Raw genomic sequence first — 248,823 nt, forward strand, 5'->3', positions numbered from 1 at the left:
AAGTGAAAAGTACTTCAGAGTTTGCTTGATGGTGATAAGATTTGAGTTTGCGATCTCACTCGAGTTTTACGAGTGAGAAGAGAGAACTCTTTCCCAAACTCACCAGAGTTTGCCTTTATTAAATTTGCATGATGAAAAACATGCCTAAACTCATTAGAGATTGTCATCTCGATCAGACTCGATTTTTAGTAAATTTACCCCCTACTGACAATTGTAACAGGTGCCCCACACCTGATTCTTCCATCAAGTATCAATCAGTGTGCCCGCAATGCTCACTAATCCCTTGAAATAAAATTACAATATTGACACCTCTAGTGTGTCATGACTAAACGCGTTGGTGACATCTTATTCTGCGGCGAATCCTATGGTTAAATCATTTTGGAGCCCAGCTGTCAGAAGGTTCTCTGTAATGTGGATTTTCATATGAGCTATTACTCTTTTTTTACATTATACCTGTTTTTTGTAAATTTGTTGTTTCATTAAATCATTTAAGATAGAGATGTGCGCAGACCCCGGTGTTTTGATTTTGGTTCAAAATCATCATAGTGTTTTGGGTTTGCCAAAACCACCCTCAAGTGTTTTGATTTGGATTAGTTTATTTTCGGATTTGGTGAAATTTCTTTAAAAATTAATAAAAACAGATAAAATCAAGTATTTGGGCTGCTCTGGTTGCAAAGTCAGGTATAAACCGGCGGTAATAACCTGAGACTTTCATTCTGATTTAGGCCAGGATGCAACTGCCTCTACTTTATTGGGTTGGGGTTTAATTTGAGATCTGGTGAAGCTTCCTAAAATCATTGCAAAACTTTATGGCCCCTGAAGGCTTGCATACCAGAACAATCATATCGTTCCCCTCAGTGGTGTCACTTACCTGACTTGCGTGCGGTGGTCGGTCAGGGATCCATTTTCTTGCGCGCCTCTGGCGTGCAGCTTCATCCCGCGAAGCCACAGCATGTCACGCCCCCAAGATTGTCAAACATGAGTGGGCATGGCTTCGTGGGACGCTCCCTGTCCTGAGCAATCAATGGGCAGGGGACATGCTAGGGGCTGCCCAGTAGCTGTTGTGTAATCCCGGATTAGCGTAGCAGCAACTGCTGGACAGCCAACAGCCTCTCCCCTGCCTCTCACTGCAGTGTGGCTGCTCGGTGACACCATCCGAGGGGGTGACTCCAAAATAGCAGAGCAGTTCTGCTATTTTGGTGTCAACCCCTCAGATGGTGTCACCCCCTCAGATGGTGTCACCCCCCTTGTGACGCCAGTGGTTCCACTCACTGTTTGACTCTATAACCCCTAGGCACAGCATCTCTTCCACTTGTCGATTTTACCTGCAGCCCGTTTAGCCTCAGGTATACGGTAAAGTCTTTGTTTTATCACCACCCCAGGTGTTGTAATAATATCATGTTGTATGATCTGGGTTTTCCCAGGAATGGCAGAAAAGTTATCCTGGTTTTGTGTTACCAGGCCTATAGCTTTGTGCTTTTGCCTGGGAGTTAATGAGGCTTCAATAGGTACCTGACAATCTGGAGTTTTACAGCCAATAGAGAGGGTTTTCTGGTGCTTCCTTTCCAAGGTTTTAACAAATTAACATTTGTACCTCTTTCCTTCTACCCTCTTGGCACACTTTGTAGTTGATAGGTCCCACTGCCTCTATGACCTCATAAGGACCCTGCCAATGTTTATACAGCTTACTTTCAGGGGTGGGAACCAGAATCAATACCTTGTCCCCTGGCTTAAAGGAATGGTTCACTGCGGTAATATCATAATTACGCTTTTGACGTTGCTGAGCCAAGTTCATATGTTCCTTTACAAGTGGCTCAATTTGTCTTAAGCGGCCATACAGTTGTGACACAAATTGAACAATGTTAGGCTCATGGGACAGTTGTTATTCCCACCCTTCTTTTAAGAGGTCTAAGATTCCTCTGGGTTGTCTACCATAAAGAAGTTCAAAGGGGCTAATCCTATAGATGATTGGGGTACCTCCCGCACCGCAAACATTAGATAGGGCAAAAGCAGGTACCAATCCTATCTCTTATCCTGGGATACTGTCCACCTTATCATCTGCTTAAGGGTGTGGTTAAAGTGTTCTACCAATCCATCTATTTGCGGATAATACACTGAGACGGCACAAATCTTTAATTAATTTAGACATAAAAGGCATCCCCTGGTCAGTCAAGACCTTTTTTTGGGATCCCCAAGTGTGTATAAAGCGTTACCAATTCCAGGGCAATAGTGTTAGCTTTAATATTACGTAGCGGTATCCCCTCAGGGTACCGGATGGCGCAGTCGACCACCACTAAAATATATTGATGCCCACGAACAGATTTTTTCACCGGACCTAGCAGGTCCATTCCAATTCACTCAAAAGGTATGGAAATGATAGGTAAAGGGACCAAGGGTGCTCTAAACTCTGGTCGGGGTGCTGTCTTTTGGCACACTGGGCATTCCTGGCAATACTTTTTCACTGCAGCATGGATGCCTGGCCAAAAGAATTTTAACTGAATTTGTTGGAGAGTTTTCTCTTCTCCTAAATGACCACCCCACAAATGCGTATGAGCCGCCCTCAGTACCAACTTCTCGTGTCTTGTTGGAACCAGCAACTGGTCTTTTTACCTTGCACATAAGTTAAGCATTACAACAAATAATTATTTAACACAAAATAAGGTGTGCCTTCAGGTGCTAAGGCATTTACTATTTTACCATTTACCATCACAACACTTTCAAAAGCATTTACGAGATGCCCATCGTACTGCTGATCTCGAGCAAAGTCCTGCAAGCAGAGACTTTTCTACTTCAGGGTCCCAAGGGTATCCACAGGATACCTTGGGGTATAGGTGTGACGTCAGTCGCAGGGCACCAAAGAGTTAAGCTTTCAGCCTCCCAGGATGCACTAGGTCCCCCTCCTATACCCCGCCCCCGAGCCAAGGCACCTCAGTTTAGTTTGGTGCCCGGCCGGAGTCGGGTGCACCTGTTGGAGTGGGGGCTAGAAGAGCCCCTGAAGCTTTTTCTTCATGCAGCTGTGGCTGCACTTCTGGATGAACAGCATGGACAGTCAGTCCTGACGTCCATGCTGTCTTCCCTACACCCCGCCGGTACCAGAACGCCGGTACTGATCCGGGGATGCTGGTGGGCATCTGGGGTCAGAGCTAGCGGTGACCCCAGATGTTCCGGACCATGGCCGGATTCAAGGGGGACAGAGGTAAGCAGCGGGGTCCCGCGGTGGGTCCCCGCTGATCACATGGTCCTAAGTCCCCAGGCAGGGGGCTCCCTGGGGACTGGCTGCAGCGTGGAGCCAGGCGACCAACCTGCGCTTCCACTACCCCCTGGGACAGCGGAACGCAGCAGAGCGGTAGCGCTGCGGCGTCCCAGGGGTTAAATGCATGCCAGGGGAGCGCGCCTTCCCTGTCTCACAGCCGGCGCCTCCCCCGCTGCACACAGCCCTCTCTGCACTGTGCTGACTGGCCCTGTGTCAGCGCTCCTCCCCCAGGCCAGCCTTCTCTCTGCTCCTCGGCGGCCATCTTTTCAGAAGCATGGTGAACGCTGCTGGAAGCCTGCATTGGAAGCATCGTGGTCTGGGTCCCCCCGCATACCTCTTCTCCGCTGTGGTCAGGTCTGTGTATGCAGCGCTGTGTCCTACCAGGCTCTGTGTCTGTGTAGTTGAGTGATCAGCGCTGTTAGTGCAGGAATTGATTTTCTTTGCATTGTATGTGACTGTGCTAGCGCTGCTGCCTGTAACTTTTCTTCTCAAGACTGTCAGCTTTATTACTGTCCCTGTTCTTTCTGCTAAGCCCTTGCAGTGCGGTGCTGCAGGGTGGTCTCTCGCCTATTTAATATATAATTGGTGAGAGGGGTCACATACGTGGTGCCATCATGTCTGAAAGTGATTTTCCCCTCCGGCTACAGTGTACCACGTGTAAAGTACCGTTAGCGGAGGGGGAGGGTAGCGCGGAGGGCCTTTGCCGGCAGTGTTTGTCCATGGCGCGGCCTCTTACGGTTACAGCACCGGTACAGGAGCCGCCCTGGGCTTGTTTCGCTCAGGCGCTAACAGCTTTAGTGGGCCAGTTAGCTCCGCAGCCCGCGTTTACTCCGATGGGTTTGTCCCAGCAGTCTGTGGTGTCGTCACCCATGCAGGGTTTCCCACGACAATTGTGGGACCCCACAGTCTCCCTATTTCCCCGCTCCCGGTTTCTCAGGAGCCAGCGTGGGTTAACTCCCTGACGAGTTCTGTACAGCACTTGTCGGATGTGTTGCAAGGGGAGTCTGTGATGCGGCCTCATAAACGGCCGGTGGCGTCTCTGTCCACTCCTTATGAGGATGACGAAGGGACGTCTGATGATGGGGAGATTCTGGATCCTTACGATCAGGAACCTCTCCATACTAAGGACGCTGACGCTAAGTCCAAGGTGTATATTCCTGGACTTATTCGGGCGGTCCGCACAGCCTTGGTGATTGAGGACGAGGTTCCCCCAGCGGCTAAGTCTAAGTATGCCTTTTTCAAAGACGTGAAGGGCGATGCCACAGTCTTTCCTCTTTCGGGTCAGTTGGTGGACCATTTAGAGGAGGCGTGGAAACAGCCTGGCAAAAGATACCAGCCGCAGAGACGCCTGGCGGTGGCTTATCCGTTCGCGGATAATTATTTTGCTAAGTGGGAATCCCCTCCACAGGTGGATTCTCACGTGACCCGTCTTGTCCGTAGTGCCACATTGCCGATGCCATCCATGTCCTCCCTTAAGGATGCTACGGACCGCAAGGTGGAAATCTGCCTGAAGTCCGCTTATTCCCTTGCGGGGGGGGCAGCACGGCTGGCTATGGCCATTTGCTGGGTTGCCAGAGCGATGGAGCGCTGGGCGGATTCATTAGAGGCTTCTTTTGATTCCGACTGTCCGGCCGAACAGGCGGAGTTGATTGGCAATCTCCGTGATTCGGCCACCTACATCAACGAGGCGGCTCTAGACATTAGTACTCTGGTGTCTAGAATTTCTTCAGCAGTGGTAGCTGCTCGTCGCACCTTGTGGCTGCGATCCTGGAAGGCCGACGCAGATTCCAAGAAGGGTCTGGAAGCGTTGCCGTTTACCGGAGAAGTTCTCTTCGGTCCGGATCTGGATAAGATTGTGGCCACGCTGGCGGCAGCCAAATCGGCTTGTCTCCCGTCGGCCGCTGCTCCTTCTGGTTCTGGACCATCGTCCTTTCGGTCATCTAGGGCCCAGGGCAGGCCCAAACCACAGTCGTTTCCTCGTCAGGCTGGCCCTAGGAAATCGGTCAAGCCCCGGAAGCAGGCATGGAGTACCAGACGTCTGGCCCCCAAGCCAGATGACAAGCCTGCGGCCTGACGGTCCGGGCCTCCCTTTGGGGGATCTCAGGGTGGGAGGCCGTCTGCTGCAGTTCGCCCAGTGTTGGTCGGTCACTACGACAGACACTTGGGTTCTGGAGGTGGTCTCCCACGGGTACGCCCTCTCCTTCTGGCACAGACCCCCGGCTCGATTCTTCACCACGGGTCTACCATCAGACCGGAACAAGGCTAGGGAGCTGCGGAAGGTATTGCACACTATACTCCAGGCTGGAGTTATAGTGCCTGTTCCATTCTCCCAGAGGGGCCAGGGTTTCTATTCAAATCTTTTTTTGGTACAGAAACCCAATAGGTTGTATCATCCGATTCTCAACCTCAAAGCACTCAACAAGTCTTTGCGGGTACCGAAGTTTCAGATGGAGACCCTACGGTCCATCATTCTGGCGCTGGAACCTGGGGACTACATGGTGTCATTGGACATACAGGACGCTTACCTGCATGTCCCTATTCTTTTGCGCCATCAACAGTTCCTCAGGTTTGCAATCCGCAGCGACCACTTCCAGTTTCGGGCGTTACCTTTTGGCCTGGCGACAGCACCACGTGTTTTCACCAAGGTGATGGCGGTCATGGCGGCTTCTCTGCGGCTGCAGGGAGTCCGCATGTTGCCGTACTTGGACGACCTGTTATTGGTGGCGGGATCTCCAGAGCTCCTGTTGCGCCACTTGGACCTGACCATTGCCCTGCTGCAACGGCACGGCTGGCTAATCAACTGGCAGAAGTCCACTCTAATCCCGTCTCGGAGGATTCTGTATCTTGGAGCCTTATTGGTTCGGGACAGCAAAAGATCTTCGTGACGGAGGAAAAGATCTCTGCTTTACAGTCAAGAGTGCGCAGTTGTCTGCACAGCCGCCGGGTGTCTCTACACTCGGCGATGAGGTTACTGGGCTCCATGGTGTCGGTGTTCGACATGGTGGAATATGCCCAGTTTCACTCCAGACCTCTGCAGCACCTGATCCTGTCAAAGTGGAACGGGCTGCCTCAGTCTCTGAAGTCCCAGATGATTGTGTTCACCCCGGAGGTTCACCTGTCCCTTGCGTGGTGGTTACAGACGACCCACCTCAGCGAGGGACGTACGTTCTGGGTTCCAAATTGGGTCCTGTTGACAACGGACGCCAGTCTTCGGGGCTGGGGAGCAGTTTCGGGTCCACATCTGTTCCAGGGCAGGTGGACGCCGACAGAAGCGGAGCTTCCAATCAATATCTTGGAACTCCGTGCGGTCTTCAATGCTCTCCAGCAGGCACATCGGTTTTTCCAGGGTCACCCGGTACAGGTCCAGTCGGACAACGCTACCACCGTGGCCTACATAAACATGCAAGGAGGAACCCGAAGCCGGGCGGCTCTCGTAGAGGTGTCTCAGATCCTGGTTTGGGCAGAGCGCAATCTTCCGGCCATATCAGCGGTCTTCATCCCGGGAGTGCTCAATTGGGAGGCGGACTTTCTAAGTCGCCAGGACGTTCATCCGGGGGAATGGTCCCTGCACCCGGACGTTTTTCAACTACTGGTGGACAGATGGGGTCTTCCAGAGATCGACCTCATGGCGTCCCGGCACAACAACAAGTTGCCGGTGTACGGGTCTCGCACAAGAGACGAAGGGGCGTCTCTGGTGGATGCTCTGTCCGTCCGGTGGACATTCCGGTTCGCATACCTGTTCCCTCCGGTCTCCCTTCTTCCACGGGTAATCCGGAAATTCAAACAGGAAGGAGGGACACTCCTGTTGATAGCTCCCGCGTGGCCCAGATGGCACTGGTTCTCAGACCTTCAGGGTCTGTCCGTGGACAGTCCTCTGCGGTTGCCGCTACGACCGGACCTCCTGTCTCAGGGTCCTTGTCGTCACCCGGACCTGACTCGGCTGTCTTTGACGGCGTGGCTGTTGAGACGGCCATGCTGAGGTCCCGGGGGTTTTCCAGCTCTGTGGTGCGTACCATGTTGCGAGCTCGGAAACCGTCTTCCGCGAGGATATACCATCGCGTGTGGCATACGACCAGTGGTGTCGACCGAGAGGTTATGCACCGCGGGAGTTTCGTCTGTCTCGGATTCTCGCCTTCCTGCAAGCGGGACTAGATCATGGGCTTCGCCTTGCTTCTTTGAAGGTACAGGTTTCGTCCCTGTCTGTCTGGTTTCACCGTAGGATTGCTACAATCCCGGATGTGCGCACCTTTATGCAAGGTGTTGTCCGCATTCAGCCGCCCTTTGTTCCACCTGTGGCGCCTTGGGATTTGGCTGTGGTCCTGAGGGCTCTCCAAGGACCGCCGTTTGAACCACTGGGATCAGTGGATCTTAAATGGCTAACAGCTAAGACTGTTTTCCTTCTGGCTATTGCTTCGGCCAGACGTGTTTCTGAGTTAGGGGCTCTTTCTTGTAGACCCCCTTTCTTGGTTTTTCATGGGAACAGGGCAGTACTCCGCACTCAGCCCGAGTTTCTTCCCAAAGTTGTTTCCCAGTTTCATGTTAACGAGGAAATCGTTGTTCCGGCCTTTAACTCACCGGGTCTTTCCGTGGGTGAGGCCTCTTTGGATGTTGTGCGGGCCTTAAGGACTTATGTTGACCGCACTTCCTCGTTTAGGAAGTCGGACGCTTTGTTTATCCTCTATGGCTTCCGTAAAAAGGGTTGGCCTGCTTCAAAGCAAACTTTGGCAGCCTGGATCCGTATGTCTATTTCTGAAGCTTATCTTCATGAAGGCCTACCGGTTCCTCCTTCTCTGAAGGCTCATTCCACTAGGTCTGTGGGTCCTTCGTGGGCAGCTCGACGTGGTGGCTCTGCAGTCCAGATCTGCAAGGCTGCTACGTGGTCCTCTGTCCATACCTTCGTGAGGTATTACAGGTTTGACACCTTCGCCTCTCAGGATGCTTCCTTCGGGCGGCGGATTCTCCTTTCTGCACAGGAGCGTCCCCACCCTTAAAGGATACTGCTTTGGGACATCCCCAAGGTATCCTGTGGATACCCTATGGACCCTGAAGTAGAAAATATGAGATATGATAAGAACTTACCCTTGTTATCTCTATTTCTACGAAGTCCATAGGGTTCCACAGGACTCCCGCCCTGTCGCACCTGTGCTGCAGATGGGCTTTGCTCTGGTCACCGGTTTTCCATCTCCCTCTGGTGAGAATGTGATTCTTGTATGTGTCCAGATCTTTGTTCTCTCTCTTCCTTCTCCTCCTCCGGCCTATGGCTTGGTAACTAACTGAGGTGCCTTGGCTTGGGGGCGGGGTATAGGAGGGGGACCTAGTGCATCCTGGGAGGCTGAAAGCTTAACTCTTTGGTGCCCTGCGACTGACGTCACACCTATACCCCAAGGTATCCTGTGGAACCCTATGGACTTCGTAGAAATAGAGATAACAAGGGTAAGTTCTTACCATATCTCATATTTTGTCAATGGGTAACCAATTCCCCTCTACCCTTCTTCCCTCCTGCTGTTCACCAATTAAGGAATGTTTGATAGCCTCAGGATTCAGACCTCTCACAGTCCTCGTTCCTTTGGGCATCTGTCTCCCTTTCACTGTCACGCCAGCGAAAAATCACGGCCCAAGATCAAAGGATAAAGGGTCTTAGGGGCCACAGCAGTCACTGTATAAAATTGTCATCCTTTTAACACCACCTGCAGCTGTAATCGTGGGTATTCTTCCTGATCTCCATGGATACACAATACCTTTACAGAGGGTTAGACTTGGTCAACTCCGTTAGGTACCAGTGTAGCCGAAATAATGGTAAGTGCACTACCCATATCATCCAAAACCCGGACCTCCCGGCCTTCAACCAGTATTTTTAAATGGAACAAGGTGGTTTCTGCTGGGAGGTGATTCTCACAAACAAGCTGACAACAGGTCAGGCTGCTTATCCCGCGCTACAGTTCATTGGCTCACTACGGTTTGTACAGTCCCAGCATTCATGACCGGGCTCACCGCAATCAAAACATAGAACCAGTAGCGGTTTAGCAGTTTTGAGAGGAGGGTCCTTGGGCCTAGGTTTGGGAACCTCTTGCTTAGATTTATTCAGCTTTCCAAGGGTCACATATCATTCCACCACCACGGCTAACTGCTCAAATGTTTGAGGGTCAGCCTGAAGAGCCCACTGTTGCACACCACAATCTATCACCTTTATGGCATGGTCTATAGCAACAAACAGTGGTATGCGATAAGGTAAATGGTTGGGGAGGCACTGGCTAGTATCAGAGCCAGATTTACAGATGCATATATGAACCTGAGGGTTCATGTGGACATGGGGCCTGATTCAGACCCACTCGCGAGCGGCTGTCCGCTCGCAAGTGGGTCGATGGTCTGCACTGAGCATGCGCACGACGGAGGGAGCTCCGTCGTGCGCATGCGCCAGACGCGACAAGCGAAGGACTTTCCTTCGCTCGTTGTGTCTGATCAAAGGGGGCGTGCTGTCGATGTTGACTGACAGCACGCCCCCTTTGGTGGGCGTGCCTCCCTGACGGGGGCGTTCCCAAGGGAATGCCTACCGTCAGAAGCCGCCCCACTGACATCACTAGTGATGTCAGTGGGAGTGATTTTGGCTCTGATAGAGCCAAAATCACTCCGGGCCTTGCGGTTGAAAACCTCAACCGCAGGCTCCGGCTCACAGTTTCGATGGTCGCGATGGTCACGACCATCGCGGCCATCAAACTGCACGCTCGTATAGGCTGTGGGTGGTGACCCACAGCTATACGAGCGTCCAGGAGGACGCTCCATTTTTATGGAGGGCGGCCCTCATTCAGAGCGTGCGCTCTGCTCAGAGCGTACGGCTCTGAATGAGGGCCTTTATTCAAAGGTGCAGCAGTATACAGTGCTGGAAATCTGGTGTGTTTTGATCAGGGATGTGCATTTAAGGTAGACAGGGGAGGCACTGCCTCACCTGCCATACACTTTTTCTCCAGAGTTTTCACTATAAAAATTATTAGAATAATAAAAAGAAGATATTTTTATTTTCTTTAAATCTTTCTTATAATTTTTATAGTAAAAACTGTGGAGTACACCTAAGTATGGCAGGAAAGGTTCTGCCTCACCTGAACGCACATCACTGGCAACAACCTCCATTATGCGCTCAGGCGTGTTCTTATCTGGCTGTAGCCAGGCTCAACCTAGTCTGGCCAGTTCCGCTAGTTGAACCCTTGGGGGCTCAGAGGAGTCAGACACCAATCATGGAATTTCTGGGCTTTGCTGGGGCCTGTCACACCAATCCTAGTGAGGATATAATTTTTCAGGTGAAGGTAGGAGTCTGCTCCTGACACTGGTAAATCCACATAGGCCCTCTGGGCTTCCCCTGTAAAATAGGGAGCTACTGTAATCTAGCAGCCCATTGCTCCTCTGGCCACTTTAGCCTAGGAGCTGTGTGCTCAAATGTGTACAAATAGGCCTCTATGGACCTGATTCACTACGGAACGCATCTGCGAATGCAATAGTGGGGGGGTAAGTATGAAAACATACGGGTGCTGGGTGAGCTGTGTGGGCCCCCTGGACCCAGGGACCCGTGTGCACTGCACACCCTGAACCCATTATAGATACACCCTGCATCTGCAGATGGAGACACTGCACCAGCCAATTGGTATTTCAGTGTCTACGGTGCTAATAGAGGGATTCTCAGTCCTTGCACATCCGGATGGACAGGTGTACACCAGGGAAAGACTTTGTAGCAGCATTGGCATGAAATCACAGATGGACGACCACCAAAAGGCACAGACACGGATGTGTTTGCATCAGTTTCAGTATTAGGCCCATTGCCTCATTCAGTACACTGTCATTGGTATTACTTATAATCTATATGGGCAGTATCTTCCAAGCTTAATTATGGATTATAAAGCCCTTTTTGCTTTATTCAACATACATTTTCTACTCCATTACTCATTAGATGGTTAACCACCGATGATAATTGGTGCTTCACCAGTCAATGGTTTCACCCATCGATGTACATCCCTGCTTGTGCACATAGCGGGCTTATCAGGAATTGGTGGGTGGAGCTCAGTGGATTATTTGGAGGGGGCGGATGTAACCCTTGTCTCTGCCATCAATGGTGGATAACCATTGGATCTCCGCCATCGATGGCAAAAGCATTAACTATCAGTAACAAACCATACTTTTCAACACTGTTTAAGTTTTCATTACCAAGTGAATATTATGGATGTATAAACGTGCATTTTCTTATTATATTTTATTATTTTTAGAATTAATATATCTCTGTATCTGAATTTCTTTTATTATATCCAAATAATTTTATTGGAATTTAATCCTAATATAATTTCGTAATTATTTTTATATCTTTATGTATTTTTATAAATTATTTTTCTGTAATACTTTGAACTGAAAGACATTTTCTTATAAATTGTAGTACAATCTGATGACGTGGGTTGCGACCCGTACATGTACAAGAGAACATGGAAAAGCCGTTTATGAAGTGTTATGCATTCTTTTGGAAATATAAATGAATATATAATCATCCTTCACGCAGTTGGAATATATTTTTTATTACCATAAAGATAGACATATTCTATCCTTAAAAAGGATATCTATTCTCTTCCCGGTTTGCCTGTGCCTGATAGTATCCATACTTCTGCTACTCAGGTAACTGGAAGACTTTACTTTAGGCTTGGGGAGAGACTCCACAAGCCTCTGGATGGCATCAGCAGACAAATTGCTTCCAGATATACCAGATAGCATCTTTCCCAATAGCCAGTACACACCGCCAGAGACACTGGAGCTACTGGCACATAAAGAACCACTAACCCACGAGTAAGTGCAAACTGATCTTGGTCCACACGATGCCAGTACCCAAATGGTCTAAAATTAGGGGTCTCAAAATTGTCAATCATATTTCTAGTGCTTAATCAATTATGTTAAGTGAAAGTTGCTGGTGTGATAATAAAACAATATGCTAAATCCAAGAAAATTGTTCTTTATCATATACTCAGTAATAACCATTTATTGCACACAGTCCTATGTTTGATGCTCCTCCTGCTTCTGTAGGAACCTACACAGAAGATGTCATCCTGAGAGGTGTTATTGTACATTTGTCCATAATAAACAAGATAAGAACCAATACCGAAACTGACTTTCAGCATACAATACATTTTCTTATTCCAATCCATACATATGAACGACTATATAATACCAATCCTCTTGTTCTGCTTTCAACTTGTAGTTTATATGTGTGGGCAGCACGCAGAGCAAGAGTGAGTAGTATTGGCATAATGTGTGTAGGGGGGAGCTCTTGGTGTAATGTATAGGAGTTAGGGTGTGGGAGCTATTGGTGTGTTGTGTGGGGAGAGGAGTGTGCTATTGGTGTAATGCAGTGGTTCCCAAACATTTTTTGAATCTCGGCAGCCTAGTATCAGCATTTTTTTTCACAGCACCCCTAGGCCAAGAGTTAATTAAGTAAATTGTGCTTGCCTGTCATGCTTGGGTTCAGTTATGTGGGGGTGGCCAGGGTTGTGCTTTTGTTTGTTCACATATTTTATGACTGTCATCCACCAGCACTGGTTTTGCCTATAACATTGACCATAAATAATTTGATTTGGTCCTGGGCCACCAACCCACGGCACACAAACGTGCCAAGGCAACCAGTTTGGGAACCACTGGTGTAATGTTTTGGGACAAAGGAAGGGAGTCAATCAAATCATCACAATTTTTTTTTCTTAAACTCCCTCTTGAAATCTTGCATCTTCCCTTATGCCGGGTACACACTAGACGAAATGTCGACAGATCCGGCCAATCGGACAATATACCGGGCACATCATCTAGTGTGTATCCGCTATGTCACTGGTGATGCACATTCCCGCGATATCATTAGCAAGGGCCATGCTGCCGAATGCAACATGGACCACGCTGTCACTCCTCGTCAAAGGCACCCCACCAAGTCCTGTCAAGTCTTGGAGGAAAGTGCGAGTCCCTCAAAAAATATGAAAATCTATGATGTTAAATCAAATAACCTTACATGTAAAATAAAATCAGAGTTTTTCCTCATTAGGAATAAAGTCACAAATATAGTGTTTTCTTAAAACAACACTAGATGGCTTCAAAAAATTATGTTTTGGGAAGAAAACATCTAACTTGATCTTGTCTAAATGGGAAAATAATGCTTTAAAAGAGCTAACTTTGGATCAAACCATTGTAATAAAAAAAGCAGACAAGGATAATGGTATAGTTCCTCTCAATCGAGAAGACTACACTGCAGAAGTCCTACGTCAAATAAAAGATGACTCCTTTAATACTATTTTCAAATCAGACCCCTTCAAACCTTACCAATTTGAATAGCAAGCCTTTCTTGATTAAGCCTTATGTAATGGGGTACATTCTAAGGATGTTTACAGGTTCCTACTATACCTTTTACCTGTCACACTCAATTTTTTATTATTTACCCAAAATTCACAAATCCCTCACCTTCCAGTTGTCCTATTAATTCTGTTATTAATTTTCTTACCTCCAGTCTTTCCTTCTATGTGGACTTCTTACTCCAAACCCATATAACTCAGCTCTGTTCCCACCTGAGAGATACCACCCACTGTCTGAATCTTATTCAGAAAGTGGAGTGAAAAGAAACATATGCCTTTCTCACTCTTGATGTTAAAGCACTATATACCCATGAGTTTAGGATCTATGCCATTTATGAATATCTCTATACAGAGGGGGAGAAACCGACCAACATGGACACTTTCTTCTACTAGTTCTCAAGTTCATCCTCACTCAATTATTTTCTTTTTATTAACACTTTTTACTTACAGGTGCTGGGGACGGCCATGGGAGACTTGCCCCTAGTTACACCAACCTGTACATAGGGGCCTTTAAGTCACACCATTTATGTGGCTGTGGATTCAGGGAGTCCGGTCTTCTATGGGCATTACATAGATGACCTTTTTATTATTTGGGAAGGGGACTTGAGCACAGCACAGAATTTTGTTTCTTCTCAGAACACTAACACATAATTTACAATGCACCTACACCTATAGTAGGGATCTTGTTCACTTCCTGACCCTTGCATTTTCAAATAAATAAATTGTGACTCAATCAACACAGAGGCTTACTAGCTTTTTTATGTGAGGGGTTATCCTCAAAAACTTCTAGAAAATGTATACAAAGAAGTCGTAAATATGGATAGGGAAGATCTGATTAATTTATAAAAATTTAGAGGGTAAGAAAATACTACAATCATCACAAACAAATATAGATTAAAGAGCTCAGAACCAAATAGGAAAATAACTTTTGTATCAAAATACAACAATTCATCATATGAGATAAAGCGTTTCATAGATAATAATCACCACAAATTGAAAAATTACACAGTCCTAAAAATAATCTTACAAGATAAACTGACTATTATATATAAGAAAAAATAGATCACTAAAAAACATACTAGCTCCCAGTTGCTTTAAACTATTAATAAATATTATTCTTCAATCCTCACTTTAAATCTCACACTATTGTGATGTTGTGGGGTGGTTCTGCTGGGTTGGCCTTGGGGGTCCCATGCTCTGTATTTGTTCCATAGAAGTGTTAGGGACCTGCCTGATAGAGGTCCCCTGGACACGGTGGGCAGGCCCATAATTATGGTGATTATTATGCCAAGAACCTCTTATGCAATTTAGCAGTATTATTATTAGGTTCAGCATGGTAGAGTGTGCACTTGTATTTGTCTGTTTCTGCTTGCAGCACTACAAGTCTCAACAGGTAGCACCTCACATTGTGCTTAGGGTGTGCAATCTAGGGCCCCTCCCCCTGTGTAATAAATATAATTGATGAGAAACAGAGCGAATGATTACCTTCAAAACTAATGGGATTTTTTACATGTGGTAAAAAATAAATGTATAACCTGTACACATACAGTAAACAAAACAAAAACAATAAAATCACAGCAGTGAAAAAATATTTGAGTTTAAGAATTTCATAAATTGTGACACAAAATATGTAATATAAAGACATTCCTCACTTAACGACCAAGTTCCGTTCCTATGACTGAATAACTATAGTACAGTTTTGTTTACATGTACAGTACTGTACAGTACAATAATGTATACTGTACTGTACCTGTATACAGTATGCATGGCAATCATTTCCTGTACTGTATTGTATTATGAATAAAGAAAAGGAAACTGCTTTACTTTGCATAACTTGTTTTATTTAGCTTTTCTTTTTTTTTACTTTACAAAACTTTTATTTTGAATAACTGTTTACTTTGCCTACAGTACAGTAATTTTGCATAACTCTTTACAGCACTGTACAGTATTTTGCAGAACTTGTTTGTTTTATTTTGTATAACTTTACTACGTACTACTAGTGAGACTTAGCATAACTGTTGCATACTGTACCTTTGCAGAGCATAAACAGGACAATCGGCATAAAAAAAAATATAGATATGAAAAACAGGCATTCTAGCCAACAAATCCTTCATCATGTAATGCGTCATCATTGGTGTTATCAGGATCTGTAAAGGGCTCGGGTAAGGGAGATGATGGCAAGGAAATGAAAGGACTTGTAGGGGTAATGGGTGTAGCTTTTGATAAGAATCCTGTTAGTGTGGTCTGCTTTGTAATTTTCTTTTTTTCGTCATAAATTTCACGATAGCATCGTAAAAGTTAATTAATTTGCCATTCCACTATCGTGAACCTTTCAACATTTGGATTCATACCCTCTAGTTGTAACATAGCCGCATTCACTTTCGAGAACACACCAGCTAACCCCTTTACTGAGAACTTATTTTGTACTTCTTCTGTTCTTTCCTCTTCTCCTTCAACCAACTCTTCCAGGTGCTGCTGCGCTTCCAACTCTTTTAGATCTTGGTTAGATAGCTTTCCCACGACATATTCCACTAATTCTTCAATATCTTCCACTTCAAGATCTAAATTAAGCACATTAGCAAGTTGCACAGTTTGATTTATGTCATCGACATCACATATTCATCTATGTCAACCACTTCAACATTATTCACAAGACTTTTTAGGCATTTTTTCCATATGCCTTGCATACAATTTTCTGTCACTTCCTCCCAAGCGGATTCTATGTTCTTTATGCACTGTAAAATGTTGTATGATTTCCAAAAATCACGAAGGGTTACTTAAGAATTTTCTGTTGCTGAGACAATTTTGTAAAAAGTTGTGCGCAAATAGTATGCTTTGAATGTAGCTATAGCCCCCTGGTCCACTGGCTGTAAGATAGCAGTGGTGTTTTTAGGCAGATACACCACCTTTACATCTGGGTTTACATCATCAAGATGCTGCTGGTGTCCTGGGCAATTATCAAGCAGGAGGGTAATTTTAAAGGGAACACCCTTGTCCAGACAATAACGCTTGACCGGAGGTATGAGGCAGTTGGTAAACTAATCCTCAAATAAAGCTTGTGTCATCCATGCCTTGTTATTTGCACGATAGTATACGGGCAGCATGTGCTTACTGACCTGCTTGACCTGCTGGGAATAATAGATGAGCAAAGGCTTTAACGTATAAACCCAGCAACATTTCCACCCAACACCAACGTGACCCTGTCCTTAAAAGCCTTGAAACCGGGCATTGTTTTAGGTTCTTTGTGTATGTACGACCTTTCGGGCATGTTCTTCCAAAAAAGTCCTGTCATCTACATTGAAGATTTGTTCCGGGCGGTAGCCCCCTTTCTTGATGATTTCATCAAATTGGTCAACAAATTTGCTGCCTCACCACTGATACTGTGATTATGCAGGTTGAATCTCTGACTAAAGCGTAGAAACCATCCATGGCTTGCCGTAAATGTTTCCGCTGATTCATCTTCCTCACGTGTCTTCAAAGTTTTAAAGATATTGCGTGCCTTGGATTGAATAATTGAAAGGCTCATTGGCATATTTTTTTTCATATGGTCAATAAACCAGATCGCCAGTAACTTTTCCATTTCATGAATGAGGGGTTTCCACTGCTTAGTTATTATGGCTTTAAATCCTGTTGATGCTTTCACTGCATCTTTCACTTTATCTTTATCCTTCAAAATTGTTGAAATGGTTGAATGTGCCAGCTCCAAGTCACAAGCTATCTCTTTAACTTTTTTTCCAGCTTCATAATCACTTATGATCTTCATTTTTATGTCAAGATCTATAGCCTTCGTTTTCTTTGAGCTCCTTTTCTCTGACATATCTCATCTCTCTGACGCTGAGACGCCAAGCACACTGCCTGTCGCTAAAGAGTCAGGGCGGGTCGTAACTCCGAACGGTCCCTAAAAAGTCCGTGCGGGTCGTAAGTTCGAGGCCGACGGTAACGTGCGGATGTGGTCCTAAGTACGAACGGTCGGTAAACAGGTAGGTCATTAAGTGAGGAATATATGGGAAAGATTTCTGGACTACACACCCTGAATATAAATATATATATATATATATATATATATAATGGTGGGAGGTGCTACCTGATGAGACTAATTGCAGGCGCAAAACAAACAAATCTCAGGTGTACAACTCCAAATTATTAATAATATATAAATGCAATAAAATTTTGCAATCAATAGAGGTTTTTAGCATAATCTTGGCCAAGGTTATGGGCCTACCCACCATATCCAGGTAACCTCTGTAGGGTAGGTCCCTAACATACTACGAGTCAAATCCAGAGCGCAGGACACACCCAAATTAGCCTAGCTAAGCCGCCCCAGGGCACCGCCATAGTAAGAAAAGTGCAGTGTGAAAGAGATAGTTAGGAGCAGCTACTGCTGCATATAAAGAATGAAAATAAAAAGTGAGGTACATGTATAATAAAAAAACAGTGAAGGGTTAAAATGTGTTATAAAAGAAAAATGTGTTATAATGCGGTGCCATGAAACAGATCAACAAAGGCAATTCAGGGGGACCCACGCCCCAAAAATGAACCAAAGTTGCACTACAGTATATAAAACTTGTAGGACTTACCTAGAATTGTGCCTAATACTAGTGTGCATATTAATTACAAGACTCCATGCTTTTAAACCAATAAGGAAGAGGTGCTAATCCAGACTGAGGGTGTCTCCTTTCCCTCAGGTGTGCAATAAAGCACATTAAATGGAGTATATGGGAAAGATTTCTGGACTGCACACCCGGAATATATATATATATATATATATATATATATATATATAAAATGGGAGGCGCTACCTGATGAGACTAATTGCAGGCACAAAAACAAACAAATCTCAGGTGCACAACTCCAAATTATTAATAATATATAAGTGCAATAAAATTTTGCAATCAATAGAGGTTTTTATCATAATCTTCAAATCCAGAGCACAGGACACCCCCAAACTAGCCCAGCTAAGCCGCCCAAGGGCACCGCCATAGTAAAAAAAGTGCAGTGTGAAATTTGGAGTTGTGCACCTGAGAATTGTTTGTTTTTCTGCCATTAAGTGAGGAATGTCTGCATTTACCTCAATTCACTGAGAAAATGGCATATATGTTGGCAGAACAACCAGTAGCCTAAAGCTGGCCACACATCTAAAGATTATCTGTCCAACCAGCCAACTAGTTGATTGGTTGGAATAAAAATCTGGTAAGGTATACAATCAGCAATTTGCTCCCAAATGCTGGAAAATGGACCAAACTATTTGTTTGAACAAATAGTTTAGATCAAACATTTAACAAACTTGTCTGACCGACCATTTTCATCTGTTTTCTGGCATTTAGGATCAAATTGCTGATCATTTACTCCCATACGTTACCAGATTTTCATTCCAACCAATCAACTAGTTGGCTGGTTGGATGTAAGTTGGTCTAGTGTGTGGCCAGCTTTAGAGAGTGCTTTCTTGAACATAGAAGGAATACTCTGAACAAAGATCTTCTACATAGTGTATCCAGACATGGGGTGATATAGGTACTTTGTCTGTGCTTGGATTAGAGTATATTCCCCCCACTAGTACTGTAGAGCAGGGGATAAATTTAAAGCATTATGTAGGCAAGAGATTTACTGGATTTTTAACATGAATAGTCAATATCCAGATGGGCTACATGAACAAATCAAACTGCATAGTAGTACCTAAACTATGTCTCATTTAGTTCCTGTATTCTGATTTCTGCATTATATCGTTTTTGTTAATTTGTTGTCAAATTTTATTAATGTTTAATGTTCTGATGTCTGTGTGCTACATGTTTTATATAAAGGATAAGATCTGTAAACTATAACCAGAAAAGTTAAACTATATTTTTCAACAATGGATTATGCTTGTCTTCTTTTAATAATGGAAACTTTATATATTCAAATAGTTTTTAAATGTCCGATTACACAAAATATGTATTTTTAATTTAAGGGCTGTATTCAATCAGAGGTGAAAAGCCGTAATCAGCAAAAAAATTTCGCCTATTGCCGCTTTTCGCCTGGTCAGAACTTATCTCCAAATTCAATTTCAGCCGGATTTTGCCTATGCGGGAACTAAATGCAATGTAATAGTGAAAAAGATTCACCTATGAACAGCAGGTGAAAAGAAGTGCAAAATCTTTATTTTTGGGTACAAACATGGGGAAACAACCCAGAACCCTTGGCACAGTCCCCTAAAGGACAAATCTTGAAAAAAACAACCAAGAAAATAAAAACATAAGAACACCCCAAAAAAGTACTTTCATTATTGGGGCGAAAAAGTAAAAGTGGGGGGACAAGTATAAAGACTAGCGAAATAGACTTCTGGGGGGTCTGCAAGCATGGGTCAGGTGTTTTTGGGATTGCAGGTGAATGCTGCAGGCGCGTTTTTTAAATGTTTTAAAAGTTCACTTTAGAAACATTTACATATGCTAGTACCCATTTTCAAGTACCCCAAATTTGACAGGACTACTTATTTTCTCCTAAAAATACTCCTTTATGCCATTCTTCACCACTTTTGCATAGATGCTAATAAGAAGCTATTAAACTACTTAAGTACATTGATTACCTATGTTAGTGCATCTTATTTGGGGGTACAGACTGACTTCCCCACTTCTGACAGTACTTTCAGCCTGGTCTGCATTCACCACTTTCCGTTTTCGCGTGATTTGGAATGGAATAGGGCGAAAAGCGGAGACGCACACGAAAAGTTTTCGCCTCTGATTGTCGGACAGGCGAAACCTTTCTGACTTTTCGCCTCTAATTGAATACTGGCCTAAGGGTTAATCCACCTTTAAATACAAACTCTTTATTGTGAGTAACAGTCACCATGGAGTGATGGTAAAATAAACAAATTCATGCACAAGTGATTACTATGATTACTAATTAACTAATTAGCTAGTATATAAATGAGCTACCCTGGGAATCATTACTCATCTTGACAAAGACGCCAAGTGGGCAATGAAACGCGTAGGTGACACGATCTCTGCCTAAAGGTTTGGATCCTGACCCCCATTATCAGGCTGGAGTCCACAAGCAGTTATCGCAATGAAATGACAACCGCCACCAACTGAAAGGAGATAGAAGCCAACAGGTTGAACAGTCCTCAATCTGCAGCACCTCTCCTTTGACTGGCAAGCTTCCTATACAGCGGTGAGATCACTCTGCTTTTCTGTCCCGGCATCGGGTATACCTTTGTGGAGTGGCGGGTTGCTGGAGGTTACGCCATCTGTTCCAGCAAGCCTGCCAGCACCTTTCCCAGACACCGGTACTCTTACAGCCTTGGCTGTGCTCCCAGTCTACAACTGGTAGAGCAAGAGACCAGGGGGTAAATTTACTAAAGCGAGAGTTTTTAGAAGTGGAGATGTTGCCTCTAGCAACCAATCAGATTCTACTTAACATCTAACTAGCACCTTCTAGAAGATAATAGCTGGAAGCTGATAGGTTGCTAAGGGCAACATCTCCACTTCAAAAAACTCACTTTAGTAAATATACCCCCAGGTCTGTGTCCCATCTAACAATACTACTTTGGGAGTTCTCACATCTATCCTGCCCACCTCAAAGATCTGACTATTTATCCAATCTGTAATATACTGCATTATCAGCTATCACCCAGAAGGAGGTAAATTATTATCTACTATTACAGTTTATTTATTGTGGGATATTTTACCTCATAGGTATGGGCAATGAGTAATTACTCGAATAATGACATTTTGCCTATACCAGCTCTCTATTCTATTTATTATATTCCTATTTTAGAGAATGACAATCTCCTACAGCCGCAGAGATAGTGGTTAAATATCTGTTACTGTGCCCAGGTTCCATTCTCTTTATTGGTGCTGCAGGACTGACTGACGGAATACAGGCCAGAGTGAAAGCCTGAGAGAACTTCAAACCATCTTCTCTCATCCTGAAATCCCAGCAAATCTTGTGGATCTGTGTGCCTGCCAAAAGTAGGGTGAGAGTGAAGCAGAACTACTGTCTCATCGGCAGTAATGGAAAAGGTACCTTACTACCCCAGATCAATCTTGAAGCAGATACCTCAGGGTTGACTTCTAGAATATCATTAAAGTACAGTACATGTATGCCTGATGTCAGGGGCACAGCTAGAACTTTGTGGGCCTCATAGCAACATATTGAAGAGGCCCCATCCTAATGGTTCTAGAGACACCTCACTCCACAGTAGTTAATTGTACGTGCGAAACTAGCGCCCTAGTTCATTTAATTCCCCACAGTAGTGCCCAAGTTAATTGTGCGCCCCATTATAGTGTCGCATTTCAGGTTATACCACACAGTGGCCCCATTTCATCTTATGCCACATTGCAGTGCTACCAGTTCACATAATGCCATCAGTACATATCATGTCACATTATAGTGCCTCCAATTCAGATTACACCACATTATAGTGGATGTAGTCAGCATCCCGGCTTGCGGGATGCCGACAGGCGAAATAACCGCCAAAAATCTGGACACTGTCGGGATCCCGGGATCAGAATCCCAACTGGTGGCATCCCAAAGGTAAGTACGGGCATTAGGGGGAGGGTTAGGATGCGGGGTTAGGCATTAGGGGGAGGGTTAGGCACTAGGGGGTGGATAGGTTTAGGCAACGGGGAGGGAGTGTTAGGTTTAGGGTGCGGGGAGGGGGACATTAGGTTCAGGCACTAGGTGAAGGTTAGGGTTAAGGGTTAGTCTTACCTATTTTAGTTATGGGATGCCGATGTCGGTATTCTGACCAGCGGCATCTCATACCCAACGTCATTATAGTTCCCCCATACATTATGACATCTATTGCATGCACACGGCATAACTTCATGCACTATACACACCACTCACTGAAAATGGAATGTCACTATAGTAGATGAAGTCTTATCTAGTGTTCCATCCCTTTTGGCAGCTTTGGAATCTTACACGTCTGCAGGGCCCCAGCATCTGAGAAGATTGCAGTTTACAGTGAGTGTAAAGACAGGGGAGAAGGGGTGGGGACCAACCAGCTCCTACCTGAGGTAGATACTTCCTAATTTTGAGTTGAGACTTTCTTAATTTCTGCACACTGTCCTTTTCTGGGATAGTTTTAATATTGAGGATCAACCCCACCCCAGCTCACTTCACGAAGGCAGTAATCAAGGATAAGCCTACTCTTTGACAGTGCAGGTCACTGATTAGCTCAGCTATACCTGTGAGGGTGAAAGGGAATGCGGGAGATTGATTTTAGCAGTGTGGAGCTGTACTGAGAGTGTGAGACAGAGACTGCTATATGTATAAGCACTGATGAGTCTCCCATTTCAGGACAGGCAACGGGCCAGACCTAATTGCTTAGTGGGCATTTTCAGGAACCTGATAGATATGACCTAGGTCTAGTGCCCCTGAGCTTCTGGGCCCCATTGCAATGGCACCCTCTGCACCCACTATAGCTACGTCCATGCCTTATATGTTATCATTGCAACCACTGTATTAAGACTAAGTTAATCCTTGCTTAAAAGTGCTTTATCACGAGAGCCGTAACTAGACTTTTTGGTGCCCTGTAACAGAGAGAGCATTGACGCCCCCCTCTCCATTTTTTAAATAGGGACATAAGATAGTGCACCTGAAAAGGGCCATGGCCTCATGGGGAAGGGCCAGGGATGAGATAGGGGATGCCAGGAGATGCTAGGGATAAAAAAAGAGGAAGCTACAAGTAAGAATGATGATAAACAGGAAAATTGACAGGCCCAACTGCGCCCCCTGCTCTGCAGTGCCAGGTGCCATGGCACTGGTCGCACTCCCCTAGTTACGCCCTGTTTCTCACTGTTGGTGTTTTTGTAGAAATAAGCTTAAGCATTCAGACTTTTGCCTTGGGGGGAGATGTACTAAGCCTTGAAAAGTGATAAAGTACCAACCTATCAGCTCCTAAATGCCATTTTTCAAACACAGGCCCCCATTTACTAACGAGTTTTATCACCAAAACGAGTGATACATTTCACTGTGTATGATATATGGTGCTCCAGCCAATCAGCTCCCGACTGTCATTTTTCTAACAGTTGACAGTTGGGAGCGGATTGGCTGGAGCACCATTTATCATACACAGTGACATTTATCACTTGTTTTGGTGATAAAACTCGTTAGTAAATTAGGCTCACAGTCTGTAAAGTGACAATTTGGAGCTGATTGGTTTGTGCTTTATCACTCTTCACTTTATCAATTTTTAAGGCTTAGTACATCTCCACTCATGTGTGAAAATATGTTCACTCATCTCCACAACTTAGCCCATGCAGCACCTGGATCTCACAAGTCCGATGGCGACTGTCCTCTGGTCTCTTTCTGCTCTCTACAAGCTGATACTGATTCTGACGCTGTCCTCTCTACCTATAGAGAATAGCGCACGGCTCTCTTGCAAACTTGTACTTGCAGTCATGTGCCCACTGACATCAGGAAGGTAGCACGTTCTAATTAGGATATCCCTTATATAAAACTAACTCTAGATGCTCTACGTTGCCAGAGTGTTAAGCTCACTACCTTGCTCCTGCCTCCTATTGATCTGTTCTTGTGCAAACCTCCAGTGTGTCACCCTTGGCTAAATCTTGACTCCTCTCTGCAAAATGCCTGTGGCAAATCCGATCCTCCAGAGTATGATCCTTGGCTTGTTCTAGACTGTCCTCTGCACAATCCTGTGGCATGCCCTTGAACTCTAATGTACCAGATATTGGCTTGCTGACTTCTCTCAGCGTTTAAACACCACCAACATATTACGCTAGGAGCTAGTACAGGGGGCTGCGACTTGTGTAGTGGGTGCCACAAAGCTCAAAAATGAAACTGGTAGCGCTAATACTCTGACAGCTAGCATTTGATGACAGGTATAAGAATCCAGAAATCCTACAGAAACGTGACAACTTCCATGATAGGCAGAAGACACCCAGGGATGTGCTGTCTTTGTGCAGGTATCTTTGATGGTTATTCCAAGGCACACTTTACCACCACCCACAGGCTATACGAGCGTGCATTTTGATGGCCGCGATGGTCGTGACCATCGCGACCATCGAAATTGCAAGCCGGAGCCTGCGGTTGAGGTTTTCAACCGCAAGCTCCGGAGTGATTTTGGCTCTATCAGAGCCAAAATCACTCCCACTGACATCACTAGTGATGTCAGTGGGCCGGCTTCTGACGGGAGGCGTTCCCGTTGGAACGCCCCCGTCAGGGAGGCACGCCCCCGGCACGCCCACCAAAGGGGGCGTGCTGTCAATCAACATTGACAGCACGCCCCCTTTGATCGGACACAACGAGCGAAGGAAAGTCCTTCGCTCGTCGTGTCTGGCGCATGCGCACGACGGAGCTCCCTCCGTCGTGCGCATGCTCAGTGCAGACCATCGACCCACTTGCGAGTGGACAGCCACTCGCGAGTGGGTCTGAATCAGGCCCAATGATTGTTATCTGCCTCGTCTGCAGCAAGCATCTGCATTTCATTTTCAGCATTGGTATGGGAGGGGCCATCCTGCTAGTCAATCCATCACTGGCTTTACCTAGGGGTTTCTGGGCAAATTAAATTCCCCCTAAGTGCGCACCTGACCTTTGCAATACTATAGAAATCTTTCATCATTATTTTGAGTACACTTATAAACATCTGCTCAGTAAAATGAATACATTTAAGCTAAAAATTAGCATATACTGCATCGTTTGACTGCATATATCAATCTAAACAGCTTTTAAAAGTTCTTTTATACAGAGAAATGCAATAAAATGTACAGTCGAAAGTAGAACCGTATTGATATATTATAGCACAAGGAAAATTCTGCAGTCTTAGAATAGCTCTGCTTACTCAATACATGATTAATACATGTACTGTCCTATATGAAACGTCTGTACAGAAACCACTCAATAAGCAGCCTCAGTATGACCTATTTCTGCTGCTAATCAAAATCAGAAGTTTCTGAAAATACTCATTAAAAATAATAGTGGCAGACGAAACCACACTTTATGTACAAAATGTATTCGCCTATCTTTGTCATCCAACATAGTCATCAAACCTCTGTTATGCAGCACCTGTTATAAAAGGTACAAGAAACAAACCATAACTAAGTAATGTATGAAGGGGACACATTGGTTTGTCATAGCTCTGAGTAATAAGAGACTAATGGTCTTATCTCTCACTGGTGCATGCATACACTTCAGAAATGGAGAAGTACTGTAGTTTGTGGTTTCCAGAGGGGCAGGATTAGATGTGCAGCTGCGACAACTAAACATAAAGACCATCAGTACGAATTATGATCAGGCTCCAGTTCGGCTCTTGTGGGAGTACCAATCTATGAAAGAGCCGGCACCATGCCAGAATTCAGGGCTTCCTGTACATCCAGGCCTGGCCCCTGGCTCCAAGGTAACACAAGCTCTTCTGATATTGCTTAAATAATGATGTATCAGTAAAGCTACTATTAAAGTATCTGGGTTTTTTAATACTGCGATGCTATAAGGCAGTGCTGTCCAAACTTTTCTGACACACATAAGCGATTATATTAATATGTGTCAGTAAGTTGCACCCCATGAAGTCTTTTTTTTAGCTATGTGGGGGCCACAAGAAAACTTTTTGGGGTCCTCATCTGGCCATGAGACTGAACTTTGGACAGCCCTGCTTCATAATTCATTGAATGTATAGTTATTTGTAGTGCTCTGATGATGAGGTGTACGAATGATACTCTCAGTCTATGGAGTGAGAGGTATCTCCTTCACCTCCTCACCCAGCTGTGTGCACCATGTATTGGTAAATACTCTTATAGGTGACCAACGCAGGTACTCTCATGACGTTTCTCTCTTCTGGGGATCTTTATATCTTATACTTTTAGGGGTATATTTACAAAACTGCGGGATTTTAGAAGTGGAGATGTTGCCCTTAGCAAGCAATCAGATTCTACTTAACATTTATCTAGTACCTTCTAGAAGATAATAGTTAGAATCTGATTGGTTGCTATGGGCAACATCTCCGCTTTTAAAAACCCACATTTTGGTAAATACTGTATAAGCCTTAGAGTATTTGTAAAGCAAGTTAATGGAATACATTAAACATGATAGCAGGTTTAAATGGAAGACTTGTATGCAAAATATGGCCAAATCTGTATAAAAATGTTAGAAAGTGTGAATATGTTCTACAGACGGAGCGGTGACATGTGTAAAAGTGTATGTATATGTTTATTTGTATGCATATATGGGTCATGTTTATTTGTATGCATGTATGGGTATACAGCTCTTTACAACATTTGCCAGAGATGAGTACAGGAAACAATACACAATACTGAGAGATAGACACCACTGCAGTGCCAAGCATTGAACAAACACAAGGAAGAGGTCCCATTGGCTACTACCCAATTGTGCTTAAAACTTGTGAAGGGAGATTGGGAGGTGGATTTTGGAGATTTGGAAGATCCAGAGATAGGGGAGCAGCAAAGGCAGGGGGTTTGAGTTACTATTACTGTGTATAAATTCTTTCAGCACAGGGTGAGAGCCTTGCAAAGCAGGCGGTTAAAACTAAGACATGTATGAGGGTGTAAGTAGTCCTGGCAGCTAGAACTTTTATGAAAAGTATGTTTAGTCGTAACTTTATTGTTTGGGCACAGGTCATATATTGTTATATGCAGACAAGAAACATGCTTGTTTTTGCTGTATTTGACCTGTGTATAATAACTAATCTTTTGTTTCTTAATTTTGAAGTCGAGTCCCTTTAAAATCTGGAAAATATATCCTAGGCAGACACATTCTCACCTTACTTCTGCAGTTCTTGTAAAGTGACACTACAGTGATAGTGTTTGTTTCATTCATTCATGGGCAGCACAGACGGGGTAATGGTTAGCACTGAGGTCAAGGGTTCGATTCCCACTACGGTCTAACTGTGTGGAGTTTGTATATTCTCCCTGTGCTTGCGTGGGTTTCCTCCGGGTATTCCGGTTTCCTCCCTCACTCCAAAAATATACTTGTAAGTTAATTGGTTCCCCACAATATTGACCATTGTGTGTATGTTTGTGGGCATGTGGTAGGGAATATAGATTGTAAGCTCCACTGGGACAGGGACAAATGTGAATGGTAAGATATTCTCTGTAAAGTACTGCGGAATATGTGTTTGCTATATAAATAACGGGTAATAAATAATAATTCAAGCCTATAATGTGTGGAACATCATTAAGACATACGCACATTTCAAACTATTTTTAAAATTTGGCATAAGCAATAATTTTTCGCCTTACAAAAAAGAAATGATGTTAGCTAACAACTTCCCTTACTAATAATTGTTTTGGTGCTCCGGTTCCTTCTATTCACTGTATTGAAGTTGAGTGCAATCTGTCCATGGAGTTATTAAGGTGATTTACAGAGGTCCTGGCTATATGTAAGTGCCCAGACAGTGCTAAGTAAAATCAATAGTGGGGATCCCTTTGGATGGGCTCCCCTACCAAACCATAAGAGCCAGCTCTGTAGGAGCTTGAGCACCCCTAATATTTGTACTGCCACTATCCTTATCTATACTTGCCTACTTTTGAAAATGCATTTCAGGGAGATTGTGAAAGTAACACCTATGTGCGCGGCGGTAAAGTGGACGTGTACAGCTACATCTGAGAGGCGCGTCATAATATGTTATTAAGATCTACTTGTTGATGAAAACACACTGATACTTTTCAGAAAATGCATATACAGTAGCCATAAGGATCATTGTACCTAATAACTAATGCAGGGAAATTATACTAATGATCCCAGTTGAATGTATATATCTCTGTTTTTATTTAAATATAACAGCTACATAATGACAGTATGGTGTAATCAGGGAGATTGCTAGACTCTTCAGGGAGTCAGGGAGATTGCTGCTATTTCAGGAGTCTCCCTGGCAATCATGGAGAGTTGGCAGGTATTTCCTTATTCTGCACATTACATTTTTCAGCCATATGGGTATTTGAGCAGCCCCAGTCATTTAAATAAGTTGTCTTCCATGTCCCAAAGTACTATTACTGGTAATGGAAATTACTTGGTATATTTCATTAGGGAAAACTCCATTTAGGTTGTGGTATTATCTTTACAAGATTTTAAAAAAGTTAATTTTTTTTTGGGGGGGGGGTTTATATATTGCTTATAAATCAAATGAAGAATGTTCTCTTTTTTTCGTAAGTTCCAGAAATCAATAAAAAATGCAAAATATGACTTGTCTGACCTGTGTTCTGACATCCACCTTTCTGGTGGGTCCTTCACCATCTTAAGGGAATTATCCTTCTGATAAGTCCATGTACAACATGCTGCCTCTATTAAAAATACCTGAGGGAGGAGAGTCCTGAGATACTGTCCTTGGCTGTTACCGTATAGACAGCGTGTTCTTGATTGTGGCAGCAAGGGTAGTCTCCCGTGGCTGCAGCAGACCTCGGGGCATCCTCTGTTCTCTGGGACATAAGTCATATTAATCATTTATGCTTTTCTTTTACTCAAAACTTTACTTTCACTTTTGTCTGGAATTAGTCTATACCAGGGGTTCCCAACCACGGTCCTCAAGGCACACTAACAGTCCAGGTTTTGAGGATAGCCATACTGGAGCACAGGTGACTTAATTAGTACCTCAGTTATTTTGATTTAACCATTTGTGTTCAAGCCTGGATATCACCAAAACCAGGACTGTTAGTGTGCCTTGAGGACCAAGGTTGGGAATCACTGGTCTAACTCTATACTCGTTCATGAATGCAGGGCGTCATGTTAATCTTACCTTTTCATCATTTCAGAAGCAGTGTAAGGTTTCATTAATCTATAAATGAGATTTGGTATGTGTTTCCTTGGAGCTGCATTGTGTGGTACAGTAGTCTCATTTGAAGTAGAACAGCATATTGCAGCAAAGATGGGGGTGTTATTGGCAGTTCATTAGAAGTTTTCCGGTCATAGCGAAAATGTACTGTAGATATGTATCCTGCTAGGACCCAGCAGGATGAGACTTTCCATGGGGCTATGCATGCTGGGAGGGAGTTCCTGTTTGTGCTCTGTACAGTTACTGATGTTATTCTAAGTAAATGTGTTATGCTGCACTCCTGAGTCTATGAGTCTTATCTGGTATACAACACATCTACATGGTGACAGAAGCAGGATACCATGGCTCAAGTACTCCGCCGCATCGACCCCCTCATGTTTGATGAACCTATCGCTGACAGATGGGTGCACTTCAGGAGAGAGTGGGCTGTGAACCGCATGGCTGGACTGTCCGAAAATCAAAGCAAGTACAAGCATACACATTGCTCAATCTGGCTGGTGCAGAGGAAGTCACTAAAGCAGACAAATTCACATATGCAGAAGGGGAAAACAAAGAAGACCCAGATGTATTACTTGCAAAGTTTGATGAGATTTGTATGCCTGTAAAAAATGTCATAATGGACAGACACACATTCAACTCCACAAACCAGAACACTGGGGAAAATATACAGTCATACGTGTCCACCCTGAAACTATTGGCAAACGAATGTAACTTTGGAGCAATAACTGACGAGCTGATCAGAGACCGTATCGTATGTGGTACCCATAGTGACGCAGTACGTGCACACCTACTACGAGAAAAGGATCTAAATTTAAACTCCACCAATCACATCTGTATGCTGCATGAAAAATCAGAACAGGGAACAAAAGAGTTACGGAGGGAGGCTTAAATATGCAGTGTACAGCACACACAAACGCAATAGAGGCCATGCTACAACTGTGGGGGACGCCATGCATTTGCGCGGGAGAGGTATCCTGCCTTTAACAAACGCTGCAACCACTGCAATAAGCTTAACCACTTGCAAAGTGTTGCAGATCCAGACAAACCGTGACACACAGTGCACCACAAGTAACGTGGTTACGGAGTCAACAGTGCATACCGATGAGACAGTATATTGTGAAAGTGTCGATCTAATTGCAAACCAAGGAAAGATTTTCACTAACTTATGTGATAAAAAGAGTGGCAATACATTGAAGATTAAAATTGACACTGGTGCTGTCCAAAACTCTGCTACACAAAACCAGCCTGCAAGCAACAGTAGATCACACAGACACTGTTAACTTAGTTGCATATGGGGGTCATATTATCAAGACTGTGGACACCACCACTATCAAATATACGTGTGCACCGTTGCTATTCCACATAGTAGATAGTGACATTAGGCCATTGCTTGGACTGTCTGACAGCGTGCGCCTTGGGTTGATACATTTGGGGCCTGAAGTACACATGATACAACAAGACACCCCAGAGTTCCATGACTTCAAGGATTTATTCACATGCGACACCATCAGCAAACTACCTGTCATATACAACATGCGTCATCCCTACAGTGTGTGCACCCCAGGGGGGTTCCGATCGCCATGAAGGATAAGGTCCCAGTGTCAGGACTGCAACTATTTCAGTACATAAAGATAGACTACTTTTTGCCAAAGTTCCATTGTGGTCGATGGAGGAGCTATCCTGCTTGCTGGCATGCTTCTCATTCAGGGGATACAGTGTTAAAGTGATCATCTGTTTCCCAGGTGTCGTCAGGTTGTGGGATTCCTAGATTGCTCATTATTTCAAACCTGATTCCATTTGGGTCACATGTTCTGAAACTTCCTATGGATCACAGACCTCTAGTATAAAGCCAGTTACTAACTGTGTCTCAGTGTCTGTGCAATGTTGCTTTCAGGTCTTTTCTTGGACTCCTGCCAGATCCCCGCTGTGCCTGTGGATTGCTGTGGACTTTGTTGCATTCCAGATGAACTTCTGATGTCAGTCATCCGCTGCACTACAGGGTCCAGCATTCCTATTGCCTAAGTATTGCTGATTGCTCCTTCACTGCAGTTTCACCATTTTGCTGCACTATTTACTTTGCCTGTTGTCTTTCCTATCCTGTGGATATTGAACTCATCCTTGTTACAGTTGTCAACTGCACTGTTACAGTGTCACCTCTGCATCACAGGGCTCAACCCTGCTCCAAACTCTAGACACTACAGGGCCCAAGCATGCTACAATCTTCTCCGCATCACGGGGCTCAATCCCGCTACAATCTACTCTGCATCCCGGGGCTCAACCCCGCTACAATCTTCTCTGCATCACGGGGCTCAACCCTGTTACAATCTTTTCCGCATCCCGGGGCTCAACCCTGCTACAATCTTTTCCGCATCACGGGGCTCAACCCCGCTACAATCCTCTCTGCATCACAGAGCTCAACCCCGCTCCAAACTCTAGCCACGCCGCAGGGCTCAACCCTGTCCTGGAATCTCATCGTTTTACATGGCTTAACCCTGCTCCGACATCACTACTCCACATGGCTCAAGTTTGCTTCATCTCTCTCTGCACCGCAGGGCTCGGTCCTCTCCCGGAACTATATTACTCTGCAGGGCCCGCTCTGCTCCGGATTTCCATTACTACAGGGTTTTACCCTGGCAAAGGTCCTTAGTGTCATCCTGAGGTGTTAGCCTCATTCTGGACTTGGGGTTCCCTACCACGTTAGTTCTTATATGCTAAAGACATCTTATATATATTTGGGGATTTTCTCCTATACATATTATTGCATATGTGAACCTCTGTGCTGTTTGAGACTTTATTTGAGACATTGCTGTTTATAATCCTTATGTGAATAAATTCTATTTTACTTTTATCCTGTGCTACTGAGTTTCATGGAAAGGTCATTCCTAAGACCACCCCAGTTTATTGTGCCTAGTAGGCCTGCCTCCCTCCAGGAGTCTCAAGTGTCAGCAGCTGTGACACCTAGCTGAGTTATAGAGCATGACTGCGCTTGGTGTTATTACCCCTATTGAAGAAGCGACCCAGTTTGTATCTGCAATGGTTGCTGCTATAAAAAAAAGATTGAACTGTCAGGATTTGCATAGACCCTGTACACCTCAATAAAGCGCTACTAAGACCCTGCCACCTGTTGAGAACAGTAGAACAAGTCATGCTGACATGCCAGAAACCAAGATCTTCAGTACATTAGATGCCAAATGTGGGTTTTGGCAAGTCCCATTAGACAAAGAATTGTCACTCCTCACTGCTTTTATGACACCAGCTGGGAGATATGCCTTTCTACGCATGCCATATGGATTGACTACTGGCAGTGAAGTGTTTCAACGGTGTATGGAACAACTGTTTGCTGGATACACCTGTGAGATTATAGTCGACGACATCCTCGTCTGGGGCCATACTATGCAAGAGCATGACGAGCATCTACGCCAGGTATTTTACAGAATAAGTACTATCAACTTAAAGCTCAACCCAGATAAGTGCAGATTCAGAGTGGCTGAAGTCCCATACGTGGGTCACCTCCTCACTAACCATGATGTTAAACCAGATCCTGACAAAATGGCAGCCATCCAGCACATGCCTTTGCCTGTGGACAAAGTTAGCCTCCAACGCTTCTTAGGGATGACTAACTACCTGTCAAAATTCATCCCCACTTACAGTGAGATCACTGCACCCCTGCGGAATCTTCTGCACCAAGATACGGAGTGGTGTTGGTTGGAGCAGCAACAGGCCGCGGTGTCAAAATTTAAATGTATACTCACCGGCCCTCCTATTCTGCAATACTTCAATGTACACTTACCGGTGGTGATCTCAGCTGACGCCTCAAAGCACGGGCTGGGTGCAATTTACCTCCAGAACAATGGACCAGTTACTTTTCATTCCAGGGCTCTGACAGACACAGAATCTCATTACGCGCAGATCGAAAAAGAGCTGTTGGCATTGGTGTTTGCTTGCCACTAATTCCATGATTTCATCTACGGGCAGCCGGTCACCGTCAAAAGTGACTACCAACCGCTCTTTACCATCCTGCGAAAGCCCCTGCACAATGTATCTGCCCGTATTAAAAGGATGATGCTCAAATTACAGAGGTACTACCTAGACGTTGGCTACAAGCGTGGCAAAGAAATGTTCATGACTGATGCCCTCTCAAGAGCGTTCCTACCCCATTCTGCTCCACTGCAGGTTGATGATGACTATGATGTAATGACAGTGCAATACCTGTCCTTTGCCCGAATGGAGGAGTTGCATACAGAATAATTAGCGGATGAGTTATGTCAACACCTCTCTCAGGTTATCCTGCGAGGCTGGCCACAGTCTTCCAGGGAGCTACCCCAAGTCTTACACCCATTCTTTGCCATGCAAGATGAGTTATCACTATCAGATGGGATTGTTTTGCAAGGTCAGAGATTTGTTATACCCTACACATTCCAAAAGTACTACACCAAGCAACTGCACCAAGGCCACCCTGGTCTGGAGGCCACGAAGCGCAGGGCCAGGGAACTGCTCTATTTTTCTACCATGGTTTATGATCTAGAGAAGGAGGTCTCTGTTTGCGGTCCTTGTGTGGCCCTTCATGTACACCAACCTTAAGAGCCACTGAATCCGCATGACATACCAGATCTTCCCTGGTCTGTCACTGCTGCTGATGGTTTTGTATGGAGGGGTAAGGAGTACTTGGTTCTTGTAGACTCTTACTCAGGATGGTTTGAAATTGATCACTTAACCACTATTACCAGCACCACCATAATTACTAAGCTCAAACAGCACTTTGCCACACATGGAATATCTCAGAAACTCATTACAAACAATGCCAGACAGTTCACGAGCAATGAGTTCAAGCTGTTTGTTTGTACTTGGGATTTCACACACATCACCAGCAGTCCACTATATCCCCAATCCAATGGACTCGCAGAAAGAGCTGTTCATTCCACCAAGCATCTGTCAGAGAAATGCGCACGAGACCTGACCGACGTTTGTCTGGTAACATACCGCGAGATGGATTACCATCCCCTGCCCAACGGTTTCTTAGTGTTTATTTTTTATTAAATTTGCAAAAATCTCAGAAAAACTTTACATGTTGTCATTATGGTGTATTGTGTGTAGAATTTTGAGGACAAAAATGAATGTATTCCATTTTGGAATAAGGCTGTAACATAACAAAATGTGGAAAAAAAAAATGAAGCGTTGTGAATAATTTCCGGATGCACTGTAAATGTAATGTAATAGACGAAAAAGACTTGCCTCTGAATAGCAGGAGAAAAGAAGTGCAACATTTTTATTTTGGGGTGCAAAGGTGGGGAAACCACTCAGAACCTTTGGAACAGCCCCTAATGGACAACTGCGTCAAAAAAATCCTGAAAAAAACTTAAGAACACTCAAAAAAAGTACTTTGAATTTGGGGGCGAAAAAGCACAAAGTGGGGTTACAACTTCTCAAACTAGCAAAATAAGATTCTGGGGGTGCTCTAAGAAGGCGTCAAGTGTTTTTGGGGTTGCAGGTGCTTTTATGAGGGAGAAATTTCATTTTTATTAAAACTGCACTTTAGAAACTATAAAAGATGCTTGCACCCATTTTCATGTACCCCAAATTCGACAGGAATACTTATTTGTCCCAAAAAAATGCTTTATGCCATTCTTCACCACTTGTGCAAAGACGCTAATTAGAGGCAATTGTGTGAACTTAAGTACCCCAGTTTTATTATGGATTATCGGGCACTACTACATTAATCCCCAATGTTTCTGCATCTTTTTGGGGGGTTCAGGCTGATTTCCCCGATTCTGACACCATTTTCCGCCTGTTCTGACTTTGGGTTTGGCCGTTTTGCGTCTTTTGGAATTGAATAGGGCGATTAGCGGGTATGCGCATGATAAGTTTCCGTGGCCAAAATATGCAATGTAGGTGAAAAGTCCGGCATGCAAAACTTTATCGCGGGTGCGAAAATAATTGAAGACCGCCCATAAACGGAATAGTGATCACAGGGCCTGATTCAGACCGGGTCGCAAGTGCTAAGCACTCGCAACCAGGTCAATGGTGGCCCAGAGCACATGCGCACCACGGAGCTGGCTCTGTCGTGTGCTTGCGCAAGACCCGGATAGCGACGGGCAATCCGTCGCACCGGGCCTCGCACCAAAGGGGGCGTGCTGTCGATGTTGAGTGACAGCATGCCCCTTTTGGTGGCCGGGCCCGGGGGGTGGCTGCCCAGACGGAGGCGTTCCCATGAGAATGCCTACCATCTGGGGACGGCCCCACTGACATCACAAGTGATGTCAGTGATGTCAGTGGGAGAGCTTTTGGATCTGTTTGAGCCGAAAGCTCTCTGGGGCTTGCGGCCACGAGACCCTACCACAAGGGTCTTGTCGCAAGCCCGATGATCATCCTGGCCGCTCGCATTAGCTGTGGGTGGCAATGCGAGCGGCCAGGAGGCCGTTCCATTAAAAATAAAAAAGACGCCCTAATTCAGAGCGAGCGCTCTGTCACAGTGTCCGGCTCTGAATCAGGGCCTCAATGCGCTAATATTTCACTTTAGTTTCAATAGAACAAACTGTAAGTAAGATACCCAAAAAAATTAAACCTTTTAGAACAGGAAAGTTTAGACAGCTCAGAAAAGGATTACACCTAATAGACCAGAAAAGTTTCCTCTAAAACTATGGAAATATAAGAATTGTAGCAAAATTAAAATAAAAATCAATTAGGTTCTCAAAGATTGAAGCTGAACATCAGATAGCAGGAGAGACAGTAAATTCAAAAAAATAAACAAAATAAAATACTGGGCCACTAAACAAAGTAGTGAAACAAATTCTAGAGAATAAGGAGAAAGCTGGTGTTTTAAATATGTTTCTTTTTTCGTTTGAGGAAGAAACACCAGGAAACAGGTTGTGCAGCAATTGTCTATTGTATGCGCATCCTTAAATGTAACTTGTCTAAAATAGTAGTTATGCAGTTATGCCCTAGACAAGAAATAAGTCAGATAAAGCATTTGGCCCAGGTGGCATCTGCCCTTCTGTGCTAATGGAGCTAAGGACCTGATTCAGACCCGTTCGCTAGGCTGCGTTCGCACGTAGCCTGTCGATGTTTGCATTCTGCGCATGCATACAAGACGCCGTGCGTGTACGCGAACCAGTCCATACACAGACGCTCTGCAAGCATGAGTGACAGGTCGTGCCTTTTGTGGGTGGTGACAGGGGGTGGTCGATGGTAACGGGGGTGTGGTGGTGCGAACGCAGGCGTGTCTGTGCATCTGAATGCCGTTTCAGGGGCGTGCATAATTAAGACGCATCGTCAGCGTAAACATCACATGGCTGAATTATACAAAGCAGCACTCGCAGTGCTTGTCAGGGCCGTAACTAGGGTAGTGCGACCTGTGCCATGGCACAGGGCATCGCAAAACAGGGGGCGCTGTTCGTGCCTGTCAATTTTCTGTTTATTATCATTCTCACTTGTAGCTTCCTTTTATTTTATCCCCAGCATCTCCTGGCCTCCCCTATCTCTTCCCTGGCCCTTCCCCATGAGGCCATTGCCCTTTTTCAGGTGCACTATATTATGTCCCTAGATAAAAATTGGGAGGGGGGGCGCCAATGCTATCTCTGGCACAGGGCACCAAAAAGTCTAGTTACGGCTCTGGTGCTTGTGGTGAACCACAAGTGCTGCGTATGGGTCAATGTTACCGATTGCTTAAGACACTTCCTGGAGATGATGTATGTTATTAAGGGAAAGTGGGCGTCTTGTGTCATGCTGGTGGGTGTCTAAAAACATACCGTGCTCGCACGGCAAGACATAGTGGGCGTGCTAATGTCTTGCTAGCGATCGCAGGATTTGCATACTTTGGCTGCTGACGGTTGCGTGCGAACGCATCCTAGCGAACGGGCCCTAAGTTTAGTAATTGATGGACCATATCTGATATTTATGGACAATCTATTACCATGTTAGTACAGTACCTCTAGATTGGTGGAAAGCAGATGTGGTACCAATGTTTAGAAAGGAATCAAAATTGGAAGGAAAAAATGACAGACATGATCCTGACATGGACAAATTAGAGATTATGGGGGGTATTCAATTTGTGAAGCGAAAAGTCAGTGCTGGACTTTTTGCTCCACATCGGAGGTTTGACGGGGATAAAGTATCGGGCGCGTGCCCACTTTATCCCCATCTTCAATTAGGAATCAGCGAAAACAGGACCCGGCGGAAAGATAAGTATCGAAAAAATTTGGGAATTTCGGGAAATGTTCCTGGGACCCCCCTAAAGATGTCCAGACATGGGGAATCACTACGGGTTCCCCCCTTTTTGCCTGCTAAAGGGAGTTGGGGTTTTTAAATAGCCGCGGCAGGAGCATAAATGCGGCATTGAAGAAGGGGTGAAGAATAGCGCTTAGCTTTTTTTGGCGGGGGGAAATAACTATGCCCATCAAATTTGGGTTACATGAAAATGGGTGCAAGCATATTTTTAAATCCCACCTGCCACTATCACCCGCATTGAAGAAAACACCTGCCGCATACTTTGGAACCCCTCTGGATTTAATTTAGCTATGTTAGAAATGTGTTCCCTATTTTTTTTTTTTTAACCCCAAAATGTAACATAGTGTTTTTTGGGGGGTGTCCCGATTTTTTTTTAAAACTTTTTTTTAACACATTAATTTTAGGGGACATTCCCAGGGGTGCAGGCTATTTTTTTTAAAGCCTGCACCCCTAAACCCCAATTCTGCATTTTTTTCGCCAACTATTCTGTGGTGAAAAGTTATCCCCGTTTTTTAACAAAGATTTCTCGCACCGGCAAAAAGTCTTTGTAATTGAATACGGGGATAATTAAAATAGTCGAAAAATGACATCATCGGCAATAAATTATCGCCGATAACGGGTTTTCGTCTGTAATGGAATACGGCCCTATAAATCTATATTAGGAAATAATTTGCTAACAGTATGATCATGGTTTCATGTTTATTGAAGTAAATTTTAAAGTTGATCTCTGTATTGTAATTGGTGTTGTATAGTGTAAAAGCGCTTGTTACTGTTCCACAATGCGGTGCCATGGGGTGGGGGAGAGGGTACTGATTACAATTGTCACCCTTTGCAAGACGCAGAGCTGCACATAGGCCCTGATTCAGAGCCGCTCGTAAGCGGCCACTCGTTTGCTCCGAGCGATGTTTGCCCAACTGCGCATGCGTACGGATCGTAATACGCATGCGCGAACCAGTCAGTGCGGCTGAAAATCGTTTGTTCGCTAAATAGCGAATGCCTGCTATTTTGAGTGACAGAATGAGGCGTATGTGGGTGGTAACAGGGGAAGGTGCTTGAAAACGGGGAGTGGAGACCCGAACGCAGGCGTGCTTAAAGGTCAAAACGGGCGTTTTATGGGTGTGCATAATTAATACAGCAGCGTCATTGACCACGTCACTGGGTTATTTTATAGCCAGAACTGCTCACAAGATTGTGGTAGCAAAAACCAACCCCAAGAATAGCGAGCAGTTCATACGCTGGTCGATGTACTCGATTAATCTAATAAATAGCGGACATGACGTAGGATGCGAGCGGCCAGGGGGCGTATTTTTTAAAAAAACGACCGCAAGTTTTGTTCGCTCGTTCAGACATAGAGGCGTGAACAGACCGCAAAGAGCGAACGGTTCATTTGAATAGCCACCCCTATTTTCTGGACGAGCGAGCGCAAATAGCGTCCGGCTCTGAATCAGGCCCATAGTTTTTCTGGGTTTTTATAGGGGGCGTGGCTATGCCTTCCGAAGTTGGCCACATCCCCAGTACATGGATTTGGCCATATCCCCAGTACATGGGTACCTGTTGATCTCTCAGCTGCTCTGGTTCTACATAACAATCTGATAAAAAAAAATTGTACATTGATTAAGAATAGTATTGGACCCCATTTTTTCTTTTGGTAATAACCTTGTAGGCAGTCTAGAAATTAGGATGTCCATATTTGCGGGATTACATAGCATAGTAGCTTACTACAGAAAATATTTATATATCTGACAATTTGGGCCAAAAATGGCATATGAAAGGTAATGTGGTCAAGTCTAGCCCGTGGTAATAACTGTAACACTTAACCATAAAAGGGCTGTTATAGAATTCGGCATACATCAATTTTTGTGCTGTGAGCATACTTATTTTCTCACCAAGCATAGGAAGCACAATGCATCCGTAATCCCACATTTGTGAGTATCTAAGACAAAGGCCTGTATTCAATTTGGAGCGAAAAGCCGTTTTCGCGTGTTTTTGGCAAAACTTTTTTGCGGGTGACGTCATTTTTGCCTGTTTTGGTTTTACCCCGTATTCAATTTGAAGGACTTTCCGTCTAGGCGGAAAGTCAATGCAAAATACCAGGCGAAAAAGTTTTGCCTATGAATAGCAAGAGGAAAAAAGTGCAGAATTGGGGTTTTGGGGTGTAACATTGCAGGAACCCCCCTGTAGCTTTCAGATAGTCCCCCAAAGGTAATCTGTCTCAATTTTAAAAAAAAAAACACTTAAGGACCACCCAAAAAATGACTTTGAAAAAGGGGGCAAAAAAAAAAAAGTTGGGGTACAAAGTTAAAAACTAGCGAACTTGACTCTGGGGGGGTTCCCAAGTATGCCCCAGGTGTTTTTTTGATTGCAGGTGCTTGCGGCAGGTGGATTTTTCACGATTTTTACAACTACACTTTAGCAACTTTTAAATATGTAGACCCCCATTTTCAAGTACCCCAAATTTGCTGGGAATAGTTATTTTCAGAAACTCCTGAATACTATTCTGCACCACGTATTGAAAAATGCTATTTAGCAGCTATTGAGCCCCAAATACCTTCAGCAAGCCAAATTGGGTGGTGTCATAGTGAACCCCCATGTTAGAGCATCTTTTGGGGGGTGTCAAACTGATTTCCCCAAATCTGACAGTACTTTCCGCCTGTTTCAGTTTCGCCGGGTGCCATTTTCATGTACTTTCATATTGAATACGGGGATAATTAAAATAGTCGAAAAATTACATCATCGGCAATAAATTATCGCGATAACGGGTTTTCGTCTGTAATGGAATACGGGCCTATAAATCTATATTAGGAAATAATTTGCTAACAGTATGATCATGGTTTCATGTTTATTGAAGTAAATTTTAAAGTTGATCTCTGTATTGTAATTGGTGTTGTATAGTGTAAAAGCGCTTGTTACTGTTCCACAATGCGGTGCCATGGGGTGGGGGAGAGGGTACTGATTACAATTGTCACCCTTTGCAAGGCGCAGAGCTGCACATAGGGCCTGATTCAGAGCCGCTCGTAAGCGGACGCTCGTTCGCTCCGAGCGATGTTTGCCAAACTGCGCATGCATACGGATCGTAATACGCATGCGCGAACCAGTCAGTGCGGCCGAAAATCGTTTGTTCGCTAAATAGCGAATGCCTGCTATTTTGAGTGACAGAATGAGGCGTATGTGGGTGGTAACAGGGGAAGGTGCTTGAAAACGGGGAGTGGAGATCCGAACGCAGGCGTGCTTAAAGGTCAAAACGGGCGTTTTATGGGTGTGCATAATTAATACAGCAGCGTCATTGACCACGTCACTGGGTTATTTTATAGCCAGAACTGCTCGCAAGATTGTGGTAGCAAAAACCAACCCCAAGAATAGCGAGCAGTTCATACGCTGGTCGATGTACTCGATTAATCTAATAAATAGCGGACATGACGTAGGATGCGAGCGGCCAGGGGGCGTATTTTTTCAAAAAACGACCGCAAGTTTTGTTCGCTCGTTCAGACATAGAGGCGTGAACAGACCGCAAAGAGCGAACGGTTCATTTGAATAGCCACCCCTATTTTCTGGACGAGCGAGCGCAAATAGCGTCCGGCTCTGAATCAGGCCCATAGTTTTTCTGGGTTTTTATAGGGGGCGTGGCTATGCCTTCCGAAGTTGGCTACGTCCCCAGTACATGGATTTGGCCACATCCCCAGTACATGGGTACCTGTTGATCTCTCAGCTGCTCTGGTTCTACATAACAATCTGATAAAAAAAAATTGTACATTGATTAAGAATAGTATTGGACCCCATTTTTTCTTTTGGTAATAACCTTGTAGGCAGTCTAGAAATTAGGATGTCCATATTTGCGGGATTACATAGCATAGTAGCTTACTACAGAAAATATTTATATATCTGACAATTTGGGCCAAAAATGGCATATGAAAGGTAATGTGGTCAAGTCTAGCCCGTGGTAATAACTGTAACACTTAACCATAAAAGGGCTGTTATAGAATTCGGCATACATCAATTTTTGTGCTGTGAGCATACTTATTTTCTCACCAAGCATAGGAAGCACAATGCATCCGTAATCCCACATTTGTGAGTATCTAAGACAAAGGCCTGTATTCAATTTGGAGCGAAAAGCCGTTTTCGCGTGTTTTTGGCAAAACTTTTTTGCGGGTGACGTCATTTTTGCCTGTTTTGGTTTTACCCCGTATTCAATTTGAAGGACTTTCCGCCTAGGCGGAAAGTCAATGCAAAATACCAGGCGAAAAAGTTTTGCCTATGAATAGCAAGAGGAAAAAAGTGCAGAATTGGGGTTTTGGGGTGTAACATTGCAGGAACCCCCCTGTAGCTTTCAGATAGTCCCCCAAAGGTAATCTGTCTCAATTTTTTTTAAAAAAACACTTAAGGACCACCCAAAAAATGACTTTGAAAAAGGGGGCAAAAAAAAAAAAGTTGGGGTACAAAGTTAAAAACTAGCGAACTTGACTCTGGGGGGGTTCCCAAGTATGCCCCAGGTGTTTTTTTGATTGCAGGTGCTTGCGGCAGGTGGATTTTTCACGATTTTTACAACTACACTTTAGCAACTTTTAAATATGTAGACCCCCATTTTCAAGTACCCCAAATTTGCTGGGAATAGTTATTTTCAGAAACTCCTGAATACTATTCTGCACCACGTATTGAAAAATGCTATTTAGCAGCTATTGAGCCCCAAATACCTTCAGCAAGCCAAATTGGGTGGTGTCATAGTGAACCCCCATGTTAGAGCATCTTTTGGGGGGTGTCAAACTGATTTCCCCAAATCTGACAGTACTTTCCGCCTGTTTCAGTTTCGCCGGGTGCCATTTTCATGTACTTTCATATTGAATACGGGGATAATTAAAATAGTCGAAAAATTACATCATCGGCAATAAATTATCGCGATAACGGGTTTTCGTCTGTAATGGAATACGGGCCTATAAATCTATATTAGGAAATAATTTGCTAACAGTATGATCATGGTTTCATGTTTATTGAAGTAAATTTTAAAGTTGATCTCTGTATTGTAATTGGTGTTGTATAGTGTAAAAGCGCTTGTTACTGTTCCACAATGCGGTGCCATGGGGTGGGGGAGAGGGTACTGATTACAATTGTCACCCTTTGCAAGACGCAGAGCTGCACATAGGCCCTGATTCAGAGCCGCTCGTAAGCGGCCACTCGTTTGCTCCGAGCGATGTTTGCCCAACTGCGCATGCGTACGGATCGTAATACGCATGCGCGAACCAGTCAGTGCGGCTGAAAATCGTTTGTTCGCTAAATAGCGAATGCCTGCTATTTTGAGTGACAGAATGAGGCGTATGTGGGTGGTAACAGGGGAAGGTGCTTGAAAACGGGGAGTGGAGATCCGAACGCAGGCGTGCTTAAAGGTCAAAACGGGCGTTTTATGGGTGTGCATAATTAATACAGCAGCGTCATTGACCACGTCACTGGGTTATTTTATAGCCAGAACTGCTCGCAAGATTGTGGTAGCAAAAACCAACCCCAAGAATAGCGAGCAGTTCATACGCTGGTCGATGTACTCGATTAATCTAATAAATAGCGGACATGACGTAGGATGCGAGCGGCCAGGGGGCGTATTTTTTCAAAAAACGACCGCAAGTTTTGTTCGCTCGTTCAGACATAGAGGCGTGAACAGACCGCAAAGAGCGAACGGTTCATTTGAATAGCCACCCCTATTTTCTGGACGAGCGAGCGCAAATAGCGTCCGGCTCTGAATCAGGCCCATCCCCAGTACATGGGTACCTGTTGATCTCTCAGCTGCTCTGGTTCTACATAACAATCTGATAAAAAAAATAGGTGGATTTTTCACGATTTTTACAACTACACTTTAGCAACTTTTAAATATGCAGACCCCCATTTTCAAGTACCCCAAATGTGCTGGGAATAGTTATTTTCAGAAACTCCTGAATACTATTCTGCACCACGTATTGAAAAATGCTATTTAGCAGCTATTGAGCCCCAAATACCTTCAGCAAGCCAAATTGGGTGGTGTCATAGTGAACCCCCATGTTAGAGCATCTTTTGGGGGGTGTCAGACTGATTTCCCCAAATCTGACAGTACTTTCCGCCTGTTTCAGTTTCGTCGGGAGCCGTTTTCATGTACTTTCATATTGAATATGGGGATACGCGTGCACGCGCGCAATACTTTTCCGCCTGTCAAACAGGTGAAGTAGGCGAAAAATACGGGCCGCAAAAGAGTATCGCGGCTCGGCTCATATTGGATACGGCTATTAGAAGGCTATTTTGAAATAATCTCATCAGTGCCATGATTATTAACAATCTATATCACAGCAAATATTTTCATTCAAAATGCAAATATCCGTGCTATGTACTATACTGAACCCACAGGGACAGTGCCTGCAATTTTGGAGGACTTTCACAATTGTGAAAGCCTCCTGGGGAATCTGACACTGTGCATGCACACAGTGTCAGTTTCCATAACCGGCCAGAGGCTGCAGGAGATGGATCTTGATAAAGAGAAATCGAAACGCGTTGAGCGGACCAGTGGGATTCTAGGACTCCAATGCTGGACTGGAACCTACTGACTAGTGGGAGGAAACTGCTACTGGACTTGAAAGTTTGGAACTTTACCCCTTGTCATTGATGTGTCATCTTTGTGTTTATATCTAGTAGGCGCAAACCTTTGCATAAAGATCCCATTCTTAATACAACTGTTTTATTGTATGTGTGATTATTTGAATAGTGCACTAAATATTGTGTTTTTACCAAATGATATTGCACTATCTATAAATAAATCTATATATATATATATGCGAATCCACGATTCGGCACTCAGCGGAGAATACTGGTACTGAGCCAGGTGCCCTCCACAGCCAAATTCGTAATGAGGTCCAGTGTAATATAAAGTCCCCCAGGTGGCAATCCGAATGAAGAAAAAGATAACACTCATGCCGCACATATATATATATATATATATATATGTGTGTGTGTGTGTGTATATATATATATATATATATATATATATTTATTTCCATGTTTAAATATATACATCAATAAGTCTTCTCTGGAGGACAACGTCACATGTTTATGAGAATAATGATCCTATAAATTTGTTCCATCCAGTGCTGACAGTGTGCGTTGCACCTGGGCCTTTGGGGAGTCTGGACTGTCAGCAATCCGGATGGGTTGAGTTGTTGCGCATGGACTGTCTACTAGGGACTTGTGGGTGCGATCTTGTGAGTGCTGCAGGCAAGAGGAGAAAGCCTCAATGAATCCTCTAACCATACTATCTGAAGGCATTTGGACTGCAGACCAACCTCTGCCTCTCCCTGTCACCCTCTGTCTCTGCCTGTCACCCTCTGCCTCTCCTTGTCACCCCCTGCCTCTCCCTGTCACTCCTTGCCTCCCTCTGTCATTCTCTGCCTTTCCCTGTCACCATTTGCCTGTCACCCCTTGCTTCCACCTGTCACCATCTACCTGTCACCCCTGCCTCTCCCTTACACCATGTGCATGTCACCCTCTGCCTCTCCCTGTCACCCCATAGCTGTCACCTCTGCCTCTCTTTGTCACTTCCTGACTCTCCCTGTCACCATCTGCCAGTCACACCGCCTCTCTCTGACACCCTGTGACTGTCATCCTTTGCCTCTACCTGTCACCCTTTGCCTCTCCCTGTCACCATCTCCCTGTCACCCTTTGCTTCTCCCTGCCTCTACCTGTCACCCTATGCCTCTCCCTGTCACCATTTGCTTCTCCCTGCCTCTCCCTGTCACCCTTTGCCTCTCCCTGTCACCCCTGCCTCTCCCTGACACCAGGGCCATCTGAACGTATATGCACACTGGGCAGTTGCCCAGGGCCCCATGAATTTAGGGGCCTTCGAGCAGGGGCTGGCTGGGCTGGGGGGAATCTACATGGAGTGTGTGGCCGCTCACTGCGCGCATAAGGTAGCCAGTTGTGGGGCAGGTAAAGTCAGATGCTCTCCGGCTGCTCCGATTGTGTAATACACACAATCAGAGAGGCCAGACAGGATTCTCTACCTGCCTCCCAGCCTTCAGCTACAGAGCCAGATTAAGGGGTTGAAGGCTTAATCTCCTGGACCCCTCTCTCCCAGGGTGCCCCTATACTTTAATCACAGCTGCAATGAAGAGCAGGAACTGCACTGCGAGCTGGAGAAGAGAATGATGTGGAATCCATAGTCCACATTTTACATCATGATTTTTTATGTTTAAACATTGATTTTAATGAAAGTACCAATAAATCAAAAGGTTTATTTAATTTATCGTTTACATTTCTATTCTCGTGAATGGCTGGGTAGCAGCCCCAGTGCATTGCTTTGCCCAGGACCTACAATGCTCTTAAAACAGCCCTGCCTGACACCTGTTGTCTCTGCCTCTAACTCTCTGTCTTTCACTGTCACCGCTGCCTCTCACTGTCACCTGCTGTCCCTGCCTGGAACTCTCTGCCTCTCCTTGTTACCCTCTGCACATCACCCCCTGCCCTCCCTATCTCTCCCTGTCACTCCTTGTTACTCACTGCACCTCCCTGTAATGATCTGATGATCCCAGTCACTCCCTATCTCTCCCCGTCACTCCATAAATCACTGCCTCCTCCTGTTGCACACTGCCTCTCCCTGTCACTCCCTGCCTTTCCCTGTCACCCTCTGCCTCTCCCCTAACTATCTGCCTTTCACCCCCTGCCTCTCTCTATAACCCTCTCCCTGTCACTCCCTGCCTTTCCCTGTCACCCTCTGTCTCTCCCCTAACTATCTGCCTGTCACCCCCTGCCTCTCTCTATAACTCTCTGCCTGTCACGCCCTGCCTTTCCCTGTCACCCTCTGTCTCTGCCTGTCACCATCCTCCTCTTCCTGTTACCCTCTGCCACTTCCTGTCACCCTCTTTCTGTCACCCTCTACCTCTCCCATCACTCTCTGCCCATCACCCTCTGCCTCTCCCCATCACTTCTGCTGTGCATACTTGGACCATACTTGCCTACACTCCCAGAAGTCGCAGCAGGCTCACGATTTTTCGGGTAGCCCCCCGCACCTCCGGAAGCGTAGGCAAATCTCCCGCATACTGCCCACTTCCTAGTGAAGTGGGCAGGATTTGGAGATTTAATGGGGAATTTGCGGGTCCGTGAGGAGAGGTGGTGCTGAATGACGCAATTTGCATCATTTAATGATTTTTTTAACGATTTTTTGATAATGATGTCGTTATTGTTAAATCGTTCAAAAAAATCGTTCAGTTTATGAGTTGAACGATAATCACAAATGTGCACTCGCGTTTGTAGTTTGTAGTTATCGTTCATCGTCCATTTCAGACTGTCCAACATGACGATTTTCATTAAGGAAAGGAACATTGGGCCTGATTCAGACCCACTCGCGAGCGGCTGTCCGCTTGCAAGTGGGTCGATGGTGTGCACTGAGCATGCGCACGATGGAGGGAGCTCCGTCGTGCGCATGCGCGAGACGCGACGAGCGAAGGACTTTCCTTCGCTCGTTGTGTCTGATCAAAGGGGGCGTGCTGTCGATGTTGATTGACAGCACGCGCCCTTTGGTGGGCGTGCCGGGGGCGTGCCTACCAGACGGGGGCGTTCCCAAGGAAACGCCTACCGTCAGAAGCCGGCCCACTGACATCACTAGTGATGTCAGTGGGAGTGATTTTGGCTCTGATAGAGCCAAAATCACTCCAGGGCTTGTGGTCGAAAACCCCGACCACAGGCTTCTGGTCGCACTGGGGATGGTCGCGATGGTCAAGACCATCGCGACCATCATCCTGCACGCTCGTGACCCACAGCTATACGAGCGTCCAGGAGGACGCTCCATTTTTATGGAGGACGGCCCTCATTCAGAGCGAGCGCTCTGCTCAAAGCGTCCGGCTCTGAATGAGGGCCATTATTCGTTCATCGTTCATCACACTTCAAAAAATCGTTCTCTTTTTCAAGGGAAAATCTGACAGAGAATCTGACAGAAAATCGTTGGTTACAAAATCGTTACGTGTGTATGCACCTTTAATAATTATTTTCACTCATTTTCTTCTATCACCATCTGGAATCCTTCTCAACAGTATGGGGAAGCTGTTGCTGGAGATATCCATTGAATATTACCACCGGTGGGAGCTACAGCCCCTGACAGCATCCTTGTAATGGGTCAAACATGTTATGTAGGTTAACATTTTTTAATTTTTACCAGTAAATATTGAGCAAAAATAGTTATTTAGGCGATCTGCCTAATAACATCAACATATCAACCCCTTTAGTTTTTATTTTTACTATTCTTCCTCATTTACCCCAACAAATGTACCTAAAGAATGCATTGGCACCCTTTATATGCAGTTTCCTTAGAATTTATAGTAAATTCCTCAGCAAGCCATGTTGACTTTCCCTCACACATTTTATTTAATTATGCCTTGGATAGAGTATTCCTCTACTCCTGCACTCTACCCATAAATTGCCTCAGAAAAATGACAATACTTATAAGGTTCTCATTGTGTACCGACTAGCAAGTTACTGCCATCTTGTGGACGAATTAAGCATAGCCTTTAATTTATTGCGATGCACAAATCACTTGAGATTGCAATTGGTCTTAAAAATTAAAGAAAAAATTAGTTTATCATGTAAGTGTTTCAGAAAAATGAAAGGCAATTACAGTTATATAAACACTTAAACAATCTCAAGTGTAGAAATACACAGGCAGAATTTAAATATGAAATATTAATTTCCAATATCGGGTTAACTTGCACAGTGACTCTAAAAAAACAAAGAAATTCAATTAACCTGCCAGGAATATAAGGATGGTATAAGATGCCACTTTACTAATGTTCCATAACATGAAATTGCACTAGCTCACTGCATTGACCAATAGCCCTGACACTGCTTTGATTGTGAGGTCAGAAGCGATTACAAACATGAGTCCCAAGTTGGTAAGGAAAGACTTTGGCTGCTGCTGAGATGCTAACTCTAGTCACCAGCTTGGTATTGATTTCTGTATGAGTCTTGTGCAGACAGTGAATGTGAGGAGCTGGGTGGGTATAGTCACATAGAGGTGACTAGGGAATGGCTTGCAGATGCTGAATTTCCATATGCCCACAGGTTGACGACTGCTGTATTAAGATGACTGTGAATTTGACCATCCTGTTTAGACTTATAGTACTTGAACCAAGTCCTATACAATTTGCTCAAGACCTCATATTTTGGGGTTGACATGTCAGTAAGGTCTGCATATGTATATGTGAGCCTCTATGGAAGGGATGTATAAATGTAAATATTTTGCCATTGGCAAGTGCTTGTTGTGAAGCCTCAGTCAGCTCAATATACTTAATAGTAGGTTTATTCTGATCATCTGTCTCTAGACCAATACATCCACAGCTACTTATCATTGTTTATGATGCTTTTGTATGTGACAGCAGGTGATGCAAGATGCTGTCATTCCCATGAGAAAACTTCTTGTGGATTTGTCAGCTATACCCTGGAAATGTGGTCTGACAAATTCTGCATTCCCCAGTCTCATACAATGAGCCAATGTGATTGATAAATACTAAACCTGCCCTGATTCAGAGGTGCACGCTATGTCCCATCACTGCTTCCATCGTGTAGGCAGCAGACTTGCAAAAATATACTTATGAATCTTGTGCACAAAACCCCCACATCCGGCTTCTCACATCCGCTGCTTACGTACAAAATAGGAAACATCAGTTCCACATCAAGCAAACTCTGAGCATCCCTATCTCAGAATGTCCGTCACACCTAAGGCACCGGGGCCTCTCCAGCTGCCTACGAATTTGCTCAGGCTCACCAGGGCATGCCCAGAAAACAGTCCCAAAACGCCTGTGTCTTTGTAGCCACCCCCCCCCCCCAGTATCCTCCCCAAAACACTGACTTTGCTAATAAATCCACAATGCGTCCTCCAACTCAAACCCATCTCTGTGTGCGCAGTGCGGCTTTGGTGACATCGACACTGCATGCACCTCTGTATCAGGCCATGAGGTGACCTGGATATTCTTCCCACTGAAAGCCTTCCGATCTATATAACTGTATTGTTGATTAGATTCACTGGCGGTTCTAGGGGCAGTTGAGCAGGGCTATTGCCTTGGGCGCTGTGGCCTGATGGCACAGCCACAGTCACTCCAAAGGCGCTGTCTAATTTGATGGCACCTGCCCGCTCTTGCCTGCTGCAGTGCCCGCTTTTGTCCACCGCTGTTTGATGTGCAGGGAACAACTACACATCATGGTGCCACCGCAGTTATTACTAAGACAGTAATAAACTGAGGCGGCGCCATGATGTGCAGTTGTTCCCTTCCATTGTCTCTCAGAATGCCGGGCTTGGTGACGTGGTGCATGACATTCTGGGAGTGGCCACGTTGAGAAGAGGACAGACTCAGACTAGCAGATGGAGGAAGGACCCGCAATTAGTATTTTATTTTGATTATAATTTCTTTCCTGCCTGTGGCCACGCCTCCAATCAGGCCACACCCCTGAGCTCAGGGCGCCAAACTAAACTATCACCCTGAGCTCCGGAATGTATAGAATTGGCCCTGATTAGATTAGCTGGATTAGATCCCTGTACAGCATCTATTTAAGGTTGAACTCCATCTGTCTTGAACTCTCTGTTATCCTAAATTTCAATCAGAACTCCAATACTTTTGTCTGATTTGATTTGACTCATAGGGAAAAATTTACTAAGTGGCAGGTTCTAAACCCCGGCGGTTTGGTGTCGGTTTGACGGCGGGTTCAATTCTGATCTAAACCCTGGGGGTTTGGTGGTGGTTTTGCAGCGGTTTCTAAAGGACAGCCCTGTTCTATTCTATTCCAAAATGTGTTTTGACGGCAGTATTGCAGCGGTTTTCTCCATAGTAAATCTGCAGATAGCAAAACCGCCGCCAAACCCCCAGGGTTTAGAACAGAATAGAACTCGCCGTCAATCCGCCGCTTAGTAAATTTTGCCCGTACTGTTGATCTGACCTGACAGTATCCGGTCCTCTGTAATCATCCTATTAATCCTGTCTTTATATAATTGAATGTTTTTTGAAGATGAATATTTGAAAATGACATTTCACCCAATGTTTAGCTGAACTAGCACAGCAGCAGAGTGTTCCTGAAAACGATTTAACAGTTTTGGCTACCATGGTGCGTGCGGCTGCTGGGAATACCGCTATCATATACATTCTGCTAACATGGGATTTACATTTTCTTGTGTTGATATTTATACTGAGACATCAAAGTGGATTCTGCTATGTTGTGCTTTCATGTGAGACATGCAGCATAGCGTGACTGTGCAATGACAGCTGAAAATATTACTTCCACCAGTGACATTAAAGGATGTTACAGTTCTGCTCATTTTAATAGTGAATTTATTTATAGGCATGCTGCAGGCTGATACATAGACCAAACCACTGTACCACCTGTCTTAAGTTTTTCAACTCCTGGCTAATCTGAGATCTACCAGTCCAATGGCCAATCCGTCTAATACCTGTTTCAAGGGCCCTACAGCTGGGTACAAACTATACAATATATCATCCGCGAGACAGATTGGAAAAACCTGCAATGCTAAATTTCATTACATTGGGTCACTTGGTTGTCCATTTTAAGATTACTAACTATTAAGGTATCCACTGATGATCCAAACTGATTGCATTCCAGTTTAGGTGGCCATCCAGCGTTGGGACTGAGTGGCCAGATCAATTCCAATTAATTTTCAGTGCACTTGACAGCAGACACAGATCTATCCTATATCAGTCATCTTCTGATTGCATCTTACAGACGGTCTGACAATGATCCAAGAGAGATCCATCAGATTGTTATGGAGCAGAGCTCTTGTTTCCGGGTCAGGCATGCTGTGATATTGGACCAATTCTGATACTACAGAATGTATTGTCTGTTCAACAACCATCTGCCAGGTACTAAGGAGACTTCATTGCTATAGATGGATTGGGGCACTCTCGAAAAAATCTGCAGTCAGTCACCCTGATTCTGACAGAACCTGCGGATCATATGGCCACGTTCCTGTGTGACACCAAAGACACCCTCCTGCTAATTTCATTTCCCACTACTTCACTTTGTTTATTCCCCATTGTCCCTTGACCCTCATTTTAAAAAGCCCTTAATAAACTATCTTTTTACTATCCCTCTATGAAAGTGATTCTAAATCATTTTCCACCTGGGGACCCTCTGGCACCCCATTTGTGTTATTTGTGCCCGCAACATTTGCAAAACAAAACATTTCTAAGAAATATAATTATTTGTAGATAAAATGTCTAGGCACAGCTACATATAAATGTAATAAATGTGCTATAAACACGATTTAAAACAAAAATGCATAAGAATAAAATGGATTTTATAATATATATATATATATATAATTATATATATATATATATTGTGATAGGATCACTGGTAAAGTGGTTTGTGGCAGGTACATTTGTCCCAGATTCCTGTCTTTTGTGTTTTAAACCCCCAGGAGAAAGTCTGCAGTGTAGCAGGCTTGAGTTTCGGCTTTTTGAAAAGCCGGTTTGGGACCTGGGGGTTGTGGGTGAGAGGAGAGGGAGGGCTCCACCCACGGCCACTCCAGGTTTTGGTTCTCGCAGCCTGGTAACAGGATTGTTAGTTTTCCACCTGAGAGTGGCCAATATATGCCTAGTTTGTTTAGGGCTGATTGTCTCACCTGGGAGAGCAGGCAGGGAGTTTGCTCAGAGACACTTGGAAAACCTATTTGTGAGTGCTGTGCCTTGTTGCTGGTGAGGGCATTAGGCCCTGCCAGGTTCTTGTAGTGAGGGAACTACCTGTGAAGTTAGAAGCCCAGCCAGGGCTAGGATTTACGTTTATGATTTCTTTATGTTATTTCTGTTTTGCACAATAAAGACTGGCGCCGACCAGCTTGTACTTAAATCCAGTCTGGCGTACTGTTTCCCAGCTGCTGTGTGTGTAAGGAAGGAGTCCTCTACCCAGGAGCCACAAAAAGCATATTTCGACTTATGCCTGGCTGATGCCAAGGACTATAAAAAACTAAAACAGGAGATCCTAACTCGCTTGGGAGTCACCACCTTTGTTCGTGCCCAACGGGTCCACCGCTGGGAGTTCCATAAGGACAAGCCCCCACGTTCACAGATGCATGACCTCGTCCATCTGTCCTCAAAATGGCTACAGCCCGAGACGCTGACGGGACCACAGATCGTGGAAAGGGTCGTGATGGACCGGTACCTGCGATCATTACCTGTGTCTCTGCGCAAGTGGGTGAGCCATGCAGACCCTAAGTCCGCGGACCAGTTGGTTGAGCTGGTGGAGAGGTACGTGGCGGCTGAGGAGCTGATGAGTATGCCCCACCGAGCCCCGATGGCGCACCGGCGAACTCCCACAGTAACTCCCAGTAAGACTGTTCCAGGGGAGAAGGGTGCTGGGCGGTGGAATGTACCTAAGACTGAGGGTGTAGAACCTGGAGACAGGCCTGCCAGGCCGGGAAGGTTCTTGCCTCGTAAACGACTAGACATTAATATGACTCAGTGTTTCTGATGTGGTCGCTTCGGCCATATTGCCGCTAATTGTGCACTTACAACTGAACCTATGCAATGTGATACTGCTCATGTCTACCGCAGGGGGTCTTTCTTTGCACAGATAGCCTGTACGGCTGACCGGCAGGCTGTGACTGATAAGCACATGTGTGTACTCACTGTAGATGGCAACCGAGTAGAGGCACTGTTAGACTCTGGTAGCTTGGTGACACTTATAAAAGCTGAGCTGGTGAACCCCTTGCGGCATGAGGGGAAAACTGTCGGTGTGACCTGCATACATGGGGATACTCAATATTATGTTACTGCCGAGGTGAACATCGAGACACCATGTGGTTCTGCTATAGTTTCTGTAGGTTTAGTACATGGTCTGATGTACGATGCAATATTGGGGAGAGACTTTGCTCACTTCTGGAAGTTGTGGGAAAGCCGTTTTGTTCCAGAGGTGAACAACCCCGATCCATTTGAGAAGGTTGTCGATGTAGTGGAGGAGGGAGTTTCTTCTGAGTCAGAGTTATTCTCTTTTTCTACTATGATTGGCGAACTAGAGAATGCGGAGCATGACGGTGGCCCGCCAACTGATGTGCCTCCCATTGAGGTGGGAAGTGTTGTTGGGCCAGGTGATCGTCTGCCTGATTTAGAGGTCAGAAGAGAGGTCTTTGCCGTGGAGCAGTTGAATTACCCTACTTTGGTAAAAGCCAGGGAGAATGTAAAAGTAGTTGATGGTAAACCCGTAGACCCTGATAGTCCTTTGTCCTATCCCCACATGGCAATGTGGCAGGATTTGTTATATCAGGTGACTAAGAAGGGGGAAGATGTTGTGGAACAACTAATAGTTCCCAAAGCCTACAGAAGAACAGTGTTGGATCTGGCCCATGGTCATATAACGGCAGGCCATCTAGGGGTAGAGAAAACCACTGAGCGAATAATACAGAGGTTTTTCTGGCCCGGGCTTCATAAAGAGGTATCTGACTTTTGCGCATCCTGCCCTGAGTGTCAGTATCATGCTCCCAGGCCACATTTTAAGGGTCCACTAGTTCCATTGCCTATAATAGAGGTGCCGTTTGAAAGAATAGCAATGGATTTGGTTGGACCCTTAATGAAGTCTGCCAGGGGACACCAGTATATTCTGGTCATAATGGATTACGCTACCAGGTACCCGGAAGCGATCCCGTTGTGCAATACGTCAACCAAGACCATTGCCAGAGAGCTAGTTCATGTCTTTAGCAGGCTGGGTATACCTAAGGAGATACTAACTGACCAGGGTACACCGTTTATGTCCAAAGTCATGAAAGAGTTATGCCGCCTGTTCAAAATTGAACAGTTAAGAACTTCGGTTTGTCACCCCCAAACCGATGGGCTGGTCGAGAGGTATAACAAGACGTTAAAACACATGCTTAGGAAAGTGGTCGACAAGGATGGTAGGGATTGGGATTACTTATTGCCGTATTTATTGTTGGCCATAAGAGAAGTTCCCCAGTCCTCCACCGGGTTTTCACCCTTCGACTTGTTGTATGGGAGACACCCAAGGGGGTTACTAGACATTGCCAAAGAGACATGGGAGGGGCAGTCTAGTCCTTACAAAACGGTGATTGAGTATGTTTCTCAAATGCAGGAGAGAATTGCTGCGGTAGTGCCGATAGTGAGAGAGCACCTGGAACAGGCTCAACAGGCACAGCAGAGGGTATACAACCGCAATGCTCGGTTACGCAGCTTTGCTCCTGGGGACAGAGTGTTAGTATTGGTTCCCACTGTGGAAAATAAACTTTTGGCTAAATGGCAAGGGCCCTTTGAAATCTTAGAAAGAGTGGGGCAGGTCAATTACAAAGTTTACCAGCCGGGGAAAAGAAAGCCGGAACAGATATACCATATAAATCTGTTAAAGCCCTGGAAAGATAGAACGGTACTGTCGGCCGTCCGAGACCCTCCAGTAAGTCCAGGGCCCTTAGTTCCCGAAGTGACAGTGGCAAAAACCCTGTCGGTAATTCAACAACAAGAAGTCAAGTAGTTTCTGATTAGAAATAGGGTGCTGTTCTCTGACGTACCTGGGAAAACCTCGGTCATTAAACATGACATCATCACTGACCCAGGGGTTAAAGTTAATCTAAAGCCCTATAGGTTACCAGAAGCACAAAGAGATTCGGTGTCGAAAGAAATTAAAAATATGCTAGAGTTAGGGGTTATTGAAGAATCACATAGTGAATGGTCAAGTCCCATTGTGTTGATTCCAAAGCCCGACGGGAGTGTGCGTTTCTGCAATGACTTCCGAAAGTTGAACAGTGTTTCAAAATTCGATGCCTACCCGATGCCAAGATTGGATGAACTGATTGAGAGACTAGGGACGGCAAGGTATTTAACCACTCTTGACCTAACCAAAGGGTATTGGCAAGTACCGTTAACCGAGAGCGCCAAACAAAAGACAGCTTTTTCAGCGCCAGAGGGCTTGTTTCAGTACAAGATGTTGCCCTTTGGGCTACATGGGGCACCTGCTACCTTCCAAAGAATGATGGACAGGATTCTAAGGCCCCATAGACGGTATGCGGCTGCTTATCTGGATGACGTGGTCGTTCATAGTCCTGATTGGCAGTCTCACTTACCCAGGATGCAAGCAGTGTTGGACTCCATCTATAAGGCAGGTTTGACAGCCAACCCAAAAAAGTGTTGTCTAGGCATGGAGGAAGTAAAATATCTGGGATACACCATTGGCAGAGGCCTGATAAAGCCTCAGCTCAATAAAGTTGATGCCATACAAATCTGGCCACGGCCTCTGAATAAGAAGCAGGTGAGAGCCTTCTTGGGAATTACGGGGTACTACAGGAGGTTTATACCCAACTTTGCCACCATGGCAGTCCCACTGACTGACCTGACCAAAGGCAAACAAAAAGTCATGGTAGAATGGAGTCCTGAGGCAGAGAAAGCTTTTCAGGAGTTGAAAGTAGCGTTGTGTTCCCAACCAGTCCTGATGACTCCTAATTTTGAAAGGGAATTCATAGTACAAACCGATGCTTCAGAAGTAGGTATAGGAGCGGTCCTGTCCCAGAACAAGGAGGGTGAGGAACACCCTATTTTCTATCTTAGCAGAAAGTTGAATGTACATGAGAGAAACTATGCCACAGTGGAGAAGGAGGCGTTGGCCATAAAGTGGGCGTTAGAGGCTCTCAGGTACTACTTGGTCGGAAGAAAGTTCAAATTGATCACTGACCATGCCCCTCTGAAGTGTATGTCTGAAAATAAGGACAGTAATGCGAGAATTACAAGGTGGTTCTTGGCGTTACAAACTTTTAAATTTTCAGTGGAACACAGGCCAGGAAGCCAGCTGGCCAATGCTGACACGTTGTCACGCGTTCATTGTTTGGGGGCTTCAGCTGTTCCGCCCCACAGGTCGAAACAAAGGGGGGGGGATATGTGATAGGATCACTGGTAAAGTGGTTTGTGGCAGGTACATTTGTCCCAGATTCCTGTCTTTTGTGTTTTAAACCCCCAGGAGAAAGTCTGCAGTGTAGCAGGCTTGAGTTTCGGCTTTTTGAAAAGCCGGTTTGGGACCTGGGGGTTGTGGGTGAGAGGAGAGGGAGGGCTCCACCTACGGCCACTCCAGGTTTTGTTTCTCGCAGCCTGGTAACAGGATTGTTAGTTTTCCACCTGAGAGTGGCCAATATAAGCCTAGTTTGTTTAGGGCTGATTGTCTCACCTGGGAGAGCAGGCAGGGAGTTTGCTCAGAGACACTTGGAAAACCTATTTGTGAGTACTGTGCTGTGCCTTGTTGCTGGTGAGGGCATTAGGCCCTGCCAGGTTCTTGTAGTGAGGGAACTACCTGTGAAGTTAGAAGCCCAGCCAGGGCTAGGATTTACGTTTATGATTTCTTTATGTTATTTCTGTTTTGCACAATAAAGACTGCCGTCGACCAGCTTGTACTTGAATCCAGTCTGGCGTACTGTTTCCCAGCTGCTGTGTGTGTAAGGAAGGAGTCCTCTACCCAGGAGAGGAACCCCTAATCTGACTGTGTCACAATATATATACACCAAGCAGTGAGCTCCGGCACTCCGGGCCCCAGCGGGGGTAACTCACTCCGGTGCTCACTTCAGGGGTCAAGCCCCAATCATACAAAGCAGAAATAAAGCAGCACTCAGGAGACTGTCAAGTACATGAAACATGTGAAAACTTTATGTTATCCTCGTCAACGTTTTGGGGACGTGCTCCTCTTCTTCAGGACAATAACAAAACTTGTTCATTATGGAAACAACATATTTATACACTTGCCCCAAAACGGATTCCCCCATCAGCATTGTCCACAGCCCTGCCACCTGTGACATCCGTCTGAACACTTCCGGGAGCGTGTATCACTTCCGCCCAAAGTGACACGACGGGCCCCGGCGACGTGACCATGGCAACCTTGTAACAACAACAATTATATAAATCACTTAAACAAAGCATGAAAGAATCACATAAATATATAAAAATACATATAAATATTTTAAAACTTCATAAGATACAGAATGATACTGTAATACAACGTGGAAAACAAAAAAAACTCATACTCTTAAAGTGCTGATGTAATATTCAACCTATGAGCACCGTACCTGTGCAATTTGATGTGAAGTGTGCGTATGTGAAAACCTCAATGAAACAACCCACTAAAAGATACTAATAATATATATATATGACTGTGCAATAAACCCATCCAAAACATGTAAACCCCATAAAATAAGATGGATAAATAATTTATATAAATGCAAAAATAAAAAAAATTAAATGAACTGTGCAACATAACAGGACTCATTCGTATAATGACTCAATGCACATCCCGCAATGAATAAAATAAAGGAATAGTATAGTTAATATCCAAACTAGTGCACATCGTATGCAAAACGTAAAATAACCTAACTACCATATGAAAGGTCCCATCAACCACTTTATATGATGCTACACTTTTGCTACATCAGGGACAAAATTACCAAAAGTAAACAATCTCATGTATAATGATACTTGCATCGTCATACAACGGAGGCAAAATACCAAAAGAGAGAGACAATCTCATATGTTGTGATACTTACATGTTCATATATTCAATATTCTCAGATATTGTATAGAATATAGAATTAAATGAAGTTAATCAACCCTAGGGATTCGTTAAAACCTCTGGGCCGTAATGTGTCGAAACGAAAAATCCACCGGGACACTAATTGAAGCAGCTTCTTAGATCTATTGCCCCCCCCTCTGTGATTCAGGGACATGGTCCACTATCTTATATCTTAATGTGGCCATACTATGTTTGAATTAAAAAAAGTGTCAAGACACAGGCTGATCTCCCGTCCCTGTTTGTAGGGCTGTGCGAATTGCTAATTTGTGTTAGGCCATCCTGACCTTAAATTGACAGTCAGTCTTCCCAACATAGTATAGCCACAATGACATATGATGACATAGATAACAAATTTAGAGCTGCATGTTAATGACCACTTGATCTTATATTTTTCACCAAAAAAAGGATGCGATATTTCATCACCTGTAACAAGATTATTGCAGGTGATACAGCCTAGACATTTAAAACATCCATTTCTGAGACTCAAAAAATGAGCAGGGATCTTCTTGAATCTACCAACATCTGTCTACATAACGATATCTCTGATGTTTCTGCCCCGTTTATAACTGGGCATGATTCTAGAGTTACGTAAAGACCGTAAATCAGGGTCAGAAGAGACCATGGGCCACAGCCTTTTGGCCTCTTTTGTAATTTGAGAACTTCTGGAATTATATTCCTTTACCCAGGGATGACATTGTTCATGTCTTTCTTCTCTTTGGATTTCAGTAAATCCGTTCTATGTATAGACAAAGCTTTGTCTTTGGCTCTTAATAAATCCTTCAAAGGATAACCCCTTACACAAAATTTTTCTATCATCTGATTAAGTTGTTTATCTGTTTCTGTTCTGACATTAGATACTCTGAAGACCCTTAGAAACTGCGAGTATGGCAACCCTTCCACTATAGACTGCGATGAAAACTATCATACCTTAACAAAGTATTGCGGTCTGTGGGTTTGGTGTATAAGCTGGTAACAATGTGGCCTTCCAATATCTTAATCAAAATATCCAGAAAACAGATTTCAGTGTGGCTGATGTTAACAGTAAGTTTAATGGGACTACTAGATAAATTCTGTGTAAGGACCAACTTTTCCAAATGCTGTGCTTGTCTGTAAAAAACAAATTCCGCTCAATCTCCCACATGTAGGAATTGGCAAAGGATGGTGCTACAGCCGAACCCATGGCACAGCCCTTCCTTTGCCTATAGAATGTGCCGTTAAACAAAAATAGTTATGGCTAAGGGTAAACTCCAACAACATCAGAAAATAATCAATATCAGGTTCTTTATATAGCCCATTACTCATAATCAGATGTTTGACTGCCTGTACCCCAGCATCATGCGGGATACAGGTGTACAAACTTGTCACATCCATGGTAGCTAGTAACACCACATTAGGTAATTGACTAATCTCTAAAAACTTCCTCAACAACATATTTGAATCTTTCGAATGGGAAAAAGTGTTTTGCACGCAAGGCTGCAGATATGCATCAAGGTATATAGCCAATGGCTCACACAATGAACCCAGGGGCCGATATAATGGACCTACCTGGAGGTTTCTGTGAGTCCTTGTGCACCTTGGGAATGGTGTTAAAAAGAGGTACAATGGGATGCTCTTCAACAATTTACTGATGTGATTACATCAGAATCAAGAGCCTGTTGTAATATATCATGCAATTTTTTCTTATATGCCAATGTCGGATCCTTAACCAATATACAATAAGTCATATATCATTCAATAGTCGGTGACATACAGAAATATACTCCACCATATCCTATATTACGATGGAGCCCCCCTTGTCCGCACTGCGGACAATATCCTGCCTGTCAACCAATCCCTTCAATGCCCTTTATTCGCCTTAGGTCAAATTGTGATATGGTGAAGTGTCCAGCTTTTGACCCACCATTTCTAATAATCGTTGGTAGGTTTTCAATGAGGCATTTGTGGATACATGATCGAACCTAGATGTGGGACCCAACTTTTTAATAGTATTGGGTATCTCAGTGCAGTGGGGAGGGATAGGATGTTTATCAAAATGTTCCTTTAATTTCAATGTGCGATGTAACATGTCCACCTTCCATTTAAAAGCTTCTGACCTATTTGTAGGCACATAAGATAAGCCCTTACTGAGAACTTTAACTTCATCCTCCATAAGAGGAGTGGAAGACAGATTAAATATTAAATTTTCCTCCTCCTGGGTTGACTGTTTCCCTTGTTTCCTCCACGTCTGCCCGCCCCTTCTGGTACATCCTTTACCCAGACTGCTGTCCCAGCCCGGGTACTTACTCCTAAAGGGGTTGACCGTAGAGGTGTAGTGGATGATTTGGATGGATCTTCAGAATCACTGATGTACTTGTGAACTTGATTCTTGGTTTACGTCTTCTGAACTGAGGTGCATGTTCTCTACCTGGTTTATTATAAGTGTGTGAGAGCCAAGAATACACCCTGTGTTGGGTGTAATCTGATTGTACCTCAGAGAGTTTCTCTCTTTTATATCTCAACAGATCACATTTATATTGTTCCACTTGTTCCTTAAGCTTACCCATCCAGTCCACTGATTGGTCCGCCATCAATTGTGTTTTGTGTTCCTCCTCAAAGCTTAGGATTTTCTCCTTGGTTGTACTGAATTCTTTTGTGGACTCTTCTATAACAAGGAGAATTAAGTCCATGGAACATTTGTTAAGGATAGATATCCAACGTTTGCAGAACGAGATATTATAACGTCCAATCATCGGGGTGTTATGTATTCTGAATCCCCTCGGTATTTGTTGGGTTCTGAAGTAATCAGATAAGGTTCTGCTGTAATAGAGAAAATCTAATTCCCTTTGTCTCAGCTTAAATAGTTCTCTATATATGTCATCATTTGAAACCCCAATGTCTGAATCAAAAGCTGGTTCCTTATGCAGGATATTCTCAGCCTCAATATCTGAGAAACTCAGAGTCTCGTAATTATCACACTGTAACAAAAAAGCAGTGAAATCTCCACCATCTCCTTGTGAAGAAGCCATAATGGAAGCACAATCACACCTGATATATGAGTATATATAGTCAAGTATATATATATGCGATTATATTATATATATATATATATATATATGTATATATATATAAAAATATATATAATCTTGCATATTACATTAGAGTCTTCATCTGCTTTCTTAGTATTTATAAAGCTATGTTATGTTCTAACAATTACAGGGATAGGCTTTTTCATTTTTTCACTTTAATGATTATATTTTTAAATAAATGTATTATTTTGAATCAACTAGAAACTGGTAAAACATATATGAATATACAATATCATATGTTGATGTCAGTCACAAGTTCTAACATTAGGGGAGTTGTGTCAGAAATTATCTGGATTTCACTAAATCCAGATAATCTATATTATGCTGAAAACACCAGTGATTGTGTCCATAATGTATGCATGGGACATGTCTCTAAGTATCAACTAGATGTCCTCCTTCCCTGTATGTTACAGCGAGTGCCCTGGCATACTGCAGGTTGAGAATTGCTCTTCTTTGGCATTAACTTTAGAATTACCCTACCCATAGCGGCATTACACCCCTTTATTCATAATGACCCCTCACCACTCCATGTCCCTCTAATTAATACTCAGTGGGCCTGGTTTAGCACAGAATGGCATTGCAAAGCTGCACGCAAGCAGCTTTGCAATTCCGTCCTTGCAATTATGGTGATGCAGCAGGCGTTACTTATCCGAGGACGCATCATCGGATAATCTGCGATAACATTGGCCGGCTAAGTGATCCATGGGGTCACGGAAGCTGGTCACTGCAGATATACGACAAAGAAGCCAGGAAGTCTCCGTCAGCTGGAGATCCTGGCCTCTTCCCCCCCCCCCCAACTGAGACCGTCACCGCCCACAAATGGCAGCAGACTGTCAATTACTGATAGTCTGCTGACGCTCTATGTGTGATTAGTCAAGACCTGTATTGCATATGCGCAGTACGAGTCTGGCACCTGTGCAAATTCCTGACCATCGGGAATCTGCGTTCAGCAGTATACTAGCCTGCTTTGCTGTATCAGGCCCATTCACTTTTGTTTTTACCTATTTAGTTACCTATTAAATCTTGCAGTAATCTTCTCTACCTCTCAATTGTTCTAGCAGCTGATGAGTTATCACCAAATGTATCTCCCATTTTCTTCTATCTAATTGTGCAGTTAAAGAAATCCAGCAAACCTCAATCACCTTATATCACCTGTCTCCCATCACTTTTAAGATCCTTTAATTAGTCTACATTGGATGCAAACTCAATAAACTAGAATTCATTTGTGACCTCACCTTGTTGAGCAACCTAAACCTTCTTGGCTTGTTCACACAATCATATATATAAAGTATCTAAATTTTCCACCCCTCTTCTATACCTATTGCTGTGATGTATTGTCTCCCTGAATCACCCCCAACAACTCCTAGAATATTTATGTGCCCCCCCGTATTTCTTATCCTCTATCCCCCATCACCATCATGGGGGATTTCAACATCCCATCTGATAATCCACCTTCTCCTGCTTCCAAATTACACACTCTAACATCCTCTCTCGGCCACTTGCAATAGACCATTTCTTCTATCCATCAGGGTGGTCACTGCCTTGATCTAGTTTTCTCCCGTCTCCAGATTCTTTAACACTGGATTCCCTTGCTCAGATCATTATCAGATCTCCTATCATCTCTCCTCCATCAATTTGACCTCTTTGCTCTGTAACTCAGCCAGATCTTTGCATACCCGCAGAACACACAGTTATCTTACATTTTTAACTACTTTCCACCCCCTCAACTTGTCTCCTCTCCTGACATGATGATCCCACTTAGGGGTCTATGTACTAAACCTTGGAAAGAGATAAAGTGGATGGAGATAAAGCACCAACCAATCATCTTCTAACTGTCACTTTACAGACTTTTTGAAAACTGACAGTTAGGAGTTGATTGGTTGGTACCAACTTTATCTCCGTACACGTTATCTCTCTCCAAGGATTAGTACATAGACCCCGTAATCATTCCCTAGCAAGAGTTCTTGATCAAGTGGCTACAGCTACTCATTTTTTTTATACCACAAGCTCAATTGTGGCACGCAAAGGAAGCATGCTCCCTAAAAATTCTATCCCGCAAAGTAGAATCTGAATGACAACATCCTCATACGTCTCATAACTTCCTCAAATAAAGTGCGGTTTGCCACTCTTACCGAAATGATCAGGACACTGCCAAGTAAATACATTTCCTTTTTTTTGTTATTTTGGTTGCGCATTTACGCAGGTGAGGAAACAAAACCAGGAAATAAGGGGAAACAAGAAGTGATATTATGCTGCCGAACCTCAAAATAATGATAGTATAGCCACTAACATAGTTACAAGTACAGAATGAAAAGGCATATTATATACAAATACTGTGCTTCATCTAAACATGCCAACAAAAATAAAATAAAGGTATAACAGGGGTAAATATAATTAATAATTGAGGTAAACATAATTATCTGAGTATCCAGCAAGGCCATATGTACAAAAACAAGTTTGGTTAATTACAACACCATGTAGAATTGTAAGTTTAGGAAGACGAATGATAACTTACCATCAATATACAGAAGTGTCATTCAGGAATAATCAATATTCATATCAGGAGCAATATTGGATGCACATATGTATTGTTAAAGAGAGGCAGGGTCAATGAGTTAACAAAACTACTCAAACTTTGAAAAACTATTATTATTATCTATACTTATAATAAAGTTGTAATGGTTGTGTCTGTACATAGAATTTGAACTACAGTATGGAGTAAAAAAAAAAATGTTTCTAAATTTTTGTTTGTCTGTCTGTCTGTTCTTTCCATAACTATGTGCTGAATTTGGATTGTGTTTTCATTATTGTGTAGCTTAGTTATCTAGAAATAGAGGTATGTACAGTATAATCTCAATGCGACACAGCACTCAGGCACAGGGCAGTCTGGTTTACTATTGTACTTATCCCAACTAAGGGCCTGATTCAGAGCCACTCGTAAGTGGCAGCTCGTTCGCTCCGAGCGATGTTTGCCCAACTGCGCATGCGTACGGATTGTTATACGCATGTGCGAACCAGTCAGTGCAGGCGAAATTCATGTGCTCGCAAAATAGCGAATGCCTGCTAATTTGAGTGACAGGATGAGGCGTATGTGGGTGGTAACAGGGGAAGGTGCTTGAAAACGGGGAGTGGAGATCCGATCGCAGGCGTGCTTAAAGGTCAAAACGGGCGTTTTATGGGTGTGCATATTTAAAACAGCAGCGTCATTGACCACGTCACTGGGTTATTTTATAGCCAGAACTGCTCGCAAAATTGTGGTAGCAAAAACCAACCACAAGAATAGCGAGCAGCTCATACCCTGTTCGATGTACTCGATTAATCTAATAAATAGCGGACATGACGTAGGATGCGAGCGGACAGGGGGCGTAGTTTCCCAAAAAACAACCGCAAGTTTTGTTCGCTCGTTCAGACCTAGAGGCGTGAACAGACCGCAAACAGCGAACGGTTCATTTGAATAGCCACCCCTATTTTCTGGACGAGCGAGCGCAAATAGCGACCGGCTCTGAATCAGGCCCTAACTCTTTTCTAAAAGCTCTAACTTTAGAGAAGATAAATGGGCATTAATGTTGGTGCTATTATTTGATGAGGACATTGTTATTGGAGTTAATAATAGCACCAAAAATAATTTCCACCTGAAATAATAACCTCAATGATTATGCCACAGAACACTTAACTTACCTGAAACGTCTTCAATCCCGCTCTTGGGCTGGTGGACCTGCTGCCTCTCACTGCCTCTGATTGGATCAGGGGGAGATGTACTAAGGGCAGTCTGAGCACTCATAGCGTGCAATGAAGTTTGCAATTTCTGAGTAAGGTCAGAGCTTGTGCCAGTGTGAGTGAGGCTGTGATGGTACTCTATTGTACCGATGGTTTCACAGTCTTGCTAAACATTACGGATGTGTGTAAGGTAAGGTGGGCGTCCTTATGTTGTGCTACGACGGCATAGCGATTGTATTAGCATATGATCGCAGTGGAACTGCGTGCGTAATCGCTATTGCAATCGCAGTCGTGATCTGTAATGAATCAGGCCCTAAGTTTTGGAAAGTGATAAATTGGAATTGATAAACTACTAGCCAATCAGCTTCTAACTGTCATCTTACAGGCTATGTTTGAAAAGTGACAGTTAGGAGCTGATTGGTTGGTAGTTTATCATTCTCCAATTTATCACTTTCCAGAACTTAGTACACCTGCCCCTGAGTCAGTCTAGATTTGTAGTGTGGCTATTCACAGCATCATGACGTCACCCACACGCTGTACTACTGGGAACTAGGCTTCTGAGGCCCCAAAAGCTGTAAGAGGTTTACTTTTGTTAAATTGGTTGCGATCTACCTGTGGATGCCCCACAAGCTATCGGTAGATCGTGATCAATGTTTTGGCCAGGGTCTAAATTAGACAATAACAATGTGTCACAAGGATTATTCCAGTCTAGGGGGCTTATGTAATAGGTGTGCGAGCTGCAGCCGCTGTGGGAACTCCTGTGAGGCTTTCCATAATTTTAAAGCGGCAATCATTGTAAAGGCAAAAACAGCTTGTTAAGTAGTCAAATATGTAGAAATGCAAAGTCGTTTCTGTGGAAGATTACAGATTGCGGCAAGATTACGTTATATGTTATTTTTTTATTTTCACATCAAAATTCAGGATGAATAAAAATAAAAACTTTTTTCATGTCGAAAGGATAGAAACTTGGTAACCCTGGAAATTTAGTTTGCCCATTAAAGGTAAAAAAAATGACCGATGACCATTGAGTAATTTTTCACTTTCTCTGTAAGTCATTATTATTATATCCATGTCGTCATTATTCATGAATATAAGATATTTCATCTGAGAAATTCTAAAACATAAAGTAGTAGATATGTAGTTGGTTTGAAAAAAAAAACAGTTGTGTGAATAATATAATAAAGTAGCTTAATTATATTTTTAACATTTATTTATATAATCGCCAGCATACTTCATAGCTCTTTACAATTAGAAGCATAATTGTACATGGGACAAGGGAAATAAGTAAGAGTCTATAAATATTATATTGCACACGGGTCCAGCCAGATTGCAATTGGTAAAAGTGCCTAGTGGTAGTATAGACGCACCAATAGGTATTACTGCTGATAGTGGGCTTGCCAGCCCTTGCACATTCGGCCACACAATGGAAGGAGCCCTTACATAAAGTCACAGACGGACGGCCGTCAATAGATGCTGCTGTATCCAATTCAGAATCAGGCCCTTATTTTCATGCTGTTAACAGAATTAAGCTAAGTAGATAGCTTCAGGGCAGTAACTAGGGTGGTGCAGCCGGTGCGGCCATGCACCTGCACAGAGCACACGTGCCCTGTGGGCGGAACCGGCCACCTCCACCTGCGATCACGGCCACTACATCTTCTACCGCCTGCTACAATGTATAATAGTATCAGTGGGCCCGGCTCTTTATCTGCCAGGCGCACCGCTACTAATACACATTACAGCGAGCCGGGCAGCATGAAGCTGCCTGCCCCTGTGTTCCGCCCCCTACCTGCATCCTGTAGTGTCACTGTCATTCAGGGAGGGACTGGGAGAGATGTCAAGACGTTTCTCTCAGTCCAGTCCCACAGAGCCTTGCACCAAGGAGCTGCAGCACTGCCATTCCTTCGGTGTTGGGCTGCAAGCCTGCAACTGCTGGATACAGAGACAGCGGCCTCACCCCCCCTTCCTCCCCGGCTCCCACAGTGACCTGCTCAGAAACTTTGTTTTAAAGGTAAGTGCTGCTTTTAGGAGACAGACCGGGGGGGAGAGGGGGGGTATATTTGGATCGTGGGGCGTAATGTGTAAAGGAAGGGGGTATTTGTACTGTGCGGCATAATGTGTATGGAGCATTACTACTGTGGGCATAATGTGTAATGGGCATTACTACTGTGTGGCGTAATCTGTAAGGGGGCATTACTACTGTGTGGTCATAATGTCATAATGTGTAAGGGGCATTACTGCTGTGAGCATAATCTATAATTGGCATCACTACTGAGTGGTAATTCTGTATAATTGGCATTACTACTGTGTGGCTTAATCTGTAAGGGGCACTACTACTGTGTGGTCATAATGCGTAAGGGGCATTACTACTGTGTAGCATAATGTGTATAAGGGACACTACTATGTAGATGTCATGTGAATAAGGGGCACTACTGTGTCTCGTACTGTGAATTGTGGCCACGCCCTTTCCCTACGATACCATGCCCTTTATTCAGCCGTGTGCCTGTGATGTGCACTGTCCCTGTTTACAATATGGGGGAGGGGGGCACCAATGCACTTTCTGGCACATGGCACCAAAATGTCTAGTTACGGCTCTGGTTAGCTTGTTGGCTATTGTCAGAGAATTCCCACAAGTTTTATGACACACCTCACCTACTACCTCACCTACTACCTCACCTACTACCTCACCTACTGCCTCACCTACTACCTCACCTACTACCTCACCTACTATCTCACCTACTACCTCACCTACTGCCTCACCTACTGCCTCACCTACTACCATCCTGATTGTGAATGTGATGACAAGAGACAGTTTAACTGTGACGAGAGGTCCTCATGAGGGCTGTTCTCTTTCCCTGATATTGTTTTATTTAGCACATGATCCATTCTTTTGAATATTGCAGTTGTGGGTTAGGCCAGGTATAAGTCAAGAACAAACAGGATTAAAGCTGACAACCTTTGCTTATGATTCATTACTTTATATCTATCATTTGCTGCACAGTTTAGTGCCCAGCGTGGCACAGGACCAACTGTTATGGAGCATACACACGGTCAGATTTGTCAGATTTGTCAGATGAACGATTGAACGATTTTTGACTGCATTAAAATGAATGGAATCGTCCAAGTCTGACTGCAAACCCATCAGATGTCAGATATCGTTATCTGACAAACGGGAACGCGCATCGTTGATCGTCCATCGTTCAGGCATGTCAGATATGTCAGATTTTCCTTCAGATATGAACGACTGAACGATTTTTAATCTGAAGGAAAAATCTGACCGTGTGTATGCACCATTACTCTAGAAATAGATTGTGTTCAATACATCTTAGAGCTTCAGAGAGGAGATGGCAGTGTCCTTCTCGCTCCACCAGTGGTCACCATAATCATGCATGGTGGTGATTAGAAACATATTGACGAGGGCCAGAATGTAGAGACATGGGGTACCTACATGGTACACATGCAAAACATTCCTATTACCTCTTGATTTATTCAGCAGAAGGAAGAATGGGATGGAGTTTATGATGAAGATAATTTCATGTCACAAATAGTGTCACTATATCTAATTCCAAAATTAATAAGTGTAAGGTTAAGGGGTATATATTACTAAAGGTCGATTTTAATTGATTTTGATCTATATAAAATCGATGAAAATCTTTTTGGGGCTAAATCACACTTTTATTATTTATTATTATTATTTATTAACAGTTTCTTATATAGCGCAGCATATTCCGTTGCGCTTTACAATTACAATTACTAATAATTAAAAAAAAAACAGATGAAAACTGTCTGTTAGTAAATGTGTGATTTAACCCCAGAAACACACCATCGATTTTCATCGATTTTCATCGATTTTCATCGACCTTTACTAGCTATACCCCTAAAGGTTTAATTGCAGGATTTTGTTTATCGTTATAGACCAGCAAAAGTTTTTACGAGCTAATATTAATAAACTCCCTAATGGCTGATCATCCCGGTAGGCCCATATATCACATACTATTGGAATACAGGGTGCTTTACTGCGCTTCCCTCCATCTTGCTTCACACCTGAAATATTTGCCTATACCTAACCAGAATGGTCACTGTAACTTAGTCTGTGCATGTGCGGCACCATCTTGACTTTGTCACTGTGTTTGACCCCAAGAAAGAAAGAACGGGAAGGAAAATAAACACGTTGCACCGATCCCTGCAGATTGAGTTGTCACTCCCAGCATGGTAGTGTCAATGTCAGACCACCCAATAAAACTTTATCAACAGAAAACAAATGCCGTTTTTTACCGCCGTGCCAAACACAACGACACCCAACAAACGGGACGGAGGGAGGAACACACCAGGAGCAAAGAGGCCTCACACTACTAAAGGGGGAGCTTTAATAACTTAACAATTAACCCACCTCATGACATCAAGGACAGCTATAAACCACAAAACCTTTCAATCGCCCTGTGCACATCCATTTAAAGGGGGCAACCTCTACATTGAGGCCACTGAGCTCAGTGACAGCCCTGGAGTGTAATAATCCTCCAGCTGACTGCCAGCCCTCCTTACTGATGAGAGAAGTCTAAAGCCGCGTACCCACTTGCCAATATTTTGAACGATATCGCCGTCGCTGGTCGGCATTGTCAAATGTGTATACTCTTGCCGATGCTGGCACCCCCGCCAGGCCCGCCGATGACAATATTGCCGCATACACACATCGTCTATTGTGTATGCGGCTTAAGCCAGACCCAAGCCTACCAATTTATCTTCCTATTGCAGTTTTTTAATTCAATTAATTATGTATTCATTATTGATTGCTTAATGCATACATTCAGCTCAGGTAACTGCAATAGTAAAATCAGTAAGTAGCTCAGGAAAGTGTTTCTGCACCATGCAGCAGTGATCATGTTGGACGTGTACAGACACATATATCAGGGGGGTTTGCTAAATTATATTTCCTCATATGTAACTAACTTTAATTAATTTGAATGTTAAAATATAAACTCTATGTCAAATGGGGTGTGAGGATCTAGAATGAAGTCTGTTTTGCTTCCTTTGTCAATTATTTAAAACATTTTATTGTTAATGCTAACATATTTTAAAATGTTTTATTTTTTTATTTTATTTAAAAAACAACAACAAAAAACCAAACGTGAGCTTCCGTACGAAGCAGAGCTTCCTGAAACAACAACACGCCGGGCTCTAAAGGTGGCCGCAGTTAAATTTTTGTATTTCTGTTAGAATGACATGTTGGGGTTTTTTTTGTTAATGATTTACGTGTTAAGAAGATGGAACAGAGCTCCATGTTTCCTTCCCATCTCACTGCAGTCTGGCTCTAATTATATACTGGCCTTGAGGAAGTTAATTACTCTTTCAGTTCTTCTTCACTAGTTATCTGGCTAAACACACGGTACGATTTCAATGAACGATATCGTTATCGTTCACTTTTTTGCAGTCACCAACCTGACATCGACCAACGATGTGCGTTCCCGCATGGATGATAACTAGGGATGTGCGCCGGACCATTTTTGCCGGATTTGGATTTGGATTTGGTTCTAATTCGTCGTCCGGCTTTGGATTTGGATTTGCCAAACTGCGGTGACTGGCTTTGGATTTGGATTTGGATTTGGATTTTTTTACAAAAATTGACAAAAAAAGCTAAAATCACATAAATTGGTCTTTTTTTTCTTCCTAGAGTATTATTAACCTCAATAACATTAATTTCCAGTCAATTTAGACCATATCACAGCTTATAATATTGTTTTCAACATTATTGGCCAAAGGTTGCAGTGAGCTGACTGGTTACTAAGCGACAAAGCAGCGGCACAACGACACAGACACCACAGTATAAAGCACATCTATGACACATTGCCACACAGCAGTGGCAGAAATGAAAAGTAGTGCACCCACCCAGTGGGGTACGGCCAGCAGAGTCACAGTACTTGTTTACAAAGTGGGCTACGGCCCTAGGAGTCACAGTGCACAATCTTATTAGCATTACACCGCACATAGGGCCTGATTCACATTACACCATAAAGTAGTGTCTCTTATTTATGTTACGACACACAGTAGTGCCCCTTTTACACAATGCCCACAGTAGTGACCCTTTTACACAATGCCCACAGTAGCGGTGTCCCTTACACAATGTCCCCCAGCAGTGGTGCCCCCTATGCAGTCCCCTTAGTAGTACGGTCCACTATGCAGTGCCCCCAGTTGAATGCTCCCCAGTAGTATGCCCCCCATTAGCAGGCCCCCCCATTAGCAGGCCCCCCCAGTAGTATGCCCCCCATTAGCATGCCACCCAGTAGTATGCCCCCCCAGTAGTATGGCTCCCCCAGTAGTAGGCTGCCCCAGTAGCAGGCCCCCCCAGTAGTAGGCTGCTCCAGTAGTAGCCCCCCCTGTAGTATGGGCCCCCCCTGTAGTATGGCCCCCCCTGTAGTAGGCCCCCCCAGTAGTATGGCCCCCCCCAGTAGCAGGCCCCTCAGTAGTATGGCCCCCCCAGTAGCAGACCCCCCCCAGTAGTATAGCCCCCCCCAGTAGCAGGCCCCTCTGTAGTATGGCCCCCCCAGTAGTATAGCCCTGCCCAGTAGCAGACCCCCCCCAGTAGTGCAGACCCCCCCCAGTAGTATAGCCCCCCCCCAGTAGCAGGCCCCTCTGTAGTATGGCCCCCCAATAGTGCAGATCCCCCCCAGTAGTATGGCCCCCCCAGTAGCAGACCCCCCCCAGTAGTATAGCCCCCCCCAGTAGCAGGCCCCTCTGTAGTATGGCCCCCCAGTAGTATTGCCTCCCCCAGTAGCAGACCCCCCCCCAGTAGTGCAGACCCCCCCCCAGTAGTATAGCCCCCCCAGTAGCAGGCCCCTCTGTAGTATGGCCCCCCCAGTAGTATAGCCCCCCCCAGTAGCAGACCCCCCCAGTAGTGCAGACCCCCCCCCCAGTAGCGCCCCCGGACCTTTGACAAGTAAAAAAATAAAAAAAATAAAACTTACCTGTATCCCCGCTCCCGCGCCGTCCGCTCTGTCACACGCTGAGGAGGGAGCCGGAAGACGGAGCTCATGTGTGAGCTCCAGCCGGCTCCCTCCGTGCAGCAGCCAATGAGAGTCTGTGTGACTCTCATTGGCTGCTGTAACAAACACACAGCTGCCGCTGGCGGCTGTGTGTCTGTGTCTGTGTAGGGCAGAGCGCTATCACTGCGCTCTGCCCTACACGCGAGGAGACCTGATGTCGGATTCTCTAGTGAGAATCCGACATCAGGCGGCCGCCGTTCGGCCCCGAACGGGGATCCGAGTCAGGCGGTGAACACCCGAACAGGGTTCGGGTGGACTCGGATCCCCAATGTTCGGAGCGGTTCGGATTCCACAGAATCCGAACCGCTCATCTCTAATGATAACATAATCTATCTCCATTCTCCAAAGTTTATTAGCTCTCCTTTCTATAAATACTATGCTTATGCAAACAGTATGTAACATATGAAGGTCACAGCTGACATGGGCTTGAGGGGGGAATTAGACCATATAACATGACCCCTTCCACTCAGTAATGAAAGTTGTTCTGACAAACTTCCCACTATACTGCCCAGTGCAGGCACTTGTGCTGAATGTATTCATTGTTCCGAAGAGTCTAATTTAACATCACTTAATTCAGCCCAGGCAACTGCATTTGTAAACAATTTGTGATATTACACAGCAGGGGGCTGGGCATTAATGATGGGCATTAATGATGCAAATCACTGCGAATTGAGTCATCAAACCTCTGGACCACCCACTTCCCCGGGGTAGTGGGTGGGATTCCAGGACTCCGGGAATTTAGGCGTTTCCTTGTCATTCCGAGAGAATAGGCAGGTATAAAGAAAGTGGGATGTTTGTTGACAATTTGTCAAAATAATCTTTAAGGTGTTATATAATGCAGGGGTTTGCAGGTTCAGTCACTTGCAGAGCCAGAATAACAGCAGAGGGGTACCCACAAATGGGAGGCACTCACACATAGCTTCATCACCAGTGTGGGGGGCTCTGTGGCATGTCTAAATCAGGGTTTCTGTGTGGCATAATGTGAACTAGTAACATTTCCTGCATATCTTACAAATAATTTTATTAGTAGGGGTCCTAAGGCCCCCACAAACCTTAGTCTGGCTCTGGTCGCTAATGTCCATACATGCTACAGAAGGTGTTAAATCTGTGTCTGCTTCAACCCAAATGGCCCAGTCATAATCATTGTTATTGACTTCAATTAGTTTAATGCTTAATTAGATCTCAGAAGCCTGACAACTGTAATTTCCCTTGAGGTCTGGACTTAACAATCACTGATCAAGTGTATACCTGGCCTGCAAAACTGACTTTCACGTGTGATAGTAGTGTGATACTAATGTTTCCACTAACTGCAATAACCTCTACTGAATTAATCAAGTGGAGTTAAAGTTATCTATTCTATTACCTTATGTATGTTGCATACACACGGTACAACCTGCACAATCAACATTATCGCTGATAGTTACCCTTCAACTTTCTGTAGTGCAGGGCAAACGATTTTGGTTGTACACACTGATAGATATCTATGATAGATATTTCAGTGAAGTCATCTCTGAACAGGCAAATCATGTTGAAATCATCCAAGTTGGCCTACATGTATTGTTGGCCTACATAGATTATGTTATCATCCATGCGGGAACGCACATCGTTGGTCGATGTCAGGTTGGTGACTGCAAAAAAGTGAACGATAACGATATCGTTCATTGAAATCGTACCGTGTGTACGCACCATTAGATTATTGCTATCAAAACGTTTAAGCAGAAACAGCCTTATCACACTGTGAAAAGTAAAGTTTGCAGGACTGTAAAATTGACACTTGGAAATAAAGCAATGGAGGTACTGCTCCAGAGTCTGATTGGCATGCTCCGTCTGTCCATTAGACTGAGGGTGATACCCTGACATTAATGCTGAGATCTGCACAAAAGCATCTCCAGAACCGGGCAACAAATTTCGTACCATGGTCAGAGACAATGTCTATGGGAAGTCCATGAGGTCTAAATACATGTTGGCTGAAGGCAACTTGCTGAGAGCAACAAAATGTACCATCTTGGAGAAACGGTTCACAATGGTCCAGATGACCATGCAGCGGTAAGATGACGTCAGATCTACCTCAAAATTCATTGCGATATGCATCCAAGGTCTGAGAGGAGTGGATAATGGACACAACAAACCAGAAGGAGTGGTACAAAGTGTCTTGTTTCTATAACAGACATCACAAGCTGCCACAAATTAATGAACATCACGAGACATGGACTGCCACCGGCGAGAAAGGAGTTCAAGAGTTTTGGAAATGCCTGGATGCCCAACATCCTTGGACGAGTGGAACTCCTTAAGAACTGCCTTGCGAGACCTTTCCAGAACAAAAATTAATCCTAGGGGCATCCCAGGAGGAGCTTCAGCCTGGCACCACCTAAGAGAGTCAGCCAAGGTTCTTATCAAGGCAAAATAGATTCAAGAAAATGGAACGATGGTTCAATCACCATCAGTAGGACATTGATCAACAGCAAAACTCTGAGACAAGGCATCCACTTTCACATTCTTAGACCCAGGAAAAAACGAGATGGAAAAATTGAAGCGGGTGAAGAACAAGGCCCATCATGCTTGTCTGCCATTCAATCTTCTGGCAGACTCAATATAAGCCAGATTTTTATGATCTGTCAACACACACACCAAATGGTTAGCCCCCTCTAACCAGTGTCGCCAATCCTCAAATGTCCACTTGATGGCCAGAAGCTCACGGTTGCCCACATTGTAATTTCTGTCTGCTGACTGAAACTTCCAAGAGATAAAGGCGCAAGGATGCAATTTATTGTCTTCCAAACCTCCCTGGAATAATGGCCTCTACTCCAACCTCAGAAGCATCTACCTCTACCACAAAAGGAAGATCGGGATTGGGATGTTGTAGGACAGACGCAGACACAAACGCCATTTTGAGATGATTGACAGCATGCACGGCTCTGGGAGAATTACAGACATCCTTCCTTTCTTGGCCAAATCCACGATAGGCAAGACAATTGTGGAGATGGACTTGATGAATCGGCGGTAATAATTTGAGAATCCAAGAAACTGCTGAATGGCTTTTAAGGATGTGGGTTGCTCCCAATCTAAGACAGCCTTCACCTTACTCAGATCCATGGAGAATCCCCTGGAGGAAATTATGTAATACAAGAAGGAGATCTCTTCCACTTTGAATTCGCACTTCTCCAACTTGGTGTACATTATTATCCAAGAGTCTTCGCAACACCAGTTGATGTTGTTCCATGGACTTGGAGAAGATAAGAATGTCGTCCAAATAAACAACGGCGAAGACCCCAGAAAATCCCTCAAGATCTCATTATTAAAGTCCTGGAAGATGGCTGGGGCATTGGACAGACCGAACGGCATAACTAAATACTCAAAATGCCCGGAGTGGGTGTTGAAAGCAGTCTTCCACTCATCTCCTTTGTGGATGCAGATCAGTTTGTAGGCACCGCGCAAGTCAATTTTAGAAAAGATTGACACTTCCTGTAATTGGTCGAAGAGCACAGAGATCAATGTTAAAGGATAGGCATTCTTCATGGTAATCTTATTTAGACTTCGAAAGTCAACGCAAGATCGAAGAGATCCATCTTTCTTCTGCACGAAAAAGAAACCGGCACCTCCCGGAGACTTAAATGGCCGAATGAATCCTTTCTTGAGAGCATCCTGGATGTATTCCTGCATTGCCTTACTTTCAGGAACTGACAAGGCGTATAGCCTACCTTTGGGAAGTCTGGCATCAGGTAACAGATCGATGGCACAATCGTAGGGTCGATGAGGCGGCACAGCATCAGCTTTTTTTTTTAGAAAAAACTTCCACCAGATCACGGTACGGGGCGGGAATAACAGGAGTTTCTGCAGAAACGACTGCTGCAAGATGAACTGGATGAGACAAACAATGAACAAAACAGGAGGAATCGCACTGTAGAATCTTTCCAGTCTGCCAATGGATAACTGGGTTATGCTTCTTAAGCCACTACAACGGGAGCCAATAGACACTGGAAGAGAAGAAATGAAAGTACTTCTTGATGAAGAGACCAATGGTCAACTGTATAGGTGGTGTCCGGAAGGAAATGGGAACTGCGGAGAGATTCCTACCATCCAGACCAACGACTGCGTCTGGGCTATGCAAAGGTTCAGGAGAAAGACCCAATGTCTCAAAGAATGCTCGGTCCATAAAATTCACTATGGCCCCACCATCAATAAAGGCAGAGACTGAGACCTGGCCATATGAAGACTTGAGTAAGGTGGGGAACAGGAAAGAATTTCTTGGAGAGATGGATGCAAGGCCTAGATGCAACTCCCCAGAATCATCTAGACCTTGCCTTTTCCCGATTTGATGGGACAAAGTTGGGCCAAATGTCCTTTATCTCTGCAATACATGCACAGTCCCAGTGTGCATCTCCTCTGTTTTTCTTTTGCAGGAAGATGGAAGCCCCCCAGTTGCATAGGTTCCTCCTGTTCCGCAGAAGGGACCCAAAAAGGTGCACGAGGAGTTTGAAATGGCAGATTATTTTCCAACCTGCGTTCCCAGAGACGTCGGTCAATACTGATAGTCAGACTCATGAGGTCATCCAGTGAGTTCTTGGAAGGATGTTGGACTAGGATGGCCTTGATATGATCAAATAAGTCCTGAACGGAACTAACTCCGCAGAGCAAGATCGTTCCAACCCGAGTCGACGGCCCACTTACGGAACTCTGTACAATAATCCTCCACTGCCCTGTTCTCCTGCTTTAGAGACCGAAGGCTAGCCTCTGCCTCGTGTCTGCTTTGGTTCGGGTGTCAGGTTTTTTTTTAACCCCTTGGATGCCTACATGGACTGAAGAGGATATGACCTACACTATAAATGGGTGAGTATGGAATTTTTTTTTTGCAGGTTACGTGGATGCTACATGGACAAGAGAACTTGAATGGCTACAAGGATTGTAGGTGAGTATGTGTGAGTGTGAGTGAGTGCATTTGAAATAAAATAATAAAACCTTCAATATCCATGTCCTGTGTTTATCTTAATATTTCTTTTGCACATGAACTAGAGGTACCAGCGGGCCCTTAATGCCCCGCATGCTAGTACTTATGGTTCTCCAAGTACCAGCATGTGGGGGGAGGCTTGCTGGGACCTCTAGTTTTACTGTAAAAGACAATATTATCTTATCTATTTTTTTACACAATCAACCCGGCACCCACCGCCCAGGGATGCTGGGGATAGCCCCGCGCTAGCAGCCCAGGCCTGGGGTGGCTTGAAGAGGGGGAACCCCTTTATTGGGGGGGCCACCTCCCTAGGGACCCCCAGCCTGGGCTGACTAGTGGTCAGGTGCTAAATACTTTGGCCGGGGGACCTAGTGAAAGGGTCCCCCGGCTGTGGCATTACACCCGCCCTAGAAAGACTCCGGTGCTGGTTCTGGAAAATACAGCGGACCACTACTCATTTTGTCCCTCATATTTCCATAACCAGGACTGGGTCGCTGAGCCCGGTGCTGGTTGATGAAAATACAGGGGACCCCTATGCTTTTTTCCCCTGTATTTTCACAACCAGAACAGGCTTAGAAAATCCCGGTGCTGGTTGTGCTTTCACAGGGAGACCCCACATATTTATTTATTTTTTACATTTTACTATTTTTTTTAACACAGAAGCCTTCATGGATTTCACTGATCTGTGAAGGCATTTGTGTAACTCGGACCTTGTAATGAAAGCCGCATTATAAGGTCCGAGTTTTCATAAGAAAAAACTCACATGGACTCACACAATGTTATAGCCTCAAACTCACAAGTTTGCAGGCTATTACATTTGCCAAGTTGTGGGATAAACTCAGACCTTCCAAATGCGCTAGAAGGTCCTGGTTTAAACTCACACAAAAACTCAGACCCTGTTACATTTGGCCCATCCACTCCTCCCTTCTCTGCTCCAAGCTATACATATTGAGGTCCTTTAACCTTTTCTGGAAAGAATTTGGATTTTGACAATATGGCGATTTGGCAGCCCTTCTTTGCACCTAATTTATTTAAGTCCTCCTGGGCACAGTGTTCTAGGTGTGGTCTCATCAATGGCCTAAATAATGCATCATCCCATCTCTCATACTGCTACTAATTAATCTCCCTATGCAACCTAGTATCCCACTGCCTGTCCCCACTGCTTTTCTACATTGTCTGCCTACTTTTAAATCACGTAAAATGATGACTCTGAAGCGAGGATTAAATGCACTCTCTGCGACTTACAGCGTGTGGTAACCCATAGATTCCGGGTGCTTAACCCAGAATGGCAGAATCTTTGGGATATTTGAATCTGTCAGCACGGTAGGGACACTAAAGCTGTGTACACATTAGACGATTTGTACTCAGCCGATCTATCGTGTGCAACGGACTCGGCCTCATTTATCAACAAGTTTTATCATTCACAACAAGTGATAAAACTCGTGTATGATAACGGTGCTCCAGCCAATCAGCTCCCAACTGTCATCTGTTTGAAAAATGACAGTTGGGAGCTGATTGGCCTTAGCACCATTTATCATACACAATTAATTGTATCAGTCGTTGTGAATGATAAAACTCGTTGATAAATGAGGCCCTAAATGAATAGCTCAGGGCACAGCTTTAGCAGATTGAATAACTGCCCCCTGGATATCTTTCCTTCTTAGTAACTGCCATTTTGTGACTTTATACTGTAGACAATCTTGTATTTTTCAAACCCATAATGCATCATTTAGCATTTTCGAGTGGAACTGTAGTTGTTACTCTATTCTATCTACATCATCAACAATTTAGGTCACCTACAATACTTTGATAACAGTATTAATGCTGCCAATAAAGATACTGAAGAGGACTAGTCCAAGCAGTTAAGTCAGTTAAGTGATTAAGCATCACCTCCTGTTGCATAGTTAAGGGTGCCTGGCAGGGACGGCTCCTCTGTGTCCCACCACTAGTGTAGGTAGTCTCATTATGTCACTGCTTTCACATTGTTAATTATATCTATTATAGTACCTTGTGTTGTAAGATTATATATTTATTTTTTAAAAATGATGTTCTCTCATGTTCTGTTTTGTATTGCCATTATCTTATTATCTATTGTCAGCCTAGGTGTGGTTTGAGTTCAGGTACATGGGCAGCATTAGCTCATAATGTGGCCCGGGATCGGTCAATATTGGCGGAGATCTCTGGGATCTGGCTTTACAGCTAGGGAGACTTGCTTCCTTTTTGTTGGCTTCTTTGACTAAACATTGTATTATAGAGGAATTGTTCTGTGAGAGGTTAAGTTTGCCTTTCCCTGCACACCCCCTTCCAATGATTTATAGTCAATAAAGGGACGTATTCAATTAGTTTTGCACACGGGTGCTTTGGGGTACTTGAAAATGGGTGCAAGCATAGTTAAAAATCGCTAAAGTCAAGTTTTAAGTGCTGCAAAAAATGCACCTTCAGCAAACACCTGCAATAAAAAAACCACCTTCCCCATACTATCAGACCCCCCAAAAGTCTATTTTTTGCGTTTCTACCACCACTTTGTACTTTTTTGCCCCCATTTTCAAAGTGCTTTTTTGGGGTGTTACTTTTTTTTTTTGCGGTTTTTTTTTACGCAGGTTACTTTGGGGGTCTGTCCAAAGGGTGCAGAGTGGTTTCTGCACCTTTGCACCCCAAAGCTGCAATTCTGCACTTTTTCCCGCTGGCTATTAAGAGGCGAAACTTTTTCGTCGGGTACACTGTATTACCTTTCCGCACCGGTGAAAAGTTGCAAGAATTGAATATGGCGGAAACTTACCGCATAGCAAAATTATGTCACTCGCGATACTTTACCGCAGATTCTGACTTTTTGCCTGGAATTGAATACGGCCCAAAGTCTGTGACCATTTCTTTCCACGTTCTGTGTGTTTTTTGGGGTGCTGGTCCATATTGGTTTTTGTATTAAAGGGATGATGTACATACAATGGTAATTTGACCATTTGCTATAATAATTTTGTGTCTTATTCCTGAGGGCTGATTAACTGCGAGCCGCATATCTCCCAGATGTCCCGATTTTGGTGGGACAGTCCTGATTTGAGAGGACTGTCTCGCTGTCCTGCGTTTGGCACATTTGTCCCGACATGCAGATCATGGGAAGGACGTCGGTGCTGCGGCTAGTATCTCTGGTACTTGTGGGTAGAGATCACAAAAAAAAAAAAAAAAAAGGAAAAAGTATAGTCATCTGTATATTAGGTGTCAGAGTGTTTCTAGTGAGGCTGAATACTAGGCTGCTTATTACTTACCGTAAAATATCTAACTGACATTTCCACTACTTACCACAGCAATTAAGTTACTCTTTTCGACTAAGTCGCTGTAAGTGATTTACTGACTATTAAATGACAATTGCCCTTTTGCTTGCAGCTGTACAGTGTTAATAGACAGTTAGCCATTAGATCTATGACCAATGGGCCTGATTCAGACCTGGTCGCTATCTGCAAACGCTCGCTAGATGCATATGCAAATTTTTCAAAGTGACGCCACGGGAAGCGATCGCTCGCCAACGCATAAGCACGCCCACCATGTCTTAGCGAGCGGTCACTTTGTGTATGCGTACGCCCAATCGCAAAAGCAGAGCCGCCTACCAGCACACGTCATCTCCAGGAAGTGTATTAAAACATTGGTACATCGAGCACCATCGTATCCTAACGCAGTGCTTGCGGGTGCTTTACCCTACCGCAAGCATTGCGAGGAAATCAGGGTAAAAAAATGGCAAGTGACGTGTATTATGACGCTGCCTGTTAATGATGCACGCCTCTGAAAACGGTGTTGAAACACTCAGGCACGCCTGCGTTCTCCAACCACCCATTATTAGTGTCCTGCCCCTGTTATCACCCACAAACAGCCTCTCCTGTCACTCATTATCCTGGGCTACCTTTGCTGAGCGAGCGAGAGGGCTGCGAACTGTGTAGTTCGCGCACGCACAGAACGAAGCATGCACACGCGCGTACGCAGAACATTGGGCCGCTTGCGAGCGCACAGCGCCTGGCTCTGAATCAGGCCCAAAGCTCCTTATGAACAAGCAATAGTGTTATCAAATATTCATGCAACTACATTCAGGTGCATAAATATTGGGACATTGACAGAATTTTCATATTTTGGCCTCTATTCACCACCACAATGGCTTTGAAATGAAACAAACAAGATGTGCTTTAACTGCAGACTTTCAGATTTAATTTGAGGGTAATTACATCTAAATCAGGTGAACGGTGTAGGAATTACAACGGTTTCTATACATGCCTCCCACTTTTTAAGGGGCCAAAAGTAATGGGACTATCAACTCGAAAGCTATTTCATGGACAGGTGTGGGCTATTCCCTCGTTATTTCATTATCAATTAAGCAGGTAAAAGGTCTGGAGTTGATTCTAGGTGTGACATTTGCATTTGGAATCAGTTGCTGTCGACTCTCAATATGAGATCCAAAGAGCTGTCACTATCAATGAAGCAAGCCATGATTAGGCTGAAAAATCAAAACAAACCCATCAGAGAGATAGCAAAAACATTACGTGTGGCCAAATCAACTGTTTGGAACATTCTTAATAAGAAAGAACGCACCGGAGAGCTCAGCAACACCAAAAGACCCAGAAGACCACGGAAAACAACTGTGGTGGATGACAGAAGAATTATTTCCCTGGTGAAGAAAAACCCCTTCACAACAGTTGGCCAAATCAAGAACACTCTCCAGGAGGTAGGTGTATATGTGTCAAAGTCAACAATCAAGAGAAGACTTCACAAGAGTGAATATAGATGAAAACCATTGGTGAGCCTCAAAAACAGGAAGACCAGATTAGAGTTTGCCAAACAACATCTAGAAAAGCCATTACAGTTCTGGAAGAACATCCTATGGACAGATGAGACAAAGATCAACTTGTACCAGAGTGATGGGAAGAGAAGGGTATGGAGAAGGAAAGGAACTGCTCATGATCCAAAACATACCACCTCATCAGTGAAGCATGGTGGTGGTAGTGTCATGGCATGGGCATGTATGGCTGCCAATGGAACTGGTTCCCTTGTATTTATTGATGATATGACTGCTGACAAAAGCAGCAGAATGAATTTTTAATTGTTTCGGGCAATATTATATGCTCCTATTCAGTCAAATGCTTCAGAACTCATTGGACGGTGCTTCACGGTGCAGATGGACAATGACCCGAAGCATACTGCAAAAGCAACCAAAGAGTTTTTTAAGGCTAAAAAGTGGAATGTTATGCATTGGCCAAGTCAATCCCTTGACATGAATCCGATTGAGCATGCATTTCACTTGATGAAGACAAAACTGAAGGGAAAATGGCCCAAGAACAAGCAGGAACTGAAGACATTTGCAGTAGAGGCCTGGCAGAGCATCACCAGGGATGAAACCCAGCGTCTGGTGATGTCTATGCGTTCCAGACTTCAGGCTGTAATTGCCTGCAAAGGATTTGCAACAAAGTATTAAAAAGTGAAAGATAGATTTATGGAGCATACACACGGTCAGATTTGTCAGATTTGTCAGATGAACGATTGAATGATTGAACGATTTGAATGATTTTACCAAAGTTTTGAACGATTTGAACGATTGAACGATTTTTGACTGCATTAAAATTAATGGAATCGTCCAAGTCTGACTGCAAACACATCAGATGTCAGATATCGTTATCTGACAAACGGAAACGTGCATCGTTCATCGTCCATCGTTCAGGCATGTCAGATATGTCAGATTTTCCTTCAGATATGAACGACTGAACGACTTTTAAATCGTTATCGTTCAGATCTGAAGGAAAAATCTGACCGTGTGTATGCACCATTAGGATTGTTTAGTTTGTCCCATTACTTTTGGCCCCTTAAAAAGTGGGAGGCACATATAGAAACCGTTGTAATTCCTACACCGTTCAAATGATTTTGATGTAATTACCCTCAAATTAAATCTGAAAGTCTGCAGTTAAAGCACATCCTGTTTGTTTCATTTCAAAGCCATTGTGGTGGTGAATAGAGGCCAAAATATGAAAATTCTGTAAATTTCCCAATATTTATGCACCTTACTGTATATTATTAGCTGCTAAAAGTAACACTTGATACATATACAAGAAACTAGTATTACCATCAGTGCATTGTGATCATCTTTGTGCGGCTACATCATAAACCACTAATAAGCAATAGAGGGTAATCTAATTATTACATCCAGGCTGAACAAGCTCCTCGAGGATCAAATAGGGAACAAAAGTGCTTGTTACCTTTACAAAGAGACAAGATTCTTAAAGTCTCACTATTATAATCCTTAAACGTATTTTGGACGCCAATTAATACAATTTATGTAATGGCATCTACTGATATTGAGTATTATACTATATCTTTATATTATTCTTGAATAGGTTCTATATTTAGCGATATTCAGTCTAAATAAACAGACATGTATATTAAAGGTGGATAATATACAACTTGGACCCTGTAAGTTTCTAAGGGGTAGATGTATCAAAGCTTGGAGAGCGATAAAGTGCCAATCAATAAGCTTCTAACTGTCACTTTACAGGTGTTTGAAAAATGGCAGGTAGAAGCTGATTGGTTGGTACTTTATCTCTCTCCACTTTAAGCTTTGATATATCACCCCTTATCTCTCTCTCTCTCTCTCTCACACACACACGCTATCTATCTAGATTCACAGGGCCTAATTCAGACCCGCTCGCGAACGCTGAGCGCTCGCAAGCGGGTCGATGGTGCCCTAATGCGCATGCGCACGACGGAGGGAGCTATGGGTCTCGCACCAAAGGGGGCGTGCTGTCCAGACGGAGGCGTTTCCATGGGAGTGCTTTTGGCTCTGATAGAGCCAAAAGCACTCCTGGGTTTGCGGTAGCTAGACCCTACCGCAGGGTCTCGTCGCAAGCCCGATGGTCGCGATGGTCTTGACCATCGCGACCATCTTTTTGGCCGCTCGCATAAGCTGTGGATGGTCACCCACAGCTATGCGAGCGTCCATGAGGCCGCTCCATTTTTAGGTAGGAGGGCCCTGATTCAGAGCGAGCGCTCTGGTCAGAGCATCCGGCTCTGAATCAGGCCCACTGTTTGTTAAATAATTGCACTATCAAAATGCTACTACTATTCAGTAGTAGCATTTTGATAATATTCTACAGTAACCAACATTGTATAATCTTACAATTATCCAAACTGAGGTATTAGCATTGCTCTGTACACCAGAGCAGAGAACATGTTTCAGGGGAGCAATCAGATTTTGACGGAGATTCTGGGTCTGATTCGGAGATGGGCGCTAATGTGTTTGCAACTGCGATTTCGCATGGAACGCAGCTGTGAATTTATTTTAATAGATACAAACTCACCCGAGCCTAGGGACGCCCACTGCTGCCTTCTCATCTATGTCCGACGTCCAGTGCCAGATTAAGGTCCACATGGGCCTGGAGCTGAAACTTATGAAGGGCCTATTGTGTGCTATCGTAGGTGGTATGACGAGCATGGCGAGGGTGCGACTAGTGATGTGGGGGTGTGGTTTACACAGGGGGTGTGACCTGTACCATAGGATGTGGCTAGCTGAGAATGTTAGTATATAGCTATTTATCCAACTATATTAACCCAAAACATTTTAAAGAGAAAGTAAATGGGGTCAAGTTTTAAAAATTGGCAATTATTTATTCTGACTACAACCCCAATTTACATTCTCTATAAGTTATTTTGAGGTTAATATATTTAGATATCCTTTATACTAACATTACTATTGCAATCATAATAAATAGTACATTTAGAATATTCTTTCCATCCCACACGAGAATCCAACACGATGGACAGTTGTCGCGTGGGGAATAGTCATGGGTCTCACACCCGGAGCTATTCAATTAATCACATTTCCCCACATAGAACATCATGGGTTATCGCACGCTAACCTATACATTCCATGCAAAGTGCAGGAATCTATGGGTTTCCCGCAGCTAAATGAATCGGGCAGTACATTCAATTAGCTGCAAAGTAAGCAATACGTCTTATTGAATCTCCCCCTTAATTTTTTTTATTTTGTCTTATCTTATGTCCTTACATATGTCTGTATGTGCCTCTCTGCGTTTGTATGTTCTGTATTGTTTTTTTCACCCCAATTTCTGTATATCTGCCTGTATATCTGGCACTAAGCCTTCCTTCCGTCTATATGCATTATGCTTTCCCCTCCCCTATATAGTCATTATTGTGCCACCCTCTCCTCCCCTGAACAACCATTATTGTGCCCCCCCATTCCTCCTAGTCTGTATAGCCATCATTGTGCCACCCTCTCCTCCACCCATGTATATTCATTATTGTGCCACTCTCTTAGTCTGTACATCTCTTATTGTCCCCCCCCTCCTAGTCTGTATATACATTATTGTGCCACCCTCCAAGTGTGTTTTTCCATTATTGTGTCCCTCCTCCTAGTATGTATAGCCACCCCCTAGTCTGTATATAGATTATTGTGCCCCCCCTCCTAGTCTGTATATACACTGTGTTCCCCTCCTAGTCTATACTATACTACATTGTGACACCCTCCTAGTCTGTATAGCCACTTTGTCATTTTTGTCTACCCCCTCTTAGTCTGTATATTAATTAATGTGCCCCCCTTATAGTCTGTATATCCTTTATTGTTTCATCCACCCCCCCCTCACCATCCACCCCCCCCAGATGTTTTTTTTTTTTGCTCCAGCCCCCAGTTATTAACTTACCTGCTCTATACTCATGCTCTGCTTGGCAGCTCGGTTATTCCTCTAGTGTCACCCCTTGCAGCCGCTGGTCTGGTCTCCACTCTCCTGAACTCAGCTCCTCGCGTCTCCTCCACTTAGTGTGCAGTGTCGCAATGTCATGACGTCCGCGATGTGTTGCCACAAATCGGTGGGTGCCGCACTGCTGCTCAGCTGCTGCTTCCAAGAATAGCAGGCTTAGCAGGGAGCGCTGAAGGTATCTGGAGGCGCACTATTCAGTCACGAATCACTGCCTCCAGAGCAATGGTGTGTGGCTGTGGTGTCGTCTACACGGGATGTCCCATTGTTATGGCCCCGGCGGGGTGCAGATAGGACAGTGTACCATCTCCATGCATGCGACACTGATGGTGATGACAGGAAAATATTTTTTTTCCCTGTCAACACTCTCCCCGGCAGGCCGGTGCTTTTTGCTGGTGTGGGCCTATTTACATGGGAGGCCTGGAGCTGCAGCTCCATCCGCCCCATTGTTAATCCGGCCCTGCCGACGTCGCATGCCAGCATAAATATTGGAAACATCGACGCACATCAATCAGCCATGCAGTCCTTTAAGCAAGATGCAGTCAGGATACCGTGGGGCGCTATCCCACCCGATGATTTACCGACACTGACATCGCGACATGGGACTAAAGATAGGCGTCCAAATCCCTACGCATATCATTAGCCCCACTACAAAATCACGACACCCGGCATACCACCTGACCTTCGTTCATGCACATGTAATGGCGTTTAAACGGTAAGACGCACCTGTGTTTTTCTGACCACCTCCCCCAAACACTAACTACATGTCACTCTCTTTCCGTATGGATCCTCTGTGTGCGGAATCACAAGCAAATCGCTGCGAGTGCCCAGTGCGACTTTGACGCATTTGCAGTAGCAAATTGCGTACATCTCTGAATCAGGCCCTTAGCTCTTTATAGCACTAGACACACTCCTCCAAACCAAAGGTGTGGGTGCCACGTCCCCTTTACAGCAATGTCCTGATTTAGATATGAGATATAATCTATTATCATCGTTCCTATGCTGCCCTCTCCAGCAGACATTCTCTAGTCCAATTATTAATACAATTGACTCAAACAAAGAACCAGAGAAACAAATGGCATATACAGTACATGATATTTTACTTCTATTCAGCAGAGCAAGTGATAAGGGAGAGGTGACTCATACTACTAACACATACTAACAACACGCAGAAGAAAAGTGATTTGATGTATGTCTGTACGTTAGTACACACCAGTGTGAGAATAATGTCAGGCATCTGTCATTTCTATTTTAAGACTTATGTGTTACTGGAACTTGTGAGCTGCACAACCAGCAGTGTGAATTAGGCTGCCGCTCTCTCTCTGTGTCGCGCTGTGCACTCTCCTGCTCCACAGGAAGCAACAAGCATCTTCTGAACAGGAAAGATGAACTGCTGGAGGATGGCTTGGAGCAGTGACTGTTATAGGGGCCTCTCTAAAATAGCTTGAGAAGGGAAGTATGCCAAAAGTCATGGTCGCACCTGATTTATGAAGCATAAGGACATGCACTGAGACTGGAGGGTGGTAGGCTCAGAGGAAATTTGAACACATATACAACGACACAGGCACTGCGCTGTGATCACATTTGACTAGATAAAATGTTCTTTCATGCAATGGAGTACACACTATGTAAATAAAAATAGATTTTACTTCTGAAAAATAGATACACACAATACATACAATACATGAAACATATAGAAACACTGAGCATAAGAATAAAAATGAATAAATGGATAAGTTGTGACAGCATAGATATTTGTGTCAGAAGATAGATCTTCTATTGAGCATGTATATAACAGTTAGAAACAAATCAGTTCCATTGTATCACATCAATTGAAATGGAATAATACTGAATATGTCCTTGTACATGTTGTTTAAAAGTACTGCATTCTGACACCTGAAATAAACAACTGGAATGGTTGTCTTTATCTTGTAGATATAAAGAGTGGTATTAAGTCCTGCTGGCGTCCCAGCAATGATAGACTCGGGTAAATACCAGGTATAGTGTGAGACTTCTAGTGTATTGTGAAGTCTCCCCATGGGAGAGTGTATCCGTCGGCACAGATGAGGATTGAGCGGTGGACAGATAGTTTCCTTCTCTCCGTGTAATTTGTATAGGAGAGAGTGTGTCTTACCGCTGTCAGGAGCTGAATGGCAGCGCTCTCCCAGACCAAGGAAGTCACTGTGGGGGGCTGGATAATAGCGCTCCGTGAGACCAATGTCTCCGCTGTCTGTGGCTTCATGATCGGCTCCGGAATCTCTCCCAGGTGCAGGTGTATAGAATGCAGTAGAAGGACTTGGCAGGCAATGACATCCACGCGTTTCGTCTCTCTAAATGGAGACTTTTTCAAGACTCAGAGGAAATTTGAGGAAAAATTACTTCACAGAAAGGGTAGTGGATAAGTGGAATAGCCTCCCATCAGAGGTGGTTGGAGCTAAAACGGTGGAACAATTTAAACACGCTTGGGATAGGCATAAGAGTATCCTAAAGAGAGACGTAAGGAGTAAATAGGGTTGAAGTTGCCTAAAGGATACATGAAAAGGGGCAGACTAGATGGGCCAAGTGGTTCTTATCTGCCGTCAAATTCTATGTTTCTATGATGCAAAATGTGTTGGTTTCATTTTCTCATACAAGTAAAAACCTGCTGTCTTGTGGAGCTGGCCCTACATAATAACATTCTCTCAGTACAAAACACATGAAAATTATAAAAAAACAAAATGTAAAACCAATTCTAACACAGAATGTATTATACTAGCAATTACATAGATACGTGTCAGTTTTCTTAAATTACAACTTCCTCTCCTAAAGACTGTATATAATTAGGAAACAAGTTAAGCAGAATATAGATACCGGTAGATTTTTTTTCACTGAAATACAAGTACGTAGAGTGTTATAGAATGTGCTAACAAGTTCATTTCTGTTTATCTCACAAATACCCTATTTTGTTGTCCCACAACCTGGAATTAAAATGGATTGTTTGAAGGTGTGCATCATGTCATTCACAGAACATGCCTACAACTGTGACGTTGTGTTTTTTTTTTATATTGTGAATCAAACAACATTTAGGACAACATAACAGAAAACTTCAGTGTGCATAACTATTCACCCCCCTAAATTCAGTACTTTGCCGAGCCACCTTTTGCGTCAATTACAGCTGCAAGTCGCTTTGGATAAGTCTCTATGAGCTTGCCACATCTTGCCCCTGGGATTTTTGCCCATTCCTCCAGGCAAAACTGCTCCAGCTCCTTCATGTTGGATGGTTTCTGCTTGTGAACAGCAATCTTCAAGTCTGGCCACAGATTCTCAATTGGATTGAGATCTGAGCTTTGACTAGGACATTCCAACACATTTAAATGTTTCCCCTTAAACCACTGGAGTGTTGCTTTAGCAGTATGCTTCGGGTCATTGTCCTGCTGGAAGGTGAACCTCCGTCCCAGTCTCAGATCACAGGCAGACTGAAACAGGTTTTGCTCAAGAATATCCCTGTATTTAGCACCATCCATCTTTCTCTCGACTCAAATAAGTTTCCCAGTTCTGCTGCTGAAAAACATCCCCACAGCATGATGCTGCCACCACCATGTTTCACTGTGGTGATGGTGTTCTTGGGGTGATGGGATGTGTTGGGTTTGCGTTAGACATAGCATTTTCCTTGGTGGCCAAAAAGTTAATTTTAGTCTCATCTGACCAGAGCACCTTCCTCCATACATTTGGGGAGTCGCCCACATGCCTTTTGGCAAACTCAAATCATGTTCTTATTTTTATCACTAAGTAATGGCTTTTTTCTGGCCACTCTTCCATAAAGCCCAGCTCTATGGAGTGTACGGCTTATTGTGGTCACATGCACAGATCCACCAGTCTCTGCTGTGGAACTCTGCAGCACCTTCGGGGTTACCTTTGGTCTCTGTGCTGCCTCTCTGATTAATGCCCTCCTTGCCCGGTCTGTGAGTTTTAGTGAGCGGCCCTCTCTTGGCAGGTTTGTTGTGGTATATTCTTTCCATTTGATGATGATGGATTTGATGGTGCTCCGGGGGATCATCAAAGATTTGGATATTTTTTTTATAACCTAACCCAGAATTGTACTTCTCAACAACTTTGTCCCTGACTTGTTTGGAGAGCTCCTTGGTCTTCATGGTGTGATGCCTCTTGCTTAGTGGTGTTGCAGCCTCTGCGGCCTTTCAGAAAAGGTGTGTTTATACTGACAGATCATGTGACACTTAGATTTCACACAGGTGGACTTCATTTCACTAATTATGTGACTTCTGAAGGTAATTGGTTACACCAGAAGTTTTGAGGGGCTTCATAGCAAAGAGGGTGAGTTACACATGCACATGCCAATTGTTTAGAATTTTATTTATAAAGATTCTTTTTTGTATATATTTTTCTCATTTCACTTCACCAAATTAGACTATTTTGTGCAGATCCATCACATAAAATTCAGATAAAAAAATAAAAATAAATGACCTATTGTAATGTAACAAAAAAGGTAAAAATCCAAGGGGGTGAAGATCACCAACCAATCAGCTCCAAACTATAATTTCTCAAACACAGCCTGCAAAATGTAAGTTACAAGTTGATTGGTTGGTGATATATATTTCACAATTTTATCTCACATCAAGCTTTGATACATATGCCCCTAAATGTGGTACAGTATATTTATGGGAAGGACATATACACTTTGAAATACACACTTTTTATAATGAGGTTTTTTCTTGTATATTTAGGTGAGTCGTGAGCATAGATTGTTTTGCAAAGGGAACCCAATTATTCTCAATATTTGCATTTAAAGATTTATAAATAACATAGAAGTGTCAACTACAGTAGACAGGAATCTGAGTATTAGAACTCAATGCTAGGCACGTTCTGCAACAGTTTTATTACTGTAATAGACTGCATGTTGAATATGTTGTACATGAAGAGATATAGTTCCACACAGGGCCGGCCCTGCCCAAATTGGTGCCCTAGGTAAGATGCCCCAACCCGTCCATCCCCCTAAGCCTGCCTGCGGCCCTACCACCCAACTGTGCACCGCGGGTCTAATGCCCAACAACCTGGTGGTCTATGTTGTTAAGTAAAGGGTGTGCCGCTAGTATCTTACCAGCTCTGCTAACCGTGGCGGGCAGAGAGGGGTACCATCTGCGCCGGACCTTTTGTGCAGGGGTCAGCAGCACTGCTCCTCGCTTGACAAGCACCGGAGCCTCTCAGCGCTGGCTTTACTCCGCTGGCCAATTGACTGTTGCCGGACTTCATTTGAACAGCAAGAGGGCCAATATAAATTCGTTTGCAAGAAACCCCTGGGAACTAGGACTTAGGAATCCTGGAGTCTTCTGGCCTGGTCCAACATCTTCTGTCTTCTTTCTGACGCATCTTCTTCAGTCTTCATATTCCGTGCCTCTTCTATGTTTCGCCTATGCCATTGTGCAGGCTTTGTGCCCCTTGTGCCAGCTGAATATGTTGAATACCCCTGATTGGTGTACACTTTTTAGTATTTCTCTTCAAAACAGGATCGGAGAACACAAAATTATTCAAATATTGACCTTGCTGCATCATTAAATCAAGCACACTATTATTATTACTATTATAGTCCTTTATTATATATAGCATCAACATGTTCCAAACAGCTGTGCAATCAGAGACTGTTTATTCATTTACTGTCTAGCCGTGCCTAACAATGAATGAGAGCTGCCTTATTGATTTTCCTGTCATGGTAAATTTAAAGCACATTTACTGGCTGTACAAGAGAGCAGGCAGCCATTCCGAGGTTTAAACCAATATCGACTAACAATTCACTAGGATAAAATGCCATCACTCAGGAATTCATTTCATGCTTATCACAAAAACACTTTGTGCCTTTATGATATTTGCTTTGCGAGTCCTTTTACAAAACTTTGCGTGTCACGTTCTGGCCTGCTCCCAGTCATTAAAATGGTCCTTATAAAACTGTGCAGTCACAGGTGAGGTTAATTCATGTCTGCAGCACTTGTCCACATACTACAGTGTAAGTACAGTGCTCCATAAGGATGTAGGAAAGATCATACTCTCTATGTATTCTCTGCGACCCACCCTGCATCCATGCTTGCTGTGCCATCCACATCGATCCCTTGCACGGGATGCAGTCAGGAAGCTGATGGTTGAAATCCCGACGCCTGTCATTAGATTTACACCAGGAGCCCGACGTCTGGCATATAGAACGAAGGTAAGCCGGGCGCGGACAGCAGTGGTTTAGGTTTTAGGGCTCCCGGGGGGACTTAGGGTTAGGCACCCCCCTTTGGGAGGGTTAGGTTTAGGCTAGGGGAAGGAGGGATTAGAGTTAGGCACCCCCGGGGGAGGTTAGGGTTAGGCACCCCCTGGGAGGGTTAGGTTTAAGCTGTGGGGAAGGGGGGGGGGTTAGGTTTAGGCACTCAGAGGGGGGTTAGGCACTAGGGGGGGAGGTTAGGGTTAGGAACCCCTAAAGGAGGGTTAGGGTAGCGAGTAGGCTTAGGAGTACTTACCTAAATTAGCGATCGGGATCTTCACCCCTGCCGAGCATCCGCTGTCGGAATTAGAACCGCGCGGCCGGCGGTGTTACATACTGATTCCCTTTCTGATAAGCATCTGAGGTGCATGTTTTCTTCAGTCAATGCCAGTGAAATAAATGCAGACTAACATTGAAGCCGTTATGCATGGCCAGTTAATTGGGTATGTACTATTTTCCGGTCTGGGGATCTGTTATGGTTGTGACAGCTTAGATTTACTCAGAAGGCTGATGGCCACCTGATCTGCGGTCTGTGTTTCCGGTTTTGTCTTTGAGAGATCGCAGCTGCGATGGCATTTGCGTGTGAATCTGAATCAGGCCCAGCGACTGCAAACAGGCCCCCTCCTCTCTTAAAATGTCCCCAGTTCTTATAACTATTTTACCATATTTGGACCTAAAATGGACGTATGAGATGGATTTTATGGCCTGATAAGAACTTTAGTTCTGTTTTTTCCATTTAAAAACAATGCCAACCCTAGGCCTATTACCATTGTATCTTGGAAAGGCATGAAGCCCATCCCTAACCCCTTTATAGCCTCGCAATACACTTCCCAGAATAATTATCATTAATTACTGTATATTGCAGACTCCCTGACATTAATGTAGAGACAAGGAATATTTTCATAGTACGGATTTCAGCAGAAATATCTACACATTATGGTTTTTAGTGTTGCCATGCCGTTCCGACCACAACCACACTACACAGTAGAATGAGTTTATTTTTGTATCTCTAGCTTTATTCATAGGCTTTAAGGTCATCAAAACTGTAAATGTATCAATAAATAAGACCCAATGAGTCGCATTACACAGAATGATGTATTGCCATCCACTAAACTGCAGTTTAAATTACAATTTGTTGTACTGACCTATGTACAGTATCCTCTTGGGGAGAAGCACAAGCTGGATTCAGAGGTGTTGGATGTCAAGACATAATACAAAATTTAGGTCAATGTGCTAGTTCTGCGCAGAAAATTGAATTTAATCGTCAAGGCAATGGGAGTGCAGAGAGACGCCACTGATTCAATGTACTTTTGTGTCTTTCAGTGCTGGCCTCTGCTTGTTTTCCCTGGATGTCTGCAACATTTAATTATTATTATTATTATTATTATTACTATTGCTGAGTTGTAAAGTACCACAGCGCTTGACAGTGGGGAAAATTTGAAGGAAAGTGGTGACTATTATCTCTATTTATCAATATTATTTTTACTAAAAACAATTGGAAAAGGGGTGTTTTCACACCCTTTTCACATTTTTAGCATCACATAAATGTATTAAAGGGCTTTTAGAGCAGTATTCATGAAAAACTACTCCAAGCCCTTCAATTCGCATATTTTTAGTAATCAGATCACATTTCCCATACTTGTAATGGGAAATGTGATTTGCTCAGGTTTGCTAAAAATATATTGTGAAAAAATGCCAGGGGAAGCCCTATGATAATAATGCCACCTTCACATGGCATTATTAGGGCTTTTCCCCCTGTCCCCCGACTCCTGCTCTGCTGTATCAGGCAGAGTAGAGCCGAGAGCTGATCAATGTAAAAGAAAAAGGAAAAAAAACCCACACACTTGCTTGCATCCAGGGACGGAGAACGGTGCTACGATGAGGTCCTCTGGTACTCCTGTCAGCTGCTCTATGCCAGGATCTCAGTTTGCAGCAGGGCACAGAACAGGTACTGTAAAGGTACACATCCACATGCCGATAATACTGAGCGATTGCAGATTACGACATCGTAATCCTGCAATCGCTCAGTAATCGTGCACAAATCGTGTACTTTTAAGTCGGAAACGACCAGCAATGCTCGCTCCCGCTGGTCGTTTCCGACATCAATCATCGCACGAAAATGCTGTACAACCTGACGATAACATCAGGTTCAGCATGGTAGTGCATAATTGACGTGCCTACACTGAACGACTGAATGCTCAGTGTAGGCACAGCACAGACTGACAAATGACTGCACGATTACAATGTCGTAATGGTGCAGTCGTTTTAATGTCTGCAAGTGGATGTGTGCCTTTAGTGTAAGCTGAAGGGGGGAGGGGTGCCACGGGGGGAGGAACAGGGGGGCAATTTGGTCACGATGGGGGGGTCGCTCAGCTGGAGGGTGCATGTGTGGACACCACGCACTGTATTTTTTTGCGAAAAAGACCATGAGAAGTGTGCTGAGGGGATTCGCAGTGACAGCGCTTTATCGCAAGCTCTGCCCCTGCATGCAGATGTTAGTACATCCAAGTAATATTTCCTAAATACGCAATGTGAATTTAGTAGAAAAATATCACACTACAGCCGCATTTAAATTGCGTATTGTAGTAAGTAGGGGCCTATGGAGGAAGAAATAAAGATCTTAGCTCTGTGTTTGATACTCTGAGCACTAGGTAGTATTCGGGGATCCATGTGGAGATAGTAGAGAGACAGTTGGTCACACAGATGGGCACAGCAGCAGCAGTCACTTCGGGTGCCATCAGCATAGAGTTGGTAGCTGAAGCATTAGCTGCAAGTTGTGACACGGATTCATTTTATTGACTTCAGTGACACCTGCTGGTAAATTTACTAAAAATAGTTTTATGCCAATTTTGGGCTTTTTCTGCGCTTTTGGAAACCCGTTAAAATAAAATGAGGACCCCCCTCCCGAGGATCAATCAACTCTTCCCCATATTCTTGGTGGAGTTGGATGTGTGGATAACTGTGTAAAATATAGAAAGTAATATTGTCCTTGAAAGTGGGACTACAGGTGCCAGCAGGCCTGTCCTGGGTATGCCGACACTTGTAGAACCATAAGTGCCAGCATGCCCGGACATTAGGTGTCTGCTGGTCCTCTAGTCCCACTGTGAAGAAAATATTAAAATAATGACAGGACACAGGGGTCTATTTACTAAGCAGTGTTAGGAGACAGAGTGAAAAGTGATAAGGTGCCAGCCAATCAGCTCCCAACTGTCATCTCACAGGTTGTGTTTGAAAAATTACAGTTGGGAGCTGATTGGCTGGCACCTTATCACTTTCTTATCACTTTTCAGTCTGTCTCCTAACATTGCTTAGTAAATAGAGCCCACAGACACTAACCCACACTCACACTTCATACTTACCTATATATTGGATGTGCTCGGTCCCCTTCTGCATGCAGCAGTCCATGGGTCTTAGTAAAACAAAACAAAAAATGCTGTTACCTGGACATATTCCTCCCATGTGGGTCACTGTCATAGGAGTCTAGGGGGAAGAGCTGATTGGCTAAGCGCCAGACGCTATCAGCCAGTCAGCAGACGCTGCATTAGAAACCATCCGGTGATTGGCAGAGCGTCCAGCTCTTAGCCAATTAGCGCTTCCCCCATTATCATCTGTATATTTAGAATTACAGTGGGGATTTAAAATAGTAAAATGTCATCCTGGTGCTATATATGCTACTGTATTTCCCACTGACTGAATGAACCCAGGCTAAATTAATTATGGCTAACAGTAGCATTTGAAAGAAGACAAAAAACACATCTTTAATCACAATCTCAGCAACAACATCTTCGCTAAAGACTACTCCAGCTGCTGAAAGAAGTCTTATTTCATGTATTCCATAACCAATAATAATAATACGTTTTCTGACTGTATTTAAATATCATGATGGATTGTTTTGTTTTGCAGTTGCCGTCTTTTTAAGCGTATTTACTGCGGGTACACAAACTACACAAACCTCATCAGACTTTAGTTGCTATTTAATGAGGAACAATACAGACAATGAGGAAACTCCATCTGAGTTGAAGGTTAGTAATAACTTTCTCTTTCTTATTATGTGTACACACCGTCAGATATTCTGGTCGATATAAACGATAACGATATCGTTTATCGTTCGATCATTTATATTGACTGGAATATTACCCCGAATGGTCGATATAGATATCGACCATGGCCCGTGCATGCAGGCCAACATGGTCTATATCGACTACGTTAGCCTGTTTACTATAGAGACCCGCGATCGTTGATCGTGGGTCTTTATAGTAGTTGGGGGGTTGCTGCATGTGCTGGATGTTCGATCCAGCACATCCAGGACGACCAGACAACGATCGTCTGATGGGACAGGAGTGCACATGCGGGACCTACAGGTCACGCATGTGCACAAGAGCCGGAAGGAGCCGGACAGGGGCGGAGGGATCTGAAAGGATCCCTCTTCACGACCCGGGACTCCTTCCCATAGGGAAGGAGCGGGTATCGGGAGCATTCGCCATCCGAAGATGGCGAATGCTACCGCATTCAAGCTTATGAATCCCATGCTCTACCTCCTTGATGAATGGCCCGATAACTTAATTTTTACAATTGCAGGCGAAAATGTTCATTGTCACCTGCTTTTGTAAAAATTAAGTGATGATGAATAGGCCCCTATGCATAAGAAGTGAAATGACCACAAAGACAATCATTTCACTACTCATTTGGGAGCCGGGGCCGCTGTGCACATACGCTGTGTACTGACCACGCATGTGCGGCAGCCATTGCTTCCAGATGAATCCTCTCCTGGTAATTTTTGCAGAATGCATCCCATAGGCTACAGTGGTTATCGCCATCTTTAGATGGCATTAGCTACCAGGGCCAAATCTGACAGCTTCACAGCCCCCAGAGAAACCTATGTGGGCGTTGGCTGCTGTTGGAAATGGAGGGAAAGAAGCAGATATGGAGATATCTGCTACGGTCCCTCCTTCATACATTCGGGGATCTTTAATATTTGCTAATACCCCCCCAAACATTGTGTTTTTGGGGGATATGTCACAAATATAATTGAATAAATATGCCCTATACTCATCTAACACTACCTCATGAGGAAACACATACACTCCTGATAATCACCTAAAGACATCACAACATTATTCACGGCCACAAATGCACAGTAGTAATATAGTATAGGACAAAGGAAAATGGGATACAGAGATGCAGAGGCAACATACAGAAAGAAAAAACACTCTGTACAGGAGAAAAGGTGAGGAAGCCCCAAAAAGTACAAAAGTAAAGATAAAAAGAAAAGGGTAATGTTGGAGCGCTGAAGAGAGAGAGAGGAGGAAAGGGAGAGATAAATAAAACCCAGGCAGTGCCAGGGACAACAGCTAGAGGACAATATTTTTACATGATATGTACCAAGCACACTGCTATTTTACTATGTACATTTACATTTCAGCCATTTAAATAAAAAAACTGTACTTGTAACAGACAAATATATGAATATGTGATATTACCAGAAACACCACTCAGATAAAGATAACTCAGATAATTTATGGATGTTTCTATAGGCTTCCTGTACCTTGGACCGTATTACTGACTTGAACTGTTCGCAGATATCAGGCTACATTTACAAAGCAGCCGTGAAAGTGACAGTCAGTGTATTTGCCTCTGTAAAGCTGAAAGTGCATCAGATGATAACAGAGACAGTATCTTATGTCTGGCTGCAGAGGCAGAACAGCACCTACTCTCATGTTGTGCACTCTGTGGAGAGCGGGTAAGAAAGATTGACCTTCTGTGCATTGCTTGTTTGTTAAATGATCTTATCAACTAGGGGTAGGTGACATGCGGCACTTCAGCTGCTGTGGAGTACTACACATCCTAACATGCTCTACCACAGTTTTGGCTGTTAAGGTATGCTAAAACTGTGGCAGGGCATGCTGGAACTTGTAGTTCCACAGCAGCAGCAGTGTCGCACGTTGCTTACCCCTTTAATAAACGATAATTATTAGCTTATATTTAAAAATGTATTAATAAAGGAGATATGATCACAAGGAGAACAACCCAATCCAGAATACCCACAGCCACCCCCATATTTCCTAACAACAGAAAGAGACTCATGGGGCTTAGCCACTGAAAGAGACCCATGGGGATCAGCCACAGAAAGAGACCCATGGGGATCAGCCACTGAAAGAGACCCATGGGGATCAGCCACAGAAAGAGATCCATGGGGATCAGCCACAGAAAGAGACCCATGGGGATCAGCCACAGAAAGAGACCCATGGGGATTAGCCACAGAAAGAGACCCATGGGGATCAGCCACAGAAAGAGACCACATGGGGATCAGCCACAGAAAGAGACCCATGGGGATCAGCCACAGAAAGAGACCCATGGGGATCAGCCACAGAAAGAGACCCATGGGGATCGGCCACAGAAAGAGACCCATGGGGATCAGCCACAGAAAGAGACCCATGGGGATCAGCCACAGAAAGAGACCCATGGGGATCGGCCACAGAAAGAGACCACATGGGGATCAGCCACAGAAAGAGACCCATGGGGATCAAGCACAGAAAGAGACCCATGGGGATCAGCCACAGAAAGAGACCACATGGGGATCAGCCACAGAAAGATACCACATGGGGATCAGCCACAGAAAGAGACCACATGGGGATCAGCCACAGAAATAAACCACATGGGGATCAGCCACAGAAAGAGACCACATGGGGATCAGCCACAGAAAGAGACCACATGGGGATTAGCCACAGAAAGAGACCACATGGGGATCAGCCACAGAAAGAGACCACATGGGGATCAAACACAGGTTTTACATTCTTGCCACCAGCAGTCCATACAGCTTCAGTTTAAAAACCAGATGACGATAAGGCAGAAAAGAGGAGTTCTTGTACAACAGCAAAAACAAGGCCTATCTCTGCCATGCTGGACAAGAGGATGTCACAGTCCAAGCTAATATAATTTTAAAATACAGCATCTGCTCATATTAACCCTTGAATGTCCCCTTCCAGCTGGTTATGCCCTAACCACTAGAGATGTGTGCGCCTCCCCCCCCCTGTTTTGGTTCTAATTCATCATCGTATTTTGAGTTTAGCAAAACCACCCTCAAGTGTTTTGGTTCGGATTTAGTTTTCAATTCCTTAAAAATCTATGAAAATCAATAACAAAAATCAATAAAAAATCGATAAAACATCTATTTTGGACCTGTTTATTTACATGCAACCAAAAACCCAAATTAGTTTTTTAAATTCTAGTTTGGAACCGACTGCAGAACCAAACTGGAAGTTCGACTAGTTCGGGTGTGTTCGTATTTCAGGAAAACCGAACCGCGCTTCTATACTAACCACTTAACCTCCTCTGGCCTGGTCTTACAATAACTCAATAACCTCTGCAGCTGCAAAGCCCCAAACTAAACACCTTTGTAAACAATGTCAGATTATGCCAAAATTAAATTATGGAGAACAAAACAGGAGAACTGTTTATATCTAATTTAGTTAAGGCAATGAGTACAGGTACCTCTAACACGCACAGTTGATTCAGAGCATCTGAAGTCACCTAAGGCTCCATACTAATGACTATACACGTGGCTTACTAGCCTCTCTAGAGCACTAAAATTGCTGCCTCTTGAGAGGTCAAATTGTCCTCTTGACCATCGTCAAATCCTGCATTTGTTTTGGCTGCTTACCTCATTTGTAAAGAAGCAATTTATTGCACTCTATTTCTATATACATTACTCAACAAATATATGCACCTTGTCTTGGGGCTTATTATAACTAGGGATGTGCACCGACTCCTGTGTTTTTGTTTTTGTTTTGGATCTGTACCTCCTTCAAGGGTTTTGTGTTGGTTTTGGATCTGTATTTTTTAAATAAAAACTAGATAAAAAGTTTGAAAAACAGCTAAAATCATGTAATTCATTCAATCCAAACCCCAAAATTCGGATTTAAAATCCGAATTCCGAACGGCAAAAAGGTCAGAACTGCAACCCGGATTTACATGGATCTCCTCAAGAGATTAGAACCGTGACTTGGATTTACCTGGATTCACGAATTTCGGGTGGTATCGGATTCCTGGAGAACCGAACCGCACATCTCTACTTATTACCACTAAATCCGGGGGACAACAAACTGAGATTAAGTCAGTGGCGTAACTAGGGTATTTGGAGCCCAGGGCAAACTTGAAAAGGGAGGCCCCCCCTTGATATGTGTGGAAAAAAATGGGCGTGGTGACTTAAAAATGCTGCGTGTCAACATGACACACCCCTTTATTTTCATGCTGAACATTCCTATAACTCCAATAGTGCCCCTTATACAGTAACCCCAGTATGCAGTTGTGGTCCCTCTTATGCAGGCCCATAGTGGTGCCCCTTATACAGTATCCCCAGTAGTGGTCCCCTTTATACAGCCCCCAATTAGTTCCCCTTATTCAGTGCCCCCAGTAGTGGTCCCCCCAAATGCAGTGCACCATGTAGTGGTATCCCCTTATGCAGTGCCCTTTATATAGTGCCCCCAGTAGTAGCCCTCCCCCCCATGCAGTGCCCTTTATATAGTGCCCCCAGCAGTAGTCCCCCCCATGCAGTGTTCCCAGTAGTGGTCGCCCTTATGCAGGCACCAAGTAGTGATCCCCCCCCTATCTAGTGCTCCCTGTAGTGGTCCCCCCAGTGCAGTGCCCCTAGCAGTAAGCTTCTTACAATGTGCCCCCAGCAGTAGTCTCCCCTCCCATGCAGTGCCCCCACTAGTGGTCCCCCTGATGCAGGCCCCCAGTAGTGATCCCCCCTATCCAGTGCCCCCTGTAGTGGTCCTTCCCATTATTGCCCCCAGTAGTGGTCCCCACAGTGCAGTGCCCCTAGTAGTAGGCCCCTTTTATAATGCCCCCAGTAGTAGTTCCCCCCCCCCAAGTAGTAGTCCCCAGTAGAGGTTCCTCCTCCCGATTAAGTGCCCCCAATAGTAGCCCCTCCCCAGTAGAGGTCCTCCCAGTAATGGTGCCCCCAGTAGTAGCCACCCCCAGTAGAGGTCCCCCCAGTAGTAGCCACCCCCTCCCCCGTTGTGCCCGCACTAGTGCAGACAGGTTTAAAAAATATATATATACAAATATACTTACCTGAATGCACGTTGCTGCTCTGGACCACGACACCGCTCCCACCGCCGGTGCCTCCCGGGCTGGCGCGCTCAGCATTATGGGAGAGACGTCATGATGTCATGACGTCTGTCCCATTACCCACTGCAGGAGCTGGACGGAAGCCCGGCTCTTGCAGTGGGTGCTGCAGCAGTCAATGAGAGTCTATCTGACTCTCATTGGCTGCTGTTTAACACACGCATCACCGCCAGCGCTGGCGGCGATGCATGTGTTATGCACAGCATGAGCCCGCCTCCTGGCGCTGTTGGGCAAGCACTCAGGGGGAGGGAACGGGCTCAGCTGTGCAGCACATGACCGGCGCTGGAAGCTTAGCACCGGTCCTGTATAAATGTGTAGCGCTGACCGCACTCACTGCGGTCGGCGCTACACTGGCTAACTAGGGCGGGCAGGTACCGCGGCCGGTGGCGCCCCCCCGCGCCACTGGTCCCACGGCGCCCAGGGCACGCACCCTGCTCGCCCTGCCCTAGTTACGCCACTGGATTAAGTGCACTTGATTTACATTAGTAACCTAGAGATATAATTCTGCATTGGGAATTCTCCAAGGAAGATGTACTAAGTCTTGGGGGTATATTTACTAAAGTGTGGGCTTTTAGAAGTGGAGATGTTGGCCATAGCAACCAATCAGATTCTAGCTATTATCTTCTAGAAGGTGCTAGGTAAATGTCAAGTGGAATCTGATTGGTTGCACTTCTAAAAACCTGCAGTTTAGTAAATATAACCCTATGAGAGTGATAAAGTGGAGAGAGATAAATGGCAGCTCCTAACTGTCATTTTTCAAACAGCCTGTAAAATTACAGTTAGGAGCTGATTGATTAGCACTTTATCTCTCTCTCCGTTATATCCCTCTCCAAGGCTTAGTACATCTCCCCCACTAGTATGTGGTAAAATAGTTTTCTGTTTTGTTTAACAATCCACAGTTTTCACTATACGGGAAATGCAGGTTTAGAAGCTTCGAGAACCCACTGACCAAGTTCCTAATCCTCCCTTTTCTGTGTTCCTTAATTTTAGGTATGTGGTCCACACTAGGAAAGTGAAGTGAAATTCACGCATCATTCACACTAATATAGAGGAGAAAAATATCCAAGAAGAATGAAAATATTATTTAAAGATGTAATTACTGATTTTGGAGTCAGGACGCCAGGGCTGTTTTAACAGCATAGTAGGCCCTGGGCAAAGCAATGCACTGGGGCCCCTACCCACCGTTTCACGGGAATACAAATGTAATCGGTCAACAAAATTAGCCTTTTGATTCATTGGTACTTTCAACAAAATCAATGTTTATAAATAAAAACATTATGTAAAGCAAGGATTACGGATTCCGCATCCCTCTTCTCTTCCCCAGCTTGCAGTGCAGCTCCTGCTCTTCACTGCAGCTGTGATTGTGCCCCCTTTGCCTCCACCCCCTAAATGTGGCTCTGTGGTTGCAGACTGGGAGGCAGGCAGAGAATGCTGTCTGGCCACTCTAACCATCGCCGTAGCTGGACGGCAGTGCGCCCTGTGCAGCACTGCCGCCCCTCTCGCTCCCTCTCCGCCCCCCTCCTCCCCCTGAGCACTTACCTTTTCTTCCAGGGGGAGGAGGGCGCACCACATGCCGGAGGTCTCTCTTCCTGCAGACCTCCGGCACCGGGAAGTGTGTGGCCGGTGCCGGTGGAGGATTCCGCTCTGTGCGGAGGCACCGGCCGCACCACCCTCCCTACGGCCCTGACTCTGACTGGTTGTACTTTACAATCAGAGCGGTCAGGAAGCCACTTTCTCTGCCTGCCTATCAGCTGGCTGCCCTATTTGCGGAGCGAACAGCCGCACACTCTATGTAGATGCCCTGTCAAAAGGCCCCTAGAATTGTGGGGCCCTGGGCAGCTGACCAGTGTGTCTATACGTTAAGATGGCCCTGCAAAACACCCATGATATATACACCAATATTATAAGCGTCCTAATATAGTGTTAACACAAAAAAACAGACTTGTCAGTAATGACCACAGGGAACTGTATTTAATCAGAAGAAGAACAGATCTAAACTGGCTACTTCCTTAGTGACCAATTCTAACACCACAGATATAGATAGTTTCTGCCAGCTACCATCATGAGAGCCTTTGCCCATAGCCTTCACCAGGGCATTCTGCTGTCATGGCGCAGGGTGTGTTCACAGAAAGAATGCTGCAAGAGTTTTGGCCGATTTTTTCTTTATTAAGGTTTCTTTCAACAGTTTTTCTTTTTTTTAAACAAGTTTATTTTTTTTTATTTTTTAGAAACTAGATAAGCCGCATGCACACATTGACAACTAACTGTCCAGGCAAGGGGTACTTTAAATGCTGCCAGTGTTGCCAGAAGGCAAAGCATTCTGGTAAATATGAGTTTCTATCATTGTGATGAGCAGTGGTAGAATATCTTCTTTTCTAAGGTATCTAAGTAAATAGACCCTTAAGGTTGTATTTATTGCTTAGAGTGTATAGAGGGCCAATCTGATGCCAGATCAGAACATTAGAATGTCCGCACCGCAATAGTAATCACATGCCAATCCCAACAGAGGGAAGAAAATACTGTATATCTGTGTGAAACATGTCTGTATATGAAGCAATGTTCATTTATTCAGCATGATCACATTGGAAGAATGATCGACATTAGTAAAATTTAACTTTTTTTTTTTTTCAGACGTTCCATTTATTTGCATCTGACAAGAGTCACTGAAAAACAAGCTGGAGAATATACGCTGATGATAAAACATGAAGTATCCAGCTACATCATACATTTTGAAGTGGAAGTAAAAAGTGAGTAAGCCAACAGTCAACTAAAAGCACATGAGAGTTCATTTCCAAACACAAAGAATGTCCTGTCACTGCATATGAGTGTGCATGTGTGCGGCCGAGGTGTCAGTTTTGTGCACATAGATAGGCTGGGAAATAGGCGGGTCTGGGGGCCACTACACATCACTAGTATTCTACGTTCTTAGTGGCAGTTAAGTTAAAGGCACTGCAGCCACAGTAGCCTTAAAGTGGGGTGTAATCATCCAGCCCCAAGGTGCCCAGTTAGAAGTCAACATCTTCTCTATTTCCATGCCAATAAGGTGAGACCCATCTGGCAAGATGGAGTCACTGGCCTTCCGGGTAGAGGGTAACAGCCGACATGCCATTGTGCTGTGCACCACAAATTATTTGATCTGCCAGACCCTTCTGATATTACACTGTAAAGAAAGAAGGGTAGGGGCGAGGGCTGTCAGCAAACCAAGAGGCTGGAGTCCCTGCACATCATATACATAAAGGGACTCATTTATCAATGCGTTTTATCATACGCTCGTACGCTACAAGCTTTAAAACTTGTTGCATATAATAATGGTGCTGCAGCCAATCAGCTCCTAACTGTCATCTGTTTGAAAAATGACAGTTGGGAGAGACTTGTTGCGTATGATAAAACTCGTTGATAAATGGGTCCCAATAACTCCTAAGGCCCAGTTCCACCTCCCCCTAGCTGACTGATTGGCTAGTCACAATAGTCACAGTCAGTGTCTAATAGAACTTCTCTCGTCCGGAAGTTGTTTCCAGTCTCACCACGTTCTCCATTGAATCTCTTTTACCTGCCTGTATCTTTCATTTTGTTTAGTGTGTCATCACATACTGTAACAAACAATATCCTGATAAACAATTAAAAATTTTACTGGTTGGGAAACTCTGATTCGTGAAAAGGATTCAGTTGTATTTGTTGTGTCATGAATATTTTAAAATACTAAATTTTCAGATCAAATATTCTTAATATTTTGTTTCAGGCAAACCAAGGAAACCATATTTTACAATATCAGAGAAGAATGTCATCTGTTTAACTGAAGGTTCCCCTGCACTTGCAGTTTATTGGGTATCGTGCCTCTCACCTATTGGCGGGTATGAGAAGATGTTCTTGTATGTCAAGGGACTGAGTATAATAATCTTATATAATAAAATTAACTGCTGATTAAAATGATGTAGTTACAAAGGAATGTAATGACAGTTATTATGAACTATGACCCATCCCACCTGTGTCAGTGATGCACAAGAGAGGATGAGGTGGCAGTGATAGAGAGAAACAGTGGAGGAGGGAGAAAGAGTTGGGGTGGGAACAAAGAGCAAAAAGGAGGAAGAGGGAAAGGAAAGATATGAGGAGAAAATATTGAGGGGAGAGAAAGAGGGGCCTGGGACCCTTAGAGAAAAATTCGTAATTGTGTAAGGTCTGTCTCCAACATGCGTGTGCATTGGGAGCCAGAGTGTGCACCCCAACAGCTTCCACTGCTAGGGAGATGGGATAGACTTAGCCTAGGAGGAGGACCGGCCGGTAATGGGTTAAGTATGCAGGGGTAGTAGGTAGGGGGCGCGAGATAGAGAGAGGATGGGGCTGGACGCAACTGGGGTAGGACAGAGGCTGAGGTGACCCCGGCATATGCCAGGTTCCTTTACTAGAAAGTAAATAAATAAAAATCAGGCAAGGCAACCCAATTATATTCATTAAACCATAGCTACAGTACTTTAACAATAGTTCTCAGACACGTTAGAGAGTTTTGGCAAAGGCCAGACTGAATAGCTTTGGATGTCCATTAATACATTTTATACAGTGGGATAACTAGGGTATTTGGAGACCAGGGCAAGTAAAAAAATTAAGCCCCCCAAGTATGTGCGCACGCTGAAAATGTTGACGTGGTCACATACAACAAGGGACATGGCCACTGGAAAAATGGGGAGTGTCAACATGACACACCACCGTTTCTCATCACTCTGGGCACTCTGTAGCAGTGCCCCTTATGCAGTGCCCCTATACAGTGCCCCCAATAGTACCCCTTATACAGTGCACCCTAATACAGTGCCTCTTATGCAATGCCCCCAGTAGTGCCACTTATACAGTGCCCCCAGTAGTGCCCCTTATACAGTGACCCCAGTAGTACCACTTATACAATACCCCCAGTAATGCCCCTTATACAGTGCCGCTAGTAGTGGTCCCATTATGCAGTGCTCCCAGTAGTGCCCTTTATACAGTGACCTCAGTAGTAGTCCCCCCTATGTAGTGCCCCCAGTAGTAGTTCCCCCTATGCAGTGCCTTTTATATAGTGCCCCCAGTAGTAGTCCCCCCTATGCAGTGCCCCCAGTAGTACCCCTTATATAGTGCCCCCAGTAGTAGTCCCCCCTATGCAGTGCTACCAGTACTGCCCCTTATATAGTGCCCCCAGTAGTCCCCCCCCTATGCAGTGCCCCCGGTAGTGGTCCCCCCCTATGCAGTGCTCCTAGTAGTAGTCCCCCCTATGCAGTGCCTCTTATGTTGTGCCCCCGGTAGTAGTCCCCCCTATGCAGTGCCCCCAGTAGTGTCCCTTATATAGTGCCCCCAGTACAAGTCCCCCCTATGCAGTGCCCCCAGTAGTGGTCCCCCCTATGCAGTGACGCACAAAGCCACGGGGTCCAGCGGAAGGAACCGGACGGGGCAGATCCCTCTTATCAACCCGGAGCAGGAATGCGGGAGCAAATGTCATTTGAAGATGGTGAATGCTCCCACGGTCAAGCTCCGAAAATATTATATTTTTGGTACTTGATGAATTTAGGACCCCATACTATGGGGACTGCAGGACAGATTGGGGCTGAAAGATAAGCAGGAGATATCACTGATATCTCCTGCTTTACCTTTATAATCAATAGTCCCAATCCTCAAGTGTTGATGAATGGACTTCTTAGACTCTAGAAGCCGTTGGCCGTTGCTTTGGTTAGACAAATCCTAATACCACAATGAAACCTGAATCTTGGGAAACTCCACAGGATGCTTCTTACTCCCAATCAAAATCCAGGATGCCAGGCATCCTTACTGTTCCCTTAGCTCAGCTTCCCTCGCTTTACATGTCTCTTTCTCCTTTCATGTATATTACCATGAATTCAGAGGGACAGAAATCACTGTTGCAGTTGTGTGTAGGTCCAGTGACCTACGGCCAGATCATTTGAGTAGCAGGATGTCAATAGAGTGAAAACAGTGCTGGTCAGTGACAGGAAAGTCCTCAAGATACTCATGTAGTCCACTGGCGGCTAAGTAGTCAAAGAGTGTTAATGTGAGGAGTCACTAGCAGCACAGATTAAGGATGCTGTAGCTCCAATATATAAAGAAAGGGAACCAATTTACCAGTAAGGAACAGTAAGCTACTTGGGCTCATGTGAGTAGACCAAGTACTGTAATTTACCCTTTCTATATATCTTATAGTTGTTGTTTTTTTCTTTTCATGCAAACACATCACCACTAGTAACTGTCCTAACGCTCTTACGCTCATAATTCTCATTACTACATTTTGGGTTTTACTTTCCCCCTCCTATTTTACTGCCTGTCAGCGCTTTTGGTCCTGCTGTGCCATTTAGTAATTTGGTCCTGGTATTCTTATTACAGGTGTGAAAACAAGACAGGTTCTACATACAATGAGACAGATGTTTATGGGATTGTACATGTGCAGCACAAACTACAAGCAAGTTACCTCCTGGGAAATGTTGTCCAGTGTTGTGCTGCCAATGCACTCGGTAGAGAGTGCAGCCAGCTTTATACAATAGGTAACACTTCAGCTCATGTGCTGTGTTGTCAATAATGTCAATTTTATTTCACAGTTTGTGCCCTATTTATCACAACCCATCTCAGATGCGGATGTGATGTGCTAAATTTGCCAGGATTCGTAATGCGATATTTGAATACATCACAAGGATGTATGCAATATCTCATGCAGTGACGGAGCTTACGAGAAAGCTCTGTCCCTGCGAATCTTCATCGCACACTTCTCAGGGTATTTTTTGCCAAAAATACCCTGTGACTGGTTCTGCAAATGCACCGCCATTGCCCCCCCCCCCTCACGCGTGAGACCGCCCCCCGCAATTCCCTTCTCTCCCACTAAGCTGGCACTTACCTGCACGGTGATCAGGGATCCAGTGAGCTCCCCTGTGCTTCCAATCAGCTGATTGTCGGGCTCTTGCACTGCGACCCCGGCATGAGATGCCGGCTTACAGCACGAGTCAGATGCCGGGGTCCTAGAACAAGATCCCGGCGATCAGCTGACCAGAGGCACAGAGGCGCTCACCGTAGCCCATTCGTGTCCCAGAGTGACTCCTCCATCGTGTCACCACCACTTTCCACTATAAACATCCTGCTGTCACAACTGCATAAGTCCTTGAAATATGAGTGCACCTCGGTGCACTACAATACCCACCATACCCTGTATGCTTCTGGCTGCAACTGGATATCATTGCATCATATACCTGCTGCATACTGTTAACCCTGTGTTATCCTGCACCTGTTTCTACTTGTTGATAAACCATTCCCTGGTTAAGTTTATCAGTTTATCTGCGCGTGGACTAACCTCCATTGCACACAGCTGCCACCTAGTACTAATGTAGGGTCTGTCAATATGTATTACATACACTGCCCTTTGCATGAGGCAGATTATAGCTTGTTGCTAATTATGCCCTCTTCATGGGCTGCCACACTCGCTTCAAAATCAAGCATTTGGGAACTCCCCAACTCAGCATCGGGGGTCTCTCTGTCTGCTAGCTGCCAGGGATAGATTTGGTATACATGCCCCAGCTAGCCATCTCCCATGGGGATCGGTATGTATTACCGCCGGCCGCATGGTCGGCGGTTCAAATCCCGACAGCGCATGCCCGGCAGGGGTGAAGATCCCGACTGCTGCTAAAGGTAAGTACCGCTAATCTTCCCCCCCCCCTAACCCTAACCCTCCCCCCTCCAGTGCCTCTCCCTTACGCCCCCCTCTAAGTGCCTAAATCTAACCCCCCCTTCCCCTAGCCTAAACCTAACCCTCCCAGGGGGGGTTCATAACCCTAAGTCCCCCCTGGGAGCCCTAAAACCGCTGATTTCCATGCCCGGCTTACCTTCGATCGGTAAGCCGGGTGTCGGGCTCCCGGCGTAGATAAAATGACAATGTCATTTGCACCTTGCCAGGATTAGACAGTCGGGAAGCCAGCGGTCTGGGATGGCGTCCGTCGGCTTCCTGACTGCTTCCCCTCCCATCTTAAGTTCCTCCGCTCTGATAATTCCCCAACAGGTCAGCTATCCATTAAGACACCTGGCTTTATGTAAGTACATTTTAGAGTTTTATTTACTTATTTATTTACTTATTTCTAATAGATCCCATGTTATCCACACAGTTAAAACCATTAGTGATGGAATTTGGGACAGTGAGGAGTATATTCATACCGTGAGCACCATTACTAAAATATCACTTTCTTTATAATGTACAAAAGCAGCATAAACTACAATTACAGCAGGTGCAATGTTCTGTTATTTCGCACATATTGTTTTTAGAACTTTGGGGCTAATTAAGCATTGTACGCAAGTGCAGTGCTGAACACAGAGGGCCTGATTCAGAGCCGAACGCTCTGACCAGAGCGCTCGCTCTGAATCAGGGCCCTCCTCCCTCAACTTGGAGCGGCCTCATGGACGCTCGCATAGCTGTGGGTTACCACCCACAGCTATAGCGAGCGTCCATGATGATGGTCGCGATGGTCAAGACCATCGCGACCATCGGGCTTGCGACGAGACCCTGCGGTAGGGTCTCGCTGCCGCAAGCCCTGGAGTGATTTTGGCTCTATCAGAGCCAAAATCACTCCCACTGACATCACTACTGATGTCAGTGGGGCCAGACTCAGACGGTAGGCGTTCCCATGGGAACGCCTCCGTCTGGCAGCTACGCCCCCGGCACGCCCACCAAAGGGGGTGTGCTGTCACTCACCATCGACCGCACGCCGCCTTTGGTGCGAGACCCATAACGATGGCTTGGCCCCTCCGTCGTGCGCCCTCCGTCGTGTGCACGCGCAATTTGGCAGCATCGACCCACTTGCGAGCGTCCAGGGCTCGCGAGCGGGTCAGAATCAGGCCCAGATTCCCAATAATCAGGATAAACTTGTGTGCAATCCTGAATAAGTTCCAAAGATCTAAAAAATCTGTGCAAAATAACAGATTGTGCGCAGGACACATTCTACGAGTGTTCAGAATGGGTCCTGCGTCATCGCACGCAGCCCCTTCTAGTCCTCTGCTTGATTAACAGGCAGAGGCATTTAAAGGGCGATGTAGGGGTAGGGTTGGCCGGCGCTCCCAGAAACTGGGGCGAGTCCGCCCCGTTTTCCGGGAGTGGCAAGGCCAGGGACTGCGTCCATGGATGCAGTTTCTTGGCCTCGTAAGCCGGCCAGCCTGAGTAAGCTGAGGCTTACTCAGCTGGCTGGCAGCCCGGCGCAGTCCACCTTCACGACCGATAGCGCAATGGCTATCCCAGCCTGTGACCTGGGTCGCAGTGCTGGGATCACAAACGCAGCAGGGGTGTCATACAGGGGGTGTCATACACCTCCTGCTGCATTTGCATATTAGCAAAGACGGAATTGCAATGCTGCCTACGTGAATCAGGCCCTTTATCCAGTATAGATCTCTCTTTCTAAAAAGGAAAATAACAAAACTAAATTTTTCTTGTTATTTTTTTATCAAGATTTGTCGTCTGACAGACCTCAGCCTGAAATGTTCCTTAAAATTGGAGAACCCTTCGTTGTCCGGTGTTGGGCAAGATACAACTCATATAAGTTTAAAATTGAATGGGATATTGAAAGCAAAAGAAAGGTAAGATGTGTATTAAGCAGAGCTGAAGGTGCGTTGATGTACTGTATTCTCACTTCTAAGGGCCATATTCAATACGTCATTTCGCCTATTTCCAATATCTCCGTATTCAATTACATTGACTTGTCGCCGGTGCGAAAAGTCAATGTTAAAAAACAAAGATAAAAGTTAAAAAAGTGCAGAATTGGGGTTTAGGGGTGCAGGCTTCAAAAAAATAGCCTGCACCCTTGGAAATGCCCCCTAAAAATGATCTGTGTTAAAAAAAAGTAAAAAAAAAAAAAATAGGAACACCCCAAAAAATTAATTTACATTTTGGGGTTTCAAAAAAAAATAAAAAATAGGGAACTCACTTCTAAATTAGCGGAATTGAGTACAGAGGGGTTCCCTTATATGTGGCAGGTGTTTTCTTCATTACGGGAGTAGCGGCAGGTGCATTTTTGCAGAATTTTAAAAAATGATCTCAGGGATTTAAAAATATGCTTGCACCCATTTTCATGTACCCCAAATTTAATGGCCATAGTTATTTTTCCCTAAAAAAAACGTTGAGTACTATTCTTCACCGCTTCTTCATAGTTGCATTTATGCACTTGCCGCGGTTATTTAAAAACCCGACTTCCTTCAGCAGGCAAAAACGAGGGTACCCATAGTGATCCCCCATATCTGGACATCTTTAGGGGGGTCCTAGTATGATTTCCTGAAAATTCCTGTTTTTTTTAGACTTTTCCGCCTGGAAAACAGGCGAAGGAGGCGAAAAGTCCAGCAGGCGAAAAGTCTGGACTTCTCGTCTCAAATTGAATACTGGCCTTAGCCTCTGTTTATTTTATTAATATAATGTTCAAGTAAAACATATGCATGTTTATCAACCCTCTTGTGCTTATGCTGCACTCTTTGCAGGAAATAGAGCATTATCCTCCCTAACTTGTTTTGACTCAAATGTATATACTGTAATAATATTGGCTGCTGATAAAAATGATGTTCTCACGTTGGCATGTAATGACTGTTGGTATGAACTTTGACTCCTCCCCCAGTGTCAGTGATGCACAGGAGAGAGGGCCTGCTTCAGAGATGGACTCAAATCTTGTCGCGACTGCGTTTTTGTATGCAGCGGCTGTCCAAAAATATGCAAATGTCAACGTCACCAGGATTTGTGTTGAGACGCCGACACTGTCAGCTTTGCAAATCCAAACGCTTGTGTACAGAGACGCAGCATTGGATGTATAGTTCTGAGCAACCCTATGATTACTGGCTGTTGGAACTGAGACGCCAGAGTCTTTGCAACTGCGTATAGTATAGCAGTTTCAGGCTGAAACGTGCCCTGAAACCAATCATGACACGCCTTTCATTGAGTTGCTATCCCCCTTTACCAGGAGCGCCAAGAGGCTTGCTAGAGGGGCCCGGCGGGGGCCAGCGCCGCACCCCTCCCTCCCTCACCCCTCCCTCCATCACAGTACCCCAGTCAGGGCCGAAACTAGGATATCTGTCACCCGGTACAAGGCAGCAATTTTGCGCCCCCCTCCCTTCCCGTACCTGGATTTTGTCCTTGCTCCTCCATAAGGTAGTGCATTACTCAGACGTCCCTGGTTCCATGCTCGTTGCCATGGGGTTCCATGCTCGTTTCCAGGGGGGTTTATGCTCGTTGCCAAGGGGGTTTGAAGGGAGAAGATGCAGCTCTCAGCATCCTCTCCCTGCAGCGCCAGCGTTCCCGGCACTTCCGGGAACGCTGTGTGCATTGCGCTCTGCTAACAGACACTAGAGGTCCAGTAGGACCTCTAGCATCTGTCTCTTCCTTGGCGGCAGCCATCTTTTGATGGCCGTTTTCAGCAGAGTCCATGCGGACGGCTAGTCCGCATGGAATCTGCTGAAACGGCCATCCAAAAATGGCCGCCGCCAAGGAAGAGACAGACGCTAGAGGTCCAGTAAGGACCTCTAGCATTAGTCTCCTCTTCGGCGGCGGCCATTTTCGGATGGCAGAGTCTGCATTTTCACCCCCCCGCAATTCCCTCCCGGTGCACATGCACCTCTATCCCCCCCCTAGTTGCGGCCCTGCCCCAGTACACAGTGGGGGTCATTTAGACCTGGTCGCAAGCACCAATGTGCTTGCAACCGGGTCGATGGGTAGCCCTGCGCACGCGCAGCGGCCGCGCTGTGTGTGTGCAAGCCCCAGAGCGAGAAACTCTCTCGCTCCGGAGCTCACTACAAAAGGAGCGGCTGTCGATGTTGATCGACAGCTCCACCCTTTTTGTAGGCGGGCCGGGGGGGTGGTTTCCAAAACGGGGCGTTCCTTAAGGAACGCCTACCGTATTGTGGGTGGCCGCACTGACATCATCAGTGATGTCAGTGGGGAGCTTCCTGCTCCATCAGAGCAGAAAGCTCCCTGGGGCTTGCGATTGTCACCATCGCGGTGATGGTGATCACCATCGCGACCATCACCCTGGTTGCTATCTAAGCTGTGGGTGGTAACCCACAGCTTAGCTAGCGACCAGGAGGCCGCACCAAAAAAAAAGAAGCGCCCACCCTCATTCAGAGAGAGCGATCGCTTCTTGCGACCGCCTCTGAATTAGGTCCTAATTCAGACCCCTTTGGTGGGCGTGCAGGGGGCGTTGCTGCCCAGACAGAGGCGTTCCCATGGGAACGCCTACTGTCTGGGGCCGGCCCCACTGACATCACAAGTGATGTCAGTGGGAGTGCTTTTGGCTCTGATAGAGCCAAAAGCACTCCAGGGCTTGCGGCAACGAGACCCTACAGCAAGGGTCTCGTCGCAAGCCCGATGGTCGCGATGGTCTTGACCATCGCGACCATCTTTTTGGCCGCTCGCTATAGCTGTGGGTGGTAACCCACAGCTATGCGAGCGGCCAGGAGGCCGCTCTAAAAACTAAGAGGGACGGCCCTGATTCAGAGCGAGCGCTCTGTCACAGCGTCCGGCTCTGAATCAGGGCCTGTGTGTGCTGGGCAGCAGTGGGATACTGAGCAACAGCCGCAGCAGTCTCCTATGCCTGTGGGGAGGAGCGATCACAGTGATCGCACCCCCCCTGGCTTTGCGCCAGTTGGAGGGGTTCACGGCGCCCCCTTCCCTAGCGCGCAGAGCCGCTACGCAGCGGCGGCACTGAAAAAGTGTTGGTTTTTTTAGCTCCAGGGGGTGTGGTCACACCTCCCGTGTTTAGACCACACCCCGTTCACCTGGGCCCAGCCGTGCTCTGTATGCCCCTTGCCCGTTATACCCACAAACAATCCCTGACAGTGTATCACGTTGCAGATAAATCCTCTCTGTGACTGCAGTCACAAGATCATCACGGCACGTACGCAGTGCAACGTCGAAGCATACACAGTAGAAAAAACATCAGCCATTGGTGAAAACATTGCCATTGCGTCCATCTCTGAATCAGACCCTGAGTGAGGGGTTTGAATAGAGTAAGACAGTTGAAGGGGAGGTGGAGCAAAAGTGTTGGGGTGAGGAAGAGGAGACAAATAAAGTGGATAGAGAAAAGGAACCAACCGATCAACTCCTAACTGTCACTTTACAGGCTGTGAAAAATTACAGTTAGTAGCTGATTGGTTGGTACTTTATCCACTTTATCTCTATACAAGGCTTAGTACATAGATCCCTTAAGCCTTTAAGTGCCACAAATTTGAGTTGATGTACTTACTCAGGGGGCCAGGCCGGTACAACTTTTTCCGACACTACATTTTGAGGCATTTGTTTCTTGAGGCAACTACCTGATTATACTATAGAATAGATATCTGTGACTCCAGTATGGTAAATTGGGGAATAATGTATATATATAATATATATAATAATATATTACTAATGTAGACTTTATTTTCTACACAGATGCACTGCTTTGAAGAAAGTGCTTACGATCGTGATGCTAGTATGGTGAGAGTGCTGTTTGCATCATATCCAGAGATGGAGAGAGGAGACAGCCCCAATGTCACTTGTTTCTCCTCAGATCATCCAAGCAAGTCAGCAAACATTACGCTTTTAGGTAATGTACCATTTGTACAATAAAATGTACCATTTACTTAAAATAATTATTTTATTTTATTTTATAAGTTTGTCATTAAACCAGCTACACTTGGGCTCTAATTCAGTGTTGCACATGGTATACAGACAGACCTTGCGATTTTTTATTAAACAGCGGTTGCACATATCTCAGTCATATCTTCACTTGCTCCACTAGAGTGTACTCCCACCCCTTCCACACACACACAAACACACACTAGGGGGTACATGGGAGTTCTATTAAGAAGTGATGTGGCCCATTCCCTTCCCTTCCTGTAAGAGACAGTGTGGCATCGTGGAGGTCCACTGTAGCATAATTATTTTATCCTAATGCTTTTAGTCTCAACATGGGTCTGCAGGGCCGGATTAAGGGGGGGGTGACAGGGGCAGTAGTCCCGGGCCCCCCACACACAAAGGGGCCCCCACCACTATTACACACAGCCCTACGTGGCCTATGGCGCTGTTCATATGGCAGGTGCAGTGCAGCTGCTTGCCGGGCAGTCATTAAGGCTGTGGCTGACCCAGACAGGGGATTGGAGCACGGTAGTGTCTAAATTCGCTTCGCGGAGAGGACCCTGACATCATAAACTACTGTCCAACGTCATTCCCTACCATCCACGTGGGCATAGAGGGGGAATATAATGTTGTGGCGAGCCACCGAGTCCGAAGCATGGCGAGCGCACAGCTTTCTTTTTTATGGCCTTAATGAGCATGGAACTGCACTTCCGCCCTCACTCACATCACTTCCAGGTCCCTAGCACGAAGGGGAAATAAGCTCTACCATTGGAGCACAGTGCAGTCAGTCTCAACACTGCAGTGCACTACTGGGTAATAATAACTCCCAGTAGTCTCTGCAGTGGGGTCAGAGGTGCATGTGCTGAGCTCTGATTGGAGGAGCCCATCACATGCGCCTCTGACCCAGCAGCAGCGCAGCCTCATGGGTGTGACAGTGTGACTCATTGTGAGGCTGTGACTGCTGCTCTAACTGTTGCTTGAGGCTGCTGCTGGTGAGTACACTGTGGGCACTACAGGTGGCATAATGTGGGGGCTCTACAGGTGGTATAATGTGTGGGCATTAAAGGTGTCATAATGTGTGGTCACTATAGGTGGCATAATGTGGGGGTTCTTAAGGTAGCATAATGTGTGGGCACTACAGGTGGCATAATGTGTGGGCACTACAGGTGGAATAATGTGGGGGCTCTACAGGTGGCATAATGTGTGGAGACTACAGTGTGGCATAATGTATGGGCACTACAGGTGGCATAATGTGTGGGCACTACAGTGTGACATAATGGGGCACTACAGTGTGGCATTATGTGGGGGGGAATTACAGTGTGACATAATGTGGAGGGCATTATAAATAATGTGGTATAATGTAGATGCACTACACTCAGGCATAATGTGTGGGCACTACAGGTGGCATAATGTGTGGGCATTTCAGGTGGCATAATGTGTAGGCACTACAGTGTGACATAATGGCGGCACTACAGTGTGATATAATGAGAGGGGCATTACAGTGTGACATAATGTAGATGCACTACATTGTGGCATAATATGGGGGGCACTACAGTATGGCATAATGTTAGTACATGTGTAGTGGTCTCATTTACCCACAACTGACCAGTATTGCAAAGGTGACTGGGTGGCTCAACACTACCCCCCTGACCCATCCATACTCACCACTACCTCCCTGACCCCTCCATACTCACCACTACCTATCTGCACTACCTCCCTGACCCCTCCATACTCACCACTACCTATCTGCACTACCTCCCTGACCCCTCCATACTCACCACTACCTATCTGCATTACCTCCCTGACCCCTCCATACTCACCACTACCTATCTGCACTACCTCCCTGACCCCTCCATACTCACCACTACCTATCTCCACTACCTCCCTGACCCCTCCATACTCACCACTACCTATCTGCACTACCTCCCTGACCCCTCCATACTCACCACTACCTATCTGCACTACCTCCCTGACCCCTCCATACTCACCACTACCTATCTGCACTACTTCCCTGACCCCTCCATACTCACCACTACCTATCTGCACTACTTCCCTGAACCCTCCATACTCACCATTACCTATCTGCATTACCCCCTGATCCCTCTATACTCACCACTACCTATCTGCACTACCTCCCTGACCCCTCCATACTCACCACTACCTATCTGCACTACCTCCCTGACCCCTCCATACTCACCACTACCTATCTCCACTACCTCCCTGACCCCTCCATACTCACCACTACCTATCTACACTACCTCCCTGACCCCTCCATACTCACCACTACCTATCTGCACTACCTCCCTGACCCCTCCATACTCACCACTACCTATCTGCACTACCTCCCTGACCCCTCCATACTCACCACTACCTATCTCCACTACCTCCCTGACCCCTCTATACTCACCACTACCTATCTGCGCTACCTCCCTGATCCCTCCATACTCACCACTACCTATCTGCGCTACCTCCCTGATCCCTCCATACTCACCACTACCTATCTGCACTATCTCCCTGATCCCTCCATACTCACCACTACCTATCTGCTCTACCTCCCTGACCCCTCCATACTCACCACTACCTATCTGCACTACCCCCCTGACCCCTCCATACTCACCACTACCTATCTGCACTACCTCCCTGACCCCTCCATACTCACCACTACCTATCTGCACTACCTCCCTGACCCCTCCATACTCACCACTACCTATCTGCACTACTTCCCTGACCCCTCCATACTCACCACTACCTATCTGCACTACCTCCCTGACCCCTCCATACTCACCACTACCTATCTGCACTACCTCCCTGACCCCTCCATACTCACCACTACCTATCTCCACTACCTCCCTGACCCCTCCATACTCACCACTACCTATCTGCACTACCTCCCTGACCCCTCCATACTCACCACTACCTATCTGCACTACCTCCCTGACCCCTCCATACTCACCACTACCTATCTGCACTACCTCCCTGACCCCTCCATACTCACCACTACCTATCTGCACTACTTCCCTGAACCCTCCATACTCACCATTACCTATCTGCATTACCCCCTGATCCCTCTATACTCACCACTACCTATCTGCACTACCTCCCTGACCCCTCCATACTCACCACTACCTATCTGCACTACCTCCCTGACCCCTCCATACTCACCACTACCTATCTCCACTACCTCCCTGACCCCTCCATACTCACCACTACCTATCTACACTACCTCCCTGACCCCTCCATACTCACCACTACCTATCTGCACTACCTCCCTGACCCCTCCATACTCACCACTACCTATCTGCACTACCTCCCTGACTCCTCCATACTCACCACTACCTATCTCCACTACCTCCCTGACCCCTCTATACTCACCACTACCTATCTGCGCTACCTCCCTGATCCCTCCATACTCACCACTACCTATCTGCGCTACCTCCCTGATCCCTCCATACTCACCACTACCTATCTGCACTATCTCCCTGATCCCTCCATACTCACCACTACCTATCTGCACTACCTCCCTGACCCCTCCATACTCACCACTACCTATCTGCACTACCCCCCTGACCCCTCCATACTCACCACTACCTATCTGCACTACCTCCCTGACCCCTCCATACTCACCACTACCTATCTGCACTACCTCCCTGACCCCTCCATACTCACCACTACCTATCTGCACTACTTCCCTGACCCCTCCATACTCACCACTACCTATCTGCACTACCTCCCTGACCCCTCCATACTCACCACTACCTATCTGCACTACCTCCCAACCCCTCCATACTCACCACTACCTATCTGCACTACCTCCCTGATCCCTCCATACTCACCACTACCTCTCTGTACTACCCCCAACCCCTCCATACTCACCACTATCTATCTGCACTACCCCCTGACCCATCCATACTCACCACTACCTATCTGTACTACCTCCCTGACCCCTCAATACTCACCACTACCTATCTGCACTACCTCCCTGAGCCCTCCATACTCACCACTACCTATCTGCACTACCCCCCAGGGGTTAGCCTCCCTGTGACAGCCAGGGAGGGGGGGGGCACAACTTAGTTGCCCCTGGACCCCCACAAGCCTTAATTCAGCCCTATGGGTCTGTATCTTCAGAAGTAAATTCTGTCCACCAACAAATTGTGTAAAATGCTCAATACGTTTGCTTTTTATTAGTTCCTGTTTCTTTGTCTGTTAAAAGACAATCTTGTTTTATTAATGTGTTTGCCCCCCATTGTAAAGCACTCTGGAATATGCTAGCAGTATATAAATAAATGTTAAGACATAAATTAACCTAATAACAATATGGTACTGTCCTTGTTTCATTATAGATAAGGGATTCATTGACATGAACACTTCAAGCAATAAATATGACATTGACAGAATGGAAGATCTTTGTTTTGTTGTAGAGTTTAAGGCGTACCCGGCAGTCAGGTGTGCGTGGATCCACCAGTCTAACGCCTTCCCATGTACTATTCTGACAAATGAAAAGGGAGAGAGGTACCTTTATCATTGCTATTATGGTAACTTTTCATGTGATTGTGTGTGTATGTGTGGTTTATTTTTAACAGGTATTTTACCCACATGGAATGTGGGTTTCTAGTCATCGCAATTACAGATGTGTCCTGCTACATCTTAGCCGATCGTGCTACAAACGTGCGCATGCATTGCGTCATGCGATCATCTGCAGCAGCATTCACTATGGCGCGCACTGCGATCGCACCATGCGTTCCTATGGCGATGCGGGTGCAAATGCAGATCGCGTATCTGCTCGGGGGCACACGCCTCGTGCCATGCATGGCGCGATTTCCTGCGTATTCAGCAAAGATGGAGCAGGACACATCTGGACCACCTTGCTGCTTTGAGATTAGCTAAATAATTTGTCAATATTTGGCAACAAGGAGGTAAAGGAAACAGCTGGCAATGAGCCATTATTCCTTTTTGTTAGCGCCTCAGTTTCCCGGTATTACATATGTCAGTAGGCGTTCATGGCATAATGATATTGCTAAACATTGCAAACATCAAGCTTGGTATATATGTTAAACATTCACAATGTCGACAATTATTATATCGACATTAGAATGTCTACATGGAACATTGACCATGTTGACATTCAGCATGCCGACACAGATGTTATGTTGACATTGTTAGAATTTCGACATACTGTGTATATTGCCATTCTGTCCCTAGCCCTAATGGTAACTCTGACGGCAACCCTAACCTTAGTGGAAACCCCAAACCAACTGTAACCCTAGCTCTTAGCCTCATAAAACCGCCCACATTTCCGATGTTGATATTCTTTCAATGCTGACATCATGAATGTTGACCTTTTGTCAACACTCAACACTGTGATTGTCGACATAGTGAATGAAGACATGGTGACTGCATACTATAAATATCTATGTGACGTTCTCTACTGACCACTGACTTGTAGAAGAGTTTTACTACTGTGCACCCCATACTTGTATTTCTTGGGATGCAACCCCTGAAGGTCTTACTTGTGGGTGCTCTTCCCACACCTGCTCTTCATATTGTCATCTTAAATTCTTTAAAGGGAATGTTTCTTCCTTCTTAAACAGCACATCCAAGTACTGCAACCATAAACATGTACCGGGAGAGTATTTATTCTACATAGCAAATAATGACGTCCAGCTCAACAAAACCTTCATCTTGAATATACTTTGTGAGTTATTTTCTATGGGGGCTATTGGTAAAATATTATTAGAAACTGGAGTAGAGCTTATTTGGTAACAAAATGCAACTAATTCTTAAAGGACTATGGGCCTGATTCAGACCCGTTCGCTAGATGCGGCCGCTTGCTCCCTGCGTATGCAAATTCAGTGTCGTCAAGGCAGGCGAACGCACGGCAAGGCATAAGCACGCCCACTATGTCTTGGCGAGCGATTACTTTGTGTTTACAGACGCCCACCAGCCTGTCTTTAGCCACCCACTAGCGCATTTCATCTCCAGGAAGTATATACAACCATCGGTACATCGGGTTCCATCGTATCTGACCGCAGCACTTGCGGTTGCCTTTACCCTACCGTAAGCACTGCGAGCATTCCAGTGTAAAAACCAACCAGGTGACATGTACAATGATGCTGCCTGTTAATTATGCACGCCTCTGAAACAGCGTTGAGACACTCAGGCACGCCTGCGTTCGCACCTCCACACCCCCGTTACTACTGGCCTGCCCCTGTTACCACCAACAGACGGCCTCTCCTGTCACTCATTCCACTGGGCTGTCTTTGTTGGGTGAACGAGCACTTCCCAATCGCTCGAACTAGTTCACGCACTCGCACTGTGATGCATGCGCAAATGCATAACATCGGCCGCGTACGAGCGAGCGCCCGCTTGTGAGGGGGTCTAAATTAGCTCCTATATCAGTTAATTGGTTCTTTTCTGTTGTAAAATTCTAGTTTTTTTGTTTCTAAAATAAGTTGTGCATAGTTTACGTAATATAGTATACTTAAAGTACAATTAAACACTATTTTTGTATTGCAGCACAAAATAATTTTTATCTTCCATATGTAATTGGATCCGGTGTCCTGTGTTTTGCAATTTTATTTGTATTTGTTCTGGCTCGGTACAAAAAGGTAACGTAACACCTATTCCTCCGTTATGTTATTTAGCACACCTTATTAACGCATTCTGCATTTCAGTTTATCATATGCATTACTTGTCTTGTCTGTTTTACATTTTATAAAGCAATACAAGTATGAAAGTCAGTTACAAATGATACAGTACATCGGGCCCTCGGATAATGAATACATCTATATTGATTTCAGCGTTTTGGAGTATGACTTAAAAAAATGGGAGTTCCCAAGAGAGAATCTGGAGTTTGGTGAGACAATGATGATTATTCTGCGAGATACAGTCAGGTCCATAAATATTGGGACATTGACAGAATTTTCATATTTTGGCCTCTATTCACCACAATGGCTTTGAAATGAAACACACAAGATGTGATTTAACTGCAGACTTTAAGATTTAATTTGAGGGTAATTACATCCAAATCAGGTGAACGGTGTAGGAATTACAACGGTTTCTATATGTGCCTCCCACTTTTTAAGGGGCCAAAAGTAATGGGACAAACTAAACAATCCTAAATCTAACTTTCACTTTTTAATACTAGGTTGCAAATCCTTTGCAGGCAATTACAGCCTGAAGTCTGGAATGCATAGACATCACCAGACGCTGGGTTTCATCCCTGGTGATGCTCTGCCAGACCTCTACTGCAAATGTCTTCAGTTCCTGCTTGTTCTTGGGGCATTTTCCCTTCAGTTTTGCCTTCATCAAGTGAAATGCATGCTCAATAGGTTTCCGGTCAGGGGATTGACTTGGCCATTGCATAACATTCCACTTTTTAGCCTTAAAAAACTCTTTGGTTGATTTTGCAGTATGCTTCGGGTCATTGTCCATCTGCACTGTGAAGTGCCGTCCAATGAGTTTTGAAGCATTTGACTGAATATGAGCATATAATATTGCCCGAAACACTTCAGAATTCATTCTGCTGCTTTTGTCAGCAGTCACATCATCAATAAATACAAGGGAACCAGTTCCATTGGCAGCCATACATGCCCACGCCATGACACTACCACCACCATGCTTCAATGATGAGGTGGTATGTTTTGGATCATGAGCAGTTCCTTTCCTTCTCCTTACTCTTCTCTTCCCATCACTCTGGTACAAGTTGATCTTTGTCTCATCTGTCCATATGATGTTGTTCCAGAACTGTAATGGCTTTTTTAGATGTTGTTTGGCAAACTCTAATCTGGTCTTCCTGTTTTTGTGGCTCACCAATGGTTTGCATCTTGTGGTGAACCCTCTATATTCACTCTTGTGAAGTCTTCTCTTGATTGTTGACTTTGACACATATACATCTACCTCCTGGAGAGTGTTCTTGATTTGGCCAACTGTTGTGAAGGGGTTTTTCTTCACCAGGGAAATAATTATTTTGTCATCCACCACAGTTGTTTTCTGTGGTGTTCCGGGTCTTTTGGTGTTGCTGAGCTCTCCAGTACGTTCTTTCTTTTTAAGAATGTTCCAAACAGTTGATTTGGCCACACCTAATGTTTTTGCTATCTCTCTGATGGGTTTGTTTTGATTTTTCAGCCTAATGATGGCTTGCTTCACTGATAGTGACAGCTCTTTGGATCTCATATTGAGAGTTGACAGCAAGTGATTCCAAATGCAAATGTCACACCTAGAATCAACTCCAGACCTTTTACCTGCTTAATTCATAATGAAATAACGAGGGAATAGCCCACACCTGTCCATGAAATAGCTTTTGAGTTGATAGTCCCATTACTTTTGGCCCCTTAAAAAGTTGGAGGCACATATTGAAACTGTTGTAATTCCTACACCGTTCACCCGATTTGGATGTAATTACCCTCAAATTAAACCTGAAAGTCTGCAGTTAAAGCACATCTTGTTTGTTTCATTTCAAAACCATTGTGGTGGTGAATAGGGGCCAAAATCTGAAAATTCTGTAAATGTCCCAATATTTATGGACCTGACTGTAGGTACATGGAGAACACCCAGGAATTAATCTTATACTCTGTAAACTTTAGGAGATGCTATCGGTTCCGGTGCATTTGGAAACGTGGTCACTGCTACTGCATATGGTATTAGCAAATCAGGGGTGTCTCTACAGGTAGCTGTCAAGATGCTCAAAGGTAGGTGGACAATAGAAGAATGTGTCCAGGTATGACATTGAGTTTCAATGAATTATCAAACCGAAGCGTACAGTAAATTATATTATATAATACACACACACATAGCGAAGGGGCAGGGCTCATTGCTACCACTTGTCTCTCCTGCCTCTAAACCCGTGACATAGTGTGAGGGGGCGGGGCGGATGACAGTAGAGAGTGGAGAGCTGTCTGGACACTCCGGGTGGCTCTCACACTGCGGGGTGCGTACCTGCAGTGAAGCAGCCCTTCTGCCATTGCAGACACCCTGCTAGCCAGGTGCAGGAGCTGTGGGGCAGTGCCAGTGCCGCCCCCAGGACCATGGGAAATAGAATTTACAAACTCATTAATTTATTTGTCTGCAGATTTTTTAATTTTTTTTAATAAATAAAAACTGAAAGATGCTGCTTGCTCTAGCACGCTGTAGCTCCTCTAAAATTATAGTTGGCTTCTCTGGCTTCCCTCACAAGTCTCCTTCTTGCTCTGATGCTGAGTTTTGTGGGACGCCTGAGTAGTATGATGCAGCTTCCAGTTCCTCACCAGTCCATCAGTGCTAACTGGGATATACAATATTATTTTGCAGCCATTTCCTACTGTATCTTGTGCATGTCTACAACTTTATTGTTCATTTTCTTAGAATGCTCTTTGGTCTTCATTGGCAGATTTACAGTATTTAAATAAAATTTTTGTCCATACAAGTTAACATTTTTTAATGCTTCACAGTTAGAGGCTATTTGAAAGTCAATTTGATAGGGCAATATCTTTCCTCCATGCAGTGGCATCATGAGGGGGGTGCGGGCCGCACCCGGGTGTCACTCTCAGACGGGGTGATACCAAAATGCTGGCTCCTCTGCAGTGACAGGAGCTGGGTGCTGCAGTGTGACATTCTCCTTCAGCACGCGGCTCCCGTCATAGAACAGAAGCCGACGGTGCAGACTGCCCAGTCTCCGGGGGCAGCCCAACATCTCCTGGGATGCTGGGCTGCCCCCGGATTGATGTTATCGCGATCTCCCCTGAGGCCACGCCCCTTTATTTTGGCCATACCCCCTTTTCATCCAGACGTGCATCCAGCGCGTGGGAGGTATCCAGAGTGCGCACCGGGTGTCACCAGAGCTGGTGACTCCTCTGCTTCATGTAAACCTGAAGTTTCCACACACAGGGATTGAATACTAATGCAAACAACTATTTACAGAGGGTTTTCTTTTTCAACAATAAATTATGAGTTTTAAAATTGACTTTATAATAGATTGAATAATTATGCAAACAACAATTTTCAGTTTAAAAAGAGAAAACAAAAAATTATGAGTTTTAAAATGGACTTTTTGAGGGGTATTCATATCGGAGTTTGTTCCTGCGTTAAAGTATGGTGCGCGCTCCCGCTTATCCCCGTATTCAATATAAAATTAACAAAAACGGGAAACTCCGAAGTTGGATTTGCGCAAAGTTACGAATTTTTCCTTAAAATAATTGTAAGACCCCCATAAAGTTGTAAAAACATGGGGGAACACTATGGGTACCCCCGTTTTAGCCTTTAATTGAAAGTCGGGGATTTAAATAGCCGCAGCAGGTGTTTTTTGCCCGACATTGAAGAAGTGATGCAGAAGAGCACTTAGGTTATTTTTTTCGTTTTTTTAAGTGGTCCCATCAAATTTGGGGTACATGAAAATGGGTACTAGCATATTTTGATGTCCCTAAAGTAAGTTTTTTAAAATTCTGCATTGGTGCACCTGCTGCTATAATTCTATTCTAGAAAACACCTGCCGCATACATGCAGAATAGCCCTGAACCTATTTCCCTATTGTATAATTTTTTCCCATTTTTTTTTTTCACCCCAATTTTTAAATTCATTTTTTGGGGTGTCCCTATTTTTTATTCAAACTTTTTTTGACACAGTTCTTTTTTAAATGTCAGTCCCAGGGGTGCAGGCTATTTTTTTAAGCCTGCACCCCTAAACCCCAATTCTGCACTTTTTTTCGACACCTATTCAATGGTGAAAAGTATCCCCGTTTTTTATCAAAGACTTTTCAAAACTGCGACAAGTCTTTGATATTGAATACAGTGTTAAACTAAAACCTGCGATAATGACGTCATAGCTCCGATATTAACGCAAAAACGATGTTATCGCACCCATATTCAATACCCCTGTAGGAGTTTTAAAATGGAGCCTACTGCTTCACAATACAAATACTGTCTGGAACAAACTGTGTGTCATTTGTAATACAGTAAATGTGTTGACTTTTTGGGAGTTGAATACTTTTGCAAGAAACTGTATATATCCAGTATAAATATAGAAGGTCAGTGGCAGAACTATGGGAGTCAATGAAGGCGCCTTCTGCCGGGTACCAGCGCTGAAGGGGCACCTCCTCCATTGCCCACAATATATTCATCTCACTTAGGGCTGTAACTATGTACCCGGAGTGTACCGTCACGGCCACCCAATACATCTTCCTGGCACCTGAGAAGCCACTATACACTAGTGGAGAGCTCTGTGTCAGACCGTCAGCTGCCGCCTCCGTCTATATATAGCCTGTCCCTACTCATTGGTGTCGCTGCTCCTCAGATTATGTCAGTGTGACACGTCTGGCATTCCAATGGCTGTGACAGGGGGCACCAAATTTTAATTTGTCTTCGGGCGTCTGGGATGAACTTACGCCACTGGGTCAGGTCTTTAAGTTTCAAATAATGAGAGACCTGACTGTGTGACATCAGATTTCAGATAGAGCTCACAATGCTTATAAATATCCTTGCATTACAGAAAACCCTGACGTTTCAGAAAAAGATGCCTTAATGTCAGAGCTAAAGATGATGACTCAGATTGGACACCATGATAATATAGTCAATCTGCTGGGAGCATGTACTACGTCAGGTGAATAACCCTCTTTGTACCTTATGTGTATATATATTCCTATGTTTTGTTATGACAGTAACCCAGACTGAGCTCAGGCTTGTAGATAGCAGGGATGATCCCTACCTATGGTGACACCCACAAACCCCAATAATATCAGAAGTGCAGAAGGGTCAATACCAACCAAATTAATTTTGCACACTTGCCTATTATATGATACAATAGGGGAAGAAAGTCACTTTGAACATATCACTATACTGTTTGCAGTCTGTTAATAACACAGTCTCCTCATGGGTGAGCTCACTACCAGACTGTGCCAAAGTAAGCAGGAAATGTTGGGGCATTATACGATGGCATGGAAAAATCGGCAAAAGATTGTAGTTTTGGTTCCTTAAACCGAGGACAGTCTGATTAATGTCTCTGTGTTCTGAAATCGAGCACACTACTTTTATATTACCAATTAATAGCAGATTACAGTGGTGATTAAGGGGTCTAGTTACTAAGCCGTGTTAGGAGACAGAGTGAAAAGTGATAACAAAGTGATAAGGTGCCAGCCAATCAGCTCCCAACTGTCATCTCACAGGCTGTGTTTGAAAAATGACAGTTGGGAGCTGATTGGCTGGCACCTTATCACTTTCTTATCACTATTCACTCTGTCTCCCAACACTGCTTAGTAAATAGACCCCTAAATGGTGCACGTCGTCACTGGATCAGTGTACGCTGACAGTTACCAACAAGTAGGATATAACAAGAGACTATTCTAGCTGTAGCCAATTGGTAATTCACAACTTGGTGTGAATCCAGGACCCCTCTGCAGGTAGTATGTTATGGTCCTCTCTAAGGGATGATGTATTCATTCTTCTAAAGAGGACAAGTGGAGAAGTTCTATGCAACGGTAGTAACTGCGCTACACAGGTATTGGTGTGTGTGATGGCGTTGTATGGGGGGGAGGTGCAGCTCTGCACTGTAGGAGTACCACCAGGGGTAGGTTGGCAAATTTTAGCCTGGGGGGCAAATGCATGCAGGTGGCCCTGGCAGAGGAGTAGCGTGTAGCCAGGGTGCCCGAAGAATGTGCGTGCTACGGCGCTCCCCCCCCACCCTCAAGTTTTCCAGGGAGGAGGCGGGTCAATATGGGATTAATGGAAATTAAATATAAAGATAAGGTGCAGCCCCCTGTCGTGGTGCCCATATGCAGTGTCCCCCTGTGCCCCAGGAGAGGACTTATGCAGGCCTCCAGAAGTGCCCCCAGTAGTGATCCCCCTATGCAGTGCCCCTTATACAGTTCCCCCAATAGTGGTTCCCCCTGTGCAGTGCCCCTTGTGCCGCCAGTAGTAAGCCTCTTAGCCTCTTATATAGTGCCCCCAGTAGTGGTCCCCCCTGTGCAGTGCCCCTTGTGCCCCCAGTAGTAAGCCCCTTATGCAGTGCCCCCTATAGTGGTACCCCCTATGCAGTGCCCCTTATATAGTGCCCCCAGTAGCTGTCCACCCCCATGGAGTGCCCCCAATAGTGGTAACCCTCATGCAGTGCCCCTTAAATAGTGGCCCCAGTTGTAGTCTCCCCCCTTTGCAGTACCCCCAGTATTGCCCTTTATATAGAGCCCACAGCAGTGGTCCCTCAATGCAGTGCCCCCAGTGGTAGTCCCCTCCCCCCTATGTAGTGCCCATAGTAGTAGTCCCCTCCCCCCTATGCAGTGCCCCTAGTAGTAGTCCCCTCCCCTTGTAGTGCCCCTAGCAGTAGTGCCCCACTTGTAGTGCCCCCAGTAGTAGTAGTCCCCCCTCGTAGTGCCCCCAGTAGTAGTAGTAGTGCCCCCCTTGTATTGCCCCCAGTAGTAGTAGTCCCCAGTAGTAGTAGTCCCCCCCCTTGTAGTGCCCCCAGTAGTAGTAGTCCCCCCTTGTAGTGCCCCCAGTAGTAGTAGTCCCCCCCTTGTAGTGCCCCCAGTAGTAGTAGTCCCCTCCTTGTAGTGCCCCCAGTAGTAGTAGTCCCCCCCTTGTATTGCCCCCAGTAGTAGTAGTCCCCCCCTTGCAGTGCCCCCCAGTAGTGGTCTCCCCCTTGTAGTGCCAGCACCTTCCCAGAAGACACACATAATAAAAAAAAAACACTTACCTGAATCCCCGCTCCCGCCCCCGCCATCCGCTCCTCCGTCTGACCTCCCGGGCCGGCCCGCTCTGCATTATGGGAGAGACGTCATGGCGCCTCTCCCATTACCCACTGCGGGAGCCGGAAGATGGAGTGGCTCCCGCAGTGGGCGCAGCAGCAGCTAATGAAAGTCTGTCAGTCTCTCAGACTCTCATTGGCTGCTGATCAAAACAAACACACAGCTGCCGGACCCGGGGGCTGTGTGTTAGTCAGTGTAGCGCTGACCGAACTCCGGGCCTGATTCAGAGCCGCTTGCTCTGACAGAGCGCTCGCTCTGAATCAGGGCCGGGCTTTTTTTTTTTTGGAGCGGCCTCTTGGCTCGTATAGCTATAGTCAAGACCATCGTGACCATCGACGAGACCCTTGTGGTAGGGTCTCGTTCCTCGCAAGCCCCAGAGATCTTTCGGCTCTAACAGAGCCGGAAGCTCTCCACTGACATCACTTGTGATGTCAATGGGGCCGCCCCCAAACGGCAGGCGTTCTCATGGGAATGCCTCCGTTTGGGTAGCCACCCCCCGGCCCGCCCACCAAAGGGGGCGAGCTGTCACTCAACAGGCCCATCGCTAGCCGGGTCTCGCGCATGCGCACGACGGAGCCGGCTCCGTCATGCACATGTGCTGTGGGCCACCATCGGCCCGGTTGCGAGCGCTCACCGCTTGCGACCGGGTCTGAATCAGGCCCCCCGTCCGGTCAGCGCTACACACGCGGTGCAGCCTGTGTCACAGAGACACACCCTGCCCCCCGGCCCAGCCCGCCTCTGAGTACCACGCTTCTACTATATAGGATATGTAATAAAAGGTACAGAGCACTAGCCCTATGGTGCTGGTGCAAGGGTGAAGGTGTGGGGTTGTTATGTTGTGAGTCATGGGTGTGTGCTGTGTAGTGTGTGAGTAGTATGATTATATATGTGGTATTCTGTGCTCGTGTGTATGGATTTTTTTCATTTCTATAAATACATCTGTGTTACATTGCACATGTCTTTAGCGGCTGTAACAAGTATTGAGCAATATTTTATTTTATTCCCATTATTATTACAGGTCCAACATACCTTATTTTTGAATACTGTCGCCATGGTGATCTCCTCAATTATTTGAAAAGAAACAGAGAGATGTTCCACAAAACCTGGTCTGATGTTATTAAAGATAATAATTTCACTTTTTACCATAATTTGAACCAGGAGGAAAAATTCAGGTATGATACAGCTGTTTTACCATTCTTTGTACTCATTCCTTCCTATACAAGCCTAAACCAATTCATTGTGATATTTCTATAATGTACTGCTCGGAAAGCTTTTATACTGTGGGTGTAACTGTAGAGGTCATGCCTGTGATAAAGGGAATTTATGTTCTTTTAAGCTATAAGCATTTGTCAGAGGTGGTAGATCTATTATAGTCATAATTTACGACTCCTTTCCCCATACACAGGGTGTCTGGATTGTAGTTCAATATAGGTAAATGAAAGAACTCTCTCTCATGCCTAATTGCCAATGTCCAGGGACACATTGCTGTTAAGTCACTGTATCTAGGCTTGTTATAAGGGGGCCTGATTCAGATGTGAACACTAAGGGGCAGATGTACTAAGCTCTGGAAAGTGATAAATTGGAGAGCGATAAACTACTAACCAATCAGCTCCTATCTCTCATTTTTCAAACAGCCTGTAACATGACAGTTAGGAGCTGAGTGGCTGGTAGTTGATCACTTTGTAATTTATCACTTTCCAGTGCTTAGTATATCTCCCCCTGCAGCTGCAATTTTGTACGTAGCTACAGCCGCCTGGATATGTATTGTGATGCCCACCGGCAGCCTCGCAGATCCAGGCAACAAGCTAAGAGACATGTGCCGTCCACCAATAATCGCTCAACTGAAATAGTTTGAAATGCATTGAAATAGTGTACATAGATGAATCAGGCCCCTCATACATTCTGGGAGTAATGCAAAAAAATGCTAGTGGTACAAGTACATTTATTATTTTTGCATGCAGGGTAAATACTGGCTGCTTTTGCATATAGCCCACAAACGTTGGACAGATTTATGTTTACACTGCAAGTTAGATTTGCGCCCCTCCCAAATCTAAGGGCCTCATTCAGAGGCGGTCGGAGGATGCCAGCGGTCGCTCAGAAACTGGGCGACCGCTTGCATCCTGACCGCCTGCCTCTGTTTCGGTCGTTAGGCTGTGGGTTTACACCCACAGTTCTAACGACCGCTAGGGTGATGGTCGCGATGGTCAGAGACCATCGCGACCATCGGGGCTTACGACGAGACCCTAGGGTAGGGTCTCACTTGTCGTAAGCCCCGGAGAGCTTCTGTGATGTCAGTGATGTGATGTCAGTGATGTCAGTGGGGCCTCCCCCAAACGGTAGGTGTTCCCATGGGAACGCCTCCGTTTGGGCTGCCACCCCCCCGGCCCGCCTTCCAAACGGGGCGAGCTGTCAATCAACATCGACAGCTCGCCTCCTTTGTAAAGAGACCCACTACGACCGGCGCTGTCGGTCGTAGCGGGTCTCACGCATGCACACGAAGGAGCCGGCTCCCTCGTGCGCATGCGCACTTGACAAACATCGAGGCGGACGTGCGGTCGTAGACCGTACGGCCGCCTCTGAATGAAGGCCTAAATCTCTAAAGGCACATTTCCACTAAACAATTAAATATAGCGATTGAATGATAATGTTATTGTTATCGGTTGATCGTTTGAAAATCGTTTGCAAATTGTGTAAAAAAAAAAAAAGTCTAAAATGACCAGCGATGCGCGCTCCAGCTGGTCGTTTAGACATCTATCAAATATGTTGTACAACCTGACGATATTGTCAGGTTCAACATGTTTGCAGATGATTGATGTGCCTTCACTGAACGACTGCTCGTTCAGTTTAGGCACATCACAGGCAGACAAATAACTGCACGGTTACAATGTCGTAATCATGAAGTCTTTTGCCTGTCATCTAGTGGATGTGTGCTTTTAGGCACATTTTATATCTGCCCCACCTGCAGTGCAGCATAGATTTACCAAGGTGCACAGTTATTTGCTCTTTTTTCTATACTCCCATCTCAAAATCAGGCCCTGTATCTGCAGGACCACTGCAATCCCCATCATATTATAATTATATACAGTATACTAGATTGTGTTATTATAAAATACTTTTTTGTACTTTAAATGCTGCCATGACATTTTAAGTCTTGAGAATAAGAACGGTGTAAGAATTACATCTAACATGAACCAAAATAAAAATGTACAACTGGCAGTTGGTATGTGCTGGAGAATTGGAACAGTCCCAGGGGCAAGTCTTAAAAAGTTAAGTTTATCAAATTAGGGACAGCAGGCAGCTGTCATGCTCAGGGCTGCTGGGAGATCTATCAGGGCCGGGTAATAGAGGATACCAACAACCATTTTGGAGTATGACCATGCCCTATTGTCAATAACAGGCCCCAGATTGGCTGGCCCAGATACACACTTTCAGCGTTCTATTCTTCATGAGGGGAGGAGGGGGCTGGCCCTGGACATATCACAAACTCTCCAGATTGTCTTTTAAAGCCCATAGCCAAACAATTGTCTAAGACGTTCTGTAAAAAAACAGTGAAATATTTTTTCATTTTAAATTGTAATAAAAAAGTTGTGTATATTCCATTTCCATATATCACCAGATATCAATATGGAATAGGAGTGAGAAAATGATCCCAGCTAGTAAAAAATACTACATACTGTACAGGATTTTGTCAAGGCACATAAAATATAGGATTATCTTAAAAAAAAAAGAAAAAAGTATTCATATTAGTTGTAATATTTACATACGTTGTTTTTTACAAAAACAGAAAAAAGTATTCATATTAGTTGTAATATTTACATACGTTGTTTTTTACAAATGTGTTTGGCTTCCCCTTGGTTTTGACATCCAAAGTGAACTTGTTTATTTTACCCCTCAATAGACCTAGAACTGTGACATCAATAAGCAACTGCTCCTATACCTGGATAAACACTGACCAGGAACGTGAGAAAAATCAGCATAACCGGGACCTGACTTCTGGATGCACTGAGACCCTGCAAATCAAAGGTATAAAATATGTAAATCAAGAAAACAGATTTTTTTTTTGTTGAAAATAACTTTTTATTCTGTATATTAAACTTAAAATGTGTGTCTTCAATCTCACCTCTTCATAAGAACACCTCATAAACTCAATTCTCTACCATTCTGACCTACTACTTACTGTCTCTCTCTTCTAGTTCACCCTTCAAGTTACTCTCCTCACATTAGCATGGGGCCCCTCGGAATCTAAGGGCCCGGTACAAGGGTTGCCCTTGTACTCTCTTGTCACTGGGCTTGCCCTTTAGACTGTAAGCCGTCACGGGCAGGGTCTTTGGAATGTAGTTATTATCCTGGCTGTCAGAATGCCAGCGCCAGAATCCCAACACCAGTAAGAATCCTGGTGCCGGGGGGTGGCCTGGCAGCCATCAGGAACAGACATGTCTGCTTCGGCTCCTGGCTGGGACTCCATAAGGGAGAGAAATGAGCCCAACAGGACCTTATTAGAGACTACACTCTACCTGCCTCTCATCCACTGTCAACGGGGGACACTGCTGCGGAATTGGGAGACGGCTCCTCTGTCTCCGTGGATTGCGGCCTGTCCGTCCCCTGGGATCCCCGGCCTTGAGTACTGATGCGACCGGGCGAGCCTGCATGGATTAAGCTACCCCCCGGTGGCCCAACTCGACTTGAAGAGTCCCCATCACCGCATATTAAACAACCCGACTGCAGTGAGGCGGCTCCATCCACAGGCGCGGAAGCGGTGTACACGGCTCCCTACAGCTCGTCCTCCGTCTGCCTCCTGGCTTCTCTAGTGGGGAAGGCTGATGCTCCCGCATGCCTAACGGTGCTGTCTACGGCCGCAGCATTTCCTGAACAGTTAGTGCCAGTGCTGCTGAGCAGGAGTAGTGAAGAGACCACATAGCAGCCGCCCTGATATGCAGCCTAGTCTCCCCATACATCCCGGGCCTTGATTTCTCACAGGACCCGGCGGCACCTCACGGCCCATGTGACACAATACACGTGTCACCACAAGCACCTCTCTAGACACGGGTGCCCCATATCAGCCAGCCCTACAGCCTTTTCATCCAGCACCCAGCTACTGACTCTGCTCTGGACTGTAGGCAGATGTTCCCCAGAGACTTCACAGACAACCACCTACATCAACGCACTTTATAGCAACAGGAGGATATATTGAATTTCTGGAAGTTCCCAGATAGAAGTCACTTCCCAGAGTTTACCTGGTTGTTTCACTGTTGCGTAGGTCAGCTGGGAGACTACATAGCTGCTCTCTGATTTGCTACTCGATGTGACTTAATGTCGGTGTGATGCCAGGCAACAGGGAGTCACCGTAAGAGGGATCCTTACCTATGTAACATGTCTGCAACCTGATGTCGCTTACTGTGACCTATGCTACTATTTACTGATCTTCGTTTCATGCTACATTATGGTCAAAAATAAAAAAACATCTCAAAAAGGCAACACACCTCTACCGAAAGGGCCCCATTCTCAGGCAGATCTGAGACCATTTCTTCATACTACTCCGGTCAGGGTCAAGGTAGATCCAGCGACGTCCAGCCCCCTTTCCTCCTCATCAACCCCTACAATGTCCCTATTCCAGGAAGACCAACCCCAGACGTCCTCTGAGAAGGACACAGATCTCCAGGACATTATGTCTTTCATGAAGACCTTACCCACAAAACAAGATCTCCAAGATACCATTTGGCAGGAACTTGCTATTGTTCGGAAAGACATATCGCAGATTTCGGACCAAGTCACATCTCTAGAAAACTTTCAAGAATCCACAGATGCCTACTTGAAATCCTTGAAAGATGTCATTTCTGCCCAAACAAAAGAAATTCATGCTATCAATCTCAGGATGACAGATCTCGATAATAGGGAATGGAGAAACAGCGTTGGTATTAGAGGTCTCCTAGAAGAAGTCCCCCAACATGGTCAGATAGATGCACTCACCAAGATATTCAACAAAATTTTGGGGAATGATCCGAATGAGCTTATTACTTTTGATAGAGCTCATCGAGCCTTAAAACCAAGATCTCTCCAAGCTGACCGCCCTCGTGATGCCATATGTCGTCTACACTACTACTCACAGAAAGATGAACTTATGCGCAAAGCACAACAATTAGACGGAATTGACTTCAATGGTGCAGTGATCCAAATATTCCAAGATCTATCCTGGCATACGCTTCAGCAGCGTAAATTCCTTAAACCTATCACGGATGAACTCCGCAAGCACCAACTGAAATACAGATGGGGCTTCCCCTTTAACCTCCAAGTATCTTTGGCTGGAAAAACACATTCTTTAACCTTGTATGTTGATCTGCCTTGATTTTGTTCTGGACTTGGAATACCAAAGCTTAATGTCCCTAATTGGGAATTCGATCTGCCTGATTTGCAACTACCTCAAAGACCTGAGAATAACCCTCCTTGGCAAGAAGTTCGTGGCTCCAGGAGGAGGCCACACACTTCGTCACCTTCACTGTCTGAAGAAGCCACCTGACTGAACTTATATACTCTCGGTCTCGATTTCTCCTCCGTCAAGAGCGGGTGAGATCCACCTAATTGTAGATTTTATTGCCTGCCAAATGTTTGCCTTATCTACTAGTTTGGTCTTTTGAATATTTAAAGTAATGGATAGTTTAAAATGAATATTCTTTTTTTTCTCTGATGATCCATTACGATACCATTCTGGATATTTTTGACAAACTAGGTGTGTTTTTTCTTATAAATCAATAACTAATGTTAGACATCTATATGTTATGTCTTATTGTGACATTATTGTTTGATTATCTATTATACCCCGCGTGGTGACTCCCTAACCCCACACCCGCCCTCGGCTCAAATGCCTATTGGGTCTGTGGCTCCCCAGAGTGCCAGTTTCTCCACTGCGGGTTTAACCCTGTTTTTGCAATTTCTTTCTCTCTCATGTTTCACTTTACGTTCCTTTTCAGATGTAACTGTTTTTATTTGTTTTTTCTTCTTTTGACCATTTTGAGGACTGATGTATGTTTTGTATCTTCACAAATTACATGACCTCCCCAAGTACAATTAAAATACACTCGAGTAATGCCCGAGGCCTCAACACACCTGAGAAAAGATCTACTCTACTGAGATCCCTCTGGGCTGAGAGTTTAGATGTTACACTGATACAAGAGACTCATTTTAAAGTTTTGGCTCGCAGCCCATCCCTAACCAATTATCGATACCCACTCGCATATTATTGTAACACCCAAGGTAGCAAAACCAAGGGAGTAGCGATCTTCAAATTTCTATAACCTCGGTCCACAAACCAGTCCCGGGTAGGATACTTCTAATAAATTGTAAAATATATAACCAACCCTATATAACCAACCCTATACTTTCATTGTGGTTTTCGCCCCTAATCAGGACCAAACCTCTTTTTTTCAATCTCACCTTCCGAAGCTTGAATCTCTATGTTCCGGGATTACAGTTTTGGGGGTAGACCTTAATTGGATTCTTGACCCAACTCTCGATATCTCGACTAAAGCCCCCAGATATTCCCAACAGAAATATAGCAGGGTCAGGAAACTGTTCCACGACCTTCAGCTGGCTGATACATGGAGGATCTCTCACAATTTAGGCCGTGACTATTCGTTTTATTCCTATCCCCACAAAACATACACACAACTAGATTATTTGTTTCTAAGTCACAAACACCTCCCACTCCTTTAGATGCCTCGATTGGCTCAATTACTTGGTCGGACCATGCCCACATATCAATAACCCTGTCAGCTCAGCATCAATCTCCTAGTCAGTGGACCTGGCGTCTAAATGAATCTTTACTGCAGGATATTACTTGTAGAGATGAAATCAACAAAACCCTTATTGATTTTTTTTCCACTAACGACACTGATGATGTCTCTAAAATTACCTTATGGGAAGCTCATAAGTGTGTATTGCAAGGCAAGATTATCCAGCTTGGCTCCCATATGAAAAAACAAAAATTGCAATGTATAGCGAGTCTATTGCAGCTGATTCATTCTTTAGAATCCTTGCATAAATCTACACTGTCCGGGCCAAAGTATGCCGAGCTGACAGATGCCAGAACTCAGCTGAAGAGACTACTCTCTGACAGCGCCCAACTCTCTCTCCGTAGATGTAACTGCAGATACTATCAGTGGGGAAACAAACTGGGAGGGCTTCCTTGCTCATGCGCTCAGGTCTCAGAGGGCGAATTCATTTATTAGCTCCATGAAAGATGAAACTGGTTCTCTTCATTTTAAGACCTCTGAAATAGCATCTTGTTTTAAAAAAATATTACACAACCTTATATAATCTGAATAAAGCCCCTAATGCAGCAGACCCTGCTTCCTGCTTATTAAGTGCTAAAGATTATCTGGCAAATGTAACATACCCCATTTTTCGCTTCATGATCGCGATGCACTTGAAAAGCCCTTTACTCTTCAAGAACTAGAACATGCCATCTCATCTATGCCATCGGGCAAGAGCCCTGGTCCAGATGGATACACCATAATTTATTATAAAACATTCAAAGATATTGTGGCTCCCAGACTTCTGCAAGCTTTCAATTGTATATCAGCAGAAACTCACTTTTCGGTATACAATCGGGAAGCCGGCTGCCTTAACACCGGCAGCCGGCTTCCCGACTGTCAATACGCGGCGGGGATGAAATGCCGGGCGTCTAGATGTAGAGAGCGGTGCCCGGCATCCCGATCGAAGGGATGCCAGGCGCCGCGAGCGGACAGCAGCTGGGGGGGGAGGGTTAGGTTTAGGGCACCTGGGGGGAACTTAGGGTTAGGCACCCCCGGGAGGGTTAGGGTTAGGCTAGGGGGAGGGAGGGTTAGGGTTAGGCACCCCCTCAGTGGACTTAGGTTTAGGCAGCGGGGAAGGGAGGGGTTAGGGTTAGGCACTTAGAGGGGGGATTAGGGTTAGGCACTTGGGGGGAGGTTAGGGATAGGCACCCCTAAGGAGGGTTAGGGGGTTAGGTTAGGTTAGTTAGTACTTACCTATCCACAATCGGGATTTCCACCGCTGTTGGGCTTCCACTGCCGGGAACTCTGCTGTTGTCGGCCAGGAGCTGCCGGCGGTATTTCATACCGATTCCCACTTTCCCCCCCAGTCCTTGGAAGCTCACATAACTGTGATCCCTAAGCAGGGTAAGGATCCCTCGGTATGCTCCAGCTACAGACCTATTTCCCTCTTAAACGTGGATTTAAAATTATTTGCAAAACTAATGGCAAATAGACTGAATGGCCTTCTCCCCTCACATAGCGACCAGGTGGGATTTGTCCTTGGCCGAGAGGCCAAGGATAACACCACTAAAGTACTAAATCTAATCCACTTAGCTTCCAGTAGTCAGATTCCTACTATTATGCTTTCCACTGACGCCGAGAAGGCATTTGATAGGGTGAGTTGGCATTTTATGAGGTCTGTGTTGGAGCATATCGGGCTTGGTCCTCAAGCATTGCACAGGATCTTGGCTCTATATAGTATGCCCACTGCTAGGGTTCGTATCAACGGCTCTCTTTCTGATCCATTTTCAATAAGTAATGGGACGAGACAGGGTTGCCCAGTGTCCCCACTGATTTTTGTTCTTTGTATAGAAGCGCTAGCTAGAGCAATCAGGACAATAAACAAATTTCCGGCCTATGGATGGGCGACGTAGAGTACAAATTAGCTATGTTCGCAGATGATATCTTGGCATTGGTCTCATATCCTGAGGCATCCCTTCCACACCTGATGTGGGAATTTGACTTATATAGTACACTTTCAGATTTTAAAATTAATATGTCCAAGTCTTGCGCCCTTAATATATCAACTCCTTCCTTACAAATGGTAGGGTTAAAACGCTCTTTCCCCTTTCAGTGGCAGAACTCACATATCACTTATTTGGGTATCAAACTGTCTCAAAATTTATCTTTATTAGTCTCGCTAAATTATGTCCTTAAAGTATTGCGAGCAGACTTTAGCAGATGGCACTTTAAACAACTTTCGTGGCTGGGAAGGATGGGAGTCGTCAAAATGAACACCCTCCGTAAGTTATTATATGTCCTCCAGACATTGCCGATAGCCGTTCCTGGTTCCTGGTTCGGCTCCATACTGCTTTTGATTCAACAATTTATCTGGTCCCGTAAGAGACCCAGGATCAAATGATTATTTCTAACGAGATCCACTCGCAGAGGAGGGTTTCAACTACCTGACATTAAAAATTATCATCATGCAATTCATTTAAATAGGGTGTTGGATTGGACCAGGGGCCGGGAGGTTAAGCAGTGGGTGGAATTGGAGGGGATATACATTCAACCAGGGCCATCTCTTCCATTGGGCTTGATGGGCAGTTGCCCAAGGGCCCGAAGCTTGTAGGGGCCCGCCAACTGCAGCCGCAGCCAGTTTGTAAATTTGTGATATTTTTATAAGCCGGCCGCTGCTGCGCTGTATTCCGATCTTTTGGTTGCTAACTCATTCTCCCATTCCGTTGTAAAAAAATCACTGCTACGCCATCTAGGTAATGCGGCCCGAGCGTCGATACCCATTCTTTGGAGATCATCTGTCCCCCCTACTTGCAAGATATGGTTCTTGGTTCTCTAGATTAGAGTATTATATGTTAATGGAAGACCTTTTTCTATCTTGGTTTGAATATAACTCAACAAGTACATATACCAATTATATCTCTACATGTGTTGATGCAAACTGATTTATTATGTAATAAAATATACAGTTTTTCTTTCTTTATAAGGGTGTCCTCTAAGGTCAAATAACCACCTTTTATTTTTTCTCTCACCCAGTCTTTTTTGTTCTGCAGTTCAGAAATTTGATGTGAATATTATCTTGAATGTCTCCTCATTTACATATTGTTGTGTATAGCAATGTTAATTATTCTTGCTATGTCGAGACTTGATATAATGCTGTGTAAACAGATTGTTTTTTCATCAAGATTGAATGGACACTGTACTGTTTTATTATTCTAATAAAAACGGAATTTAAAAAAAAAAAAGAAAAAGAATCCTGGTGCCAACATCCCGACTGCCGGCATCTCAATGATAAGTATTGGGGTTAGGGGGAAGGTTAGGGATTAGGGTTAGGCACAAGGGGGAGGGTTAGGGTTAGGCTGCAGAGGGTTAGGTTTAGTCTGCGGGGGGAGGGTTAGGCTGCGGGGGGGAGTGTTGGGTTTAGGCTACAGAGAGGTAGGGTTAGGGGTAGGGAAAGAGTAGTAGACTTACCTCCTTCTGTTAGGATTGTGATCGCTGGGATCCTGAGCGCCGGCATCCTGTACCCAACCTGGGCCTTCTTCCCCTGTTTTCTTCTCCTAGCACTAGGGTGGCTACCTCCCACCCTAGTGCAAAGATGGTGAACATCTGCTTCAGCAGTCCGATGGAGGTCGCGGCATGAGCAACTGGCGTCCATCGATGGTTAAACTATCACTGTTTTACATTGATTGTTTAAAACCATTGGCTATCGATGGTTATGCTGCCGATGACCCCCCCCCACCAAGCACTTTCCCTGTCACCAGTGCGCCTCTGTTGCCCTATCTCCCATCTCTCACCAGAAACTTGGATCCTGTTCATCCACCCACTTGTTGGGTACAGGATCACTGAAAGGTGATTTACTTATTATTGTAAGCTCTCACGAGCAGGGCCCTCTTTCCCCTTTTCCTTCTCTCACTTATACTGTCCCATCCTCTCTATTAACATCAACAGCACCGAGCCTCTTGGTTCAGCCGTTACTGCTATTGTGGGTATTATTACTACATTATATGCCGCAGTGGTTATATAGCTTGTATCCTATGTTCTGTCATTTTTTGTACTGTAAGTATTTTGAACTTTTTTCTTATTTTTGTTTGCGCTGCTTAACATATTACACAGCCCTGGCTTTGTTGTGATCACAGTCAACAAATAGATTATGAAAATACAAAGATTGTCAATTAAAAATTCCCTAACCCAATAGGGTGGTTTGATGAAATTAAACTGGTGGTCCTCCACTTTCACCACTGTGAGAGAGAAATTTTAAAAACCAATGATGTTACCTAGAGAGTGACAAAGTTCCAACTTTTTGCATGAGATGTATATTCGCGAGCTGTTCTTTCATGTGACATCTTAAAATAAATTTTTTGAATTATCCTTTGCCAAAGAAATGAAATACCAAAACATCAGGAAGTATGACGAGGAGGACCTGAACATTCTCACCTTTGAAGATTTGCTCTATTTCTCGTACGAAGTTGGGAAAGGAATGGAATTTCTTGAAACAAAGATGGTGAGTTTACCAAGACTCTTGATAGACGGGATTGTTCTTGAACTTGTGACCCAATGAATTGTTATTAGAACAGTCTCTGCCTTTAATAATAGTTGCGGCTTTGCTTTTTATAGTTTTGCTTTAAATAGATAAGCCTGGTACTATGGTGTAATTTATTATGAAGCCAGAGAACTTGGAAATGCTGGAAATGAGATGATCACCCTCCATGTGACACTGACACCAGCTCCCAGTGATGAGAATTACAAATTAAAGCTGCCTCATTACTTGATCAGAGAAAAGAGATGTTTCACAGACTATATTGCAACACCGACATTTGATAAATACTGTTATCCTAAAAATAATAAAACCGGGGAAAGGTACAAGAATCTAGGGTCAAATAATTGCATATGCCACAGAATAAGGGGGAGATTTATCAAACTTTCTAAGGAGCAGTGGTGTCACTAGGGGGGTACGGGGTGCAGTGTGACACCATCTGAGGTGGAGACATCAAATTAGCAGAGCTGCTCTGCTATTTTAGTGTCACCCCCTAGGATGGTGTCACAGAGCAGCAGAGTTGGATGACGTATGCATACCCCCCTGTGTCTGGAGAGGTTGGGGGCTTTCCAGCAGATACGTCCCACAAAAAGGGCATGCGCAAGGGGAACAGAGGTGCCGCACTAGGTGTCACCACACGATGTGACGCCTGTTCTAAAGAGGGCAATTGGAGGTGTTACTCACTGCAACCAATCAGAATGTAGCTGTAATTTTATAGAATATACTAGATAAATGATAGCTAGAAGCTGATTGGTTGCTATTGGCACCACCTGAACTTGTCCTCTTTAGAAGGTTTGATAAATCTCCCCTTAAAACTTTAGCAGCATCCAATGAATGGGGTGCATACAATGTTCTCTTACCAGAAATGGAATAGTGTGGGGATTTTGATTACACAGGACATATCCTGGGAGAGATTACATAGGGTAGAAATCCTGGCATGTCCTGGGAGAGATTGCATAGGGTAGAAGTCCTGGCATGTCATGGGAGAGATTACATAGGGTAGAAGTCCTGACATGTAATGAGAGAGATTGCATAGGGTAGTAGACCTGTCATGTCGTGGGAGAGATTACATAGGGTAGAAGTCCTGTCATGTCCTGGGAGAGATTACATAGGGTAGAAGTCCTGGCATTTCCTCAGAAATATTACATAGGGTAGCAGTCCTGTCATGTCCTGGGAGATATTACATAGGGTAGCAGTCCTGTCATGTCCTGGGAGAGATTACATAGGGTAGCAGTCCTGTCATGTCCTGGGAGAGATTACATAGGGTAGAAATCCTGTCATGTCCTGGAAGAGATTACATAGGGTAGAAATCCTGTCATGTCCTGGAAGAGATTACATAGGGTAGAAATCCTGTCATGTCCTGGAAGAGATTACATAGGGTAGAAGTCCTGGATTGTCCTGGGAGAGATTACATAGGGTAGAAGTCGTGGCATGTCCTGGGAGAGATTGCATAGGGTAGGTCTCATCATGTCCTGGAAGCGACTGCATAGGGAAGAAGTCCTGGCATGCCCTGGGAGAGATTACATAGGGTAGAAGTCCTGTCATGTCCTGGGAGAGATTACATAGGGAAGAAGTCCTAGCATGTCCTGGGAGAGATTACATAGGGTAGAAGTCCTAGCATGTCATGGGAGAGATTACATACGGTAGAAGTCCTATCATGTTACGGAAGAGATTACATAGGGTAGAATTCCTGGCATGTCCTGGAAGGGATTGCATAGGCTAGAAGTCCTGACATGTCGTGGGAGAGATTACATAGGGTAGAAGTCCTAGCATGTCCTGGGAGAGATTACATAGGGTAGCAGTCCTGACATGTCCTGGGAGAGATTACATAGGGTAGGACCTGGCATGTCCTGGGAGAGATTGCATAGGGTAGAAGTCCTGTCATGTCGTGGGAGAGATTACATAGGGTAGAAGTCCTAGCATGTCCTGGGAGAGATTACATAGCGTAGAAGTCATCGCATGTCCTGGGAGAGATTACATAGGGTAGCAGTCCTGACATGTCCTGGGAGAGATTACATAGGGTAGGACCTGGCATGTCCTGGGAGAGATTGCATAGGGTAGAAGTTCTGTCATGTCCTGGTAGAGATTACATAGAGTAGAAGTCCTGGCATGTCCTCGGAGAGATTACATAGGGTAGAAGTCCTGGGAAAGATTACATAGGGTAGAAGTCCTGTCATGTCGTGGGAGAGATTACATAGGGTAGAAATCCTAGCATATCCTGGGAGAGATTGCATAGTGTGGAAGTCCTAGCATGTCCTGGGAGAGATTACATAGGGTAGAAGTCCTGTCATGTCATGGGAGAAGTTACATAACGTAGAAGTCCTGGCATGTCGTCGGAAAGATTACATAGGGTAGAAGTCCTCGCATGTCCTGTGAGAGATTACATAGGGTAGAAGTCCTAGCATGTCCTGGTAGAGATTGCATAGGGTACAAGTCCTAGCATGTCCTGGTAGAGATTGCATAGGGTACAAGTCCTAGCATGTCCTCAGAGAGATTGCATAGGGTAGAAGTCCTGGCATGTCCTCAGAGAGATTACATAGGGTGGAAGTACTGGCATGTCGTGGGAGAGATTACATAGGGTAGAAGTCCTGGCATGTCCTGGGAGAAATTACATAGGGTAGAAATCCTGTCATGTCCTGGGAGAGATTGCATAGGGTAGAAGTTCTGGCATGCCCTGGAGAGATTACATAGGGTAGAAGTCCTGGCATGTCCTGGGAGAGATTACATAGGGCAGAAATCCTGTTATGTCCTTAGAGAGATTACATAGGGTAGAAGTCCTGGCATGTCCTCGGTGAGATTACATAGGGTTGAAATCCTGTCATGTCGTGGGAGAGATGGCATAGGCTAGAAATCTTGTCATGTCGTGGGAGAGATTGCATAGGGTAGAGTCCTGTTATGTTCTTAGAGAAATTGCATAGGGTAGAAGTCCTGTTATGTCCTGAAAGAGATTACATAGGGTAGAAGTCCTAGCATGTCACGGGAGAGATTACATAGGGTAGAAGTCCTAGCATGTCCTGGGAGAGATTACATAGGTTAGAAGTCCTGGCATGTCCTGAAAGTTTGCATAGGTTAGAAGTCCTGACATGGCGTGGGAGAGATTGCATAGGGTAGAAGTCCTTTCATGTCCTCGGAGAGATTACATAGCATAGAAGTCCTAGCATGTCCTGGGAGAGATTACATAGGGTAGAAGTCCTGTCATGTCCTGGGAGAGATTGCATAGGGTATAAATTCTGACATGTCGTGGGAGAGATTACATAGGGTAGAAGTCTTGACATGTCCTGGAAGAGATTACATAGGGAAGATGTCCTGTCATGTCGTGGGAGAGATTACATAGGGTAGAAGTCCTGGCATGTCCTCAGAGAGATTACATAGGGTAGAAGTACTGGCATGTCGTGGGAGAGATTACATAGGGTAGAAGTCCTAGCATGTCCTGGGAGAGATTACATAGGGTAGAAGTCATCGCATGTCCTGGGAGAGATTACATAGGGTAGAAGTCTTGATATGTTCTGGGAGAGATTGCATAGGGTAGAAGTCCTGGCATGTCCTCGGAGAGATTACATAGGGTAGAAGTACTGGGAAAGATTACATAGGGTAGAAGTCCTGTCATGTCCTGGGAGAGATTACATAGGGTAGAAATCCTAGCATATCCTGGGAGAGATTGCATAGTGTGGAAGTCCTAGCATGTCCTGGGAGAGATTACATAGGGTAGAAGTCCTGTCATGTCATGGGAGAAGTTACATAACGTAGAAGTCCTGGCATGTCGTGGGAAAGATTACATAGGGTAGAAGTCCTCGCATGTCCAGGGAGAGATTACATAGAGTAGAAGTCTTAGCATGTCCTGGTAGAGATTGCATAGGGTACAAGTCCTAGCATGTCCTCGGAGAGATTGCATAGGGTAGGTCCTGGCATGTCCTGGGAGAGATTGCATAGGGTAGAAGTCCTGGCATGTCCTCAGAGAGATTACATAGGGTAGAAGTACTGGCATGTCGTGGGAGAGATTACATAGGGTAGAAGTCCTGGCATGTCCTGGTAGATATTACATAGGGTAGAAATCCTGTCATGTCCTGGGAGAGATTGCATAGGGTAGAAGTTCTGGCATGCCCTGGAGAGATTACATAGGGTAGAAGTCCTGGCATGTCCTGGGAGAGATTACATAGGGCAGAAATCCTGTTATGTCCTTAGAGAGATTACATAGGGTAGAATTCCAGGCATGTCCTCGGTGAGATTACATAGGGTTGAAATCCTGTCATGTCCTGGGAGAGATGGCATAGGGTAGAAATCTTGTCATGTCGTGGGAGAGATTGCATAGGGTAGAGTCCTGTTATGTCCTTAGAGAGATTGCATAGGGTAGAAGTCCTGTTATGTCCTGAAAGAGATTACATAGGGTAGAAGTCCTAGCATGTCACGGGAGAGATTACATAGGGTAGAAGTCCTAGCATGTCCTGGGAGAGATTACATAGGTTAGAAGTCCTGGCATGTCCTGAAAGATTGCATATGGTAGAAGTCCTGACATGTCGTGGGAGAGATTGCATAGGGTAGAAGTCCTGGCATGTCCTGGGAGAGATTACATAGGGTAGAAGTCCTAGCATGTCCTCGGAGAGATTACAAAGGGTAGAAGTCCTAGCATGTCCTGGGAGAGATTACATAGGGTAGAAGTCCTGTCATATCCTGGGAGAGATTGCATAGGGTATGAATTCTGACATGTCGTGGGAGAGATTACATAGGGTAGAAGTCTTGACATGTCCTGGAAGAGATTCCATAGGGTAGAAGTCCTGTCATGTCGTGGGAGAGATTACATAGGGTAGAAGTCCTGGCATGTCCTGTGAGAGATTGCATTGGGTAGAAATTCTGGCATGTCCTGGGAGAGATTGCAAAGGGTGGAAGTCCTAGCATGTCCTGTGAGAGATTACATAGGGTAGAATTCCTGTCATGTAGTGGGAGAGATTACATAGGGTAGAAGTCCTGGCATGTCCTGGGAGAGAATGCATAGGTAGAAGTCATGGCATGTCCTGGGAGAGATTACATGGGGTAGAAGTCCTAGTATGTCCTGGGAGAGATTACATAGGGTTGAAGTCGTAGCATGTCCTGGGAGAGATTACATAGGGTAGAAGTCCTGACATGTCCTGGGATAGATTGCATAGGGTAGAAGTCCTGTCATGTCGTGGGAGAGATTGCATAGGGTAGAAGCCCTAGCATGTCCTGGGAGAGATTACATAGGGTAGAATTCCTGTCATGTCCAGAGAGAGATTGCATAGGGTATAAATTCTGACATGTCTTGGGAGAGATTACATAGGGTAGAAGTCCTGGCATGTCCTGGGAGAGATTGCACTGGGTAGAAGTCCTGGCATGTCCTGGGAGTGATTGCATAAGGTAGAAGTTCTGGCATGCCCTGGAGAGATTACATAGGGTAGAAGTCCTGGCATGTCCTGGGAGAGATTACATAGGGTAGAAGTCCTGTTATGTCCTTAGAGAGATTACATAGGGTAGAAGTCCTGGCATGTCCTCGGTGAGATTACATAGGGGAGAAATCCTGTCATGTCGTGGGAGAGATTGCATAGGGTAGAAATCCTGTCATGTCCTGGGAGAGATTGCATAGGGTAGAGTCCTGTTATGTCCTTAGAGACATTGCATAGGGTAGAAGTCCTGTTATGTCCTGGGAGAGATTACATAGGGTAGAAGTCCAGTCATGTCGTGGGAGAGAATGCATAGGTAGAAATCCTGGCATGTCCTGGGAGAGATTGCATAAGGTAGAAGTCCTGGCATGTCCTAGGAGAGAATGCATAGAGTAGAAATCCTGGCATGTCCTGGGAGAGATTGAATAGGGTAGAAGTCCTGGCATGTCCTGGGAGAGATTACCTAGGGCGGAAATCCTGTCATGTCGTGGGAGAGATTGCATAGGGTAGAAGTCCTGGCATGTCCTGGGAGACATTAAATAGGGTAGAAATCCTGTCATGTCCTGGGAGAGATTGCATATGATAGAAGTTCTGGCATGCCCTGGAGAGATTACATAGGGTAGAAGTCCTGGCATGTCCTGGGAGAGATTACATAGGCTAGAAGTCCTGGTATGTCCTTAGAGAGATTACATAGGGTAGAAGTCCTGTCATGTTGTGGGAGAGCTTACATAGGGTAGAAGTCCTGGCATGTCCTGGTAGTGATTGCATAAGGTAGAAGTCCTGGCATGTCCTGGGAGAGAATTCATAGGGTAGAAGTACTGGCATGTCGTGGGAGAGATTGCATAGGGTAGGTCCTGGCATGTCCTGGGAGAGATTACATAGAGTAGAAATCCTGTCATGTCCTGGGAGAGATTGCATAGGGTAGAAGTTCTGGCATGCCCTGGAGAGATTACATAGGGTAGAAGTCCTGGCATGTCCTGGGAGAGATTACATAGGGTAGAAGTCCTGTTATGTCCTAAGAGAGATTACATAGTGTAGAAGTCCTGGCATGTCCTCGGTGAGATTACATAGGGTAGAAATACTGTCATGTCGTGGGAGAGATTGCATAGGGTAGAAATCCTGTCATGTCGTGGGAGAGATTGCATAGGGTAGAAGTCCTCTCATGTCGTGGGAGAGATTGCATAGGGTAGAAGTCCTAGCATGTCCTGGGAAAGATTACATAGGGTAGAATTCCTGTCATGTCCGGAGAGAGATTGCATAGGGTATAAATTCTGACATGTCTTGGGAGAGATTACATAGGGTAGAAGTCCTGGCATGTCCTGGGAGAGATTGCATTGGGTAGAAGACCTGTTATGTCTTGGGAGAGATTACATAGGGTAGAAGTCCTGGCATGTCCTGGGAGAGATGACATAGGGTAGAAGTCCTGTTATTTCCTTAGAGAGTTTACATAGGGTTGAAATCCTGTCATGTCGTGGGAGAGATTGCATAGGGTAGAAGTCCTGGCATATCCTGGGAGAGATTACATAGGGTAGAAATCATGTCATGTCCTGGGAGAGATTGCATAGGGTAGAAGTTCTGGCATGCCCTGGAGAGATTACACAGGGTAGAAGTCCTGGCATGTCCTGGGAGAGATTACATAGGGTAGAAGTCCTGTTTTGTCCTTAGAGAGATTACAAAGGGTAGAAGTCCTGTCATGTCGTTGGAGAGATTACATAGGGTAGAAGTCCTGTTATGTCCTTAGAGAGATTACAAAGGGTAGAAGTCCTGTCATGTCGTTGTAGAGATTACATAGGGTAGAAGTCCTGTTATGTCCTTTGAGAGATTACAAAGGGTAGAAGTCCTGTCATGTCGTTGGAAAGGTTACAAATGGTAGAAGTCCTGGCATGTCCTGGGAGAGATTGCATTGGGTAGAAGTCCTGGGAAAGATTACTAAGGTAGAAGTCCTGTCATGTGCTGGGAGAGATTACATAGGGTAGAAATCCTAGCATATCCTGGGAGAGATTGCATAGTGTGGAAGTCCTAGCATGTCCTGGGAGAGATTACATAGGGTAGAAGTCCTGTCATGTCATGGGAGAAGTTACATAAAGTAGAAGTCCTGGCATGTCGTGGTAAAGAATACATAGGGTGGAAGTCCTCGCATGTCCTGGGAGAGATTACATAGGGTAGAAGTCCTAGCATATCCTGGTAGAGATTGCATAGGGTACAAATCCTAGCATGTCCTCGGAGAGATTGCATAGGGTACAAATCCTAACATGTCCTCGGAGAGATTGCATAGGGTAGAAGTCCTGGCATGTCCTCAGAGAGATTACATAGGGTAGAAGTACTGGCATGTCGTGGGAGAGATTACATAGGGTAGAAGTCCTGGCTTGTCCTGGGAGAAATTACATAGGGTAGAAATCCTGTCATGTCCTGGGAGAGATTGCATAGGGTCGAAGTTCTGGCATGCCCTGGAGAGATTACATAGGGTAGAAGTCCTGGCATGTCCTCGGTGAGATTACATAGGGTAGAAGTCCTGTCATGTCCTGGGAGAGATTGCATAGGGTATAAATTCTGACATGTCGTGGGAGAGATTACATAGGGTAGAAGTCTTGACATGTCCTGGAAGAGATTGCAAAGGGAAGAAGTCCTGTCATGTCGTGGGAGAGATTACATAGGGTAGAAGTCCTGGCATGTCCTCAGAGAGATTACATAGGGTAGAAGTACTGGCATGTCGTGGGAGAGATTACATAGGGTAGAAGTCCTAGCATGTCCTGGGAGAGATTACATAGGGTTGAAGTCCTAGCATGTCCTGGGAGAGTTTACATAGGGTAGAAGTCCTGACATGTCCTGGGAGAGATTGCATAGGGTAGAAGTCCTGTCATGTCGTGGGAGAGATTGCATAGGGTAGAAATCCTGGCATGTCCTGGGAGAGATTGCATAAGGTAGAAGTCCTGGCATGTCCTGGGAGAGAATGCATAGGGTAGAAATCCTGGCATGTCCTTGGAGAGATTGAATAGGGTAGAAGTCCTGGCATGTCCTGGGAGAGATTACATGGGGTAGAAATCCTAGCATATCCTGGGAGAGATTGCATAGTGTGGAAGTCCTAGCATGTCCTGGGAGAGATTACATAGGTTAGAAGTCCTGTCATGTCATGGGAGAAGTTACATAACGTAGAAGTCCTGTCATGTCGTGGGAAAGATTACATAGGGTGGAAGTCCTTGCATGTCCTGGGAGAGATTACATAGGGTAGAAGTCCAAGCATGTCCTGGTAGAGATTGCATAGGGTACAAATCCTAGCCTGTCCTCGGATAGATTGCATAGGGTACAAGTCCGAGCATGTCCTCGGAGAGATTGCATAGGGTAGAAGTCCTGGCATGTCCTCAGAGAGATTACATAGGGTAGAAGTACTGGCATGTCGTGGGAGAGATTACATAGGGTAGAAGTCCTGGCATGTCCTGGGAGAAATTACATAGGGTAGAAATCCTGTCATGTCCTGGGAGAGATTGCATAGGGTAGAAATCTTGTCATGTCGTGGGAGAGATTGCATAGGGTAGAGTCCTGTTATGTCCTTAGAGAGATTGCATAGGGTAGAAGTCCTGTTATGTCCTGAAAGAGATTACATAGGGTAGAAGTCCTAGCATGTCACGGGAGAGATTACATAGGGTAGAAGTCCTAGCATGTCCTGGGAGAGATTACATAGGTTAGAAGTCCTGGCATGTCCTGAAAGATTGCATAGGGTAGAAGTCCTGACATGTCGTGGGAGAGATTGCATAGGGTAGAAGTCCTGGCATGTCCTGGGAGAGATTACATAGGGTAGAAGTCCTAGCATGTCCTGGGAGAGATTACATAGGGTTGAAGTCCTAGCATGTCCTGGGAGAGATTACATAGGGTAGAAGTCCTGTCATGTCCTGGGAGAGATTGCATAGGGTATAAATTCTGACATGTCGTGGGAGAGATTACATAGGGTAGAAGTCTTGACATGTCCTGGAAGAGATTACATAGGGAAGAAGTCCTGTCATGTCGTGGGAGAGATTACATAGGGTAGAAGTCCTGGCATGTCCTCAGAGAGATTACATAGGGTAGAAGTACTGGCATGTCGTGGGAGAAATTACATAGGGTAGAAGTCCTAGCATGTCCAGGGAGAGATTACATAGGGTAGAAGTCATCGCATGTCCTGGGAGAGATTACATAGGGTAGAAGTCTTGATATGTTCTGGGAGAGATTGCATAGGGTAGAAGTTCTGTCATGTCCTGGTAGAGATTACATAGAGTAGAAGTCCTGGCATGTCCTCGGAGAGATTACATAGGGTAGAAGTCCTGGGAAAGATTACATAGGGTAGAAGTCCTGTCATGTCCTGGGAGAGATTACATAGGGTAGAAATCCTAGCATATCCTGGGAGAGATTGCATAGTGTGGAAGTCCTAGCATGTCCTGGGAGAGATTACATAGGGTAGAAGTCCTGTCATGTCATGAGAGAAGTTACATAACGTAGATGTCCTGGCATGTCGTGGGAAAGATTACATAGGGTAGAAGTCCTCGCATGTCCTGGGAGAGATTACATAGGGTAGAAGTCCTAGCATGTCCTGGTAGAGATTGCGTAGGGTACAAGTCCTAGCATGTCCTCGGAGAGATTGCATAGGGTAGAAGTCCTGGCATGTCCTGGGAGAGACTGCAAAGGGTAGAAGTCCTGGCATGTCCTCAGAGAGATTACATAGGGTAGAAGTACTGGCATGTCGTGGGAGAGATTACATAGGGTAGAAGTCCTGGCATGTCCTTGGAGAGATTACATAGGATAGAAATCCTGTCATGTCCTGGGAGAGATTGCATAGGGTAGAAGTTCTGGCATGCCCTGGAGAGATTACATAGGGTAGAATTCCTGGCATGTCCTCGGTGAGATAACATAGCGTTGAAATCCTGTCATGTCGTGGGAGAGATGGCATAGGGTAGAAATCTTGTCATGTCGTGGGAGAGATTGCATAGGGTAGAGTCCTGTTATGTCCTTAGAGAGATTGCATAGGGTAGAAGTCCTGTTATGTCCTGGAAGAGATTACATAGGGTAGAAGTCCTAGCATGTCACGGGAGAGATTACATTGGGTAGAAGTCCTAGCATGTCCTGGGAGAGTTTACATAGGTTAGAAGTCCTGGCATGTCCTGAAAGATTGCATAGGGTAGAAGTCCTGACATGTCATGGGAGAGATTGCATAGGGTAGAAGTCCTGGCATGTCCTGGGAGAGATTACATAGGGTAGAAGTCCTAGCATGTCCTCGGAGAGATTACATAGGGTAGAAGTCCTAGCATGTCCTGGGAGAGATTACATGAGGGTAGAAGTCCTGTCATGTCCTGGGAGAGATTGCATAGGGTATAAATTCTGACATGTCGTGGGAGAGATTACATAGGGTAGAAGTCTTGACATGTCCTGGAAGAGATTACATAGGGTAGAAGTCCTGTCATGTCGTGGGAGAGATTACATAGGGTAGAAGTCCCGGCATGTCCTGTGAGAGATTGCATTGGTTAGAAATCCTGGCATGTCCTGGGAGAGATTGCAAAGGGTGGAAGTCCTAGCATGTCCTGAGAGAGATTACATAGGGTAGAATTCCTGTCATGTAGTGGGAGAGATTACATAGGGTAGAAGTCCTGGCATGTCCTGGGAGAGAATGCATAGGTAGAAGTCATGGCATGTCCTGGGAGAGATTACATAGGGTAGAAGTCCTAGCATGTCCTGGGAGATATTACATAGGGTTGAAGTCGTAGCATGTCCTGGGAGAGATTACATAGGGTAGAAGTCCTGACATGTCCTGGGATAGATTGCATAGGGTTGAAGTCCTGTCATGTTGTGGGAGAGATTGCATAGGGTAGACGTCCTAGCATGTCCTGGGAGAGATTACATAGGGTAGAATTCCTGTCATGTCCTGAGCGAGATTGCATAGGGTATAAATTCTGACATGTCTTGGGAGAGATTACATAGGGTAGAAGCCCTGGCATGTCCTGGGAGAGATTAAATAGGGTAGAAATCCTGTCATGTCCTGGGAGAGATTACATAGGGTAGAAGTCCTGGCATGTCCTGGGAGAGATTACATAGGGTAGAAGTCCTGTTATGTCCTAAGAGAGATTACATAGTGTAGAAGTCCTGGCATGTCCTCGGTGAGATTACATGGGGTAGAAATCCTGTCATGTCGTGGGAGAGATTGCATAGGGTAGAAATCCGGTCATGTCGTGGGAGAGATTGCATAGGGTAGAGTCCTGTTATGTCCTTAGAGAGATTGCATAGGGTAGAAGTCCTGTTATGTCTTGGGAGAGATTACATAGGGTAGAAGTCCTGGCATGTCCAGGGAGAGATTACATAGGGTAGAAGTCCTGTTATTTCCTTAGAGAGATTACATAGGGTAGAAATCCTGTCATGTCGTGGGAGAGATTGCATAGGGTAGAAGTCCTGGCATGTCCTGGGAGAGATTACATAGGGTAGAAATCCTGTCATGTCCTAGGAGAGATTGCATAGGGTAGAAGTCCTGTTATGTCCTGAAAGAGATTACATAGGGTAGAAGTCCTAGCATGTCACGGGAGAGATTACATAGAGTAGAAGTCCTAGCATGTCCTGGGAGAGATTACATAGGTTAGAAGTCCTGGCATGTCATGAAAGATTGCATAAGGTACAAGTCCTGACATGTTGTGGGAGAGATTGTATAGGGTAGAAGTCCTGGCATGTCCTGGGAGAGATTACATAGGGTAGAAGTCCTAGCATGTCCTCGGAGAGATTACATAGGGTAGAAGTCCTAGCATGTCCTGGGAGAGATTACATAGGGTAGAAGTCCTGTCATGTCCTGGGAGAGATTGCATAGGGTATAAATTCTGACATGTCGTGGGGGAGATTACATAGGGTAGAAGTCCTGTCATGTCGTGGGAGAGATTACATAGGGTAGAAGTCCTGGCATGTCCTGTGAGAGATTGCATTGGGTAGAAATCCTGGCATGTCCTGGGAGAGATTGCAAAGGGTGGAAGTCCTAGCATGTCCTGTGAGAGATTACATAGGGTAGAATTCCTGTCATGTAGTGGGAGAGATTACATAGGGTAGAAGTCCTGGCATGTCCTGGGAGAGAATGCATAGGTAGAAGTCATGGCATGTCCTGGGAGAGATTACATGGGGTAGAAGTCCTAGTATGTCCTGGGAGAGATTACATAGGGTTGAAGTCGTAGCATGTCCTGGGAGAGATTACATAGGGTAGAAGTCCTGACATGTCCTGGGATAGATTGCATAGGGTAGAAGTCCTGTCATGTCGTGGGAGAGATTGCATAGGGTAGAAGCCCTAGCATGTCCTGGGAGAGATTACATAGGGTAGAATTCCTGTCATGTCCAGAGAGAGATTGCATAGGGTATAAATTCTGACATGTCTTGGGAGAGATTACATAGGGTAGAAGTCCTGGCATGTCCTGGGAGAGATTGCACTTGGTAGAAGTCCTGGCATGTCCTGGGAGTGATTGCATAAGGTAGAAGTTCTGGCATGCCCTGGAGAGATTACATAGGGTAGAAGTCCTGGCATGTCCTGGGAGAGATTACATAGGGTAGAAGTCCTGTTATGTCCTTAGAGAGATTACATAGGGTAGAAGTCCTGGCATGTCCTCGGTGAGATTACATAGGGGAGAAATCCTGTCATGTCGTGGGAGAGATTGCATAGGGTAGAAATCCTGTCATGTCCTGGGAGAGATTGCATAGGGTAGAGTCCTGTTATGTCCTTAGAGACATTGCATAGGGTAGAAGTCCTGTTATGTCCTGGGAGAGATTACATAGGGTAGAAGTCCAGTCATGTCGTGGGAGAGAATGCATAGGTAGAAATCCTGGCATGTCCTGGGAGAGATTGCATAAGGTAGAAGTCCTGGCATGTCCTAGGAGAGAATGCATAGAGTAGAAATCCTGGCATGTCCTGGGAGAGATTGAATAGGGTAGAAGTCCTGGCATGTCCTGGGAGAGATTACATAGGGCGGAAATCCTGTCATGTCGTGGGAGAGATTGCATAGGGTAGAAGTCCTGGCATGTCCTGGGAGACATTAAATAGGGTAGAAATCCTGTCATGTCCTGGGAGAGATTGCATATGATAGAAGTTCTGGCATGCCCTGGAGAGATTACATAGGGTAGAAGTCCTGGCATGTCCTGGGAGAGATTACATAGGCTAGAAGTCCTGGTATGTCCTTAGAGAGATTACATAGGGTAGAAGTCCTGTCATGTTGTGGGAGAGCTTACATAGGGTAGAAGTCCTGGCATGTCCTGGGAGTGATTGCATAAGGTAGAAGTCCTGGCATGTCCTGGGAGAGAATTCATAGGGTAGAAGTACTGGCATGTCGTGGGAGAGATTGCATAGGGTAGGTCCTGGCATGTCCTGGGAGAGATTACATAGAGTAGAAATCCTGTCATGTCCTGGGAGAGATTGCATAGGGTAGAAGTTCTGGCATGCCCTGGAGAGATTACATAGGGTAGAAGTCCTGGCATGTCCTGGGAGAGATTACATAGGGTAGAAGTCCTGTTATGTCCTAAGAGAGATTACATAGTGTAGAAGTCCTGGCATGTCCTCGGTGAGATTACATAGGGTAGAAATACTGTCATGTCGTGGGAGAGATTGCATAGGGTAGAAATCCTGTCATGTCGTGGGAGAGATTGCATAGGGTAGAAGTCCTCTCATGTCGTGGGAGAGATTGCATAGGGTAGAAGTCCTAGCATGTCCTGGGAAAGATTACATAGGGTAGAATTCCTGCCATGTCCGGAGAGAGATTGTATAGGGTATAAATTCTGACATGTCTTGGGAGAGATTACATAGGGTAGAAGTCCTGGCATGTCCTGGGAGAGATTGCATTGGGTAGAAGACCTGTTATGTCTTGGGAGAGATTACATAGGGTAGAAGTCCTGGCATGTCCTGGGAGAGATGACATAGGGTAGAAGTCCTGTTATTTCCTTAGAGAGTTTACATAGGGTTGAAATCCTGTCATGTCGTGGGAGAGATTGCATAGGGTAGAAGTCCTGGCATATCCTGGGAGAGATTACATAGGGTAGAAATCATGTCATGTCCTGGGAGAGATTGCATAGGGTAGAAGTTCTGGCATGCCCTGGAGAGATTACACAGGGTAGAAGTCCTGGCATGTCCTGGGAGAGATTACATAGGGTAGAAGTCCTGTTATGTCCTTAGAGAGATTACAAAGGGTAGAAGTCCTGTCATGTCGTTGGAGAGATTACATAGGGTAGAAGTCCTGTTATGTCCTTAGAGAGATTACAAAGGGTAGAAGTCCTGTCATGTCGTTGTAGAGATTACATAGGGTAGAAGTCCTGTTATGTCCTTTGAGAGATTACAAAGTGTAGAAGTCCTGTCATGTCGTTGGAAAGGTTACAAATGGTAGAAGTCCTGGCATGTCCTGGGAGAGATTGCATTGGGTAGAAGTCCTGGGAAAGATTACTAAGGTAGAAGTCCTGTCATGTGCTGGGAGAGATTACATAGGGTAGAAATCCTAGCATATCCTGGGAGAGATTGCATAGTGTGGAAGTCCTAGCATGTCCTGGGAGAGATTACATAGGGTAGAAGTCCTGTCATGTCATGGGAGAAGTTACATAAAGTAGAAGTCCTGGCATGTCGTGGTAAAGAATACATAGGGTGGAAGTCCTCGCATGTCCTGGGAGAGATTACATAGGGTAGAAGTCCTAGCATGTCCTGGTAGAGATTGCATAGGGTACAAATCCTAGCATGTCCTCGGAGAGATTGCATAGGGTACAAGTCCTAACATGTCCTCGGAGAGATTGCATAGGGTAGAAGTCCTGGCATGTCCTCAGAGAGATTACATAGGGTAGAAGTACTGGCATGTCGTGGGAGAGATTACATAGGGTAGAAGTCCTGGCTTGTCCTGGGAGAAATTACATAGGGTAGAAATCCTGTCATGTCCTGGGAGAGATTGCATAGGGTCGAAGTTCTGGCATGCCCTGGAGAGATTACATAGGGTAGAAGTCCTGGCATGTCCTCGGTGAGATTACATAGGGTAGAAGTCCTGTCATGTCCTGGGAGAGATTGCATAGGGTATAAATTCTGACATGTCGTGGGAGAGATTACATAGGGTAGAAGTCTTGACATGTCCTGGAAGAGATTGCAAAGGGAAGAAGTCCTGTCATGTCGTGGGAGAGATTACATAGGGTAGAAGTCCTGGCTTGTCCTCAGAGAGATTACATAGGGTAGAAGTACTGGCATGTCGTGGGAGAGATTACATAGGGTAGAAGTCCTAGCATGTCCTGGGAGAGATTACATAGGGTTGAAGTCCTAGCATGTCCTGGGAGAGTTTACATAGGGTAGAAGTCCTGACATGTCCTGGGAGAGATTGAATAGGTTAGAAGTCCTGTCATGTCGTGGGAGAGATTGCATAGGGTAGAAATCCTGGCATGTCCTGGGAGAGATTGCATAAGGTAGAAGTCCTGGCATGTCCTGGGAGAGAATGCATAGGGTAGAAATCCTGGCATGTCCTTGGAGAGATTGAATAGGGTAGAAGTCCTGGCATGTCCTGGGAGAGATTACATGGGGTAGAAATCCTAGCATATCCTGGGAGAGATTGCATAGTGTGGAAGTCCTAGCATGTCCTGGGAGAGATTACATAGGTTAGAAGTCCTGTCATGTCATGGGAGAAGTTACATAACGTAGAAGTCCTGTCATGTCGTGGGAAAGATTACATAGGGTGGAAGTCCTTGCATGTCCTGGGAGAGATTACATAGGGTAGAAGTCCAAGCATGTCCTGGTAGAGATTGCATAGGGTACAAATCCTAGCCTGTCCTCGGATAGATTGCATAGGGTACAAGTCCGAGCATGTCCTCGGAGAGATTGCATAGGGTAGAAGTCCTGGCATGTCCTCAGAGAGATTACATAGGGTAGAAGTACTGGCATGTCGTGGGAGAGATTACATAGGGTAGAAGTCCTGGCATGTCCTGGGAGAAATTACATAGGGTAGAAATCCTGTCATGTCCTGGGAGAGATTGCATAGGGTAGAAATCTTGTCATGTCGTGGGAGAGATTGCATAGGGTAGAGTCCTGTTATGTCCTTAGAGAGATTGCATAGGGTAGAAGTCCTGTTATGTCCTGAAAGAGATTACATAGGGTAGAAGTCCTAGCATGTCACGGGAGAGATTACATAGGGTAGAAGTCCTAGCATGTCCTGGGAGAGATTACATAGGTTAGAAGTCCTGGCATGTCCTGAAAGATTGCATAGGGTAGAAGTCCTGACATGTCGTGGGAGAGATTGCATAGGGTAGAAGTCCTGGCATGTCCTGGGAGAGATTACATAGGGTAGAAGTCCTAGCATGTCCTGGGAGAGATTACATAGGGTTGAAGTCCTAGCATGTCCTGGGAGAGATTACATAGGGTAGAAGTCCTGTCATGTCCTGGGAGAGATTGCATAGGGTATGAATTCTGACATGTCGTGGGAGAGATTACATAGGGTAGAAGTCTTGACATGTCCTGGAAGAGATTACATAGGGAAGAAGTCCTGTCATGTCGTGGGAGAGATTACATAGGGTAGAAGTCCTGGTATGTCCTCAGAGAGATTACATAGGGTAGAAGTACTGGCATGTCGTGGGAGAAATTACATAGGGTAGAAGTCCTAGCATGTCCAGGGAGAGATTACATAGGGTAGAAGTCATCGCATGTCCTGGGAGAGATTACATAGGGTAGAAGTCTTGATATGTTCTGGGAGAGATTGCATAGGGTAGAAGTTCTGTCATGTCCTGGTAGAGATTACATAGAGTAGAAGTCCTGGCATGTCCTCGGAGAGATTACATAGGGTAGAAGTCCTGGGAAAGATTACATAGGGTAGAAGTCCTGTCATGTCCTGGGAGAGATTACATAGGGTAGAAATCCTAGCATATCCTGGGAGAGATTGCATAGTGTGGAAGTCCTAGCATGTCCTGGGAGAGATTACATAGGGTAGAAGTCCTGTCATGTCATGAGAGAAGTTACATAACGTAGATGTCCTGGCATGTCGTGGGAAAGATTACATAGGGTAGAAGTCCTCGCATGTCCTGGGAGAGATTACATAGGGTAGAAGTCCTAGCATGTCCTGGTAGAGATTGCGTAGGGTACAAGTCCTAGCATGTCCTCGGAGAGATTGCATAGGGTAGAAGTCCTGGCATGTCCTGGGAGAGACTGCAAAGGGTAGAAGTCCTGGCATGTCCTCAGAGAGATTACATAGGGTAGAAGTACTGGCATGTCGTGGGAGAGATTACATAGGGTAGAAGTCCTGGCATGTCCTTGGAGAGATTACATAGGATAGAAATCCTGTCATGTCCTGGGAGAGATTGCATAGGGTAGAAGTTCTGGCATGCCCTGGAGAGATTACATAGGGTAGAATTCCTGGCATGTCCTCGGTGAGATAACATAGCGTTGAAATCCTGTCATGTCGTGGGAGAGATGGCATAGGGTAGAAATCTTGTCATGTCGTGGGAGAGATTGCATAGGGTAGAGTCCTGTTATGTCCTTAGAGAGATTGCATAGGGTAGAAGTCCTGTTATGTCCTGAAAGAGATTACATAGGGTAGAAGTCCTAGCATGTCACGGGAGAGATTACATAGGGTAGAAGTCCTAGCATGTCCTGGGAGAGTTTACATAGGTTAGAAGTCCTGGCATGTCCTGAAAGATTGCATAGGGTAGAAGTCCTGACATGTCATGGGAGAGATTGCATAGGGTAGAAGTCCTGGCATGTCCTGGGAGAGATTACATAGGGTAGAAGTCCTAGCATGTCCTCGGAGAGATTACATAGGGTAGAAGTCCTAGCATGTCCTGGGAGAGATTACATAAGGGTAGAAGTCCTGTCATGTCCTGGGAGAGATTGCATAGGGTATAAATTCTGACATGTCGTGGGAGAGATTACATAGGGTAGAAGTCTTGACATGTCCTGGAAGAGATTACATAGGGTAGAAGTCCTGTCATGTCGTGGGAGAGATTACATAGGGTAGAAGTCCCGGCATGTCCTGTGAGAGATTGCATTGGTTAGAAATCCTGGCATGTAGTGGGAGAGATTACATAGGGTAGAAGTCCTGGCATGTCCTGGGAGAGAATGCATAGGTAGAAGTCATGGCATGTCCTGGGAGAGATTACATAGGGTAGAAGTCCTAGCATGTCCTGGGAGATATTACATAGGGTTGAAGTCGTAGCATGTCCTGGGAGAGATTACATAGGGTAGAAGTCCTGACATGTCCTGGGATAGATTGCATAGGGTTGAAGTCCTGTCATGTTGTGGGAGAGATTGCATAGGGTAGAAGTCCTAGCATGTCCTGGGAGAGATTACATAGGGTAGAATTCCTGTCATGTCCTGAGCGAGATTGCATAGGGTATAAATTCTGACATGTCTTGGGAGAGATTACATAGGGTAGAAGCCCTGGCATGTCCTGGGAGAGATTAAATAGGGTAGAAATCCTGTCATGTCCTGGGAGAGATTACATAGGGTACAAGTCCTGGCATGTCCTGGGAGAGATTACATAGGGTAGAAGTCCTGTTATGTCCTAAGAGAGATTACATAGTGTAGATGTCCTGGCATGTCCTCGGTGAGATTACATGGGGTAGAAATCCTGTCATGTCGTGGGAGAGATTGCATAGGGTAGAAATCCGGTCATGTCGTGGGAGAGATTGCATAGGGTAGAGTCCTGTTATGTCCTTAGAGAGATTGCATAGGGTAGAAGTCCTGTTATGTCTTGGGAGAGATTACATAGGGTAGAAGTCCTGGCATGTCCAGGGAGAGATTACATAGGGTAGAAGTCCTGTTATTTCCTTAGAGAGATTACATAGGGTAGAAATCCTGTCATGTCGTGGGAGAGATTGCATAGGGTAGAAGTCCTGGCATGTCCTGGGAGAGATTACATAGGGTAGAAATCCTGTCATGTCCTGGGAGAGATTGCATAGGGTAGAAGTCCTGTTATGTCCTGAAAGAGATTACATAGGGTAGAAGTCCTAGCATGTCACGGGAGAGATTACATAGAGTAGAAGTCCTAGCATGTCCTGGGAGAGATTACATAGGTTAGAAGTCCTGGCATGTCATGAAAGATTGCATAAGGTACAAGTCCTGACATGTTGTGGGAGAGATTGCATAGGGTAGAAGTCCTGGCATGTCCTGGGAGAGATTACATAGGGTAGAAGTCCTAGCATGTCCTCGGAGAGATTACATAGGGTAGAAGTCCTAGCATGTCCTGGGAGAGATTACATAGGGTAGAAGTCCTGTCATGTCCTGGGAGAGATTGCATAGGGTATAAATTCTGACATGTCGTGGGGGAGATTACATAGGGTAGAAGTCCTGTCATGTCGTGGGAGAGATTACATAGGTTAGAAGTCCTGGCATGTCCTGTGAGAGATTGCATTGGGTAGAAATCCTGGCATGTCCTGGGAGAGATTGCAAAGGGTGGAAGTCCTAGCATGTCCTGTGAGAGATTACATAGGGTAGAATTCCTGTCATGTAGTGGGAGAGATTACATAGGGTAGAAGTCCTGGCATGTCCTGGGAGAGAATGCATAGGTAGAAATCCTGGCATGTCCTGGGAGAGATTACATAGGGTAGAAGTCCTAGCATGTCCTGGGAGATATTACATAGGGTTGAAGTCGTAGCATGTCCTGGGAGAGATTACATAGGGTAGAAGTCCTGACATGTCCTGGGATAGATTGCATAGGGTAGAAGTCCTGTCATGTCGTGGGAGAGATTGCATAGGGTAGAAGTCCTAGCATGTCCTGGGAGAAATTACATAGGGTAGAATTCCTGTCATGTCCTGAGAGAGATTGCATAGGGTATAAATTCTGACATGTCTTGGGAGAGATTACATAGGGTAGAAGTCCTGGCATGTCCTGGGAGAGATTGCATTGGGTAGAAGTCATGGCATGTCCTGGGAGTGATTGCATAAGGTAGAAGTTCTGGTATGCCCTGGAGAGATTACAGAGGGTAGAAGTCCTGGCATGTCCTGGGAGAGATTACATAGGGTAGAAGTCCTGTTATATCCTTAGAGAGATTACATAGGGTACAAGTCCTGGCATGTCCTCGGTGAGATTACATAGGGTAGAAATCCTGTCATGTAGTGGGAGAGATTGCATAGGGTAGAAGTCCTGGCATGTCCTGGGAGAGAATGCATAGGGTAGAAATCCTGGCATGTCCTGGGAGAGATTGAATAGGGTAGAAGTCCTGGCATGTCCTGGGAGAGATTACATAGGGCGGAAATCCTGTCATGTCGTGGGAGAGATTGCATAGGGTAGAAGTCCTGGCATGTCCTGGGAGAGATTACATAGGGTAGAAGTCCTGGCATGTCCTGGGAGAGATTACATAGGGTAGAAGTCCTGTTATGTCCTAAGAGAGATTACATAGTGTAGAAGTCCTGGCATGTCCTCGGTGAGATTACATGGGGTAGAAATCCTGTCATGTCGTGGGAGAGATTGCATAGGGTAGAAATCCGGTCATGTCGTGGGAGAGATTGCATAGGGTAGAGTCCTGTTATGTCCTTAGAGAGATTGCATAGGGTAGAAGTCCTGTTATGTCTTGGGAGAGATTACATAGGGTAGAAGTCCTGGCATGTCCAGGGAGAGATTACATAGGGTAGAAGTCCTGTTATTTCCTTAGAGAGATTACATAGGGTAGAAATCCTGTCATGTCGTGGGAGAGATTGCATAGGGTAGAAGTCCTGGCATGTCCTGGGAGAGATTACATAGGGTAGAAATCCTGTCATGTCCTGGGAGAGATTGCACAGGGTAGAAGTCCTGTTATGTCCTGAAAGAGATTACATAGGGTAGAAGTCCTAGCATGTCACGGGAGAGATTACATAGAGTAGAAGTCCTAGCATGTCCTGGGAGAGATTACATAGGTTAGAAGTCCTGGCATGTCATGAAAGATTGCATAAGGTACAAGTCCTGACATGTTGTGGGAGAGATTGCATAGGGTAGAAGTCCTGGCATGTCCTGGGAGAGATTACATAGGGTAGAAGTCCTAGCATGTCCTCTGAGAGATTACATAGGGTAGAAGTCCTAGCATGTCCTGGGAGAGATTACATAGGGTAGAAGTCCTGTCATGTCCTGGGAGAGATTGCATAGGGTATAAATTCTGACATGTCGTGGGGGAGATTACATAGGGTAGAAGTCCTGTCATGTCGTGGGAGAGATTACATAGGTTAGAAGTCCTGGCATGTCCTGTGAGAGATTGCATTGGGTAGAAATCCTGGCATGTCCTGGGAGAGATTGCAAAGGGTGGAAGTCCTAGCATGTCCTGTGAGAGATTACATAGGGTAGAATTCCTGTCATGTAGTGGGAGAGATTACATAGGGTAGAAGTCCTGGCATGTCCTGGGAGAGAATGCATAGGTAGAAATCCTGGCATGTCCTGGGAGAGATTACATAGGGTAGAAGTCCTAGCATGTCCTGGGAGATATTACATAGGGTTGAAGTCGTAGCATGTCCTGGGAGAGATTACATAGGGTAGAAGTCCTGACATGTCCTGGGATAGATTGCATAGGGTAGAAGTCCTGTCATGTCGTGGGAGAGATTGCATAGGGTAGAAGTCCTAGCATGTCCTGGGAGAAATTACATAGGGTAGAATTCCTGTCATGTCCTGAGAGAGATTGCATAGGGTATAAATTCTGACATGTCTTGTGAGAGATTACATAGGGTAGAAGTCCTGGCATGTCCTGGGAGAGATTGCATTGGGTAGAAGTCATGGCATGTCCTGGGAGTGATTGCATAAGGTAGAAGTTCTGGTATGCCCTGGAGAGATTACAGAGGGTAGAAGTCCTGGCATGTCCTGGGAGAGATTACATAGGGTAGAAGTCCTGTTATATCCTTAGAGAGATTACATAGGGTACAAGTCCTGGCATGTCCTCGGTGAGATTACATAGGGTAGAAATCCTGTCATGTAGTGGGAGAGATTGCATAGGGTAGAAGTCCTGGCATGTCCTGGGAGAGAATGCATAGGGTAGAAATCCTGGCATGTCCTGGGAGAGATTGAATAGGGTAGAAGTCCTGGCATGTCCTGGGAGAGATTACATAGGGCGGAAATCCTGTCATGTCGTGGGAGAGATTGCATAGGGTAGAAGTCCTGGCATGTCATGGGAGAGATTAAATAGGGTAGAAATCCTGTCATGTCCTGGGAGAGATTGCATAGGGTAGAAGTCCTGGCATGTCCTGGGAGAGATTACATAGGGTAGAAGTCCTGTTATGTTCTTAGAGAGATTATAAAGGGTAGAAGTCCTGTCATGTCTTTGGAGAGATTACATAGGGTAGAAGTCCTGTTATGTCCTTAGAGAGATTACAAAGGGTAGAAGTCCTGTCATGTCGTTGGAGAGATTACATAGGGTAGAAGTCCTGTTATGTCCTTAGAGAGATTACAAAGGGTAGAAGTCCTGTCATGTCGTTGGAAAGGTTACAAAGGGTAGAAGTCCTGGCATGTCCTGGGAGAGATTGCATTGGGCAGAAGTCCTGGCATGTCCTCGGAGAGATTACATAGGGTAGAAGTCCTGTGAAAGATTACATAGGGTAGAAGTCCTGTCATGTCCTGGGAGAGATTACATAGGGTAGAAATCCTAGCATATCCTGGGAGAGATTGCAAAGTGTGGAAGTCCTAGCATGTCCTGGGAGAGATTACATAGGGTAGAAGTCCTGTCATGTCATGGGAGAAGTTACATAACGTAGAAGTCCTGGCATGTCGTGGGAAAGATTACATAGGGTAGAAGTCCTCGCATGTCCTGGGAGAGATTACATAGGGTAGAAGTCCTAGCATGTCCTGGTAGAGATTGCATAGGGTACAAGTCCTAGCATGTCCTCGGAGAGATTGCATAGGGTAGAAGTCCTGGCAAGTCCTGGGAGAGATTGCATAGGGTAGAAGTCCTGGCATGTCCTCGGAGAGATTACATCGGGTAGAAGTACTGGCATGTCGTGGGAGAGATTACATAGGGTAGAAGTCCTGGCATGTCCTGGGAGAGATTACATAGGGTAGAAATCCTGTCATGTCCTGGGAGAGATTGCATAGGGTAGAAGTTCTGGCATGCCCTGGAGAGATTACATAGGGTAGAATTCCTGTCATGTCCTGAGAGAGATTGCATAGGGTATACATTCTGACATGTCTTGGGAGAGATTACATAGGGTAGAAATCCTGTCATGTCGTGGGAGAGATTGCATAGGGTAGAAATCCTGTCATGTCGTGGGAGAGATTGCATAGGGTAGAGTCCTTTTATGTCCTTAGAGAGATTGCATAGGGTAGAAGTCCTGTTATGTCTTGGGAGAGATTACATAGGGTAGAAGTCCTGGCATGTCCTGGGAGAGATTACATAGGGTAGAAGTCCTGTTATTTCCTTAGAGAGATTGCATAGGGTAGAAATCCTGTCATGTCGTGGGAGAGATTGCATAGGGTAGAAGTCCTGGCATGTCCTGGGAGAGATTGCATTGGGTAGAAGTCCTGGCATGTCCTGGGAGTGATTGCATAAGGTAGAAGTTCTGGCATGCCCAGGAGAGAATACATAGGGTAGAAGTCCTGGCATGTCCTGGGAGAGATTACATAGGGTAGAAGTCCTGTTATGTCCTTAGAGAGATTACATAGGGTAGAAGTCCTGGCATGTCCTCGGTGAGATTACATAGGGTAGAAATACTGTCATGTAGTGGGAGAGATTGCATAGTGTAGAAATCCTGTCATGTCCTGGGAGAGATTGCATAGGGTAGAGTCCTGTTATGTCCTTAGAGAGATTGCATAGGGTAGAAGTCCTGTTATGTCCTGGGAGAGATTACATAGGGTAGAAGTCCTGGCATGTCCTGGGAGAGAATGCATAGGTAGAAGTCCTGGCATGTGTTGGGAGAGATTACATAGAGAAGAAGTCCTAGCATGTCCTGGGAGATATTACATAGGGTTGAAGTCCTAGCATGTCCTGGGAGAGATTACATAGGGTAGAAGTCCTGACATGTCCTGGGAGAGATTGCATAGGGTAGAAGTCCTGTCATGTCGTGGGAGAGATTGCATAGGGTAGAAATCCTGGCATGTCCTGGGAGAGATTGCATAAGGTAGAAGTCCTGGCATGTCCTGGGAGAGAATGCATAGGGTAGAAATCCTGGCATGTCCTGGGAGAGATTGAATAGGGTAGAAGTCCTGGCATGTCCTGGGAGAGATTACATAGGGTAGAAATCCTGTCATGTCCTGGGAGAGATTGCATAGGGTAGAAGTTCTGGCATGCCCTCGAGAGATTACATAGGGTAGAAGTCCTGGCATGTCCTGGGAGAGATTACATAGGGTAGAAGTCCTGTTATGTCCTTAGAGAGATTACAAAGGGTAGAAGTCCTGTCATATCGTTGGAGAGATTACATAGGGTAGAAGTCCTGTTATGTCCTTAGAGAGATTACAAAGTGTAGAAGTCCTGTTATGTCCTTAGAGAGATTACAAAGGGTAGAAGTCCTGTCATATCGTTGGAGAGATTACAAAGGGTAGAAGTCCTGTCATGTCGTTGGAAAGGTTACAAAGGGTAGAAGTCCTGGCATGTCCTGGGAGAGATTGCATTGGGCAGAAGTCCTGGCATGTCCTCGGAGAGATTACATAGGGTAGAAGTCCTGGGAAAGATTACATAGGGTAGAAGTTCTGGCATGCCCTGGAGAGATTACATAGGGTAGAAGTCCTGGCATGTCCTGGGAGAGATTACATAGGGTAGAAGTCCTGTTATGTCCTTAGAGAGATTACAAAGGGTAGAAGTCCTGTCATATCGTTGGAGAGATTACATAGGGTAGAAGTCCTGTTATGTCCTTAGAGAGATTACAAAGGGTAGAAGTCCTGTCATGTCGTTGGAGAGATTACATAGGGTAGAAGTCCTGTTATGTCCTTAGAGAGATTACAAAGGGTAGAAGTCCTGTCATGTCGTTGGAAAGGTTACAAAGGGTAGAAGTCCTGGCATGTCCTGGGAGAGATTGCATTGGGCAGAAGTCCTGGCATATCCTCGGAGAGATTACATAGGGTAGAAATCCTGGGAAAGATTACATAGGGTAGAAGTCCTGTCATGTCCTGGGAGAGATTACATAGGGTAGAAATCCTAGCATATCCTGGGAGATATTGCATAGTGTGGAAGTCCTAGCATGTCCTGGGAGAGATTACATAGGGTAGAAGTCCTGTCATGTCATGGGAGAAGTTACATAACGTAGAAGTCCTGGCATGTCGTGGGAAAGATTACATATGGTAGAAGTCCTCGCATGTCCTTGGAGAGATTACATAGGGTAGAAGTCCTAGCATGTCCTGGTAAAGATTGCATAGGGTACAAGTCCTAGCATGTCCTCGGAGAGATTGCATAGGGTAGAAGTCCTGGCATGTCCTGGGAGAGATTGCATAGGGTAGAAGTCCTGGCATGTCCCCGGAGAGATTACATAGGGTAGAATTCCTGGCATGTCCTCGGTGAGATTACATAGCGTTGAAATCCTGTCATGTCGTGGGAGAGATGGCATAGGGTAGAAATCTTGTCATGTCGTGGGAGAGATTGCATAGGGTAGAGTCCTGTTATGTCCTTAGAGAGATTGCATAGGGTAGAAGTCCTGTTATGTCCTGAAAGAGATTACATAGGGTAGAAGTCCTAGCATGTCACGGGAGAGATTACATAGGGTAGAAGTCCTAGCATGTCCTGGGAGAGTTTACATAGGTTAGAAGTCCTGCCATGTCCTGAAAGATTGCATAGGGTAGAAGTCCTGACATGTCATGGGAGAGATTGCATAGGGTAGAAGTCCTGGCATGTCCTGGGAGAGATTACATAGGGTAGAAGTCCTAGCATGTCCTCGGAGAGATTACATAGGGTAGAAGTCCTAGCATGTCCTGGGAGAGATTACATAAGGGTAGAATTCCTGTCATGTCCTGGGAAAGATTGCATAGGGTATAAATTCTGACATGTCGTGGGAGAGATTACATAGGGTAGAAGTCTTGACATGTCCTGGAAGAGATTACATAGGGTAGAAGTCCTGTCATGTCGTGGGAGAGATTACATAGGGTAGAAGTCCTGGCATGTCCTGTGAGAGATTGCATTGGGTAGAAATCCTGGCATGTCCTGGGAGAGATTGCAAAGGGTGGAAGTCCTAGCATGTCCTGAGAGAGATTACATAGGGTAGAATTCCTGTCATGTAGTGGGAGAGATTACATAGCGTAGAAGTCCTGGCATGTCCTGGGAGAGAATGCATAGGTAGAAGTCATGGCATGTCCTGGGAGAGATTACATAGGGTAGAAGTCCTAGCATGTCCTGGGAGATATTACATAGGGTTGAAGTCGTAGCATGTCCTGGGAGAGATTACATAGGGTAGAAGTCCTGACATGTCCTGGGATAGATTGCATAGGGTTGAAGTCCTGTCATGTCGTGGGAGAGATTGCATAGGGTAGAAGTCCTAGCATGTCCTGGGAGAGATTACATAGGGTAGAATTCCTGTCATGTCCTGAGCGAGATTGCATAGGGTATAAATTCTGACATGTCGTGGGAGAGATTGCATAGGGTAGAAGTCCTCGCATGTCCTGGGAGAGATTACATAGGGTAGAAGTCCTAGCATGTCCTGGTAGAGATTGCATAGGGTACAAGTCCTAGCATGTCCTCGGAGAGATTGCATAGGGTAGAAGTCCTGGCATGTCCTGGGAGAGATTGCATAGGGTAGAAGTCCTGGCATGTCCCCGGAGAGATTACATAGGGTAGAAGTACTGGCATGTCGTGGGAGAGATTACATAGGGTAGAAGTCCTGGCATGTCCTGGGAGAGATTACATAGGGTAGAAATCCTGTCATGTCCTGGGAGAGATTGCATAGGGTAGAAGTTCTGGCATGCCCTGGAGAGATTACATAGGGTAGAATTCCTGTCATGTCCTGAGAGAGATTGCATAGGGTATAAATTCTGACATGTCTTGGGAGAGATTACATAGGGTAGAAGTCCTGGCATGTCCTGGGAGAGATTGCATTGGGTAGAAGTCCTGGCATGTCCTGGGAGTGATTGCATAAGGTAGAAGTTCTGGCATGCCCTGGAGAGATTACATAGGGTAGAAGTCCTGGCTTGTCCTGGGAGAGATTACATAGGGTAGAAGTCCTGTTATGTCCTTAGAGAGATTACACAGGGTAGAAGTCCTGGCATGTCCTCGGTAAGATTACATAGGGTAGAAATCCTGTCATGTCGTGGGAGAGATTGCATAGGGTAGAAATCCTGTCATGTCCTGGGATAGATTGCATAGGGTAGAGTCCTGTTATGTCCTTCAAGAGATTGCATAGGGTAGAAGTCCTGTTATGTCCTGGGAGAGCTTACATAGGGTAGAAGTCCTGGCATGTCCTGGGAGTGATTGCATAAGGTAGAAGTCCTGGCATGTCCTGGGAGAGAATTCATAGGGTAGAAGTACTGGCATGTCATGGGAGAGATTGCATAGGGTAGGTCCTGGCATGTCCTGGGAGAGATAACATAGAGTAGAAATCCTGTCATGTCCTGGGAGAGATTGCATAGGGTAGAAGTTCTGGCATGCCCTGGAGAGATTACATAGGGTAGAAGTCCTGGCATGTCCTGGGAGAGATTACATAGGGTAGAAGTCCTGTTATGTCCTTAGAGAGATTACATAGTGTAGAAGTCCTGGCATGTCCTCGGTGAGATTACATAGGGTAGAAATCCTGTCATGTCATGGGAGAGATTGCATAGGGTAGAAATCCTGTTATGTCGTGGGAGAGATTGCATAAGGTAGAGTCCTGTTATGTCCTTAGAGAGATTGCATAGGGTAGAAGTCCTGTTATGTCTTCGGACAGATTACATAGGGTAGAAGTCGTGGCATGTCCTGGGAGAGATTACATAGGGTAGAAGTCCTGTTATGTCCTTAGAGAGATTACATAGTGTAGAAGTCCTGGCATGTCCTCGGAGAGATTACATAGGGTAGAAATCCTGTCATGTCGTGGGAGAGATTGCATAGGGTAGAAATCCTGTCATGTCCTTAGAGAGATTGCATAGGGTAGAAGTCCTGGCATGTGTTGGGAGAGATTACATAGAGTAGAAGTTCTAGCATGTCCTGGGAGATATTACATAGGGTTGAAGTCCTAGCATGTCCTGGGAGAGATTACATAGGGAAGAAGTCCTGACATGTCCTGGGAGAGATTGCATGAGGTAGAAGTCCTGGCATGTCCTAGGAGAGAATGCATAGAGTAGAAATCCTTGCATGTCCTGGGAGAGATTAAATAGGGTAGAAATCCTGTCATGTCCTGGGAGAGATTGCATATGATAGAAGTTCTGGCATGCCCTGGAGAGATTACATAGGGTAGAAGTCCTGGCATGTCCTGGGAGAGATTACATAGGCTAGAAGTCCTGGTATGTCCTTAAAGAGATTACATAGGGTAGAAGTCTTGACATGTCCTGGAAGAGATTACATAGGGAAGAAGTCCTGTCATGTCCTCGGAGAGATTGCATAGGGTAGAAGTCCTGGCATGTCCTCAGAGAGATTACATAGGGTAGAAGTACTGGCATGTCGTGGGAGAGATTACATAGGGTAGAAGTCCTGGCTTGTCCTGGGAGAAATTACATAGGGTAGAAATCCTGTCATGTCCTGGGAGAGATTGCATAGGGTAGAAGTTCTGGCATGCCCTGGAGAGATTACATAGGGTAGAAGTCCTGGCATGTCCTCGGTGAGATTACATAAGGTAGAAGTCCTGTCATGTCCTGGGAGAGATTGCATAGGGTATAAATTCTGACATGTCGTGGGAGAGATTACATAGGGTAGAAGTCTTGACATGTCCTGGAAGAGATTACATAGGGAAGAAGTCCTGTCATGTCGTGGGAGAGATTATATAGGGTAGATGTCCTGGCATGTCCTCAGAGAGATTACATAGGGTAGAAGTACTGTCATGTCATGGGAGAGATTACATAGGGTAGAAGTCCTAGCATGTCCAGGGAGAGATTACATAGGGTTGAAGTCCTAGCATGTCCTGGGAGAGATTACATAGGGTAGAAGTCCTGACATGTCCTGGGAGAGATTGCATAGGGTAGAAGTCCTGTCATGTCGTGGGAGAGATTGCATAGGGTAGAAATCCTGGCATGTCCTGGGAGAGATTGCATAAGGTAGAAGTCCTGGCATGTCCTGGGAGAGAATGCATAGGGTAGAAATCCTGGCATGTCCTGGGAGAGATTGAATAGGGTAGAAGTCCTGGCATGTCCTGGGAGAGATTACATAGGGTAGAAATCCTAGCATATCCTGGGAGAGATTGCATAGTGTGGAAGTCCTAGCATGTCCTGGGAGAGATTACATAGGGTAGAAGTCCTGTCATGTCATGGGAGAAGTTACATAACGTAGAAGTCCTGTCATGTCGTGGGAAAGATTACATAGGGTGGAAGTCCTCGCATGTCCTGGGAGAGATTACATAGGGTAGAAGTCCTAGCATGTCCTGGTAGAGATTGCATAGGGTACAAATCCTAGCCTGTCCTCGGAGAGATTGCATAGGGTACAAGTCCGAGCATGTCCTCGGAGAGATTGCATAGGGTAGAAGTCCTAGCATGTCCTGGTAGAGATTGCATAGGGTACAAGTCCTAGCATGTCCTCGGAGAGATTACATAGGGTAGAAGTACTGGCATGTCGTGGGAGAGATTACATAGGGTAGAAGTCCTGGCATGTCCTTGGAGAAATTACATAGGGTAGAAATCCTGTCATGTCCAGGGAGAGATTGCATAGGGTAGAAATCTTGTCATGTCGTGGGAGAGATTGCTTAGGGTAGAGTCCTGTTATGTCCTTAGAGAGATTGCATAGGGTAGAAGTCCTGTTATGTCCTGAAAGAGATTACATAGGGTAGAAGTCCTAGCATGTCACGGGAGAGATTACATAGGGTAGAAGTCCTAGCATGTCCTGGGAGAGATTACATAGTTTAGAAGTCCTGGCATGTCCTAAAAGATTGCATAGGGTAGAAGTCCTGACATGTCGTGGGAGAGATTGCATAGGGTAGAAGTCCTGGCATGTCCTGGGAGAGATTACATAGGGTAGAAGTCCTAGCATGTCCTGGGAGAGATTACATAGGGTAGAAGTCCTAGCATGTCCTGGGAGAGATTACATAGGGTAGAAGTCCTGTCATGTCCTCGGAGAGATTACATAGGGTAGAAGTCCTGGGAAAGATTACATAGGGTAGAAGTTCTGGCATGCCCTGGAGAGATTACATAGGGTAGAAGTCCTGGCATGTCCTGGGAGAGATTACATAGGGTAGAAGTCCTGTTATGTCCTTAGAGAGATTACAAAGGGTAGAAGTCCTGTCATATCGTTGGAGAGATTACATAGGGTAGAAGTCCTGTTATGTCCTTAGATAGATTACAAAGGGTAGAAGTCCTGTCATGTCGTTGGAGAGATTACATAGGGTAGAAGTCCTGTTATGTCCTTAGAGAGATTACAAAGGGTAGAAGTCCTGTCATGTCGTTGGAAAGGTTACAAAAGGGTAGAAGTCCTGGCATGTCCTGGGAGAGATTGCATTGGGCAGAAGTCCTGGCATGTCCTCGGAGAGATTACATAGGGTAGAAGTCCTGGGAAAGATTACATAGGGTAGAAGTCCTGTCATGTCCTGGGAGAGATTACATAGGGTAGAAATCCTAGCATATCCTGGGAGATATTGCATAGTGTGGAAGTCCTAGCATGTCCTGGGAGAGATTACATAGGGTAGAAGTCCTGTCATGTCATGGGAGAAGTTACATAACGTAGGAGTCCTGGCATGTCGTGGGAAAGATTACATATGGTAGAAGTCCTCGCATGTCCTGGGAGAGATTACATAGGGTAGAAGTCCTAGCATGTCCTGGTAGAGATTGCATAGGGTACAAGTCCTAGCATGTCCTCGGAGAGATTGCATAGGGTAGAAGTCCTGGCATGTCCTGGGAGAGATTGCATAGGGTAGAAGTCCTGGCATGTCCCCGGAGAGATTACATAAGGTAGAAGTACTGGCATGTCGTGGGAGAGATTACATAGGGTAGAAGTCCTGGCAAGTCCTGGGAGAGATTACATAGGGTAGAAATCCTGTCATGTCCTTGGAGAGATTGCATACGGTATAAATTCTGACATGTCTTGGGAGAGATTACATAGGGTAGAAGTCCTGGCATGTCCTGGGAGAGATTGCATTGGGTAGAAGTCCTGGCATGTCCTGGGAGTGATTGCATAAGGTAGAAGTTCTGGCATGCCCTGGAGAGATTACATAGGGTAGAAGTCCTGGCATGTCCTGGGAGAGATTACATAGGGTAGAAGTCCTGTTATGTCCTTAGAGAGATTACACAGGGTAGAAGTCCTGGCATGTCCTCGGTAAGATTACATAGGGTAGAAATCCTGTCATGTCGTGGGAGAGATTGCATAGGGTAGAAATCCTGTCATGTCCTGGGATAGATTGCATAGGGTAGAGTCCTGTTATGTCCTTAGAGAGATTGCATAGGGTAGAAGTCCTGTTATGTCCTGGGAGAGCTTACATAGGGTAGAAGTCCTGGCATGTCCTGGGAGTGATTGCATAAGGTAGAAGTCCTGGCATGTCCTGGGAGAGAATTCATAGGGTAGAAGTACTGGCATGTCGTGGGAGAGATTGCATAGGGTAGAAATCCTGGCATGTCCTGGGAGAGATTACATAGGGTAGAAATCCTGTCATGTCGTGGGAGAGATTGCATAGGGTAGAGTCCTGTTATGTCCTTAGAGAGATTGCATAGGGTAGAAGTCCTGTTATGTCTTGGGAGAGATTACATAGGGTAGAAGTCCTGGCATGTCCTGGGAGAGATTACATAGGGTAGAAGTCCTGTTATGTCCTTAGAGAGATTACATAGTGTAGAAGTCCTGGCATGTCCTCGGTGAGATTACATAGGGTAGAAATCCTGTCATGTCGTGGGAGAGACTGCATAGGGTAGAAATCCTGTCATGTCCTTAGAGAGATTGCATAGGGTAGAAGTCCTGGCATGTGTTGGGAGAGATTACATAGAGTAGAAGTTCTAGCATGTCCTGGGAGATATTACATAGGGTTGAAGTCCTAGCATGTCCTGGGAGAGATTACATAGGGTAGAAGTCCTGACATGTCCTGGGAGAGATTGCGTAGGGTAGAAGTCCTGTCATGTCGTGGGAGAGATTGCATAGGGTAGAAATCCTGGCATGTCCTGGGAGAGATTGCATGAGGTAGAAGTCCTGGCATGTCCTAGGAGAGAATGCATAGAGTAGAAATCCTGGCATGTCCTGGGAGAGATTGAATAGGGTAGAAGTCCTGGCATGTCCTGGGAGAGATTACATAGGGCGGAAATCCTGTCAGGTCGTGGGAGATATTGCATAGGGTAGAAGTCCTGGCATGTCCTGGGAGAGATTAAATAGGGTAGAAATCCTGTCATGTCCTGGGAAAGATTGCATATGATAGAAGTTCTGGCATGCCCTGGAGAGATTACATAGGGTAGAAGTCCTGGCATGTCCTGGGAGAGATTACATAGGCTAGAAGTCCTGGTATGTCCTTAGAGAGATTACATAGGGTAGAAGTCTTGACATGTCCTGGAAGAGATTACATAGGGAAGAAGTCCTGTCATGTCCTCGGAGAGATTGCATAGGGTAGAAGTCCTGGCATGTCCTCAGAGAGATTACATAGGGTAGAAGTCCTGGCATGTCCTCGGTGAGATTACATAGGGTAGAAGTCCTGTCATGTCCTGGGAGAGATTGCATAGGGTATAAATTCTGACATGTCGTGGGAGAGATTACATAGGGTAGAAGTCTTGACATGTCCTGGAAGAGATTACATAGGGAAGAAGTCCTGTCATGTCGTGGGAGAGATTACATAGGGTAGAAGTCCTGGCATGTCCTCAGAGAGATTACATAGGGTAGAAGTACTGTCATGTTGTGGGAGCGATTACATAGGGTAGAAGTCCTAGCATGTCCAGGGAGAGATTACATAGGGTTGAAGTCCTAGCATGTCCTGGGAGAGATTACATAGGGTAGAAGTCCTGACATGTCCTGGGAGAGATTGCAAAGGGTAGAAGTCCTGTCATGTCGTGGGAGAGATTGCATAGGGTAGAAGTCCTGGCATGTCCTGGGAGAGATTGCATAAGGTAGATGTCCTGGCATGTCCTGGGAGAGAATGCATAGGGTAGAAATCCTGGCATGTCCTGGGAGAGATTGAATAGGGTAGAAGTCCTGGCATGTCCTGGGCGAGATTACATAGGGTAGAAATACTAGCATATCCTGGGAGAGATTGCATAGTGTGGATGTCCTAGCATGTCCTGGGAGAGATTACATAGGGTAGAAGTCCTGTCATGTCATGGGAGAAGTTACATAACGTAGAAGTCCTGTCATGTCGTGGGAAAGATTACATAGGGTGGAAGTCCTCGCATGTCCTGGGAGAGATTACATAGGGTAGAAGTTCTAGCATGTCCTGGTAGAGATTGCATAGGGTACAAATCCTAGCCTGTCCTCGGAGAGATTGCATAGGGTACAAGTCCGAGCATGTCCTCGGAGAGATTGCATAGGGTAGAAGTCCTAGCATGTCCTGGTAGAGATTGCATAGGGTACAAGTCCTAGCATGTCCTCGGAGAGATTACATAGGGTAGAAGTACTGGCATGTCGTGGGAGAGATTACATAGGGTAGAAGTCCTGGCATGTCCTGGGAGAAATTACATAGGGTAGAAATCATGTCATGTCCTGGGAGAGATTGCATAGGGTAGAAATCTTGTCATGTCGTGGGAGAGATTGCTTAGGGTAGAGTCCTGTTATGTCCTTAGAGAGATTGCATAGGGTAGAAGTCCTGTTATGTCCTGAAAGAGATTACATAGGGTAGAAGTCCTAGCATGTCATGGGAGAGATTACATAGGGTAGAAGTCCTAACATGTCCTGGGAGAGATTACATAGGTTAGAAGTCCTGGCATGTCCTAAAAGATTGCATAGGGAAGAAGTCCTGACATGTCGTGGGAGAGATTGCATAGGGTAGAAGTCCTGGCATGTCCTGGGAGAGATTACATAGGGTAGAAGTCCTAGCATGTCCTGGGAGAGATTACATAGGGTAGAAGTCCTAGCATGTCCTTGGAGAGATTACATAGGGTAGAAGTCCTGTCATGTCCTGGGAGAGATTGTATAGGGTATAAATTCTGACATGTCGTGGGAGAGATTACATAGGGTAGAAGTCGTGATATGTCCTGGAAGAGATTACATAGGGAAGAAGTCCTGTCATGTCGTGGGAGAGATTACATAGGGTAGAAGTCCTGGCATGTCCTCAGAGAGATTACATAGGGTAGAAGTACTGGCATGTCGTGGGAGAGATTACATAGGGTAGAAGTCCTAGCATGTCCAGGGAGAGATTACATAGGGTAGAAGTCATCGCATGTCCTGGGAGAGATTACATAGGGTAGAAGTCTTGATATGTTCTGGGAGAGATTGCATAGGGTAGAAGTTCTGTCGTGTCCTGGTAGAGATTACATAGAGTAGAAGTCCTGGCATGTCCTCGGAGAGATTACATAGGGTAGAAGTCCTGGGAAAGATTACATAGGGTAGAAGTCCTGTCATGTCCTGGGAGAGATTACATAGGGTAGAAATCCTAGCGTATTCTGGGATAGATTGCATAGTGTGGAAGTCCTAGCATGTCCTGGGAGAGATTACATAGGGTAGAAGTCCTTGCATGTCCTGGGAGAGATTACATAGGGTAGAAGTCCTAGCATGTCCTGGTAGAGATTGAATAGGGTACAAGTCCTAGCATGTCCTCGGAGAGATTGCATAGGGTAGAAGTCCTGGCATGTCCTGGGAGAGATTGCAAAGGGTAGAAGTCCTGGCATGTTCTCAGAGAGATTACATAGGATAGAAATCCTGTCACGTCCTGGGAGAGATTGCATAGGGTAGAAGTTCTGGCATGCCCTGGAGAGATTACATAGGGTAGAATTCCTGGCATGTCCTCGGTGAGATTACATAGCGTTGAAATCCTGTCATGTCGTGGGAGAGATGGCATAGGGTAGAATTCTTGTCATGTCGTGGGAGAGATTGCATAGGGTAGAGTCCTGTTATGTCCTTAGAGAGATTGCATAGGGTAGAAGTCCTGTTATGTCCTGAAAGAGATTACATAGGGTAGAAGTCCTAGCATGTCATGGGAGAGATTACATAGGGTAGAAGTCCTAGCATGTCCTGGGAGAGATTACATAGGTTAGAAGTCCTGGCATGTCCTGAAAGATTGCATAGTGTAGAAGTCCTGACATGTCATGGGAGAGATTGCATAGGGTAGAAGTCCTGGCATTTCCTGGGAGAGATTACATAGGGTAGAAGTCCTAGCATGTCCTCGGAGAGATTACATAGGGTAGAAGTCCTGGCATGTCCTGGGAGAGATTACATAAGGGTAGAAGTCCTGTCATGTCCTGGGAGAGATTGCATAGGGTATAAATTCTGACATGTCGTGGGAGAGATTACATAGGGTAGAAGTCTTGACATGTCCTGGAAGAGATTACATAGGGTAGAAGTCCTGTCATGTCGTGGGAGAGATTACATAGAGTAGAAGTCCTGGCATGTCATGTGAGAGATTGCATTGGGTAGAAATCCTGGCATGTCCTGGGAGAGATTGCAAAGGGTGGAAGTCCTAGCATGTCCTGTGAGAGATTACATAGGGTAGAATTCCTGTGATGTAGTGTGAGAGATTACATAGGGCGGAAATCCTGTCAGGTCGTGGGAGATATTGCATAGGGTAGAAGTCCTGGCATGTCCTGGGAGAGATTAAATAGGGTAGAAATCCTGTCATGTCCTGGGAGAGATTGCATATGATAGAAGTTCTGGCATGCCCTGGAGAGATTACATAGGGTAGAAATCCTGGCATGTCCTGGGAGAGATTACATAGGCTAGAAGTCCTGGTATGTCCTTAGAGAGATTACATAGGGTAGAAGTCTTGACATGTCCTGGAAGAGATTACATAGGGAAGAAGTCCTGTCATGTCCTCGGAGAGATTGCATAGGGTAGAAGTCCTGGCATGTCCTCAGAGAGATTACATAGGGTAGAAGTCCTGGCATGTCCTCGGTGAGATTACATAGGGTAGAAGTCCTGTCATGTCCTGGGAGAGATTGCATAGGGTATAAATTCTGACATGTCGTGGGAGAGATTACATAGGGTAGAAGTCTTGACATGTCCTGGAAGAGATTACATAGGGAAGAAGTCCTGTCATGTCATGGGAGAGATTACATAGGGTAGAAGTCCTGGCATGTCCTCAGAGAGATTACATAGGGTAGAAGTACTGTCATGTTGTGGGAGCGATTACATAGGGTAGAAGTCCTAGCATGTCCAGGGAGAGATTACATAGGGTTGAAGTCCTAGCATGTCCTGGGAGAGATTACATAGGGTAGAAGTCCTGACATGTCCTGGGAGAGATTGCAAAGGGTAGAAGTCCTGTCATGTCGTGGGAGAGATTGCATAGGGTAGAAATCCTGGCATGTCCTGGGAGAGATTGCATAAGGTAGACGTCTTGGCATGTCCTGGGAGAGAATGCATAGGGTAGAAATCCTGGCATGTCCTGGGAGAGATTGAATAGGGTAGAAGTCCTGGCATGTCCTGGGCGAGATTACATAGGGTAGAAATCCTAGCATATCCTGGGAGAGATTGCATAGTGTGGATGTCCTAGCATGTCCTGGGAGAGATTACATAGGGTAGAAGTCCTGTCATGTCATGGGAGAAGTTACATAACGTAGAAGTCCTGTCATGTCGTGGGAAAGATTACATAGGGTGGAAGTCCTCGCATGTCCTGGGAGAGATTACATAGGGTAGAAGTCCTAGCATGTCCTGGTAGAGATTGCATAGGGTACAAATCCTAGCCTGTCCTCGGAGAGATTGCATAGGGTACAAGTCCGAGCATGTCCTCGGAGAGATTGCATAGGGTAGAAGTCCTAGCATGTCCTGGTAGAGATTGCATAGGGTACAAGTCCTAGCATGTCCTCGGAGAGATTACATAGGGTAGAAGTACTGGCATGTCGTGGGAGAGATTACATAGGGTAGAAGTCCTGGCATGTCCTGGGAGAAATTACATAGGGTAGAAATCATGTCATGTCCTGGGAGAGATTGCATAGGGTAGAAATCTTGTCATGTCGTGGGAGAGATTGCTTAGGGTAGAGTCCTGTTATGTCCTTAGAGAGATTGCATAGGGTAGAAGTCCTGTTATGTCCTGAAAGAGATTACATAGGGTAGAAGTCCTAGCATGTCACGGGAGAGATTACATAGGGTAGAAGTCCTAGCATGTCCTGGGAGAGATTACATAGGTTAGAAGTCCTGGCATGTCCTAAAAGATTGCATAGGGAAGAAGTCCTGACATGTCGTGGGAGAGATTGCATAGGGTAGAAGTCCTGGCATGTCCTGGGAGAGATTACATAGGGTAGAAGTCCTAGCATGTCCTGGGAGAGATTACATAGGGTAGAAGTCCTAGCATGTCCTTGGAGAGATTACATAGGGTAGAAGTCCTGTCATGTCCTGGGAGAGATTGCATAGGGTATAAATTCTGACATGTCGTGGGAGAGATTACATAGGGTAGAAGTCGTGACATGTCCTGGAAGAGATTACATAGGGAAGAAGTCCTGTCATGTCGTGGGAGAGATTACATAGGGTAGAAGTCCTGGCATGTCCTCAGAGAGATTACATAGGGTAGAAGTACTGGCATGTCGTGGGAGAGATTACATAGGGTAGAAGTCCTAGCATGTCCAGGGAGAGATTACATAGGGTAGAAGTCATCGCATGTCCTGGGAGAGATTACATAGGGTAGAAGTCTTGATATGTTCTGGGAGAGATTGCATAGGGTAGAAGTTCTGTCGTGTCCTGGTAGAGATTACATAGAGTAGAAGTCCTGGCATGTCCTCGGAGAGATTACATAGGGTAGAAGTCCTGGGAAAGATTACATAGGGTAGAAGTCCTGTCATGTCCTGGGAGAGATTACATAGGGTAGAAATCCTAGCGTATTCTGGGATAGATTGCATAGTGTGGAAGTCCTAGCATGTCCTGGGAGAGATTACATAGGGTAGAAGTCCTTGCATGTCCTGGGAGAGATTACATAGGGTAGAAGTCCTAGCATGTCCTGGTAGAGATTGAATAGGGTACAAGTCCTAGCATGTCCTCGGAGAGATTGCATAGGGTAGAAGTCCTGGCATGTCCTGGGAGAGATTGCAAAGGGTAGAAGTCCTGGCATGTTCTCAGAGAGATTACATAGGATAGAAATCCTGTCACGTCCTGGGAGAGATTGCATAGGGTAGAAGTTCTGGCATGCCCTGGAGAGATTACATAGGGTAGAATTCCTGGCATGTCCTCGGTGAGATTACATAGCGTTGAAATCCTGTCATGTCGTGGGAGAGATGGCATAGGGTAGAATTCTTGTCATGTCGTGGGAGAGATTGCATAGGGTAGAGTCCTGTTATGTCCTTAGAGAGATTGCATAGGGTAGAAGTCCTGTTATGTCCTGAAAGAGATTACATAGGGTAGAAGTCCTAGCATGTCATGGGAGAGATTACATAGGGTAGAAGTCCTAGCATGTCCTGGGAGAGATTACATAGGTTAGAAGTCCTGGCATGTCCTGAAAGATTGCATAGTGTAGAAGTCCTGACATGTCATGGGAGAGATTGCATAGGGTAGAAGTCCTGGCATTTCCTGGGAGAGATTACATAGGGTAGAAGTCCTAGCATGTCCTCGGAGAGATTACATAGGGTAGAAGTCCTGGCATGTCCTGGGAGAGATTACATAAGGGTAGAAGTCCTGTCATGTCCTGGGAGAGATTGCATAGGGTATAAATTCTGACATGTCGTGGGAGAGATTACATAGGGTAGAAGTCTTGACATGTCCTGGAAGAGATTACATAGGGTAGAAGTCCTGTCATGTCGTGGGAGAGATTACATAGAGTAGAAGTCCTGGCATGTCATGTGAGAGATTGCATTGGGTAGAAATCCTGGCATGTCCTGGGAGAGATTGCAAAGGGTGGAAGTCCTAGCATGTCCTGTGAGAGATTACATAGGGTAGAATTCCTGTGATGTAGTGGGAGAGATTACATAGGGTAGAAGTCCAGGCATGTCCTGGGAGAGAATGCATAGGTAGAAGTCATGGCATGTCCTGGGAGAGATTACATAGGGTAGAAGTCCTAGCATGTCCTGGGAGATATTACATAGGGTTGAAGTCGTAGCATGTCCTGGGAGAGATTACATAGGGTAGAAGTCCTGTCATGTCCTGGGATAGATTGCATAGGGTAGAAGTCCTGTCATGTCATGGGAGAGATTGCATAGGGTAGAAGTCCTAGCATGTCCTGGGAGAGATTACATAGGGTAGAATTCCTGTCATGTCCTGAGCGAGATTGCATAGGGTATAAATTCTGACATGTCTAGGGAGAGATTACATAGGGTAGATGTCCTGGCATGTCCTGGGAGAGATTGCATTGGGTAGAAGTCCTGGCATGTCCTGGGAGTGATTGCATAAGGTAGAAGTTCTGGCATGCCCTGGAGAGATTACATAGGGTAGAAGTCCTGGCATGTCCTGGGAGAGATTACATAGGGTAGAAGTCCTGTTATGTCCTTAGAGAGATTACATAGGGTAGAAGTCCTGGCATGTCCTCGGTGAGATTACATAGGGTAGAAGTCCTGTCATGTCGTGGGAGAGATTGCATAGGGTAGAAATCCTGTCATGCCCTGGGAGAGATTGCATAGGGTAGAGTCCTGTTATGTCCTTAGAGAGATTGCATAGGGTAGAAGTCCTGTTATGTCCTGGGAAATATTACATAGGGTTGAAGTCCTAGCATGTCCTGGGAGAGATTACATAAGGGTAGAAGTCCTGTCATGTCCTGGGAGAGATTGCATAGGGTATAAATTCTGACATGTCGTGGGAGAGATTACATAGGGTAGAAGTCCTGTCATGTCGTGGGAGAGATTACATAGGGTAGAAGTCCTGGCATGTCCTGTGAGAGATTGCATTGGGTAGAAATCCTGGCATGTCCTGGGAGAGATTGCAAAGGGTGGAAGTCCTAGCATGTCCTGTGAGAGATTACATAGGGTAGAATTCCTGTCATGTAGTGGGAGAGTTTACATAGGGTAGAAGTCCTGGCATGTCCTGGGAGAGAATGCATAGGTAGAAGTCATGGCATGTCCTGGGAGAGATTACATAGGGTAGAAGTCCTAGCATGTCCTGGGAGATATTACATAGGGTTGAAGTCGTAGCATGTCCTGGGAGAGATTACATAGGGTAGAAGTCCTGGCATGCCCTGGGATAGATTGCATAGGGTAGAAGTCCTGACATGTCGTGGGAGAGATTGCATAGGGTAGAAGTCCTAGCATGTCCTGGGAGAGATTACATAGGGTAGAATTCCTGTCATGTCCTGAGCGAGATTGCATAGGGTTTAAATTCTGACATGTCTTGGGAGAGATTACATAGGGTAGATGTCCTGGCATGTCCTGGGAGAGATTGCATTGGGTAGAAGTCCTGGCATGTCCTGGGAGTGATTGCATAAGGTAGAAGTTCTGGCATGCCCTGGAGATATTACATAGGGTAGAAGTCCTGGCATGTCCTGGGAGAGATTACATAGGGTAGAAGTCCTGTTATGTCCTTAGAGAGATTACATAGGGTAGAAGTCCTGGCATGTCCTCAGTGAGATTACATAGGGTAGAAGTCCTGTCATGTCGTGTGAGAGATTATATAGGGTAGAAATCCTGTCATGCCCTGGGAGAGATTGCATAGGGTAGAGTCCTGTTATGTCCTTAGAGAGATTGCATAGGGTAGAAGTCCTGTTATGTCCTGGGAGATATTACATAGGGTTGAAGTCCTAGCATGTCCTGGGAGAGATTACATAGGGTAGAAGTCCTGACATGTCCTGGGAGAGATTGCATAGGGTAGAAGTCCTGTCATGTCGTGGGAGAGATTGCATAGGGTAGAAATCCTGGCATGTCCTGGGAGAGATTGCATAAGGTAGAAGTCCTGGCATGTCCTGGGAGAGAATGCATAGGGTAGAAATCCTGGCATGTCCAGGGAGAGATTGAATAGGGTAGAAGTCCTGGCATGTCCTGGGAGAGATTACATAGGGCGGAAATCCTGTCATGTCGTGGGAGAGATTGCATAGGGTAGAAGTCCTGGCATGTCCTGGGAGAGATTAAATAGGGTAGAAATCCTGTCATGTCCTGGGAGAGATTGCATAGGGTAGAAGTTCTGGCATGCCCTGGAGAGATTACATAGGGTAGAAGTCCTGGCATGTCCTGGGAGAGATTACATAGGGTAGAAGTCCTGTTATGTCCTAAGAGAGATTACATAGTGTAGAAGTCCTGGCATGTCCTCGGTGGGATTACATAGGGTTGAAATCCTGTCATGTCGTGGGAGAGATTGCATAGGGTAGAAATCCTGTCATGTCGTGGGAGAGATTGCATAGGGTAGAGTCCTGTTATGTCCTTAGAGAGATTGCATAGGGTAGAAGTCCTGTTATGTCTTGGGAGAGATTACATAGGGTAGAATTCCTGTCATGTCCTGAGCGAGATTGCATAGGGTATAAATTCTGACATGTCTTGGGAGAGATTACATAGGGTAGATGTCCTGGCATGTCCTGGGAGAGATTGCATTGGGTAGAAGTCCTGGCATGTCCTGGGAGTGATTGCATAAGGTAGAAGTTCTGGCATGCCCTGGAGATATTACATAGGGTAGAAGTCCTGGCATGTCCTGGGAGAGATTACATAGGGTAGAAGTCCTGTTATGTCCTTAGAGAGATTACATAGGGTAGAAGTCCTGGCATGTCCTCAGTGAGATTACATAGGGTAGAAGTCCTGTCATGTCGTGTGAGAGATTATATAGGGTAGAAATCCTGTCATGCCCTGGGAGAGATTGCATAGGGTAGAGTCCTGTTATGTCCTTAGAGAGATTGCATAGGGTAGAAGTCCTGTTATGTCCTGGGAGATATTACATAGGGTTGAAGTCCTAGCATGTCCTGGGAGAGATTACATAGGGTAGAAGTCCTGACATGTCCTGGGAGAGATTGCATAGGGTAGAAGTCCTGTCATGTCGTGGGAGAGATTGCAAAGGGTGGAAGTCCTAGCATGTCCTGTGAGAGATTACATAGGGTAGAATTCCTGTCATGTAGTGGGAGAGTTTACATAGGGTAGAAGTCCTGGCATGTCCTGGGAGAGAATGCATAGGTAGAAGTCATGGCATGTCCTGAGAGAGATTACATAGGGTAGAAGTCCTAGCATGTCCTGGGAGATATTACATAGGGTTGAAGTCGTAGCATGTCCTGGGAGAGATTACATAGGGTAGAAGTCCTGGCATGCCCTGGGATAGATTGCATAGGGTAGAAGTCCTGACATGTCGTGGGAGAGATTGCATAGGGTAGAAGTCCTAGCATGTCCTGGGAGAGATTACATAGGGTAGAATTCCTGTCATGTCCTGAGCGAGATTGCATAGGGTATAAATTCTGACATGTCTTGGGAGAGATTACATAGGGTAGATGTCCTGGCATGTCCTGGGAGAGATTGCATTGGGTAGAAGTCCTGGCATGTCCTGGGAGTGATTGCATAAGGTAGAAGTTCTGGCATGCCCTGGAGATATTACATAGGGTAGAAGTCCTGGCATGTCCTGGGAGAGATTACATAGGGTAGAAGTCCTGTTATGTCCTTAGAGAGATTACATAGGGTAGAAGTCCTGGCATGTCCTCAGTGAGATTACATAGGGTAGAAGTCCTGTCATGTCGTGTGAGAGATTATATAGGGTAGAAATCCTGTCATGCCCTGGGAGAGATTGCATAGGGTAGAGTCCTGTTATGTCCTTAGAGAGATTGCATAGGGTAGAAGTCCTGTTATGTCCTGGGAGATATTACATAGGGTTGAAGTCCTAGCATGTCCTGGGAGAGATTACATAGGGTAGAAGTCCTGACATGTCCTGGGAGAGATTGCATAGGGTAGAAGTCCTGTCATGTCGTGGGAGAGATTGCATAGGGTAGAAATCCTGGCATGTCCTGGGAGAGATTGCATAAGGTAGAAGTCCTGGCATGTCCTGGGAGAGAATGCATAGGGTAGAAATCCTGGCATGTCCAGGGAGAGATTGAATAGGGTAGAAGTCCTGGCATGTCCTGGGAGAGATTACATAGGGCGGAAATCCTGTCATGTCGTGGGAGAGATTGCATAGGGTAGAAGTCCTGGCATGTCCTGGGAGAGATTAAATAGGGTAGAAATCCTGTCATGTCCTGGGAGAGATTGCATAGGGTAGAAGTTCTGGCATGCCCTGGAGAGATTACATAGGGTAGAAGTCCTGGCATGTCCTGGGAGAGATTACATAGGGTAGAAGTCCTGTTATGTCCTAAGAGAGATTACATAGTGTAGAAGTCCTGGCATGTCCTCGGTGGGATTACATAGGGTTGAAATCCTGTCATGTCGTGGGAGAGATTGCATAGGGTAGAAATCCTGTCATGTCGTGGGAGAGATTGCATAGGGTAGAGTCCTGTTATGTCCTTAGAGAGATTGCATAGGGTAGAAGTCCTGTTATGTCTTGGGAGAGATTACATAGGGTAGAAGTCCTGGCATGTCCTGGGAGAGATTACATAGGGTAGAAGTCCTGTTATATCCTTAGAGAGATTACATAGGGTAGAAATCATGTCATGTCGTGGGAGAGATTGCATAGGGTTGAAGTCCTGGCATGTCCTGGGAGAGATTACATAGGGTAGAAATCCTGTCATGTCCTGGGAGAGATTGCATAGGGTAGAAGTTCTGGCATGCCCTGGAGAGATTACATAGGGTAGAAGTCCTGGCATGTCCTGGGAGAGATTACATAGGGTAGAAGTCCTGTTATGTCCTTAGAGAGATTACAAAGGGTAGAAGTCCTGTCATGTCGTTGGAGAGATTACAAAGGGTAGAAGTCCTGTCATGTCGTAGGAAAGGTTACAAAGGGTAGAAGTGCTGGCATGTCCTGGGAGAGATTGCATTGGGCAGAAGTCCTGGCATGTCCTCGGAGAGATTACATGGGGTAGAAGTCCTGGGAAAGATTACATAGGGTAGATGTCCTGTCATGTCCTGGGAAAGATTACATAGGGTAGAAATCCTAGCATATCCTGGGAGAGATTGCATAGTGTGGAAGTCCTAGCATGTCCTGGGAGAGATTACATAGGGTAGAAGTCCTGTCATGTCATGGGAGAAGTTACATAACGTAGAAGTCCTGGCATGTCGTTGGAAAGATTACATAGGGTAGAAGTCCTCGCATGTCCTGGGAGAGATTACATAGGGTAGAAGTCCTAGCAGGTCATGGTAGAGATTGCATAGAGTACAAGTCCTAGCATGTCCTTGGAGAGATTGCATAGGGTAGAAGTCCTGGCATGTCCTGGGAGAGATTGCATAGGGTAGAAGTCCTGGCATGTCCTCAGAGAGATTACATAGGGTAGAAGTTCTGGCATGTCGTGGGAGAGATTACATAGGGTAGAAGTCCTGGCATGTCCTGGGAGAGATTACATAGGGTAGAAATCCTGTCATGTCCTGGGAGAGATTGCATAGGGTAGAAGTTCTGGCATGCCCTGGAGAGATTACATAGGGTAGAATTCCTAGCATGTCCTCGGTGAGATTACATAGGGTTGAAATCCTGTCATGTCGTGGGAGAGATGGCATAGGGTAGAAATCTTGTCATGTCGTGGGAGAGATTGCATAGGGTAGAGTCCTGTTATGTCCTTAGAGAGATTGCATAGGGTAGAAGTCCTGTTATGTCCTGAAAGAGATTACATAGGGTAGAAGTCCTAGCATGTCACGGGAGAGATTACATAGGGTAGAAGTCCTAGCATGTCCTGGGAGAGATTACATACTTTAGAAGTCCTGGCATGTCCTGAAAGATTGCATAGGGTACAAGTCCTGACATGTCGTGGGAGAGATTGCATAGGGTAGAAGTCCTGGCATGTCCTGGGAGAGATTACATAGGGTAGAAGTCCTAGCATGTCCTCTGAGAGATTACATAGGGTAGAAGTCCTAGCATGTCCTGGGAGAGATTACATAGGGTAGAAGTCCTGTCATGTCCTGGGAGAGATTGCATAGGGTATAAATTCTGACATGTGGGAGAGATTACATAGGGTAGAAGTCCTGTCATGTCGTGGGAGAGATTACATAGGGTAGAAGTCCTGGCATGTCCTGTGAGAGATTGCATTGGGTAGAAATCCTGGCATGTCCTGGGAGAGATTGCAAAGGGTGGAAGTCCTAGCATGTCCTGTGAGAGATTACATAGGGTAGAATTCCTGTCATGTCGTGGGAGAGATTACATAGGGTAGAAGTCCTGGCATGTCCTGGGAGAGAATGCATAGGTAGAAGTCCTGGCATGTCCTGGGAGAGATTACATAGGGTAGAAGTCCTAGCATGTCCTGGGAGATATTACATAGGGTTGAAGTCGTAGCATGTCCTGGGAGAGATTACATAGGGTAGAAGTCCTGACATGTCCTGGGATAGATTGCATAGGGTAGAAGTCCTGTCATGTCGTGGGAGAGATTACATAGGGTAGAATTCCTGTCATGTCCTGAGAGAGATTGCATAGGGTATAAATTCTGACATGTCTTGGGAGAGATTACATAGGGTAGAAGTCCTGGCATGTCCTGGGAGAGATTGCATTGGGTAGAAGTCCTGGCATGTCCTGGGAGTGATTGCATAAGGTAGAAGTTCTGGCATGCCCTGGAGAGATTACATAGGGTAGAAGTCCTGGCATGTCCTGGGAGAGATTACATAGGGTAGAAGTCCTGTTATGTCCTTAGAGAGATTACATAGGGTAGAAGTCCTGGCATGTCCTCGGTGAGATTACATAGGGTAGAAATCCTGTCATGTCGTGGGAGAGATTGCATAGTGTAGAAATTCTGTCATGTCCTGGGAGAGATTGCATAGGGTAGAGTCCTGTTATGTCCTTAGAGAGATTGCATAGGGCAGAAGTCCTGTTATGTCCTGGGAGAGATTACATAGGGTAGAAGTCCTGGCATGTCCTGGGAGAGAATGCATAGGTAGAAGTCCTGGCATGTGTTGGGAGAGATTACATAGAGAAGAAGTCCTAGAATGTCCTGGGAGATATTACATAGGGTTGAATTTCTAGCATGTCCTGGGAGAGATTACATAGGGTAGAAGTCCTGACATGTCCTGGGAGAGATTGCATAGGGTAGAAATCCTGGCATGTCCTGGGAGAGATTGAATAGGGTAGAAGTCCTGGCATGTCCTGGGAGAGATTACATAGGGCCGAAATCCTGTCATGTCGTGGGAGAGATTGCATAGGGTAGAAGTCCTGGCATGTCCTGGGAGAGATTAAATAGGGTAGAAATCCTGTCATGTCCTGGGAGAGATTGCATATGATAGAAGTTCTGGCATGCCCTGGAGAGATTACATAGGGTAGAAGTCCTGGCATGTCCTGGGAGAGATTACATAGGGTAGAAGTCCTGGCATATCCTGGGAGAGAATTCATAGGGTAGAAGAACTGGCATGTCCTTAGAGAGATTACATAGGGTAGAAGTCCTGTCATGTCATGGGAGAGCTTACATAGGGTAGAAGTTCTGGCATGTCCTGGGAGTGATTGCATAAGGTAGAAGTCCTGGCATGTCCTGGGAGAGAATTCATAGGGTAGAAGTACTGGCATGTCGTGGGAGAGATTGCATAGGGTAGGTCCTGGCATGTCCTGTGAGAGATTACATAGAGTAGAAATCCTGTCATGTCCTGGGAGAGATTGCATAGGGTTGAAGTTCTGGCATGCCCTGGAGAGATTACATAGGGTAGAAGTCCTGGCATATCCTGGGAGAGATTACATGGGGTAGAAGTCCTGTTATGTCCTAAGAGAGATTACATAGTGTAGAAGTCCTGGCATGTCCTCGGTGAGATTACATAGGGTAGAAATCCTGTCATGTCATGGGAGAGATTGCATAGGGTAGAAATCCTGTCATGTCGTGGGAGAGATTGCATAGGGTAGAGTCCTGTTATGTCCTTAGAGAGATTGCATAGGGTAGAAGTTCTGTTATGTCTTGGGAGAGATTACATAGGGTAGAAGTCCTGGCATGTCCTTGGAGAGATTACATAGGGTAGAAGTCCTGTCATGTCGTGGGAGAGATTGCATAGGGTAGAAATCCTGGCATGTCCTGGGAGAGATTGCATAAGGTAGAAGTCCTGGCATGTCCTGGGAGAGAATGCATAGGGTAGAAATCCTGGCATGTCCTGGGAGAGATTGAATAGGGTAGAAGTCCTGGCATGTCCTGGGAGAGATTACATAGGGTAGAAATCCTAGCATATCCTGGGAGAGATTGCATAGTGTGGAAGTCCTAGCATGTCCTGGGAGAGATTACATAGGGTAGAAGTCCTGTCATGTCATGGGAGAAGTTACATAACGTAGAAGTCCTGTCATGTCGTGGGAAAGATTACATAGGGTGGAAGTCCTCGCATGTCCTGGGAGAGATTACATAGGGTAGAAGTCCTAGCATGTCCTGGGAGATATTACATAGGGTTGAAGTCGTAGCATGTCCTGGGAGAGATTACATAGGGTAGAAGTCCTGACATGTCCTGGGATAGATTGCATAGGGTAGAAGTCCTGTCATGTCGTGGGAGAGATTACATAGGGTAGAATTCCTGTCATGTCCTGAGAGAGATTGCATAGGGTATAAATTCTGACATGTCTTGGGAGAGATTACATAGGGTAGAAGTCCTGGCATGTCCTGGGAGAGATTGCATTGGGTAGAAGTCCTGGCATGTCCTGGGAGTGATTGCATAAGGTAGAAGTTCTGGCATGCCCTGGAGAGATTACATAGGGTAGAAGTCCTGGCATGTCCTGGGAGAGATTACATAGGGTAGAAGTCCTGTTATGTCCTTAGAGAGATTACATAGGGTAGAAGTCCTGGCATGTCCTCGGTGAGATTACATAGGGTAGAAATCCTGTCATGTCGTGGGAGAGATTGCATAGTGTAGAAATTCTGTCATGTCCTGGGAGAGATTGCATAGGGTAGAGTCCTGTTATGTCCTTAGAGAGATTGCATAGGGCAGAAGTCCTGTTATGTCCTGGGAGAGATTACATAGGGTAGAAGTCCTGGCATGTCCTGGGAGAGAATGCATAGGTAGAAGTCCTGGCATGTGTTGGGAGAGATTACATAGAGAAGAAGTCCTAGAATGTCCTGGGAGATATTACATAGGGTTGAATTTCTAGCATGTCCTGGGAGAGATTACATAGGGTAGAAGTCCTGACATGTCCTGGGAGAGATTGCATAGGGTAGAAATCCTGGCATGTCCTGGGAGAGATTGAATAGGGTAGAAGTCCTGGCATGTCCTGGGAGAGATTACATAGGGCCGAAATCCTGTCATGTCGTGGGAGAGATTGCATAGGGTAGAAGTCCTGGCATGTCCTGGGAGAGATTAAATAGGGTAGAAATCCTGTCATGTCCTGGGAGAGATTGCATATGATAGAAGTTCTGGCATGCCCTGGAGAGATTACATAGGGTAGAAGTCCTGGCATGTCCTGGGAGAGATTACATAGGGTAGAAGTCCTGGCATATCCTGGGAGAGAATTCATAGGGTAGAAGAACTGGCATGTCCTTAGAGAGATTACATAGGGTAGAAGTCCTGTCATGTCATGGGAGAGCTTACATAGGGTAGAAGTTCTGGCATGTCCTGGGAGTGATTGCATAAGGTAGAAGTCCTGGCATGTCCTGGGAGAGAATTCATAGGGTAGAAGTACTGGCATGTCGTGGGAGAGATTGCATAGGGTAGGTCCTGGCATGTCCTGTGAGAAATTACATAGAGTAGAAATCCTGTCATGTCCTGGGAGAGATTGCATAGGGTTGAAGTTCTGGCATGCCCTGGAGAGATTACATAGGGTAGAAGTCCTGGCATATCCTGGGAGAGATTACATGGGGTAGAAGTCCTGTTATGTCCTAAGAGAGATTACATAGTGTAGAAGTCCTGGCATGTCCTCGGTGAGATTACATAGGGTAGAAATCCTGTCATGTCATGGGAGAGATTGCATAGGGTAGAAATCCTGTCATGTCGTGGGAGAGATTGCATAGGGTAGAGTCCTGTTATGTCCTTAGAGAGATTGCATAGGGTAGAAGTTCTGTTATGTCTTGGGAGAGATTACATAGGGTAGAAGTCCTGGCATGTCCTGGGAGAGATTACATAGGGTAGAAGTCCTGTTATTTCCTTAGAGACATTACATAGGGTAGAAATCCTGTCATGTCGTGGGAGAGATTGCATAGGGTAGAAGTCCTGGCATGTCCTGGGAGAGATTACATAGGGTAGAAATCCTGTCATGTCCTGGGAGAGATTGCATAGGGTAGAAGTTCTGGCATGCCCTGGAGAGATTACATAGGGTAGAAGTCCTGGCATGTCCTGGGAGAGATTACATAGGGTAGAAGTCCTGTTATGTTCTTAGAGAGATTACAAAGGGTAGAAGTCCTGTCATGTCGTTGGAGAGATTACATAGGGTAGAAGTCCTGTTATGTCCTTAGAGTGATTACAAAGTGTAGAAGTCCTGTCATGTCGTTGGAGAGATTACATAGGGTAGAAATCCTGTTATGTCCTTAGAGAGATTACAAAGGGTAGAAGTCCTGTCATGTCGTTGGAAAGGTTACAAAGGGTAGAAGTCCTGGCATGTAATGGGAGAGATTGCATTGGGCAGAAGTCCTGGCATGTCCTCGGAGAGATTACATAGGGTAGAAGTCCTGGGAAAGATTACATAGGGTAGAAGTCCTGTCATGTCCTGGGAGAGATTACATAGGGTAGAAATCCTGGCATATCCTGGGAGAGATTGCATAGTGTGGAAGTCCTAGCATGTCCTGGGAGAGATTACATAGGGTAGAAGTCCTGTCATGTCATGGGAGAAGTTACATAACGTAGAAGTCCTGGCATGTCGTGGGAAAGATTACATAGGGTAGAAGTCCTCGCATGTCCTGGGAGAGATTACATAGGGTAGAAGTCCTAGCATGTCCTGGTAGAGATTGCATAGGGTACAAGTCCTAGCATGTCCTCAGAGAGACTGCATAGGGTAGAAGTCCTGGCATGTCCTGGGAGAGATTACATAGGGTAGAAATCCTGTCATGTCCTGGGAGAGATTGCATAGGGTAGAAGTTCTGGCATGCCCTGGAGAGATTACATAGGGTAGAAGTCCTGACATGTCCTGGGAGAGATTACATAGGGTAGAAGTCCTGTTATGTCCTTAGAGAGATTACAAAGGGTAGAAGTCCTGTCATGTCGTTGGAGAGATTACAAAGGGTAGAAGTCCTGTCATGTCGTAGGAAAGGTTACAAAGGGTAGAAGTCCTGGCATGTCCTGGGAGAGATTGCATTGGGCAGAAGTCCTGGCATGTCCTCGGAGAGATTACATGGGGTAGAAGTCCTGGGAAAGATTACATAGGGTAGATGTCCTGTCATGTCCTGGGAAAGATTACATAGGGTAGAAATCCTAGCATATCCTGGGAGAGATTGCATAGTGTGGAAGTCCTAGCATGTCCTGGGAGAGATTACATAGGGTAGAAGTCCTGTCATGTCATGGGAGAAGTTACATAACGTAGAAGTCCTGGCATGTCGTTGGAAAGATTACATAGGGTAGAAGTCCTCGCATGTCCTGGGAGAGATTACATAGGGTAGAAGTCCTAGCAGGTCATGGTAGAGATTGCATAGAGTACAAGTCCTAGCATGTCCTTGGAGAGATTGCATAGGGTAGAAGTCCTGGCATGTCCTGGGAGAGATTGCATAGGGTAGAAGTCCTGGCATGTCCTCAGAGAGATTACATAGGGTAGAAGTTCTGGCATGTCGTGGGAGAGATTACATAGGGTAGAAGTCCTGGCATGTCCTGGGAGAGATTACATAGGGTAGAAATCCTGTCATGTCCTGGGAGAGATTGCATAGGGTAGAAGTTCTGGCATGCCCTGGAGAGATTACATAGGGTAGAATTCCTAGCATGTCCTCGGTGAGATTACATAGGGTTGAAATCCTGTCATGTCGTGGGAGAGATGGCATAGGGTAGAAATCTTGTCATGTCGTGGGAGAGATTGCATAGGGTAGAGTCCTGTTATGTCCTTAGAGAGATTGCATAGGGTAGAAGTCCTGTTATGTCCTGAAAGAGATTACATAGGGTAGAAGTCCTAGCATGTCACGGGAGAGATTACATAGGGTAGAAGTCCTAGCATGTCCTGGGAGAGATTACATACTTTAGAAGTCCTGGCATGTCCTGAAAGATTGCATAGGGTACAAGTCCTGACATGTCGTGGGAGAGATTGCATAGGGTAGAAGTCCTGGCATGTCCTGGGAGAGATTACATAGGGTAGAAGTCCTAGCATGTCCTCTGAGAGATTACATAGGGTAGAAGTCCTAGCATGTCCTGGGAGAGATTACATAGGGTAGAAGTCCTGTCATGTCCTGGGAGAGATTGCATAGGGTATAAATTCTGACATGTGGGAGAGATTACATAGGGTAGAAGTCCTGTCATGTCGTGGGAGAGATTACATAGGGTAGAAGTCCTGGCATGTCCTGTGAGAGATTGCATTGGGTAGAAATCCTGGCATGTCCTGGGAGAGATTGCAAAGGGTGGAAGTCCTAGCATGTCCTGTGAGAGATTACATAGGGTAGAATTCCTGTCATGTCGTGGGAGAGATTACATAGGGTAGAAGTCCTGGCATGTCCTGGGAGAGAATGCATAGGTAGAAGTCCTGGCATGTCCTGGGAGAGATTACATAGGGTAGAAGTCCTAGCATGTCCTGGGAGATATTACATAGGGTTGAAGTCGTAGCATGTCCTGGGAGAGATTACATAGGGTAGAAGTCCTGACATGTCCTGGGATAGATTGCATAGGGTAGAAGTCCTGTCATGTCGTGGGAGAGATTACATAGGGTAGAATTCCTGTCATGTCCTGAGAGAGATTGCATAGGGTATAAATTCTGACATGTCTTGGGAGAGATTACATAGGGTAGAAGTCCTGGCATGTCCTGGGAGAGATTGCATTGGGTAGAAGTCCTGGCATGTCCTGGGAGTGATTGCATAAGGTAGAAGTTCTGGCATGCCCTGGAGAGATTACATAGGGTAGAAGTCCTGGCATGTCCTGGGAGAGATTACATAGGGTAGAAGTCCTGTTATGTCCTTAGAGAGATTACATAGGGTAGAAGTCCTGGCATGTCCTCGGTGAGATTACATAGGGTAGAAATCCTGTCATGTCGTGGGAGAGATTGCATAGTGTAGAAATTCTGTCATGTCCTGGGAGAGATTGCATAGGGTAGAGTCCTGTTATGTCCTTAGAGAGATTGCATAGGGCAGAAGTCCTGTTATGTCCTGGGAGAGATTACATAGGGTAGAAGTCCTGGCATGTCCTGGGAGAGAATGCATAGGTAGAAGTCCTGGCATGTGTTGGGAGAGATTACATAGAGAAGAAGTCCTAGAATGTCCTGGGAGATATTACATAGGGTTGAATTTCTAGCATGTCCTGGGAGAGATTACATAGGGTAGAAGTCCTGACATGTCCTGGGAGAGATTGCATAGGGTAGAAATCCTGGCATGTCCTGGGAGAGATTGAATAGGGTAGAAGTCCTGGCATGTCCTGGGAGAGATTACATAGGGCCGAAATCCTGTCATGTCGTGGGAGAGATTGCATAGGGTAGAAGTCCTGGCATGTCCTGGGAGAGATTAAATAGGGTAGAAATCCTGTCATGTCCTGGGAGAGATTGCATATGATAGAAGTTCTGGCATGCCCTGGAGAGAATACATAGGGTAGAAGTCCTGGCATGTCCTGGGAGAGATTACATAGGGTAGAAGTCCTGGCATATCCTGGGAGAGAATTCATAGGGTAGAAGAACTGGCATGTCCTTAGAGAGATTACATAGGGTAGAAGTCCTGTCATGTCATGGGAGAGCTTACATAGGGTAGAAGTTCTGGCATGTCCTGGGAGTGATTGCATAAGGTAGAAGTCCTGGCATGTCCTGGGAGAGAATTCATAGGGTAGAAGTACTGGCATGTCGTGGGAGAGATTGCATAGGGTAGGTCCTGGCATGTCCTGTGAGAAATTACATAGAGTAGAAATCCTGTCATGTCCTGGGAGAGATTGCATAGGGTTGAAGTTCTGGCATGCCCTGGAGAGATTACATAGGGTAGAAGTCCTGGCATATCCTGGGAGAGATTACATGGGGTAGAAGTCCTGTTATGTCCTAAGAGAGATTACATAGTGTAGAAGTCCTGGCATGTCCTCGGTGAGATTACATAGGGTAGAAATCCTGTCATGTCATGGGAGAGATTGCATAGGGTAGAAATCCTGTCATGTCGTGGGAGAGATTGCATAGGGTAGAGTCCTGTTATGTCCTTAGAGAGATTGCATAGGGTAGAAGTTCTGTTATGTCTTGGGAGAGATTACATAGGGTAGAAGTCCTGGCATGTCCTGGGAGAGATTACATAGGGTAGAAGTCCTGTTATTTCCTTAGAGAGATTACATAGGGTAGAAATCCTGTCATGTCGTGGGAGAGATTGCATAGGGTAGAAGTCCTGGCATGTCCTGGGAGAGATTACATAGGGTAGAAATCCTGTCATGTCCTGGGAGAGATTGCATAGGGTAGAAGTTCTGGCATGCCCTGGAGAGATTACATAGGGTAGAAGTCCTGGCATGTCCTGGGAGAGATTACATAGGGTAGAAGTCCTGTTATGTTCTTAGAGAGATTACAAAGGGTATAAGTCCTGTCATGTCGTTGGAGAGATTACATAGGGTAGAAGTCCTGTTATGTCCTTAGAGAGATTACAAAGTGTAGAAGTCCTGTCATGTCGTTGGAGAGATTACATAGGGTAGAAATCCTGTTATGTCCTTAGAGAGATTACAAAGGGTAGAAGTCCTGTCATGTCGTTGGAAAGGTTACAAAGGGTAGAAGTCCTGGCATGTAATGGGAGAGATTGCATTGGGCAGAAGTCCTGGCATGTCCTCGGAGAGATTACATAGGGTAGAAGTCCTGTCATGTCATGGGAGAAGTTACATAACGTAGAAGTCCTGTCATGTCGTGGGAAAGATTACATAGGGTGGAAGTCCTCGCATGTCCTGGGAGAGATTACATAGGGTAGAAGTCCTAGCATGTCCTGGGAGATATTACATAGGGTTGAAGTCGTAGCATGTCCTCAGAGAGATTGCATAGGGTAGAAGTCCTGGCATGTCCTGGGAGAGATTACATCGGGTGGAAGTACTGGCATGTCGTGGGAGTGATTACATAGGGTAGAAGTCCTGTTATGTCCTGGGAGAGATTACATAGGGTAGAAATCCTGTCAAGTCCTGGGAGAGATTGCATAGGGTAGAAGTTCTGGCATGCCCTGGAGAGATTACATAGGGTAGAATTCCTGTCATGTCCTGAGAGAGATTGCATAGGGTATAAATTCTGACATGTCTTGGGAGAGATTACATAGGGTAGAAATCCTGTCATGTCGTGGGAGAGATTGCATAGGGTAGAAATCCTGTCATGTCATGGGAGAGATTGCATAGGGTAGAAGTTCTGGCATACCCTGGAGAGATTACATAGGGTAGAAGTCCTGGCATGTCCTGGGAGGGATTACATAGGGTAGAAGTCCTGTTATGTCCTTAGAGAGATTACAAAGGGTAGAAGTCCTGTCATGTCGTTGGAGAGATTACATAGGGTAGAAGTCCTGTTATGTCCTTAGAGAGATTACAAAGGGTAGAAATCCTGTCATGTCATTGGAGAGATTACATAGGGTAGAAGTCCTGTTATGTCCTTAGAGAGATTACAAAGGGTAGAAGTCCTGTCATGTCGTTGGAAAGGTTACAAAGGGTAGAAGTCCTGGCATGTCCTGGGAGAGATTGCATTGGGCAGAAGTCCTGGCATGTCCTCGGAGAGATTACATAGGGTAGAATTCCTGGGAAAGATTACATAGGGTAGAAGTCCTGTCATGTCCTAGGAGAGATTACATAGGGTAGAAATCCTAGCATATCCTGGGAGAGATTGCATAGTGTGGAAGTCCTAGCATGTCCTGGGAGAGATTACATAGGGTAGAAGTCCTGTCATGTCATGGGAGAAGTTACATAACGTAGAAGTCCTGGCATGTCGTGGGAAAGATTACATAGGGTAGAAGTCCTCGCATGTCCTGGGAGAGATTACATAGGGTAGAAGTCCTAGCATGTCCTGGTAGAGATTGCATATGGTACAAATCCTAGCATGTCCTCGGAGAGATTGCATAGGGTAGAAGTCCTGGCATGTCCTGGGAGAGATTGCATAGGGTAGAAGTCCTGGCATGTCCTCGGAGAGATTACATAGGGTAGAAGTACTGGCATGTCGTGGGAGAGATTACATAGGGTAGAAGTCCTGGCAAGTCCTGGGAGAGATTACATAGGGTAGAAATCCTGTCATGTCCTGGGAGAGATTGCATAGGGTAGAAGTTCTGGCATGCCCTGGAGAGATTACATAGGGTAGAATTCCTGTCATGCCCTGAGAGAGATTGCATAGGGTATAAATTCTGACATGTCTTGGGAGAGATTACATAGGGTAGAAGTCCTGGCATGTCCTGGGAGAGATTGCATTGGGTAGAAGTCCTGGCATGTCCTGGGAGTGATTGCATAAGGTAGAAGTTCTGGCATGCCCTGGAGAGATTACATAGGGTAGAAGTCCTGGCATGTCCTGGGAGAGATTACATAGGGTAGAAGTCCTGTTATGTCCTTAGAGAGATTACATAGGGTAGAAGTCTTGGCATGTCCTCGGTGAGACTACATAGGGTTGAAATCCTGTCATGTCGTGGGAGAGATTGCATAGGGTAGAAATCCTGTCATGTCCTGGGAGAGATTGCATAGGGTAGAGTCCTGTTATGTCCTTAGAGAGATTGCATAGGGTAGAAGTCCTGTTATGTCCTGGGAGAGCTTACATATGGTAGAAGTCCTGGTATGTCCTTGGAGTGATTGCATAAGGTAGAAGTCCTGGCATGTCCTGGGAGAGAATTCATAGGGTAGAAGTACTGTCATGTCGTGGGAGAGATTGCATAGGGTAGGTCCTGGCATGTCCTGGGAGTGATAACATAGAGTAGAAATCCTGTCATGTCCTGGGAGAGATTGCATAGGGTAGAAGTTCTGGCATGCCCTGGAGAGATTACATAGGGTAGAAGTCCTGGCATGTCCTGGGAGAGATTACATAGGGTAGAAGTCCTGTTATGTCCTTAGAGAGATTACATAGTGTAGAAGTCCTGGCATCTCCTCGGTGAGATTACATAGGGTAGAAATCCTGTCATGTCGTGGGAGAGATTGCATAGGGTAGAAATCCTGTCATGTCGTGGGAGAGATTGCATAGGGTAGAGTCCTCTTATGTCCTTAGAGAGATTGCATAGGGTAGAAGTCCTGTTATGTCTTGGGAGAGATTACATAGGGTAGAAGTCCTGGCATGTCCTGGGAGAGATTACATAGGGTAGAAGTCCTGTTATTTCCTTAGAGAGATTACATAGGGTAGAAATCCTGTCATGTCGTGGGAGAGATTGCATAGGGTAGAAGTCCTGGCATGTCCTGGGAGAGATTACATAGGGTAGAAATCCTGTCATGTCCTGGGAGAGATTGCATAGGGTAGAAGTTCTGGCATGCCCTGGAGAGATTACATAGGGTAGAAGTCCTGGCATGTCCTGGGAGAGATTACATAGGGTAGAAGTCCTGTTATGTCCTTAGAGAGATTACAAAGGGTAGAAGTCCTGTCATGTCCTCGGAGAGATTGCAAAGGGTAGAAGTCCTGGCATGTCCTCAGAGAGATTACATAGGGTAGAAGTCCTGGCATGTCCTCGGTGAGATTACATAGGGTAGAAGTCCTGTCATGTCCTGGGAGAGATTGCATAGGGTATAAATTCTGACATGTCGTGGGAGAGATTACATAGGGTAGAAGTCTTGACATGTCCTGGAAGAGATTACATAGGGAAGAAGTCCTGTCATGTCATGGGAGAGATTACATAGGGTAGAAGTCCTGGCATGTCCTCAGAGAGATTACATAGGGTAGAAGTACTGTCATGTTGTGGGAGCGATTACATAGGGTAGAAGTCCTAGCATGTCCAGGGAGAGATTACATAGGGTTGAAGTCCTAGCATGTCCTGGGAGAGATTACATAGGGTAGAAGTCCTGACATGTCCTGGGAGAGATTGCAAAGGGTAGAAGTCCTGTCATGTCGTGGGAGAGATTGCATAGGGTAGAAATCCTGGCATGTCCTGGGAGAGATTGCATAAGGTAGATGTCTTGGCATGTCCTGGGAGAGAATGCATAGGGTAGAAATCCTGGCATGTCCTGGGAGAGATTGAATAGGGTAGAAGTCCTGGCATGTCCTGGGCGAGATTACATAGGGTAGAAATCCTAGCATATCCTGGGAGAGATTGCATAGTGTGGATGTCCTAGCATGTCCTGGGAGAGATTACATAGGGTAGAAGTCCTGTCATGTCATGGGAGAAGTTACATAACGTAGAAGTCCTGTCATGTCGTGGGAAAGATTACATAGGGTGGAAGTCCTCGCATGTCCTGGGAGAGATTACATAGGGTAGAAGTCCTAGCATGTCCTGGTAGAGATTGCATAGGGTACAAATCCTAGCCTGTCCTCGGAGAGATTGCATAGGGTACAAGTCCGAGCATGTCCTCGGAGAGATTGCATAGGGTAGAAGTCCTAGCATGTCCTGGTAGAGATTGCATAGGGTACAAGTCCTAGCATGTCCTCGGAGAGATTACATAGGGTAGAAGTACTGGCATGTCGTGGGAGAGATTACATAGGGTAGAAGTCCTGGCATGTCCTGGGAGAAATTACATAGGGTAGAAATCATGTCATGTCCTGGGAGAGATTGCATAGGGTAGAAATCTTGTCATGTCGTGGGAGAGATTGCTTAGGGTAGAGTCCTGTTATGTCCTTAGAGAGATTGCATAGGGTAGAAGTCCTGTTATGTCCTGAAAGAGATTACATAGGGTAGAAGTCCTAGCATGTCATGGGAGAGATTACATAGGGTAGAAGTCCTAGCATGTCCTGGGAGAGATTACATAGGTTAGAAGTCCTGGCATGTCCTAAAAGATTGCATAGGGAAGAAGTCCTGACATGTCGTGGGAGAGATTGCATAGGGTAGAAGTCCTGGCATGTCCTGGGAGAGATTACATAGGGTAGAAGTCCTAGCATGTCCTGGGAGAGATTACATAGGGTAGAAGTCCTAGCATGTCCTTGGAGAGATTACATAGGGTAGAAGTCCTGTCATGTCCTGGGAGAGATTGCATAGGGTATAAATTCTGACATGTCGTGGGAGAGATTACATAGGGTAGAAGTCGTGACATGTCCTGGAAGAGATTACATAGGGAAGAAGTCCTGTCATGTCGTGGGAGAGATTACATAGGGTAGAAGTCCTGGCATGTCCTCAGAGAGATTACATAGGGTAGAAGTACTGGCATGTCGTGGGAGAGATTACATAGGGTAGAAGTCCTAGCATGTCCAGGGAGAGATTACATAGGGTAGAAGTCATCGCATGTCCTGGGAGAGATTACATAGGGTAGAAGTCTTGATATGTTCTGGGAGAGATTGCATAGGGTAGAAGTTCTGTCGTGTCCTGGTAGAGATTACATAGAGTAGAAGTCCTGGCATGTCCTCGGAGAGATTACATAGGGTAGAAGTCCTGGGAAAGATTACATAGGGTAGAAGTCCTGTCATGTCCTGGGAGAGATTACATAGGGTAGAAATCCTAGCGTATTCTGGGATAGATTGCATAGTGTGGAAGTCCTAGCATGTCCTGGGAGAGATTACATAGGGTAGAAGTCCTTGCATGTCCTGGGAGAGATTACATAGGGTAGAAGTCCTAGCATGTCCTGGTAGAGATTGAATAGGGTACAAGTCCTAGCATGTCCTCGGAGAGATTGCATAGGGTAGAAGTCCTGGCATGTCCTGGGAGAGATTGCAAAGGGTAGAAGTCCTGGCATGTTCTCAGAGAGATTACATAGGATAGAAATCCTGTCACGTCCTGGGAGAGATTGCATAGGGTAGAAGTTCTGGCATGCCCTGGAGAGATTACATAGGGTAGAATTCCTGGCATGTCCTCGGTGAGATTACATAGCGTTGAAATCCTGTCATGTCGTGGGAGAGATGGCATAGGGTAGAATTCTTGTCATGTCGTGGGAGAGATTGCATAGGGTAGAGTCCTGTTATGTCCTTAGAGAGATTGCATAGGGTAGAAGTCCTGTTATGTCCTGAAAGAGATTACATAGGGTAGAAGTCCTAGCATGTCATGGGAGAGATTACATAGGGTAGAAGTCCTAGCATGTCCTGGGAGAGATTACATAGGTTAGAAGTCCTGGCATGTCCTGAAAGATTGCATAGTGTAGAAGTCCTGACATGTCATGGGAGAGATTGCATAGGGTAGAAGTCCTGGCATTTCCTGGGAGAGATTACATAGGGTAGAAGTCCTAGCATGTCCTCGGAGAGATTACATAGGGTAGAAGTCCTGGCATGTCCTGGGAGAGATTACATAAGGGTAGAAGTCCTGTCATGTCCTGGGAGAGATTGCATAGGGTATAAATTCTGACATGTCGTGGGAGAGATTACATAGGGTAGAAGTCTTGACATGTCCTGGAAGAGATTACATAGGGTAGAAGTCCTGTCATGTCGTGGGAGAGATTACATAGAGTAGAAGTCCTGGCATGTCATGTGAGAGATTGCATTGGGTAGAAATCCTGGCATGTCCTGGGAGAGATTGCAAAGGGTGGAAGTCCTAGCATGTCCTGTGAGAGATTACATAGGGTAGAATTCCTGTGATGTAGTGGGAGAGATTACATAGGGTAGAAGTCCAGGCATGTCCTGGGAGAGAATGCATAGGTAGAAGTCATGGCATGTCCTGGGAGAGATTACATAGGGTAGAAGTCCTAGCATGTCCTGGGAGATATTACATAGGGTTGAAGTCGTAGCATGTCCTGGGAGAGATTACATAGGGTAGAAGTCCTGTCATGTCCTGGGATAGATTGCATAGGGTAGAAGTCCTGTCATGTCATGGGAGAGATTGCATAGGGTAGAAGTCCTAGCATGTCCTGGGAGAGATTACATAGGGTAGAATTCCTGTCATGTCCTGAGCGAGATTGCATAGGGTATAAATTCTGACATGTCTAGGGAGAGATTACATAGGGTAGATGTCCTGGCATGTCCTGGGAGAGATTGCATTGGGTAGAAGTCCTGGCATGTCCTGGGAGTGATTGCATAAGGTAGAAGTTCTGGCATGCCCTGGAGAGATTACATAGGGTAGAAGTCCTGGCATGTCCTGGGAGAGATTACATAGGGTAGAAGTCCTGTTATGTCCTTAGAGAGATTACATAGGGTAGAAGTCCTGGCATGTCCTCGGTGAGATTACATAGGGTAGAAGTCCTGTCATGTCGTGGGAGAGATTGCATAGGGTAGAAATCCTGTCATGCCCTGGGAGAGATTGCATAGGGTAGAGTCCTGTTATGTCCTTAGAGAGATTGCATAGGGTAGAAGTCCTGTTATGTCCTGGGAAATATTACATAGGGTTGAAGTCCTAGCATGTCCTGGGAGAGATTACATAAGGGTAGAAGTCCTGTCATGTCCTGGGAGAGATTGCATAGGGTATAAATTCTGACATGTCGTGGGAGAGATTACATAGGGTAGAAGTCCTGTCATGTCGTGGGAGAGATTACATAGGGTAGAAGTCCTGGCATGTCCTGTGAGAGATTGCATTGGGTAGAAATCCTGGCATGTCCTGGGAGAGATTGCAAAGGGTGGAAGTCCTAGCATGTCCTGTGAGAGATTACATAGGGTAGAATTCCTGTCATGTAGTCGGAGAGTTTACATAGGGTAGAAGTCCTGGCATGTCCTGGGAGAGAATGCATAGGTAGAAGTCATGGCATGTCCTGGGAGAGATTACATAGGGTAGAAGTCCTAGCATGTCCTGGGAGATATTACATAGGGTTGAAGTCGTAGCATGTCCTGGGAGAGATTACATAGGGTAGAAGTCCTGGCATGCCCTGGGATAGATTGCATAGGGTAGAAGTCCTGACATGTCGTGGGAGAGATTGCATAGGGTAGAAGTCCTAGCATGTCCTGGGAGAGATTACATAGGGTAGAATTCCTGTCATGTCCTGAGCGAGATTGCATAGGGTATAAATTCTGACATGTCTTGGGAGAGATTACATAGGGTAGATGTCCTGGCATGTCCTGGGAGAGATTGCATTGGGTAGAAGTCCTGGCATGTCCTGGGAGTGATTGCATAAGGTAGAAGTTCTGGCATGCCCTGGAGATATTACATAGGGTAGAAGTCCTGGCATGTCCTGAGAGAGATTACATAGGGTAGAAGTCCTGTTATGTCCTTAGAGAGATTACATAGGGTAGAAGTCCTGGCATGTCCTCAGTGAGATTACATAGGGTAGAAGTCCTGTCATGTCGTGTGAGAGATTATATAGGGTAGAAATCCTGTCATGCCCTGGGAGAGATTGCATAGGGTAGAGTCCTGTTATGTCCTTAGAGAGATTGCATAGGGTAGAAGTCCTGTTATGTCCTGGGAGATATTACATAGGGTTGAAGTCCTAGCATGTCCTGGGAGAGATTACATAGGGTAGAAGTCCTGACATGTCCTGGGAGAGATTGCATAGGGTAGAAGTCCTGTCATGTCGTGGGAGAGATTGCATAGGGTAGAAATCCTGGCATGTCCTGGGAGAGATTGCATAAGGTAGAAGTCCTGGCATGTCCTGGGAGAGAATGCATAGGGTAGAAATCCTGGCATGTCCAGGGAGAGATTGAATAGGGTAGAAGTCCTGGCATGTCCTGGGAGAGATTACATAGGGCGGAAATCCTGTCATGTCGTGGGAGAGATTGCATAGGGTAGAAGTCCTGGCATGTCCTGGGAGAGATTAAATAGGGTAGAAATCCTGTCATGTCCTGGGAGAGATTGCATAGGGTAGAAGTTCTGGCATGCCCTGGAGAGATTACATAGGGTAGAAGTCCTGGCATGTCCTGGGAGAGATTACATAGGGTAGAAGTCCTGTTATGTCCTAAGAGAGATTACATAGTGTAGAAGTCCTGGCATGTCCTCGTTGGGATTACATAGGGTTGAAATCCTGTCATGTCGTGGGAGAGATTGCATAGGGTAGAAATCCTGTCATGTCGTGGGAGAGATTGCATAGGGTAGAGTCCTGTTATGTCCTTAGAGAGATTGCATAGGGTAGAAGTCCTGTTATGTCTTGGGAGAGATTACATAGGGTAGAATTCCTGTCATGTCCTGAGCGAGATTGCATAGGGTATAAATTCTGACATGTCTTGGGAGAGATTACATAGGGTAGATGTCCTGGCATGTCCTGGGAGAGATTGCATTGGGTAGAAGTCCTGGCATGTCCTGGGAGTGATTGCATAAGGTAGAAGTTCTGGCATGCCCTGGAGATATTACATAGGGTAGAAGTCCTGGCATGTCCTGGGAGAGATTACATAGGGTAGAAGTCCTGTTATGTCCTTAGAGAGATTACATAGGGTAGAAGTCCTGGCATGTCCTCAGTGAGATTACATAGGGTAGAAGTCCTGTCATGTCGTGTGAGAGATTATATAGGGTAGAAATCCTGTCATGCCCTGGGAGAGATTGCATAGGGTAGAGTCCTGTTATGTCCTTAGAGAGATTGCATAGGGTAGAAGTCCTGTTATGTCCTGGGAGATATTACATAGGGTTGAAGTCCTAGCATGTCCTGGGAGAGATTACATAGGGTAGAAGTCCTGACATGTCCTGGGAGAGATTGCATAGGGTAGAAGTCCTGTCATGTCGTGGGAGAGATTGCAAAGGGTGGAAGTCCTAGCATGTCCTGTGAGAGATTACATAGGGTAGAATTCCTGTCATGTAGTGGGAGAGTTTACATAGGGTAGAAGTCCTGGCATGTCCTGGGAGAGAATGCATAGGTAGAAGTCATGGCATGTCCTGGGAGAGATTACATAGGGTAGAAGTCCTAGCATGTCCTGGGAGATATTACATAGGGTTGAAGTCGTAGCATGTCCTGGGAGAGATTACATAGGGTAGAAGTCCTGGCATGCCCTGGGATAGATTGCATAGGGTAGAAGTCCTGACATGTCGTGGGAGAGATTGCATAGGGTAGAAGTCCTAGCATGTCCTGGGAGAGATTACATAGGGTAGAATTCCTGTCATGTCCTGAGCGAGATTGCATAGGGTATAAATTCTGACATGTCTTGGGAGAGATTACATAGGGTAGATGTCCTGGCATGTCCTGGGAGAGATTGCATTGGGTAGAAGTCCTGGCATGTCCTGGGAGTGATTGCATAAGGTAGAAGTTCTGGCATGCCCTGGAGATATTACATAGGGTAGAAGTCCTGGCATGTCCTGGGAGAGATTACATAGGGTAGAAGTCCTGTTATGTCCTTAGAGAGATTACATAGGGTAGAAGTCCTGGCATGTCCTCAGTGAGATTACATAGGGTAGAAGTCCTGTCATGTCGTGTGAGAGATTATATAGGGTAGAAATCCTGTCATGCCCTGGGAGAGATTGCATAGGGTAGAGTCCTGTTATGTCCTTAGAGAGATTGCATAGGGTAGAAGTCCTGTTATGTCCTGGGAGATATTACATAGGGTTGAAGTCCTAGCATGTCCTGGGAGAGATTACATAGGGTAGAAGTCCTGACATGTCCTGGGAGAGATTGCATAGGGTAGAAGTCCTGTCATGTCGTGGGAGAGATTGCATAGGGTAGAAATCCTGGCATGTCCTGGGAGAGATTGCATAAGGTAGAAGTCCTGGCATGTCCTGGGAGAGAATGCATAGGGTAGAAATCCTGGCATGTCCAGGGAGAGATTGAATAGGGTAGAAGTCCTGGCATGTCCTGGGAGAGATTACATAGGGCGGAAATCCTGTCATGTCGTGGGAGAGATTGCATAGGGTAGAAGTCCTGGCATGTCCTGGGAGAGATTAAATAGGGTAGAAATCCTGTCATGTCCTGGGAGAGATTGCATAGGGTAGAAGTTCTGGCATGCCCTGGAGAGATTACATAGGGTAGAAGTCCTGGCATGTCCTGGGAGAGATTACATAGGGTAGAAGTCCTGTTATGTCCTAAGAGAGATTACATAGTGTAGAAGTCCTGGCATGTCCTCGGTGGGATTACATAGGGTTGAAATCCTGTCATGTCGTGGGAGAGATTGCATAGGGTAGAAATCCTGTCATGTCGTGGGAGAGATTGCATAGGGTAGAGTCCTGTTATGTCCTTAGAGAGATTGCATAGGGTAGAAGTCCTGTTATGTCTTGGGAGAGATTACATAGGGTAGAATTCCTGTCATGTCCTGAGCGAGATTGCATAGGGTATAAATTCTGACATGTCTTGGGAGAGATTACATAGGGTAGATGTCCTGGCATGTCCTGGGAGAGATTGCATTGGGTAGAAGTCCTGGCATGTCCTGGGAGTGATTGCATAAGGTAGAAGTTCTGGCATGCCCTGGAGATATTACATAGGGTAGAAGTCCTGGCATGTCCTGGGAGAGATTACATAGGGTAGAAGTCCTGTTATGTCCTTAGAGAGATTACATAGGGTAGAAGTCCTGGCATGTCCTCAGTGAGATTACATAGGGTAGAAGTCCTGTCATGTCGTGTGAGAGATTATATAGGGTAGAAATCCTGTCATGCCCTGGGAGAGATTGCATAGGGTAGAGTCCTGTTATGTCCTTAGAGAGATTGCATAGGGTAGAAGTCCTGTTATGTCCTGGGAGATATTACATAGGGTTGAAGTCCTAGCATGTCCTGGGAGAGATTACATAGGGTAGAAGTCCTGACATGTCCTGGGAGAGATTGCATAGGGTAGAAGTCCTGTCATGTCGTGGGAGAGATTGCAAAGGGTGGAAGTCCTAGCATGTCCTGTGAGAGATTACATAGGGTAGAATTCCTGTCATGTAGTGGGAGAGTTTACATAGGGTAGAAGTCCTGGCATGTCCTGGGAGAGAATGCATAGGTAGAAGTCATGGCATGTCCTGGGAGAGATTACATAGGGTAGAAGTCCTAGCATGTCCTGGGAGATATTACATAGGGTTGAAGTCGTAGCATGTCCTGGGAGAGATTACATAGGGTAGAAGTCCTGGCATGCCCTGGGATAGATTGCATAGGGTAGAAGTCCTGACATGTCGTGGGAGAGATTGCATAGGGTAGAAGTCCTAGCATGTCCTGGGAGAGATTACATAGGGTAGAATTCCTGTCATGTCCTGAGCGAGATTGCATAGGGTATAAATTCTGACATGTCTTGGGAGAGATTACATAGGGTAGATGTCCTGGCATGTCCTGGGAGAGATTGCATTGGGTAGAAGTCCTGGCATGTCCTGGGAGTGATTGCATAAGGTAGAAGTTCTGGCATGCCCTGGAGATATTACATAGGGTAGAAGTCCTGGCATGTCCTGGGAGAGATTACATAGGGTAGAAGTCCTGTTATGTCCTTAGAGAGATTACATAGGGTAGAAGTCCTGGCATGTCCTCAGTGAGATTACATAGGGTAGAAGTCCTGTCATGTCGTGTGAGAGATTATATAGGGTAGAAATCCTGTCATGCCCTGGGAGAGATTGCATAGGGTAGAGTCCTGTTATGTCCTTAGAGAGATTGCATAGGGTAGAAGTCCTGTTATGTCCTGGGAGATATTACATAGGGTTGAAGTCCTAGCATGTCCTGGGAGAGATTACATAGGGTAGAAGTCCTGACATGTCCTGGGAGAGATTGCATAGGGTAGAAGTCCTGTCATGTCGTGGGAGAGATTGCATAGGGTAGAAATCCTGGCATGTCCTGGGAGAGATTGCATAAGGTAGAAGTCCTGGCATGTCCTGGGAGAGAATGCATAGGGTAGAAATCCTGGCATGTCCAGGGAGAGATTGAATAGGGTAGAAGTCCTGGCATGTCCTGGGAGAGATTACATAGGGCGGAAATCCTGTCATGTCGTGGGAGAGATTGCATAGTGTAGAAGTCCTGGCATGTCCTGGGAGAGATTAAATAGGGTAGAAATCCTGTCATGTCCTGGGAGAGATTGCATAGGGTAGAAGTTCTGGCATGCCCTGGAGAGATTACATAGGGTAGAAGTCCTGGCATGTCCTGGGAGAGATTACATAGGGTAGAAGTCCTGTTATGTCCTAAGAGAGATTACATAGTGTAGAAGTCCTGGCATGTCCTCGGTGGGATTACATAGGGTTGAAATCCTGTCATGTCGTGGGAGAGATTGCATAGGGTAGAAATCCTGTCATGTCGTGGGAGAGATTGCATAGGGTAGAGTCCTGTTATGTCCTTAGAGAGATTGCATAGGGTAGAAGTCCTGTTATGTCTTGGGAGAGATTACATAGGGTAGAAGTCCTGGCATGTCCTGGGAGAGATTACATAGGGTAGAAGTCCTGTTATATCCTTAGAGAGATTACATAGGGTAGAAATCATGTCATGTCGTGGGAGAGATTGCATAGGGTTGAAGTCCTGGCATGTCCTGGGAGAGATTACATAGGGTAGAAATCCTGTCATGTCCTGGGAGAGATTGCATAGGGTAGAAGTTCTGGCATGCCCTGGAGAGATTACATAGGGTAGAAGTCCTGGCATGTCCTGGGAGAGATTACATAGGGTAGAAGTCCTGTTATGTCCTTAGAGAGATTACAAAGGGTAGAAGTCCTGTCATGTCGTTGGAGAGATTACAAAGGGTAGAAGTCCTGTCATGTCGTAGGAAAGGTTACAAAGGGTAGAAGTCCTGGCATGTCCTGGGAGAGATTGCATTGGGCAGAAGTCCTGGCATGTCCTCGGAGAGATTACATGGGGTAGAAGTCCTGGGAAAGATTACATAGGGTAGATGTCCTGTCATGTCCTGGGAAAGATTACATAGGGTAGAAATCCTAGCATATCCTGGGAGAGATTGCATAGTGTGGAAGTCCTAGCATGTCCTGGGAGAGATTACATAGGGTAGAAGTCCTGTCATGTCATGGGAGAAGTTACATAACGTAGAAGTCCTGGCATGTCGTGGGAAAGATTACATAGGGTAGAAGTCCTCGCATGTCCTGGGAGAGATTACATAGGGTAGAAGTCCTAGCAGGTCATGGTAGAGATTGCATAGAGTACAAGTCCTAGCATGTCCTTGGAGAGATTGCATAGGGTAGAAGTCCTGGCATGTCCTGGGAGAGATTGCATAGGGTAGAAGTCCTGGCATGTCCTCAGAGAGATTACATAGGGTAGAAGTTCTGGCATGTCGTGGGAGAGATTACATAGGGTAGAAGTCCTGGCATGTCCTGGGAGAGATTACATAGGGTAGAAATCCTGTCATGTCCTGGGAGAGATTGCATAGGGTAGAAGTTCTGGCATGCCCTGGAGAGATTACATAGGGTAGAATTCCTAGCATGTCCTCGGTGAGATTACATAGGGTTGAAATCCTGTCATGTCGTGGGAGAGATGGCATAGGGTAGAAATCTTGTCATGTCGTGGGAGAGATTGCATAGGGTAGAGTCCTGTTATGTCCTTAGAGAGATTGCATAGGGTAGAAGTCCTGTTATGTCCTGAAAGAGATTACATAGGGTAGAAGTCCTAGCATGTCACGGGAGAGATTACATAGGGTAGAAGTCCTAGCATGTCCTGGGAGAGATTACATACTTTAGAAGTCCTGGCATGTCCTGAAAGATTGCATAGGGTACAAGTCCTGACATGTCGTGGGAGAGATTGCATAGGGTAGAAGTCCTGGCATGTCCTGGGAGAGATTACATAGGGTAGAAGTCCTAGCATGTCCTCTGAGAGATTACATAGGGTAGAAGTCCTAGCATGTCCTGGGAGAGATTACATAGGGTAGAAGTCCTGTCATGTCCTGGGAGAGATTGCATAGGGTATAAATTCTGACATGTGGGAGAGATTACATAGGGTAGAAGTCCTGTCATGTCGTGGGAGAGATTACATAGGGTAGAAGTCCTGGCATGTCCTGTGAGAGATTGCATTGGGTAGAAATCCTGGCATGTCCTGGGAGAGATTGCAAAGGGTGGAAGTCCTAGCATGTCCTGTGAGAGATTACATAGGGTAGAATTCCTGTCATGTCGTGGGAGAGATTACATAGGGTAGAAGTCCTGGCATGTCCTGGGAGAGAATGCATAGGTAGAAGTCCTGGCATGTCCTGGGAGAGATTACATAGGGTAGAAGTCCTAGCATGTCCTGGGAGATATTACATAGGGTTGAAGTCGTAGCATGTCCTGGGAGAGATTACATAGGGTAGAAGTCCTGACATGTCCTGGGATAGATTGCATAGGGTAGAAGTCCTGTCATGTCGTGGGAGAGATTACATAGGGTAGAATTCCTGTCATGTCCTGAGAGAGATTGCATAGGGTATAAATTCTGACATGTCTTGGGAGAGATTACATAGGGTAGAAGTCCTGGCATGTCCTGGGAGAGATTGCATTGGGTAGAAGTCCTGGCATGTCCTGGGAGTGATTGCATAAGGTAGAAGTTCTGGCATGCCCTGGAGAGATTACATAGGGTAGAAGTCCTGGCATGTCCTGGGAGAGATTACATAGGGTAGAAGTCCTGTTATGTCCTTAGAGAGATTACATAGGGTAGAAGTCCTGGCATGTCCTCGGTGAGATTACATAGGGTAGAAATCCTGTCATGTCGTGGGAGAGATTGCATAGTGTAGAAATTCTGTCATGTCCTGGGAGAGATTGCATAGGGTAGAGTCCTGTTATGTCCTTAGAGAGATTGCATAGGGCAGAAGTCCTGTTATGTCCTGGGAGAGATTACATAGGGTAGAAGTCCTGGCATGTCCTGGGAGAGAATGCATAGGTAGAAGTCCTGGCATGTGTTGGGAGAGATTACATAGAGAAGAAGTCCTAGAATGTCCTGGGAGATATTACATAGGGTTGAATTTCTAGCATGTCCTGGGAGAGATTACATAGGGTAGAAGTCCTGACATGTCCTGGGAGAGATTGCATAGGGTAGAAATCCTGGCATGTCCTGGGAGAGATTGAATAGGGTAGAAGTCCTGGCATGTCCTGGGAGAGATTACATAGGGCCGAAATCCTGTCATGTCGTGGGAGAGATTGCATAGGGTAGAAGTCCTGGCATGTCCTGGGAGAGATTAAATAGGGTAGAAATCCTGTCATGTCCTGGGAGAGATTGCATATGATAGAAGTTCTGGCATGCCCTGGAGAGATTACATAGGGTAGAAGTCCTGGCATGTCCTGGGAGAGATTACATAGGGTAGAAGTCCTGGCATATCCTGGGAGAGAATTCATAGGGTAGAAGAACTGGCATGTCCTTAGAGAGATTACATAGGGTAGAAGTCCTGTCATGTCATGGGAGAGCTTACATAGGGTAGAAGTTCTGGCATGTCCTGGGAGTGATTGCATAAGGTAGAAGTCCTGGCATGTCCTGGGAGAGAATTCATAGGGTAGAAGTACTGGCATGTCGTGGGAGAGATTGCATAGGGTAGGTCCTGGCATGTCCTGTGAGAGATTACATAGAGTAGAAATCCTGTCATGTCCTGGGAGAGATTGCATAGGGTTGAAGTTCTGGCATGCCCTGGAGAGATTACATAGGGTAGAAGTCCTGGCATATCCTGGGAGAGATTACATGGGGTAGAAGTCCTGTTATGTCCTAAGAGAGATTACATAGTGTAGAAGTCCTGGCATGTCCTCGGTGAGATTACATAGGGTAGAAATCCTGTCATGTCATGGGAGAGATTGCATAGGGTAGAAATCCTGTCATGTCGTGGGAGAGATTGCATAGGGTAGAGTCCTGTTATGTCCTTAGAGAGATTGCATAGGGTAGAAGTTCTGTTATGTCTTGGGAGAGATTACATAGGGTAGAAGTCCTGGCATGTCCTGGGAGAGATTACATAGGGTAGAAGTCCTGTCATGTCGTGGGAGAGATTGCATAGGGTAGAAATCCTGGCATGTCCTGGGAGAGATTGCATAAGGTAGAAGTCCTGGCATGTCCTGGGAGAGAATGCATAGGGTAGAAATCCTGGCATGTCCTGGGAGAGATTGAATAGGGTAGAAGTCCTGGCATGTCCTGGGAGAGATTACATAGGGTAGAAATCCTAGCATATCCTGGGAGAGATTGCATAGTGTGGAAGTCCTAGCATGTCCTGGGAGAGATTACATAGGGTAGAAGTCCTGTCATGTCATGGGAGAAGTTACATAACGTAGAAGTCCTGTCATGTCGTGGGAAAGATTACATAGGGTGGAAGTCCTCGCATGTCCTGGGAGAGATTACATAGGGTAGAAGTCCTAGCATGTCCTGGGAGATATTACATAGGGTTGAAGTCGTAGCATGTCCTGGGAGAGATTACATAGGGTAGAAGTCCTGACATGTCCTGGGATAGATTGCATAGGGTAGAAGTCCTGTCATGTCGTGGGAGAGATTACATAGGGTAGAATTCCTGTCATGTCCTGAGAGAGATTGCATAGGGTATAAATTCTGACATGTCTTGGGAGAGATTACATAGGGTAGAAGTCCTGGCATGTCCTGGGAGAGATTGCATTGGGTAGAAGTCCTGGCATGTCCTGGGAGTGATTGCATAAGGTAGAAGTTCTGGCATGCCCTGGAGAGATTACATAGGGTAGAAGTCCTGGCATGTCCTGGGAGAGATTACCTAGGGTAGAAGTCCTGTTATGTCCTTAGAGAGATTACATAGGGTAGAAGTCCTGGCATGTCCTCGGTGAGATTACATAGGGTAGAAATCCTGTCATGTCGTGGGAGAGATTGCATAGTGTAGAAATTCTGTCATGTCCTGGGAGAGATTGCATAGGGTAGAGTCCTGTTATGTCCTTAGAGAGATTGCATAGGGCAGAAGTCCTGTTATGTCCTGGGAGAGATTACATAGGGTAGAAGTCCTGGCATGTCCTGGGAGAGAATGCATAGGTAGAAGTCCTGGCATGTGTTGGGAGAGATTACATAGAGAAGAAGTCCTAGAATGTCCTGGGAGATATTACATAGGGTTGAATTTCTAGCATGTCCTGGGAGAGATTACATAGGGTAGAAGTCCTGACATGTCCTGGGAGAGATTGCATAGGGTAGAAATCCTGGCATGTCCTGGGAGAGATTGAATAGGGTAGAAGTCCTGGCATGTCCTGGGAGAGATTACATAGGGCCGAAATCCTGTCATGTCGTGGGAGAGATTGCATAGGGTAGAAGTCCTGGCATGTCCTGGGAGAGATTAAATAGGGTAGAAATCCTGTCATGTCCTGGGAGAGATTGCATATGATAGAAGTTCTGGCATGCCCTGGAGAGATTACATAGGGTAGAAGTCCTGGCATGTCCTGGGAGAGATTACATAGGGTAGAAGTCCTGGCATATCCTGGGAGAGAATTCATAGGGTAGAAGAACTGGCATGTCCTTAGAGAGATTACATAGGGTAGAAGTCCTGTCATGTCATGGGAGAGCTTACATAGGGTAGAAGTTCTGGCATGTCCTGGGAGTGATTGCATAAGGTAGAAGTCCTGGCATGTCCTGGGAGAGAATTCATAGGGTAGAAGTACTGGCATGTCGTGGGAGAGATTGCATAGGGTAGGTCCTGGCATGTCCTGTGAGAAATTACATAGAGTAGAAATCCTGTCATGTCCTGGGAGAGATTGCATAGGGTTGAAGTTCTGGCATGCCCTGGAGAGATTACATAGGGTAGAAGTCCTGGCATATCCTGGGAGAGATTACATGGGGTAGAAGTCCTGTTATGTCCTAAGAGAGATTACATAGTGTAGAAGTCCTGGCATGTCCTCGGTGAGATTACATAGGGTAGAAATCCTGTCATGTCATGGGAGAGATTGCATAGGGTAGAAATCCTGTCATGTCGTGGGAGAGATTGCATAGGGTAGAGTCCTGTTATGTCCTTAGAGAGATTGCATAGGGTAGAAGTTCTGTTATGTCTTGGGAGAGATTACATAGGGTAGAAGTCCTGGCATGTCCTGGGAGAGATTACATAGGGTAGAAGTCCTGTTATTTCCTTAGAGAGATTACATAGGGTAGAAATCCTGTCATGTCGTGGGAGAGATTGCATAGGGTAGAAGTCCTGGCATGTCCTGGGAGAGATTACATAGGGTAGAAATCCTGTCATGTCCTGGGAGAGATTACATAGGGTAGAAGTTCTGGCATGCCCTGGAGAGATTACATAGGGTAGAAGTCCTGGCATGTCCTGGGAGAGATTACATAGGGTAGAAGTCCTGTTATGTTCTTAGAGAGATTACAAAGGGTAGAAGTCCTGTCATGTCGTTGGAGAGATTACATAGGGTAGAAGTCCTGTTATGTCCTTAGAGAGATTACAAAGTGTAGAAGTCCTGTCATGTCGTTGGAGAGATTACATAGGGTAGAAATCCTGTTATGTCCTTAGAGAGATTACAAAGGGTAGAAGTCCTGTCATGTCGTTGGAAAGGTTACAAAGGGTAGAAGTCCTGGCATGTAATGGGAGAGATTGCATTGGGCAGAAGTCCTGGCATGTCCTCGGAGAGATTACATAGGGTAGAAGTCCTGGGAAAGATTACATAGGGTAGAAGTCCTGTCATGTCCTGGGAGAGATTACATAGGGTAGAAATCCTAGCATATCCTGGGAGAGATTGCATAGTGTGGAAGTCCTAGCATGTCCTGGGAGAGATTACATAGGGTAGAAGTCCTGTCATGTCATGGGAGAAGTTACATAACGTAGAAGTCCTGGCATGTCGTGGGAAAGATTACATAGGGTAGAAGTCCTCGCATGTCCTGGGAGAGATTACATAGGGTAGAAGTCCTAGCATGTCCTGGTAGAGATTGCATAGGGTACAAGTCCTAGCATGTCCTCAGAGAGATTGCATAGGGTAGAAGTCCTGGCATGTCCTGGGAGAGATTACATCGGGTGGAAGTACTGGCATGTCGTGGGAGTGATTACATAGGGTAGAAGTCCTGTTATGTCCTGGGAGAGATTACATAGGGTAGAAATCCTGTCAAGTCCTGGGAGAGATTGCATAGGGTAGAAGTTCTGGCATGCCCTGGAGAGATTACATAGGGTAGAATTCCTGTCATGTCCTGAGAGAGATTGCATAGGGTATAAATTCTGACATGTCTTGGGAGAGATTACATAGGGTAGAAATCCTGTCATGTCGTGGGAGAGATTGCATAGGGTAGAAATCCTGTCATGTCATGGGAGAGATTGCATAGGGTAGAGTCCTGTTATGTCCTTAGAGAGATTGCATAGGGTAGAAGTCCTGTTATGCCTTGGGAGAGATTACATAGGGTAGAAGTCCTGGCATGTCCTGGGAGAGATTACATAGGGTAGAAGTCCTGTTATTTCCTTAGAGAGATTACATAGGGTAGAAATCCTGTCATTTCGTGGGAGAGATTGCATAGGGTAGAAGTCCTGGCATGTCCTGGGAGAGATTACATAGGGTAGAAATCCTGTCATGTCCTGGGAGAGATTGCATAGGGTAGAAGTTCTGGCATACCCTGGAGAGATTACATAGGGTAGAAGTCCTGGCATGTCCTGGGAGGGATTACATAGGGTAGAAGTCCTGTTATGTCCTTAGAGAGATTACAAAGGGTAGAAGTCCTGTCATGTCGTTGGAGAGATTACATAGGGTAGAAGTCCTGTTATGTCCTTAGAGAGATTACAAAGGGTAGAAATCCTGTCATGTCATTGGAGAGATTACATAGGGTAGAAGTCCTGTTATGTCCTTAGAGAGATTACAAAGGGTAGAAGTCCTGTCATGTCGTTGGAAAGGTTACAAAGGGTAGAAGTCCTGGCATGTCCTGGGAGAGATTGCATTGGGCAGAAGTCCTGGCATGTCCTCGGAGAGATTACATAGGGTAGAATTCCTGGGAAAGATTACATAGGGTAGAAGTCCTGTCATGTCCTAGGAGAGATTACATAGGGTAGAAATCCTAGCATATCCTGGGAGAGATTGCATAGTGTGGAAGTCCTAGCATGTCCTGGGAGAGATTACATAGGGTAGAAGTCCTGTCATGTCATGGGAGAAGTTACATAACGTAGAAGTCCTGGCATGTCGTGGGAAAGATTACATAGGGTAGAAGTCCTCGCATGTCCTGGGAGAGATTACATAGGGTAGAAGTCCTAGCATGTCCTGGTAGAGATTGCATATGGTATAAGTCCTAGCATGTCCTCGGAGAGATTGCATAGGGTAGAAGTCCTGGCATGTCCTGGGAGAGATTGCATAGGGTAGAAGTCCTGGCATGTCCTCGGAGAGATTACATAGGGTAGAAGTACTGGCATGTCGTGGGAGAGATTACATAGGGTAGAAGTCCTGGCAAGTCCTGGGAGAGATTACATAGGGTAGAAATCCTGTCATGTCCTGGGAGAGATTGCATAGGGTAGAAGTTCTGGCATGCCCTGGAGAGATTACATAGGGTAGAATTCCTGTCATGCCCTGAGAGAGATTGCATAGGGTATAAATTCTGACATGTCTTGGGAGAGATTACATAGGGTAGAAGTCCTGGCATGTCCTGGGAGAGATTGCATTGGGTAGAAGTCCTGGCATGTCCTGGGAGTGATTGCATAAGGTAGAAGTTCTGGCATGCCCTGGAGAGATTACATAGGGTAGAAGTCCTGGCATGTCCTGGGAGAGATTACATAGGGTAGAAGTCCTGTTATGTCCTTAGAGAGATTACATAGGGTAGAAGTCTTGGCATGTCCTCGGTGAGACTACATAGGGTTGAAATCCTGTCATGTCGTGGGAGAGATTGCATAGGGTAGAAATCCTGTCATGTCCTGGGAGAGATTGCATAGGGTAGAGTCCTGTTATGTCCTTAGAGAGATTGCATAGGGTAGAAGTCCTGTTATGTCCTGGGAGAGCTTACATATGGTAGAAGTCCTGGTATGTCCTTGGAGTGATTGCATAAGGTAGAAGTCCTGGCATGTCCTGGGAGAGAATTCATAGGGTAGAAGTACTGTCATGTCGTGGGAGAGATTGCATAGGGTAGGTCCTGGCATGTCCTGGGAGTGATAACATAGAGTAGAAATCCTGTCATGTCCTGGGAGAGATTGCATAGGGTAGAAGTTCTGGCATGCCCTGGAGAGATTACATAGTGTAGAAGTCCTGGCATGTCCTGGGAGAGATTACATAGGGTAGAAGTCCTGTTATGTCCTTAGAGAGATTACATAGTGTAGAAGTCCTGGCATCTCCTCGGTGAGATTACATAGGGTAGAAATCCTGTCATGTCGTGGGAGAGATTGCATAGGGTAGAAATCCTGTCATGTCGTGGGAGAGATTGCATAGGGTAGAGTCCTCTTATGTCCTTAGAGAGATTGCATAGGGTAGAAGTCCTGTTATGTCTTGGGAGAGATTACATAGGGTAGAAGTCCTGGCATGTCCTGGGAGAGATTACATAGGGTAGAAGTCCTGTTATTTCCTTAGAGAGATTACATAGGGTAGAAATCCTGTCATGTCGTGGGAGAGATTGCATAGGGTAGAAGTCCTGGCATGTCCTGGGAGAGATTACATAGGGTAGAAATCCTGTCATGTCCTGGGAGAGATTGCATAGGGTAGAAGTTCTGGCATGCCCTGGAGAGATTACATAGGGTAGAAGTCCTGGCATGTCCTGGGAGAGATTACATAGGGTAGAAGTCCTGTTATGTCCTTAGAGAGATTACAAAGGGTAGAAGTCCTGTCATGTCGTTGGAGAGATTACATAGGGTAGAAGTCCTGTTATGTCCTTTGAGAGATTACAAAGGGTAGAAGTCCTGTCATGTCTTTGGAGAGATTACATAGGGTAGAAGTCCTGTTATGTCCTGGGAGAGATTACATAGGGTAGAAGTCGTGGCATATCCTGGGAGAGATTACATAGGGTAGAAGTCCTGTTATGTCCTTAGAGAGATTACATAGGGTAGAAGTCCTGTTATGTCCTTAGAGAGATTACATAGGGTAGAAGTCCTGTCATATCGTGGGAGAGATTACATAGGGTAGAAGTCCTGGCATGTCCTGGGAGAGATTGCATTGGGTAGAAGTCCTGGCATGTCCTGGGAGTGATTGCATAAGGTAGAAGTCCTGGCATGTACTGGGAGAGATTTCATAGGGTAGAAGTACTGGCATGTCGTGGGAGTGTTATGTTCTGGGTTGTTTGTGGACCCGGGGTGGTAGCAGGAGCGATCACAGAAGCAGATTTGAAAATAAAACTAGGATCTTTAATAAGTGCTTGAGTAGACATATAATTTGGCAGTAAATAAAAGTCCAGGAATATATAAATGTGCACAAGAGTTCTGTGGTGGGAGCAAAAGGGTTAATGTCCAAGTAGAAACAATTAGAGCTGTCCAGGTGTGCAGGTAGTGAAACTGAAAATAATCAAGCCTGGTTTGCAGACAGTGAACTGAAAATAAACAAGCCAGGTTTGCAGGTAGTGAACTGAAGTGCAGGATGTCAGCAGGCTCAGGCACTCAGGTATGGGCAAGGATGATGGAGGTAGCGGGGTAGTCCAGTGGGAGCTAGGAGCTGACAGGCAGATTGGCAGACAGCGAATTCACTGTAACAGTATAAGCACAGAGAACTCCCTCTCAGCTAGGCTGAGATACACGTTGCACTGGCAAAGAAGGAAGGCACTGACCCTTCCTAAATACCCCATGCCGTGCTGTTACTGGCCGGAGGGAACATTTGACTCACCAGGATTGGCCAGCCGCATCACATGGCCAGAAGGCAAGATGGCGGCGCCCATGCCAAATGGAACGGAGACGCCGCCAGGCCTTACCAGTGCAGAGTGACCACAGGCCCGCACAACAACGCGCGCTGCCAAAGCCCCCCGCCAGACACCAGCTCCGCCACCAGACAGCCCGCGCCACAATGACCTCACAGGTAACACTCGCCTAGCGCCATGCTGAAATACCCTGGCCGTGACAGTACCCCCCCCTTTTGGGGTGGCCTCAGGACACTCACCAGGCTTCTCCGGATGGGCAGAATGGAATCTCCGATGAGCGTGGGAGTGTGGACATGACGAGCATCGGTCCAGCAACGTTCCTCTGGACCGTAACCTTTCCAGTCCAGCAAATACTGTAGATGACCTCTGCGTAGACGAGAGTCCAAGATCTGGGCAACCTCAAACTCAACTCCCCTCCCCGTCTGGACTCGAGGAGAAGCAGGTAGAGCACTATGGAATTTATTCAGGACCAGGGGTTTCAATAAGGAAATATGGAAGGAATTAGGGATTTTTAGGTATGGGGGTAACTGTAGACGATAGGCCACTGGATTAATTACTTCTGTTATGGAGAAGGGACCGATGAAGCGTGGTGCAAATTTCATAGAAGGAACCCTCAGACGAAGATTCCGGGTGGATAACCAGACCTGGCTTCCAACTTGCATGCGTGGAACTATTCTACGCTTCTTATCGGCCTGGGTCTTATAGCGAGAGGGTGCCTTCAACAAATCAGACCGTACTTGAGTCCAGATGGCAGCAAAATTCCGCACCGTGTCCTCCACGGCCGGAACATCGAAAACAGGCAGGCTTCGAAATTCGGGAACACGAGGATGAAGGCCATATACAACCTGAAATGGCGTTTGGTTAGTTGACGAGTGGTAGGAAGCATTATGTGCAAACTCAGCCCACGGTAGCAAGGCAGCCCAATTGTCCTGGGAAGATGACATAAAAAATCTTAAGAAAGTCTCTAGATCTTGATTAACTCTCTCGGTGGAGCCGTTGCTTTGTGGATGGTAGGCCGTGGAAAAGTTTAACTTCACTTGAAGAACAGAACACAAAGCCCTCCAGAATTTTGCAGTAAACTGCACACCACGGTCAGAGACAATTTCAGCAGGAAGGCCATGTAGACTAAATATGTGTTGGACAAACAACTGTGCCAGGTCAGGGGCAGAAGGTAACTTCTTCAACAGTATATAGTGGACCATCTTAGAAAATCGGTCTATTACAACCCAGATAGTGTTGAAACCTTGAGAGACTGGCAGGTCTGTGACGAAATCCATGGAGAGATGCGTCCATGGACGTGATGGAGTAAGTAATGGAAGCAATTCCCCAGCTGGAGCTTGTCGTGATGATTTATGCTGGGCACCGGAGGAGCAGGAAGAGATGAACTCCATTATATCTGCCTTCATAGAAGGCCACCAATAGTGTCTTTTCAGGAACTCCAAGGTCTTCCGAGTGCCTGAGTGCCCTGCGAAGCGAGAGGAATGTGCCCAAGTGAGAAGCTGCTTCCTTAATTCCGGGGCCACAAATGATTTTCCCGTAGGAGGCTGAACTTGTAATGAGGCAAAAACTCTTGATTCCAAGACAGGGGTATTGCTTTGATTTTCAGATTGATCATCACAGAGGAGAGATCTCGATAGGGCATCAGCCTTCTGATTAAGTGCTCCAGACCGGAAGGTCAGGGTGAACTGAAATCTGGCAAATAATATTGCCCAGCGGGCCAAACGAGGACTCACACATTGGAAGTTTTTGAGAAATAGTAGATTTCTATGGTCCGTAAATACAGTAAATGGAAACTTGGCGCCTTCTAGCAAATATCTCCATTCCTTCAACGCCAACTTTACAGCTAGTAGTTCTTGCTCACCTATGGCGTAGTTCCTTTCGGCAGGTGAGAATTTTTTAGAAAAGAACCCACACGGATGGACTCGGTTGTCCTCATAACGTTGAGACAAGACTGCTCCCACAGATTCAGATGATGCGTCCACTTCCAACAAAAAAGGCCTGTCCAGATCTGGTTGTCGAAGAACTGGTGCTGAGATAAAGGCCTGTTTTAGAAGATGAAAGGCAGACTCTGCCTCAGGTGACCATTGGGCAGGATTAGCACCTTTGTGGGTCAAGGCTGTAATGGGAGCCAGCAGTGTAGAAAATCCCTTAATGAAGCGTCTATAATAATTGGCGAAGCCCAACAATCTCTGGATGGCCTTCAGTGTCTGAGGTCGGGTCCAATCCAGAATTGCTTGTACCTTCTTTGGGTCCATTTCTAAACTGGAGCCAGATATTACATAGCCAAGAAAAGGTACACTGGGCACTCCAAAGACGCACTTCTCCAGTTTGCAGTAAAGGTGGTTTTCTCTCAAATGGGTCAGAACTTCTTTAACATGTTCTTGATGTTTAGCCACAGAGGGTGAAAAAATCAGTATGTCATCCAGATAGACAACAACCGAAACATATAACAGATCCCGGAAAATCTCATTAATGAAACTTTGAAAGACAGCAGGGGCGTTACACAATCCAAAAGGCATTACTAAATACTCAAAATGTCCATCTCTGGTATTAAAAGCGGTCTTCCATTCATCGCCAGCTCGGATACGAATGAGGTTGTAAGCCCCTCTCAGATCTAATTTAGAAAAAATGACAGAGCCCTTGACCCTATCAAACAACTCAGTAATCAGGGGAAGAGGGTATCGATTCTTTACAGTAATGTCATTAAGGCCTCGATAATCGATACATGGTCTTAGACCACCGTCCTTCTTGCCAACGAAGAAAAACCCAGCTCCGGCAGGTGAAGTAGAGGGGCGAATGAACCCCTTTGCCAGGTTGTCCCGGATGTACTCGGTCATGGCTTGAGTCTCAGGCAAGGACAGCGGATAGGTACGACCACGAGGTGGTATCTTATCAGGTATCAATTCAATTGGACAGTCCCATTCCCTATGAGAGGGTAAGATATTTGCTTGTTGCTCAGAGAACACATCGGCGAACATCTGATATTCCTTGGGAATGGCAGAAGAAACTAATGGAACTGTCTTTCTCACAGGTCGAATTTTTGGAAGACAGGATTTCTGACAGTCCATACCCCATGACAGAATCTGCATAGAACTCCAATCAATCCTGGGATTATGTTGACGTAACCAGGGTAGACCAAGAACCATTTCTTGAGAGGCCTCTGATATCACCAGGAATTTTAAGGACTCAGAATGAAGTGCTCCAATTCGGACCAATACTGGTTGAGTCTCTTTGGTGACTATCCCGTTAGTTAGAGGACATCCGTCTATAGAAGTCAGAGAGATGGCATGGTTGAGAGACAAACAAGGAATCTGAAATTTATCTATGAAACTAGACGTTATGAAATTTCCGGCTGCTCCCGAGTCAAGTAGAGCAGTAGCAAAGACAGGTTTGGGTTTAAGATCAAAGGCTAGGGTAATCGTGAAATCTTTAATTTTTGGAGACGGGTTCATAACTCCTAACTTGATGTCTCCAGGGTCAGTTAGGATTTGGCATTTCCCGGTTTACGGGGGCAGGAGATCAGCAGGGGACCGGACTCTCCGCAGTACAGACAGAGGTTCTTTTGCATTCTTCTCTGACGTTCTTCTTTGGAGAGGTGTGTATGATTCACCTGCATAGGCTCCTCTTCAGTAGGAGAAGGAATGGGTCGGGTAGAAATGGAGGGGGTAAATGACCTTTGCCGGTCAGTTCTGTTTTTTCCAGCCTGACGTTCCCTGAAGCGTAGGTCAACTTTGATACACAACGAAATCATGTCGTTCAGATTAGCAGGAAGCTCTCGAGTGACTAGATCATCCTTTAGTCGGTCTGACAACCCATGCCAGAAGGCCGAGGTGAGGGCTTCCTCATTCCATTTGAGCTCTGATGCTAAAATTTGAAATTGCACGGCATATTGACTGACAGGATGAACCCCTTGTCTCAGTGTCATGATGTTTGATGATGCTGATACAGTACGCCCAGGTTCATCGAAAATCCTCCTGAAGGATGACACAAAGCCTGCGTAATTATCCAGCAGCGGATCTGAGCGCTCCCAGAGTGGGGAAGCCCATTCCAAGGCCTGGCCGGATAACAGAGAGACTATATAAGCCACTTTAGTTCTTGCAGTTAGAAAGTTGTCAGGCTGCAGGGTAAACTGTATGTCACACTGATTTAGGAATCCTCGGCAGAGTTTAGGATTGCCGTCAAATTTACATGGTAAAGGAAGATGTAAGCGGGGAGATGATCTGCCTCCTGTATTCCCAGACGCTGATGCGGATGTAGATGCTGGTACTTCAGGGGTAGAAAAGGAAGTTTGCAAACTATCCTGTCGCTTGGACATCTCTTGCAGAAATTTAGCCATCTGATGCTGCATGTTTTCCAGATTTTCTAAACGACCAGAAATGCACCTGAACAAATCCACTCCTGACTCCTGATCCGTGGCCGGCTCCATGTGGCCAGTGCAAACTGTTATGTTCTGGGTTGTTTGTGGACCCGGGGTGGTAGCAGGAGCGATCACAGAAGCAGATTTGAAAATAAAACTAGGATCTTTAATAAGTGCTTGAGTAGACATATAATGTGGCAGTAAATAAAAGTCCAGGAATATATAAATGTGCACAAGAGTTCTGTGGTGGGAGCAAAAGGGTTAATGTCCAAGTAGAAACAATTAGAGCTGTCCAGGTGTGCAGGTAGTGAAACTGAAAATAATCAAGCCAGATTTGCAGGTAGTGAACTGAAGTGCAGGATGTCAGCAGGCTCAGGCACTCAGGTATAGGCAAGGGTGATGGAGGTAGCGGGGTAGTCCAGTGGGAGCTAGGAGCTGACAGGCAGACTGGCAGACAGCGAATTCACAGGAACAGGATAAGCACAGAGAACTCCCTCTCAGCTAGGCTGAGATACACGTTGCACTGGCAAAGAAGGAAGGCACTGACCCTTCCTAAATACCCCATGCCGTGCTGTTACTGGCCGGAGGGAACATGTGACTCACCAGGATTGGCCAGCCGCATCACATGGCCAGAAGGCAAGATGGCGGCGCCCATGCCAAATGGAACGGAGACGCCGCCAGGCCTTACCAGCGCAGAGTGACCACAGGCCGGCACAACAACGCGTGCAGCCAAAGCCCCCCACCAGACACCAGCTCCGCCACCAGACAGCCCGCGCCACAATGACCTCACAGGTAACACTCGCCTAGCGCCATGCTGAAATACCCTGGCCGTGACAGGGAGAGATTGCATAGGGTAGGTCCTGGCATGTCCTGGGAGAGATTACATAGGGTAGAAATCCTGTCATGTCCTGGGAGAGATTGCATAGGGTAGAAGTTCTGGCATGCCCTGGAGAGATTACATAGGGTAGAAGTCCTGGCATGTCCTGGGAGAGATTACATAGGGTAGAAGTCCTGTTATGTCCTTAGAGAGATTACATAGGGTAGAAGTCCTGGCATGTCCTCGGTGAGATTACATAGGGTAGAAATCCTGTCATGCCGTGGGAGAGATTGCATAGGGTAGAAATCCTGTCATGTCCTGGGAGAGATTGCATAGGGTAGAGTCCTGTTATGTCCTTAGAGAGATTGCATAGGGTAGAAGTCCTGTTATGTCCTGGGAGAGATTACATAGGGTAGAAGTCCTAGCATGTCACGGGAGAGATTACATAGGGTAGAAGTCCTAGCATGTCCTGGGAGAGATTACATAGGTTAGAAGTCCTGGCATGTCCTGAAAGAGATTGCATAGGGTAGAAGTCCTGACATGTCGTGGGAGAGATTGCATAGGGTAGAAGTCCTTGCATGTCCTCGGAGAGATTACATAGGGTAGATGTCCTGGCATGTCCTGGGAGAGATTACATAGGGTAGAAGTCCTAGCATGTCCTGGGAGAGATTACATAGGGTAGAAGTCCTGTCATGTCCTGAGAGAGATTGCATAGGGTATAAATTCTGACATGTCTTGGGAGAGATTACATAGGGTAGAAGTCCTGGCATGTCCTGTGAGAGATTGCATTGGGTAGAAATCCTGGCATGTCCTGGGAGAGATTTCAATGGGTGGAAGTCCTAGCATGTCCTGGGAGAGATTACATAGGGTAGAAGTCCTGTCATGTTGTGGGAGAGATTGCATAGGGTAGGTCCTGGCATGTCCTGAGAGAGATTACATAGGGTAGAAGTTCTGGCATGCCCTGGAGAGATTACATATGGTAGAAGTCCTGGCATGTCCTGGGAGAGATTACATAGGGTAGAAGTCCTGTTATGTCCTTAGAGAGATTACATAGTGTAGAAGTCCTGGCATGTCCTCGGTGAGATTACATAGGGTAGAAATCCTGTCATGTCGTGGGAGTGATTGCATAGGGTAGAAATCCTGTCATGTCGTGGGAGAGATTGCATAGGGTAGAGTCCTGTTATGTCCTTAGAGAGATTGCATAGGGTAGAAGTCCTGTTATGTCCTGGGAGAGATTACATAGGGTAGAAGTCCTGGCATGTCCTGGGAGAGATTACATAGGGTAGAAATCCTGTCATGTCCTGGGAGAGATTGCATAGGGTAGAAGTTCTGGCATGCCCTGGAGAGTTTACATAGGGTAGAAGTCGTGGCATGTCCTGGGAGAGATTACATAGGGTAGAAGTCCTGTTATGTCCTTAGAGAGATTACATAGGGTAGAAGTCCTGTTATGTCCTTAGAGAGATTACATAGGGTAGAAGTCCTACCATGTCTTCAAATGAGCAGAACTTCCAAACAGTTTGAAAATTATTATGTTATTGTTAAAGGGAAACTAAATGAAATATTCACAGCATCTCGTGTGTAGTGTAAATCATACTTACCTACTCTCCCGGAAGTAGCGCGAGGCTCACAATTTTTCTGGTAGTCCCCAACACCCCCAGAAGAGTAGGCAGATCTCCCGCTACCCGTCCACTTTCTAGTGAAGTAGGCTGGATGGGGAGATTATGCGGGAATTCGCTGGTCCATACAAAGTGGTGGGGCTAAAATGAAGCAAATTGCGTTATTTAACCCTCCCCCTTTATCTCGCGGACTCGCGAATTGCATCATTTTGCCATGACAGTGGCCGGGCCAAATGATGTTGACAGCCCGGCCCTGCCCCCAGAAGCTGTCAGCTGCATTTCCTCGGCCAGTGTGGTATAAATGTGGAGAAATGTGCAATGTATAGTCAGTCATGTAGGACCTGTAGAAAGAATTTCTCACGGTGCAGATTGATAGATTTCCAGACCATTTACACTGGCTGCTTATATAGACTAGAAGTCAATTCCATCTTAGAACCCATCAGGTTACCCACAAGTCTAGTGTCTGTGTCTTTGAGGCAACCACTATAGAAAGACTTGCAGGCTACATATAACAGGGGGATGTAATCATAATGTCAACATTTATAATGTTGACAGAACAATGTCAACAATTGTGATGACGACATTATTGATATGTCGAACATGCCAGCACCTGCAGAATGTCAACATGTTCACAATATTGACATGTGAAATGTCGATATTCTGCAAGGTGGGTTAGAGTTAGGTTGTGGCAGTGGAGGGTTAGGGCTAGGCTACAGAGGGGTGGTTAATGTTAGACACTAGGGGGATGGTAATTGTTAGGCTACAGGAGAGGTTAGGGTAAACCATACTCACCACCAAAAGCACTGAAGGATCTGCTGTAAGTCATCAGGACGGTATCACCAGACCCAGAAGACACCACTGGAGCTGCCAGACCCAACATGCTAGGAAAGGCACCACTAGACCACCAGGGACTAATCAAGGCAACATTTCATCAGTGTCGACAGTGTCAATGTCCACATACCAAGCATGTCGACATTATGACCAGGTTGATGCCAAAGTATCTTGGGCGCATAGCTACTTCCAGTTGGTGGATAACCACTAGATTGCCTGCTCAGCATAAAAGTGAAAGCCTTCTCCAGAATAGGAAGGAGTTTCAGTTGGTGTATATGGTAAAGGGCAATCATGGCTATCAGTTTTGAAATGTCGAAATGGAATATGTCAACATCTGCAGAATGTCAACATGTACACAATGTCGACACCTGAAATGTCATGTGAAATGCAGACCGACATTCTCAGAGGTCTGATAGTTAGGTTTAGACTACAGGAGGAGAGGTTAGGATTAGGCTGTGGGAGTGGAGAGTTCGGTTTAGTACGGGGGAGGGTTAGGATTAGAGGTTAGTATTACTCACCACCGGTAACGTCGCAGGATCAGCTGAAACTCACCGTCAGTTGACTGCCCGACCTGGAAGACACTGCTGGAGCTACTAGACCGGACGAACAAGGTAAGTCACCACTGCACCACCAGGAACGGTTTGTCAACGTTTTATTCATGTCTACTTTTCATCACTGTCAACAATATGAATGTCAACATGCTTGGCGGAATCAGCTTCCATACTGTGAGTATCTAAAGCAGGCAGGATTATCCTTTTGATACAACAAATAAGCTTGCTTATTGCAACAGTGCACAATTTAGCAGTATATCAGGATTCCCATTTATACAGTGCATTTGGATTTTTTTGCATTCTATTTTTATATAGATTTTTTTTTAGTTACCAGTACTTTATTATATAGAATGTAAGATTGTATCTATGTATGCATTTGTACTAATAAATGAATATATGTTTAAGCTGAACCTGATCATTTTGTGTATAGTGCTTGTAGCAGTGCTGCTTTTTTCTTTTTTGTAGGTTTATCCGAGAGTCATCTCATTTATCGGGTTGAATGGCCACCCATATATTTTCTATTACATGTTGTCTCTATCAGAGTTGCGGCATCCTACTGTACGTCATTAATGATTACAGTAGGATTGCAGTTAGGTGTGAGTGCTGTGGTAATGTGCAATCTGTGGGAAGGTTAGTGGGAGGAAAATCTATCTGGTCACATATCTCTGATGGTTAGATGTACACATTACAGCTTCTATGATATAAAAGAAAATGTATTGAAAAATTGAATTCTCCTTCTACCTATTCCCCTTCTAGTTTTAGGTAATTTCAGAACATTATAGCAAATGCAGCTTATAACACAAAATAAATAGGATGCACCTCCTAAAAAATAGACTGTAGGATATAAAAATATTTTACTGGTTAGTATAGAACTGTAGATTATAGTCACCACACGATGAGAGCAGCATGTAACCCATGTATAACCAGCTTAGTACAAACAGTCTATTGCTATTTAATGTCTCTTTAAATTCTGTGCTATGAAGGAGTTTTACAAACACATTTAGAAAAGGGATAAGGGAGGACGAGAAATGATATTTAGTGGGACATAACTGTAAAGCTGCATACACACACAACGATTTTTTTAATGATTATCGTTAAACGATGTCGTTTAACGATAATCGTTTGCAAAAATCGAGTCAAACGATGAACGATTATCGTTCATGCGCGTTCACGTTTGTAGTTTGTCGTTTGTAGTTTGTAGTTCAGTCAGACTTGTCAACTCAACGATTTTCATTAAGGGAATATGCAAAAATCGTTTGTAGTTCATAAAAATCGTTCATGACATTTAGTAAATGAACAACTTTAGTAAACGATTTTAGTTAATTTTTTCAAGGGAAAAAATCGTTTACTAAAATCGTTCATTAAAAAAATTGTTGTGTGTGTATGCAGCTTAAGACTTAATTAGAGACGAAACAGGAGATGGGGCTGCTAATAACAGTTATTAATACATATTTCTAATACCATTTCATTTTCTAGTGTATTCACAGGGACCTTGCAGCCAGAAATATACTTGTAACCAATGAAAAAGTGGCCAAAATATGTGATTTTGGACTTGCCAGAGATATTGTGAATGATTCAAACTATGTGGTTAAGGGCAACGTAAGTTTAATTTTTATCCCTTCACATTTTCACTGTGATTATTTAAAATCCTAAAATATCCATTTTTATATACAGTGCCTACTAAGGTTTTATCAAAGTACTTTCCATTGTGAGTGATTTAGAATGGGCCGTCATAAGCACAAAAGTTGAGCGGCTCTGTATTGTATTTGTGTCGGCTTCCTGTAGAGAGCACACCTCGTTTTTCCATTTTGTCTATTTAGAATTGTTTATCATTGATCATCTTAAATTCTCCAAGTTTATGCCTAGGATAATTAGATAAAGAAAACTCCATCTAGCTCACCTTACATTATTATTACTATTACTAGGAGGTGCAGGGGAGAACTGGATCATTTATTCCATACGCCCACACTCTTTTTGTACCCTGAAAACCAGATATTAAAAAAAACAAAACAGGAATATAATAAAACATTTGAAATAGAAAATAACATTTATATCTACCTCTGCAGCACAATGAGACTATTCCAAGCATTTCGTTTCAAACTAACGCATTTTGCATTAATGCTTATATGTTTAGGCACAAAAATGTATCAACAAAATATATGTTTTATTATGAAGTTATCAACAAAATGGTAAAAGGATACATAAAAAAGAAAGGGATAGGGAAGGGGGGAGGGCAAGGGGCACGAATGTACAATTCAAAGTAGGCATATCTTTTATTGCTCTATTTAAGAGATCTAGCCAATTGAGCTTATATTTCTGGGACAGTGTGCTTTGTGAATGCAACCTTCCTCTATATAAAATGTATAAGATTAAAAAATATATATTTATTTGCCATGGGATTTCATCTGCATTCCTCAAGTGCAGCCAGGAGCAGTGCAGCCCCCAGAATTTTAAAAAATAAGATTACTATTGGGACACCATCGAATCATTACCATTTCTGGCGACAAACATCAAATGGTAAAAATACTACCATCGCAAGAAAAACATTGATGGTCAGTAACCATCGACCATCATTGTCCATCTCTAATAGTGACTATGAATTGTGCATAAATTAGCTTCTGTGTCTGCACTGTATGCAAACCTCATCCTTTGCACCCGTGCACAGAGATTCATCCAATGCAGAATCAGTCCCTCTGTTTGACCAGTACACTTGGGCAGACTAATATGGCAACTGAATAATTGGCCACAAGGGGATAAAAGACATATTATACTCATGTTATGAAAACAACATCAAGACTACAACATGTTGTTATTAAATAATAAGGAAATCGGCAGCACCATCTACAGGATACATGCGGTGCTACTTCAGCATTTTATTTGTATTTTTTTTTAAATCAGTCTTCATTGAATGTCCAGCAGACATATGTGGAATAGGTTGTTCCCTGCATGTTTAAATTTGTATTATGTTTGCTTGCTCCAGGCTCGTCTCCCAGTTAAATGGATGGCTCCAGAGAGTATATTTGAAGGAATATATACCATCAAAAGTGACATTTGGTCTTATGGCGTATTACTCTGGGAGATATTTTCTCTTGGTATGACATACAGTGCTGTAATTATTTTTATTGAAACAATAAATACATGTATATATGTAGAGAGAGAGTGAGAGAGAGAGTGAGAGAGAGAGAGTGAGAGAGAGAGAGAGAGAGTGAGAGAAAGAGAGAGAGAGAGATGTGATCCGAGTCGCGGTTCTAATCTCCTGAGGAGATCTGTATAAATCCAAGTCACGGTTCTGAGCTTCCAGCGGTTTGGAATTTGGATTTTAAATCAAAATTTTGGGTTTTGGATTGTAAAAATTACATGATTTTAGCTGTTTTGTAAAACGTATCCTTTTTTAATAAAAATATCCAGATCCAAAAACAAATTCTAAACACATGAGGGTGGTTTTGCAAAGCCAAAACATGAAGATTAATCCAGATCCAAAACACGGTATATATATATATATATATATATATATATATATATATATATATATATATATAGTTCATAATATTTCACTTTCTTTTCTTAAGGGGTGAACCCATACCCAGGCATGTTGGTCAATGCAAAGTTTTACAAGCTCTTACAAAGTGGATTTAAAATGGACCAACCGTTCTATGCCAGTGATGAAATGTAAGTGTATGAGAAGTTTAAAAACATTGCTATGTCCTATATTTGTTTTGAATACTATATTTTGCAATAATAACACCCACCTCCATATTTCTACCATATAAAATCCCTGCTTAATAGCCCAGTTGGTTCCCACTCTGTGCTCCATCAACCCTGATAAACACCATTTCCCTCCCACTCTTCTGTGCCCTCTGGATTGCATGCCTGGTCTGGCTATAATAACTAAATTGCTCTATTCATCACCACATCATCTCCATCTCTCTTAAAGTCCTAGCCATCACTGAAATTGGTGTCTCCCTATCTATCACCACTTCCCCCACTGCTCCCTCATTTGAGGGTCCTTCTCTCCCATGCCCCTTGTCCTGGCAACTGGCAAGGTGACCGCATGGGAGACGTCCTCCCCACTAGCTGCACCTTCTGTATTCCACGCCACAAGCCCTCTGTCTCCTCCTTTAATGTCCACTCATACTCTCTTCAACCATATTCATCTTTGTGTGGCAATCATATAAGGATGGTCAACGGTCATCGATGGTTAACCACTGCTGGTTTTCTGCCAATGGTCGATGGTTTTGCCATTAAAGGTGGAGGTTTGATTTTCCTCCACCATCAATGGCAGATATATTGCAATGTTGTATTTTTCCAGTGCATGATGCTTAGCCATGCCCCCTTCCCTGATTGGCCAGCTGTGGTCATGTATCCCACTGTAGTGATGCCATAAATGAATTTGTCAATGGTTTCCTGTAGTTAAAGGTAAGGTACTGATGGTACCATAGATGGAGACTATTGATGGTGAACTATTGGATGGCCATCCCTACACTCATCTACTGTCACCTTGGCCTCACCACCCACTTCCTAGATAACTTCAGGAGCAGCCTAGCACTTCAAAAGTCCCAGACATATCCTCTGTAGTATGGTCACACCCCCATCACAATGTGACCATGCCCCCTGTCCTATTCAAGAGCAAAGTTGGGAGGCTTGCCTAAACGGGATGCAATCAGAAAGCCGATGGTCGAAATGCCGACCGCCGGCTTCCAGACTGTGCAATCCCAACAGGGGACTAATGACAGGTGTCAAAATCCTGTCATTAGACCTACGCCGGGAGCCCGCCGCCCGGCATAGCGAACAAAGGTAAGCTGGGCGCCGGGTGCATACAGCCGCGGGGGGAGGGTAAGGTTAAGGGCTCCAGGGGGGGACTTAGGGTTAGGCATCCCCCTGGGAGGGCTAGGCTAGGGGAAAGGGGGGTTCGTGTTAGGCACCCCTGGGGGGGTTAGGGTTAGGCACCCCCCCTGGGAGACTTAGGTTTAGGCTGCGGGGAAGGGGGGGTTAGGTTTAGGCACTTACAGGGGGGGTTAGGTACTTGGGGGGGAGGTTAGGGTTAGGCATCTCTAAGGGGGGTGTTAGGGTTAGGGGGGAATAGAGTTAGTAATACTTAAAAAACTCACCTGTCGGGCGGTATTTCATACCGATCCTGCCTAAGCACAATCAATGTTCTGACACCAGCAATTTAGCAAATTGTCCCATGTCAAAACATGCCACATTTCTGCCAGTCTTGTACCATACCTGCTTTGATTGTAATTGTGTGTAGGTGGCAAGCCAACCCCGCTGGGCTAAACTCTTCACTTCATTTCCAGACATGTAACCAGTGAGCTATCCCAGCCTTGTTAATTGGTTCTAATTATGTATTCTTAATGCTCCCTCTCAGTCATCCCTTCATATTCATTGTAAGATCTGCTTTCATGACAGATATTTCCTGATGCAATCCTGCTGGGCCTTTGATTGTAAGATAAGACCATCTTTTTCACAGCTGGTCTCTTTCTTAGGATATCAGATCTCAAATACAGAAGCTCAGGTATGTACTGTAACATACAATGGAAAAAGAGAATGCAGCTACTGCACCAGTCCTGCAATATTTATTTCAATGACTGAAAAACCCCATATCATTCAATAAATGATTATATTCCAATGCTAATATAATATATTGATTTCTTTAGGGGTGCAGTCTACTGAAAATTATAGATACACTAGATTGTCAAGAGCAAAAACAGAAGTTATAATTTTTTGAGGCACACAAAAAAGAATTAAAATATAACTTTTATTCCTTAGTTCATTAAAAAAAATAGCATGTAACATGTAATAAACAGCAAAATATTTAAAAGAAACAGAATGTTTCTAGACTTGACAGAACTTATATTGTGTGTTGACATAACAAATAAAGAGTGTGTTTAAAACAAAGGGTCCCGCTGTGTATTTATTATGAATATAACCAATAAATATGCTTATTCAGTTTATTGTTGTGTATTCCACCATATATTCTTAGAATTTATTATTCTTTGAAATAGGAAAAAGGATATATTTTAATATTCAGGGTCATCATCCACTATAAAGTATAAGACAAATAATAATCCTTTATTCCCTATGTGTTAATAAGATATGTCCGATGAATAGTTACATATACACAAGTCTTTGGGCCTGATTCAGACCCACTCGCGAGCGGCTGTCCGCTCGCAAGTGGGTCGATGGTCTGCACTGAGCATGCGCACGACGGAGGGAGCTCCGTCGTGCGCATGCGCCAGACACGACGAGCGAAGGACTTTCCTTCGCTCGTTGTGTCCGATCAAAGGGGGCGTGCTGTCAATGTTGATTGACAGCACGCCCCCTTTGGTGGGCGTGCCGGGGGCGTGCCTCCCTGACGGGGGCGTTCCCACGGGAACGCCTCCCGTCAGAAGCCGGCCCACTGACATCACTAGTGATGTCAGTGGGAGTGATTTTGGCTCTGATAGAGCCAAAATCACTCCGGAGCTTGCGGTTGAAAACCTCAACCGCAGGATCCGGCTCGCAATTTCGATGGTCGCGATGGTCACGACCATCGTGGCCATCAAAATGCACGCTCGTATAGCCTGTGGGTGGTGACCCACAGCTATACGAGCGTCCAGGAGGACGCTCCATGAAAATGGAGCCCGGCCCTCATTCAGAGCGTGCGCTCTGCTCAGAGCATACGGCTCTGAATGAGGGCCTTTGTCTGTTAATAATCCTTTCTTATATTAGTAATCTGATATTTGTAATGGACATAAAAGTCCTATAAATTAATAAGCATATGACTGCGTTTCTCACAGGTTGAGTACTGTAAATTTACACATTAGATTCTTATTATGGTGTCACAATTATATCCACATATTTAGTAACAAATGTTTCGGAGTAGGATTCTATACACAGACTGTGTGTGTCTGCACGGACTCTGGCAGACTAAACGCTGATTTATTTTCTGCCCTTAACAAATACCAATCATCATATCATGATATGCTTCCATCTCTCACAGGATAGCATCATATTTATTCATTTATAGCATAAGAGCGCTTAGAACATATTTTTATATATACAGCAATGCAGCCTGGTGTTCATATATTCAGTGATATAGCATGTGTGCTATGATTTGTATCTATCATTCATGCTGAAATATATTATGTAACGAAGCAAAATTATTGTGTCATCCAGTGGCGCTGGATATAAAATATTACAAAACACGAGGTATTGGGATAGTACTTAATCCTTATCATAAATTGGAAATCTTGCTGGTTATCCTTTTGTATCTGGAATTCTGAACATCTTCATACTTTGTCCATATGATACATGTAACAAAAACAAATGATAAAAAAATGTCTTAATAGTCTGGTGTAATTTTCCTATTAATGTTCATATGCAGAATGGCGTTGTTCTTATCAAATAGTCACATATAATTGATGCGTACCCCACTCACATTAGGAAGTGTGGTTAAATTCCTAAAAAGGTTTCTTTATTCTTCCTTCCTAATTGTTATTCCAAACAAGTCTCGGGGAGCTCCCCATGATACATAGGTACCAGGTATTCCTGAGAACTCCTTGGATTTCTATTAGAAACAAGGAAACATCATATGGGAATTAACCCCGAGGATACTCCAGGGGGATATCCGAAAAGAAACCATTATATGCAGGTTACAGCATTTACACCATGTGAGTAGGGTACGCATCACTTCACCCCTCATAATATTTGTGTGTCACGATATAAAAGGACTTGTTTGGAATAACAATTAGGAAGGAAGAATAAAGAAACCTTTTTAGGAATTTAACCACACTTCCTAATGTGAGTGGATGATGACCCTGAATATTAAAATATATCCTTTTTCCTATTTCAAAGAATAATAAATTCTAAGTATATATGGTGGAATACACAACAATAAACTGAACAAACATATTTATTGATTATATTCATAATAAATACACAGCGGAACCCTTTGTTTTAAACACACTCTTTGGGGTCTATTTACTAAGCAGTGTTAGGAGACAGAGTGAAAAGTGATAAGAAAATGATAAGGTGCCAGCCAATCAGCTCCCAACTGTCATCTCACAGGCTGTGTTTGAAAAATGACAGTTGGGAGCTGATTGGCTGGCACCTCATCACTTTCTTTTCACTGTATCTCTTAACACTGCTTAGTAAATAGACCCCTATATTTGTTATGTCAACACAATATATGTTCTGTCTAATGCTGGCCATACAGGCTGCAATTATCGGGACGATCCACCCGATATCGGCAGATCGCCGCGATAATTGTAGCGTTTGACCGAGGGTTAAATATTGCTCGGTCTGGCATGCTGTATTGTCCAGCATGCCCGTCCAATGCGATATTTACCCGGTAACTGTCGACCGCATCGGGCAGTGTATGCCCAGCGCGGCCGACAGACAGACATTTCCTGGGAAATGTCTCCTCCCCCGGGGGCGGAGTGCAGATGTCGGGCTATACACTGTGAGATTTCTCTCACAGTGTATGCCGCGGACATCTGCGGCTGGCAGCCGGCCAGATAAAATGTCTGTCGGTCTGACAGACATTTTATCTTGCCGTGTATGCCCAACATAAGTCTAGAAACATTCTGTTTCTTTTAAATATTTTGGTGTTTATTATGTTACATGCTAATTTTTTTTTTTATGAACTAAGGAATAAAAGTTATATTTTAATTCATTTTTATGTACTGTAACATGCATTGAGAATTATAATGTATTTGCTACAGGGCTATATACTCTCTCACCAGGCAGGTAGCAAGGTCATAATTTTCTGAAACACCATTTTCATATATGTAGCAGAAGGGCTCAGTAACTGACTTTCTAGTGCAGATCGGTGCAAATTTAAATGTAAGGGTGCATCTAGAATTTTTGGTGCCTGATTCACATGCAGGTCCCATATGTGGGACCAGTTGGAATGTGGATGGATGTCAAAATGGAATGCCGCGTCTATATGCACACCCTAATGCATACTCACTGCACTGCCCCACTTTTCTATGCACTAGAGCAAGGATGGGGAACCTCCTGCCCAGGGGCCATATAAGTCCTGTGGAATCATTTGGTCTGGCCCTCGAAGCTTTTTTCTGCTAGCCTCATCTGGCTAGCAGGGTGCCTAGAATGGCACCCTGCAGTCAGAATCTATGCAGCAGTGCCCCCTGGAGCATCCGTAGGACTCTTCAGACAGTCACACCGCGGCCCTTACATCCTCAGGATGCTCTGGGCATTGCTGTAATCACCGGCGATTATGGTCCCGACCCCGTGTTACATCACGCAGAGGGGGCGTGGCCTGCACAGTTACTGCAAATAATGTTATATATGTAAAAATGGCCCTCGGCATAAAAAAAGTTCCCAACCCCTGCACTAGAACAACCGTAATCAGAACTTACACGTGCCCGATGTCAGGTGTAAGAGATCCATCTGAAATAGGCATCTTCCCGCTGTACGCATGACTCATAAAATGCAGCTCTGGCTACACACCTTCGACACTCCCACGAGATGCTTGCTAGAAAATGATAGACAGAACCTGCTTAGTTGCTATGGGCAACACCACCACTTGTCTGTTTTAAAAGCTTTGGTAAATCTACCCTGAAATGTTGGCATCCTCCCCCATGCATCAGCCATCCATCATCTCTGGCCACCCCTAAAAAACTTTGAGAATATGAAACAGGACAAAAACCTTAAATGATAAAGCATGGTAATATTTTTTATGTATGAATCTACCAGTGTGGAGAGTATTTATGGGCCTGATTCATAGGTGGGCGTAAATGGCGTCTCAGCTGTGATTCCGTATGCAGCGCACTTGTGAAAATATGCAAATGTTGCAGCCATCAAGCTTTGTAAGCTTTGACCACTGACTGCTTCTCAAGTCTGTCACTTACATGTGGGGAAGCAACGTTGGAGCCATTTTTACTGCATACGGGATCACAATTGCAGTTTGCGCCCCTACCCAAAACAGTCACGACACACCGGCGTTTGTTCTGCCAATTACTTGTTTCTTCCCACAAAACTCCCTGACTATCAATTCACACTGCATCTAAATCCTCGCTGCGATTGCCGAAGGTAATGCGCAGTGTGACTGACATGCATACGCAGACCACCAATAATCGCTCCACTGGGAAAACATTGCCATTGCATCCACCCCTGAATCATGCCCTATGTTTGTTAGGAAACCAACAAGCCAATCACATAAAAAAACTCTTCTTAACTAAAGTGATGAAAGAGAAATAAACACTGGTGCTGGGTGTTTCCTGTAACAGTTTTTGTGGCAAAGGTTAGTTTTTTATTATTTATTTTTTAAATAGATTTCCATTTTAACTTAGGTGAAGTCATCAGACGCTCCTATCTAATGGACACTGCATAAGATATATTTAAATGGAACCACACACGGTGCCTTATTACCAGACATCTAAATGTGTGACCAGCCTACCCGCAGATGTGGAGGCCCCATCCATTGTGACTGACAGATGACTCCATAAACACACCACCGGGATTATTGGCAGACGGCATTTTCCACAGCGCATAAGACAGAACAGTGATCTTGGGGCCACACTACAATGCTGGGTCTATATGACTGAAAATTACCAATGCGTCAGCCAATATTGTAGTGTATGTGTGTCAGCTAAAATGCAAATGAATGTCATGTACTATCAATAATAATGGTAGCAACTTTTAAAACATTTGTACATCTAATAAGAACAGAGTATTATATATATTTTTGTTATCACTATCTGTAAATTTTGAGTATTTTAAGTATTCTTTTTGATACATACAGTTAAATTGTAAAAAAAAAAAAAGTTGATACATTTGTTTTTTATAACTGCACTGCCACTTCTATAAAAGGTATTACTTAGGTGGCCTCTGTGCTAGTTAGAAACCCTGGTGCCGCTGGATTCAGAGGACTGCCTGTGGCCTGTGGCCTGTGGCCTGTGGCAGTCCTGTATATATTCCAAATAATTTTACATAGACTGACATTAAATGGGGGCTTGAGAGCTGTCCTTCCGCTCACACCTCTCCCCTATTTTGGACGAGTGCTGTAAGACGGACCGAGAGACTCTTAGTAGAAATGGCTGGTTAGAGCAGCTGCTGGGGCTATAGCTAAGGGGAGGGGGCACTTTAGTTAAATCTTTTTCTAGGTGGTAGTACATCTTTATTTTTATCTGTTTTTTCATAAACCACCAAAGCAAATGTGACAGTTGAATGTACAGTAGTTGCTGTTAAGTGTGGAAAAGATCAGAGAAATCTATTATAGCTAGTACTCCATAAACACATATCACCAATGTCACACATCGGGGCCAAAGTCCCCAGTACCCGGTCCGGCGGAGTCGCCTCACTCTCATCTGTGTCCCCATTGCATACTTCCCAACAATCTGGCTGCACCTTCTGGGAGGAGGCAGCCAGGTTGGCACAGTGGGGGGAGTAACGCGTGATTGGGGTAAAGCAGGGGGGGAGTGACTGCACAATCGCGTCAGTCTGCACACTTGTTTTCTATAAGTGGGTGGCTGTGGGGGGGGGGGGGGGGGAATTGGACGACTGTTCCAGTTTTTCCATATTGCTATCTCAGGTTATTCTGATACTTGCTTCGGTCCTGTATTCAGTTGCATTAAGTCTCTACCTATAGCAGTGGTCTGCAAGAGGAGAAGCATTATCATGGCCTCAAGCTTCGTCTACTCTCCTACAAGTGTAGCTAGCCCCATGGGTATCAATCTGAATCTACAAAACCCCAATGACATGACAACCAACTTATGTAACTAACGTCATGTTTTGTTCCAAGTTAATAAGCTAAACAGTGGCAGTCTTCAGTGATTTTCTCCAAGGGGGAGGGGGCCCATGGGAATTGCACACGGGACCTCTTCTGTGCAGTTTCATAGCTTGCTTTTAACATCAGGGGGAGCAAACATGGAAGACTAGGCTCCTCAGGTTCGGGGCTCATCGGACAGACCCCCTACCTGCCTCCCTATCTGTTTGTGCTGTGTTGTGCTTCACTTATCTGCCTGTCCAATATTGTGCCATCTCTAATCTGTATTGTGCTCCCCTCCATCTCTATATCCTGTTCTGTTGTCCCCCCCTCAACAGTTTGCTCTAAATTATGCTCTATAACACCCCCAAAAAACCTGTAAGTCATGTAATGTGCCCTTCCCCTCATCTGTATGTCCTCTACCCCCTGATTTGTTTGTTTTGGTATTGCCCCCCCCAAATCTGCATCTGTATGTTCCATTCTGTGCTGCCTCCCCCACCCCAGTCTCTGTTTTGTACTGTGTTCTCAACACCAACCACTTTCTCCTACACACACACCTCGTGCTCCTCCAGTCCTGTCTGCCTCCGCAGCCCCCTCCAGTCCTCTGCAGTGGAGTGCTGACACGCTTAACAGCCTGTGATCAGCAGTGTTATAATATCATTACATCGCATCCGTGAAGCTGTTGGGTACTCAGGACCTTAAGAGGTAACTGCACCGACAGTTCCGCTGGGAGACCAGACGCTCCCCCTGTCTACGCCACTGCTCCTGTGTTAAAATGCACTTACTTAACACACCAGATTTTATAATAATAACAATAATGGATGAATGCAAAAGCATCTATCCACAATTCTGCAGTATGTCTACTCACGTATCCAAAATAACAACTTTTCTGAAGGTTGCAGGTTTTTTATATGCTGAAGTTCTTCATTTTAATACCAGGAGTTTAATATAACAGCTACAGTACTTCAAATGGAGTTCTGATTGTTCATCTTAAGCACACGTCAATCTGGGACTGATGCATTATGTGACTCGGGGCCTCGCACGCAGCCGCTCGATGTTTACAATCTGCACATGCGTGAACCGGACGCAGCGATCGGAAAGCTATCGCAGTGAGTACGCGGAGTCTTCACACAGTGATTGACAGGAAGTGACCATTTGGGGGTGGTTACAAGGGCATGCATAATTAAGCCCCTGCGATTGTATATGCTGGCAGAGGTCTAGATGGCGACAGGAAGTTTAGCAGTTTGTGTGGTAGGGTCAGGTCATCCACAACTGTGCGAATGGTTCAGATGTTACTCGATGTTACTGATGTTTTCGCTGACTTGCGGATGCATGTAATGGGAAGTGGGCGGCTTTATACAGTGATGGGCGTCTTTGTATAGTGTTGCGGTTGCTGTGCGATTGCATTCATTAGCATATTTTCGAAGCTAACGGATGAAGTTTAATTGATGTCTTATAGCAAATGGGACATAAGTGTCTGTATGACGTGTGCCTGGCATAAAGCAAATACATTTGCTAACATTGCCAACTTTCTATCAGCACCTCTGAGACTGTGGTAAGGTGCTGATATGGAAATGTATTTGACATTTCAAACTACACCATTACGACTCTTGAAATAGAGATAACCCAGATTTCACCTTACTTTCATACGCTAAATATACCTAAAAGAGGGTCAGATGATCAGCAATTTGAAAATAGTCATGAAAAGTTGAATTTAATAAAGTTGTGGTGTCCATATATAACTGACCTTTGTCACTTTTGTATTCGATACATAATGGAGCCAGCCATTTTATTGTCTGAATTAGTATTCAGTCAATCAATTCACTATGAGCTGCATGCCTTATGCTTTAGTTTTATCATTAATCCTTCATGTTTGCAGATGATGAATATTGGTTCAGCCAACAAAATGGCTGCCTCAACTATGTGATGTGTTCGCTTTAACTATGCTGATTATGTAATAATGTGTGATTATCTCAGCAAACAGGTAAAGTACTGCCCCGCAGGGTGGGATCGAAGCGCTGCAATGGAACAAAACTAGGCACAATGGAGTTTATTCAAACATACATCTACGAAGTTTGCTGTCCAGCCATAAATTACTTTTCTTGGTTTGAGTATATGTGATTGGTTTCCCAGGTGTTTCACTTTCTGTTCTATGCAAACAGTCAGACACTGATTTTCTATGGCATTAATGTATCATTTATAAAATAAAGCTAAATATTTCATTAAAATGTGAAGTACTTTTTTTTTAATGTTTTGCAAAATTGTTCAGTGTGAATAAAGTTATATAGTCACAATGTGTTTAAATGCTGAGCGTCATCTGTCTGCAATATGTATTTGTAAAACTTTATGAAGAATTCCTCAAATTTGTCTTTAAACAATAAAAATAAAATATAAAAATGCTGTTCTCTGTGCATGAATTCAAACAGCGAGTTTTTGCATACAGGACATTCCTATGTCCTATTCTGAGTCGGACAGAACTTGACTGGATTTGTTTTTCTGTGAAATTGAGTGGCCTTGGGGGAGCATCATGGGAGTGTTGTTGGCTTGTATCTAAAGTTCCGTACAATTCTGAGTCGGATCCTCGCATTAGCTTAATGGAATATCGTATTAGTTCAACCCTGTCTAACCCTATGGTAAATATGTTCAGTGTTCTTTATATATAATGTGAAATAAATTACTTATGTAGGGTAAGTAACCACACCTATATATTTAGTTTTGAACAATCTCTTTTTATAAGAAGTATATGAAGAATTGGGTTTTAACATTCACCAAAAAAATCCACATTACCATGAATACACCTGAATTATACTTAGCTTTATTCACACAAAGAATATATTATTATAACATTGCTGTACACCAACCAGTTTTTCCCAGATATCCATGGCCTACATTCATTGTTCGAATACCGTTTGTGGCGTGTGTGGAATTCAGTTTATCTAGGTAATGGTATGTAATGAACAATTATGCAGTGCAATTTGATAATTGGTGTGTCTGAAATTACACCTTAATTAACTAAAGATTTCACTATCCAAACTTTAAACTAATTACATATGAATGCCGCACAGCTTCATAAGTTTTACTAAAAACATGTCAAATATATATACAGTATAGATGGGTTGGGTACGGGATCCCAGCAGCCGGGATGCAGTGGTCAGAATACCAGCAGCGGCATCCCGAAAGTCAGAATCTCGACTTCTACAGGTAAGTACCCCTACCCTAACCCCTCCCGTAGCCTAACCCTCCCCCCCACCGCAGTCTGACCCTAGCCCTCCCTCCAGCAGGCTAATCCTAACCCTCACCCTGCAGCCTAACCCTAACTCTCCCCCCGCAGCCTAACCATCCCTCCAACAGCTTAACTCTAACCCTCCTCCTAATGCCTAACCCGAAACTATATGATTTATCGCCGGACCCCAGGTCGGCGGTTCAAATCCAGACAGCGGTGAAAATCCCTATCGTCCTAGGTAAGTACTTACTAACCTAATTCTACCCCCTAACCCTCCCTTAGGGGTGCCTAACCCTAACTTTCCCCCCCAGTGCCTAACCCTAATCCCTCCTCTAAGTGCCTGAACCTAACCCCCCCTTCCCCGCCACCTAAACCTAAGTCCCCCGGGGGAATGCCTTACCCTAACCTCCTGAGGGGGTGCCTAACCCTCCTTCCCCCAAGCCTAACCCTAACCCTAACCTCCTGGGGGTGCCTAACCCTAAATCCCCCCCTGGGAGCCTTAAACCTAACCCCCCCCCCCCCCCGCTGCTGTCCGCAGCGGCACCCGGCATCTCTTAGATCGGGATGCCGGGCGCCGGTCTCCCGGCGTCGGTAAAATGACAGGCGTCTAGAAGTAGACGCCGGTCGGTCATTTAACCAGTGCCAGATTAAGGTCCACATGGGCCTGGAGCTGAAATTTATGAAGGGTCTATTGTGTGCCACCGCAGGGGAGTTTGATCAGCGCTGTGGTGATGTGACTAGTGATGTGGGGGCATGCCTAGTGTGTGGGTGTGGCTATCTCCATGGAGGGCATATGTGACATCTACCGTCAAATTATGAGTGAGAACTGTTTGGTTTGCCTTTCCTTTAGATTAATAAGATAAGAAAAAAAATCCAAAATTGTTCACTGATTTTGGCATATTTCTATAAGTGTCCATCCCACATCCCTAACCACTGCAGTAAATTAATAAATTCACTGTCTTTTTTGCTGCTGTTGTTTTAAAAACAATAATGGCATTGCTGGACCATGGCAGCAATGGTTAACTTTTACTGCGCCTGTATCAAGATAACAACCTGGTAGATTTGTGGCTGTTACCTTGTTACAGACAGTCAAAATAATGGTGATGTGGTATTCCATAAAAATAGCTCCTCCCGGAAGGGGTTGGAAAATACAAATTTTCTATCACGCAGTACCAGTTATGTAATCTACTTTATTAGTAGAGAGAGAGAGAAATATATATATATATATATATATATATATTAGGGGTGAGCGGGTTCGGATTTCTGAAATCCGAACCCCCCCGAGCCCCCCCGATCCGAGTCAGGCTCGACTTTTCCCGCCTGACTCGGATCTGAAATCGAGGCAAAACGTCATCTTCCCGCCTTCCGAGTCTCGCGGGTTTTGGATCCTATATAAGGTACACACGTCGGCGCCATTTTCTCACTCGGCTGTGGACAGTGAAGAGGGAGGGTGGGAGTTAGGGCTGTGTAGTGTAGTGTAGTGTAGTGCTGCTGTTGTCCACTACTTCAAAGTCCATAGGGGCTGGCTGTGTTGTGCTGTGCTGCTGTTGTTAATAGGGGCTGTGTCCACTACTTCAAAGTCCATAGGGGCTGGCTGGACTGTGTTGTGCAGTCAGTTCTCCATAGGGGCTGTGTCCACTCCAAAGTCCTGTGCAGTGTCCCAGTCCTAAAGGGGTGCTGAAGTGTTGTCCAGGGGGTGCTCTGTCCATCAGGGGTGCTCCCCCCAAGTGCTAAAAAAATAATATATTTTCTGTGTTTGTGAATTGTGTGCGCAGTAGCCGCACGTGCATCAACAAAGTAGTGCCAAGCGTGCGCCTGTGTCATAAGTAAAGGGCCGGCTGGCTTGACCGTTAAGGGTGCTGTAACCCCCGAAAGTACACTCCAGTCCAAACCAAAAAAAAAATTATTTTCTGTGTTTGTGAATTGTGTGCGCAGTAGCCGCACGTGCATCAACAAAGTAGTGCCAAGCGTGCGCCTGTGTCATAAGTAAAGGGCCGGCTGGCTTGACCGTTAAGGGTGCTGTAACCCCCGAAAGTACACTCCAGTCCAAACCCAAAAAAAAATTATTTTCTGTGTTTGTGAATTGTGTGCGCAGTAGCCGCACGTGCATCAACAAAGTAGTGCCAAGCGTGCGCCTGTGTCATAAGTAAAGGGCCGGCTGGCTTGACCGTTAAGGGTGCTGTAACCCCCGAAAGTACACTCCAGTCCAAACCAAAAAAAAAATTATTTTCTGTGTTTGTGAATTGTGTGCGCAGTAGCCGCATATGCATCAACAAAGTAGTGCCAAGCGTGCGCCTGTGTCATAAGTAAAGGGCCGGCTGGCTTGACCATTAAAGGGTGCTGTAACCCCCAAAGTACACTCCAGTCCAAACCAAAAAAAAAATTATTTTCTGTGTTTGTGAATTGTGTGCGCAGTAGCCGCACGTTCATCAACAAAGTAGTGCCAAGCGTGCGCCTGTGTCATAAGTAAAGGGCCGGCTGGCTTGACCGTTAAGGGTGCTGTAACCCCCGAAAGTACACTCCAGTCCAAACCAAAAAAAAAATTATTTTCTGTGTTTGTGAATTGTGTGCGCAGTAGCCGCACGTGCATCAACAAAGTAGTGCCAAGCGTGCGCCTGTGTCATAAGTAAAGGGCCGGCTGGCTAGACCGTTAAAGGGTGCTGTATCCCCCGAAAGTACACTCCAGTCCAAACCAAAAAAAAAATTATTTTCTGTGTTTGTGAATTGTGTGCGCAGTAGCCGCACGTGCATCAACAAAGTAGTGCCAAGCGTGCGCCTGTGTCATAAGTAAAGGGCCGGCTGGCTTGACCGTTAAGGGTGCTGTAACCCCCGAAAGTACACTCCAGTCCAAACCCCCAAAAAAATTATTTTCTGTGTTTGTGAATTGTGTGCGCAGTAGCCGCACGTGCATCAACAAAGTAGTGCCAAGCGTGCGCCTGTGTCATAAGTAAAGGGCCGGCTGGCTTGACCGTTAAGGGTGCTGTAACCCCCGAAAGTACACTCCAGTCCAAACCAAAAAAAAAATTATTTTCTGTGTTTGTGAATTGTGTGCGCAGTAGCCGCACGTGCATCAACAAAGTAGTGCCAAGCGTGCGCCTGTGTCATAAGTAAAGGGCCGGCTGGCTAGACCGTTAAAGGGTGCTGTATCCCCCGAAAGTACACTCCAGTCCAAACCAAAAAAAAAATTATTTTCTGTGTTTGTGAATTGTGTGCGCAGTAGCCGCACGTGCATCAACAAAGTAGTGCCAAGCGTGCGCCTGTGTCATAAGTAAAGGGCCGGCTGGCTTGACCGTTAAAGGGTTCTGTAACCCCCAAAGTACACTCCAAACCAAAAAAATATATATTTTCTGTGTTTGTGACTTGTGTGCACTGTGGCTGCACGTGCATCAACAAAGGAGCAGCGCCAAGCGTGCGCCTGTGTCCCATAAGTAAAGAGCCGGCTGGCTCATTTCTTAAAGGGTGGTGTAACCCACAAAGTGCACTACTCTCCAGCAAAAATAAAAAAATATTTTCTGTGTTTGTGTGCGCTTTAGCCGCACGTATATATATCAATATAACATAAATGGAGGACCAAACTTTCTCCGATAAAAATAAAATAGGGAAAGATCAAGAACCACTTCCTCCTAGTGCTGTTGCTGCTGCTGGGAGTTGTTCATCATCCCAGAGAGGAAGTAGGAACATCACTACTTTTACTAAACAATTGACCCTCCAACAGTCCCTAGCGATGAGGATGAAGTACGACAGCAGTCATCCTGAAGCAAAACGTATAACTGAGGCCTTGACTGCTATGTTGGTGTTAGACGTGCGTCCGGTATCTGACATTAGTGCAGTGGGATTTAGACAATTGATGGAGGTAGTGTGTCCTCGGTTCCAAATCCCGTCTAGATTCCACCTGCATCCTCAAAGCAGCAGCGACAAGCGTGCGTCTGTCTGTTAAAGGGTGGTGACACCCTCAAAGTGTGCTACACAAACAATTAAAATATTGTTCTTTTTTTTTCTGTCTTTGTGAATTGTGTGGGCTGTAGCCGCACCTGCATCCTTAAAGCAGCAGCGACAAGCGTGCGTCTGTCTGTTAAAGGGTGGTGACACCCTCACAGTGTGCTACACAAACAATTAAAATATTGTTCTTTTTTTTTTGGTCTTTGTGAAATGTGTGGGCTGTAGCCGCACCTGCATCCTTAAAGCAGCAGCGACAAGCGTGCGTCTGTCTGTTAAAGGGTGGTGTAACTCTCAAAGTGCTCCAAAAAATAAAAAACTATTTTTTTAATGTGTTTGTGACTTGTGTGCGATGTAGCCGCACTTGCATCCTCAAAGCAGCAGCGACAAGCGTGCGTCTGTCTGTTAAAGGGTGGTGACACCCTCAAAGTGTGCTACACAAACAATAAAAATATTCTTCTTTTTTCTGTCTTTGTGAATTGTGTGGGCTGTAGCCGCACCTGCATCCTTAAAGCAGCAGCGACAAGCGTGTGTCTGTCTGTTAAAGGGTGGTGACACCTCAAAGTGTTCTACAGAAACAATTAAAATATTGTTCTTTTTTTTTCGGTCTTTGTGAAATGTGTGGGCTGTAGCCGCACCTGCATCCTTAAAGCAGCAGCGACAAGCGTGCGTCTGTCTGTTAAAGGGTGGTGTAACTCTCAAAGTGCTCCAAAAAATAAAAAAACTATTTTTTTAATGTGTTTGTGACTTGTGTGCGATGTAGCCGCACTTGCATCCTCAAAGCAGCAGCGACAAGCGTGCATCTGTCTGTTAAAGGGTGGTGACACCCTCAAAGTGTGCTACACAAACAATAAAAATATTCTTCTTTTTTCTGTCTTTGTGAATTGTGTGGGCTGTAGCCGCACCTGCATCCTTAAAGCAGCAGCGACAAGCGTGCGTCTGTCTGTTAAAGGGTGGTGACACCCTCAAAGTGTGCTACACAAACAATTAAAATATTCTTCTTCTTTTTTCTGTCTTTGTGAATTGTGTGGGCTGTAGCCGCACTTGCATCCTCAAAGCAGCAGCGACAAGCGTGCGTCTGACTGTTAAAGGGTGGTGTAACCCTCAAAGTGTGCTCCACAAACAATAAAAATATTCTTTTTTTTTTTCTGTCTTTGTGAATTGTGTGGGCTGTAGCCGCACTTGAATCCTCAAAGCAGCAGCGACAAGCGTGCGTCTGTCTGTTAAAGGATTACATCAGTGACAGAATCCAAGTAGGCATGTCAGACAGTCCGTACCTGTACTGGCAGGAAAAAGAAGCAATTTGGAGGTCCCTGTACAAACTGGCTCTATTTTACCTGAGTTGCCCCCCCTCCAGTGTGTACTCCGAAAGAGTGTTTAGTGCAGCCGGGAACCTTGTCAGCGAAAGGCGTAGGAGGTTGCTTCCACAAAATGTGGAGAAGATGATGTTCATAAAATGAATTATCAACTCTTCCAGGGAGACCAGCCTCCAGAACGTACAGAGGGACCTGTGGTTCCTGCAGGGACGAATTAATACTCTGTGAGGATGAGGATGTACACACTGAAGAGGGTGAGGAATCGGTGGATGTGGAGGATGAGGATGACATCTTGCCTCCATAGAGCCAGTTTGTGCAGGGACACATTAATTGCCAGCTTGTTTTGTGGGGGCCCAAACGAACCAATCATTTCAGCCACAGTTGTGTGGCAGACCCTGGCGCTGAAATGATTGGTTTGTTAAAGTGTGCATGTCCTGTTTATACAACATAAGGGTGGGTGGGAGGGCCCAAGGACAATTCCATCTTGCACCTCTTTTTTTTCTTTGCATTATGTACAGTTTGGGGCCTAGTTTTTCAAACTGCCATCCTGTCTGCCACTGCAGTTTCACGCCTAGATGGGTCACGTGTTTGTGCCGCCCACTCGTGTCGCTTAGCATAGTCATCCAGCTACCTCGGTGCAACGTTTTGGACATAAAAACACTATTGTGAGGTGTGAGGTGTTCAGAATAGACTGGAAATGAGTGGAAATTAAGGTTATTGAGGTTAATAATAGCATAGGAGCAGAAAAACCTACAAATTCTGTGATTTTAGCTGTTTTTATGCTTTTTTAAAAAAAAATACAGATCCAAAACACAAAACCCAGAACCCAAAACACGGAAGGGTGGTTTTGGCAAAACCAATCCAGATCCAAAACACGAAGAAAGATCCAGATCCAAAACCAAAACACAAAACACGAAAAGTGGCCGGTGCACACCCCTAATATATATATATATATATATATATATATATATATATATATATATATCAGAGAGCATCACAGGGCCTTCCATATAATAGCTCTGCGGAATATGTGTGCGCTATATAAATAGCTGGTAATAAATAAATAATAATATAGAGTGCAATACACTGCCATATAATACAGAGGGAACATCGCAGTGAGTGCTGTATAATACAGAGGGAACATCGCAGTGAGTGCCATATAATACAGAGGGAACATCGCAGTGAGTGCCGTATAATACAGAGGGAACATCGCAGTGAGTGCTGTATAATACAGAGGGAACATCGCAGTGAGTGCCATATAATACAGAGGGAACATCGCAGTGAGTGCCGTATAATACAGAGGGAACATCGCAGTGAGTGCTGTATAATATAGAGGGAACATCGCAGTGAGTGCCATATAATACAGAGGGAACATCGCAGTGAGTGCCGTATAATACAGAGAGAAGTACAGTGAGTGCCGTATAATAGAGAGAATCACAGTGAGTGACCTATAATACAGAGAGAATCACAGTGAGTGCCGTATAATACAGAGAGCATTGCAGCGAGTGGCGTATAATACAGAGAGCATTGCAGTGAGTGCCCGTTTAATACAGAGAACATCGCAGTGAGTGCCGTATAACACCGAGAGCATCGCAGTGAGTGCCGTATAACACAGAGAGCATCGCAGTGAATGCCGTATAATACAGAGAGCATTGCAGTGTGTGCCGTATAATACAGAGAGCATCGCAGTGAGTGCCGTATAATACAGAGAGCATCGCAGTGAGTGCCGTATAATACAGAGAGCATCGCAGTAAGTTCTGTAGAACACAGAGAGCACCGCAGTGAGTTATGTATAATACAGAGAGCATTGCAGTGAATGCCGTATAGTACAGAGAGCATCGCAGTGAATGCCGTATAATACAGAAAGCATTGCAGAGAGTGCCGTATAATACAGAGAGCATCGCAGTGTGTGCCGTATAATACAGAGAGCATCGCAGTGTGTGCTGTATAATACAGAGAGCATCGCAGTGAGTGCCGTATAATATAGAAAGCATTGCAGAGAGTGGCGTATAATACAGAGCATTGCAGTGTGTGCCGTATAATACAGAAAGCATTGCAGAGTGCCGTATAACACAGAGAGCACCGCAGTGAGTTATGTATAATACAGAGAGCATTGCAGTGAGTGCCGTATAACACAGAGAGCATCGCAGTGAATGCCGTATAGTACAGAGAGCATCGCAGTGAATGCCGTATAATACAGAAAGCATTGCAGAGTGCGCCGTATAGTACAGAGAGCATCGCAGTGAATGCCGTATAATACAGAAAGCATTGCAGAGTGCGCCGTATAATACAGAGAGCATCGCAGTTTGTGCCGTATAATACAGAGAGCATCGCAGTGTGTGCCATATAATACAGAGAGCATCGCAGTGTGTGCCATATAATACAGAAAGCATTGCAGAGAGTGGCGTATAATACAGAGCATTGCAGTGTGTGCCGTATAATACAGAAAGCATTGCAGAGTGCCGTATAATACAGAGAGCATCGCAGTGAGTGCCGTATAATACAGAGAGCATCGCAGTGTGTGCCGTATAATCCAGAGAGAATTGCAGTGTGTGCCATATAATACAGAGAGCATTAAGTGACTGCCATGTAAAGAGTAGTGAGTGCCATATAATACTGACCATCATATAGACCATCAGTGCCCACCATACAGTATAATACACTAAGCATCCAAGTGGCCACCATACACTACAAAGAACACTGCAAATAGTGCCATATAATACAGAGAACTCCAAAGACCACCACAAAATACAGGGGACATCACACCCACTGATTATGGCCCCTGAAATGGGATAAATTAGATAGCAAGCTGCTGGCAGATGTATGGGCCTGATCATGGTCAGACGGTATTGGGCAGCTGCAAGGAAGCGCCTGTGCAATACTGTATAGCAAATATTTGTATACTGCAGTAGGCATCTATAGGAAGCAGACGCCTCCTGACAGCATGAGCAGTCTGAGTATAGTGTCTGTAGATGCTGCCTCGGATCCCCATCATGACTATCGGTCTCGATGGCGGCAGCACCTGCCAGACTAAGTAAGCTCCAGCTTATTCAGGCTGGCAGCCTGTGAGGTCAGAAAATATGTGTCCACAGGCACAGACCCTGGCCTCGGTACTCCTGGAAAACAGGGGTGACCCACCTATATTTCCAGCAACGCTGCCCAGGCATGCCCACGCTCGACCCACCCAAACACCACAGCAGTTTGGAAGAT

General features: G+C 45.3%; 1 protein-coding gene across 1 annotated transcript; it reads left to right on the plus strand.

The window, feature by feature from the left end:
* Window positions 1-25,869: 25,869 nt before the first annotated feature.
* On the plus strand, window positions 25,870-235,960 carry FLT3 (fms related receptor tyrosine kinase 3). Its single transcript, XM_088460269.1, has 22 exons — window positions 25,870-25,939; window positions 95,719-95,837; window positions 97,350-97,555; window positions 103,576-103,691; window positions 104,684-104,795; window positions 107,299-107,456; window positions 110,390-110,517; window positions 114,344-114,497; window positions 118,870-119,038; window positions 120,118-120,221; window positions 121,043-121,134; window positions 121,247-121,382; window positions 123,112-123,216; window positions 125,987-126,097; window positions 129,250-129,403; window positions 132,130-132,254; window positions 140,356-140,477; window positions 226,905-227,027; window positions 228,409-228,520; window positions 228,998-229,097; window positions 230,838-230,943; window positions 235,724-235,960. Exons 1-22 carry the CDS (start codon window positions 25,888-25,890, stop codon window positions 235,748-235,750), a joined length of 2,631 nt encoding a protein of 876 aa, XP_088316395.1. The 5' UTR covers window positions 25,870-25,887; the 3' UTR covers window positions 235,751-235,960.
* Window positions 235,961-248,823: the final 12,863 nt, after the last annotated feature.

This window comes from Taudactylus pleione, unplaced genomic scaffold (genome assembly GCF_031769625.1).
Source record: "Taudactylus pleione unplaced genomic scaffold, aTauple2 ptg000043l, whole genome shotgun sequence".
NCBI lineage: Eukaryota > Metazoa > Chordata > Amphibia > Anura > Myobatrachidae > Taudactylus > Taudactylus pleione.

Coding starts and splice junctions, on each gene's coding strand:
- FLT3 (XM_088460269.1), top strand. CDS start 25,888: ATGCCAGAATTCAGGGCTTCCTGTACATCCAGGCCTGGCCCCTGGCTC. Junction 97,556..103,575: donor GTGCACTCTGTGGAGAGCGG/GTAAGAAAGATT, acceptor TTTTTTTTTCAG/ACGTTCCATTTATTTGCATC. Junction 103,692..104,683: donor TTTTGAAGTGGAAGTAAAAA/GTGAGTAAGCCA, acceptor ATTTTGTTTCAG/GCAAACCAAGGAAACCATAT.